This window comes from Nomascus leucogenys, chromosome 13, assembly GCF_006542625.1.
Source record: "Nomascus leucogenys isolate Asia chromosome 13, Asia_NLE_v1, whole genome shotgun sequence".
Taxonomy (NCBI): Eukaryota; Metazoa; Chordata; class Mammalia; order Primates; family Hylobatidae; genus Nomascus; species Nomascus leucogenys.
The window spans coordinates 40,450,848-40,739,205 of NC_044393.1; the positions used below are offsets into that span (position 1 = coordinate 40,450,848).

Consider the following 288,358-nt stretch of genomic DNA (forward strand, 5'->3'; position numbering starts at 1 on the left):
TGAAGGGAGCTGGCCGAGCGGGAAGAGACAGGAATGTCAGCAGGGTTTCAAGGTTGGATCTTACCAAGCCCCAGGGGCAAGAGTGTGAACAAAGATGGCCTAGGGCGCATTCAGAGAGGCCTCCTAGTGGAGAGTAGGGGGAGGGAGGGGCCTGCGCTGCCCACCTGGCAGGCCCCAGGCAGGGACGCACATGCCAGGGATTTATTTGGGAGGTGATCCCAGGAAGCACTGGTAGCAGAAGGGGAAGATGCAAGCAGAGGCTGCATGAAAGAGCCAGTGACAGACGTGGACAGCCGAGGCTCTATCCCATTAGGAAGCTGGTGACTACCCACGACTCCCAGCACCACTGGCTGAGGCTACTACTGGTGGCAACTCCCTGGTCCTGTGCCTGCCCTGAGCCCTGCAGAGGTGAAGGGGAGCCCCTGGGGCATAGCCAAGGGCAGGACTCCTCATCCCCCCAGGAAACAGGAGACTGAGGATCATGGGCTGGGCATTGATGGCCGCTACCATTGGTGCCAATACTGGCCATTTGCACTTGGAGAAATCTTGTTATCAGGAAATGGAAATTGTTGAATGTATTCTTTGGTTTTCTGGTTTTATCTCACTAACATCCACGTGAAAGAGGAGTGCAAGTTGCCATTTTGTGTCTCCACCATCATCTTCATGACCACAATTGCTCTTGAGGTCAAGCCGTGTCAGATAGAGTGGTCCGGCCTCCTAAGGAAGCCACACGTGGCATGAATGCCAAGGAGGAGCCAGGCCCCCGCCAGTCCCGCTGACTCTCTTCCCATTTCTTCGTGGCACAATCGAATCAAACATGATGCTTCCCTCTGGGGACGGACATTGCTGAGAAGTGTGCTGGCTTCTGCTGCAGCTGTGATGAGCACACTTTTTTCTTTCTCAAAGATTAAAGGAAGAAGTTTGTTACAGCAATGTCACAAAGAAAAGTTCTTCCAAGGAGGCTTTTCTTTCCAGTTAAAAAACCCTGTTTTCTGTTTTCTAAGGGAAGCTGGTGTTTCCAGTTCCCCTTTCTGGAGACTCTGAGATCCACATGTTGCTGACAGGCCAGCGTTCAAGGCCAATGGATGCAATGGCTGGGTTTCCTTCGCTGAACCTTTGAACCTGCTTCTTTTTAACCTTGCAGTTAAATTGTCAGATGCAGACAGCAGCCTCTTGTCTCTGCATTGTGCCTTTGTAAAAAGAGGAACACCCTGTCTGCTGAGAGGCACCTCCATTTAGTCTCCCCGCACCTCAGTTTCCCTGCTTGTAAGTGTAAAAAATGGTGCCTCACCTGCCTGCTTCACAGAGTCATTTTTTTGAGAGGATCAGATTTAATCATATTTAAATATACATGTATAACACTTATTCTGTTTCCCGAATAGCTAATGCTGAGCGAAATAATGCATAAATACGAGGTTTGTTCTCAAAAAAAAAAAAAAATCCTAAAATACAGAAGATGCTGCAGTTAAGTCCAGGACCATGATGCAGGACTGAATTAGAAATCCTAAGGACACCCACGGCGACTGCAGCCTTCCTGGAGAGCCCTGTGCTAAGCCGGAACCTGCATCCCCTCAGTTACTCCTCAGAGCAGCTCTGTGCCTGGAGACTTGAAAGATGAGGGAAGCCAGGCCCGGAGATGCTAGTGAGTGGGGTGGCAGGGATCCCAGCCCATGCCCTCTAACCCTGGAGCCTGTGATTGGAGCAACGGCACAACACAGATGAAAGGACGTGGGCGTACGAGTTCTTGGGCACAGGGCTACGCCTTCTTAATATTTTTAATCCTCAAGCCCAGCAGAGTGCCTGGCACACACTAAATCTTTGGCTTGACTTTTTAAAAGCATGAGCCACATCCTACATAGAAGCAATGTGTATAAGGAGTACACACTTTAAGAAAAATAGGAGGTACCTATGCCCTCCTGGCCTCAGAAAGAGAGCCTTGCTAGCACCCCGGATCCCTCTGCTGACTGCCACCCTGTCCCCTCCCTCCCTGTGGAAGAACCACTATCTTTGGTTTTAATTTTAATTTGTATAAGTTTAAGGGATACAAATGCAATTTTGTTACATGCATATGTTGTGTACTGGTGAAGTCTTGGCTTTTAGCGTATCTGTCACCTGAATAGTGTACATCGTACCGGTTAAGTAATTTCTCATCACTCTTCCCCATCTGCCCCCACCGTTTTGAGTCTCCAGTGTCTATCACTGCACACTCTTTGTCCATGTGTACACACTATTTAGCCCCCACTTATAAGTGAGAATATGTGGTATTTGACTTTCTGTCTGAACTATTTCACTTAAGATAATGGCCACCACTTCCATCCATGTTGCTACAAAAGACATGACTTCATCCTTTTTTATGGCTGAGTAGTATTCCATTGTGTATACACACCACATTTTCTTTATCTATTTATCCATCCATGGGCACTCAGGTTGACTCCATGTCTTTGCTATTGTCAACAGCGCAAGAGCAGGTGTCCTTTTGATACAATCATTTCTCTTGCTTCGGGTAGTTGCCCAGTTGTGGGATTGTTTTAGCTCTTTGGGAAATCTCTGTACTGCCTTCTGCAGAGAGAAACCTTGCCTTGAATTGCATATTACACTCTCCAGCGCTGCGTCAGCTCTTGTTACCTGCTTATGCTTCATTACAGTCTAGCTTTTCTTCCTTTGAACCAGATCTACATGGGTCACAACACACATCTTCTGCACCATCTGTATTGGTGTTTTTTGCTCACATTGTGTTTTCAAGCTTCATGCCCTGGGCTCACTGGTATTCAGCACCCAGATTCTTCTGGGCCGGACGATGACAGAGGGTTTGCCATCTGCACTATTGATGAAATGAATGGATGAAGACCAGCGCGGGCCTCGGCACAGAGGAAGGAGGGGAGTTCTGAGTTTGGAGGCAGGTTCGTGAGGGGTCTGCATTTACCTGGGCCTTTGGGGACACACCTGACTCTGATACACCTGTGAGGGTAGCTGGGAAATAGGGCAGAACAGTGTGTGCCACACTGGAGAATCTGTAAGACCCAGGGTGGGAGGGAAGACGTGCGGCCAGAGGGGCTTCCTGGGGAGCCTAAATTAGGATTTCAGTTCCATGTGCGGACACTGCCCCTGACCGATGCCCTGAGGGAACAAGTTCAGGCCTTGAGCACCCCTTGAAGCCACACGTCTTCTCCTCGGAGCAAGAGGCTGAGGGCATGGCCGTGGCTTCTCCTGGGGCCTTTCTGCTTCACTCTGAGGTGCACACTGCTAAAACCTGTGGATGAGCTGAGTCTCTGAGTGACCAGTACTCCTGCGTAGACCCCTAACTGTGGTAATTCAGAAAGGCCAGAGAGATACTTCACAGTTTCCTGGGTAAACCCCTAACTGTGGTAATTCACAGAGGCCAGAGAGGTACTTCACAGTTTTCTGGGTGGACCCCTAACTGTGGTAATTCACAGAGGCTGGAGAGGTACTTCACAGTTTCCTGGGTAGACCCCACACTGTGGTAATTCACAAAGGCCAGAGAGGTACTTCACAGTTTGCCTCCTGCTGCATGCTGACCTCCTTAGCCTTGTGCCTGTCCATGCCAGAACACAGGTCCACAGACACAGACTGGCAAGATCAGGACTGTGTCAGTTGAGCCAGGACATTGAGTACACCCCAGCAGCAGAGTCTCGAGGATGCAGGCCCCTGAGTCCTGTGTTTCCACCTCTGGGGTCTCTAATTATCCTGTGGGATGGCTACTGCTTGAGGGCCCTGCGAGCATCTGACAGCACAGGAGCCAGCGTGCTGTTTCTGAAGTTAGGATGCCTCTGAGAGAGGGCTGGCCCTGAGGCTGGCCTGGGTCAGTGCGATAGGCTTGTCCACAGGCTGAGGCAGGGCTCTATTCTGCAGGACCTGTGGAAGCTTTGCATGCATAATTTTGATAGCCATATGTGTAATTTTGTTATCGTGTGCATATGATCATGTGTGTGTGTCTGTGCCTGTATAAGAGAGGGACAGAGGCAGAGAGAGAGAGATTGAGAGAGAGACAGGCACACACAGAGACAGAGAGAAAAAATATGCCAGTGGGAAACATTCACTTCTGAGTCATTTATTGAAAAAAAAGGGTGAAAACCCCAAACCAGAGTAAAGTCAGGGAAAAAATATCTGCTGTGCCAGCTGGGTGCAGGGATAGATCCACTGAAGAGCAGGAGAGGAGGTCAGAGCCACCTTCCTCATCACCCGGTTCGAGCAGAATAGACGAGTGGAGAGAGCCATGCAAAATCAGCCTCTAGAGAACACGAGTGGCACCCGGGAAGATGCCTGCTGTACAGTGAGGAGGACGTTTGGGTGTTGAGCATCCCCATGAGTCCAGTTTTCACAGGTAGGGGTACGGGGGTGTACCTCAGAGGTCACGGCAGCCTCCACATAGGGTAGCAGGCCACTGACCTCATTGCCATGGTCACCTCGTCTCCATCCTCCTCCGTCATTGCATGTAGTATTCTCCTCTAGTGTGTGCACATCACAAGAAGTGGGAGGCACTCACCTTCAAGATGTCCTTTGTTCTCTGAGTGTCTCAGCTTGGCAGGATCACTTTCACCCTGGGCCAGCTTTTGTCTGTGAGCCACAGAGATAGCTGAAGGAGCCGCCTGTGGAGCTCAAAATGGAAATCCGTTCCCTGCAGTCTTGGAACAAGCTCACTTCCTTTTGTAATCAGGGGGCTTGGAGGGTCCAAGTCCAATCTCTGAGAAATCTGGGCTGGAGGCAGGACCCTAGGCTGACCGTTACTGAACACAGCTTGGGTCCACCAGTGCAGCAGAGCAAAGCCAAGGCTGACCTCGGGGCTGCAGCGAGAGAAAGTGAGGCATCGATTGCAGGGCAGCTCATGCTTTAGACCTGGCCTCAATGGCTTACAGGTAGGAGTTTTTAAAAAGAGGGAGGCAGAGGTCACAGGCAAAGTCATAAATCCATAGGTGGAGGCTGTACATTGGCTTGACCTAAAAACGTGGAACATCTCCAAGTGGGGGCCCACAGGTCATAGATGGCTGGATTCAAAGATTTTTAAACTTGCAATTGTTTATGGAGGCAAAGCCTTGTCTAAAAATTTTGTAGCCAGCAGAAAAGAATACTAGGTTTAGCTGGTGGACGTGACCTCCTCTTGGCCCTCAGGAAGAAATTTAGAACCAAGAATGGTGGTCAGAGTCCAGTCTTCAGCTCCCCCTTGTCTGAAGTCCGTGTGCCAGTGAACCCATTAGATGGGGTTCCACATTGCTGAAAAACAACCCAAGGACATATGCTAAGATGTTATCTTTAGTTTCTGTAGGAAACCAAATATTCTCGTGACTCTAACTTCCGTGGCCACTGTTTTAAGCCACTATAACCTTCTGGCTTCTCAAGTTGCTCTTTTACTTCTCAGGGCTAGCTGAGTGCCTGGAATGTCCCTCGAAGGAACTCAGGATTTTCCTTTATTTCTATGCTTTGGGGAAGGGGTAACTGGCAAGCCCGGCAGGCCCCAAGAGGGGTCCCTGCTCCATCTCAACCCCAGAACACGGGTGATCTCAAGCTATCCCAACATCCTGGATGCTGGCCCAGGCAGCCACTGTCATCATAAGATGACGGAAAGGGTCACTGAGACAGCAGTCCCCATGATTGATAATCCAAGGACATCTCACTCAATTCTTCATTACCAAGGCCCTGACCTTCATTCCCAGCTCCCAGCTCTTACTCACTCTGAGATAGGCCACTTATTTTGGTTTGGACAAGCTTAGCACATCATTCACCTGGAGAAGACGGGCTATGCATAAAATCACAAATTCAATTTAATTAAATTCAACAAACATTTAATGAAGGCCTTTCCTCCACTTCATTCTAGACATCACAACAGAGTTCCATCATAAAGATATCTAACTGACCTGCACTCCCCGAATGCAAAGAGACAGGTCTGGAGGCAGGGCTAGAAGTAGGGTGCGATTTAAACAGGTGCTTCAATCAATGAGCATTTATCCAGAGGTAACAAATGCAATCATGCCTGAAAGAAATCAATGCATTTTAAGCAAACCCCTGGAAAGAATGCATGAATGATTTTAATGTTTTCCTGCCAATGACTTGGGAGTAAAGGGTTGCTGATGGGGATGGGCTGCCCCTGCCTGGTGATGATTTCTTCAATATTCTAGAAGGAAGAATCAGAGAAGGAACTGGCGGCCCTACACAAAGACTGACTGAAGGACAATTGGAAAACTTGATGCACTGGTCTCCAGAAGATGAAAATAATAATAACCGATAGAAAAGCCAGCAAACTGGAACCCTCGTGAACAGGTTGCAGTGTTGCCTGCTGTGAAGCACTCTGAGAACCTCCTTGTGGAATAGGGTCCCTTGGTGCACTGAGAGAGACTGTGCTATTGTTGTACAGATGACACTAGGTGTATCATGTGCAGGGTCGTAAACCCAACATAGTTCTTGATATCAATTAAAAGAATGTAATTCTTCTATATTACATTGTTATAGCATTTTTACATTCCACATTACAAAATTACAAAGTGAATATTGACCCTATGCCGTTTTCACTTTGTGATCTCTGGAAACTACTTCCTGGCTGAGAGGCATCTCCAGAGTGTGACCTGAGACCTTGTGACACCGAGATACGATCTTCTTCCTCACCTGCATCGTCAATTATTGCTATCAGCTCTGGCATCTGTCATTGTGCTGGTGTTGCGACCTGAACTCATGGTCAGCCATCAGCCCAGCCATCCTAAATTCCACCTCTCATCTCCACAAGCACCACGCAGCCTCTGCTGGCAGGCTCCAAAAGAGGGATGTGGGCAGTGGGTTCTGGCCATGACTTTGCCAGGCACCTGGGAGGGGTGCCAGCCAGGACATGAGTGTCCTGAGCAGCAACCCTGGGCTGGCTTCAGGCACATCTGGGTGATAGACCAGGGCCTAAGCCTCTCATCTTTCCAGGACTTTTGTGTCAACAGCAACTGAGTTGGCTTGGGGACATCTAAAGTTACCCCCTGACCATCTCCAGTGGCACCCCCAAGCCCGGTAGCACCCATTCCGTTGCTGCCCATCTCTTCGAGTCCTTCCACTCTCTGTGGCTGCTGGCCCATCTGTTGGTTTGCCTGGTTGTTGTCTGCCCCCATGGAAGGAGCCTTTCCCTTACTGACCACCATTACCTCTGAGCTCAGAGCAGCTGGATCACTGGGCAGGTCTGCAACAACAATGCATGTGGTAAGTGGTTAGGAGTCAGCCCTGCATGGCCCTCTGCTGGGAGTGAGTGGCCAGTGGGGCCTGATGTTAGAGGCTCTGGAATTTGGATTGGTCCCGCTTCCTGCAGGCTGGGGAAGTGTCAAAGAAGGCTTTCTGGAGCAGGTATCAGCTGGCCTTGAAAGATAGGCAGGGTGTGGTCATGGGCCGTGTATGGGCTGACAAGGGGCTCCCACTGCATCAGAGGCCAAGGTGCTTTGTCTGCCAGAGGCCTATCTCCTGGCAGGATGTTGTTGGGAGGATGCAGAGTTGACCTTTGGCATTCCAGGGCAGCGGTACCCAGGGCACTCCTCGGGGGTCGAAAACCTTAGTCTTATCAGATATGAGCCGGAAGAATGTGAGCTCTCTACTGGAAGGTTGAGTCTGGAAGGCCCTGAATGAATGCTAGAAAAGCCTCGGCTTGTGGGGGTGGGTGGGCAGAGACTATGGGAGCTGCATGGCTGTGGCCGTTCTCTGTACCTGGGATTTCCGGAGGAGGGCACCAAAAACACCCCTGGGCTATGGAGAGGGCAGAAGCTGACCCCCGGGGCAGTGCAATTGCTCGAGACTTCTTGGTCATTTCACATTCTCCAGGGCCATTCTTCAGGAGCTGTGGCTTCAGTGTGAGTGGGAGATCTGGCCTGGTTCATCTTCCAAGAAGTTAAATTTGTTTCTCTAATGTTCAAGCTAAGACATACTTATTTTTCTCTTTGGTGCATAACTTAGAAGCAGCAAGTAGTTTCTAGCTGCACCATCACAGTTAAGTTCTGCTCCTAGAACAACTGAGCTGAGTCTTAGTCCAGAGGAGATCTATTTCACAGGTGAGAGGCAAGTGAAGATTGAGAGACTTCAATTGCACATGAAATCACAGAATGAAAAACAGTATCCCCTGCCTTGGCACTGTTCAAATCACAGTTCTGCAAACATTTACCCCAAACATCACTACGACCTTCCTTGTAGGCTCTGCTAACAGAGACCTTCTACAGACAAACACAGGCCTCCTCTCTTTCCCAGAGGAGACAAAAGTTTGCACTGTGCTGAGGATTCCGAGTAAATTTTCTAAGCCTGTCAGACTTGTCTCCATCAAAATGAGTCTGTGTGGGCTAAAAACAGAGCTGCAGCTGCCACATAGCAAAGCGTGCTTCTTTCCTTGCAACCCTCTGTGGATTCCCGTGAGCACAGGGGCCTCTATGTCGGGAGGGATGAAGAGGATAGATGGATGTTGTGGAAGAATATTGTGGGTCCAGCAGGCAGGAGCCTAAGGGAACGCAAGGGCTCCGAGCCGTGGAGCCAGTCACTGAAAGAGGCTGAGTCCCTCATCTGTGAGAAGGGCTCAAAGTGAGCCGTGGCAAGGTGCTTCTCAAATTGGAAGATGGATTGTTGGTTTCAATGGTGCGGGAGTCACATGGGTTAGGCTATAGCCACTCATGGTTATCTTTTCACCTCTTTGGGCTTCACATTCCTAACACCTGAGTCCTAATCTCCCCGGACCTCACCAGGGGAGGCTGGTGCACGCAGGCTCTCCAGGGAGCAGCACCAAGGTGTGCAGCGGGGAGGCTTGTAGGGGGAGTAACGCCTGTGAACCAGACATGAAGACTGTGGGCTTGGGCAGAAGGAGCCTTCAGGACATTGGGCAACCTCTGGACACCTCTAAGCCCAAGGTGCTGGTGGGAATAGCTGGTCTGGGTGGGAAGGGCCAGGTCTATGCCTCCGCCTGGCCTGGTCACTGGCTAGGGCCGCCCCAGGGAGAGCGGGCTGTGCCTCTAGCACTGAAGGCTGTCAGCGGCCATACTCCTCACAGCAGGGCAGCCAGGCTAAGTGGGCTGCTTGTGGGACACAGGGCTGTGGTAGCAGAAGCTGCACACACTTGGTTGATTCTTACCCTCAGGTAGGTTCAGGCAGGACTTCATCAGTCTGAAAATCTGCCTGTCAAGTATCCCTGGCAATTCCCTAGGGGCAGCCCCCAGTGCGTGTGAGCACATTCACCAATGCCATCCTTTCCAATGCTCCCCTCTGTTCCCGCCTGGGGGTCCCCCGTGTCCAGCCAGGCATCTTCACTGGTCTAAGGTCCTTGTCCTGGCGGCCCCACTGACTCCCACTTGACCGGGGCATGCCAGTTCCCAAGGAGCTCCTCCACACAGGGGAAGAGCCCCGGGGCTGAGTGGCGAAGCCTCTCTGGGTCTCTCTCACAACTCAGGCATGGCAGGGCTGCAGGCAGGCAGGGTGGGGAGCGCACAGCCCCCAGCCAGGCAGCTCCTCATCGTAGAGGTCCTCTAGCCCTCTGCCTGCAGGATCCTGGGGGGCAGCATCCCCAGCTCAGTCAACACAGCCAAGTCTGAATCCTGTGCAGATGCCAGCTGGGCTCTCTGCAGCCTTGGGAAGAAGGGGTTCATATACTGAACACCCATTGCCCATGTGTGTGCAGCTTGAACCCTTCATGGATCAAACACAGCACTGATGTGGGGCCCACAGATGCGGGTGGACAGACAGACAGACAGACAGATGTGGGTGTGGCTGAGGGCAGCTCTGCTGGGTGGTGGTAGGGGGCTTGGCAGTGTATCTGGACAGGGAAGGGAGATGCACGAGCTTGGGTGGTGACTTGGGCTCTGTTGTGTCCCCTCAAAACTCGTATGGTGGAGTTCTAATCCCCAGGCTTCAGAATGTGACTATTTGGAGATAGAATCCTTAAAGAGGTGGTTAAGTTAAAATGAGGTCACTAGGGGTGGGCCTGATCCTAGATGGCTGTGTGCTTATCAGAAGATTGGGACACGTATGCGGGAGACTCAGGAAGAGGGCAGCTGCCCACAAGCCAAGGAGAGACCTGGGAAGAACCAGTCCTGCTGACAGCTGAGCTGGGACTTCCAGGCTCCAGAACATGGGAAGCACATTTCTGTTGTCTAAGCCGCCCAGTCTGTGATGTTTGTTACGGCAGCCCTGGCAAAGCCACACAGGTGACTCCTCAAGAGGCCGCTCTCCAGACAGGTGTGTTTTGGGTGTTTGGCCTCCTGGGGAGCCACTCGGACCTGAACTCTGACTCTGGCCTGTTGTGGACCAGCTCTGCCATCAGGCAAAGTACTGGTTCTCTGAGCCTCTGTTTCTCCATCTGTAGAGTGGGAAGGTTAAAACCCATAACCCCCCTGAGGGCTGTGGTGGGGCTTCAGAGGGAGGGCTTGTGACAGTGTCTGCTACACACTGGCAGTGCAGGGGCCCTCCGGGCTTTCTAGGACCAATCACCTTCCCCTCCAGAGAGAAGACCTGAGTTTCATCTTCCCAAGCTCAAAATACAATCTGATTGATTCTACCCAGGTGAGTGGTGGGGACCAGGAATCCCAATCAAGGGCAGTGGAGAGGGCGGGCAAGGCCTTCTCAGTCCCAGAACCTCACACCTGGAAAACTGGAAAGGCCACACCTCCATTTCCTTTGCAAACTAGCTGCCAGCAAAGCTAATTATGCCAGAAGGTGCATGTTGAGAGTGGAGTGTATAGCAGTTGAGACCACCAACCTGGGATTCGGGCGGAGCTGGAGCAAAGCCGAGATTTGTACCAGCTGTGTGACCTGGGACAATTTATTTCCTAACCTCTTTGAGCCTTGGCCTTCCCTCTGGGACATGGGGATCATGAGGATACAGACCCCTGAGACCATGGTACAGATGAAGATGACATCATAGAATGCTCCATGATTGGCAGAACCCTCCCTCTGCGCCACGCCCCTCTATCAGTGCCCCTCATCCTCAATGTGAGAATGGGCATGACTGGGGTCTGAAAAGGGAGAATCCCAGGCTGATTCTTCCGCTGCCAGCGCCCTACCGTCAAGATGACCTTCTTGGCCCATTAGAAACAAGGCCCTGCCTTATGTACCCTGCCACAGGCAATGCTCAGCAGTGGCCATCTGAGTGACTGAAGGAGAGCGTTGTGGCCACTCACTGATCCCCTTTAGGAAGGGAGACCATCGCCCAGGTGTGGGGGTCCTGGGGAGCACCTCCATCTCTCCCAAAGCTGACAGAGCTGTGCAGACAGGAACCCGCCCCCCACACAAGCACCACGGATATGTGCACATGGGGCCAGATGCAGCATTTGGGAAGGGTTGATGGAAGCCTGAGAACTGGAAGAGTGTCCCAAGAAGCTGGAAGAATGAATGAGTCTCTCTCAAGGTTGCTACTCTGGCCTGAGCAGCACCTCCCACCACAAACACATGCTCTTGGACTTGGGTGGTCTACGGCCTTGACCCCTTCCCTAGGCCCCTGGCCCTGCTCTGAGGGCATGGTGCCCATGGCCTTTGTTCTGCCCCTGCACTGTCTCCAGTGAGGTTGTGCACTTCTCCAGCTCTGCCCCCTTCCTCGTCTTTGTTTCCCAAGGGCCCACTGCAGCCCTTGTACACAGTAGGTGCTCAGCAATGCTTGTCAAACTGCATTCACAAGGGGGCATGGAATTCACGAGGGGGCATGGAATGCCTGCCCCGTGCATTGCACCTCTGGCTTTATTCCACAGTGATGCTGAGTGACTCAGAATGAATAAACCTGCAGATAACTAAATGAAAGCCCAAACCTCCCCTGCAGCCTCTGATAGGCCTTGTCCAACCTCTTTTCAAATGCAGTCCTCTCCTAATTCATGTGGAAGGAGCGGAAGGAACCATACTTTTTCTGTCAGCAGCCGTGCCCTGTGGGTCTGATTTCTTGCCCACAGCTTGCACGATGGAGAGCACATGGTTCCCAGCCTCATCTAGACCACCATCCCGGAAAGGATGGCAAGGCTGCTGGTGATGCCTGTGCCCTACCAGGTTAGACTCTGGTCCTCGCCCGCAGTGGAGTAGCTGGGGAAGGAGGCTCACCCACCACCCAGGACACTTGAGTCCCCACCTACCATGACCTGGCTGACCTGGGCTCATGCCTTTCCTGTGGGGCCTGTCTCTGTCCTCTGTGGATGAGACCCACAGCCCTTTCTGGATCAGAGGATTTCTGGGACTCAGTGATTGAGTGGCCCTGAAAGCTTTCTCTACAAAGCCCCAGGCCTCCAGTGGGAGGCTGTGGCTATTTCACTGCTCCGGTTTGATGGGAATCGGCACACTGCTGGTGAAGGCAGGTGGAGGTGTGCACCAGGCAGCTGAAGCAATGTTCGACTCCACAGGCTTCTTGCAGGGCTCAGAGGAGGGGGTGGTTCCCTTGTTCCCTCTCTCTGCTTTCCCTTCCTCTCTTCAGCTAAGCTATGATGGGGGTGTTCAGGGAAGCCCTTTCATAGGTTGGTGAGTGGATTCCAAGCTTACTTGGCAGGTTCCATCTGGGTGGTGCCTAATTCAGAGCCACTTCTCAAAATGTGAATGTTTGTGTTGTGATAACCAACCCGGGTGGAATAATGCAGGATTTCTCAGCATTGCTGAGGTTTGGGGTCAGCTAGCTGTCTTTGTGGGGGTTGTCCTGGGCATTGTAGGATGTTGAGCAGCATCCCTGACTCTATCCATAAGAGAGGTGGTTGTGATATCTCCCCAAACATTCACAAGTATCCCCGGGAGTGGGTACAAAGCTGACACCGGTTGCTGATTCTATTTGCTGTCAGACCTCGGTTATCCCTGAGCACGGGTGGCTCACCCAGGCCCCTGGCTTCGTATTCTCCTGGCCTGTGCCTTCCACATCAACCACTGCAGTCATCACTTTCTTGTGAACTGGACTCAGATGAAGCCTTGGGGTGGGGGTCGTGGGGAGGTCCCTTTCATGCCTGAAAGGCTGCACCTGCTCCGGGGGAAGCCACACATCAGGGCAGGGCATTTGGAAGAAGCCTGACATCCCCAGCTTCTCTCCTGGTGCAAATCATCCTGGTGCCACATGACATCCCAAAGGGGATGCTCAGTGCAGGGGTGAACACGGCCAGGCACCCTCTTCACTGGGGTCTCAGCGGGACGAGACTCAGGGAGTGCTGTGGCCATCTTGCAACCGTGATTGTGGAGCACTGGCCTCACTGCTCCTTGGCTGAGCCCAAGGTCGGGTTTGTCACCCAGGGGTGTTGAGGAAAACAGCCTTTTGAGTTCCATTTCAGATGTGGCACAGGACTGCTGAGAATATGAAACAGACCAGTTTGCAATGCACTCTTCAAATTTAAGGTATGTATTATTTTTAAAGCACCTATTGTTTGAGAATCCACAAACGCCGGATGGAGAGTTGGTTTAGAACACCTGAACAGCTGGATTCTTCTCTGGGAGTAATAACAAAGCTTTACATTTAATTCCTTCCCGTTATTCCATTATGGACTAAAAGGAAGGGCAAGTGAGCCTCATCTCTTTTCTATGTTAAAGACTGTGGCTGGACAGTGACCATCCCTCGTCGCTGATGACAGGAGGACGTCTTGAGAGAATAATGGAAGACTCGCTCTCTGTGCTAAGCAGGAGAGGTCTCCCAGCTCCTCAGCAGCCCTTCTGCCAATTCAGCCCTCAGCAAGTCGGAGCCCACCTTAGCAGATTCTTCCTACTTAGCAGGAACACTTCATCAGCCAATTCAGTGGAAAAATAGATGCTGCTTAAAATATGCCAACTCTATCCAGGGAATGAAGACATTAGCTCAGGTGACTTAGGGGAACTGGGACCATCTTGTTCTACCTGCAAATCTTGAATGGTTTAATAAGATAGTTGGAACCCAAATATGGATGCTTTGGCATATATAGACAACAGATCCAAATCATTGTCCATTTTTTGGCTGAGTCATGAGTTGGACTCTGGTGCCCTGAGGTGTCATAAGCAAAGGCCAATGAGAATGGAAAGCGCTGGCTTAGAGCTGGAGGAAGTGGTGCAGATACCGTGATTTTGTGTCACCTCTCTCCTTCTTAAATATCTTATTGCTATCTCTATGTATATTCAAATTTACCCCCAGTGACCTGGTTTCAGTAAAAAGCAAAGTGCAATCCCCTAGATGCAGTAGGAGGTGCAGGGGATACGCCGTCCAGGACCTATCTGGCGCCTCCCAGAGCACCTCATTTTCACTCAGCCTTTACTGACTGAGTGTAGGCCCGGTTGTTGAATTCTCTCTGTCGTGGGCAAGCGCAGCCCTGGGTTCATTCTGTGCTAGAGCAAAGGGCATGTGGGTGATGGAGGAGACTGACGACCTACTCAGCTAAGGGGACACTTGTCTCGCAGTCTGGAGCCCAGATCCACCATGTTTGCCCCTGCATTGCTGGGGCGGGTGCAGTGGCACTGAGAAGCCAGGCCTGATGCCAGGGCAGCCACAGCACTTGTCCTGGATTGGAGCAGAGGCAGAAATCTCAAGAATAGGTCAAGGCAACTATTCAGATCTAATCTGGGAACTGCGGGCCTGTGGTTCCTTGTTGTGATATTTGGACACAACATGGTGACTGTAGACACACATTAAGCAATTGAATTGCCTGCAATGAAAGTCAGAGAGGGCCTTGGTCAGAATCAGGACAAAGACATTGTCCCTGTTGCTCCTGACTAATGGCTTTAGGGCCGTGATGGGAAGGCCTGGCAGTGGATGGTCCAGCTGTGCTGGAGTGTGTGAGAGAGCACGCGAGCCTGCCCTGAGAGCCCTGGGAAAGAGCCTGCCTTGGGAGCCCTGCACACCAGCCCACCCTGGGACCCTACCCTGGGAGCTCTTTGCACTAGCCCACCCTGGGAGCCCTGCACAGGAGCCTACCCTGGGATCCCACCCTGGGAGCCCTGGGCATGAGCCCACCCTTGGAGCCCGGGGTACGAGCCTGCTCTGGGAGCCGAGCACAAGTCTCGTGGATTCAGCTCTTGGCATTCCTCATTCTCTCCTGTGGAGCCTCCAGCATGTGCAGCCATAGGCACTGTGGTGGGTCGTGGCCTCTGCTGGACAGAAGCAACCAGAGGCAGCTGTCAACAGTGGCTAGAGGCCCTTCAGGCCACCCTCGGACCAGCGTGAGAGGCTCACAGTGGGCATCCTGGAGCGGGTGTGGGTCAGTGTCCCCAGTATGAAGGCCAGGACTCAACCATGCCTGCACGCTGCTGTCCTTGGGCCTTGAAAGGTTTCCTGAAGAAAGCCGTCCTACCCCATGGGCCTTCAAAACCAAATCAAACCAAACCAAAATGAAACAAAACAAACAAAACACACCAAACAGCATCAGCAGGAGCAGCAACAAAACCCAAAGGATTGAGCCCTTGGCCTTTCTCCTGGAGTAGAGGCTGGTTTCCCAGTTTTTGGCTCAAGCAAATACAGGTTTCCCCGCAGCATGAATCGCCCCTCTCCTGTTGTTTGGGTTTGGAAAGCCAAGCCCGGCCCCACCCACTGGGAATGTCTCTAGTCTGGTGCTTCTGTGTGGAGTCACCCACATTCACACCCATCTGCTTCTTTTCCACCTGGTAGATTTGGGCAAATCCTTAGAGCCCTCAGGGTCTTCCCCTGCCCAGGGGGGTCATCCCATTATGCATACCTGCCTGGAGCTCCATCCCAGCCATCCCCCTCCCCTTGTGCATGGGGCAGCTATATTCAACCTTCTCATTTCCCAGGACCCTGTTCTGATGCCCCAGGCCATGCCTGTCCCTCACTTCTGTGGGAAAGAGAAGCCACCCCTGTGGTCCTGAGTCCTGCTGCACCTTAAATGCAGGGTCAGCAGCTCCTGCCCCTTCTTCCCTCTCCCCACAGGGAGCTTTGACTCTTTCCTGTGAGGCTCAGGCAGTTGACAAATTCATTACTCAATGGACATGCTTGTTTGGCAGGGAGCCCGCAGTCTGAAGACCTCCTTTGTCTTGGTCTAGCATCCACCATTACCTTCAAAGATGAGCAGAATATTCAGACAAGAGCCTCAGGGGAGTAAAGCCCCCACCCCTTGGACAGCCAAGCTCACTCTGAAGAGCAGGGAGGAACTTCCAGGAGGTCATGGGGGTGGGGACAGCACAGCCACCGCCTGATGCAATTAATCCCAGTGTTATCAGCACAAAGCAGTGCATGGAGGCATCCCTAGGTAGGAGATGGGACGGCCGTGATTTCCAAGGGTTGGGCCTCAGCTCAGGCTGTGAAGGGACAGTTAATGGCTTAGTGGCAAATTGGATCAACAGATGTCAGCACCGATGGCAACTAATGCAGGTGGACTTTGAGGGAAAGAGGGAAGCACAAAAATGTCCTCATAAGGACAGGCATTTCAGCCCAGCCACTAGGAGCCTCTAAGGGATGCTATGAAACCTCAGGGGTCAGATCCTGAACTTAGGCCACGACTCTGGAGGGTGGCTTTGGCCATGGCCTCAGTGCAGGCTCCACTTGACATTGGTATCCAGGGCGTGGGAGCGGCGATTGGCAAGTGGGAAGATTTCTCCACTGGTCATTTTAAATGCAGAGGCTGCTACAGAGGGCAGGGCCACCAGCAGAGCTGGCTGAGTTTGAGGGAAGCCCTGTCCCAGCTCTGGAGGGGCTGGTCCTGGTGTCAGGGGGCCTGGTTCCTGGTTAGCTGTGTGGCCTGTCTGTGGCAGCTGCAGATGGCATGGTGACCAACGATGGGTCCTCCCCCATCATGTTCTCCTCGGAACCCACTGTAGTTCCCTGGGAATAGCTGGGGTATGACACCTGGTCAAGTCAGTTGGGACACTTGCTGAAGTTGGGGAAGCCTGGGGAGGTGGGGGTAGCTGGGGAGGTGGGGACGCCTGGTGGGGGTACCTGGGGAGGTGGGGATGCCTGGGGAGGTGGGGGTAGCTGGGGAGGTGGGGTAGCTGGGGAGGTGGGGGTACCTGGGGAGGTGGGGATGCCTGGGGAGGTGGGGATTCCTGGGGAGGTAGGGGTACCTGGAGAGGTGGGGATGCCTGGGGAGGTGGGGGTACCTGGGGAGGTGGGGATGCCTGGGGAGGTGGGGGTACCTGGGATATGAGGATGGCTGGGGAGGTGGGGTAATGCCTCAGAAGGCAGGGACACCTCCCTCCTGGCACTATTGGGAGGATGAGGCGAGGTCATGTGTGCCTGGCATAGCTGTGCTTAGTGGATGCCACGTGGGCCTAACAGCAATGATGCAGGTTTAGGGAGGTGCAGGTCGCTCCGACACACTCGGAAGATGGATCAGCTGACAGCAGTCACCAACACAACCACCAAAGATGACCTTCAGTCACTTTCCCTGCTGCCAAGACCAAGCCAGTCGCAGGGCTGTCACACACTGTGCCTAGCTGCCAGGTGAGCTGCTGGGCCCCATGGCTGCCTTCAGCTGGCCCTATCCCTTGTGCCCACCTAAGACCATTTACACCCATAGGTAAAGCCTTTGAGAAAGACTTGGCAGAGCTTGACAACTTAGGGCCAAGCCCCTGGGAACTGAGGCTTTTCCATCTGGAAATACAGAGGCTGGAATAAGATGGGCAGTTGATCTAGCAGAGGTAAAGTACCTGGCACTGAGGGCCTGGCTTAGGGTGACTGTGACAGTATAGACAGAAATGATGGGTGTGGATTTACAGACAGGTTCTACTTTACCACATCCAAAGGTATGCACCTTTGGGAGCCTTTGAACTTAAAATGGATCATTTCAGGACAAGTACAAAGAAGCCCATTTGACACAATGACTTGTGATAAGTGAACCCCGAGAGATGGAGGGACACGGACCAGCCATGGGACAGCCAGCCAAGGACACGATGACATGATAGTAACCACGATCACCTGCTCCTGCCAGGCGCGATGGTCTGTGCCTTGTGCCTTCCCCAGCAACCCCACAAAATGGGCCTTATTGATTATCCTCTCCTAGAGACGAAACTCAGAGAGGTGTAGACTTTTTTTTTTTTTTTTTGATGGAGTCTTGCTCTGTCTGGTCCAGGCTGGAGTGCAGTGCCACAATCTCGGCTCACTATAACCTCCACCTCCCGGGTTCAAGTGATTCTCCTGCCTCAGCCTCCCGAGTAGCTGGGATTACAGGCATGCACCACCAGGCCTGGCTAATTTTTTGTATATTTAGTAGAGACAGGGGTTTCACCATGCTGGTCAGGCTGGTTTCAAACTCCTGACCTCGTGATCCACCCTCCTCGGCCTCCCAAAGTGCTGGGATGACAGGCGTGAGCGACTGTGCCTGACCGAGGTGTAAACCTTTACCCAAGATCACACAGCTAGAAAGTAGCACGCCTGGATTCAAATCCAGGTTGGTTTGAACCTAAACCTATGCCCTCCATGGCCGGTGACTCTAACTCCTACAGGGGTATTGGCTGGCTTCCCTATCTACTTCTTAGGGCTAACATCCTACAGTGCTTGTGAACCACCCAGTAGAGACAAATGCTAGATGGATCTCAAATTTGACCCGAGAAGACAGTGCTAATAATTTTCAGAATATTAAATGTTCAAGGTCAAGGGGGAGAGTGTCAGGCAGAAGGATCAAACCCAGAGTCCTTAGTCCAGGGCAGTGGTTCTCAACCTTGGCTTCACGTTGCAGTTACTAGGCCACATCCTGACCCATCAAGTCAGCCTGGGGCTGACCCAGGCCTCAGGAATTTGCTAAGTGCTGCCGGTGGAGCCACTGTCCTGGAGAGGGGGGTCTCTGTGTCCACTGAGGGGATTAGGATGATCATATTTACTGGTGGAAATTGAAGCCGCAGGGACTTCGGTTCTCCTTGAGACCCCCTCTACTATTTCAGCAGTGGAGGCCTGGGTGGCTTTGCAGTTCCTTAAACCACAAGGGGAAAGTATAAATGAAACCCAGCAACAGCTATTCATCAGAAAGAAAAGTCTTAAGCAAAAAAGCTAAAAGATAATTTTTTGTTAAGTAATGAACACTCGTAAAACAGCAACGAAATGGTATTAAAATGTCTGTGATTACTTATTTCTCAGCATTCATCTGGTAACTTAAGCAGCATGAAGCAAGAGTTGCACTTTAAAAAATGACAAGAAAATAGCTATTCATTTAGTCGACAGAGTAAGGCCCATCTCGTTTCCAGGATCACTAGTTTCTGCTTATGACGGGGTGAGCATCCGCCAGCGCGGTGATTGGGAGGCGCCCCTGTGTCTTTAGGCTGAGGCAGTGCCCATAGCTGCAGTGCCTCGAGTTTCTGGAGCAACTGCGGGGCTCTTTCTTGAGGAATCTTGGGAGGGGCCGTGGCCTGCCTCCCCATCCTAGATCAGCGAGGTCCCAAGAGTGCGTATTGCTGCGGGGTAGCTGTGGAGTGTACACATGTTCCGGAGGTGCCTCGACATCCTGAGGCTGGGGTGGTGTGAAGGGAAAGGAAGAGGGGCAGGTCCCGGGCTCTGCTGGCTCTGCTTTTCAGGGTCAGGCCAGTGGGTCTGCAGAGCAGTGCAGCAGGGCTCCTGCCAGCCGTGGTGTCGCCTCTTTCTTCCCAGCCCCATTCTCGTCTTGCAGGGAAGGCATGTGGACTTGGGGGGGCACAAAGGACTCCAGCAGGGCCACAGACAGAAGAGTGACGTGTCCCTTGTCCTCTGCCTATTGCACCGTATTCCATAAAAAATAAACACTTTTTTTGGACTGTTTGTATATTGCTAATGCGGTGGCACTCTGGGCACTGGCAGGCTGCAGAGAGCCGCGTTGCCATTCATCCACCAGAATCCATCCAGAGACAGCCTTGTGGGCTGGGATCTTTGGAGCTTTCCTTTGGAAGGATTAGCAGTGCCCGTCTGTCTGGTGCTCTACACAGTGCTGTGAACTTGCAATTAAAGGATAAAAACAAAAGAAATCCATGGGTAGGAAATCCCAGGGCTTCATGGCATCATTTGGCTATCATTTGCACTGTACAGCATCATGCGGTATGTCTGCTTTCTCCATGTCCACACAGACCTGGCCCCGGGCGCTCCCCCTTCGTTCGCAGGAAGCTCACAGGTGGTTGTTCTTGGAGAGGTAGGCGATGAGGGCCACGGCCACGCCCACATAGACGCCAGTCCCAATGGTGATGGACAGCACTGCCAGGAACAGGGCCCGCCGGGAGCTGGTGCTGGCCTGGTGCAAGTCCCCCTTGGCCACGGCTTTGTTGGTCTGCAGAGTTGGAGAAGAAAAAGGAAGTCATTGTAAGCAAGTTGGAACAAGCAGTGAGTGGAGGGCTCATCTACGGCTCCTGATTCAGAAAAAGGCATTGTTGATGCAGAGAAGGCTGAGGGGGAAACTGTGCTCACTCCTGCTATGACCATGGCAGTTCTTTAACTGCAAGAAACAAATGTTGGGCTGGGGCCTGCTACTGCTCCCCCACACCGCAGGGAAGACAGACTTCTTTTCTACTTGGCCCCAAGGGAATACGAGAAGGCTGGGAGTAGCCCAACTGAGTTCCACCAGTGTGGGGTCTGGGATCTCCAGCACCAGTATTGAGGGATGGGCTAGATACTACTCCTCCAGTGCTGCTCTTTCTACCCAAGAACGGTGTGCTTGTTTATTTGAATAACTCGTATTTTTCTAAAGCATATTTCTACCTATCTTATTGAATCTCTGCTACCCACTGGAGGTATGCGGAAGGCAATGACAGTTCTCATTTCCCCGAGAGAAACTCTGGCATAAGATCATGAAAACCACCGGAGGACGCCTGAAACCTTCCTCCTCAGCTGCCTCACCTGCTGTGGCCATGAGTCATTCACTTCCTGACCGTCCCTACCCTGGACATGGTTGGCGTTAATAAAATTCATCCATCAATAAAATCATTTGATATAAAACTAACACCTATATTCCTGAGTGCTCATTGACATAACCAGGTGTTGGTGTAATCAAATCATGATTCTTGGGGTCACGAGGAGATGGAAACATGGAGGTTTTGGAGGCCACCATGGAGGGACCCCCAGAGTAAAATGACTCATTTGGCAGATGGGGTGGGATGCTACCAAAGCACTGAGCCATGGGAGCCCACGTGATGCTGAGGAGGGTTGACCCCCAAGCCACCCGTGGGCCCCCTGTGGTCAGGACGACCCTGGCAGAATGTCCTAGCTCATTCTCTTTCTGGCCATCTCCAGAAAGTCAGATTTCTATCGGGTCCACCTGAGGTCAGTGACATTACTAGGTTTTATAGGTGAGTATGGGAGTCAGCATGTCGTTCACTCAAACACACCAGCTAAAACACACCAACGCCTCTGCAGTGGACCAGAAAGGCTCACACTCAGAGATGACTCATGACGTGAACCTGCATCTTCCACGGCCTCTGAGTTCTGGAAGTCTGTGTCGTGTGGGGAAGGGATGCCTGCCGCTGCTTGGCTTCCTTCTCGCTCCCCTAACTTTCGGATCTTAAAAGCTAGTTTTTATTTTTTTCCTCCCCAACTTTTTGTCTTGGAACTGAGCTTGAGAGCTCACTGTGGACAATTCTGGAGGGAGCAGAGATAAAGGGATGCAAAATGGGAAGCCTCCTAGGACAATGAATGAATAAATGAATGAATGAATGATCTGTTTCATGCAGCAGCGCTCCCACACACGCCCACATCTTAGAACACAATTTCCTGTAATTGCCTTTCCTTAGCGCTAACTGAAAGAGCCATCGCTCATTAGGGTCATGGCTTTGTGTCCCCGCCACGATCACCAGCCTTAGTGCCATCCCCATGGCTACGCAAAGGGGTGCGGAGAGGAAGGTGGAGCCGCTACAGCTGCCTGGGCACCTGCCAGCAGCATTCCCTGACGCCGGCGGGAACACCCATGCTGGGCCTCCCAAGCTCATGAGGGCTCACACATCTGAGTACCCACTTGTGGAATAGCTGCCTTCCTGCTCACTTGTAAGCTCCCCAAGGCAGAGCCCATATCTCTCTTGTGTGTTGTGGTCTCCCTGGGGCCTGGGCTGGGCTCTGGCGGGACAGGAGGACTGTGATGCTTCTCTAACTGGGGCACGGTTCCAGTCTCTCTGGTGGTGTTGAGGGGAAAGGCAGTGGCACGGGGCTGCCTCTTGACCTTAGTTCTGGCCCAACTCTGCAGGTTCTGCACATACACGCACCAGAGCTCTCATGCTCAAGCTGGTGTGTCTGCTTGAGAACCACATTTGCTCTTTATTCTCATTCTCCATGCTGGGGGAACTCTATCTGCCGGTTTATATGTTTGGCTCTAACAAAAAACCTAGAGAATGTGGTGTGTTAGGGGCCTGATCGTGGGAGATATGTCAGAAACAGCAAACAGATGCAGCCTTAGCAAGCAGGCTGCCTTCAGCAATGTCACTCGGCATCTGCGTGTCATAGAAGCCAGAGTTTCTGGGGTGCCCACTCCCACAAGGCAGAGACGTCATTTACATACACAAAACACACAACGTGGTCTAACAAAGGTGATTTACCTGACGTGAACCTTTTGTTTCAGAAAATGGATAACTGTGGCTGTGAAACAGCTTGCTCATTCCTTTGACAGGGTGCAAATGGGAAGACATGTTTCCATCCTGACAGCTGTTGGATGAAAGCTCCCGGCTCTTTGACAAGCTTACTTGCTGTGCATGAGGGCAGGGCAACTTGACCTGAGTCCAAGAGCCTCTGAGCTGAAGGCAAGGCTTTGTGTGTAGGTGCCAAAAAGTTTCTCAAGATTGTTATTTCTTGTTGCTGGGCTTTTCCTTCCCTGCCCTTTTGCCAACAGGTTGCAAGTGAAGTTTGTGACTTTCTTTATTGGCCTTTCGTTGGAAAATAAGTGCAGGTGGTTAGAAAGTGCAGGTGGTTGGGGAAGCCCCAAGCAGCGCCCAGTGCCTGCACCTTGTGCTAGCGGTGGGCTGGGGGTAGGGGCTCAGCAGGACCCAGAGACACTATTTCTGCACTGTGAGGGCTCTTCAGAGAAAGCGTTTCAGCTCACAGCAGAGGCTGAGCCTTAACAGCCCAGGGCACAAGGACTCATCATTGAGAACACAGGACGCAGCTGGGCTCCATCGGCAGGGCTGGCTGCAGGGCATCAGACATAGCCCCCAAGGGCGATGTCCTGCAATCTGAAACCCACCAGGCACTGAGCGCCTGCACAGCCCATATTGGAGCATGATGTGTGCACTGTGGTTCTGGAATTAAAAGACCTGCTTTCTCTTCCCTAGTTGCAAAGATACATAGAAGACCCGGTTTTTAAATTGAAGAGCAAAAGTAAACGTGCGCCATGGCAATGACAGTTTTGGAAGCACCCCTTTCCCGCCCCTCAAGTGCAGCGCTGTTCACACTGAGGAAATAAAAGTTACACAAGCAGAGGATGGTCAGCCAGAACAAACGTGCTTTGGCTGAAGTTGTCACCATTAGAACTGAGGTCCAGCCACCTCGTACCACTGCTGGGTCACACTTCCTTAGGTTGAATGGTCACTACCAAGTGGCCAAGTCAAAGGAACTGGCTGTCAAAGGACCGAGAGCTGTTGATCCACATGTAAAGGTCATGTCGCTCATGGCTTCGTGATGAGAAATGACCAATTTGTGGAGGGACAAAGTCAATTTGCATTCCATGGGTGGTAGTGTTTAACGCTGAAACCCACCAGCAATTCTCTCTGGTGGAACCTCCGTCCTGCCCATTGGTCACATTTTGGGGAATTGTTCTATCTGAAGGGAGTGGCTTCTTGTGAAGGTGGCAGAAAGGTCTGGGAGTGGGGTCTAAGCCCTGCTTCCTTCTGATGCTCCTGGTGGATCCAGGTCTTGCTCTAGTTGGGGGAGTGGCCAGGCTGCCCTTGCCCAGTCCCCTCGTGTCACTCCTTCTCATGCTCACCTGAGGTCCCTGGCTTATCCAAGAATGTATCTTGGCATATGCTGGCATGCTGAAGGCCTGTCCCTCCCTCCCACCTCCCTCCCTCCTCCCTTCCTTTCTTTTTCCTCCCTTCTCCCTCCTCCCTCCTTCATCTCTCCCTCCTTCCTCCCTTTTTTCTCCCTCCCTCCTTCCTTTTTTTCCTCCCTCCGTCCTTCCTCCCTCTTCCCTCCCTCCTCCCTCCCTCCTTCCTCTTCCTTCCCTCCTTTCTACCTCCTCCCTCTTTCCTCCCTCCTTCCTCCCTCTTCCCTCCCTCCTTCCTCCCTCTTCCCTCCCTCTTTCCTAATCCTCATTCTTTCTTCCCTCTCCCTCCCTCCTCCGTCCCTCTTCTCTCCCTCTTACCTCCCTCCTTCCTACCTCCTCCATCCTCATTCCTCCCTATTCCCTCCGTCCTTCCCCCCTCTTCCCTCTCTCCTTCCTACCTCCTCCTTCTTTCCTCCCTTCTTCCTCCCTCTTCCCTCCCTCGTTCCTACTTCCTCTTTCCTCCTTCCTTCCTCCCTGTTCCCTCCCTCCTTCCTAACTCCTCCTTCTTTCCTCCCTCCTCCCTCCCTCCTTCCTATCTCTTCCTTCCCTCCTTCCTACCTTCTCCCTCTTCCCTCCCTCCTCCCTCCCTCTTTCCTCCATCTTCCCTCCCTCCTTCCTCCCTCCTCCCTCTTTCCTCCCTCCCTCCTCCATCGCTTTTCCCTCCTTCCTCTCTCCCTCCTTCCTCTCCCTTTCTTCCCTCCCTCCCTCCCCCTTCCTCCCTCCCTCCTTCTTTCTTCTGCTCACTTGCTCTGTAACAGAAGGTCCAGCTGGAAGTTCCATCCCAGGCTCCACATCACAAGAGACACACCCTAGGATGGTGACAGGGACCTCCTCGCCCCCACCCCCAGCAGCCTTTGCCTATTTTCTAAACAAGAGAGCAGAATCAATTTAGATGCCTCAAGGCCTGTGCCTCCACAAAGGGTTTGGAGGCTGAGAAGCATTTTGAAGGACTGACAGTGTGCTGAGCCTGGGTCCTGTCCACAGAAGGCAGGCATTTGCTTTTCACTCAGGCTGCGGGGGTGCAGCTGCCATGGGACACTGTGGGCTCCATGCATGTCTGGCACTGTGGGCGGGTGGCCAGCCGATTCCTGCTTGGAGACTCTGCAAGGTGAGCGGCTGACCGGCAGCCTCAGGGGTGGGGCCAGGAGGGTGCTGCATTGTGGAGACGACCAGCCCCTGGCTGGGCAGGGAACAAAGGCCTAGGTGGTCCCCAGGGACCAGACAGGGTCTTGGGTCCTATCCAGTAGAGCCCAGCTGAGGGGCAAGTGGATGGACACACAGGGCTTGTGCCAACAGGCTGAAGCTGGGTGAGCTGCGAAGGTGAGTGTGGGCCTGAGAAGAACCTGCCAAGTGCCCAGATGAGAAAGCAAGCCGTGTATGAGAGCACGAGCCTCCTGTGACAATGCGAGTTGGGGGCGGCTGTGACATCTCTGTCCCCTATCTGTTCCTGCCAACCACACCTTGTCCACAGGGGCAGACACTGTGGCTGACGAATGGGGAGGACGAGGGGAAGAGAGGACGCCTTTCCTCCTGAGGCCAGGACTGCTGTGTGTGCAGCTGTGCCCAATCCAGGATGCTTAGAACATACTGTACATGGACCCTCCAGCAAGGCCAAGAGGCAACAGGAAGTGTCACAGACAATGTGGAAAAACCAAAATTCCCCTGCACTCCTGGTGGGATATAAATTCGTACCACCACTTGGGGAAATGGTCAGCATTTCTTACAGCTGAACATACAGATACATCACACAACAACAATTCCACTCCCGTAAGTGAGTGGACATTTATTTGTGTAAATATCCAATAAGAATTATTCATGTGTTCACAAAACACATCTGTAGGAATGTTCAAAGGAATCTGACTCATGGTTGCCCTGCCCTGGAAGCCTGCTGAGTGCCAGCAATAGAAGGGCAAGCTGTCATGGTACCCAGATGGACATGGAATAAAACTCAGAGACACAGTGATGAACAAAAGAAGCCGGACTTGGCATCCTATTATCTACAGCACAAAACAGGCCCAAGTTGCCTCTGCTGTCGGCGTGGAAACAGGTTCATGGATACTTCTGGGAAGGAACGGTAACGGAAGAAAGCATAGTTGAAAAAAAACTACCTTACTTTAGAAATGAATTCTATCAATAATTAAATGAACAGATAAGAACCATCTACAGAGAATAGAGAAATTCATTTTATAAGACTTGTAAAATCTTGATGCCAAGACCAGAGAGGAAAAGTCAGAGAAAGGGAACTGAGAGGCTGACTTCATCTCTGAACACAGATGCAAACGTAATTGTCAAGGGCAGGTGTTGCCCAGCTCCTTCTCCAGGCCTGTCTGCACCTCTACCTGAATTTGCCTTCGCTCTGGTTGTATTTGCAGTGGCCGTTTCATCACCCGTCGCTGTTTTAACACTATTCATCTTCCGGGCCACAGCTTCTCCATGTTACCTTCCCAGCGGCCTTGCCAGACAGCTGCTGAGGGAAAGGCTCCTGTCTGGGCCCTCGTGTCTCCACCCAGCACTCAGGACACTGCAGCATTGATGCTAGCCTCTTTGCTGAATGCAGGACACATCACCCACACCTGGCAGTGCCCAGACAGGGCCCAGGGAGTGTCATTCATGATCACACAATGATGAGGATGGCAGACTTTCCCCTACCGTGTTCCCAAGGGTAACTCATGCTCTCCAGAAACATTTCCATGATGGGCAGAACCCCACGCAGGCAGTCCCCAAATCATGGCTGGTAGTCACTGGCATTATGCAATCCACAAGCTACTAAGGAAGATAGAAATCAGGCGAATCCAGAAAGGAATGAGTTATGTCCAATGCTTCTTTCTGTGGCCGGTGACACCTATTAAAGGGAAACCCTGTGGGCTCAGCAGGGCAAGGGGAGGACTTGGCTCCAGTTCCGGCAGTGTGCCATGCTCAGCAGGACAGAGCGGGAGGGATTGGCAGCTCCTTGGGTAACCCAGGAAAGGAGGGGGTGAGAGGAGCTGGAGACCGGGCAGCAGCTGGGGAGGGAAGGTCCACATCATAGCCGTGCAGAGGCTCCTGGGGGAGGAAGATGCTGTTCCACTGTGCTACCTGCAGTGTCTACGGGGAACTTGGGGCGTGGCTCATGTGACTGCAGAACTGAATTTTAATATTATTTAATTTTAACTAATTTAAAAGTAAAGAGCCGCCTGTGGCTGGGGGTCCCACACTGGACAGCATGGATCTGGGAGAAAACAAGGCAGACAACCCTGCTGGGAGAAGAGCCTGTGGTGGATGCCTGAAATGAAGCTCCGGGAGTTGCCAGGATGTGTTCTTTGCGGGCTGTCCCAGGCCCCTGGGAAACAGGCTCTACACCCACATGCCTTGTGGGAATCTATTTCACATTCAGTGAATCGCCAGGGGGTGGGGGGTGGGGGGTCATACTCCACACAGTTCGATGTCAGGGTGGAGATAATGAAACAGCTGCAAGATGAAGGACACAGGGGTGACCGTGGGAGGGAGAAGCCCCTCGAAATCTGCAGGTCACCGGGGGAGGGCTTTCGCCCCCCAGGGCACGGCCAGAGCGCCTGTCCACTTCAGGGGTCCACGGCCTGCAGCTCCTGTGTGGAATCTGTCACGGGGAGGGGCACTGGCCATCAGGGACCCAGTTCTCAGTGACCCCGTGGCAGAGTCCACTCCACTGAGTGCCAGTCCCCTGCTGCGTCACTACCTGCCTTTCCCCGAGACAGCCTGGAGATGTCTGAAGTGCTGGACTCTGGGCTCTCTCGGACAGGCCAGAACCCAGAGGCTGCCATTTTTCTTTGCTCTTCATGGAGCTTCCGATGAGCTTTTGCTTGTCCTTTGGCTGGAAAATACCCACTGTTGTTTGAGGTTTTGGAAAAATCATGATGTTTTCTGAGGTCTACCCCGGCTGCGTTGTTTCTCCTGCAGTCAGTTTTTAGGGGCAAGGTCGATGTTTCCACAGTCCCCGTCATCCATGGACGGGGGCCAGCACAGCTAGGGGTCCTCAGCAGTTATGCCCACACCAGACACCTGCCTCCCGAGATCTGGGACAGGCTTCTGCAAGACACTGGCTGCCTCCCGAACTGTTTCTCTGGAAATGTATAGCACCACGGGTGTTTTATGGTTCATTTTCTTTCCAGTACCGATACCTGTCTGGCTGGACTACATTTCTTTGCATTATTGTAAAGGTTATTTCCATTATTTATCATCATCTAATGTTCGCCGTGCACTGACAAGGTACTGAGAGCTGTACTCGACAAAATGGCACGCTCAATATTCTTAATGATAGTAAGAGAAGCTGAACAGCAACTATATAGGAACGGGAGGCTTCTCACGCAAAGGGGCTCACACACAGACCCCCCAACACACGTTTGTTTCCTGGATGTATTTAGGCCAGGTCTATTTTTATGACCTCTCATCCCTGCCTTTTTAACAACCCATATATTTTAAGCCATAAAAAAAATAAATCTTCTGATATTAGTTATGTCTAAATGGCAGGGAGGAGATGGACTGTGAAACCAAATGTACAGACCGTGTTGGTTACAACCCAACTCAAACACCAGAGGACGGCTGGGTCACCACCTGGGTGCTGGCGCCGATCCCCTCCGCCTCCTGCTGGTCTGAATCACTACATCCAAGGGAGGGGACTTCCTCCCAGGGAGGCGTCTTGAGTGTCCTTGTCCTCAAGGCCAGCCCCTTCTGTGGATCTCAATTTACAGACATCACCGTATAACAACATCATAAACATACACGGGAACTGCGGCTGCTGCGCCAGGCTGCTGCTGGACGGGGGAGCTGCTATCATTTACCCCATTTGCTGGCTGTGTTCCGCCCGCCTTGCAGTGCTATAAAGGAATACCTGAGGCTGAGTAACTTACAAAGAAAAGAGGTTTAAGTAGCTCATCCTTCTGGAGGCTGTACAGGAAGCATGGTGCCAGCATCTACTCAGCTTCCGGGGAGGCCTCAGGGACTTTCCACTCATGGAGGAAGGAAAAACAGGAGCAAGCCTGTGACAGGGCCAGGGCAGGGGCGTGAGAGCAAGGGATAGGAGGCGCCACACACTTACTTAACCAGATCTCAGAGCACTCAGTCTCTCGAGGACAGCATCAAACCATGAGGGATCCGTCCCCAGGACCCAAACACCTCCGACTGGGCCCCACCTCCAACACTGGGGGTTACATCGCAATATGAGATTCAGAAGGGATAAACATCCAAACTGTGTCACTGGCCTCTGGCCCTGGCCAGGGAGAAGCCGGCCTTGGTTTCTCAGATTCAGGCTTAGCCTGAGAGGGAGGGGCTGCGGGGCTGGCACTGCTCAAGTGGGAGCACGCAGAGCTCAGAAGGAAGCGAAGCAGAGATGGGAGTCCCTGAGGAGGGCGAGGGGCACTTGTGATCTGGTCCAAGAAGTGGATTTCCGTGTCTGGGTGGCTTCAGCTCAGTCCTGCATCCTGGTGCCCTCTGAATGCTAACGGGGCTGCCCACGGTGCTCTACCTTCCTCCAGGTGAGTAGCTGGGTCCACCCCAGCAGCCCACCCTCTGCAGACGCCTCCCAGCCCTCCTCACCAGTGCCCCTCAGCATGCCTGCTTTCCTCAGGGCATCAAGGGGTCCAGCATGCAGGCCGTTTAGGAACAGGAAGGATCCTAAAATCACGAGATATTCTATTATCAAATCGGAATTACGGCTAGAATTGGTGGGACTGACAACTGTCACTCTCCTTGTTCGTCAGATCCAAATAGCAGTAAATGGTCACACACTTCATATTGGCTTTTCCTGTGCCCTTCATTCTTCTTTAAAATGTGATATATATCTCCCATATGACTGTATACCAAATGCAACACTCATAGAGAAGTGCTCTGTGCATCAGTCACAGCACATATGTGGTGGTGAAGCCCCACCACATATGTAACCAACGTTGGCACTAAGAATAGCACCGTATAACCCCCAAGGCCTTCCTGTGCCCCCTCACTGTCCCTCATCCTCAGCAGTGACCACTCTGCTGAATTACAACAGCCCAGATTCTGTTTGCCTGCTTTGGAACGCCCTATAGGTCCCATAGTACACGCACGATGGTGTCTGACTCCTCTGCTCTGGGTGTGAGACTCACCCCTGTGTGTGCAGTGATGGACCATCCGTTCACTAGGCTCTTGTTGCAGGAATGCACTGCAGTCTATTCGTCCATTCCCCTGTGGAAAAGCATCTGAATAGTTTCTAGTTTTGGGCTATTATGGATAGCTCTGCTATGAACATTCTGGTCTTTTTTTTTTTTTGATGAGTATATAGATATATTTCTGCTGGCCATATAGCTAGGAGTAGAATTGCTGATAAGTGTATGCACATATTTAGTTTCTAAAATAGTTTTTATCATCAAAGGAATATGTTCACAGTGTTTGGTAAAATACATGACACCCAAAGGTGTATAAAATAAAACAGCAGCAGCAAAGTCTTTGGATACTTCTCTACCTCTGAGGCTCTTTCTCAAAGACACATTTTGAACTTTGTTAGTGGATCCATCTGGTATTTACTTCTTTCTTAAGGAGTTAAACATATTGAATTTCTTGATTTATCAATTTGTCAGCTACCTGTCACTGACCGACTATTGTGGTGGATGAAGAGTTCGCTTTCTTGGAAACCTCTGTCCCCATCCCCTTTGTCACCTCTCCGTTCCTTCATCCCCTAATATGGTCATTATTTTGACTACATACATTGTGTTCACTGCTAAGCCAAGTGCACTGGTTTATGCCTCTTTTCTTCTGGCTTCAGTTGCTATAGTTTTTAACACATCCATTAATACCCTCTCAATACATTTTTTCAGGCTATAATCAAACATATCAGATAATCTATTAATTCCTTCTTATTTCCTCCTGGCATTCACATTCCTGGTGTTCTGCTCCAATTGAAGCTGATTGCTTTTTGATGCCTCACCTTGGAAATTTGTTTTGCTTCCCTTCGACATTACAGATTTTGTTTCCTAGACCCCAGGGCTTGTCTCAGGAAAACTTGTCCCTGCAACACACACTGCGGAAGGCTTCGGAACATCATGCATGGGTGGCAGACTCTGCGTGCCTGCGAATGGCCATATTCTACTGCCACGTTTGACTGACGGTTTGGAAAAAGTATAGAATTCTACTTTGGAAATGATTTTTCCTTGGACTTCTAAAAACCCTGCCCCATACTCTTCTCACTTCCATTTCTGTCAACAGGTCTAACATCATCTTTATATCCCTTCACTTCAACAGATCTAGCATCATCTTTATATCCTTTCACTTCAACAGATCTAGCATCATCTTTATACCCCTTCACTTCAACAGATCTAGCATCATCTTTATACCCCATTCACTTCAACAGATCTAGCATCATCTTTACACTCCTTCACTTCAACAGATCTAGCATCATCTTTATACCCCATTCACTTCAACAGATCTAGCATCATCTTTAGATCCCTTCACTGCTGCAGCTGCTCCTTCTCTCTAGAAGCTCTGATGGAGTCCCCTGCCACCTAGGTGTTCTAAAATGTTGATTTGAAGGGCTTTGATGTTAAATGAATTCTCTAACCCTTCCTTCCTTCCTTCCTTCCTTCCTTCCTTCCTTCCTTCCTTCCTTCCTCCTCCCTCCCTCCCTCCTTCCCTCCCTCCTTTCTTTCTCTCTGTCTTCCTTTCTCTCGCTTGCTTTTGTCATTGTCCACCTCTCTCCTTTTGTTGTACTTTATGGGACATTTCCTCAATTGTTCTCCAAGCCTTCTGTGGGATAGTATTTGGGTATCACATTCCTTAATTTCCTTTTGTTTACTCTTTTTGTTCTCTCACTTTCACTTTTACACAACTTTCCTTTTTGGTTTCAGGAAGTTGATTTCATTCCTTATCTCTCTGAAAATATTAACTTTATAGATTTTTTGAAAGACACTTTCTACTTCCTGTATTGTCTCTCTATCAATCAGAATCCTTCCCTTGACCCTCGCCCATTTGTTCAGGTCTCATTTTTGTTTTCATGGTAGAGGTGTTCTCAAGTGTCAGGAAATCACTGGCTGTTAATTTAACATTAAAGATCACAAACAGGCCAATCAGATGCTCTGCATACGCAGCGCTGATTAACTGGTGAGATTTTCCATAGTATTGATTAGGCTGCAAACTGTCTTTTGGATTTCTTTAGCTTCTGTACAACAGCATACATTGTACATTGGTCTTTCCTCTGGGGACTATTATAGGCTGAATTTTGTTCCCCCAAAATTATATGGTGAAATCCTGGCCCCCAGTACCTCAGAATGTGACTGTATTTGGAGACAGGGCCTTTAAAGAGGTGATTAAGTTTAAATGGCATTGTTAGGATGGGCCCTAATCTGACATGAGTGGTGTCCTTACAGGAAGAGATGACGGGGACACAGACCACACCAAGGGATGATCCTGTGAAGTCACAGCAAGAAGGCGGCCACGTGAAGGAGAGTGGCTTCAGGAGAATCCAGCCCTGCCAACCTCAGGCTTCCGGCCTCCAGAGCTGACAGGTTAAATTTCCATTGTTTAGTCTCTCAGCCTGGCATTTGTTATGGCAGCCCTAGAAGACTAACATAGAGACATTCAGTTTCTCCAGGGACAAATCCCCCAACCTCCTGCCTTGGGGTAAGAGCCAGGGGGTCTAAGGAGCACTGGGGCCTGGGCATTGGAGGGGCCGGGCCCCGCTACTCACTATGCTGTGGACTTTGGTCTGCCCTCACCCCCTGCTGTGCCCTGAGTCACCAAGGCTGGAGGAATTCTGACTGAACTTCTTTGGAGCACACACCTGGTCTCCTGCTGGGATGAAGAAACATCTGCCACTAAGCCCTGAAGTTGGGAGACAGGTCTGGGTGCTTTACCGATTACAACTTAGAAACGCACTGCTTTCAGGTGGGTGTCTTCGCCATGTCTTGCCTCACACCTGGAGCTCCCAGCCCTGCCTCCTCACGGTGGTGGTGGAGTGGACTGGCTGATTCCTGCGGCCGTTGTCACGGGAGCTTGCAGACTCCGCCACACTGCACGATCACCACTCTCCGTGTGCTTTCGTCTTCCAAAACGTGCTGACATCTTTGTTTCCTGTTGCTCCACGTCTATTCTCTTTTCCTTCAGGGTTTCACACCTTATTCTTTTACCATATCTTAAATAAAGATTTTATGAAGGAGCTGACATAACACACATGTTCAAGTGCCACTAGAAACTGATCCCTTTGTTCTTAATGTCCTTCCAGCTTAGGCGGGGTCCAGAGGTGACTTTGAGACAAGGGTAGGGGGGCAAGCAGCTTCCTTGGAGGTGATTCCAGGAAGTGCCATTAAGAAGGTAGAGAGGTGAGATAGGGAGGCAGAGGAGCCGGTGCAGGGCGGGTTAATGAGCAGGGGGTAGCTGTGTCAGCCCCACTGCAGACATCTGGAAGAGTATTCCCAGGGGCTCCCCTCCAGGAGCAAGGAGTCTGGAGTATGTAGCCTCAGTCTCCTCCACCATTGCTTGAAGGCTGCTCCCATGTGTTCACCTCCCCACATTTCTGGCCCTTCCCTGCACATGGCCGGGCACCCTGCTGTGAGTGGAGAAAGCCCCCAACAGAGTCACGGCGGGTATTTGCAGTTAGAGCCGTGAGTGCCAAGGGAATACGGGTGCATTGCTGGCATCATCTGCTGTGTCTCAACCAATTGCTTTGTCATGTTTCCATTTCTCCCATATCACAACTGGCTGAATGAAGAATCACATTTGGTCACTTGGAAACTGCTAAACTTACTGGAGTCACAGCCAACCACGAGCAGGCCGAGGGCTGGACCAGAGCCCAGCGTAGGACAGGCAGAAGCCTCTTCTGATGGCCCTTCTGACTTGTAGGTTATGGTGGAGGAGCTCATATAAGTTTTGTGAACGTTCCTCAGTAAGGCAGCCTGGGATAAGGGGTGAATCCTGGTAGCTGAAAACAAAATTAGGAGGTTCCAGGAGGAAGAGAATTATGAGCAGAGACTAGGGACGGGTGTGTCTTTGGCCTCACCTCCCATCTCACTTGCGGGGAGGAGCCTCAGCTTGTTAATGCTTCCCTTTCAACACCTCTGCCTGGCTTTCCCGTCAATCCCATTTCCTGGATGCAACCTGAGGGCTCATGCATCATTCTGCAAAGATGACCCCTCTCTGGGAAGCAGTGACTCTTCTAATTATCTACTGCTGGTAACAAATGGTTCCAAAGCCTGGTGGCTTGAACAACAACCATTTTATTCTGTCTCATAATTTGTGGTTCAGGAATTCGGATCAAACCAGCTGGGTGACAAATGGTTCCAAAGCCTGGTGGCTTGAACAACAACCATTTTATTCTGTCTCATAATTTGTGGGTCAGGAATTCGGATCAGACCAGCTGGGTGACTCTTCTAGTCCATATGGCATTAACTGGGTCACCTCATGTGGGGTCACTGGTGTCTGGACTGCCCTGGGGTGCCTGAGATGGCTCCACTCACACCTGGTGCCTTGGCCTCTCCAGCACGGTGGTCACCGCTAGCTGAACTTCGTGTGTGGCAGCTCAGGGCTCTGGGTGAGTGTTGCAGGGGGAAGCTGCAAGTTTCTCCTGGTTATCAGCCACAGGAGACTCAGAACATCACTTCTGTTGTGTCCTACTGGTTACAAGTGACTCAGTGGGGCCAGCCCAGATTCAAGGGGAAAGGATGCAGGAAGCAGGTCAAGAAACGTGTGGTCACCTTTAGTGTACTGCAGTGACAGCCACTCTCCTCCAGTGACTCCCCTTTCACCTGGTGGCCCGGGAGGGGAGGCTTTGCCTATGAAGAAGCGTCCTTAGCTCATTATGTATTAGACTTCTAATCTGCACAGCTGAGTAAATTTCCTTTGTTTTAAATATACGTCAAAACAACTCCAATGTGTGCTTTCCTGATTCAATCACAAAGTTGGCTCATGTGTGGTCGTTTCTCTGCTTTTGCCACTCCTTCTGTAGCAGGACTGACTGCAACTTTAGGAAATTTGGATAGGCTCTTGGTGGGGAAGTTTATAGTGATTAACCCACAATCTCTTGCCTCATCCCCTTTATGACCAAGAGATATATTTGTGACATTCTTGTGGCCTTTATCGGCACTGAATGCAGTCTGTGGCTATGGTTCTAAGACGATATTTGGGGAATGGCCCTGGTAAGGATCTATGCTTACAGTCAGCCTCTTTGCAGGGATGCAAAACAGATAAATTCAAGGGTTTTGGCCTTAAGAGTAAACACATGTGAGCAAACACGAACAAGCTCAAGTGATAAGGAAACATGATAAAAACAAATACACATATGAATATAAGGAGGCCAAGGCAGATGGATTGCCTGAGCTCAGGAGTTTGAGACTACCCAGGGCAACATGGTGAAACCCCATGTCTACTGAAAATACAAAAAAACTAGCCAGACATGGTGGCACGCACCTGTAATCCCAGCTACTTGGGAAGCTGACTCAGGAGAATTGCTTGAGCCCTGGAGGCGGGGGTTGCAGTGAGCCGAGATCGCACCACTGCACTCCAGCCTGGGCTACAGAGTGAGGCTCCATCTCAAAAAAAAGAAAAAGAAAAGAAAAGAAAGAAACAAGAAATAGGAGTCATTGTGTGGTCCTTGGGAGCCCTTGGGAGCCAGAAGTGAGCTGTAAGAAGTATAAGACACATTGCATTTTCAAGAAACACACATTTGTTTTCACACAATGAAACAGTCCATTTCTACGCATACTGCAGAACCATTACAGCTGGCAAGAGCACACTGGAAATGCCATCCCAGCTGGGAGGCTGGGCTGGTGCTCTGAATTCTGAGACCCAGTGCTTACGGTAAAAAGAGGGACGTTTTTCTCACATGGAGAATTTGTACAACATACAAGGTCGAATCTTCTTTAATTCAAGTGACAAAAAAAAAGAGAATGGAAATGTTTCTGCAAACCATTTGTCTCATTTGGCTCCATGGTGCTCACTACGTACGTGATGACCGCGTGGGAGCACACAGGCAGATACACGCCATGTGGACTGAGGATGGACAGCTCACTATGGTTGGAGGGCTCAGCGCAAACGGGATGGGCCATTTATTTCTAGTGCAGCTGGCAAACTTGTAGATTTGTGTTTATAAACGTGGTGCCTCCTGGAAGGCAGACACAGCATTCTACAAACGCTGCTTTCTAGCTGGTTCACTCTTTATGAGTTTGCTTTCACAACAGCCTTGGGGACTGGTCAGGATGACATGTTATAGATGAGACAATGAAGACTGAGAAAGTGTAAGCAACAGACGCACGCTCACAGAGTGGAACTTGCTTTCTGAACCACATCCAGTGCCCTGCTGCCTGCATGCTACCCCTATTTTGGGTTAGTGGGTAACTGTGACCCAGGGCCTGGCTGACACAGGGGAACTGTGTTTGCTGGCCCTCCCATGCCCATGCGATCCATCTGTTTGTTGCACAAAATGTATTTGTGTTGCACAAAATGTATGCCACAGGGAGCAATGGCTTCCTGCATTTGAATTCGTTTTATTTGCATTTTCTATTTTAATATTTTCCTGTTTTAAATAAAGTCTTTTACATTTGGTACTGTCACTGGTGTTTATCTGTGAAGTGTAATAGGTCTTGCATTCCAGCAAGATGGCCAACTGGGATGACATAGGTGACCCCTTTCACTGAGAAGGCACAGAGACCATGTAGCCTATGGGTAATTCACTTTCAGGAAACAGGACTGGGGGTGTGTGGCTGAGTCTCTAATGCTTTGAGGGGAGACAGGACGTGGTGTTTGGTCAGGGGAGAACTCATGCATAAATCCCATGGCCTCAAAGAGTTCTTTCCACGAGAGAGGACTCGAAATTCCCCAGTCTCCACCCCATGTTAATAAACCAGCGAGTAAGCTTTGTGTCTGTCCTGGACTGTAAGTGAGCAATCCAGACCTCAAGTCAGGCTAACTACAGGCGTGGGCCCTGAGTTTATAGATACACTTGTGTGAGAGCCCCGCTGAGAAGTTAAACTATAAATGGATCCAGCACTCAAGCCCAATAAAACACAAAGATGGTCACTAAGGATGATGACAGTTTCATAAACCAGAGCTCATAGATTTCCAGGGGAAAAAAAATCCTAGATCTCAATGGAACCACCAAAGAAAATTATAAACTGAATGAGGGGCGTAAACATAAAAATGATGGTCAGCTGAGCGTCCACCCAAAGCAGAACTATTACTTCCAGGTGGCTCACCTTCAGCTGTAGGGCCCCCTGCCCACCTCCTCAACAGGATGTCTCCTGATCTCACACAAGCATCCAGTCCCTGGGGGGGATTCCTTGGCCCCTGGTTCAGGTCATGCTTCCCTGCACCATGCTTTCACACAACTTTGCATTCATGACACTTACTAAGTGAATGTTCATTTCCCCACTGGACCATAAGCCCCAAGGGAGCATAGGTCACCTTTTTGCTCACCTTTTTTCAACATTTAACATAGCACCTTGCCCCTGGATGACATGAATGAAGGATATATCCAAGATATAACTGAATAGTAAGAATCAGTACCTTTTCCAACAGAAATTCAAGCAGCATGCTGGTAACATGAATATAGCACTAGTGTCCTCTGCAGACGCCGGCCTCCACCAGCTGTTAGCATCCCAACACTGACTGCTGAGATGGAATCTGGCTGCTGTGGCTTGGCCTCTGTGTTGCTGCACTTGGCTTGGGCACTTGTTTCTAACACTCAGCTCTTTCTAAGAAGATGGGTTGCTTAGCAGCTTCCGAAAACTGTTTGCCTCTGCAGCAGGGAGGCAGCCCTTGTCAGGCTGGTGCTGGGCTCCCTGCTGGCCCTTCTGGCCTCTCCCTGGGGAGCCTCCTTGCTTTCAGACCGGACGCTGGCAACCAGGGGTGTGCACCTCCTAGTTCCAGTCCTTCGGGTTTTTATTTGCCTGCTGCAAGAATTCCTGACCTGAACTAACCTGAAATGTGTGATGATATAGTGAGACAAAGGAAGTCAGGCCTCAGAATTTATTCTATAGTCAAGTGAAATGAAGATTCAGTAGTTAGAGTGGACACACTGGGAAGGTGCCACATGCTCTGTATGTCCTCAGATCCTTGGTGACACCAGGACACATCCTGCGGGGCAATGGCAGCAGATCATAAACCTCCACAAACCTCCTGTCTTAAAAGGAAAAGTGCCCACTTCAAGACAGGGGCTTCAGTGAAGCTGAGATTGCTTCTTCATTGCCTAGAGGCATGTCTGGGAGCCAAACTGCTATGGACTGCATGTATGTGTACCACTCCACCCCCCAACTTCATATATTGAAGCCCTACTTCCAATGAGATGGTATTAGAAGGTGGAGCCATTGGGAGGCGACTGGGTTTGGATGAGGTCATGAGGCTGAAACCCTCAGGATGGGATGGGTACCCTTCTAAGAACAGAAGACACAAGAGTTCTCTCTCTGCAAACTAGTGAGGACACAGGGAGAAGGTGGCCATCTACAGCCTGGAAGAGAGCCCTCCCCAGAAACTGAGCATGCTAGTACCCCGATCTCAGATGTCCAGCCTCTAGAATTGTGAGAAACAGATGGCCGCAGTTTAAACCACCTAGTCCACAGTAACTTGTGACAGCAGCCCAGTCTGACTGATGTGCTGCTCAGTCTGTCCCCAACTTTTCACAATACTCCCTTGCATGTATCTAATTGCTGGAAAAAAAATCCACCCATTTCCTGAGCTTTTTATCTCAAATAAAAAAGGGCACTTTCTTTTGGAAAACAGGTTCTAGCTTGCTGGGCCTTCTTAACTGGGATTATTCTCTGAAATGTGTCATGGTGTCACCTGCTCCATCTGGCTTCTTGAAAGCTGCCGTTTCAGGGCTATCCTGATATTCCCATACGAAATTGACAAGTGCCTCTCCTTTTCCACGGATGCCTGTGAGCCCACATCCCCTGTGCTGCACTTTGGGATATCCATCATTCCCCTTCCCAAAGAAAGTGTTTGGCTCAAAGAGGATGTTCGTATGATACCGCGTTTCCTTTCCCTATTGAGAAGAAACTTGCCTCTGAAGCGTGACTTGATGGCATATGTACCCAAAACAGATTCCCCAGATTCTGCCGCGTGCACTGCCTTGTGTCAGCTCTGGGAAACAGGTTTCAAGCCACTGAGAAAGTGCTGCCGTGTACCCTGCCCTGCCTGTGTGTTCATATGGTTCTCCACTGTTTAGTTCCCTCGGTTCCCTGATTGGGAGCAAGATGCAAAATTAAAAGTATATCTACATCGACTTCTTTACTTAGACCTTCTAATGAAGTGCCGACTGTCAGGTGCAAGCTAATAAGAATCTGCTTGTTTGGAATGAATTTCAAAGGAAAGACAGGAAATTCTCTTGTATTGAACTCTAGAGAAAAAGATTCAAAAGACTACATGAGGGTCTCTGTCTTAGCCCATTTTGTGTTGCTATCACAGAATACCTGAGGCTGAATAGTTTATCAAGAAAAAAGGTTTATTTGGCTCATAACTATGTAGGCTGGAAAATTCAAGACTGAGCATCAGCCAGGTGTGGTGGCTCATGCCTGTAATCTCAGCACTCTGGGAGGCTGAGGTGGGTAGATCACCTGAGGTCAGAAGTTCGAGACCAGCCTGGCCAACATGGTGAAACTCCATCCTATAAAAATACAAAAATTAGCCAGGAGTGTTGGTGCACATCTGTAGTTCCAGCTACTCAGGAGGCTGAGGCAGGAGAATCACTTGAACTCAGGAGGTGGACATTGTAGAGAGCCGAGATCACGCCACTGTACTCCAGCCTCAGCGACAGAGTGAGAGTGCATCTCAAAAAAAAAAAGACTGAGCATCTGCATATGGTGAGGACCTCGGGCTTCTTCAACTCACAGCAAAAAGTGGAAGGAGAGCCTTGAAAGCGGTATGCATGCACAGAGATCATGTGGTGAGAGAGGAAGTGGGGTGTGCCAGGCTCTTTCTAACAGGCAGCTATCGAAGGAGCTAATAGAGACAGAGCTCCCTCACACCCAAGGGAGGGAATTCATCTACTCATGAGAGATCTGCCCCCTTGACCCAAACACTTTCCACCAGGCCCCATCTCCCAATATTGCCACACTGGAGATCAAATTTTAACATGAGGTTTGGAGGTGACAAACACCTAAGACATAGCAGTCTCCTAGCCCCCTGGAGCAGTCACTGGGGAATCACTGATGTGTATAGGCAGTGTTGCTTATTGTAATGTGTGCACATTCCCTGGTCTGTCCACAGTCCTCTAGGCATTGGAGGAACATGCATGGCTTCCTCAGAGCTGCATGTGGGGCTTCAAAATGAGATGCTGGACTTGAAAGGGCAGGTCTCCACCCTGACATCAAGTCTGACTGAAGAGGGGCTCAGATGTGAACCGAGGGCTTCCTGGGGAAGTGCATGCTCCAGCTCTCCTCTCTCCAGGTGGATGGAGGCGGCTCTGTCTGGGACAAGGTTACATGATCACATTCCCATGGGAAGCACAAGCTTGGCTTCTATCCAGGTGAGGAGGGTGCCTTGACTCCTGCAAGCCATTGTTGTAGCTGGCCAGCACCAGGTGTTCTCTCTAGAGCCCACTGTGTTAGGGAGGAGAGAACCAAGATTTGAATATTTTGTTGCTAGGACTGTTGAGATGATATCAAATGAAGATTTGCTGAGCATTTTCAGCCTGTGAATACAAGATTAATCAGACAGTAGCCACATATACTGGTGGTATGAGGCTCCCCCTAGCCCAGCCTCCGCCTCTCTCAGCCCAGGTGTAGCCTGGGTGCAGACCTGCAGCTGGTGAGGTGAGGGGACAGCAGGATCATCAGCTGGTCCGGACAGTGGATTCGCCCAGAGGGCTCATGGCTGAGAGCTCACTGCACACACTGAGGCAGGCTTCCCCCTCACTTTCCTCTTTCTTTCTCCATTGCCCTCTCTCCCTCTTTTCTCTGGAGCCCTGTGCCGGTTTCCCTTGCTGAGCTGTGGCACCAACGCAGCCATCAGCATCCCATCCGGCAGCGTGGGCTCTCATCTAAAGGGTGGAAAACCAGCTATTTGGTCTGCTCATCTCGAGTTGTGGGTAAACGAGCTGTGTTCCTACTCAGATTATCTAGGTCCTACTGGGTACAGATGCTTCCCACTGAAATAATTATGAAAAAAGTAATTAAGATGTGTGTTTTGCCTGGAATGTGGCAAGATCCTTAAAGACCGTTTGGCTTCCTCATTCTAACAGGAGGCTCACTTCACCACCAGGAGAGAGCAGCGCACCACCACGTCATTCATCTGGCTGCAGATGGATCCCAGGAGGCACACTTGGTAACTTTAATTTTTCTAACAGTTCCTTCCCAAACTGCTTCTCAAGCATTTTTGCTCACATAAGAGCATTTTTTCCAGGGTCAGACTGACCGGTTTCAAACCCATTGCTTCACTGTAGTGTGACTTTCTACAAGTTTCTTTCCTTCTCTGTGCTTCAATTTCCTCATCTGTAAGCTGAAGATAATGAGTTACTGTGTCATGGGGTCTTTGAAAGTACTAGGGTGTTAATATACACCAGTCTTTAGAACAGTACCTAGGACACAGTAGTGAGTGTTCTGGTGATCTATTGCTCTGTGGCTAAGTACCCCAGTGGCTTAAGACAACCACCACTGGGTGCTTATGAATTCTGGGGTCAAGAATTCAGGCAGCACTCAGCTGGAGAATGGGCTGTTTGGAGGTCCAATGTAACTTCTCTCAGATATCTGGTTCCTGGGCTGAGATAACTCAGAGACTAAGCCTGTTGACCAGAACACCTACAAGTGGCCTTTCCATGTGACTTGGGCTTCCCCACAGCATGGAGGTCTCAGGGAGGAAGACTTCTTACACTGCAGCTCAGGACTCCACGAGCAAGTGTCCCAGTGAGTGAGGCAGAAGCAGCAAGGCCTCGATGATTCTTGGCTTCTGAGGTCACACAGAGCCCTCCTCCTGCACTCCACTGAGACAAGGCACTAAGTGCATCCCAGTGCTATGCAAAGCAGTAAGTCAAGAGGTGAATGAAATTCTGTGCCTTAATGGAGCAGTGGCAAGGCCACATTGCAGAAGAGCATGTGTGCTAGGAAATGCTGTGGCCATCTTTGGGAGGTAAAATTTGCCACAGTGAACAAAATGTTTTAACTGTCATTTTAATTAACCTCTGCCTCATTATCTACGTGAGCAATAGAGGGCTGAAGATTCAGAGGGCCTTGCTTCATGGATGAGCACGTGGAGATTCAGTAGAGCAGACCAATTTGCTCATAATCATGCACCTAAATCAAGGTGTGTTTGGAAGCTGTCATATCCTGGAATCCATTGATTTTTCTCCCAAGTTCCCTGGGAATAAAGTGTGGGTGTTTGCGTGTAGCTAGTCTAGATGATTCTCTTTTTCTTCTTTGGCATAGAAAGTCTACTTCTTGCATTTCAAAATATATGAAGCTGCAAGCTAATTATTGCTAAGGCTCAGTTTTCTCTTTTTGATGATGTGTCTGTTTTTCTATTGAGAAATCTGGGGCCGAGTCGTGGGGCAAGAGGGAGAAGTCAGCATCACATAAGTGGTTGGAAATCACATATTTAAAGGCTCTTTCCACAAAGCTGTATTTTTTCTTGGAGCATCTCTGAAACTACTCTGTATGACACTGTCATGGTAAATACATGGCACTGCGCATTTGTCAAAACACACAGAACTTTACAACACAAAGACAAAACCATAATTATTGTATTCAAATTAAAAAAACTGATTAGGAAGCCAGGGGATGCCAGGAGGGAATGCAGATTATGATGGATTAATCTAACTGTATTACAAATTTATGAAACAACCTCACTGAAGGGGGTGAGGAGGGTGTTGACCAAAGTAACTCTGGAAACGAATGGAGACTGTAGGACTAAAGGCAGAAAGAACTGCACATAAGCACGGCACTCTAGCTGATAAAGTTACTTCTCATGAAGATACAGGTTGACAATTCTGACACTATACACTTATACTGGAAATGAACAATTAAGGAAGTGGATAGTGGATGGTTGGAGCCAGGTTTCTCACTGTTGGAGTAGGAGGGTACAGAGAAGTAAGGGAAGAAGGCTGCAGTGATGTGTGACGATGAGTTAGAGTTGGAGGCATCAGTATGAACTCACATTTAGCTTAATACAGATACAGATGGATACATATATATGTACATAAATAATTATACATATAGAACTATTTCTACATATTTAAACAAGTAGAAATACTCTATATATAGAACTAATTAGGTTGGTGCAAAAGTAATTGCAGTTTTTGCCATTAAAATGCAACTAACCTAACAGTAATGGCATGAGGATACACACATTTATTTCCTAGCTTTGTCACTGAGAGAGCCTAGAATCAATGACACCCCAGAAGCCACAAGCATGCCCAGTGCCCGGATCTCGGTTTCGAACCTTATTCTCTAATGAAGGAACCAGGGCTCCATAGGAAAATAGCTGATTCTAGGACGTGGACAGGAAACATACAAGATGAACCTGAAGCAGCATCTTGCAGTGCAAAAATGTAAGAAAGTGCTTCAAAAAACAAAAGGATGTCAAGTGGTCACAGAAACCAATCTGAAAGCGCTCCCAAGGGTCAAAGCAGCAAATAAATTATGTAGTTTTGGATTAGAAACCAAAGTATAACATAAATATCCAAGGGTCCATACTGACATAAATAAATGGATGAATCAATTAATGGAGGAGAATAGACAAATCTCCCACACAGACAAATTCCGAAACAGTTATCTAAGTGCTCTGCCCTTAAGGTGATAAAGTATTTTCCACCCTACCCTTCAAGTGTGGGCTGTGCAGTGACTTCCTATGACAGAGGACAGCATGGGAAGGGGGAAAGAGTGACTCTGCAGTGGAGGCCCTGGCAATCCCTCTCTCACCAGGTGTAGGCTTGACATCAACAGCAACAAGTCACACCGATAGCAGGTGCCCCTGATGTGACCCCAAGTCTATAACCTCAGTCTAATCATGGTAAAGACATCAGACCAATCTCAACAGTGGGGCCTCCCACAATCTATCTGACCAGTGCTCTGCAAAATTGTCAAGGCCATCAAAAACAAGGAAACTTATTTAAGAAACTGTTACAGCCAAGAGGAACTTAAGGAGACACAACTACTAAATGCCATATGGTTTCTCGGATGGGACCTTGGAACAGAAAAAGGACATTAGGTAAATCTTGAAGGACTCTATTATGGACTATGGTTCTTTTTGTTTTTTGTTTAATCATAGAGCCTAGATAGTCCATGGAGTGTAGTTTTTGATAATATGTTAGTAGTGGCTCATTAATTGTGACAAATGTGTCACACCGTAAGATGTTAAGGAAAGGAGAAACCAGGTAAGGGATACCTGGGAACTCTGTATACTGTCTTAGTAAATTTTTTGTCAACCTAAAATTTTTTGTCAACCTAAAACTATTCTAAAATAAAAAGTTGACTTTAAAAACGCCAGGGCGTGGCATGGGACAAGGTGAGAGACCAGGAGCTGTGAGTCTGCAGACCCTGCTGCATACTCCGTGCTCCATCCTTGGCTGCCTGGTGGTGAGGTGGGCAGGGCACAGCTTTGGGATAAGCCGGCCCGGCTCAAGTCTAGCACATATGTTAACTAGTTTACGCCCTGTTACTATTTTATCTGGGTACCTGATTTTTCTCCCTAAAATAGAGTTATAATACCTATTTTGCTGGTTGTGACAAATGTTAACAACAGTAACACACTGACTTACAGCTTTATGTCAAACACCATACGGACAACACTATACTTGTCTCATCTCGTTTCTTCCATTGCACAATACCATGTAGTAGTTCATTATCAACACCGTTTTCCTCAGCAGTGTTTTATGTTAACATACTGAAAAGTTAAAAGAAACTACAGTCAACACTCATATACTCACCACTTTGGTGTACCATTACTATTTGGCTATATTTATGTATCTACCCAACTCTCCATCCGTCCATCCATCTATCCATCCATCCATTCATCAATCCATCCATCCATCATCATCTTTTTCAAAAATGTATTTCAATATAAGTTCTCTTAAACATGTCTGCATGTGAAACCATTAATGCTACTTTAAAAATGAGGAATTGAGGTTCAGGAAGGTGAACTTTATCCAAGATCACATAGCTAGTGAGTAACAGCTTCTAACTCTTGGATTGTAGTAAGTGCTCATGAATAGAAACTACTGTCGTCAATATTCTCTAAGCAAAAGTTCCTGGGAACAAATGAGGTTTAAGATTTTAAGAGCTAGGAGAGGAAGGGCAGGTCTTTCTTTTTAAACACCCAATGGGGACGAAGAGCAATTCTTAGCAACCGAAATGAATAGACATTGTGGAATGACCAGCTGTGTGCAATGCAGGCTGGCAGGCACCTGCCCATGCACCCTCCGTGTGTGCCCTCTCCCTGACATGTGGGTGGTGGCTGTTTTGTGCCTGTGAAATGCTATCGGGTTGCTAGTTTGGTGCCTCTGGAGGATGTGTGGATCCATCCCATGCTACCTGCAGAAGCACCCCTAGGACTCCTGTGTTTTTGTGTCCAGTGAGCTTCCACAAGTTTTGCTGTATTATGGGTGACATATTAGTCCTATTGTTCTCATATGAAATCTCCTCCTTCCAGTCAATTTCATAGAAAAGCAATTACATAGTAAAACAAAACACATTTGTTTACAAGGTCTTCCCACACTGGGGCCACTATATAACCATGAAATCTAACGCTTTAATTATTTGAAGAAAAGCTCCTTCCCTCCTTCCTTCCTTCCTTCCTTCCTTCCTTCCTTCCTTCCTTCCTTCCTTCCTTCCCTCCCTCCTTCCTTCCTTCATTCCTTCCTTCATTTCCTTCCTTCCTTCTTCCTTTTTTCTCCCTCTCTCCCTTTCTTTTCTTTCTCTCTCTTTCTTTTCTTTCTTTTCTTTTCTCCCCTTCCTTCCTTCCTTTCTTCTTTCCTTCCTTCTTCTCTCACTCTTTCTTTCTTCCTTTCTTTCTTCTTTCTTTTTTCTTTCTTTCTTTCTTTCTCTTCCTTCCTTCCCTCCCTCCCTCCCCCGCTTTCCTTCTTTTCTTTCTTTCTTTCTTTCTTTCTTTCTTTCTTTCTTTCTTTCTTTCTTTCTTTCTTCTTTTTCTCTTTTCTTTTTCTTTTCTTTTTCCTTTCTTTCTCTTTTCTCACTCTGTCACCCAGGCTGCAGTGCATGATCTCGGCTCTCTGCAAACTCTGACTGCCAGATTCTCTGCCTCAGCCTCCTGAGTACCTGGGATTACAGGCACTCCCCACCACACCCAGCTAATTTTTATATTTTCAGTAGAGACGGGGTTTCACCATGTTCACCAGGCTACTCTCGAACTCCTGACCTCAAGTCATCTGCCTACCTTGGCCTTCCAAAGTGTTGGAATTACAGGCATGAGCCATTGCACCTGGCCAGAAAAACTTATTTCTTAAGAAACAAGAATAAAGATTTAAGCACAAAACTGAAAAAATATGTAGTGTTATTTACTAGAATGAAAATTTGGGGGGCAATCTAAATGCCTTAAAATTTATTTGTGAATAAATAATCATGTTGTGTCCATATGGTGAGATATCTGGTAATCACAGAGAATTATGCTTATAAGGCAGTGCTAATTACATGGAAAATACTTATGGTATTGATTACAAAAAGGCAGACTTTAAAATTAATCTTACCTATATAGAGAATAATGTTTAGAAAACAGGACCGGAAAGAAACAGGCTAAACTCTCCAGTGTAATTGCTTCTGATATTTTCACCCTGTTTTTTCATAGTTTATCACAATGTCCAAAATTTCAATTGTGTTAACGTTAACAGCAACAACAACAACAACAACGAGCAAACCACGTTGATACCGCAGGATGCCATTCTGTCCTGGTCAGCATCACACCGACAACTCAATTTATTTCTCCAAGTGTGAGCAGCTAGGGTGGTGGCAGTGTCCCCATCACTCAGACTAGGGAGCTGAAAGGGCAGGGACAGCAGGCTGTCTCGCAGCCCCGGAGATGCTGAGATGCCTTTTAGAATTCTGGCTTGCTGCTGTGAAAGCCTTCATATGTGGGGAACATGCCTTGACCCTACTGTCCTCACTGGGCCCTGATATGCAGCGGCAGAGACTGCTGTCTCTGCAGGCTGATAAACCTTCATCATCACTGTCACATACGAAGCCCCCAGTAGCACTGGAGCCAGTGGGCACGTGCATCTGGTTCATGCCCTGTTGAGATGTGCTTCCCTTGTTGGCCATCTGACAACCCTCCCCTGAGCCTGTCACATTCTCCCTGCCTGCGTCTTACCTCAGCCTGGGAGCATTTCATGCTCTCTGTGTGCACCCCTCCCGTCTCCACATTTTAGGCTGCACACAGTGCTTTGTATTATAATAATGTGCACAGCCTCTTTGGGTCTTGCCATAGGGACAGCACCTCCTCAGCTCTGTTTCCTGGTCCCCCATGTCAGACACCTGCTGCTGATGTCAGCTGCACCCACCACGCTGGCAGGGAGGCCCAGCAGGCTGCCTTCCAGTCCAGGTTGCCATCTCAGCACAAATCCTGCATGCCTGGCCTATGACCTTTGGCACCCCTGGGCTGCCCCTGTGTTTATTTCTTAAACAGTGCAGCGTGCTCACTTTCTGAGCCTGGAATCAGAAGCCATCACACGCCCAAGCTGAGTCATGCACAGACTTTCAAATCAGAGCCCAAGCCTGTGCTTCCACATTTAATATGCCATTTATCTTGACAATGGCCATTCCCTTTTTTGTTTGTTTTCAGTAGCAATCACATTCACAGATATTCATCCAGTGACATTTAAAAACATACAAATTCTAGGCTGAGTGTGGTGGTTCATGTAATCCCAGCCCTTTGGGAGGTCAAAGTGGGGGTATTGCTTGAGTCCAGGAGTTTGAGACCAGCCTAGGCAACGTTGTGAAACCCTGTCTCTATTTAAAAAAATATAAAAAATTCACTGGGTGGAGTGAGTCCTGCACTCCAGCCTGGGTGACAGAGTGAGACCCTCTGGAGACAGTCTCCAAATAAATAATAAATAAAACAATTTCTATTTTTACCTTCCACCATATTGCTGTTCTTAATATATATGCAAACTTGTCAGTTATAGTCCCTTCTTTCAAAAATTTTGCACCTGCAGCATCCATCTTGGTTTTTCTGTCCTTCTCAGCCCTGCACTGTCACTGGGGTGCCCAGCTTTGGTATGAGTTGACAGTGCAGTTTTGTGCTGGCTGCTTTTCCTCTGTGAGTGAGAGGTGAGCCGTGCCTGCTTTGCTTGGGCAACTCATTCGCCTCCACTTTTTAGGACTGCGTGAGGCTAAGTGATGCAATGTTTGGAAGAAACACTCTCTCGGACACTGGATGACTGGATGTTAGTCCCAGCTTGGCCATTAACTAGCTGTGGCCTCGGTCAAGGCATTTAACCCCTCCAGGTCACAGCAGTTTCTAAGATGCTTCTAGGATAGCCCTGGATTTCTGCCAAGAAGTCTCGACTACACAGAGGAGTCTACAGGTAGTTGAGGGGTGTTCTGGGGCTGGGGAGCCTCAAAGGGAGCCAGGGTGGTCTACACCAGCCAACTAGGTGGGTGCAGCCCACTGCCTCTGCCCTGCTGTGGTGAGTGAGGCTCTTGGTGACACCTCTACACCTTTTACTGCTGGACCTTTGACCGGTGCCTGCTGGCAGAGCACCTGCTCTGCTCTTTGCCTGTTCTGTTTCTGGCATCACCTGCCCCCTTCTTTCCTTGATTTGAAATTTAGGACTTCAGTGACCTGATCTGTATCACATCTAGGAATATCAGCATTTTAGAAGGGTTTTCTCTGTGGCAGAAGTCTGGAGAGCCCACATTTTGCTGGAGTTTTCTAGGTGAGCAAGAGGCTTCATGAAGAAGATCCGACGGCCAGGTGGGACCTCTGAGGGCTGATGTCTCTGAATGAGAGGGTTGTCTTTATGGGGCTATTCTTTCTGTCTCTCCAATGCCACTGCTTTTCACAGGGAAGAGGCTGTTAGAGTGGAGGGAGGGGACGCTGAAGAGAATTGAGGAAAATGTAACTCTGAAGGGAAGGAATCGTAAATTACCATGTGACTTGTAATTACCATATGAGACACACCACAGAGTGTTGGGTTTCTTGCTCGCCGTTCACTCCTCTGTTCACTACGTACTTGGCATCTATGCTGCATGTAGCTCCATGTGGGATTCTGTAGGAGCTGTACCAAGACCCCTCTTCCCAGCCAATGTCACCTCCTCAGCTGCCGGGAGGGCGGGCTGCTGAGGCTGCAGCAGCCCCCACTCCCCGGGCCCTGCCCGTGGCTGCAGGGAACTGCCTTGCAGGATCCCCCACAGGGAAAGGGTCAAGCAATGACTTCCCATGTGCAGGGGAAAATTCTCAGGAGCCTCTTGGATGGTATGCAAGGCCTCAGTTGCAACTTGTGATTTCCGACTGTGCCCCAGGCAGAACCTAGGTCTGTTGACATGATCAATATAGATTTTATCTTATAATAATGATATAGCAATTAAAAAGAAATTATTTAGGCAGATAGTGAGGGTAAGAGAGTCCTTGGTAAGGTTTTCCTTTTAATGAAAAGCAGCCCCCAAATCACTTCTTTTCTAATAAAGAGCAGCCTGTAAAATTGAGCTGCAGACATAGATAAGCTGGAAGCTTGCACGGGTGAATGCCAGCAGCTGTGCCAATAGGAAAAGGCTACCTGGTGGCCAGGCAGGTTCAACATGGCACTCCATCATCTCCTTTCCTTGTCAAGCACGTGCACAGTAAGGAGCAGACAACACGGCACTGGCCAGGTCGATACCCCATCTGCATAGTAAAACATTAGGGAGAGGCGGCCAGCTTCTTTGCGTGCTATGTAAATGGCACACCTGGTCCAACCAATCTTTGGGCCCTATGTAAATCAGACACTGCCTCCTCAAGCCAGTCAATAAAACCCCATGTACTCTGCCACGGACCAGAAGACCCACTCAGGTGCCCCTCTCTCTGCAGGAGAGAGAGCCATTCACTTTTCTCTTTCTTTTGCCTATTAAACCTCCACTCTTAAACACACTTCTTGTGTGTCCATTTCCTTGATTCCCTTGGCACGAAACAATGAACCTTGGGTATTTACCCTAAACAACGACGCAGCTTCAATATTAGAAGAAAATCACTTCCAACTTATGTATGATGAAAAGAAGTTAAGCTTTCTCATGAAAATTGAAGTATCCTATTTGCAGCCCAGTCTTCTATACTGGCAAATATGGATATAAACTTTCACCAAAAACTACATTTGATTGGAACATTGTTCATAGAGTCCCCCAAAGCCCAGACAACAGTGAGCAAGCAGTGTTGGAAGGACATCTGGGTCAACGACAGTCATTGCTATGCAGGTATTTCATGAATGCTAAAGACAATAACTACAAAATTTCCAGAATATTGTAAAGTATCATCAGTGAAAACATTGAGATACAGAAAGTGTGTTTACTCTCATGTGAATAAACCGGTGAGAGGGTCCCCACAGTGGTAGATGGCATGGTGACCTGGTGCTAGATGTGTGTGCATATGCAAATGGCTGAGTGTGGAGGAAACTGGAAGGGCGGTGGAGGTGGTTAACATAGGTTACCTGTGTGGCCATGAGATCCACCCTCAACACAGAGGGGGAGAAAAGGGTGCTCTGAAAAACAAGAGGCATGTGTGAATAACTGCACTGTTACAAAACTACGTGTTTTGTGATGTGAATGTAATAAAAAAAAGCTTATAAAAAGGTACTCCTTTAGTCAGCCTCCTCATCAAGAAGAGTCTCTAGTTTAGAAACTTCAGTATTTAATAAGAAAGATGAGAACTGGGGGCAAGACCCAACCAGCACAGAGACCCTTGGTGTCCGCTGGGATAAGGCGCAATGTCCCTGAATCTGCAGTGAGCTTTTATCATAGCGATAGCTTCTCTTCTTTAGAATCACGGGCAGGAAATTATGCAAGATGACCAGGAACGAAGAGCCCGTTTGGAAAAGCAGAAAGTTATAAAATCTGCGAATGGTAAGAGGAAGCTGCCTTGGTCAGAGGCTCTGTGAAACATGAGGAGATAGGTGTAGAAATAAAATGTGAGCAGTGGATTTTGTGACAGGACGATGGGGTTCTTCACTGCACAGTTTCTCCTCCTCTGCATGCCCAATTCTTCGTGTGTTCATGAGTCACCGCCGTGAAGCCAGCACCCGGGCCCACGGCCCAGCAGGAGAGAAGTGAGGTCTTCACTGCCTTTCCTTCCCAAGTCTTGGAGGCTTCCCGCTGGCAGGGTGAGGAGTGGGCAGAAGCCCGTGCTGTCCCCAGCTGCGCCCCCTCAGAACAGGGGAGGAAAGCTGCTGAGTCACACTGCCAGGCTGCTCCTGGGGCTGCTGCGTGGGAGCTGCAGGATTCGATGATGCCTGGGAGACACCAGCACAGGCTCCGTCTTCTGCTGAGTCACCATGAGATGCCACACAACCAATGCTCAGCAACTGTAAAGAACTGGACTGTAGTGCCCTGGAAGCTTCCCCCAGCAACCACTGAAGGTACTCCAGGACTCCTTTCTACAGCAAAAGGCACCACTGACAGCCAAGTCTGGCAGGAGGACATTTTGCAGTAAAGCTCACGAACAGCAGACTAAAAACTGTCAGAAAAATAAGGTCTACAAATTAATAAAATGTGAAAGCCCAATACAAAATGGTAAATGTAGAACTAGAAATTTATACAGGAAATAATAAAAACAGGAAAAAAAACACACATAAAGATGTTCGGCATTATCGTAACCAATGAAACACAAACTGAAACTGACAATATCTTTTATTTTATCTATCACATTGTTGAAAATGGAACACTGAGCCCAGGTGGGAAAGACAGGCATTCACATTTTGTTAATAGGAATGAAAACTGGTGCAGACTTCTGGAAGAGAAGTTACAGTATATAGCTAAATTTACATGTGAATAACCTTTGATTTGGTGGAATTTCACTTGTGGATATCCTATATTTGCAAAAGGAGAAGTTGAAAAACAATTGATATGTCCATTTTTAGGGAAAACATTACTGTAATGAAATTATTGCAATTCATACATCAAAATGCTACAAAGTCATTAAAAATGTCAATGCTGGTGTTTATATGCAGATATCAGAAGTATTTACATTATGTGAAAAAGCAAGCTGCAATGCACTTTGATGTTCTATGTGTAAATCAAAACTGCCCACACACACATTGATAAAGGCACAGAAAGATGGGGTCCCCCTGGAGGGGTGGCTTTGAGAAAGGGGCATGGAGGAGAGGTTCAGTTTTCATGCTTTCTTTCTCCATTCTCTTCCTCCTCCTTCTGTTTTCCATGTTGAGTACACTATATTTGAAAAGACAATGAATAAACAAATCCAGACGTGTGTCTATGTGCTCCGCTGATAACGAAGGGAACCTCAGGCGGAGTTTGGCGGATGCAGGTGACCTGGGAGGGCGGGAGTTGAAAGGTGAGAGTGGCTGGTGAGGGTGTCATGTGCTGTGTCCACACCCCAACAACCCTGAACCATGGCCTCCCCTAGGTGCTGGGGTTACTAACCAAGAACCTGGTCCATCAGGACAGGCTGACTTCAGCATGTGCTAGCTCAGGAGTCTCTACAGCAACCTCAGAGGGCATTCACACCCAGACCGCCAGCCCCGTACCCAGAGCTTCTGAGTCAGTAGGTCTGGGGAGCTGACGAGAGTTCACGATCCTAAAACGTTCCCAGATGACCCTGATGCTGCTGGTCCAGGGAACCAGCCCTTGAGAACTGGAAAAAAGGATGGAGGAATTGAATGCTGCCATTCCTTCCAGGGTGATCAACTAGAATCAAAAGGGGGCCAACTTAGAGGGGTTCAATAAGGTTCTTTGGAACACTCCCTCCCCGTGAACGTTAACAGTAAATATTGATCCGTGTTTATTTCTGAGCCTCCCCTACACCCGCTCCCATGCTGGGTGCTGGGACTCTGCCAGGCACGGACCAGGGGCATCACACACTCCACTGTGGGCCTTCGGGCTGGGTGGTGTCAGGGAGGATGGCACATGCCAGAGAGATGGGCAGTGGTGGCTCTGCAGCCAGCGAGGGCTCAGATCCTACGTCTGTACTCAGGACAGTAACATGTGCCTGAATGATTGGGGCCAGGACATTCTGGGTCTGGAGGCGCTGTGACCAGTGGGACAGTTTCCAGGCATGCTTCCTCACTAAGTGTTTAGCACGGCAGTAAGCTTGCTGCAGCAAGCCACATCATGTTCAGATTCGACACGGTCTGCCCATCGCCTCTGATTTTCCTCAGGGGAGGAGGTCCAGAACAGAGCACAAAGAACCACTAGAAACTACAGGAAAGGTTATTCTGTGATATGAAAGCCTGTGGTAACTTTATTGACCAAAACGAAAAAAAAACTTCACATAATCTATGGCAGTACCCTCCAGGGCCTTCATAAAATAAGTTCATTTCAAGTTCTGTTTCAGCTTCTTGCGAATTTATTCCAGAAGGGAGGAAAACAGCTTGTCATCCCTGTGTCTGGAAGCCCCGATGGCTTTCCTTTGTTTCCTCATAAAGCCACAATTGTTTACAGTTCTCTTTGTCCCTCCAGCTGGCACTAAATACCTGAAGGGAAGCAAGGCTTCCTGCTGTTTCCCCGCTCAGGGCAGCAGGGCCATGTTATCATCTTGTTACCCGGACTCTTGACAAATAACAAGAAAAGGGATCCCTATGGTCCTGGGACCAGGGGTCTTGAAAACTCTCATTTTCACTGGTGTTATTGTGCTTGCTTTTTTCACTGGTGTTATTATTAAATTAGGTGTGAAATCTGGCCAGGTGTGGTGGCTCATGCCTGTAATCCCAGCACTTTGGGAGGCCGAGGCGGGCTGATCACCTAAGGTCAGGAGTTTGAGATCAGCCTGGCCAACATGGTGAAACCCTGTCTCTACTAAAAATACAAAATTCAGCCAGGCATGGTGTCGTGTGCCTGTAATCCCAGCTACTCAGGAGGCTGAGGCACAAGAATCACTTGAACCCTAGGGGCAGAGTTTGCAGTGAGCCGTGATCACACCACTGCACTCCAGCCTGGAGCGAGACTGTTTCAAATAAAATAATAAAATAAAATAAAATAAAATAAAATAAAATAAAATAAAATAAAATTAAATTAAAAAAAGTAAATTACGTGTGAAATCTAAGCAGCAGGGAATTCACAGAACTGGAAAGATAGGCTGACTTCCAAACCCCGCCCCGCCCTCCCCTGCCACCGCCATTGGCCCACAGCCCCCACTTCCACAGAAAGACATCAGGAAGATGAATGAGTCTAGTTCTGATCTGGTCTGTGCCACCCTGTGATGATAGGAGCAGAGGATGGAGCAGAGGATGAGGCTACAGGGACATGCCTACCTGGACAGCAGTGATGCTTTGCTCACATTTTTGAGCCTTGGTTGATGTAACTATAAGCAATCTAAGCTCTTATCAAAATGTTGGGTCCTTGGTTTCAGGTCACCAACACTGCATATCTACTATTTAAAACAAAGCCAGGTGATAGTAGAGTATAGAACTAGCCACAGAAGCTTATTATATTACAGCTCTTTGAAAATAAAGCTAGCTTCACAGGATATGGTTCTGCATGTAAGTGTATATACTTATTATATACACATATATGTGTGTGTATATATATATATATATATAAATCAAGAAAGGTGCTCTCAGCAGGAGGAATTTTTGAAATTTTTCCGATGTGTTTGTTTCCAGGAGAGATTCCTCAATGCTCAGATGCCTCAGCAGATTTTAAGCTATCAAGCTCTGCTCTGGAAGTCCTTCCCAGTGTACCCCAATAAACTAAAAAGGTCCTCCTGATCCCAAATATAAAAATCTCACCTTTTTAGGAAGATAAAAGTTTTGGTAAATTGGTTCAAGAATGAGGAATGCTGAATTTGAGGCTGACAGTTCCTGATGTGTGGCTGACAGTGTTGCTTTCTGGAGGAGATGATGAGGCCGTCGCGCCCACAGGTGGGGATGTGGTGGCTGATGAGGCCCTTCTGCGGTCCTCAGAGGCCTTTGCTGCCTCCACCTGCCCCGGAGCTCACCCTCAGGCACGGCGATGCCCGCCACAGGAACCACCACTTCATCTTCCACTTCTACAGCAGGGAGGATGCCAGGCCACGGTTTCCAACCTTGTCTGGGCCCACAGTTCCCAGGACTTTCTGAGCCTGTTCTCTAATCTCCCCAGTCTTCAATTTGAAGCCTTCTAGGCCACAGCCTCTTCCTTGATTTCCATGGTTTCCCTTGTGTGTCACAAAGTAGAGGCTCCCCAGCTGGGACTTTTGGGACAGTGTTGATTTCCTGTCATTGCCCTGCATAACAACACGCCTTGTGGGCAATCCAAGGGCGTCTATAACCGCCTCAGTTAAACATCTTCTCCCTCATTTCCATCAGCAGCCAAGCCAGCTCATCTTTCAGACCCAAATCATCACGTGATCCTGCTGTCTTCCTTTCTTTAGAGAGTGTTCTTTATTGCTCCTAAGGCATTTGCCTTCATTTCTCTTTGTTCGGTATTAATCTCACCACCAACTGCCTCAGAGTCACCTTCCCTCTAGACGGGACATTCTATAACTCAGGGTTCTTGTAGAGGGGCAATGGCAGAGAGGCAGGGTTCCCAGCAGGGGTGGCCCAAGGGCAGCCAGGCGACAGTGGACGAAGGTCCGACAAGTTCTAAGGATGCAGCATGAGGGCTCCCAGGACCCAGGACCCAGGACCTCAGGAGTGTGGACGTTGCTGCAGCCACGTACGGGATTCTGCTGCCTTTGAAACAGAGGGGCTCAGGCCCACCCCACCACGTGGACCTGCCTGGTGAACCATTCTGGATTCAAAAGACCCTGGAGATAGACTCTCTGGCTGTTTCTCTGCTCTCCTGGGTTGTTTCCAGTTTGGGGCCCTGATGAATAAGGTACCATGAACAATCCTGTGTATCTTTTTTTGTGGACATTTCTGAGTTCATTTCTCTTGGGAAAATATCTAGGTGGGGAGGAGGGAAATACATGTTTATGTTTCTAAGGAAACTTCAGATCATTTCCACAGTGTTTGGAGCATTTCACCCTCACACCAGCAGTGGGTGAGTGTCCCAGTCCTCTAGGTCCCGGCAAATCCCCAGGGGTCTCAGCATGTTTAATACGGACCAGTCCTGTGGGTGTGTGCAGAGGCAGCTCATGAGGTTTTCATTTGCACTCCCCTGATGATACACAATCACAGGCACCAACTCTGTGCTTCTTGGTTTTTGCATATCTGCCTTTGTGAATTAACTATTCAGGTCTTTGTCTTTTTATTATCGAGTTCTGGCATTCTTCACCACCACCAGCAGAATCTCTCACTTTATAGATGATGCATCTCCCGTGCAGTCACGCAGGTGGTCCATGCAGGGCTGGGCTTGGACTCGGCTCCTGACTCCAGGCACTTGTGTATGAGCTCAAAGTATAGAATATCCTGAGTGGCAGCAGAAAGGCTACTTGGCAGCAGGAGGCAGAGACACATGACCACTTGCCTGTCTCCAAGCAGTTATCTCGGCAGCTGATAATATCTCAGTTCCGGAAGCTGCCTGGGCTCCTCACTCTGGTCTACCCTCCTTGGCAATGGTGCTGTAAAATGATTTCACAAAACCTGCATTACATTTACTTCTCCTTGCTGGCAGTAAGCCATGGCTAGCTTTGTAAATCACTTTCAGCTTTGAAGCTTCAGTGGTGTATAAACATGTGGAAGGGCCCCAATTCTCCGTGTTCCTACAGCACAGCGTGGCACAGGCAGTGGTAGGCTTCCTTTCCTTGGCTTATTTGTATGGCCTTGACACAACAGAGCTGCTGACTGCTGTGTGGGCCTAGGTGGCTGTGAGTGCCTTTCTCTGTGGTCCTCATTTGGCTTCCTGTCAGTTTCCTTCCTCCTCCTCTGCCTCCCTCCTTTCCTCTTCTTCCTGTCTCGATTTCTCTTTGGCATATTGCTTATTAAATTGCCATGACTCTTTGAAAGTCCCTGAAGTCAAAGCAGTCAGTTTCGATTCTCTTGCCCAAGAATTTCCACCTAGGACTTTCCTCCATCCTAAGACACCCGAGGAAGTCTCCCCAAGGGCAGCAGCAAGACCCATCTGAGAACCCCAGAGGCACACTCGCCTCACTGTTGGGAGGCCACTTCAGCATAAGTGGGGAGCCAACATGTCCACGTCTGTCACAGAGGAGTGTGTGGGCTCCTGGGCCTGCCCTTGGTGTGGCTTGTGTGTAGAAGGCCAGAGCCGGCCTTTCTGGCTCACATGTTCTATCTGTAGCCTCTCAGCTGAGCATCCACCTCCACTGTCCAAGCTCTGCGTTCATTCTGCCTGAAACAAAGCCATTTGCATGGGGCTAATGTGGACAGATACAGAGTACAGAGTAGCTGTGGCTGCCTTTCTCATGAGGACCACTATGCCCTCAAAATCATCATCTTCCTGCCTTTCAGGGTCTAGATCTTAGAATCCATATGGGGGCTTTGGAAAGCCTACAAACCTGCTTGCCTTCCCTCCTACCCAATCTGCAAAGCGTGGAGACTGGAAAGCAAGGCTGACCTTCACTTCCTGTTCTGGGATGATCAAGGGCAGGTGGAGGATGCAGCTCCGGATAATGGTGACAGAGCCCTAGAGCCATGCGTTTGGCAGAAGGGAAACGGTGGAGCAGGGGTGTGTGCTTCCTGGGGACCGCCAGCTTGGCTGCAGCCAGACTCCCCTCCCCAAGGGTCCTGCTGGCCCCACTGCCACTCACGATGTGTTTCGATTGGGTGGGGAGCAGAAAATACAAAAGAAATTTCAAGATCCATCACTTAGAGGACAAATGTATATCATTATGCATTGATATTGCCTTTCTTGAAGTGGAAATTCTGCTCAGGGTCCATGCCACGCCTTCCTCCAGTCAGTAATAGTGGCCTTCTTCACTTGGAAATCTTTTCATTTTTCTCTGCTATAAAGCCCTTAGTGAGGCCACCTCAATTGATGGTCCACACACCAATAAATACATCAGAGGATGAATAAGCAGAGTGGCTGGCAGGATGGGGAGCACAGAGCTGCATAATGGAAGGTGTCAGGGCTGCTGACTGCAGAGGAGTACTTTGCTGCAGACGTCCAAGTTCGCAGGGCTCCCCTGGTACTCGCTTCAGAAGAGTGTCGACTTAACAGCACGTGGGCTCTGGCAGTGCCAGAAAGCTTTCGACCTGCTTCCTGGCAGCGGTTGCCAATTCTTTTCTTTTCTTCCCAGAGAATTTTTACAAAAGGAAGTAGGGGGCTGAGCATGCTGGGGATGACCTGGAGAGTGAGCCGTGCCCACGGCTCACCAGCTTCCGCCTTCCTCTGTCCTAGAGGGGGACTATCCTGCTCTCCTTTAAGTGCCAGAAGTACAAACGATCAAAAATGATTTAACGTCCGCGCTGCACACCAATGACATGAATAAAAGATTTAAAGATACTGCTACAGCTCAGAGAGCTTCCTCTTCAAGTTTTCATCACTACGCTGCTCTCCAGCCCGAGGATCTCCGCCAAGTGACTGAGCACTTGATTCTCCAACCTCCAGAAGCGGCCCTGCTCCGGGGCAACGTTAAGTGCTGAAGAGGGGGCTTGTTCTTAGGGTTCCCCCAGCCGTGTTCTCCACTTGACAGTGGGACCCTATAGTCAAACAAGCTCAGAAAAGCATTCCCTTTTAGTTTGGTAGCAAAGCATTTTGTTGTTGCTAAGAATTGATTGATGGACATTTCTGAGACTGGGAATCAAACCAGTGTCAGTTCCAGTCCTGGGAACCGGCGAAGGCTTCCAGTCTTTTAGCCTTTGAAAGATGCACTATGGAGAATGTTTTTGGAAGTGTAGGAAAAATCTTCTTTTGTTCAACGGACATCGGAATGCGGAGACTGCAGCATGATCCCTTTGGTAGGTCATCAGAATCAGGGGAGGAGTTCTCAAAACCCGAGCACCCAGGCCTCACTCCAGGCCAATCACACAAAATTCACCAGCAGAAGGGCCCAGGCATCAATGGTCCTTCAAGTTTTCCAGATTCCATAGGTAGACATAAGACTGAGAACCATTGTTTTCACTGAGGTAGAGCAATCGGGTTATCCCTTGCTCCTCGCGTGAGCTTTGTCATTTGTATTTTCAAGGGACTGGTCAATTTCATCTAAGTTACTGGATTTACAGGTACAGAGTTGTTCACAGCATTCTCTTATTCTCCTTTCAATGTCCCAGGCGTCAGGAGTGATGGCCCCTCTTTCATTCCTGATATTGATAATTTGTGCTGTCTTTATCTCCTGGTTAGCCTGGCTAGAGGTTTATTAATTGTGTTGATCTCTTCAATTTTTATGTTTTCTTTTCAAAGAACTGACATTTGGTTTTGTTGTTTTTCTCTCTGTTTTTCCCGTTTATAATGTTGTTCATTTCTTCTCTAATTGTAGTTATTTCCTTCCTTTTGTTTAATTTGTTATTTCTCTAGTGCCCTAAGGTAGTTTAGATTATACATATTAAATCTTTCGTTTTTTCTAAGATATGCATTTAATGCTATAAATTTCCCTTCAAACATTGCTTTAACTACATCTCCCAAATTTTAAATTATATTTTCATGTACACTAAGTTGAAATATTCTTAAGTTTTCCTTGAGATTTATTCTTTGACCATGGGTTATTCAGAAGGGTTTTTTTCTAAGTTCCAAATATTTGAGAAATAACCTGTATCTTTCTGTTATTTAGTTCTATCTTAATTATTTTGTTGTCTGCCTCACATACTTTTTATTTTCTCTACTGTTTTTAATCTTTTGAGGATTGTTTTGTGACCCAGAATATGGCCTATATTGTGACTGCTTCATGGTGTCCCTGAGAAGAATGTATATTACGCTGTTGTTGAATGAAATGTTCTTTTAATGTTAATAAGGTCAAGTTGATTGATAGTGCTATTCAGGTCATTTTTTATGATTTATATCTTCACTACTTTTCTCTCTGCTTGATCTATCAATTACTGACAAATGGGCATGAAAATCTCTAAGTACCATTTTATCTTCTTTCATTTCTATCAGTTTTTGCCTCATGTTTTGACTCTTTGTGGTTAGGAGCACACATGTTTAGGATTGTTGTATCTTCTTGGATAATTGAACCCTTCGTCATATCCAATGTGCCTCCTTATCTATGATGATCTTTGTTGTTCTGAAGTCAGCTTTGTCTCAAATTAATATAGCCACTTCAGCTTTATTTTGATTAGTGTTAGCATAGTACATCTTTTCTCATTCCTTAATTTTAATACAGCTGTATCTTTATATTTGAAGTAGGTTTCTTATAAACAGCATTCAGTTGGGTCTCTTTTTTTTTTTTTTTTTTTTTTTTTTTGAGATGGAGTCTTGCTCTGTCACCCAGGCTGGAGTGCAGTGGCAGGATCTCGGCTCATTGAAAGCTCCACCTCCCGGGTTCACGCCATTCTTCTGCCTCCCAAGTAGCTGGGACTACAGGGGCCCACCACCACACTCAGCTATTTTTTTGCATTTTTAGTAGAGATGGGGTTTCACCGTGTTAGCTAGGATGGTCTCAATCTCCTGAATTCGTGATCCATCTGCCTTGGCCTCCCAAAGTGCTGGGATTACAGGTGTGAGCCACCGCACCTGGCCAGTTGGGTCTCATTTTTAAAACTCCAGTTTGACAGTCTGTCTTTTAACTGCCATATATAACTGATAATTAATACAGTCAGATTAATGGTTGCCATCTTTGTATGGTTGTTGCATTTGTTCTGTTTTTTTTCCCCTCTTTTTCAGAATCTTCTAGCTTCAACTGAACATTTTACATGATTCCATTTAATCTCCTCTACTGACTTATTATTTATACTTCTTTTTTAATGTACAGTTTAGTGCCCAGGTTTCATAGTATGCATCTTAAATAATCTGAATTTACCCTCGAATAATACCATACTGCTCCATGGGTCGTGCGGGTACCTCACAACAGAGTATTTGCAGATGCCCTTCTCATTTCTTGGGACGCTGTTTTCATTTTTCTTTTTTTTTTTTGTAGATGTAAGTTTTTTTTTTTTTTTTAGTTTTTTTTTTTATTATACTTTAGGTTTTAGGGTACATGTGCACAATGTGCAGGTTTGTTACATATGTATCCATGTGCCATGTTGATTTCCTGCACCCATTAACTCGTCATTTAGCATTAGGTATATCTCCTAATGCTGTCCCTCCCCCCTCCCCCAACCCCACAACAGTCCCCAGAGTGTGATGTTCCCCTTCCTGTGTCCATGAGTTCTCATTGTTCAATTCCCACCTATGAGTGAGAACATGCAGTGTTTGGTTTTTTGTCCTTGCAATAGTTTACTGAGAATGATGTTTTCCAGTTTCATCCATGTCCCTACAAAGGCCATGAACTCATCATTTTTTATGGCTGCATAGTATTCCATGGTGTATATGTGCCACATTTTCTTAATCCAGTCTATCATTGTTGGACATTTGGGTTGGTTCCAACTCTTTGCTATTGTGAATAGTGCCGCAATAAACATACGTGTGCATGTGTCTTTATAGCAGCATGATTTATAGTCCTTTGGGTATATACCCAGTAATGGGATGGCTGGGTCAAATGGTATTTCTAGTTCTAGATCCCTGAGGAATCGCCACACTGACTTCCACAATGGTTGAACTAGTTTACAGTCCCACCAACAGTGTAAAAGTGTTCCTATTTCTCCACATCCTCTCCAGCACCTGTTGGAAAAAACTACTTTAAAGTTCATATGGTACCAAAAAAGAGCCTGCATCGCCAAGTCAATCCTAAGCCAAAAGAACAAAGCTGGAGGCATCATGCTACCTGACTTCAAACTATACTACAAGGCTACAGTAACCAAAACAGCATGGTACTGGTACCACAACAGAGACATAGATCAATGGAACAGAACAGAGCCCTCAGAAATGATGCCACATATCTACAACTATCTGATCTTTGACAAACCTGACAAAAACAAGAAATGGGGAAAGGATTCCCTATTTAATAAATGGTGCTGGGAAAACTGGCTAGCCCTATGTAGAAAGCTGAAACTGGATCCTTTCCTTACACCTTATACAAAAATTAATTCAAGATGGATTAAAGACTTAAATGTTAGACGTAAAACCATTAAAATCCTACAAGAAAACCTAGGCAATACCATTCAGGACATAGGCGTGGGCAAGGACTTCATGTCTAAAACACCAAAACCAATGGCAACAAAAGCCAAAATTGACAAATGGGATCTAATTAAACTAAAGAGCTTCTGCACAGCAAAAGAAACTACCATCAGAGTGAACAGGCAACCTACAGAATGAGAGAAAATTTTTGCAACCTACTCATCTGACAAAGGGCTAATATCCAGAATCTACAATGAACTCAAACAAATTTACAAGAAAAAAACAAACAACCCCATCAAAAAGTGGGCAAAGGACATGAACAGACACTTCTCAAAAGAAGACATTTATGCAGCCAAAAAACACATGAAGAAATGCTCATCATCACTGGCCATCAGAGAAATGCAAATCAAAACCACAGTGAGATACCATCTCACACCAGTTAGAATGGCCATCATTAAAAAATCAGGAAACAACAGGTGCTGTTTTCATTTTTCACTTGAACACATGCTCTGATCACCAAAGGCAGTGTCACTATTTTTGCTTTAAATGGATAGTTATCTTTTATATAAATTATGAGTAAGAAAAACAAAATATTTTATTCCACTTCTAGTTATTCCTTTTTTGCTGTACTTTTTTTCTTTATGTAGATCTAAATTTCTGACCTGTAACATTTTCCTTCTGTTTGAAGAATTTCCTTGCTATTTCTCATAGACTTCAGCTCTGCTGGCAATGAATTCCATCAGCTGTTTATCTGAGATAGTTTCTATTTTATCCTTTACTTCTGAGGGATATTCTTACTGGATATGCAATTCTAACTTGCCAGTATTTTTTCTTTATTTGTTTCTTCAAATCTTTAAAGATTACAGTCAACTGCATTCTTAGTTGCACGGTCTCTTTTTCTTTTCTTTTCTTTTCTGTTTTTTTTTTTTTTTTTTGACGGAGTCTTGCTCTGTCACTGAAGCTGGAGTGCAGAGGCATGATTTCAGCTCACTGCAACCTCCACCTCCTGTGTTCAAGTGATTCTCCTGCCTAAGCCTCCTGAATAGCTTGGATTACAGAGTTGCACAGTTTCTGATGAGAAGTCTGCTGTAGTTAACCTTGTTTCTCTATTCTTTTCAGATGTATTCAAGATTTTCTCTTTGGTTTCAATTTTCTATGGTTTAAACAGGATACATCTCAGTTACTTTTGGTTGTTGTTGGTTTGTTTTTGTTTTTTGTTCTAATTCTGCTTGATGTTTTCTAAGCTTCTTAGGACAGTGGCTTGGTGTTTATGACTAATATTGGAATATTCTTGACCATGATTTTTAAAAATATTTCTTGTTTCTTCTTCTGGTATTCCAGTTTTCATATGTTACACTGGTGGTTGCCAACCTTTTTGGCACCAGGGACCAATTTCGTGGAAAACAGTTTTTCCAAGGATCAGTGTGGAGGGGATGGTTTAGGGATGAAACTGTTCCATCTCAGGTCATCAGGCATTAGATTCTCATAAGGAGGGTGCAACCCAGATCTGCACATGTGCAGTTCATAATACGGTTTGTACTCCTATGAGAATCTAATGCCACCAGTGATCTGACAGGAGGCAGAGCTCAGGTGGTAATGCTCGCTCACCAGCCACTCACCTCCTGCTCTGCGGCCCAGTTTCTAACAGGCCATGGACCAGTACTGGTCTGCGGCCTGGGGGTTGGAGACCCCTGTGTTACACTATTTCATATTGTTCCACATTCCTGGACTTTCTGTCCTGCTCTGTTTTATTTTCCATTCTTTTTTCTCTTTATGTTTCAGTTTGGGTCATCTCCTTTCACCTATCCTCAAGGTCACTGATTCTTTCTTCAGCCATGTCAAATCTATGTATGAGCCCAGTAAAAAATTATTCATTTCTCTGTTTTGTGTTACTGGCATTTCTTTTCATATTTCTGCTGACATCCATTTTCTTATGTGTTGTCTACCTCTTCCATCAAAGTCTTTCACATATTGATCATAATCATTTTAAATTACATGTCTGATAATTCCAACATCTGAGTCATATTTGAGTTTGGTTCTGATGATTATTTTGTCTCATCAGTGTTTTTCTTGACTTTTGGCCTGCCTTGTAATATTATGTTGAAATATAGACATATGGTATAGAGCAGAAGATACTGAGTTAAATAAGACTTTCAAGTGAGAATTGATGTTAATTTGGCCAGGAGTTGAAGTGTATTCAATGTTTGGTGTAGATTTAGGTGTCAGAAACTTCTAATGTCCTTATTTTTGCCTCTTCTCTTGGCATTTGGGCTTTCCTATATATGGCACCTAAGTCAGAGTATACGTCTTGTGGGTTTTCAAGCTCAACTCATGGTTATTATACTGGAACTCATTCACATGGTAGTAGTTTGTTCTCTGATGTGATCAAGTATCATTCTTCGGAGTGCACAGTTGGCCTGGGGTGCACCCCAGAAAAAGGTATGACTTTAAAATCTTTCTGTCCCTTCCCAGGGTAGAGTTTTCCCCAAAACAAAAGGATGCCACTGCTTCAGATACTAATACAGGGGAATAAATGAGACCCAGCAGACACATTAGCACATGGGTTTGGGACCAAATGGCAAAAGAGTTATTTAAAAATATGAATAAGCAGAGTGTAAACTTAGAAATGCAGTATTTCAGCAAATCTGAAATAATACATTTTGCAAATGGCCACTTAACAAGAGAGAATGCCAAATTGGTGTTTACCATGTGCTAAGCCAACCAACTGAAACCTTCAAAGTGCAATGAACTTATGAGGTGATAAATTATTTACTTAAGTAGCAAAAGTAAATAGATAAGCTTTCCCAACACTTTGTTTTTAGAATAACGAGTGAGATGCATGTGGACAATTGCAAATGCTTTAAGGTTGCTCCCTTTTGTTGAGACAGTTTCTATTCCTTTCTTGTACACATACAAAACATCGGGCTGCAGATATTTGATGGAATATGCTAACTTAGCTTCTTTTTTAACACTCTTAAAATATTTAATGCTATCATTTAGCGTTATCAACATAATGCTGTTTACTTTGCCCACTGAAGATTCACAAGATTCTTAGCCCTTTTATCTCCATCAGGTAATGTGTTTATCATCATTGCTATGTATGTCAATGGGCACCTGAGAGGTATAACAGCAACTCAGTCAAATTGCCTTTTACCTTTTACTGAAATAATGCCATGAACTTATAAGAACTGACAGAAGACATTTTTAGGTCAAAGAGATTTTTTTAATTTGATATATTGTTTTTGAATAAAGTATTTAGGAAAACAATTGTTCTGTCATTATTCATTTTCCTACGAACCTATTAATACAAATACGTTATGTGTATAGTTTTCTTTCATCCTTGGAAATACAGCTGTGGCAGACTATATAGTCCCAAAATAGCAGCTGCAATTTTTCCCATCCCTTATAATCTTCCAGAGCCTTGACATCAATGTCTCCTCCCATGAATGCCTTGACCAGTAGAGTGCAGTAGAAGTGATGCTGCCTGGCTTTGAAGGTTGGATCAGAACCAGATCTTGTGCTCCACCTTGATGTAGGACGTTTGCTTGAGGAACCCAGCTGCTGTGTTGTGAGGAAGCTCAAATTAGTCTATGTGCAGAAACCACATGGAAAGGCAATGAGATGGGCCTCCTATGGATAGCTTGTTTAAAGTCTCTGCTAACAGCCAGCACTGATGACCAAATGTGGGAGTAAAGACACCTCCAGGTGTTTCCTCCTAGCTGTCAGGTCACCCCCAGCCTTGGGTCTTCCTAGCTGAGGTCCCAGACATCATGGTGTGGAGACAAACCATCCTCATGGTGCTTCTTGAACTCCCAACCACAGAAATCATGAGCATAATGAAAAAGTTGTTTATGCCACCATGTATGGGTAGCAGCAATAAATAGATCAGTGTCATAAATACAATTTTGAGGTTTATCAGAAAACGGGGAGCTGGAGTTGTGTATAAAATACTTTCCTTTAAAACTGATAAGAATCCCATAGATTGTGGCTTGAAGGTTGCAGGAACTGATACAAGGTTATCCTGAAGAAGAATTTACCTTCTCCTGTAGGGTCTTAGGGAAGCTCTCCAGGGCGGCCAGGATTTTGAACCTCTTTGGTTGAGTCCATATTTAAACTCCCAGAGCCTCAGTTTCCTCATGTGCAAAACTCCACAACATGCCTTGCCTCGTGCAGGGTCTGAACTTGGAAGCCTCTGCATCACCCTTTCTCTTCCTCAGTGCCACTCAAATGGAAGATACAGAACCCTGATTTTGCACATGAAAGTTAGGCTGGGTCATGTCACATGGGGTATGGGATACAGTATGTTCTGGTCACTAAAAGATGACTCTCCTTTAATGGCTGGAGCTTTGTTGTCTAATAACATCATGAAGATAATGTAGTCAGTCTGGGCTGTGCTATTATATAGTGGCAATACTACATTTATCTTAATTATAAACATTAAAAATAAATACAATGTATAAGCAAGGTTCTTGAATTATGTGTGTGTGTGCACTTGCAAATGCATGCTCTTGTTTATGTCACATAAATACCAGCTCCCCTGAGAATCATCTATGCACAGGAACACGAGGATGGCAGACTTGTCTCTCTTATCACTTTGCAAATATTGAGAAGTGAAACAAGACTGAAGTAGTGTTGTACAAGTGATTGGCTACCCTCCAGCTCCTTTCATAACAGCAACATTTAAAGAGAACAGACTTGATGATGACAATGACCAGTGGCCTCAGGAGGAATGGCCCTGGGTCCCCACTCTTCAGAGAAGCTGCAGTGAAGGCCTTAGGAGCTTATGTGGACACACTGTGCAGCCAATCCAGATCCTTGTTACGCACCTGATTAAAGGATCCTTGAGGTGTAACACTAGTCAAGTTTGGCTGAGGGCTGAGGGTTCCACTAAGTCAGACTCACAGGCTTAACATAGGCATTTTCATTTTTCCAGCATTTAAAACAATGAGATAGACTCAAGACCACAGCTTCTCTTTAACTCTTTTGGCAGTTTTAAATTCCAGGAGGTTTCAACACTCCTGCACTGCCAAAGAGACTGTAAACCTCAGTCTTCTCATCTAAGAGCAGGAGGTTCTGCAGAGGCCATATCTGGAAGAAAACAGGTGCATTTTGTCTCCCTCTATATTATTTGATGATATTTTTTGTTGTTGCAATTAAGGAGATACAAGCCCTAATGCCCTGGTCTCTTGACTACAGTAGTTACATATCTGAAACAACCACCACAAAATAAATAAAATAAAAAACAAAGAAAGGAAAAAGGAGAAAGCGTCACATGGAGGGGAAGAGGTAAGAGAGAAAAAAATAAGAGACTCATCCAAAACAAGAAAAGCTCACAGCGGCTCTTCTCAGTGTGTAAAATATTCCATTAGCTTTAATATTGGAGGACATTAGCATTATGCACAGCGCGAAGGAACATTTTTAACACAGGCCCTCTTCTTCCAGCTTCAAAAGATGAGAGGAAAATATAAAGCTAATGAAGCTGCTGTTGGGATGATGCCTTTTTCCTCGGAGTATACAGGAGAATACTCCTTCGGGTTGGCAGAATAGCAGGCTAGTCGGGACATAATTTGTCTGGTCAGAAATGACCCCGGCAAGAGGAGAGGCTGAGCCTCGTGGTGCCCAGGAGCCCTGGTGCTCTGCCTCCCAGAGATAGTAGAGAACGCCCCTGCCCGGGCCCTCCCCAGGGACCCCCTTCCCCAGGCTCTCCCCCCGCCCCCCCGGGCTCTCCCCCTTCCCCAGGCTCTCCCCCTTCCTGGAGCTCTCCCCTCTCCCGGGCATCTCCCTCCTCCCTGGGGTCTCCCTCAGGACCCCGCTCCCTGGGCTCCCCTCCTCCCCGGGATCTCTTTGCTCCTTGGGCTCTCTGCCCTCACTGGGCTCTCTGCCCTCACTGGGCTCTCCCCTCTCCCCTCTCCCCGGGCTCTCCCCCTTCCCCGGGCTCTTACCCCTCCCCCAGGCTCTCCCCCTTCCCCAGGGTCTCCCCCCTCCCCAGGCTTTCCCCATTCCCCGGGTTCTCCCCCTACCCGGGCTCTCCCTCTTCCCCCGGCTCTTCCTGCTTCCCGGGCTCTCCCCAGTCCCCGGGCTCTCTCAGCATCTCCCATCCCCAGGCTCTCCCCGCTCCCCAGACTTCCCCCCACCCCGCCCCGGCCCCGGGGTCTCCCCACTCCCCAGGCTCTCACCCCTCCCCAGCCTCTCCCCTCTCCCATACCCTCCCCTAGGACCCCCCTTCCAGGGCACTCCCCTCTCCCAGACCCTCCCCACTGGACCCCCTTCCCGAGCTCTCCCTCAGCCTCCCCTGGGCTCTCCTTGGCCAGGAGCCCAGCTGAGAAGGTCCTGGGTTCGCCTGCCCTTTTTGGGGGCTTCCTTGTGGTAAATCTCAGAGGGCAAAATGCACCCCCGGGCTTTGCCGGGTCGGCGGGGAGTCTGAGGGTGAAGTGGGTTGCCTATGTCTGGGGCCCCTTCGCAGAAGGAGGCTGCTCTGACAAAGTCAAGTTCTCAGGAGCACCGGGCTGGGCAGTGTCTAGAAGCTCATTAAAGGTCTCTCACAGGCATTGCTGCTGCACCTCCAAAGGATGCAGCTGTGACTGTGAGGAAGGCATGCAAGTCCATTCCCAGCTTTCCTGGGTTCAGAGCAGTGCCGTGTCCCCTTTTGTCCCCCAGTCAACCGGGTCCAGTGGTGACAGGGCAGCAGAGACGAGGGTGTCCTGATGGGGCAGAGTCGGTGACTGAGTTTAGGAGGTGAGGGAGAGGAAGGATGCGGGCCAGGAGCACCGAGCTTCGGTAGGTGGGGATGGCTGGAGGGTGAGCAGCCCCTTGCAGAGTCATGTGATGGGGTGCAGGCCCCGTGCTGCAGGAGAACCCTGGGGACAGCATCCAGGCGGCCACCTCTTCTTGGCCCACCTATCACACCAGGTAAATTTTCTGTGTCTGTTATGTAAACCTCCTGAGTGACCTAAGCAGCTACAGGAGGAGGGGGAGGCTGAGAGTGCAGGGATGCTGCAGAGGGCTGTGGAAGGGGGCAGAAATACCTCCAGAAGCCGCCAAAGCCACCTCCTTGGCCCACACTCTGAAGGTCAGCAGCCGCCAGGGCTCTGCTACATGGCCTGGTATTTCAAACCCTACAAGGACGGCGCCTTGGTCCTGCTCTGTGCAGTGTCCCCAGTGCCGGCACCCTGCGTGGCGACAGTAGCTCAGTGAAGGGTTGGGAAGCGCACACCCTATGAGGAGCAGCCGGGCATCACAGCAGCAGCAAACAGCGAAGCTAGCAGGTGATTTTCTCTCCTCCAGGCTCAGCCAGTTGCTGTCCAGGTGTGAAGGCTGAAGCCTCATCCAGCTGCCTCAACCCCTGCACCTGCTCCTTTCTGCTCCGCCTTGCAGGGGCCTCCTTGCGCCTTCTCCTGGGAGCTGCTGCTGCTCCCCGCAAATCAGCTCCTGCGCTTTCTCCTGCCGAACCCAGAAACCTGGGCCCTGAGGTGGCTGACAGAGCAGAGGGCAGGCCTTTCACTGCCAGAGGGAAGGCAGGTTGGCCCAGCCAACCTCGGCCCCATCTGGAATGGGAGCTTCAGTTTCCTTCAAATTAAAATCCCCAAAGGCAGAGCTGGGGGGATGCAGGTGGAGGAGGGGCACGAGCCCCTGGAAAGGCCTTGGTGAAAGGCCTTGAGCTGGGTGGGAAGGAGGTGCCAGACAGATGGACAACATGTCACAATGCCAGGTGGGGAACCTCACCTTCTTAGAGCCACAGCCCCTGTCTCGGAATAGTGTTCTTAAATGTATACAATAAAATACAGAGGCTTAAAAGAGGAACCAAATATATTGAAATAGAGCTTTGGAAATATTAAAAATCATAATCAATATAGAAATATATGGGCTACTTTAAGACACTAAATAATAACTAACATTTGGGTTTGCATTTTTAAAGTAGTGATGAGCATAAACAATATTTTAAGATACCATCAACAGCTGTTATGTGATGTGAAGACATCTGTGGTTTCTCCTGGTGCAAAGTCACAACAAACTCTGCTGTGTGTTGCTTACACTCCTAATTGGAGGAAGTGCTAAATTTCAGCTAGAGGTTGATAAAAATAATGATGTAACTAATTTTCCACCCAGGCTCGTGGATGTGCTAAATGATTTCCCTGGACCTCTTAGGGGTCCTTCCTCCAGAGGGGGGAGGGCGGGTGGAGAGGTGGGGCGGGGAGGGGAGAGGGGAAGAATCCCACATTCTCTGAGCTGCAGGAGGACATTAAGAACTTTGGGCAGCAGCATGCTGAGAGGAGGAGGTGGAAGATGAAAGCCTGTGCAGACCTTCCATTGGGCGCCTGTTTCGGGACAGCAGTGTGGGGATAAACTGAGGACCTGTGTCCCCTCTGAAAATTTGCCTGTGAGGAGAGGCCACCTGGGGAGGAACCCAGGTGAGTTCTGGACCCCAAAAAAGCCTGCCTGGCCCCGGGGCCATGGGGAAGGTGAAGTGGGTTCAGCATGGGTTCCTTGTGCTCCCAGGCTCCCACAAAGCCCTACAGTCTTCACAGAGGGAACTGGCAGTTAGAGAGGGGTGGCCTCTCTTGCTGGGTCAGGAGCTTGGTTCTGGAAGGGTGCTAGAGTAGCTGTAAGAGAGCAGAACCTGGGGTCGGAAGATCCAGGCTGAACCCAGGTCTCGCCCATCACCCCCTTAGGGATTTCAGGTGGGTGGTGGGGTTCTCTGAATCTCAGAGTCCCTCTTTCCTGCAACACTGGAGTAACACCCCTCCCTGGGCCCATTTCATTTCACATGGGCGCTGGAATGTGAGGATCGTTAGAAGACTGGCACACAGGAGAGGCAGGCTATTAGGGTGGACAAAACGCTGTGTGGACCAATTACATGGATGTTCAAATATTAGCAAGGAAGCTGCCTAACCTACTTAAGATACTAATATCCTTAAGAATTTCAACAAACATGTACAAATTGGCTGTTAATTTCAAATGTTAGCTTTCACTTATTAAAGTAGGCCACTGAAAGAACTCCTTTGAAACATAAACTCGTTAATTGCAAGGTAACAGAAGTGCTTGAAAGCAATAATGCTGCTTTAAAATATTTGACAAGTCAGACGTTTGAGAACGTTTCCCTGCACCTGGTCCAAACTATAAGGTATTGTTAAGTTCTGTTCATTTCATACTCCACTCACCAATTACATTAATTTATGCACATAAACATTTTAAGTATAGCCTAGGCATTTAAATAGGCGAAGCAGGACTTCTGCTTGACAACAATTTGTCAATAATTAGCACTTTAATAGTATTTGTATTTTATTTATACCCTGACAACTTCCAAAAAGGATCTGTGTGGAGGGTTAGCTCATTCCTCCCGTGTGACTCCCTCCCTCCTTTCCCCTCCCCTCCCCTCCCCTCCCCTCCCCTCCCCTTCCCTCCCTCCCTTCCTTCCTTCTTTTGGTTTTCCTAGTCTCAGTTTCTAAGATCTAATTTAATATATTGCTGTGATCACTCCAGAGTCTTAAATTAGCAACTTTAGGTTAGTTCCCCTCAGATTCTGTTTTCACTGGAGAGCGGGAGGTTTGGGGAAAGTGCTCTGATGAGCCAGTTTCCTTTATTCTTGGTTGTTGCCTCCCTACTTCACTCTTTACAACAACCAGTCAAACAAACAAACAAAAGCGTATATTTATTATATTCCCTTACCAAGCCACAAATTACATGAATACTAAAAAGTCTAATCATGCACATTAGTATCTCAGAGTGAGGCTGGGTGCAGTGGCTCATGCCTGTAATCCCAGCACTTTGGGAGGCTGAGGTGGGAGGATCATTTCAGCCCAAGAGTTCAAGACCAGCCTGAGCAACATAGTGAGATCCCATCTCTACAAAAAATTTAAAAATTAGCCAGGTGTGGTGGGCATGGTAGTGTGTGCCCATAGTCCCAGCTACTTGGGAGGCTGAGGCAGGAGGATCAATTGAGCCCGGGAGGTCAAGGCTATGAGCTGTGATAGTGCCACTGCACTCCAACCTGGGCAACAGAGAGAGATACTGTCAAAAAGAAGAAAAGATCTGAGAGTGATGCCCAACCCGCTGGCGATCAGGGTGCTCTCCATGGTCTGCCTCACCCAGCACTGGTAACAGCCTCTCTCCCCTACCTGGGAGGCAGCATGGCCTCTCCATTCACGCTTCCCCCCAAGATTACCATCCTCTTCTGTCTCTAGACACTAAGAAAATTCAGGCTCCAAATCCCATTTATGCCATTTATGCCCTTGTCCTTTGGGTGTCATGATTTAAGCTGGCAATGTTCCCTGAAGTCCCCCCACTGTAGCTGGAGAAGAGCTGCAGGGGCATGGCCGTCAGTCTAGAAGAGCTCTGGGAGACGCTGCAGGAGCTGGCTCTGTGTGGGCTGAGCAGGGGTTCCCGGCACAGGGTCAGGAGGGCAAGCATGAAGGGAGAGCCTCTGTGTGGAGGTGCCGAGGCAGGGGGTGCGGGTGGCTTTGGGACCCGCAATGGGGGACACAGAAGCCTCGGGGTCTGGCTAGGCACAAGGGGTGGGCTGAGGGCAAGTCCTCGCCCAGTCCTGGTTCCATGCTGGGATCCACGGGCAGGTCTGTGTCATGGAAAGCTGATTGTGAGGCCAGCAAGGAGACTGCACCAAGTCTGGGCATGCAGCTCTGTTCAGGGAGATGGCAGGACAGAGAGCGGCGGTCCAGGTGCGGATGGTGCTGTCTCTCTGATTTGCAGAGTAGGCTCGCTTGCTCCCATACAGCACATACAGCAGCTGTCAGCCTCACTACATCTTGTCTTATCTCAGAGGCCCTGGGACAGGGAGTAACTTGGCCAGGGTCACACAGCTGGGAATGGCTGTCACCAGGATGCTTTCCAAACTTTCAACCCCAAGCACTCAGACCCTTTATCTGAGTAACAAGGAGGTCTGGTATCTTCTAAGTCGCCTTGGAGATGGGCAGTTTAGCCAAGCATTGGGAGGATCTGCTCTGACACCCTGCCTTCACCTCATCTCATGGTGCCATCTCCCAGAGACGCAGCCTCCTCATCCATAAAGCATTCCTTCCCATCTCATCACTGTTGTGGAGGCACACGTGTGACGGAGCTCATGAAGCACTCAGCATGGTGCCTGGCACATGGAAGAGCTCAGGATGTGATGGCCTGTGGTTGAGATGGGCACGCAGGATGTGTCCTGTTGCTGGGGTGGACCCCCTCTGGGGTTTGTCCCTGCCCCTGAGTGGCTGGTAGTGATGTGTCTAGATCCAGGAGCCTTCCAGATCCTGAGTTCTTGACTCCTGCAACCATTTGTTTATGGACCACCAAGAGCTGGAACCCTTGATGCACTTTTTGAAGACGGAGAGCTATTATAATTCTATGCTGGGACTGAGGGGGAATATTTCTGAGTTAAGATATATTTAGAAACATATCTAAGGTTGACTTTCCTTTAAGCTTTTTGTCCTAGCTTTTGAATTCTGTTAAGTTACTGGGAAATAAAATTAATCTTTTGCAGGTTAATGAAAGGTTGTGCCAAGATCAGTTTTAAGTCCTGCTGCCAAAGCTATTCTTTAGTCTTATGGCTTGGGATGCCACACGTCATGAATAATAACTGCAGGCTGCTTTCTTCTCTTGCTTTAAGACAAAGGCACAAGGATGTTTATGTCAACAGGGACCATCACAATATTCCCAAGTAGACTCAGGACTTGGGGGCACCTGATGTCTGTCCTGGTACCAAAGGGTTACGCCTTGTCCAAAAATTAAAGACATCTTCCCAGCCCCTTCAGCTAGGGTCAGACTGTTCCTATCTAAATAAAAAAGAGGAATTATTTGGAGAAAAGAAAAGTCTTGGGTGGCCTCCGTGCTCCTAAGTGGTGACGAGGATTAATGAAGAATTTGTAGAAAGAATCAGCCTTTCTCATGAAAGGCACACAATGGTGGCAGGTTGAATTGTTTGCGTCTAACCACGCAGAACCTTAGAGAACTTGATACATAAACTATGTGATATTCCCTGGGACAATATTTTTTTTGCTCTTGCCATTAAGTGGCTGTGTCCCTGTCAGCACAGCTATGCAATGGAACTGGATATGTCAGGAACACTCTCATTAAGACATGCAATTACAGGAAGCAGTGCAGGGTTTGGTGTTCCCTGTATTTTATTTTAGAACACCTGAATTACAGGATTATCCCGTTCTCGGGGATCACATCTGACAGTAACAACAAGAGGCCTCTGGGGCTCTGGCCAGATTCCCTATGATTCTTGAGCTTAGAATGCTCAAGGGAGATCAGCACCATGGGCTAAAACCGAACAGCAGAGCCACGCTGCATGAGGAGGGGCCCGGGAGAGGCACCTGCCCATTTCCTGTGGAAGAAGTGGAAGCTTGTGGGTAGAAGGCCTCCAGGCAGAGGCTGAGGAGGGGCTCCTGGAGGGGTGGCATGGGAGGAGAGGCCATGAAAGGTGGGGGTGGCAAGGGCATACCAGGCTACAGAAGGCAGGAGAGAGTGGGAGGGGGAGGGTGTGGCCCTCCCGAGACCCCTTGGGCAGGATGGTCCAGCTATGGGTGGGAGGGGGTGCTGGAAGTAGAGCCCTAAGCTGAGTTGCGAGGGCCACCAGCCTCCAGCAAAGGTGCTCTGAGTGAGCTCTGCAGAGCATCGGGAACCGCTGAAGTCTGAGCTGGGGACAAGCACCAGCTTACCTGCCTTAGGAGCATTAACTTGGGGACTTTGGCTGACACAAGAGAAAAGGGAGGTATGAAAACAAGGTCGTGAGCTGGAAGAACAGTCTAACGGTTCCAAAAAGAGGCAGGTCATGAGAACCAGAGTAGAGCAAAGGGACAGCAGAGAGGAACGGAAAGGCCAGGAGCCTTCGTAGAGACAGAATGTTTGGGATTCACAACTTGGAGAATGTGGTGGAGCTAAGGGAGGGAGCCGTGGGCCGCGGTTTGGAGCCCTGGATGTGGGCAAACAGTAGTTCCAGCAGCAGAAATAAGGCGAACACTCAGAGGCAATATCCTGAGCATCGCGTGGTTCAGCTAGGGGAGCAGATTTGAGAGAATCTGCCAGGAATTGTGCCTGGGAGCTGGCCGAAGACAGAAGATGCCCCTCTGACTAAGGAAATAAGATGCCAGTTCAACTCATTTCCTATCATTGCAGCAGGGCAAAGCCCTCAAAGAAGACCCAGCCCTTCTTGACAAGGCAAAGGTGCCGAGAGTGGCCTGGCTTCCTCCTGTGGATCCATCTCCCTCTCCCTGGGCAGCATCAAGCACAGCACTGGGCAAAGAACACTTACATGCACCTGGGCAAATACACAGTGCCTGGTCCAGGCAGGGAGAAGGTCAGATGGCTTCGTGAAAGGCTCTGCCTCCCTCCAGACTCAGCAGCTCATCAGCCAATTTGGGGCAACTCCCTTTCTCATGATTCAACTTTCATGCATAATAAATTGTGCCCTGCTGAGAGTGTTACTTGCAAGATATCTTTCCAATTACCTAAAACTCAGCTTAAGGACCAGAACAATCAAGCAATGCATAAATCTGAGCTTCTTTTGTGTGTGGTGTGCGTGACTCAAGAACCCTGCTGTGGAATCAGAGATGGGGATAGTACATTCATTCTGGCTGATTAGCACTCAGCCCCCTGTGTGCAGAGCTACATGCATAAACATGCTTCCGAGTGCCCACGGCAGGTGATCCGGAATTGTTGCGTGGACACAGGTGGCTCTGGAATGAAGAATCACCACTTACAATATCCCTTTTGGTTTTCACACTCAGTATGACATTCCCAAAGGAATGCAAAGCATTTTATACACCTATAAAGACCAGGCCAAAATTATTCAAAATTATCACAGGAATGCAGATAATCATTTTAAAACTGAGCTTGGAGAGCCTCAAGGTACCCCGTCTCTCCACCCACCAGTGTCAGTCTAAAATTAGCTGGGTGACAATTGCAACTTCCATGTTTTCACCTGTATTTAGGATTCCTGGCAGCACCACAAAGTATTGCCCACCTGCTCTTCGTGTTTTCTGTGCCTGAAAACCTTTCTAGGATGGCCTGGAAGCTCCTGTGCTTTTCCTTTTGACCAAAAAGGGATGACCAGAGGCCCCATGTGGTGGTGGTGGGCAGTGTTGCATGTGGGATGGGCCTGGGAACATAGGGAAGTGGCAAGGAGGATAATGGCAGAAGGGGGGTAATGGGGAAGCCTTGGGGTGCAGGCATGTCTGGAAAACACAAGCTCAGGTTGGGTGGAGTGGGCTCTTGAGGGGTGATACTGTCCAGATGGAGGTTGGGCCTTGCACGGTGAGCTGTGATATGAATGTTCAGGTGGCCCCAAACCATGGAGCTTCTGGAGAATCACAGTTGTGCTGGTGACTTTGGTTATAAACTCATCCTTCCAATTTCCTATACTCTAGTGCAGGGCCAGCTCTCAAAGGCACCTCTCTCTGCTCGTCTGTTTTGCTATTTCCAAATCCCCTGAGCAATTTGCAGTCCTGTTGCATCATCATTTATTTCTGAATTCACTGAGGCGTCCATCCCTTCCAGCTCCCAGCTGAGTCTAGGGACCCATCATCCTCTGCTCCTGTGTGTGCTTGAGTGCTGCCACAATGCAAAGCTTCCAGGGACATACATATGGACTGATACAAGTGAATGCTGCAACTGTGCTTCAGAGACCCTTTACTACTTTATACACAATCTAGGCAGGTTAAAAATAAAGAGTGCCCCGTCTAAAAGGAAGGACAGGAAAAGAAAAGCAAAGGGCATCCCACATCCGCCTTCCACGTCAAAGCACAAGCTCAAGGTAATTTTTTCAGCTCTAAATTGGGCATTTGCTATGCTCTCTGTCTGGGATTCTTATAACTCCCTAAGCACCAGAAAATGCTAAGCTAAGCAAAGAGGCAAGAAAAGGGGGACATTGCCGAGAACTGCCACCTCCAGAGTCGTGAAGCATCGGTCCTGTCCTCTTGCTATGCCATTTTGCTACAACAGAAGTGCAGATGGTAATATGATGAGCACCTTTAAAACACCCATGACACTGAGATGTACCTAAAATAGCCCTGGATTCCCATAAGAATCTATAATGTGCTGATCAACCCATGACTCATTTGTCACCCCTCATTTAAATCTGTAGGTTTGGCTTGCACCAACATACATGTGACTCCAGACACACAAAATTACTGTCCTCCACACAAAGCAGTACTGTATGCTGTTTTTCTGAACATCATCTAATCTTAGCTTTAATTCTAGAATGCAAGGTTTGGTCAAGAGAACTGAGCTTATATTCTCAATATCATTCACATGATTCTCTCCACCTACACTACTTCTCAGCCCCATCCTTACTGATGGCCATCGGGCGGTCTGAGAGGTACTTATTACCTTATTTGTGGCCGAAAGCTTTCGCTTACCAACAGGAAAGGTAGTTTCAATCACCTTTTAATTATTGTCTCATCCATGAGATCAGCGTACATAATATCCTATGTATTCCTCCCAAACATCTTGTTACGTACACACGTTTCATGTTCCTGTGTACAGAGGTCTGGACGCAGGGGCCCTACGGTGCTGTCACTTGAAGCGGGTCAGTTGGTGGGTGATGGATTGTCACCGTTAAGATTTTATTGGCAGGGCACGGTGACTCACGCCTGTAATCCCAGCACTTTGGGAGGCCGAGGTGGGCAGATCACCTGAGGTCGGAAGTTTGAGAACAGCCTGGCCAACATGGTGAAACCCCGTCTCCACTAAAAGTACTAAAATTAGCTGGGCACGATGGCAGGTGCCTGTAGTCCCAGCTACTCGGGAGGCTGAGGCAGGAGAATCGCTAGAACCTGGGAGGCAGAGTGAGCTGAGATTGCGCTACTGTTCTCCAGCCTGGGTGACAGAGCGAGACTGTCTCAAAAAAAAAAAATTATAAGATAATACTGCCAAAATTTAAAATAATTTCTGTATTATTTGTCATGGATTTATACTCTAGAAAGCCTTGATAGATCATATCTTTATAATTAAAATATCTTTTATTAGGTATACAACTGGAAGGAAACACTAAAATTCAGCATTGGAGACTACAGCGTTTAGCTGCCAAAGATGTTTTGAATGTGCTCAGACATCTTGTTTCATAAGAGGATCTCATCTTTGAAAAGTGTCTAAAGTACATTTCTGTATAAACCTGTATTTTAAATATACTTGAAGTAAATTGCAGGACATTATGTTAATGCATTAACTTTACCTTCGGGTATCTGAGATGCACATAACTGCCCTTGACTTACCCATTGTAAATACTGGGAGTTTTAAAAGATCATTAGGTTTTCGTCAAATGGAGTACACCTAAAAAGTCTACAAAAACGGAAGAAAGTAATTAATAGAAGGTTCTCCAACTGTGGCCAGCTCAAGTCCCAGTGTGCCAGTGAGAGAGCAGTTGGGCTTCCCTGTCCCCACAGCTGCCTGTGAATTTCGGCCCTTGAAGCAGGGAGAGGTGGAGCCCGAGGCCATCTCCACTGTGAATGTGGCCCATGGTGACTGTCTCGCTCTTGAGGAGAAAAAGTCACAGCCAGGCAGCAGGAGGGGTGAACATTCGTCATGGGCCAAGGCTCTTCCTAGCCCCACTCTCCACCCTAGCAGCCCGGGTGAATCAGGCGTTGAGGATGGCCCTTTGGCCAGAACCATGGTGCCCCAACTGGGACTCTCATCAGCCCGAACGAGGTGGAGTTTTCTTTCTTTTCTTTATTCTTTTTTTTTTTTTTTTTGAGACGGAGTCTCGCTCTGTTGCTCAAGCTGCAGTGCAGTGGTGTGATCTTGGCTTATTGCAATGTCCGCCTCCTAGGTTCAAGCAGTGCTCCTGCTTCAGTCCCTACTAGTAGCTGGGATTACAGATGCACACTACCATGCCCAGCTAATTTTTATATTTTTCATAGAGATGGAGTTTTGCCATGTTGGCCAGGCTAGTCTTGAACTCATGACCTCAGGTGATCCAACTGCCTCAGCCTCCCAAAGTGCTGGGATTGCAGGCATAAGCCATGGTGCCCGGCTAAGGTGGAGTTTTCAAAAAGAACTTTCACCAGGTCATCAATGGCAAACAAAGCCCAAATGGGTGGAAAGAAAGAGGTCCGTTCATATAACACATGATTCTTGCAAACTCCTTATTTCAAACTCCCTATTGACAGTACTGCCTCAACTGCCCAGGGCAGCTTCAAAATGAAGATCCCAGAATCGTCCTCCAAACACTGCTTCTTCTCCTGCTCGTCAGTGTCCACTTTCCAAGTCAGCATCCAGGGGTAATCATTCTGACGAATACAGGAGCACACGGCATTCTGCTGACTCCAATCCTCTTGCTTGGCAGCCCCTGGCCCCCACTGATCCTGTATGCTCCCCTACATAACCCCAGGGATGGGCACGTGTGCTGTGCTCTGCCCACCTGCAGCACAGAGTCTAACTCCGGATCTCTACGTCCAGAAAACCCTTACAGTAAGGATTAACTGGGCTACAGTATGTTCCTAAATCTATTCGAGGTAGCATCCAGATGGCCATTTCTAATTCAGATTTGTTCTCTTTTTATAATAACTTCTTCAATAATATAATATTCAATTCTATAATAACCTAAGGTTTTACCTTAAAGTGCAATTTGTGCTTTTGATTTAGCATGAGGTCAACAGAACCTAAGATTTGGGGACAAAGTGAAATCTGGGGTAATTATCTGCTAGGTATCTATTAGAATTCAGTGAAATAGTTTCCCAGAGAAAACTGTTCATGAGTTGTCGCTCATGGCAAGAGGGGTCAGTCCCCTGACCATGGGCAGGGACATCCCACTAACCACAGCCTCATAGCCACATCCTCATAGCCACAGCCTCATAGCCACATCCCCTGACAGGTGGAGCTTTGAGACTTGGCTTGAGGCCATCTGAGGCCAGCACTGGCTGCCCACATGGCTATGCTGGAGACACTTGCAGTGATGCTCCAGTGCCTCTGTGATCAACCAGCACATTGTTGGATCGTCCCAGCCTCTGGCCAGGCTGGCCTGGCAGTCACAGAAATGGCCACAGATAGTGACCAGAAGCCGAGGGACACCACATAAAACCATAGTGCTGTAGGACTTGCACAGAAGGCCTCAATCTTAAAACAGATGCAAAAGAAACATGTGAACAGCTTTGCTGTTGGAGGCATGCCACATTCTAAAAGCTTCAGGTACATCATTTAAAGAAAAATGATCACATGTGGGAAATGTAATTGGAGGTGAGCCCTAAGTCCAAAGGGAAGAGTGCATAGCTTACAATGTAATGCATTGCTATGTCAACTCTGGGTCCCACACGTCACAGGCTTTGCAGACTCTGCCCTTGGATAATCAACATGCATGTTTTCTCTGCTACAGACAAATAATCATAAAATCAAGAGGCTAATTACCAAGACAATGCATCACCTATCAGTGGAAAAAAAAATCTATCCAATCCACTGCAAGGAGCAAAGCAGACATGATGTATTTGTTCATTTATACACTAGAACAAGTTAAAATCAGTAACTAACTGCAGCATGAATTCCATAGGAAAAAAATACATAAGAAACCCGATTTGTCTTGGCTGTGCCAGATCATTAATATTTATATGGAATTGTTAAATCCAGAAGTTGCAAAACAGCTCTCAGAAGCTACAATCAGCATATTAAATATGCATATTGAGACAGAGATACAGACTGGGGGAGGGAGAGAGAGAGAGGAGAGATACCATTTGACTATTTAACTGCCCTCACACATTTCCCTGATACAAGTTAAAATAAACCCATGTAGTAATATTGGAGCCGTTCCTCTAGCAGTGTTTTTCAATGCATTTGTATGCAAAGTCAATGTTATGCTTGTATCTGGCTGGGCTCTTGTAGCCCTCATTGCAACCTTCATTTACACGTCACTCACCCAGGGAGGCAGACGTGGCCCACTGCAAACCCTTCCCACCCATCTGTCCCTGGGTAGCATTTTCTTTCTGCGTGGCTCCATCACTCCTGCTTGGTTGGGATGCCCTTTGCCAGGACTTTCTCCTGGACCCCAGCACAGGTTTCATGTCTTTACCCAGATGTCCCCCAACTACCTGCCCATGACCTTGGATGCCCTGTGACTCTCAAAGGAAAACTTGGGTTTTGTGCTGATTCTGAATCTACCAGAGCCTAACAGATGCATTCATTAGATGGGATTCAATTTACTATAAATCTGGGGACGTTAAAAAATAATGAACTTAAGGATAAAAGTGGGATCTGGTGGGGTGCACGGAACATTATCCCAGTGTTACCGGAAAGGAGTCCCAATCCAGACCTCAAGAGAGGGTTCTTGGACCTCATGCCAGAAAGAATTCAAGGTGGGTCCATAGAGTAAAGTGAAAGCAAGTTTATTAAAAAAGTAAAGGGATAAAAGAATGGCTACTCCACAGGCAGAGCAGCCCCAAGGGAGGGCTGCTGGTTGGCTCTTTTTATGCTTATTTCTTGATTATATGCTAAACAAAGGGTGGATTTTTCATGATTTTTCTGGGAAAAGAGTGAGCAATTCCCAGAACTGAGGGTCCCTCCCCTTTTTGGACCATATAGGGTAACCTCCTGACGTTGCCATGGTATTGTAAACCATCATGGCGCTGGTGGGAGTGTCTTTTAGCATGGCAGTGCATTGTAGTTAGCATATAATGAGCAGTGAGGAAGACCAGAGGTCATTTTTGTCTCTGTCTTGGTTTTGGTGGGTTTTGGCCGGCTTCTTCACTGCATCCATTTATCAGCAAGGTCTTTATGACCTGTATCTTGTGCCTTCCTCCTGTCTCATCCTGTGACTTAGAATGCCTAACCTGGGAATGCAGCCCAGCAGGTCTCAGCGTTACCTTAACCAGTCCCTGTTCAAGATGGAGTCACTCTGGTTCAGATGCCTCTGACACCCACACTTACGGATGATTATGAACAACACCATCGAGTGTGTGGAATCCGTGGAGCTGGAGCTCCACACAATGCACAAGTTCTAAGCACACAACTTTGAAAAAAAAAAAGAATAATACAAATTTCAAAAGAAGTCTGCCTTTGTGACAAGGTTTAGAGAGAACATGAAAATGTTGTTTGTTTTGGTAAGATAAATGATTAGAAAGATGAACAGGTGACAGCTTTGGAGAAACCCAGGGCATTTTGTTTCAGATGTTTGGGAAAGTCCCAGTTCAATTATTGTGTCAGGCAAAGGTTGACTGTGACTGTGCTCCTGGTTTGGGGGCAATTGAGGGGAGGAGAAAGAACTCTCCTGGCCTTCCTTCAGATATTCTTCTCCCCATTTGTCTGCAGGAGCAGGTATCCACTGTGACCCCACAGTGCCTGCCGAATGTCTCTGCTCATTTCCTTGTGAAGAAAATTCTTCTGGGCTAAGGATGAGTTGTTTTCAGAACACACCGTTTCTATATGCTGCTTTCTGACAACTCCTCTTGATGGTCTACTCCACTCTCAATGCAATGCTCCCTCGCTGAGAATGCCCTGTCAGCGGACAGACCCTGCTTTGCACTCAGGGCTTCTGGCCCTCCGCTGCCATCCCAGGCCTGTGTCCATGTCTCCCTTCTGCTGCATACAGCTGAAGTCCTGCGATTTATTTCCTCCCTGAGGCAGTGTCCCACTCAGGGCACGTCTGTCATTATTGTTTCCACTTACCATGCAGGAACAAGCCAGAAAGACCAGGGAATTAACACCTCTTGTGAACAGCTCTCACCTATGGGCACCTCCAGCCCTCACCTCCCTGCTCAATGGCAGAGCTTGGAGCACGAGCAATGAAGCTCTCCCCAGAAGTCCCCATGAGTTGGGAACACTTATCTACAGCCCTGCCAAAGGCATGTGCTCAGAGGATTTGGCAGCATGGTTTGATCTTAGCCATGGACAAACTCTCCCAACTCTGGACACTTTTTGGTAATGCTGCATTTATAAACCACATGGTTCATCTTTATGAAATGACCAAGCAGAACAAGGGTGTGCACATCTTTGCATCAGACACAAACACAACCAGCATTTAAATAAGGACCTACAATGTGGCAGATTCTATGCCCAGTGGCTCTTTGTAGCATTTAAATAAAGATTGTTTCTTTATTTGCATTGAAGTGAGCTGTATGGCCTTCGTCCCATGTCCTTACACTCCTCATTAGCCTTGATACTTGATAGCATTGTGTTGGTTACTCATGCAGTGCAAAGAGCCAGTTAGAATTTCAGTTAGCACCAGAAGAAATGAGATTTCAAGTGACAGATAATCTAGGTCCTTCAACCAAGCTTCCAATTTTGTAGTTAAAAATATTTCTGTTATAAAAATAATATATTCTCTGTATAAACAATTAAGGAAACAGAAATATAGATTTCTGCTTCTAATAAAGCCAGACTGGTAACCCTTCTACAGAAGACAGCTAAAAATCTTTAAAGAAACATTAAAGAAAATATTTTATAAAGCACTAAAGACATAAGAAGATGAAGGATTATCAGGCCAAGGCCAGGGAGAGGACAATAATTCAGAAGGGTGGACCAGGCATATGGGGACACATATGCCCTAGGGATGTTTGCTGACCATAAGAGGTGTCTGAGAGGGTGAGTTTTGGGTTACTTTGTGAGATGGTAGGAATCCAAGTTGGATTTCAGAGCTCAGCAAAGAGGGAGATCCAGTAAACCAGCCATAGGATGGAGCACCAAAGAGCTAAGCCATGAGAGAAAAGGTGACATGAAAGTACACCAGCCCCTCATGACCTACAGCCCAGTTCTGCTTCACGTTGGAGCTTGAGTGTGGACTAAGATGGTCTTGAATTTTTTGTGCCGTATGTGCTGGAAAAACAGCAAAGAAATAACCTATCTGAAGAAAGGTGGCATCATCCTAATCTTCAAAATATTACTATGAATACTTTGTCAAAAACAACGACCAGCATAAAATCAGTAACATCTGAGAAAATATGCCATGAGTGAGAACAAGGAAAAACAACAAACACCCAGACTCACAGGGATCCCAGGTATCATAATGATCAGGCATAGACTATAAAATACCTCTGCTTACTATGTTCCAGGAAATAAAACAAAGCTTGGAAGTGTTGGCAGGTGATTGAAACATACAAGAAGGGTTGTAGGTGATCTGAAAAAGAAGACACATGGGAATTCTAGAACTGGAAAATAAAAAAAAAATATTATAATGGGTTTGGCAGAATTTGAGACACAACTACACAGGAAACTGTGGACCAGAATTCTATACCTAATGAACATAGCAAGAATAAATGTGATAAAAAGACATTTCCAATAACATAAAAGAGAGAGTGTTTACCACAAGAAAAGCCACTCTAAGGGAAATTCTAAAGGATGTTCTTTAGGCAGAAGGGTATCATTCAAGCTGGAAGATAAAAAATTTAGGAAGAAATGAGGAGCAAAGTAGTGGAATCTAGGGATTTCCACAGTTAAATATCAACAATGTGAAACAATAACATTGTCATTTTGAAGTATTTCTTTCTGTCTGTCTATCCATCCATCCCCAGAAAAGATGATCTTCTCTTTAGTTCTTAAAGGCCCAAATTCATATTTTGAATGTTATTAAAATTGATTATTTTGATGAAACTGACAAAATCCTAGAAAAATATAACTTGCCATAACTGATACGAGAAACAACAGAAAGCCTAATCAGAGATATCTGTATTAAAGAAAGGAAATCACTAATTTAAAATCTTCCTATGATGAGAAGTCCAGGCTCAAAGAGCTCCACCAGTGACTGCTATCAAAGATTTGAAAAATAGATCAGTTTTAAATAAATGTTCAGAGAACAGAAAAAGGGAACTCTTCACAACCAGAGTAACACTGATATCAAAACTTAATGAAGAAATTACCACAAAGGATAATATATATCAATCTCTCTCGTGAACAGAAACACAAAAATGTTAAGCAAAACAGCACACAAATTCAGCAACATACACAAATTATGATCAATTAGGGTTTATTCTAGGAATGCAAGGTTGGTTTAACATTTCAAATCAGTCAATGTAATTTATACTAGTAGATTAAAGGAAAATATTCATATAATTGTTTTTCATTTGCACAAAAAGCTTTTGGTAAATCCAACACCCATTAAAGAATTAAAAATGAGTTATCTAAAGTTCCTACTTAATAGTGAAATGTTGGAAATTTTTCTGTTGAGACAAGATAAGAGTGCCATTCAGATGCAATGTGGCTTTTGCAAGTGCAGTAAGGAAAAATGAAGACATAGGCTGGGTGTGGTGGCTCATACCTGTAATCCCAGCACTTTGGGAGGCTGAGGCAGGTGGATAGCCTGAGGTCAGGAGTTCAAGACCAGCCTGGCCAACATGGTGAAACTCCGTCTTTACTAAGAATATAAAAATTAGCCAGGCATGGTGGCGGGCACCTGTAATCCCAGCTACTCAGGAGGCTGAGACAGGAGAATTGCTTGAACCTGGGAGGTGGAGGTTGCAGTGAGCTGAGATCATGCCATTGCACCATTGCACTCTGGTCTAGGCAACAAGAGCAAAACTCCATCTCAAAAAAAAAAAAAAAAGAAAGAAAGAAAGATGAAGACATTAAGGTTGAGGAACTCAAACTTAGGTGGTAAAATAATAAAAATGTGCAAGAAAAGTGTGTCCTGTGGAGGTCATTCCAGTGGTCACTGTGTGGGGAGGAAGGACAGTGATAAGGAGGAAGGATGGCTGGAAGGTGCTAGTCCTTCTACCCTGGGGGTCCCAGGGACATTCCTGACCTGGGTGATGGTGACTTGGCCACTTGCTTTAAAATAATTTGTTAAGCTATACATTTATGTTTCCATTCTGACTGTTATTTTCAAACTAGGAAAGGTTTGACAATCCCCTTCACATTAATAGTGCTAAAACAAACAAATAAATAAACACAAAGACACATTCAGGAAGGAAGAGAAAAACCACCCATTGCCTACAGATGGAGTGATTTTCTTCCAGTGTCTTTTCCTTTTTTCTAACTTTCAAAAATGTATAATAATATATCACATATGTGGAAAGCTCGATATTTTTTTGTGAAGACATATGAAAGAAATTACTTGATTCTTCCAACAAATGACTGTATACTGTAGCATAACTTTTTAAAAATTTGTACAAATTTATGAGATACCTCTGAAATTGTGTTAGATGTATATAATGTGTAGTGATCAAGTCAAGGTATTTAAGGTGTCCATCTTCTGAATATAATAGAGTTTTGTTTAACTATAGTCACCCTACACTGTTATCAACCATTGAATGTATTCCCTCTACCTAACTGTACATTTGTACCCTGTAACCCACTTCTCTTCATCCTCCCCCAGCTACTCACTCTTCCCAGTCTCTGTTATCTATCTTTCCACTCTCTACCTCCATGTGATCAGACTTTTTAGCTCTCATGTGTATAAGTGAGAGCACGTAGTATTTGCCTTTTTTGTACCTGGCTTATTTCACTTAATAATCTCCAGTTCCATCCATAATGCTGAAAATGGCATTATTCCATTCTTTGTTATGGCCAAATGGTATTCCATTGTGTAACTATACCACATTTTCTTTATCCATTTGTCCACTGATTGGCACTTAGGTTGATTCTATATTTTTGCCATTGTGAACAATGCTTCAGTAACTATGAGGGTAAAGGTATTTATTTGATATAATTATCCCTCTTTCTTTGGGTAGATACCCAGTAGTGGGATTGCTGGGTCAAAGGTATTCTATTTTTACTTTTTTGAGAAATCTCCATACTGCTTTCTATAATGGTTGTACTAGTTTGCATTCTCACCAACAGTATAAAAGAGTTGCCATTTCTCTGCATACTTAGCAACATCTGTTATTTTGTCTTTTTAATAATAGCCATTCTGACTGGGGTAAGATGATGATATCTCATTGTGATTTTGATTTGCATTTTTCTGATGATTAGTGGTGTTCAGCATTTTTTCATACATCTGTTAGCAGCTGTCTTATTTTGAGGAATCTATACAAATCCTTTGCCCACTTTTTAATGGGATTATTTGTAGGTTTTTTTCCTGTTGTTTGAATTTCCTGTATATTCTGGATATTAATCCCTTGTGAGATGTATAGTTTGCAAATATTTTCTTCCTTTCTGCAAAAGGTTGTCTCTTTACTCTGTTGATTATTTCTTTTGCTGTGCAGAAGCTTTTTTGTTTAATTAAGTCCTGCTTATCTATTTTTGTTTTGATTGCCTGTGCTTTTGAGGTCCTAGCCATTAATTTTTCTCCTAGACTAATATCTAGGAGAGATTTCCCTAGGTTTTCTTTAGTAGTTTTATAGTTTTTGGTCTTATGTTTAAGTCTTAAACTCATTGTGAGTTGCTTTTTGCGTATGATGAAAGATAAAGGTCTACATAGTGTAAATTTTAAAATCACAAAACTGACCCTTTGTTGGAGGGATAAATGGAGAATAACTGATAAGACATAATTAAAAAATGTTTCCATGGGAAAAATAGTAAACCAAAACCAAGCAGTGTTAAACTGAAAAGCAAATGAGGTCATGAATGAGATTGGACTAGAATCTGTAGGAGCCGATCCTGAGCACCTAGAGGTGTTTGTGGATTTCCTCACAGTTTCACCCACTGTGGGCCCCACCCAGTCCTGGCGTGTAGCCAACCTGCTGTGTGATCCTGAATACCTTAAACAGCCTTGCTAGGCGCTGACTTCCTCACTTGCTGGGTACAATAGAATTTGCCTATTTCAGGATTCTCTTGAAGATAAAATAAAACTCACTGTAAACTTGCTGTGAAACAGTGGCTCTGGGGATATCTGAAGGATTTTAAAACAGCACAGACCCTGATTTGTACAGACCTGGATTCCAATTTGTAAAATTTGTCATCTGTAAAATGGTGATAATACTAGTACTAATTTCATGGAGCTGCTGTGGGAATTAGGTGCAATTGTGCATCTAAAGCACTTTGCCCTTGCTGCCATTCTTGTTTCGTGAGTGCATGGTGGCAAGCCCTCCGCTCCATACCCTGCACAGTGCCTGTCTGCAGCAGTGCATTTCTTGGCTCAACAGAGAACTGGAGCTGTGGCCAGGGGAGGCTTGCTGCTGACACCCAAACAGGCCTCTGCTGCACTCAAAACAGGGGTGTCCTGGTGAGAATGTTATTACCCTCTTTAACATGGGTTCCAATTTGGCTAACACAGGTTGCACTCTGAAAAAGGATTGATGTCAACTTATTATATAACCCAAATTGTCATTTGATGTGAGGTGGTGTGGACCAGAATTCACCTCTATGCTGCAGTTTTGACCTCCTTGAGTCCTAGGAGGAAAGGCAGTCTTCTATGCTTTCTGACGAGGGCACCAAAGCTATGGAGGGGCTAAGGTGCTGCTCTGATTCTTGCATGCTGAGGTGAGTCTCGGTGCTTTTGCTTCCAGGGAGAGAAATATCAGACTCACCTCCTGTGTCTCAGTGTCCCTCAACCTTGCTGTCTTTCAAGCTCACCAACTGCTTGCTCTGGCCTGGCCTTTCCAATGGGCAACTTTATGCAGGCCACATCAGTCCACTGCCTGGGGCTCTGGCTCTTCCCACCACCACCAGCTTGACAAACTCCAGCCCAGGCTCCCAGATTCTGGCCTCCACAGCAGCTCTGGAGGAAGCAGGGTCTGGAACTTGTTAGTGTAGGGAAGTTAATTCCCTGTGGGGCAGACTTTAACACTGGGAGCTACACTGCCACTTCCCTCTCCATTTGCCCTCTGCTGTCTCAGTAAAGCCTACCCAGAGACCTGCTAGGAAGTGGAGGCCAGAGAGGAAGGCACTACACTATGTTGCCCTGCCTCCTTCCACACCTCCTTTCCATTTCCCTTGTGTTCACTGGCCTGGAATCACACTTCTAAATAAGGCCTCGGAACTCCAACCTTGCTGCAAGTTCTGTGTTCTAGGGAGCCCAGTTGAGTTGATGGACTCAGATATTTCTGTCCAAGGCTCATCACACTGAGTGCATCACACAGCTTTCATGTTAGGGATCTCAGAGCCTCCAGGAAACACAGTGGCCAGAATTCCAGCCCTGATCCACCACAGACTCACCCAGTGAGTCTGTGTAAATGCAGCCCCCTCCCAGCCTTAGCATCCTTCCAGAACAAGGAAAAAAGTGGAAGAAATGCTGTACTCTTTAATATCTTGAGCTCTTTGGAAAAAAGACACAAGACGGGATAAGGCAGCCATGGGGGAAACAAACTGTGTCCTGAAATAGTATAGCAGGAAAAAGGGAAAGTACATTCAGCCATTTCCATAACACAAAGCCAGAATCTTTTCTGCACTCTCTATTTCTTCCCTCCCAAACTGCACTTTTATGTGCAGACAAATGTACAATGGACATCCATTATCTGTCTCGTGGGGAGAGCTGCTGGGACAGTTCTTCCAAATAATTCTAGAAGAGGACCATGGAAGAGGACACGAGGTGAAGGAAGGAGGAGGGAATTCAGAGAGAAATCTGTTCGTGGACTCCCAGTGGAGGACAGGGTCAGATGGCCTTCAGCACACCCAGCGTACTGCATTCCCCCCTCCTCAGCACTCAGAGGCTCTTTGTGTCCAACCAGCAAGGGGTGTGCCCCCCTTTACTATCTACACAGGCTGCAAATGCCTGAGCAAGGAGGATGCTTTGTGACCAGTGATATCCGTTGAATCCAATGAGACTAAACATGTGAACGTGGCAGGTGTCCAGTCGACGGCCAATGAATTGATCTGAAAGGGACTGGGGGAGATTGAGGATGCAGAGCTTATATGTCCCGGCACTGACTGCTGAAGAATTCTGAATGCAGGGGAAGGGCTCCAAGTGGGGTGAGGATGAGAAACAACTTGTAGGTAAAACACCACGAGTCAGGAGTGTAAGTAAAGGTTTGGAGGCCAGGCCCAGTGGCTCATTCTTGTAATTCCAGCAGTTTGGGAGGCCAAGGCGGTCAGCTCACTTGAGGTCAGGAATTCGAGGCTAGCCTAGCCAACATGGCGAAACTCTATCTCTACTAAAAATACAAACATCAGCAAGGCATGGTGGCGGGAGCCTGTAGTCCCAGCTACTTAGGAGGCTCAGGCAGTAGAATTGCTTGAACCTGGGAGATGGAGGTTGCAGTGAGCCGAGATCATGCCACTGCACTACAGCCTGGGTGACAGAGTGAGACTCCATCTCAAAAGAAAAAAAAAAAAAGGTTTAGAGACTTCACATTTAATTATCTCTTAAATGAGTAATTGGCAAAATAAACACATAAATACACATTAAAAATGAGTTGTTTTTAAAAAATCAATACAAAGAAAATCACCTAAAACCATACACTTATATGGAAATTAACCTGCTCCTGAATGACTTTTGGGTAAACAATAAAATTAGGGCAGAAATCAAGGAATTCTTTGAAACTAATGAGAACAAAGATACAACATATCAGAGTCTCTGGGACACAGCTAAAACAGTGCAAAGAGGGAAGCTTATGGTGCTAAATGCTCACATCAAAAAGTTAGAAAGATCTCAAGTTAACAACTTAACATTACACCTAGAAGAACTAGAGAAACAAGCAAACCAACCCCAAAGCTAGCAACCAGAATCAGAGGTGAACTGAAGAAAACTGAGGAGTGAAAAACCATACAAGAGATAAACAAATCCAGAAGTTTGTTCTTTGAAAGAATAAATAAGCTTGATAGACAACTAGCAAGACTAATGAAGAAGAAAAGAGAGAAGGTCCAAATAAACACAATCATAAATTAAAGAAAACTCTCAGAGACTACCATGAACCCTTCTATGCACACCATCTATAACACCTAGAAGAAATGGATACATTGCTGGAAACACAAAATCTCCCAAGATTGAACCAGGAAGAAATTGAACCCCTGAAAAGGCCAATAATGAGTTCCAAACTGAATCAGAAATAGAAAGCTTAGCAACCAGAAAGGACTATATGGCTTCACAGCCGAATTCCACCAGATGTATAAAGAAGAGCTGGTACCATTCCTACTGAAACTATTACAAAAATGCTGAGGAGGAGGGACTCCTCCTTAACACATCCTATGAGGTCAGTATCATCCTGATACCAAAACCTGGCAAAGACTTAACAGAAAAAGAAAACTTCAGGCCAATATACTTAATAAACATAGATGTAAAAATTCTCAGCAAAAACCAGAAGCACATCAAAAAGCTAATCCACCACGATCAAGAAGGTTTTATCCCTGGGATGCAAGGTTGGTTCAACATATGCAAACCAATAAATGTAATTCATTACATAAACAGAAATAAAAACAAAAACCATACGATCATCTCAATAGATGCAGAAAAGGCTTTTGATAAAATTTAGCATCCTTTCATATTAAAAACCATTAATAAACTAGGCATTGAAGGAGCACACTCAAAGTAATAAGAGCCATTTATCACAAACCCAAAGCCAGTATCATACTCGATGGCAAAAGTTGGAAGCATTCCCCTTGAGAAATGGAACCAGACAAGGATATCCACTCTCACCACTCCTGTTCAACAAAGTACTGGAAGTCCTAGCCAGAACAATCAATCAAGAGAAAGAAATAAAAGGCATCCAAATAGAAAGAGAAGTTAAACTATCTCTGTTGGCAGATAATATGATTCTATACCTAGAAAAACCCAGTGTCTACCCGAAAGTTCCTAGATCTGATAAATAACTTCAGTAAAGTTTTAACATACAAAATCAATGTGCAAAAATCAGTAGCATTCCTATACACCAACAACACCCAAGATTCAAGAAAGCAATTCCATTCACAATAGCCACAGATGGAATAAAATATTTAGGAATACAGCTAACAGGGAGGTGAAAGATCTCTACAATGAGAATTATAAAATGCTGCTCGAAGAAATCAGAGATGACACAATAAACTGAAAAAATATTTCCTGCTCATGGATAGGAAGAATCAATATTGTTAAAACGGCCATACTGCCTAAAGCACTTACAGATCTAGTGCTATTCCTATCAAATTACCAATGACATTTTTCACAGAATCGGAAAAAAAATTATTTTATAACACACATGGAACCACAAAAGAGCTCAAATAGCCAAGGCAATCCTAAGTGGAAGGAATAAAGCTGGAGGCATCATGTTACCTGACTTCAAACCATATTAGAAGGCAACAATAACCAAAACAGCATGGTACTAGTATAAAAACAGACACACAGACCAATGAAACAGAATAGATAACCCAGAAATAAAGCCATACAACTGATCTTCAACAAAGTCGACAAAACAAGCAATGGAGGAAGAACTCTCTATTCAATAAATGGTGATAGGATAACTGGCTGGCTAGCCATATGCAGAAAGTTGAAGCTGTATCCCTTCCTTACACCGCATACACAAATGAATTCAAGATGGATTAAAGACTTAAATGTGAAACCTACAATTTTAAAAACCCTGGAAGATAACCTAGGAAATACCATCCTGGACATAAGCCTTGGCAAAGATTTCACAGTGAAGACATCAAAAGCAATAGAAACAAAACCAAAAATTGATAAACCATACCAATTAAACTAAAGAGCTTCTGCACAGCAAAAGAAATGTTCAACAGAATAAACAACCAACCTACAGAGTGGGAGAAAATATTTGCAAACTATTCATCCAACAAAGGTCTAATATCCAGAATCTATAAAGAACTTAAACAAATTAACAAGCAAGAAACACCCGCATTAAAAAGTAGGCAAAGGACACGAAGGATTTTTTTCAAAAGAAGACATACATGCGGCCAGCAACCATATGAAAAAATGCTCAACATCACTAATCATTAGAGAAATGCAAATCAAAACCACAATGAGAAACTCTCACACAGTCAAAATGGCTATTATTAAAATGTCAAAAAATAACAGATGCTAGCAAGGTTGTGGAGAAAAGGGAATGTTTTTACACTGCTGGTGGAAGTGTAAATTAGTTCAGTCATTTTGGAAAGCAGTGTGGCAATTTCTCAAATAACTTAAAAGAGAATTACCATTTGACTCAGCAATCCCATCACTGGGTATATACCCAAAGGAATATAAATCATTCTACTATAAAGACATATGCATGCATATGTTCATCACAACACTATTCCCAATAGCAAAGACATGGAACCAACTAAATGCCTATCAATGGTAGACTGGATAAAGAAAATATGGTACATGTACACCATGGAATACTACATAGCTACAAACAAAAGGAGATCGTGTCCTTTGCAGCAACATGGATGGAGCTGAAAGCCATAATCCTAAATGAACTGACATAGGAACAGAAAACCAAATACTGTGTGTTCTGACTTACAAGTGGAACCTAAACATTGAGAACACATGAACACAAAGAAAAGGAATAACAGACAATGGAGCTGACTTGAGGAAGGAGGGTAGGAGGAGGGGAGGATCCAAAAATTACCTATCAGGTACTATGCTTACTACCTGGGTGAGGAAATAATCTGTACATCAAACTCCCATGACATGCAATTGACCTATATAACAAACCTGCACATGTACCCTTTAACTTTAAAGAAAGACAAACTGAGTTTTTCCAGCAGCAGTGGGCCAGAGTGTGGACATTGAGCTGCAGTCCTCAGGATTTCCTGATTTCTCCCTACTTTCAGATGATCTTACTGACCTCAACTTTTTCCATGGGAAAATCAACTTGTTCTTTCCATATTAAAAAACTGGGGGCCATACAGGGGTGGCTCACACCTGTAATCCCAACACTTTGGAAGGCTGAGGCAGGAGAATCATTTGAGCCCAGGAGTTTCAGACCAGCCTGGAAAACAAAGAGAGATCCCCATCTCTGCAAAATATTGAAATTAGCTGGGTGTGGTGGCAGGACCTGTATTCCCAGCTACTTGGGAGGCTGAGGTGTGAGGATAGCTTGAGTTTAGGAGGCTGAGGATGCAGTGAGCCATGATCGTGCCGCTGCACTCCAGCCTGGGCAATGGAGTGATACCCTGTTTCAAAAATTAAATAATTAATTTTAAAAACCTGCAAAGTGGGGGCAAATCATCCAAGTCTGATGATGATGGCCCTGTTGATTAGTTCATCAACAGCCTGGCAGCTCAAGAACACAACTAAGAAAGCAAATTGCAACTGCTGGCATTGCTGGCATTGTTTGGCTCTCTGGCAGGCATCCATGTCCCCACACTCTCTGCGCAATGTCTTGACGGTGGTTACAGGAGGGTTTAGGCTCTTTCTGGGAAATGGACAGAAAACATTGCATCCCACACACCAGCCGTAAAGAATTAGAATTAATATCCAGAGTAAGACTGAGAAGGGAAGCACTTAATTCCTGTTGGAACAATGATGGTGTCGTGTCCCTTAATGTCCTACAAGGCTTACTTGAGTGACAAGTTTTCACACCCAAATCCCATAATTGTTCCCTCCACCTTTGCAGAATTTGCAGAGCATCTTATTCAGCGGAGAAAGAACAGCTTGTATTTGACTTATACTTCTACTCTGCTACAGAGCATCACATTCAGGAGAAATAATAAATACCTTTAGTACATGTCATTACCCAAGATTGCTTGGTTCTCTCCCATAATTTAGTATGATCCAGTTTTAATGGAGTCAGAGGGATAAGGACAGACTTATCCCTGGGAGCTACAAGCAGGGCTGCTATTTAGCTGAAAACAAGAGGCAAGGATATCAGACTTCTATAGTTCTTCCCTATGTGGGTATTTGTAATGTCAAAAGCAAGACTATGATTTCCTCTAACACTTTGGCAATATTTGGTGGAATCTGTCACTAAGTGCAATAATCACTGACCACTGACCCAGAAGTGGGCAATGATGGTGGGGGCACCGAATCCTGGCTCTACCCTTGGAAGCAGGACCTGGGAACAGCTACATGACTCTTGCAGCCTAAAACCTCATCTGCATCTGCCCCAAGAAGTGTGTGATGTCACCTATGTGCAAGGTGCTTGGTGCACAGCGGGGCTTTTTATTGCTCCCCTAACTGTCCCCCCAGTCTCCTTCCCACTGTATTTCACAACATCTATTTTTCCCTCTTTTGGGTCATTTTCATTATGAACAAGTATGCTATCATTTCTCCCACTTAAAAGCAAAAACAAAAAGCAAAAGAACACTCTTCACAGGACCTCATTAAATAGCACCCCATTTCTCACTCTCCATTTACAGCAAAACTCTTCAAAAAAAAAGATAACTAGATGTACTAGGTCCAACTACTCTCTTTGCACATCCATATGTATATTTACAGACAAGGTCCCATTCTGTCACTGAGGCTTGGGTGCAGTGGTGGGATCATAGATCACAGCGGCCTTGAACTCCTGGGCTCAAGTGATCTTCCCGCCTCAGCCTCATGAATAGCTGTGACCACAGGCACGAGCCACCACGCTCAGATAATTTTTAAATTTTTGTATACATGGGGTCTGTTGCACAGGCTGGCTTCAAGCAGTTCTTCTCCCTAGGCCTCCCAAATACGTGCATTTTCTAAATGTTTTAATTGAAGTATAGTATTCTTACAGAAAAGTGTACACACACAAAAAAAGGTGTAAAGAAAGCTCAATGAGTTTCCACAAGCATACAGCCAGTACCCAGGTCAGGAAAGAGAATGTCCCCAGCACCCACAAGTCCCTCCGCGCCCCTCTGCTGTGCCTGCTGATCCAAGTCCCAGCAGTGCAGCTCTGCGTCGCTGGATGGTTCCCTTCCTCTCGCTCTGGAGTCCGCTCCTCGGTGCTGTCACTCCCTGCATCCCTGAAGCTGCTCATCTGTGGTCAATGCTCCCACGGGCCCCTCATCACCGCGCCGGTGCTTGATCCCCAGCTCAGGCCTTACACTCCTACCCTCGGCCCAGACGTCTCCCTGGAGCCCCCATGGTTCGGTGCCTCTACGCAGAGGCCCACAGCTCCGGGACTTGAGAGGCCCCGCTGCAGGTGCTGCCTACCCGGCTGCAGGAAACCCCTGGTCCAGGGCATCCTTCCCTTCCCTCTTCCTTTCACACTGCAACCTAAGCCCAGGGGTCATTCATCCAGAAGATACCCCGCAGCTCCCCATTGCTTATGAAATTCCCAGCCACTCCTGCAGCGCAGGTCTCCACGGTTCTCCGGGTGACCGCTGCCGCCGCCCTGCGCCTCCCCCTCCGCCCTGTACTCTGAAGGCTCCGGGAGCATGTGGCCATAGGGGCTTCTCCTCCACTCAAGCCCCGGAGGCTTCTTACCCCAAAGTGGAAGCCCCGCTCGGTCACGGCCTAAAGAGTCTCGGGGTCTGCCCCTGTTGGCCCCGCCTTGTTAGTTACTCCCTACCCCCATTCCCCACTCCACACCCTGGGCCCCCAGCCCCACCGCGCTGGCCCCACCTGCCCCACGTGCTCCCCGCAGGGCCTCGGCACTGCGGCCTCTCTGTCTGGAAGCTCCTCCCGAAGGCGTCCCCCTGGCTTAGCCCGCGGCTTCATCAGAAGACACCATCCTCTCCGCGACTCCCGCCACGGCCACCCTGTTTAAAATGTTTCTCCCAGCTCCATGCTCCCCATGTCCATCTGCGGTTAATAGCCAGTGAGTAAAACGGAGAAAAGTAAAGCTGACGTTGCAAGGAAGAGAGGCAGGCGACGAGCACGTTAGCTCTGAGAAGCGAGATTTGGTTTGCTCTGTTCACTGCTGTATGCCCGGCACTTACTGAACACGTGGGAGGTGTTCACTAATCAGTGGGTAAATGAATGGATTCCAAGGGGCTTTGCTATTAGCTAGGTTGCACTGTTGTTCTAGATTTTCAGTACCATAAAAAGATTCTCCTTTTTCCCCTAGTTTGCCCAATTCCCTTTGCTGGTACTATTCATAAAATTCATAATCTGCTTCCTAATACCCTTTTCTCATTTAATTATTGTTATAATGTTGCAGTTAGTAAAGGAAAGAAACATTTTATGAAATGAAATTAGATCAAGACATAATAAATGCTTGGATGCAAAGACATCTGCCAGCAAAGTCAACACAGGAACCCTCGGGCCTGCCCTGGCACAGGTCCAGGCCAAGTGCCCCCCTTGGGGCAGGGCTCTGGCTTTGGTCCCCGGCTGCCCCCGTCACATGGGATGGAGTGAAGTGCCATGAGGACCAATGCCACACCATGCTCAGACAGGCTTTCCTCTCCTGCCAGCCTTTCCAAGCAGGATGGGGGGATGGTGAATTTATAAGCAAGGACTGTGGTTCTATTTTCGTTTGCAAACAGATAAAAGTCAAAGCTACATTGCAGAAAATATGGCTTTACGGGTTAAAAATATTAATATTTCCTTCATGTGCCCATACTTGCTACCTCTGTGATTTCTGTTACTTATTAAATCCCTTGAAACTTCAGTTTTGTTAATCTGTAAAATGGAGATAATAATCTTCCAACTTCTGGACTCACTGCAAAGATTAAATAAGATAAAGTGTGTGCATTAACTAGCTGACAGCAGCCACTCAGCCAATTATGGGATTCATGTCTATCCTCAGTATCATTCACAAATGTCAGTTCCTAGATGAAGCCACACCACCATAATCGCACACACCCACACCCTCCTCTGTATGAACTGGCTTACAAAGCGTGCTTGCAACGGGGGCTGGATGGAACATTGTTGGGCAAAATGAAGTTGTAGACAACATGCTGCCCTCATCTGCCCACCCACCTCCACCCCACAGCTCAGGGACAAGCCAGATGCCTCCCCAAGAGAAGGCAGGTGCCTCCAAGCCTGCACATCCTGCTAGCTCCGGCCTGCTGCTCACCAATGTCGGCTTTAGGCACATCTCTCAACCTCACTGAACCCTGATTTCAGCACTCAGGTCATGGAGTTCCTATGAGATAGTGCATGTAAGACAGTAATATTCACAGCCGAACAACATCAGAACCCAGGGCATCCCTCCCTTCCCTCTTCCTTTCACACCACAACCAAAGCCAGGGATCATCTCTTCCGAAAGACATCCCGCAGCTTCCCACTTCTTATTAGATTCCCAGCCATGACTGCAGCACAGGTCACCACGGCCCCTCCCGGGTGATGGCAGCAGCATCCATGAGGAGCTGGAGGCCTCCTCAAAATGCAGATTCCTGGGCTTTGCCCCAGAGACTCTGACTGAGCAGGTGTGTGGTGGACAAGACAGTGTGCATTTCCAACAAGTGCCTAGGGGGCCCAGGACCACATCCTGGAAGCAAGGGTACATGGCTCCAACGCTGAACCTGGCGCACAGTAGGTGGTCAGCCAATGCTACCCACCTCACTAACACCTTGATTACAACGGTTATGCTACTTCATGAACATAGTTTTAGAATTAGCAAAATCTGCTGGGAAAGGTGTGTCTGTGTCTTTCCAGGTGTCCCTTGGCCTCTGGACCCCCAGCACCTGAAGAACTCAGGTTTCCAGCAGGGCACGACCAGCAGCAGCTGCTCTGCAGGTGCTTCCTGGGGACTTTCACTGGCCTTACATCTCTAACCCTCAGCTAACCGCACACCCTGGAAATCATTTTAACATCCTTGTATGGGTCAGTAAACAGAGGCATGGGAGAGCTGCCTGCTAAATGGGACCAGGCTACAACAGGACAGAACAACATACTGGATGTGCAAAATTCTAGAGATGGCATCCCTCATTTTCTCCACTGCCCAATTTAATCAGACCACCATAAGACGTTGTTTTGTTTTTCTGTAATGGCCTGGCATGTTCCTTTGACTTCACTGAACAGTTATTTTGACAATGAGCAGACACAGCCTGACTGTCAGTGAGTACACTGTGATATGATCTGAGATAAAAGGGAAAAAAAACCCAAAGTCACACTTAGATGTCAAAGATTTCCTTGTGAACAGCACTGAGAGGGCCTGGAGAGCCTCAGCTCCACCAACATGCTCTTCACCCAGGTGCATTATCCCCTTGACCCAACAAGGCGGCAGGAGGTGCTGGCCACTGTGGCAGAGAGGGCTCCGGGCTTCCCCCTCTCCAGTCCTGGGCTTCGCACTCCCAGCTGGCCTCGCTTAGGAAAGCACTGATTTAATTTAGCGCAAGGATTCTCAGATTGCATCTGTTCTATTCTGTGCCACACTCTCTCCTTGGCAGCTGCCGGCTTCCCCACGATGGCCTGCTGGAGACCACGCGTCTGCAGTGTGGGCTGTAAACGGAATGCTCAGCAGCCTGGTAGCCGGCTGAGACGTCCTGTGCAGGGCTGCTTGTTTCCAGGATCTGCAGCAGCTCCCGGAACCACCACTGCAGACTGAGGGGAGCTGCCTGGGATGGGAGTTCTGATTGGAGATGGATGCGGACACAGGCCCTGCAAAGGGGACCCACCTCCACAGGTATCTTTAGAAAAGTGTCAGCACCTCTTCTCTGTTGTGGTTCTACCACAAGGAAATCCATTCTCAAAGCACACTGAAAAGGGAGGCTGCAGCCAGTGGCCCTGAGAGCTCCTCTCTACTATGCCCATAGTGAAGGCAACACCTACACCCACCCCCAAAAATGTTTCCACTTCACCTCCAAAAGATGTGATCAGAAGTCTCTGTAGAAACTGCATTTCCCATTTGCAGCTAAACAAGTAATAGAAATCCTCTTCACTGTTTAATGTATCAAACACCATGAGTCCTCAGACCCAAGCCTGAGAGGCTCTTACTGTGTTCAGAATACAATTACTTTCTGAGAAAGACTCTAGACACAGTCTCTGCAGTTGTAGCCTTGCTCTTTATCATAATGGGGATCTTTTGGATAGAGACGTTGTCCATACCTTGCCCTGCACCAGAGACTGGGACTTCAGTCCGAACACGTGGAGCAGCAGAGACCACAGACACTACAAAGGACTGGTCTCTCCTTTGGCCATGTAGGCAGCCTCTCCCTGGGGCCCCTTGCCATCTATCCAGGGCTTCCATCCACCCAGCACTCTGTGGCACTGTTACATGGATGCCTCAGCGGCTGGGCCCCGTGAAGGTGGGTGTGTCCCTATCCTTCCCTACATGGAGATGATGCAGAGCAGGGGGGGAAAAGGAGGCTTCGAGGGTGCGTTTGATGTCACCTGTCCAGCTCCTGGGCCCAATCTCTTCTTCCCTTGCAAGACTGCTCTTGTCTATTGGCAGCATCAGGGTGCAGTTTATGTGGCACAGCAGGCTCTGCCCACCATGGGCCTGTGCCCACACCCATTTCTCCAGCTCCTGTGTGTCCCAGTCTGGGACCTCATCTGGAGCAGGGTTCACTCATGCCTGTCTCCACTCCACAGCCACCAGGCCCTGCCTCCACTCCACAGCCACCAGGCCCTGCCTCCACTGCACAGCCACCAGGCCCTGCCTCCACACCATAGCCACCAGGCCCTGCCAGACCCAGGAGTCAGGCTTCCCACCCCATGCTTGTGCCGATGGAGAAGGGGTTCTGCGGCATTTGTGGGACGAAGTCACAAGAGAAGCTCCCACAGACCCTCAAGATCAAAGCTGGGTCTGGAACAACTGCTCAGCCCAGCCCCGGCAGATCAAGATTTCCCCACTGTGCCCCTCCGGCTACACCCCTGCCTGCAAAGGCTTCCCAACTTCTTGTGCCCTGTCAGGAAGCACTTGCCCTCAGGAGGACCACAGGCCACCCACCACTCTCCCCTGCTTCTCCTTGGATGTCAGACAGAGGAGCCAGTCACCACTCAAGATGTGCAGGGGAAAACAGAAATCCCATAAAGGCAGGGCGGATTCTCCTCTCACTCGTCCAACAAACCCAACCAATACAGGAGCCATCAAGAAGCAACTGCTGGGCTCAGCCAGGGAATCTGTTTCAGATGAAGGACCTGCCAGGCTCAGTTGTGTGCAGGCCTGGTCCTGAGCCCTAGAAGCTGGAGAGGGACCCTCTGTACCTTTCAGGCATCTTCAGCCCTCCCTGAGAACACCCCATGGGTGCCCGGCACCAACCCCACCCCGGGCCAGCAGAGGAGTGCCCTTTCTCCCTGTTTTGGTTGGGCAGATAGCAGTGGGCCATGGTAATGCCGTCAGCTCACTCTGTAATTGGCAAGTAGAAATGTCTTTCTCTGATTAATAAAAATGTGAATATAGCTGATTTCTGAATGAGTACTCTGCACTTGCTAGAGAAAAATCTTTCCAAATATTTCAAAATGTAGGTTGCATAAGGGGCAACAAACAGGATGCTCTGTAGTGCAAAAGGCTGGGAATCGAAACCTTTAGAAGCCTTATGCTGGGGAGGAACGGCAGATGTCAAGCTGAGATGTGCGATTTCCACAAGCAGGGCGTTCACCTGGGGCAGGTACGTGGGGGCTGCTGTGGAACTGGAATCTATTTTACAGGAATGAGCCTTTAGCAAGGAAATCAGAACCCTACTTTTCTCCTCTCTCATTAAGTTCAACGTAGCCCACCTGGGCATGGTGTTTCCCGGCACTGGGGTCACCCCCCACACACAACCCCAGCACCTAAACGAAAGACAGCCTCCCACAGGCCATGTGCCTTCCACCCAGCAGACACCCGCTTCGGTTACGAAGCCTCTTTGGAATACAGTCCCACCTCTGCGAGGACACAGCTGCGTCCGGGATGAGGCAGCCGGAATGCCTCCTCCCGGCCCCAGGGTGCCTGACTTCTCCCAGCCTATCCTCCAACTGGGCAAGTGCTGACCCAGCTGTAGCAGCAGCTGTCTGGGCTTCCTCGCTTCTCCTCCCCCTCGGCTGGGATTGCCGCCCCCACCCCCACCCTGTCAACACCTGCACACCACGTGCGACAGACCAAGGAGGCCTTACCTCATGGGACAAGTAGAAGGCTGCGATGCCCAGAGGCCAGAAGCAGCAGAGCATGGAGAACACGCTGAGGCCCAGGTGGTCCCGCGGGGGCATCACGAGGAAATTGTCCTCACTCTCCGTGTCGCTCGAGTAGTCGCTCTGCAAGAGAGAACCAGCGGGACAGGACAGGAGAGAAGATTAATAAAGGAGTCATCCTGGGGTGTCCAGGGATGCGGGATGACCCCTGGCTGGCGCAGGCCCTCCCCGGGAGGCAGCTGCAGTTGCTGATGTTGTTCGAGCCATCGTTACTGCTGCAAGTACACAGCCTCCCAGGAAGGGCGGCCGGGCCGAGGAAATGCTTGCCAAGAGCAGGAAGATAATAATGCCAAGTACGGGGCTCTTGGTTCGGTTGCAGAGGAAATCCTACAGAAAGCAGTATTTCTAAGATCGCTGGGATGTGAGTGCCTGGATGGTGGGGACAAAGGATGGGACTGGAGACTTCGCGGGGACTGCCCGTAGGGACTGCCTGCCCGGAAGCCACCTGCAGAACTGGCCCCGTCCCCACCATGCACTGTCGGTGTGTTCTGAGGATGGACTGGAGACTCTCAGAAGGCATAGCCCGGGCGCGTTTTTCTTTGTATTATGAGACTTCTCAGTGGCGGACAAGGACAAGGCAAGGCTGATGTGGATCGATGGAGGACATTGTCCCCTGAATCTCTCTTTTAAGTTTCCCTTGACTCTGAACTGAGTCAAGATACAGGTGGGGCCTGATTTCCACCTGGAGCATGAGGGCGGCTTCCTGAGGAGCAGAGGATGGCCCTGTGAACCTCAGCGGTGCCCTTCTGCTCTGTGGCCTGATGGCAGGGGCTGAGTGAGACTCTCCTGGGGGTTCTGATGGAGAAGGTGTGTGCTGGGAGCAGGGAATCAGGGTGAAGCTGGGCACAGGAATTTACTTTTTAATTTTATATTTAAAAAAGTTTTTTTAGGTTCAGGGGTACATGTGCAGGTTTGTTTTATAGGTAAACTCATGTCATGGGGGTTTGGTGCATAGATTATTTCACCACCCAGTTATAAGCCTAGTGTGCAGCAGTTATTCTTTCTGCTCCTTTCCCTTCTTCCACCCTCCAACCTCTGGTAGGCGCCAGTGTCTGTTCTTCTCTTTGCATCCATGGGTCCTCATCATTTGGCTCCACTTACAAGTGAGAACATGGGGTATGTGGTTTGCGATTCCACAGTAATTTTTAAAAAGCAGCTCAGATGATTCCAATGCTGACCTAGCAAAGAGAACCACTGCCCCACCCTCCCCACAAAGGGCACGTGGCTCCTCCAGGAGGCTGAATGGCTGGGCCCTGCCTGGGTGTTTGTGCAGAGGGTCCCTCCTGGCTGTCATTCCACTGGCTGGGCTCTTTCCTCATCATACGGAGCACTCGCACCAACTCTTCCAAACGCCAGGGCCACCCTGCCTAGGCATTTGTCCTATACAAAGGTGGAGCTCATCTTATTCCAGATATTGTTTCCTAGAAGGGCAGTGGCTCGCTTCCCCTTGGAGGAGGCCCTGGCTTCCTAGCTGTCTGCCAGCTGCCCAAGGTTATTAAGCTGAGGCCTCCTGCCGCAAGCTGGAGCACTTCGAGAAGGACTGGCAGTGCACGGTGGTGACAGGGCCATTTCTTCAGGGGGCTCCCGGACAGACCCCGTGAAGCCAGACAAAAGTGCAGATGGGCCCACTCCGTGAGTGCAACACTTGCGTGGATGCGAGCCCACTGCTCACCACTGATGCCTGAGCGCCCCCAGACATTCCTCCTTACTAGTAGAAGCTGGGAAGGCCCACAAGTGACCACGGCCCCCTTTCCCATTTTTGTTAATTAAACAAAGGTAAAACTGCCAATCAGAGCCTCTAATCACTGTGCAGCCAGCCGCGGTGCTGCAGTGAGACCTGAGGCTCCCTAGTACGGCATATTTTCATGGGATCAGTCCAACAATAAGGATTTTCCAGGTGGCCTCTCATGGAGCTTGGGCTCACTGTTTACTCGCCCCCCAACAAGCCTGCAGGGCAGGGATCTGAAGTGCCACTCCACCAACAGGGCAAGCAACTTGCTCAGGCTACAGTGCCAGCTCCTGGCCTCGCCCCTCCTGCCGGGCACAGGTTGAGGAGTCGCTGCCTCTGCTGTGGTGGCTGCTTCATGTGTCTGGGGCTGCGAAGCCTCTGTCCACGGAGCCAGGCTTGTGAGATTTCTCTTCTCTTTATTCTGCACATTGGCCCCCACATGGTCTCCGAACAGTAAGGAGATATGAAAATTACCATCATTATGGCTAAGGGGGAAAAAAAGTGGAACAGCCCACAGGGATGCATAATTCGTGGGGGAGTTGTGAGGCCCCAGCCTGTCCAGGTGGAGATGCTCACTTCCCAGCCTCAGGTGCTGGAGTCTGTCATCTGCAAAAAGGACGTGCGGTGGGAAGGACAAGCAGTGGGGAGGGTGTGCCACGTGGAGGATGTGCAGGGGGGAGGATGTGCAGGGTTGAGGACACGCAGGGGGAAGGAGGTGCAGGGGGAAGGATGTGAAGGGGTGAGGACGTGCAGGGTAAAGGATGTGCAGCGGGGAGACATGCAGAAGGGAGGACATATGGGGGGAGGCCATGCAAGGGGAAGGCTATGCAGCGGGGAGGCCGTGCCGTGGGGACAGCATGAGAGGGGAAGGCATGCAATGGGGAGGACGTGAAGGGGGGAGACCGTGCAGTGGGAAGTATGTGAAGGGAGGGAGGATGTGCAATGGGGAGGATACAAGTGGGGAGGACGTGCAGGGGGGAGGATGTGCAGTGGGGAGGACTTGCAGAGGGGAGGGAGTGAAGTGGGGAGGGAGTGCAGCAGGGAGGACGTGAAGGGGGAGGATGTGCATGGGGGAGGACAGCTGTGGGGAGGCCAAGCAAGGGGGAGGATGTGAAGGAGGGAGGCCATGCAGCAGAGAGGATGTGCAGGGGGGAGGACATGCAGGGGATGGGACATGCAATATGGAGACTGTGCAGAGGGGAGGATGTGCAGTGGGGAGGATGTGCAGCAGGGAGGACGTGCAGGTGGGAGGACGTGCAGTGCAGAGGACGTGAAGGGAGGAGGCTGTGCAGTTGGAAGGACTTGCAGGGGTGAGAACCTGCAGTAGGGAGGATGTGCAGGGGTGAGGACGTGCAGTGGGGAGGAAGTCCAGTTGGGAGGACATGCAGCGGGGAGGATGTGCAACGTGGAGCACGTGCAACATGGAGGAAATGCAGTGGGGAGGATGTGCAGGGGGGAGGACATGCAGCTTGGAGGCTGTGCAGTGGAGATGACGTGCAGTATGAATGGCATGTAGCATGGAGGCTGTGCAGTGTGGAAGGCTTGCCCCATGGAATCTGGGTATCTGCCCAGCTGCACCTCATCACACACAGCCCTGTCGACTCCACTCTCCATTCCTCACTGAAAACATGTGGCTTTGGGGGTGTCAGAGAGCTGGTTTTGGAACTGCTGAGTTTCAGAAGGGGCTGTCCCTGCAGGAGATGCTCGGGAGGTCCAACCTGTGACAAACCAACCCATGTCCAAGACCCCTGAAAGCGGCAGAGCCAGGCTGGGGAATGGCCATTTCTCCAGTGCCCAGCTCAGCCCTTGACCTCAGGGAGTATGGCAGCCATGGGTCCCAACGTATCCTTGCAAAAAAACAAAAAATCTGCCTGTCTGTTTATTTATTTTTTAGTTTCCTTATTTTTAGTTTACAAATGGTGTTATTACTGTCTCTATTGTCATTATCTTTTCTGTTTTACAAAGGACAAAGCTGAGGCTCCAAGAGGTTAAAACACGTCCACTCACAAACCATCCCGTGAGTGGTTGCTGGAGTCTGGAATCCCTGATGCCAACTGCGCACCCAGGGCTCTGAGCTGCGTGCTGGGTTTGTACATGGCTGCTTTGGCTGCACACAAACCCCACTTTGCCACCATTGCTTCTCGTGAGATGAGGCGTCTTCCTCCCCTCTCCCTGCCAGGACTCTGATGACTCTGCTTCTTGCTAAGTCTGTCTCATGGTGGTGACGGAGAGGCCCATGGCAACAGTGAGGTTTTCCTGATCTTAGTCAATGCTTGGGGAACCGTTACCCCAGACCACATAGGCACTTGGAAGCATTGCCTTCCATCTTTAGAAATTGCTTTAGCATTACACAGTCCCCAAGAAGCAAAGATTTAGCTTTCAGGGCACTCTCCCAATCTTCACAGATTTCAATTTAGAAGCATAAAGGAATCACACTCTGTAAATTACCAAGCTGAGGCTAGATGACATCAAAATAATTTGTCAACTTTGATTGAAATAGATTTTAAAAACTGAGGGGTGGGAATGATTGTTCACACCTGTTATCTCAGCACTTTGGGAGGCTGAGGTGGAAGGATCACTTGAGGTCAGGAGTTTGAGACCCGCCTGGGCAACATGGTGAAACCCCGTCTCTACTAAAAAGATATAAATAGCCGAGCTTCGTGGTGCATGCCTGTCGTCTCAGCTACTTGAGAGGCTGAGGCAGAAGATTACTTGAACCCAGGGAGTGGAGGTTGCAGTGAGCCAAGATCGCATCATTGCACTCCAGCCGGGGCAACAGAGTGAGGCTCCGTCTCAAAAAACAAACAAACAAACAAACAAAGCTCAGACAAATTACAGGGCAGACAAAAACACCCCAGCTCTTTTCTTTGTTCCTCTTCTGCCAGGAATGTTCTGGAGTATAAATGGTTGTGGGCATCATGCCACTCGAGAGGAAGGGGAGGAGACAAGGCTGGCCTAGGAGAGGCCACATGGATACCAACAAGCCAAGCAGAGAAATACACACAATCCCCAACACCAAGAGAGACTCATCACGCACTGCAGCTGTCTTAAAGAATCCTCTTCATGAGTCATTTAATTGGTACATCTGCGGACTGCAAACATCGGGAAGCAGTCTGCAATTCATGCAGAGGTCCCACATTTTTGAGCTAAAGCCAAGGCAGAGAAAGGCAGGTGCCCTCCAGGGCCGCCCATTCTACCGCGTTGCCTGCCTGTTCTAGCCGTTTTCCTTACCTCCACAGAGAGAGAGGGCTCTCAGTTCCCTCGGGGTTTTCTTCCTGGGGATATTTTAACAAAATAATCATAGTGCAGGGCATGACACCAAATGTTTGCACATCACAATGTTCAGCATTCGTGGCAGCTTTGTAAGCAAGAGTGTGAGGCACCTGTTTCAGGAGTGGGAAGCCGAACCCCGCCCATGGCTCACTTCTCTGTGCTCACCGACTCTGGTGAGCATCTCACGCACCATCCAAGGGTGGCGGTCCCAATGGCCACATCTGCACTGAGGAGCCTGGCAGCCACTGGCCATGTGGAGCTGTGTCTGCTTAAAGTGCTCACAAGTACACACAACCAACACTGGTCCCTCGGTGACACCACACGCTCAGGAGCCACACGTGTCCCATGCTGTCACATGGGACAGCACAGATGCAGAACGTTTCCACCACCTCAGAAGGTCCTATTGGACTGTGCTGTTCGTTGTATAGAGCACCTTTGACATAAGTGACTCCATCTTAGAAAAAGACTCCATCTTATATTTCACAGGGCAACAGAGTTTTTTTTTCTTTTTATATATGCTTTTATTTTTCCGTGATTACAAACACAACTGAATATCAAATGCACAAAGTAAGAATTATATGGGGAAAAAATCAGATACATTCATACATATATCACCTTTTCAAGGCTATTTCCATCCAGAATAACCTTGGTTTGCCAAGGCCAATAGAAAGAAGTCGCAAAATCACCTTTGGTCAAATTTGTGTGTTTGCTTTCTTCTATAATTCCAATACCTCCACCATCAACGACTTGAGATAGCTGCCAAGGTGTTATATAATCAGTGCCAGTGTCTTCATTCATTCTACAACGAAGGCTGTTACTTCACACAGAGTTTTTCAACAGAGACCAGAGTTTTTTTTGCCTGATCAATAATGGCTGCATCCAACCAGACAAGGATTTAACCAAGCACACTCTGCCACTATTAGTCCTCACCAGAGGACTCTGTAGCCATAAAAAGAGCAAGACTTCAGCAGCTCGAAAACAGTCATTTTAACAGACAACATTTCGCCATCACTTGTGATAAGGGTCCAGCATCTGCCTTTGAAGGCTCCGCCCATAGCAAAGACTCTTCCTTGCAAGACAACGACCACTGATGGAGCACCTGGTCCAGGCCAGTGTATTCTTTTCATTCTCGCCACTCTCCCTGGACTGGAACATGAATCCCTTTTCCTATCCCTTTTCTCTTGATGTTAAATGTTACTTAGTTTGCTGTGGAATGTTTAATCTATAACATTTATATGTTGATTAAATATACTGTGATGTATGGTTTGCAATACTGACTGACAGGTGGCTCGGCTCAAGCCTGCGTGCCCGCCGCTCTCACTCTCGAGGCAAGGGGAAGCAATAAGGAGAATACCTCCAGGGAACTCCAGGGAGCTCGTGGCCTTTATAATGGAGAATGCAGCATCAATAAAAAGCCTGACATTGTGGAAAGGCACAAAAGTGAGGATCTGGTGATCTCTGACCTTGCGCTCACAGCTGTCTCGTGGGATCTGACCCTCTTTACTCTGAGCTTGGCGTCTTCCACCTGCAAGGAGCTCCCTGCTGCTCCTCCCACTTGCATGTGTGCCCTGCCTGCATCAGAGCCTGTGCACTTGCTGCCCCCTAAGCCAGGATGCACATGTGCTTAGCTTGCCCACTTCATTTGGGGTTTTTGCTCAAATGCCACTTCTCATCAGAGCCTCCCCTACATAGCTGCAAAGCTGCCATCACCTTTCCAGCCCTTCTATCCCCAGCCTGCTAGGGGCTTCTCTGCACTCACGTGATACTGATTTGTCTACTTTCTGACTCCCTTCCTTTTTCTCTTTTCATTTTTTTTGAGACAGAGTCTCGCACTGTCTCCCAGCTGGAGTGCAGTGGCGCGATTGGGGCTCACTGCAACCTCCGCCTCCCGGGTTCAAGTGATTCTCCTGCCTCAGCCTCTGGAGTAGCTGGGATTACAGGTGCGAGCCATCATGCCTGGCTAATTTTTGTATTTTTAGTAGAGATGGGGTTTCACCATGTTAGCCAGGCTGGTTTCGAACTCCTGACCCCAAGAGATCCACCCGCCTTGGCCTCCCAAAGTGCTGGCATTACAGGTGGGAGCCATCACGCCCGCCCCTGACTCCCTTCCTCTAAGCACCAGGAGGGCAGAAATCTGCACATTTTATCCAAAGCTGTATCCTAAGTGCCCAGAACAGTGCTTGGCACATAGTACGACTCATGCACATTTGCTGAATGAATGAGGGATTCGCCTGTGGCCTGAGCCAACATGAACAACACTAACTAAAGTGGTGAAGCCCCTACAATTTCACAGAGGACAGTGGAGTAACCAGCAGCTCCACCTTCCTTTGACCCTATCATTGCCCGTGAATACTCTGCATTCAGCCCTGCTGCCTGACCTCTGATCTTCTCTTCACCCTCTGAAATGCCTTCCTATGCTCTCCAGGGCGTATATCTTCACCATCATTTACATGTGCCCACCGAGAAGGGTTTCAAGGTTGGGTGAGAATGATGACTTGGCCACGCTCCAGGCTGTCTTATTTATGGTGGCTCCAGGGCAACTGAGGACAGAACCAGTCCCCAAGACGGCACCTGGGAAAGCTGTAGGCGGAGGACACAGCTCAAGCCCCCTGCATCTACGGGAGGTGCACTCATGTTCTCTGGTCTTGGTAGACAGCCTGGAGCGAGACACCCTCTGTCCACATCACAGGTGTGTGGAAGTGGAACCGGCTGCCTTTGAGGACTCCAGGCAAGAGCTTACACTCTCACAGAAGGGAATGAGTCTTCATGAGCCACATGGGTGAGGCCTGTGTATGAGATGTGAGCCATGGAGACCTTGCAGGGCCAGTGCTGAGGCCATCCTCCTGCACCTGCACCAATGGGGCAAGCCCCAGGGGTCCACTTAGGTCCCTCAGGGGTGTTCCGTGGGCTGCCTGGCTGTAGAAGACCCGAACCCTTCTGCCCACGTCAAACCATCCTCTCTGCACCAGCCTTCTTCAACATCTAGAGGCCCCTTTTTCTCTTCTTTACTCAAAGTCAGGTCACGTAAAAACCACAGACATTTCCTGAGGACCCCCAATGTGCGATGCACACAGGGCTCACAAGTACACAGCTGTATGGAGATCTGGGATTTCCAGAGTGCAGAGTCCTAGGAAGCCATGTTTTCATATCTGAACACACATTGCCCTAAATTACTGACCGATCATCTTGGGTATATGCTGTCATACTTTTAGTTTTTCCTCCTAGGTAGTAGTTTTTTTGTAGAAAGAGGATATTTCACATACTGGTGTGAAACAAGCAAAAGCAAACTGACAAAACCCCTCCACTTTAAAACTGCCTTTTAAAAAGCTTGTCTGCTGAGCAGGTTGTTACATTTGGATGGGTCAGGTGGAGCATTGGGGAAGGGGCTAGGAAGAGATCCATGGTTTTCTCAACAGAAGCGAGGGTTTAGGAATCCTTAGGGACGTCTGTGTTGGATTGCTGAAAGGGAGATGGGATGGGGAAGAGGAGAGAGGGTCCACTGAGGTGTCAGGGCCCGAGGCACTGCTGAGGATGGGGAGCCAGTGCCTAGCCTGGGGGCAGGGCTGGGGAGTCCAGGGACTGCGGTGGTCATTACTCTTCAGCACATGGGTAGGGTCCATGTCTGTGACTCCCTTCCCATCTGCGCCCAGTGCTTAGATGCGATCTGTGAGTTCACAGCTCAGGAGTCAACCATGAAAGGGGCAAAGCAGATCTCAGAGCCCTGCCTTGACCCAGCCCCTTCCAGGTATGTGATGCCAGGGGCACGTGCCCCCGATCAGCTGTCTTCCATCACACATCGCAATAGCCCAAAACAGGTACAGCAGAAATGCTCAACAATCATCAGCCCCAAACTAGAGCTCGGAACCATCATAAGAAAATGAAATAATGGGCAATGTCGTTAAAATGTCAACTGTATTTCACACTTTATTCTAATTCTTAAAATCTGAGAATTCAGTTATTCTTTGTTAATCAGCTCTCCATTAACCAGATAATTCAACCAACAAAAACACGAGATTTTCTAGTAAATATGTATTTCTAATTGCAACATATTTGATTTTGCTGTAGTTACAAGGATATATGTACCTTTGTGCCCCTGAAAATGGGGAAAACATGCCCTCTGCCATCAGGGGTGGGCCTGGTCTAACCATTTGGTCTCCATTTGGTTTTTGAGGGACGTCACAGAGCACAAGATAATGTGGGTGGTGATGCCATGTGTCACTGAAGGAGAGGGACTTTCATGCTGTCGCCGATGCAGTGGTTTCTCACTGTGCTCTTTAGGGCCTGGGGCCTCCATGAAGGGACAAGTGGTGGTGGGCGGAGGGGGTGCTGGATGCCTCAGAGTCCCTGAACCTGCCCAGGCCCAAACAGCTCAGACTTTTCCTGTTTTGCATGTTGGCTTCCCAGGCAATCTTTTCTAAAACAAATGGATCTCAGCTAAAATTAATAAATTAATGTGTAATGTTCAAAAATGAGCAAGTCAATGCCTCATTCAGAAGTAAACAGATTTTTCCTCCTAGTAGTATCTAGTCCAATATTCCTAAATCATTTTATATTCTTTGAGGAGGGAGGTCTTTTTAGAAGAAAATAATCCAGTTAGGTGCATAAAATATGAAACTTTTCTGTACAGAAAAATATATTAACCTCACAAGAGAAATCAAATAAAACACAAGTGCCTTGCATGTCCTAGAACAAATGAGATGAAGTTCCCATTGTGCGCGTCTGGGGCTTGTCTGTTGTAAATGAGGTGCACATCGCGCTGCAGCCCTTGGAGGTCAGGACTGACCTTTTCTCTTTTGGAGGCTCCCAATTTGATTCTGGGGCCAGAGTAGATGCTTGCAAATATCCGAAGGAGATTATTTGCAAACAGACTCTCTGGGAATAAATGAACATTCAGTGTGTACGGGCAGAATGGTTGAAGCTGACCAGACCTGACTTAATGGATCACCTCCATCCTATTTCTTTAAATTTTGTTTTCTTCCTTTGGGATGGGTGCTTTAGGTCTTAGCTCCTAGCATATCCCCACGAAGACTCAATTCCCATGATCAATAGACATGATTAGTGGGAGACCTGAACTTCCTTTCAGAAACGTTCAGCCCTTTGAGGCAGGGATGGGGTCCTGGAAGGCAAACTTTGGGAAGAAAGCCCTTGTAAAGCTGCATTCTGCATTCACTTGTGTCACACAAAAACCTCACCAGAAGTAATGGGATGAGGCTGGGGAGGCACCTCCAGGGTTTCCCTGGCAATATCTACCGTGCTCCAGGGAGACAAGCTTTCATTCACAAAGGGAAGTTGTCAAAAGAGAACTGTCTCTGTTAATGGCTATTTGTCCTGGGTAAAGCGCAAATGTATTTCTCCTCTGAGAAGTTTCTGATTAGCACCTAATGATGGCCCTAGGGATCTGTAATGTTCTGGAAGCAGGAGCTGAATGAAATGAAATTCATTAAGATTCACCTCTGTGTGTAGCTCCTGGTTTGTCTTTGTGAAGGTAATGGTGTTGTACACTGGACTTCAGGTTTTATGATGTGATAAGACATGTCATTATATTAAAGGACTGGTTTTCCATATTCCTGCATTAATTGAAATACTTGTCTTTTAACTAGCTATAGGCATTTAATCCAATGGTTAGAGTAGGATAAGAAGTTCCTTCACTGAGTTCACCCATCAGGCTACGTTCTTCCTGTGGCCTGGAAGTGCTCAGTGGCCTGGGAGGGCAGCTTTAGCAAATGCATTGTATTTATTTATTTATTTATTTATTTATTTATATTTTTAGAGACAGCGTCTAGCTCTGTTGCTCATGCTGGAATGCAGTGGTGGGATCTCGGCTCACTGTAACCTCCACTTCCCGGGTTGAAGCAATTCTCCTGCTTCAGCCTCCTGAGTAGCTGAGACTACAGGTGCATGCCACCATGCCTGGCTAATTTATTTATTTATTTATTAATAGAGACGGGGTTTCACTGTGTTGCCCAGGCTGGTCTCAAACCCCTCAGCTCAGGCAATCTGCCTGCCTCAGCCTCCCAAGGTGCTAGGATTACAGGTGTGAGCCACCGTGCCCGGCCTAACAAATGCATTCTTGGGGCCTGTCTTAGTTTAGGTACTCCTATAAGCAGAACTTGAGTAAAGGATTCAGGTGCAATTGCTTTCTTGGGAGGTGATCTCAGCGAAGATGATGGGGAAGAGGAGAAATGGGAGCCTGGAGGCTGCTCCTGCTGGGACCTCGAGGACATCAGTGTAAGATGCATTCTGAGTTATCCCTCTGGAATAAACTGACCTTGGTCTCCTGGGGGTAGAGATTCTCCCATCCTTTGCGGGGCAGACTTCTGGTCTTCAGAGAAAGTTCAGGCCCAGGGGTGTCTCAGGCAAGGGTCATACCTGAGAAGGTATGGGGGTAAGAGGAGCTGAGAGCACCTGCTGCAGAGCCTGTGGAGGAACTGGGGGTTGCTGGCTGTCCCCAATACTGCCCTGGGGCAGCACTACGTGGAACACGACTATGAGACTCTGGGATACTTGAGAGGGGGTGAGAAGACAGACACATGACGAATACATCATGCAGGATGAGAATCCTCATCACCACTGCCAAACAGATGGGTGCAATGAACAGATGCATACCTTGGCCTTCAATGACAGGATGGGCCAAAGCTTTCCAAGACTTGGTGTGAAAGATCACTATGTGATTCAGGTCAGAGTGACCAGGGCGCAGCAGGCCATCAGTGTAAGCTGGTGAGGATACTGTTTTTTCCTTCTCATCTGTTTTTATTTTCACAATGTGGATATAATTTGTGTTGTACACTGGACTTCAGGTTTTGTGAAGAAGGGTCTGGCAGCCCCTGACTCATTAAAGGACTTGGGTGCAGGGAAAGCAGCACAGGCAAAGCTGGGGGTGGGGAGTGAGCATCACACACACAGGACTGTGGAGAGCCAGAGAGCATGGCTTGAGTGCGACGGAGAGGTGCCCGCAGCCAGACCACTTCTCCCTGCTTGAACAAAACTGAGCTCATCCCACATCAACCTATGTAACTGGGAAATAAATAGGGATGCAGCCTCCTATGACCCATCCAGAAGGGCTGGTTTCACAGCTGAATGTCAAGTTATCATTGCCTCTTGATCCAGTTATTAAAAGAGTACCTCTGCTTACAATGTATGTTGAATTCTCTGCCCAGAAGAGCTACATAGAGTATGTTATTGGCTAAGGCAATGGTTATCCTTTTAGATCTTCTTATCTCCACTTTGTTTTTCTGGAGAACTCAGCACATAACCCACTATGGCTTTTACTGTTTTCAGATGCACACTCCAAGCTAGTTTTTAGCATCGTGGATTTGGGCTGGCTTAAAGGTAAAAATGGGAACTAAGACACCTACTCTCATCCAGGCCTCTTCATTATCACCTGTCTCACTCCCAGTGCCATGCAGAGACAGAGCCAGTGCCAGAGCCTGGGCACTCCCTTACATTTCACGTCCCATGTGCTCTGCTTGTCTCTCCTGTGTCCAGGTGGAAACACTGCCTGATCTCACTTATCCTTAGAGCGAGGAAAATGAAAACTACACTAAGTCACCATTTCTCACCTATCAAGTCAAAAATTAATGATACTATTAAGTGAGACTTCAAGGAAACAAGCTGATGGGAATGCAAATTGGTGCAGTCTCTAGGGAAAAAAATTGTCAATATATAACAAAATTACTGACATGTGTTTTGGTTTAGCTATCCTAGTTCTAGTAATTTATCCTGAAGATTCACATCCAAAAAATATAAAAATACATATGCACAAGGTTACTCACTGCAGCATTATAGGTAACTGGGAAATATTGGAAACAATCTAAATGTTCATTCAAAGGAGAGTGGTTAAATAAACTGATACATCCATACTATGGAATGCAATGCAACTTTAACAAGAATGAGAGATACCAATATTAACTGACTGGATTGGAAGTGAATATGGATAGATATCATTTCTATAGACAGAAAAATACAAATGTGTTGTTATATATATATGGATATTTATACATACCTTTCCCCTTACAGTCTGCTGAGAAGGCCTAGAAACAGTGAATCCCAAGTAGCAATGAGCACACCTAGCACCCAGTTTGTGTTTTCTAAATACCATTGTCCAATGAAGGTATCCCAACAGGGATCCTTAGAGAAATAGCTGATTTCAAGGCTGGGGCTGGCAATGAACAAGATGCACCTGGAACAGCTGTTCCAGGAAATAATAATAAAAGGCAACTGAAGAATGATGTGCCACGTCCAAAAGGCACAGAAGCCAACTTGAAGGGACTTTTGCGGTCAAATCTGGAACTGAGTGAGCATCATAAACACTCAATATATACTGTCAGTTACTCACTGAATAAATAAAAATCAAAGGTCTAACCTGAAATAAAGTAATACATGATAAAAAAATAAATACAGGAGAAGGAAAAACTCTTCCTCATAGTGGAATGTCAACTAATAAACATAGAGGGAACTATGGGTTAGACAATTGTCAAAGAATGCTAAAACAAGTTGGTGAATGACTAATGAAAAGCAAGATTTTCACATGGTCTCACTGTACTTCCCTACAAGATACTCATTAATTACAAAGCAACATTGTCACTTGGGCAGTGAGAAACTTGCCAGACACCAAATCAAATGATCAAAGCTACCATCACTAGTAATGGATACCATGGGCCCCCTGACCCAATGTACTAAAAGGGCACAGAGTCACTTCTGGGTGTTTCTGGCAAAAATGCATAACTTGAATCCAATCATAAAGAATCATCCAACAAATTCAAATTGACAGACCGCCCTGTACTCTGCAAAGACACCAAAGTCATGAAAAACAAGGAGAGACAGAGAGATTGTTCCAGATTAAAGAAGACTAAAGAGGCATGACAAGAAAATGCAATGTGGAATCTCAAACCAAATCCTGGATTTGAATGTCTTTTTCTTTGGGTTTAAAGGACAACATTGAAAGAACAGGGAGGCCAGGCACAGTGGCTCACGCCTATAATCTCCACACTTTGGGAGGCTGAGGCAGGTGGATTATCTGAGGTCAGGAGTTCGAGACCAGCCTGGCCAACAAGGTGAAACCCCGTCTCTACTAAAAATACAAAAATTTGCCAGGCGTGGTGGCACAAGCCTGTAATCCCAGCTTCTCGGGAGGCTGAGGCAGGAAAATTGCTTGAGCCTGGGAGGCGGAGGTTGCAGTGAGCCGAGATTGCAACACTGCACTCTAGCCTGGCCAACAGAGTGAGACTCTGTCTCAAAAAAAAAAAAAGGAAAAAAAAGAAAGAACAGGGGAAATTTGAGTAAGGTTTATAGAAGATAGTATTGCAACAATGACCATGTTAATTTCTTGACTTTCATAACTGAATTTGTTTTTAGAAAATACATGTAGTTCATTTAGGCATAAAATAACATTATGCCTGTAACATACTTGCAAATTTCTCAGAAAAAAAAATACGCATATCGAGAGAGATGTGTAAAGCAAGTATTGTAAACTCTTAAGATTGAGGGGAGCTGGAGACAACTATACAGGAATTCTCTGCACTATCCTGCAACTTTTGTGTAAGTCTGAAATTATTTCAAAAGTAAAAACTCTCATTTGGCAAAATATTCAATATTGGTAAGCTGGGCAAAGGGTACCTGGGAGTTCTTAGGACAACTTTTGCAACTTTTCTGTAAGTATGAAATTATTTCAGAAAAAATAAAAGATACTAATGTCCATTTATACATTTAAAACTCTTCACTATAAACATTTGCTAAAGTCATGGCTATATCCTAATATGAAAGAAAAAATTGCCATCTGTCTAGAATAAATTACTTGTGTTAAGCAGACAACAAAAATAAATAAACAAAAAGTCGAGAAACCCCTCACAAAGTGTGGCATTTTAGTGAAAAAATTATACTTTAAATTGAATATTTTTCCTTTGGGGATTAAGTGTTGCATACATTTTTTTTTCCTTTTTTTGATTGCGCTTTAATGGAAATACCATGGGCATTACTGGGAAAAGCAAAAAAAATATTGAATTCACTTTCTTGTGACACATGAATAATTCACTTAACACTGCAATTTGGTGTCTCATCATGTTTGCCCTTTTCATATTCTCACAGAGAAGCTACTTAGTGGTGTCTGGTATCACACACCTGCCCCAGAAACACAGCACGTCAAACACTTCAAACAGATGCGCTGGAGCCCAGCACACTGAAGACAGCTTCCAGCCTCCTCTCTCAGAATGGGGACCCTGTATAGTCAGAGGCCACTTCTTAGAGGACGAGGCAGCCCAGTGTCCACTGCCAGGCACCCTCAGAGCAACCGGCTCCTGGGCAGATCTGGCAGAGGAGGGCGGCTCACTGGCGCCACAGGAATGCTCTTCACAGGATGCCCACTCTCAAAAGCAGAACAGACCCACTGCCAGGAGCGGGAAGGAACTTACAGCAGAGCAGTGGGTAAAACTTCAGACTAATGAGGGTCAGGACAGGGGCTGGGAGGTGGAGGAGGCTGGTAGAGTGCCAATCCTCCCTGGAACAGACTGCAAGCTTGGAGGCACCTGACATCCATCCATCCACACCACCCATCTGAATCTTCTCTGAGCTTCTTATGAGCGCCAAGAATGATTGTCCCATTTTTCCTCTGTATATCTCACCCTTCCTCCATCCTTAACCCCTGGCAACCGCTGCACTATCAGTTGTTACAGTTTCATCTTTTCAAAAATGGCAAGGGAATGGAAAGATACAGTATACAACCTTTTGAGTCTGGCCTTTTCCACTCTTGAGATCCATCCAGCTTGCTCTGGGAGGGGTGCAGATGAACACAGCTGTATCTTTTCCTTTAAGAGGCCAGGGGCCATCTCTACTCCCCATATCCTGCCCAACCCTGTCCTCCATCCAAGGGCACCAGAAGCTTCTTTGGCTTGAATGAGAACCACCTTACTCCAGAGTGGGAAGAATGTGGGTCTCCCACCTGACCAGTCGCTCCACGCTCTCAAGAGTTCCAGGCAGTGGCCAAAGTCACCAGCCCTCTGCAGTTTGAGAGCCTTAAATCTGCATCTCCCATCTCTGCAACAAGAAGAGCCAGGTGCTGAAGGTGTGGGACACGAGAGCCCTGAGTTCAGGTGATTCTGGGAGCCTCCCGCCCAGTCTCTCTCAGCTCTCCTGGCTGGCCCCCTGGCCACATCCCCTAATGCCGGAATGCAACTGTGGTTCAGCTGGGCTGTCTAGGTTGCAAAGATTTGAGTATTTTCCAAACTAAAGTCTTACTGAAACACCAGGGGTTAGGTCTAGGTCCTGCTGCTTGCCACACAGAAAGCCAATGACTGACACAAGGAGTATTGCCAAGGAAGAAGCCTTTAATTCAGTGCTACAGCTGAGGAGATGGGAGCTCAGTCTCAAATCCATCTCCCTGACCCACTAAAATTAGGGGTTTATATAGCAGAGAAGAAATGTAACAGTGTGTAAGAAAATAGGAACCGGGGAGGCCTAAGGAAGCACTCAAGTGATGAATGAGGGGTCTGGCATCTCCTTCTCTGGATACAGTGATCTGGTAAGTTTCAGTTCTTTGATAATTTTTTTTGGGTTGAAAGGCCTGAAGGTCCTTTCTTGAAGAAGGAACTCAGATAAAACAAATGTAAGTTTCAAGCTTTAAGATCAGAAGGGTCAATGTCTGTTTCTTCAAAAAAACTGTCTATGGGTCAATTTCAAAAGGTTGCCTCTGTGTAAAACCGAGTTATAGTAAACCTCTGGTTATTTATCAAGGGATGGGCTGGGGTGTTCTAGGTAACTGAATATTAGCTATTTTTAATAATCACTAATTTCCTTTTTTTCTTCAGTGTTCTAAAATGTTCTGCTTTGTTGAAAGAAAAGCATGTATTTAAGTGATATTTTTAGTTACAGTTTGAAGACTACAGAAAGAATATTCAAATTCATTAAACACGACTTCATACAATATAAATGTATATCTATGTGTATATATGTATAAGTTATATATATACACTTTGAAATATTTTGTGTGTGTGTATATATACATGCACTTTGAAATAATTTTGGACTTACATAAAATTTTCAAAAATAGAACAGAGTTCCTGTAGGAACTGCAAAGATAGAACAGAGAGTTCCCATATACCCTTGCTTGCCTCTTACATAACCATAATGCAATGATCAAAACCCAGAAAATGACATTGGTATAACACTCCTGACTAAACCACAGACCTTAATCGGATTTCACCAGTGTATCTGTGCCTCACTCTTGTGTGTGTGTGTGTGTGTGTGTGTGTTTGCAGTGTATAGTTCTATGGATTTTGTTGCATGTATAGATTTATGCAACCACTCCAACAGCCAAGATACAGAAAGGCTTCATCACCTCCAAAGAATTCCCTCATTTTTCCTTTTCATATCTCACCTTTCCCCATCCTTAACCCCTTGCAATCACTGCACTGCTGTTGGTTGTTACAGTTTCGTCTTTTCGAGCAGGCACAGGAATGGAAACATACAGTATATCAACCTTTGAGGCTGACCATTTCCACTGGCACAATACCCTCGAGATCTAGGTTGCTGGGTGTATCCATAGTTCATTCATTTTTTTTCCTGAGCAATATTCCATAATAAATAACACAATGTGTTTAATCCATTCATCCAAAAATGAAGAACATTTGCTTTTCCAATTGTGAGTTATTAGAAGTACATGTTATAGATATATATGTATAGGTTTTTGTGTGAATGTAAGGTTTTATTTCCTTAGCACAAATACCTTGGAGTAGGATTGCTGGGTCATATGGTGTTTGAAACCGACAGTGTTTTCCAGAGTTGCTGTTCCAGTTTGCATTCCCACTGGCAATGTATGAGAGTTCCAGTTACTTTGCATCCCTGCCAGTACCTAGCATTTTCAATATTTTAGATTTCAGCTATTCTGAGGTGTGCAGTGGTATATAATCATGGTTTTAGTCTGCATTTCCCTGATGGCTAATGATGTCAAATGTCTTTCTTGTGTGCTTATTTGCCATTTATATATTCCCTTTCATGAAGTGTCTGTTCAAATATTTTGCTTATTTTTAAATTAGATGGTTGTGATTTCTTACATTTAAATTTAGAGATATTTTTTCCGTATTCTGGATACAAACTGTCAGATATGCAATTTACAAATATTTTTGTTCCAGTGTGTAGCTTTTCATTTGACAGTGTTTTTTGCAGAGCAAAAGTTTTTAATTTTGATTAAGTAAAATTTGTCTATTCTTTCTTTTATAGATTGTTTTCCTGATGTCGTAGCTAAGAACTCTTCACCTTACCCTGGGTTACAGAGATTTTCTGTTTTCTTCTAAAAGCTTTATAGCTAAGCACTTTACATTTAAATGTGATGGCCCATATATTTTCAGAGAAGTGTTGCTACACATTTTTTCAGTAAATTAACTCTGCCAGAAGAAGATTTTGCCTGTCCATATAAACTCTATAATATTATAAAATATAATACTGAAATTGGTATATGACCATTTTTAAACAGCAGATTAAAAGTGGATAAGTCAACAAATGGTGCAGAGAAGACATCTTTTTTACTCCTGGCATCAACCTGCACTTCAAATAGACACGACAGGCAGAACACTGAAAAGAATTATATAGTGAATGTTCACGTATTCATCACTTAGGTTCTACAACTAGCATCTTTACCGCACCAACTTTATCATTATTCGTGCATCTGTTCATCCTCCTATTCACCCATCGCTTCATCTTATCTTTTTTGATCCATGTCAGAGTGAGTTGCACACAGCAGGACACTCGCCCTAAACACTTCAGCATCACACCATTAACTGGGGTTCGGTATTTGTTTGCACTTTTTTTCTGGGGTAAACTTTACAAAGGTTGATTTTTTAATAGAAAGCTGGGGTTTTTGGTTTTGATTTAGATAATTTGGATCCACTTGACCTTAAGATACAGGTTAGTCAGTATAATAGAATAGAAAAAGCATGAGATTTAGAGTTAAATTTTGACCTACCCCTTCCTAGCTGAAACCCTTGGGCAAGTCACCAATGTCCTTGGGGTAGGCTGCCCCGGGGCTCACTCAGGGGCTTCAACACTCCTGACGCCCAGGTCCCTGATGCTCTCTCTGGGCATGTGGAACTTTATAAGTGAATTAATCATATGTGATTCTAACATAAGACTAGATGGAAAACCAGCAGCTGGAACCTCAGATTCATCACTTGTAAAACAGGGATGCCACCCCTTTGAGTGAGGAAAAGCACTAGACATGGACACACGAGTCACTCTCCTGTCACACACTGCCTAGATTTGAATATTTTCTTCTTGCCTTTTTGGTCACATATAGAAATTCTCCTCCTGTGGTCAAATCACAGTAAAGGCTAAGGAGGGGGAATAGTTTTCAGTTTGCAGAAATTCCAGCAGTCCCTGACTGGTTTATTGAGTTCATATTTCCGACACCAAAAGGTGTCATGCCACCTGCAATGGGTGGGCTCTCGAGGGACACGTGCACTTTCTGTCTCCTCACATAGGGTGGGACAATTTCCCCAGGTTGGTGTGATGAGCTAGCAGATGTGAATTCCACCATGCTCCCGGAGTCCCTCAGGCCTTCAGAACTGGTTATGGACGTGCACCATCTATGAGAAGCCCAGCTGATGAGCGGAGGTGGTGACATGTATGAACAGGGGGCACAGGACCACCTTCGGTTCAGGTGAACACATCTATGCAGAAGTGAATCTTCCAAAAGAGGACTGCAAGAAAATGTTGCCTCCTGCCTTTCTTCGGCCCTAATTGTTACATCAAATGCTGTGACTACCTCTTGCCTTGACCTCAGATAGCACATTTTGAGTGCTTACGTGAATACATAAAGTCCTCATTCCTCACGTTTTGGGAATCCTGTCTGCTGCTTACAGATCCACGGAGGTGATCAGGACGATGTGCGCCATGCCTCTCACTGGTTCGGCCGCTGGCTTTTCAAAACGCTCCTCAAGGTTAGTATCTTTTTTATCTCAGTTTCTGATCCCCCAGACATTGAAGTCCTGTGTGGTCAGACTTGACTCCAGGTGTTATGAGAAGAGAATAAAAATGAGAGGATGACAGACGCCTCCCGAGGTCACCAGCCCTAGGAGTCTGGTATTCTCACACCTCTCCACAGCCCACGCTCACGACAGACAGACGGGGCTGCTACCAGGGGACAACTCCAGCTGAAACAAAATGGTCCATTCTGCTAACCAGGGAAAGGAAAGGGAAAGGGAAAGGAATAGTCCCTTTCATGAGCACGTTTATTTCTTTCAGGTCATTACCTGAAACAAAAAGAAAGCACATGCCTCCAGCAGCTGCAGTGCAACAATGTCCCCTACTTCTCCCACAAAACTGGACCAGCTGCTGCATTTCTCTTTCTTTCTTTTCTTTCTTTCCTTTCTTTCCTTCCCTTCCTTCCCTTCCTTCCCTTTCTTCCCTTTCTTTCTTTCTTTCTTTTTTTTTTTTTTTTTTTTTTTTTTTTTTTTTTTTTTTTTTTTCTTTCTTCCTTCCTTCCTTCCTTTCTCTCTTTCTTTTTTTTTTTTTTTTTTTCTTTCTTTTTTTTTTTTTTTTTTTTTTTCTTTTCTTTCTTCTTTCTTTCTTTCTTTCTTTCTTTTCATTTTTTTGAGACAGACTCTTCTTCTGTCGCTCAGGCTGGAGTGCAAAGGCACGATCTTGACTCACTGCAACCTCCACCTCCGAGATTCAAGGGATTCTCCTGCCTCAGCCTCCCAAGTAGCTGGGATTACAGGCACCTGCCATCACCCATCATGCCTGGCTAATTTTTATATTTTTAGTAGAGACAGGGTTTCACCATGTTGGCCAGGATGGTCTCAAACCCCTGACCTCAGGTGATCCTCCTGCCTCGGCCTCCCAAAGTGCTGTGATTACAGGCGTGAGCCACCACGCCTGGCCCAGCTGCAGCATTTCTAGCAGCTGCAGACACAGTGGAGAGGATGGTGCCCCCATCATAAGCACATCACATGGGCCGAGTGGGAAGCCCAGTGTGGCTCTCTGTCCCTCCCTCCCATCTTGGAAGGAGCCTCCTGAGTTTTCAGGGAGGCAGTAGGCAGATGCCACCAGGTGGGCACAGGCCCTGCTGGACTCCTTATGGGGCAGGAGTTAGAGGGGCGGTGCTTGGAAGCTGAGACTTGCAGGGAAGTCTCCAGAAAGGAGGAGGCTGGAGGCTCTGCTCCACACCACACAGGTCAGAGCGCCTCTGGGCTCTCCTTTTCTAGGCTCTTTCCAAGAGGGCCCCGGAGTGACGGGGGACCCAGGAGAGTGGCTTACCATCCTGGGGAGAGTGGAGATGCTGGGGGTGTCCTTGAGAGAGGGCTCCCTTGGGCAGGAAGTGCAGGTGTGAGAGTTGTCTTCACTGGACGGGCCATCCTTAAAATGAGACAGCCAGGTGGGAGGGGGCCCTGGAAAAACTCCAACCAGCCTGCACACTGGAAAGAGTGTGCACCGACGTGAAGCCACAGACGTTTGTGCTGTTTACTCTGCCTGTGTGGAACCTGGGATTCGAACTGCCAGGCGGGAAGCACTCTAGCAGGGACTCTGGGCTTCTGGAGAGTCCCTGTTTCCTCCTTTTCTTCCTTTTTACTCAATAAAACCCTGCTGTACTCACCCTTCAAACCATCTGCAAGCCTGAATTTTCATGGCTGTGAGACAGACAAGGACCCTGTCTTTAGCTGAACTACGGAAAACTCCAGCAACAAGACGAGGGCAGGTGTGATCTTGGGGCTTCCACAAGGAGCTACAAGGGGTCAGGCCACGTGGCTAGAGAAGGGTTATGCTCCCAGGAAAGGTCAGTCTCATGCCTCCTCTGTCCCTGAAGTGGTTAGAGAATATGCATTTGGACCTTCCTCTGGGAAAGTCCATGCCCTTCCCACTCAGGGTGGGGCCCCCAGCAGCCGTAGGAATGCAGATTCTCAGTCCGGCCCTGACCTGCCCTGGGAGCTGCACTTTAACCAGACCCAGGTAATTCACACACAGGCTGAAGCCTGACAGACTTGGGAGAGGGCTTTGGACGGGGCGTCACTCAGGGTGGCTCCTTCACTCTGAGTTTTCAGATGGGGACGGGTACTCAGTGCTCCCAAACCATTTTTCTTTCCATGAGATGAGTGTTCCATGGAGTACACTTTAAGGGATGTGTGCAGTGATTAGTGCAGCCAAATGTGTTCAGAACAGGCCCGGCCCTTCATACAACAAGCTGACTGCTTCAGTGATTAAGACCACGGTGTACACCAGTGCCTTAGACCCACGCTTCTGAAATCAGGATACCCGCAGGGCTTTACGAAAAATACTGACCCCAGAGGTTTTGATATGATTGGTTTTAGGTGTGACCTCTGCAGCAATGTGTTTAAAAACACCAGGCTGAAGATGCGGGCTCCGGCTGTGGGCAGGGCCCAGGGGAGCAGTGTGGACCCGGTTTCTTGCTGCCTTTCAGCTGCCCCTGCTTGTCTTCTGCTCTATTGCTTCAGGGCTCACAGAGTAAGCCCTCTCTGGCTAGAATGACTGGTTTTTTTTTTTTTTTTTTCAATAAGATACCAATGGCAGGTCATTCATAATACTCATGTCATGCTTTTATTCCTTATTTAAAATGTGTCTTCGTTTTGTGGTTTGTGGAAAACATATTCTCCTGTTGTGTCTCAACATAATGCTGGCTGTTGCTTGGGAACAACATTAGATGTGTTAACCATGTCATCCCGGAGACAGAAGATCGACGCCTGCCACTGCGCAGGCCTAAGAAGCCAACTACGTACCAGGAGGCCTGAGTTCCATTCCTGCTTCTTGCATTTGACATAAGGGGACTTTTTAAAGGATTCAGCAAATTCAAGGTCATCTAAGATTTGCACTCAGAAGACTATCAAGGGCTTGGGCGCTCACACACAGTTTGGCTTCATTTGTATCTTTAACACATACGAAGTTTACCTTGGAGTTCTCTGATAGTTTCACTTATTTCTTAGAAGAATCAGCCAAATATTAATTATAAGTATGTGCCTACTGTGTGCGAGCTCTGGGCTAAGATCTGGAGACCTGTCTAGGAGTTGACTTCTCTGCTCCTCAGGGTGCCTGTGGCTGCTCCCTGCACAGCTCCCTGGTGGTGGCAGCCAGCAGGCCTTCGACCATCACAGCCATCACCTGCATGGCAGAGTACCCTGCACGTCAGGCTGAGATTCCCTCTGTGGGACTCTGGCTGAGACGGCTCCCCTGCATGAATTCCCCACTCGCTCGCTGCTCCTCCCTGGGAGGAAGCTCTTAGCAAGTCACTTGCTCATGGCTCCCACATCAGTGTCTGCTTCTGGGAAATGTGACCTAAGACAACTGTGTCCGGCAAGACAGAAAATAAACAAGTACACACAACACACACACACACACACACACACACACACACACACACAAATAATGGCATTTAAATGGAAATCAGGAGGGTGATAAGAAGCCAGCCAAGTGAAGGGCAAGAGAGAAAGAACATTCCAGGCAGAAGGAAGGGCTGCAAGGACCCCCAAGACAGGAAAGCCCATGGAGTGGTTGAGAGGTTGAAAGAGGGGCTGAAACTCAGGGCTGTGAAGCAGGGGAAGGAGAAGGTGGGAGTTGGGGCTGCTGGGAGATCCCCTGCAGGGAGTCTGGGTTTACCGAGCTGTTGGGTGATCTGCTGCCCAGGGGCATTTTTAAACAGCTAAAGCAAAGCATTAGAGGAAGAGACGCAACAATGGACTAATCTGTCCCAGTGGCTTGCTTTTCCCTCTATTTTCTAGAAGAAACAAATTCCATAGCATCTACCACATTGAGAAACACCCAAACATCACCCAGCCTGGGCCAGAAGAACACTACATGCTTTGCTGGGAGAATAGCTGTCTGCTGGGACCTCAAGTTACAGATGCCCTGTCCCCCATCCTGTCCCAGCACCCTCCACCACCAGGCCTCCTTGAAGCACCACCGTTATCTCGGTTGAATGATTCTTGAAGCTGTATTTTACAGTCTCGGCCTCTGTGTGCCATGTCTTATGTAAGGTTATGGGATTCTGAGCTATACATTCCGTTTCTAAAGATACTTCTTGTATTGTAACTGAGTAATGTTCCTTCCTTCACATATTCTTGTTTCAGGGTGGCACAGACTTCCGCCATATTCCCGGTGGTTCTCACCTTTCCAAAAATGGGATTTCTAATTACTTGTCCCCTAACATATGGCATCACTGAAGCTGGCTTACTTTTTGCCTACACGTGAATTTGAGGTCCAATGAAAACTTACCGAAGATCCAGATGAACCTTATCAAGGGGGTGTTTTTTTAATGAACACCAGTGAACAACAGCAGGTACCTCTTTTTCTGAAGATTTATTCTTTAAGCTGGACAGAGGCTGTTTTCATTAACACAGTCTCGTGTTCTTCTGGGGTCTGGTACATGGGGCACCATGCAGGCTTCATTATCCAGGAGGAAAACATCTTTTCTTCTGGGATCTTCAGCCAGCTGCAAGTTCCAGGACAGCACAGTAGCAGCTTTTCCTCTTTCCTCAACTTGTGAATGAGAACACATTCTTCACTACAGATGAGCCCAGGCAAGAATCATTCGGCACGCTTTGCACAGTGGGGGCCTCCTTCTCACCTCCTTCTGCTGCTGCTTCCTCCAGATGAATCAGAGTGCTAGCCACGTGTACCATTTGTACCAAGTCCATTAAAGATCGATGTGTTTGTTCTTCATCTGTAAGGACAGACTATCCTCACCCTTCTAATGGTTTTAACAGCCACAACATCTCCAACAAATAATATGCCTCTTTTTATTATTTTGGAGATCTACCTTTTAAAAGCACAGCATGCTGAGAATAACTACAGCCGCATGGTCTGTAACCTATTACAGTTTCTTTCTACGTATGAGAGCTTGTGGTGCACCCCAAACTACCAGTGTTTCAGATGTGGGTTCTTCTGTTTTTAGGAAATACTGTGCAATCGTTTGCTAGAGAAAAAGGAAGAAAGATATTGGTTGAAATAAAAGCTGGGCTCATCTTTGGATTTTAATGATGCACTCTGCCCCTGTTGTGTAGCATGATTAATACATATCTGAACTGTATTGTAATACAAAGACTGTTTCTCTTTACCCTTTTAAATCAACACACTGTCATCACCAATACTTGAATTCAAATAATGTGTTTCTTCTATTTAATTTTAATGTTTATCATCACTTTTTTCCTTATAATATTATGATATGATAAGTAGGAGATGCTGTTTTTATCTACATTGGTCAGGCTGCAAGGAATTCTCAAGGCCTTGTTACTGAAATGCTAGGGGTTTGGCCACAGTCCTGCTGCTCGCTGAACAGAAAGTCCATCACTGAGACAATGAGGACTGCCAGGGAGAAGGCTTTAATTCGGTGTTGCAGCCACAGAGATGGGAGATCAGCCTCAAATCTGTCCCCCCAACCAACTAAAATTAGGGATTTCACCAGGTGCAGTAGCTCATGCCTGTAATCCCAGCACTTGGGGGAGGCCAAGACAGAAAGATCACTTGAGTCCAAAAATGTGAGATCAGCCTGGGTAACACAGACCCTGTCTGTACAAAAAAACAAATACAAAAATTAGCTGGGCATGGTGGTGAGCACCTGTAGTCTGAGCTACTCAGGAGTCTGTGGTGGGAAGATTGCTTGAGCCTGGGAGGTCAAGGCTTAACTGAGCAAAGATTGTGCCACTGCACTCCAGCCTGGGTGACAGAGCAAGACCCTATCTCTAAATAAATAAATTTAATTAGGAGTTTATATAACAGGAAATAAATTTAACCTTGTGTGGGAAAACAGGAAATAGGGAGTGATAAGGACAAGGAGATGGTCAACAGGCAGCATGTGGTCATTTAGACAATTGTGATGGGTGAGGGGTCCAGTGTCTCATCCTCCAGATCTGGTGATCTGGTGAGTTTCAGTTCCTGGTGCTCTCTGGGAGGCCTGATGGTTGGTTTCCTGAGAAAGGAACTCAGATAAGACAAATGTAACTTTTTCAAGTTTTAAGATTGGGAGGATCAATTTCTGTTTATTCAAAGAAATCATAAATATCAGTTCTATGGGACAATTGGGCCAGTTTCAGCCTCTAGGCTAATCACTGCAGAAATATACTTTAGACACATATTAGAGAGTTACCAAAGTGCTAAAGACAGAGGCAGGCCCATAAAGAGAGATGTTTTAATAAGCCATTGAGCACATCTACATTACAGGGCATTCTGAAGGATCCTTTTTATTGGTACTGGATTTTGTTTCAGTGAGTACTACTTGAGACAAGAGGGCCTTCGGCCAAGTTTGGGACAACTTATTAAACTATAATTTCATTTAGAATCAACATTTTACTACTATTTGTTCAAAACTGAGTGTGGAAGAGGTTCATGAATTCTGGGCCTCTTAACTACTCCTCAAACCACATTTGTCACAATTACTTATGTCAGAAGGTATTTCATTCATAGCTCCATGTAAATACAGAAAAGTTGGATTTCATTATAATAGTTATATAGCCTTACAGTAACAAAAGATCACAATTCTTTGACCATTGTTCCCTTTATTAAGGCAGCCACAGATGGAACAGGTCTCTAGTCACCCACAATTTTACACAGTGGCACGGAAGCCACATCAAGAGATCTGATCAGCACAAGTCTGAAAAATTAAAAAGATTTTCTTTTCTCAGCACACATATTTGGATAGATGCCAGCACCCCTTTTCTTATCACGTTGTTTCAGAGGAAAATGAAGAATGATCCCCTCGTATTATTATCTGGGAGATTCTTTCCCTTTCACCAAATGGCAATATTTCACACCCCAATGCCTTTTATTGATGCACATAAGATGAGAATGTCTAAGATAATAGTGTAAAGATATTAATTTTTATTTTTTGAGAAACATGCCTTGAGTGACACATTTAGATGAGTTATTAATATTTTTGATATAGAAAATTAAAACATTAGATGCCATACTACTATTCCAATCATGTTCATATTTCACAAAATATTTTTGATTTTATTTTTGAAAATTGTAAGTATTTGGCCTGCCCTCAATGGTGGCACATATTTGCTTCATGAAGGAAATTCAGTTTCTAGGATGAGCCAGTTATTCATGCTGGTGGCTCTTCACAGAATAAGGTGGTTGCTGCAATTTGGGCAGCACAAAATGAGATGCAACTATAAGGAGGTGAAACTGATTCCTTTGTGTGAGTGATCCACACACAGATCTGGAAGAATCCGGAATAAATGAGACGCAACTATAAGGAGGTAAAACTGGTTCATTTGTGTGAGTGATCCACACACAGATCTGGAAGAATTTGGAATAAATGAGATGCAACTATAAGGAGGTGAAACTGGTTCCTTTGTGTGAGTGACCCACACAAAGATCTGGAAGAATCTGGAGTATCTAAATGCGTTTCTCTATTTAGGGACTGCTCCAAGGGAGGGAAATGAGTAATTTAATTTTCTAATGCCATAAGCAAATAGATATCATGTTATTGAGTGATAATTAATTTGATTAAAATTCTCAGCCTAACCACAAGCCATGTGTGGGCATCAACACATTCCTTGTCCATATTTACTGCATGATGGGAAATGCACGTCCAACGCTTAGATAGTATACTGGCACAGCTTCTGCTAGGGCAGTCAGGAGGCAGGCCGATCTCGTGCCCAGGAAATAATTGGACAAAACTGACAAACACAGCCACAGCCAGGCTCTCAAACTGACCAGCAGCCAGCAATATATCAAAATGTGTTATTTATGAAAAACTGCTAAATTTTGAGTAGTAACAGTGGGAGTCTGTGGTGTTCTTTCCCTGGGCTGCTCCAAGCCATCCACCAGCTTGGTCCATGAAGTACTTCTACTAGAAAGGGGTTAGCCATGGAAACCAGGAACTTCACTGCTGGAAGGGGCTGAATTGCTTGAGAGCAGAGGTTGGAAAACCATGCCCAGCTACCGGTGGAGGTGCTTCCAGCTCTTCTAGTCTTAAGGCTATAACTCTGGTTGGGTCAAATGGCAAATTGGAAGACAACCAGGAATTTAAAGGGGAGCTCCTGGAAATGAGGGAAGCATAGCGGGGCTTGGTGAGCTCTTCTCACATCCCGAGTGGACCTGGTGGCAATGTGAACGCACAGAGGAGGCAGAAGAAAGCCAGACAGGCAGCAGGGGCTGGAGCACACTTGAAAACTGCCTGAACCTTGAATGCATTGCCCAAACCACATATGGAGCTATTGGCAGACGGAGAAACCTTATCTGCTTGAGGTATTTGAGCCCAACCTCTACCCAATAATTAACTGACTGACCTCTAAGCTATGCAGACCCAGGAGTGAATCCCAGGAGGTCAGGCTTAGCAATAAAAAAAGAGTTAAAAAAAAAAAAAAGACAAAGCTGAGGAGACATCAGTGGCTGAATACAACAGAGGAGAAAGATTCTGCATATTTAGTCCTGATAAGTCAATAAAGAAACTAAAACAAGACACCCAAAACAACACTTTTTTTTTTTTTTTTTTAGAAACACCAAGTAACAATCATAACCTTAGGGGTAAAAATCAGAATCCTGTGTTGCTATGCTATATCATTCAAGTTGTTTAGTTTAGTTTTCAATCACAACAAAAAATACTAGCCAGGTATAGAAACAGGAAAGCATGACCCATACCTAGTTTAAAAAAAAAAAAAAAAAAGCAGTCAACAGAAACTGTCCTGGGGGTGGGGCGGGGCGGGGGCACAGTTGTTGGATTTAGTAAAAAAAAGACTTCAATGCAACGGTGACAAATATATTCCCAGACTAAAGAAAACCGTATTTAATAATAAAAGGAAAACATGATGACAATGACTCAATGTAAGGAAAGGCATAGAACCCATAAGAAGTAACTGGATGGAAACGAACATAAAATATGAAATGAAAACTCACAAGAGGGGCTCAACAGCAGATTTGTTATGACAGAGGGAACTACACATTTGAAAGATCAATTATCCAAGCTGAAGAACAGAAATCAAAATGTTAAAGGAAAAGGAACAGAACCTCAAATATCTGTGGAGAAATATCGAGCACAACAATGTATTTGCAACGGGATTTTGAAAAGGAGAGGAGAGTCCAGCCTGGCCAACATAGTGAAATCCTGTCTCTACTAAAAAAATTCAAAAATTAGCCGTGCATAGTGGCGTGTGCCTGTAAACCCAGCTACTCAGGAGGCTGAGGCAGGAGAATTACTTGAACCCGGGAGGCCGAGGTTGCAGTGAGCTGAGATTGCACCACTGCACTCCAGCCTGGGCGACAGAGTGAGACTCCGTCTCAAAAAAAAAAAAAAAAAGAAAAAAAGAAAGAACAGCCAAAAGCTTCCCAAATATGAAGAAAAAAGTTATAGATTCAAGCTTAGTGAACCTCAAATAGGAAAAGACCAACACCAAGACATGGCAATTACATTATTGAAAAACAGAGAAAATCTTGAAAGCAAGAGAAAAAAACCACAGAAGACTTGTCCCGAACAGGAAATATCATGACAACTGATGTCTTATTTATATGAAACAATGGAGGCTGGAAGGCAACAGAGTGACATGTTACGAGTGAAAAAAACTTCCAAACAAGAATTCGATATCCAACAAAACGACCTCTCCAAAAATGAGAGCAAAAGAACGACATTCCCAGGTAAATAAAGGCTGAATGAATTTGTTCCTAGCAGACCTGTCTTACAAGAAACAGTGAAAGAAGCCTTCAGGCTGGAAGTAGATGACACAGATGGCAATTTGAATTCACAGGAAGAGACGGAGAGCCCTGGGAACAGTAAATATGAGTGAGGGTAACTATATAATACTGTATAAATAAATTTTTATTCTCCTGTGATCCTGTGTGGTTTATTGTTTGTTTAAGGCTTATAGATCTTTTTTCCTTTTTATCTGTACACATTTATGGAATACATGTGCAATTTTATGACATGCATAAATTGCATAGTGGTCAGGTCATGGCTTTTTAGAATATCCATCACCCAAATTACATACCTTGTACCCCATTAACCAATTTATCATCATCCTCCCTGCTCCCACTCTCTCACCCTTCTGAGTTTCCTTATCTATCATATCATTCTTTACATCCATGTGAACACATTTTTTAGCACCCACTTAGGAGGTGAACATGTGATGTTTGTCTTCCTGTGCCTGGCTTGTTTCATTCAAGGTAACGGCCTCAAGTTCCATCCATGTTGCTGCAACTGACATAATTTAATTCTTTTTTAGGGATGAAGAGTATTCCATTGTGTGTGTATATATATATATACACCACATTTTAAAAAAATCCAATTATCCATTAATAGACACTTAGGTTGATTCCCTATCTTTGCTATTGTGAATAGTGCTGCAATAAACATGGGAGCAGGTATCTTTGATATATTGATTTCCGATATTGCTCGATCAAATGGTAGTTCTATTTTTAGTTCTTTGAGAAACCTCCAAACTGTTTTTCCCTGTTATAATTTTTAAAAGACATAATTGTATAAATCAACTGTTGTAACACTACTGTTGGATTATAACATGCCTAAGAAATACATACATGACAGTATGAGCAAAAAATGGGGACAATCAGGCTGTACTGGAGTGCGGTTTCTATATTTTACTGGAATGAAGTTAGCACTAACTTGAAGTAACTTGGATAAATTAAGATGCTTATTGTAATTTGCAGAGACAATACTAAGAAAATAACAATACAATTAAAATACCAACAGAGAAACTAAAATGGTACTCTAAACATATTTACTTAACATACAAAAACAGAAGAAGAAATAGAGAAACAATAATAACTACTAAACCAGGATACATGCAGAAAACAAAAATCAAAATGGCAGACATTATTCCAATCATCAAAATTATGGTTAATGCCAATGGACTAAATATTCCAATCAAAAGACAGAGATTGTAAGGCTTAACTTCAAAAACGGGATTCAGGTATGTCCCTTCTATTTACAAAAATCAATTGTAAGCAAAAGGATAGGAAAAGATACATCACACAAACAATAATAATTAAGATAGAGTGGCTATGTTAATATCAGACAAGACAGACTTTAAGACAAAAAATATTATTAGACACAAAGAGGGACATGAAACTGCCCCCATAGTCCAGTAGACAATTTTTTTTGGATAAATAGAGAAACTGACACTTCTGGTCTTAAAGATTGAAACTTAAAATTGTTTTACCTGAGTTCCTTCCTCAGAAAAGTACCCCCAGGCCTTTCAAAATGTATCAAAGAACTGAAACTCACCAAATCACTGCATCCAGACTATGAGACAGCAAGCCCCTCATTCATCACGATTGTTTCCTTGTCCCTCCAGAGTTCCTGTTTTCCTATACATTGTTACGCTTCTTCCCTGCTATATAAACCCCTAACTTTAGTCGCAGGAAGATGGATTTGAGACTGAGCTCCCATCTCCTTGGTGCAGCACCTGATTAAAGCCCTCTTCCTTGGCAATAATCGTCTCAGTGATTGGCTTTCTGTGTGTGGAGCAGCAGGTTCTAGATGGAACCCCTGGTGTTTCAGTGACAGAAGCTTTATAATAAAATGGCCAACAGTTCAGCAAGATACAACAATTATAAATGTATACACACTTAACAACGGAGCCCCAAAACACATGAAGTAAACACTGACAAAATAAAAGAAATAGACACTTGGCTGAAAGTAAATATTTCTGATACTCCACTCCTAATTGTGACAACTAGGCAGACAAACAGAAAGAGCAGGAGACACGGACAGCATAATTAACCCACCTGACCTTGCGAATCTGTATAAAACACTTTGCAGGACAGAACACTCATTCTTTCCTTGTTCACATGGCATATTCCCCAGAACACATCAGACACTAAGCCATATATCAAGTCTCAATCAATTTAAAAGAAATTATACGAACTATGTCCTTCAACCTTAATGAGATTTAATTAAGAATAAATAATAGGAAACAACAAAATCCCTGAATATTTGGAAATTAAACAACACATTAATAAATAACTCAGTAGAAAAATAAAAAATTACAATGGCTACAGAAGTATTTTCAACTAAATAAAAATTAAAACACAACAAATCAAAATTTATAGGACATAGTTAAAACAGTGTTTGAAAGAAAGTTATAGCCTTCAACACATACATTATAAGACGAAACAAATGTCAAATAAGTAATCCCAGCTTACGCCTAAAAAAAAAAATAGGTAAAAAAGAGCAAATTTAAGCCAAAGGAAACAGAGCGCAGGATGTCATAAATATCTGAGTAAAAATTAATAAAATGGAAGACTAAATAACGAGAGAAAAATCAATGGAACCAGAAGTCAGCTATTTGAAAAGATCCAAAAAATGACCAATTTCTATCTAGACTGACCAAGAAAGAAATAGAGAAACTTAGATTACTAAAATGAGTCATGAAAAAGTAAATATTACCAACCATACAGAAAGTAAAAGGATTTAAATGGAATATGATGAACAACTTCATGCCAACAAATTAGATGTCACAATACTAAAACTGAGATAAGAATAAAGGACAATCTTCAGATTTTCTTTAAAACAAGAGACTTAAACCAGTAAGGTAATATAATCAGTTCAGTAATTGAAAATCTTCCCACAAAGAAAAGGCCAGGCCCAAATGCCTTCACTGGTGACTTCTAACAAACACTTAAAAAGAAATCATACCAATACTAAACAGTCTTTCAGAAAATAAAGAGAAAAATAATTCTAAACTTATTCTATGCAGCCAATATAACCTTCATACCAGCGCCCGGAAAAGATGGCACAAGAAGAGAAAACTGCAGATCAACATCCCTCATGAATATAGGCACAGAAATCCTTATCCAAGGATTAGAAAAATAAGATCCAGTGACACTTAAAGAGGATTATAAACCATGACAAAGTGGGATTTACCCCCAAATGCAAGGATGGTCTGTTATCCGCAAAGCAGTTAATGTAGGCTGGGTGCAGTGGCTCACACCTGTAATCCCAGCACTTTGGGAGGCTGAGGCGGGTGGATCACGAGGTCAGGAGTTCCAGACCATTCTGGCTAACATGGCGAAACCCCGTCTCTACTAAAAATACAAAAAAAATTAGCTGGGCGTGGTGGCGGGAGCCTGTAGTCCCAGCTACTCGGGAGGCTGAGGCAGGAGAATGGCGTGAACCCAGGAGGCAGAGCTTGCAGTGAGCCGAGATCACGCCACTGCACTCCAGCCTGGGGGAAAGAGCAAGACTCACTCTCAAAAAAAAAAAAAAAAATAAAAAAAAAAGCAGTTAATGTAATATACCACATGATTAAAGGATGAAAAAATAAAGGACAATAAAGAAACACCACTCACGATTACCTAAGTAGTACCTGACGAATTGAACACCCATATGCAGCTCCCTAAAAAAACTACAAACAGAACTGCCATACGATCCAGCAACCCCACTACTTGCCATTTATCCAAAGGAAACAAAATCAGTATATTAGACAGATATCTATACCACGTGTTTGTTGCAGTGCTATTCACAGTATCCAAGATATGGAATTAACCTAGGTCTCCAACAACAAACAGATAAATGGATAAACAAAATGGGGTAGTTGTACACTGATAGGACAGGAAACAGGGAAATACTGGGTAGAAGAGGGCAGTTTCCTGGCAAAGCCCCACCCTCAAGCCTGGATATCTGTGGCCCTAAGTGAGAAAAGGCATTCCTGTTTTTGTACACAAAAAGTTGTCTTTTGGCCCGCATGCCTACACCCATATAAACCCTGAAACCCAGGACCCAGAAGCAGACTAGCAAGCCAGAAGACCAGCAAATAGACGGATGGCAGAATAACATGGCAGAGAAAGGGAGAAGAGGAGGAACATCTGAACGCCAAGAGGAGTTTGGTTGGGGGTGGTCAGAGAGGAGTCCAGCCGCTGGGTGGCCCACTCCAGTCTCCTTCCCGGCTCCACATCCATCCCACTGAAAACTACCTCTACCACTCAATAAAACTTTGCATTCATCCTTCAAGCCCGTGTGTGACCTGATTTTTCCAGGATTCTGGGCAACAGCTCTGGATCCAGCCCTCTGTCCTTGCGAAAAGGGAGAGGGCCCACTGAGCCTGTTAGTATTCAAGCCATCTGCGGACAGCAAAGCTGAAAGAGCTTTGTAACACTGGGGTTGCAGGCACCCACCCCTAGACACTACTGCAAGGCCAGAGCACAAAGCACTCCCCGCAGCCTCTGCACCTGCCCTTCTGCATGCTCCAGTCCCACAAGGGGTTTGAGCAGCAACAGAACAGGTGAGCCACACCCATCGCACGTCCTGCAAGGGGAATCAGGGAACTCTCCCATTTCAACACCACAGGATACCATTCAGCCATAAAAAATAATGAAATTATGTCATTTGCAGCAAACATGGATGAAACTGGAGGACATTATGTTAAATGAAATAAGTCAGAAGGGAAAGTTAAGCATTGCATGTTCCACTCGTGGAAGCTAAAAGGAGTTAATTTTATAGAAGTAAAAGTAGAAGGAAGAATAGTAGAGAGTGGGCAGAGTAGGAGGAAGGGAGAGACGGGAAGAGATGTATTAAAACATACAAAATTACAGCCAGATATGAATAAGTTCCAGTGTTCTACAGCACTGTAGCATGAAAACAGTTGAAAAATAATATATTATGCAGTTTCAAATAGCTAAGAGGAGGTTATTGAATGCTCCCAACACAAAGCAATGATCAATGTTTGAGATAATGAATATGCTAATTACCCTGATCTGATCACCATGTTATATGTATCAAAACATCACTATATACCCCATGAATATGAATATCTCATTTATTGTCAATTAAAAAATAAAATTAAATAAAAAACCTCTTCAACAAAGTAGTGGCAAAGGGAACTTCCTATACCTGATTAAGAGTGTCTACAAAGAACTACAAAAGCATCACCTTTCATCATGAAAGCTAAAAGCTCCCCCTAAGATGAGGAGCAAGGCAAGGATGTTCGTTCACTCACACTCAACAACGTATTTGAGGTTCTGGCCAGTGCTATGAAGTAAACAAACAAATGAGCAAAACAAAACCCCCAAATTTCCCTCCACCCAAATCAGCAGCACCTCAAATCTCTGTGGAGATACTAAAAATAATTTTCAAAATGCTGTTTATTATTTTCTGAACTCTTTCTCTTTCCTCTGGGTCAACTGTTCTATTTGTTGTTGTTCTGTCTCATTCATGCTTTTGGGTTTTCTTCAGATGCGTGTTGAGTCCTCGCCCCTCTTTCCATACGTATGAATGAGGTATATGTAAAGTGCTCTATTGCAGTTATAGAATTCTGTGTCCTCCAGCAGCTTTCAAGTTTTTACATGGGAAGACAGACTGGAAGGCCTTGGAAAGCTTGGCAGAGAGTTCACAGAAGTGAGATCCTGGTGCTGTCTCTTCCTGCTTTGTCCTTGGACTCTGGCATAATGCTGAAACAGAAGTTTACTGGAACACATTTTTCCCCCAACGTAGAAAGAACAGCGTCGTCATGAGGAGACAGATTCTAAAGTCAGGAGATCTGTCTGAGATCCAAGGGCTGACAGCAGAGCCACGTGTGTCATCTTGGAAACACCCCAAGTTTCTGTCTCCACACGTGTAGGACGAGGACAGCACCATGACCCATCCCCAAGTGCTTCGAGGATTCGACGGCCCAGTGCACTCAGAGGCCCTGGCAGAAAAGGTGCTCCACCGATGAACGTTCCCTTCCTCCTTCTTCCTTCAGTGAAGAAAAGGCTCAGCCCCTGTGGGCACTGCTTCTAGGGGGTGACCGTGACGTACTTCGGGTCTGAGAGGTTTTGCATTGCCACAGGTAAGTGCCATTCAACATCTGGTCACCATCTCTAAGGGCAGGAGGGCGGTCAGGCCTCTGCACCTGGACTCCATCCACTTCATTTCATGGCTGTAAACTCAAATTGTATATTTCGTAGACCTGCTTCATTACTTGTCCCTGAAATCTCTCTGAGTTTATCTGTGTGAAAGGAGAAGTGGTTTCCCACTGCTGGTATTCCCAGAGGCAGCAGTTTTTAGCTACTGGCTGGGAAGTAGATGAAGCAGTGTTCACGTACCTGGGAAGAGGCCTGGGCTGTGGGACATCAGGCCCAATTATCACTACCCAGGATGCCCTGAGGGCACCCCCACAGGATGCCTGTCTTGTCACCCTGAGCGCAGTGGCACTAGATAATGAGCGGCACGGCACCTCTGCACTCCTGCAAAGCCCCAGAGGACCCCTACATCTCCCTGTCTAATGTCAAGCCATGCTCTACTTGGCGACTTAAGGTGGAGCAGGACAGATCATAAACACTTGCTGAATAGTTGGAGAACCTCCCATAAATATTCTCAAAGTTAACCATAGAACCTGTTCCTATTACTACCACAACCTCGAAGGCAAACTGAATGTTCCACATGCCCTTGCAAACATGTGCCAGACAGGCCAACCTCTTCGGACCTGGAGAGGCTCCTTCATAAATGCCAGGGATGCACCTGTCTTGGGAAAGTGCCAGCCACCCAGTGCCTAGGAGCTCCAGCAAGGGAGCCCCACTCAGAACCAGGGCAACAAGGGGCCCCTGCTATGAACCGGGGCAACGAGGGGGCCCTGCTCTGACCCAGGACAATGAGAAGGCCTCACTCTGAACCAGGGCAATGGGAGGGGCCCTGAACCAGGGCAATGAGGTGGTCCCCTCTGAACAAGGGCAATGAGGGGGCCCCCCTCTTAACCAGGGCAATGGCTTTTTGAAAACAGCACTATTTGGGAAACAGTATCTATTTGCTATAAACCAAGTGAAGCTATACAATACTCAAAGAAGTTAAAAATCACATTTTTTTTTCTTTTTTTTCTGAGTAGAACTGCCTTCTGGAAAGAGCTCAGATCAATATTCACTGTTCTTTTGTTTCAGTAGTTGTCATTCTGTTCAATTAGATGATCTGAATAGAAAATGATGCCAAAAGTCTATGGTTTTTGGCTCTGTGGTTGCAGTACTGGCACCCAATTTGTTATCACTTCCCTATATTGTGACCCTAAGCAGTCCCTCCCACACTGACTGAGCTTGGCTGTGGGACCTGCTCTGGTCAATGAGATAGTAACACACAGGACACAGGCAAAGATTTGACAAGCCCTCACAAAGTAGGCCCCACCTCTCTGGCTGCCACACAATGAAGCCTGGGACAGGATGGGTGACAGCTGGGTGATGTAGTCACCTCTGTCACTGCAGCCAACAGCCAGCCAGAGGCTGGCTGCCCAGCCCATCACAGCTAGCTATGGACAAGTGAGTGAGCCCAGGTGAGACCAGCAGAACAATCACCCAGCTGAGCCCAGCTCAATTGTCGACCCTCAGAAATCATAAGCTGAAGAAAGAGTTGTTAAGGCACTGTGTTTTGAGGGTGATTTGTTATCCAGCAAATGCTAACCAATACGTGATCCTTTATTATTTAATGGAATGGAGAAAAGAGTAAACCAAAGAACAGCTGCTGCATGTTCAATGACACTTCTAACCAGTCATTAGTATTTTGTTAATTACTGAAGAATGGAATGAAAATCACCATAGCTATACTGTAAGAATGTTTCTGAGAAAATCTTTGTTTTCAGAGAAAAAGGACCAAGTTAACTGCTGTGGTGAGGCTCTGAAATCCTCCTCGGCATCCTGAGCCACATGTAGAAGCAACAGCAGTCATAATGTGTCTCCATTCCTTCTGCTCAGAGCCTGTGGAAGGGGCCATTTCTTGGTCCAGGTGAGCTCCCTGGATGCCGACCAGAAAGTCTCACTAAAGTGCCTAAGAAGCAGCTCGATTTGTAAACAACTTGCTGTTTCATTGATGTTACTTTAGTATAAATGCCAACATGCTCCATCTTACGTTATATCAAAAGTCACCAGAAATATTAACAAAGAGTAGGCACCGTTTTTATGACTAAAGATTCTTATTGCTGTATTATTAAAAGAATTGTTTCTGGTGGGCTTCCACTTCTGCTGCTAGATCAGAGGAGCAGGACTGGGTGGGAAAGGTTACCTCCCCAGAAGTCTATACTACTTGTCAGAGCCTTGGACCTACTAAGACAGACAAGTCTGTGTCTGCCCCCACCCATTCCTAGCTTTTATTTAAGCTCCCCTCAAGCCGCCTCTTACTCATCCTCAAGACGCAGCCAGGGGAGGGCTCCTGCCTGTGTGATGACTTCTGAACCCCGCATTGAGCTCAGGGCCCCAGCCCCACTTCAGAGCTGACGGGGTATTCCATTCCCATAACTCCTGGGGCTGCATTTTCATGCATCAGCTTCTCTAATTCCACTCCATGTAAGTCGGGCATGAGAGACTCCATGCGAATCTCTGAGTAGATTTCAGACCCTTGTAGGGTTCCAAAACCACATCTATTAACTGCTGAGGCCACTGCATGAAAAATCGTTGCAATAAAATGGATTCAGTAATTGATTAACAAAAATGTGGATTCAGACATACCATAAATTTAAAAAAATTGCATTAAAATATTGGTTGTGTTTATGTGCAAGCTCCATCAGAAGCCCACATGAGTCTTCAAGAAGGATAAACAATTCTTTTGAATGTAGTCCATTGTGAAGCACCAGGAGGGAGGTTAACTGAGAACTAAGATTTGCTGCTCACCTGCTCCTCTCCCACCTGCTCCCCTCCCACCTGCTCCCCTCCCACCTGCTCACCTCCCACCTGCTCCCCTCCCACCTGCTCCCCTCCCACCTGCTCCCCTCCACCTGCTCCCCTCCCACCTGCTCCCCTCCCACCTGCTCCCCTCCCACCTGCTCTCCTCCCACCTGCTCCCCTCCACCTGCTCTCCTCCCTCCCACCTGCTCTCCTCCCACCTGCTCACCTCCCACCTGCTCCCCTCCCACCTGCTCTCCTCCCACCTGCTCTCCTCCCATTGACCTTAGCAGAGCGTAGTTATTCAAGAGAAGTGCATGGATGCAATGAGAGGGAGGGGAGAAAACCCACAGGGGTGAGAAAGAACGGATGGAGACATTCAAATGTCCTTTTCAATCTAGTTACCATCCCAAGCCTTCTATCGCTGGGGCATACTGTGTCCTGGAGGGATTTTCCAAAAACTCCTAAGAAAGCTGAAAATCCTCTGCTGGCCAGTTTGGCCGGGGGCTTGGGAGCATCTCTGATCCCTTCCTTTCTACCCTCTCATCTCCATTAATGACAAATTTCACCTTTTAGATATTTCTTCACCACTTCTAATGCTGTCCTTATGCTCTGTCACCTTCCCTTATCATGAGCCCCCAAAAGAGGCAGGGGGCACATCTGGTTTGGTCCTAGCCCCAGGCTGCCTCCCCTCTCGCCTCCATCTCCCCTACATCCTTGTCCCACTCTTGGCCAGAGCAGCTCCTGAAAACACAGATCAAGATCTAACCATAGCCCTTCTGCCTGAAACCCTTCCATGGACCTGCATGGTTAAGCGCAGGCACCAAGGCCTCCTCGTGTGATTCCCAGGTCCTCCACGTGACATCCTGCTCACTTTGTGTTGTCTTGTGGATTAAATGTTGGCGCGTTCTGGCTCTCGGTTACTCTAACAAATCTATTCAGGCTCCCCAGCAACATGGCCTGTGTGGTGGGCCACAGCAGTGACCCTGAAGCAGAGGGGACAGATGCTCTGGGCGGGGCCTGGCTCTCTGGGCTCCAGGCCCACCTCTCCCAGGGCTCCTTCTTGACTCTTTGGTGGGTCCCTTCTGTCTCACACGTATCTGAGTTTGTGACTCTGCATAAATCCAGTCTCCCTTAGGTGGCTGATCAGGTCCTTACTGATGGGACCTGCTTCTTCTCCAGCCTGTCTCCCACCCCCATCCTCCCTGTAGGCCTCTGCATTTCTGACCAGTTCCTCTTCCCTGCAGATCTCCAGAGCTGCTGCCTCTGTGCTCCCCAGGTCCTCTTGGACTGGAATTTCTCTGCCAGCTCCCCTCAAGCCTCTTCTTACTCATCCTCAAGACGCAGCCGTGGAAGGGCTCCTGCCTGTGTGATGACTTCTGAACCCCACATTGAGCTCAGGGCCCCAGCCCCTCTTCAGAGCTGATGGGGTATTCCATTCCCATAACTCCTAGGGCTGCATTTTCGTGCATCCACTTCTCTAATTCCACTCTATGCGAGTCGGGCAGCATTTATACTTTGCTGTCAGCAAAGCCCTCAGATCTTGGAAAACTTAGTAGACAGGGGCAGAGGCTTCTGAACAGAAGCCAAGCATGCTCCCAACTTTCCACAGCTGCAGCGTGGGCGCCCTCCCTCCCTTCACAGGTGTCACCAGAGGGCACTGGGGCCTGCGCAGATGCCCAGGCATCACGTCTTGGTCCTCTTCCATGCCACGACTCTCCGCTCCCTGCCAGTGGGCTTCCCAGGCTCCACTGGCTGGAGTTGCACCAAAGTTTCCCTCTCCATTTCTGATCCTCCCTCCTGACTAAAGCTGGATCTCTCAGCTCCTGGTTCTCAATGGGGTCTCCAATCCTGATCTTCTGGTCTCCTTGGCCTGTCATTCCCTTGCAGTTTCTCCGGCCTTTCTATCAAGTGTGGGGTCCCATGGTTGTGGGTCTGATTCTGCTCCAAACTTCCTCCCTATTGCTTTCTCCTGCCACCTCCACCGTCCAGGCAGAGTACACCTTGCCAAGGGAGCCTCACCTGCTAAAGATGGTCCCACATGGCTGGAGAAAGTCACGGAGCCCTGGGTCTGACCAGATCTTCACACGAACTCATACTGCAGCTGGGCAGTTTCTCCAGGAGTCTTTTCTAGAACGGGCACTTCCCCCAGTTCATTGCTCTAGACTGCCTGCAATCTCCTCACACCCCAGGAGCCTCTCTGGCTGTGCTGATGCTCAGCCAACACGAACCCCTCCTTTCCTTCCTCCAACCCAGAGCCCTTCAAAGTTTCCCTTACCCCACCCTTCTCTTCTCTCCCAGGCCAGCACGAGGACTTCTTCTGAGAGGCCAGCTCTCACACATACATGCCTGGAGTTCAGCTCCTGCCTCCCCAAGACCACTCCCCAGCCACTGGCCACGGTCCTGATTTTTCCATTCTGAACATTTCCTCCCCACCTACAAAAATATTCTCGCCTACCTCAGTGAAAAACAGACATCCCTTCCCCTTTTGGCCACACACTGCCTCTGAAGGTCGGATCTGCTTGGCGGTTTCCTTCCCCACCAAACTGACGGAAAGCCTGGCGCGTGTTTCTCTGACATCGCGTCCTGGGAAAACACCCCTGGCCTCAATGCAGTGGAATGACTTGGGGGGCATGGGCAGCAAAGCGCTAGTCCATGGCCTGCAGCAGCTGCTCTCACCCTCTCACCGGTGCTGCCCTGGGGGGACAATGTACCACACACCCAGCAACCACTGTGCCTACCACACTGAATCCAACGTGCAGTGTGTACATCTCTGTGCATGTAATTCAAATGCTGTCACCTGCCCTCCAGTCCACTAAAGAAGTGAGTCATCTAAGAAGTCAACTTATCTTCCCTTCAGGCTATCAGTACTTACACTTTCTTCCAGCACGGTTCAGCTCTATCAACAATCTCTCAGTAGTAACTGTGGAATGCAAAGTCAAGGAACCACAGGTGACAGTAGAAACACCTCCCAAAGTGTCCCCCGTCAAGTGTATTTCCAGCCTCATGTGGCTCTAGGATCAGGCGTCCCTCTCTCATCTTGTCAATGACCTCTCTGTCTCATGGGATGCGGGAGAGCAGGGAAAACTGATGAACCCACCGGCACTGCCATCTGCAGCCCCATCCGACAGCCATTACCTGGGGTCATCTCATACCAGAATCACTGCTGAAGCGCCCCTGGCTTTCTGTTAATCTAAGTCTTTCCTCTCCTTCTATCTTCCACAAGCATTCAAGAGTGAAGGACACCAAGACTGCCTTTGGTTTCTGCATTTTTGTACACTAGTTTCATTCCCTAACTTTTGCCAGGCATTCGTGGCTCCTGCCCTCCCTAGAATCCCCATCATGCATTCCTAGAGGGCCTCTGACAAACACATCCTCTGACCTCCAGCTCCTGGAACTCCTCCTCTTCCTCCACATCGTAGGACAGAGTGTGGATTTTTATGTCATCAGCTGAGAGGTCGATGAACTTCCCATCGGGGTACTCGAGGCTGTCTTTGGTGGGTGACCGGTCCTCGATGAAGGTGGTCTCGCAGCAGTCGGCAGCCACACCATCCCCCCAGGAGCGCAGCATGCCCTCTGAATAGAGGATGATGTTGGGCCTGTAGCGGGACTCCACCGACTGCTGCAGGGTGTTGGGGTCCAGCAGCTGCTGCACTGGCTCACTCCTGCTGCTGTCCAGGCTGGCCGGCACTGTGCTGGCCCCCACCCGGTGGCTCTGGTACTGGGGCGCTGGGTAAACAGACACCAGACCATCTCTGCTCTCGGCCATCAAGTTTCTGGTGTTAATTAAACCATTCCTCTTGCCAGCATCACTGATTTTACTGTGCACCAGCATGCTCTTCTGTTCAATGATGCCATCCATGGTCCTCTCTCCCCAACTGGGCGTCAGGCTGGCGGGCTGGGCATGTAGTTTACACTTGTCTCAGGGAACCCATTTCTCCTGGAGGAGGAGAAAACAGAGATGAGACAAGAGAATCACACTTGAAAACAAGCTAATCACCCAGACCCACACTGTTTCAGACTGTACCAGCCAGCTGATAAACGCAAAGTAACTGTGAGAGTTAGACAAAATGCAGTCCTACCTATTTGATGAATGTTAAAAAGGATCTGTTGGGGCGGCTAGCTAGAGTTAGCAGAAATTGATTACCTGAATCTCTATAAAGTCTCTGCTTCCAAATGAAGGAGACTGCAGGAATTGGCTCCCTTGCAGCCTAGAGGAACCTTTGATTGCTAGCAGACATCCTGAAACCCACGGGTAAACCCAATCACATTAGCATCCGACAAGTCCATAGGAAAACAGAACTGTAAATCTGTAATGGGGATTAGCTCTTCCCAGGTACATGGCTGTTCATTCAAGCAGGAAATTATGTGACTGCAATAATCTCTACTTAGTGATGATCTTGAGGTGTCAAGTCCCAAACACGAATCTGCTACTGAGACATCTTGAGAGAGGCACAGCTGGGTCTCCTAGGGTGCTCTCTATAGTTGGCCACTCAGAATTTGCTGAGAACCAGCAGCATCAGCATCAGCTGGGAGCTTGCTGGAAATGCAGAATCTTGAGTAGCACCTGCACCTACTAAACCAGAATCTGCATTTTAACACGATCCCAGCTGATGAGTCTGCACATTAAAGCTGAGGAGTGCTGGGCTACAGTGTACAGTGCACGTTTTGGCCTGCTGAACAAGTTGATTTTACAACTGATTATTTACTAAATTTTAAAATGTACTCAAATTATATCAAACAATTTATTTTTTTAAAAGAACAACTTTTTTCTTATTGAAGTGAATTTTTTCAACTTTGAGTATCATAAATTATGACTAAGTATGAATGAAAGGGATCAAAATTAGCGGAATTTTATTTTGTCATTTCTGCATCCTTCAATATCTCTTTCAGCACAGACTGGTTTGTCATATATATTGCCTTTGCTTCATAATTCCCATTAGCTCATTTCCTTCCATGTTTGCTGGTACCCACTCCTACCTGCTCAGAGCCTTTCCCTGGGCCTGGGTTCATCCGCTCAGAGATGAAACTGGGTTGATGGGAGGAGAGAGAATGCCTCTAATGAGGCTGCCATCTAGGGTTGTCCACATTGCTCTGTAGCAATGCACTCTGGAGTCTTGCCCCAGGACAGTGCTACTGTTCTTCCAATTCCCTTTATAACTGTTGTGGGATTTTTTATTTATTTTTTTCTCAGTCGATGATACTCAGAACCAGTAGCTACAGAGATGAAAGCCTCCTACCTGACTCTTTATTTCTGCATAAGCAGTCTCTGCTACGTCAAGGATGCTCCCTTCTCTTGACCAAACACTTTCTGGGCTGCATCAACCACTGAGTTCCCCGTGTCGTCATCTTATAAGACTTGGAGTCTGATTTTGAGTTTGGCAGAGGAAGCCACCTTAAATGCATCACTGGCCAACCATGGTCCACCTGCTTCTTTATAGAGGAAGGCAGCTGGAGGAGGAGATGGGATGAAGAGGGGCCTCTGTGGCCTTGCATTTGAGTCCCTAGTTCTTAGTCTCTTGCTGTATCACTATTGTAAGAACTCTCCTGAGTAGTTACTAACATGCACAGCTTACCATGAGTTGGGGTGAATATCAGGTGAGTGGGAAAATTGAGGGGTTGTGAAAGAAAAATGTAAGTCAGAAAGTAGGTATACAACATATTCTATACAAATTTTATATTCTACATAAACACACATATATTTTTTCACTTGGAGACTGTCACGGTATAAAGAACACTTTACTAAGAGTCAGGAGGCCAGGGATTCAGCCCTAGTTTTGCTACTAAATATCTGACTGTGGGCAAGTGGCTTATGAAAGTGGAATTATTAATGGGGTGATTGAGCAAGGAAAGCTTTCAGGTCCCTTTCAGCTCTGATTTTTTATGTCTTAGTCAAAGAGTTTTGGGGTTTTATGGCAATTTTTCCACAAAATGGCTTTGGTGGTGAATTGTAGCAAACATTTAAAGAACTAATACCAGTCCTTCTCAAACTTTTCCAAAAAAACTGAAGAGAAGTGAGCACTTACTAAGTCATTCCATGAGGTCAGCATTACCCTGACACCAAAGCCACATAAGACACCATAGAAACATTACAAACTCATATCCCTTATGAACACTAATGTAAAACTCCCAACAAAATACTACTAAACTGAATTAAGTAGCATATTAAAGGAATCATATACCATGATCAAGTGAGATTTGTTTCTGGAGCACAAGGTGGGTTAAAATCATGAAAATCAATCATTGTAGTATACCACATTAACAGAATGAAAGACAAAAAATACATGATTATCTCTATTGACACAGAAAAAGAATTTAATGCTTTTCTACTAAGTGTTTCTGGAAAAGCTTTTCCCTTTCATGATAAAAACATGAAACGAACTAGGAATAGAAATAAATTACCTCAATAAAATAAAAGCTATATTGAAAAATCCACAGTGAACATCATATTCAATGGTGAAAGCACCTGTAACATCAAGAACAAGGCAAAGATGCCCATTTTTCCCACTTTTATTGAACACTGTACTAAAAGTTGTAGCCAGAGAAATTAGGCAAGAAAAAGAAATAAAAGGCACTTAATTGGAAAGGAAGAAGTATGATCTCATATATAGAAAACCCTAAAGATTCCACAAAAAAAATCTGTTAGAACTAATAAATGAAGTTAGCAAAGTAGCAGGATACAAAGTTAATACACAAATCTCAGCTGCATTTCTATATACTAACAATGAAGAATCTGAAAAGAAATTTTTTAAAATTCATTTACAATAGCATCAAAAAGGACACAATACTTCAGAATTAATTGAACCAACGAGGTGAAGGACTTGTACAATGGAGTCATCAAAACATTGCTGAGGCGGGGCGTGGTGGGTCATGTCTGTAATCTCAGTACTTTGGGAGGCTGAAGTGGGTGGATCACTTGAGGTCAGGAGTTCGAAATCAGCCTGGCCAACAACATGGTGAAACCCTATCTCTACCAAAAATACAAAAATTAGCTGGGCGTGGTGGCGGGTGCCTGTAATCCCAGCTACTCATGAGGCTGAGGCAGAAGAATTTCTTGAAAACAGGAGACAGAGGTTGCAGTGAGCTGAGATTGTGCCACTGGACTCCAGCCTGGGTGACAGAGCAAGACTCCATCTCAAAAAAAAAAAAAAAAAAAACTGCTGAAAAAAATTAAAGAAGACATGAATAAATGGGAAGACATTCCATATTCATGCATTGGGAACCTTAATATTGCTAGGATGTCAATACTATCCAAAGTTATCTATAGATTCAGTGTGATTGGTAGCAAAATCCCAATGATGTTGTCTGCAGAAACAGAAAAACCCATTCTAACATTCATATGGAATCTCAAAGAGCTCAGGCTGGACTTAGAACAAAGTAGGAGTACTCACACCTCCTGATTTTAAGACTTACTACAATGGCACTAGAATCAAAACAGTGTGATATGGCATAAATACACATATATAGACCAAGTGAATAAAATAGCCCAGAAATAAACCCTTGCTTATACAATCAAATGATTTTTGACAAGGGTGCCAACACCATTCAATAGGGAAAGGACTTTTTTTTTTTCAACAAATGGTGCTAAAAAATGGGACATCCGCATGCAAAAGAATGAAGTTGAACCCTTACCTAACATCATATTCAAAAACCAATCCCAAAGAAATCAATCACCTAAATGCAAAATCTAAAACCATAAAACTCTTAGAAGAAAACAGGGCAAAAGCTTCATGACATTGGACTTGTCAATGATTTCTTGGATGTGACACCAAAGGCAGAGGCAACAAAAGAAAAACCAACTTGGACTTCATAACAATTTAGAAATTTTTGTGCATCAATAGATAATATCAACAGAGTAAGAAAGTAAGCCACAGAATGGGAGAAAACATTTGCAAATCATATATCTAATAAGGAATTAATACCCAGGATATATAGAGAATGGCTAAAACTCAACAACAAAAAATAATCTGATTCAAAAACTGGCAAAGGACTTGAATAGACATTTCTCCAAAGAAGATATACAGATGGCCAATAAGCCCATGAAAAGATGCTCAACATCACTCATAACGGGAAATGAAAATCAAAACTACATATGAGATATGACCTCATACTCACTGGGATGGCTACTGTTAAAAAAAAAACAATAACGGAAAATAACAGTGTTGATGAGGATGTGAAAAAAATTGGAATCCTTGTGCACTGCTGGTGGGAATGAAAAACGGTGCAGTCGCTTTGGAAAACACTATGGCAGTTCCTCAAATAATTAAAAACAGAATTACCTTATGGTCCAGAAATTCCACTTCTGGATATATACCAAAAGGAGTTGAAAACAGGGTCTCGAGGAGATACTTGCATGCCATGTTCATAGCAGCATTATTCGTAACAGTTGAAATGTGAAAGCATCTCAAGTGTCTGTGGATGAATGGATAAGCAAAACGTGCTATCTACATTTAATGGAGTATTGCTCAGCTTTAAAAAAGGAAGGGAGTTCTCACATAGGCCACAGCATAGATGGACCTTGAGGACATTACTCTAAGTGAAATAAGCTAGTCACATAAAGACATACGATGTATGATTCCATCAATATGAGGTACTTAGAGTCATCAAAAGTGTGGTTTCCAGGGGATGGGAGTGGTGTGAGGAGTTATTATTTAATAGGCATGGAATGAAAAGGGATCTAGAGATAGATGGTGGATAGATGGTGGTGATGGTTACACACTATAAATGTACTTAATACCACTGAACTGTACACTTGAAAATTGTTAAGATGGTAAATTTTATGCGAACATTAAAAAAATTAGAAAAACTCAAACTGAACTAAAATAAAACATAAAAAGAAGAGCTATCTATGTGGAGATTCATGCTAAAGTATTTACAGATGAAATAAAAGATACACTGTCTGGGACTTGTTTAAAATCATCTGGATAGGAAGGAGAAGTGCACACCAAACTGAGAAAACAAGACTGTGGGCTGACCACTGATCATCTCAATTGGAATTCTCATCTGGAATTCCTCCTCCTCCTTCACATCCTAGGATGTCAAGGAACCACAGGTGACGGCAGAAACACCTCCCAAAGTGTGCCCCCTCAAGTACATTTCCAGCCTCATGAGGCTCTAGCATCAGGCATCCCTCTTTCATCTTGCCAGTGACCTCTCTGTCTCAGGGGAGGCAGGACAGCAGGGATTCCCGATGAACCCACCAGCACTGCCATCTGGAGCCCCATCTGACAGCCATTACCTGGGGTCATCTCTGACCATCTCTGATCACTGAAGGAGGAGTGTATACCATACCGAGAAAACAAGACTGGCAGCAGGAGTGATGAATGAAGGTCTGCTGTATACCTTACAGGGAAAACAAGACTGGCTGTGGACTGATCACTGAAGTAGAAGTGTATCCCATACTGAGAAAACAAGACTGGCTGTGGGCTGATCACTGAAGTAGAAGTGTATCCCATACTGAGAAAACAAGACTGGCTGTGGGCTGACCACCAAAGTTGGTTGATGGGTGCACATGATTCATTATAGAATCCTCTCTCCTTTCATGTGTGTTTGAAATTTTCTGTAATAGAGAGGTTTGAAGAAATCAACAGGTTAAGCTGTGCAGGGGAGATGTTCCAGGCAGAGGGAACAGCACAGGTAGTGTTTGGGAAGCAGAGGAGGAGGCCAGGGAGATAAAGTTAGGAGGGGCGGGTCTCATGTAGGGGCTCATAGGAAGCAATCGGCATGTGGAAGAAAGGCTTCAGTGGGATGTGATCATCATAGAGGCAGTTCAGGCAGATGGATGTGTGAACAGCATGAGGAATGGGTACAAGGAGAAGCACAATAAGCCCCGGTGGTGTGGACAACTGACAGACGTGGTGGTCCTCTACTGCTCAAAGGGCTTTCGGGCAGTAAAAAGGGTGTGATGCCCTCCAGGAAACTTTGGGGTCCATGACCCAAGACAGCCCCAGTGATGGTTCCCTGCTTTGTGTATTTTATGTGAAAAATGGGTCATGAAGAGGCAAAATGTGTAGCCTCATCCCACAGCTGGAGGACTCCACATTCAGCAGCTCAGACCACAGGGTCCGCCCTGGGTGACATGGGGGGCCTGAGACCGTGCTGGCAGTAGGAGTGATGAATGAAAGTGCGCTGGGGCTCTCACTTGTCCCTCTCAGGTACAGCCACTCCTCCAGGCTGTGTGTGGAAGGCTGTTCCGCTTGGCTCACCTGAGTAAGCAGGCATAGCCCGGAGGATATTTAGGAAGGGCACACTCAGTTTCTAACACAGAGGTGGCTGTGGGGCCTGAGGCTATCTCCAATATGCCCAGGGAGAGCTCCCAGCCAGACAGACGTGCTTCTTAGTGCCTTGAAGGAGTTGATCCAGGGAGCCAGGTCTCCTGAGTAGGGTGGCACTGATGCATTCAGCGGGGCCTTTCTTGCTTGGAGAGTGTTTGAGGAACACAGCAAGACTCAGGATGCCCAACTTCTCCCTGCCTCTGGAGACAAAGGTCCATTCTGAATTGGCCTTTGAGTGCGCTGACACCCACAGGGATGTGGGTCCCCAGGAATTTCACCCGTGGCCACACTCAGACATCACCTGTTTTTGGAGCAGAGTTGGTCATCCGGGCTCCCACGCTGCCCAGCTCAGGCCTGGATGACAGCATGGCCACGCCCCTCTGGTTCTGCTGGGGACAAGGCATCGCAGCTGCACTGCAGGCTCTCCCATCACAGCCATGATCTCAATCATCCTTGCAGTTCTGATGATGCTTCCTGTACCATTCATCTGTTCCACTAGCACTTGATGAATAACTAAGTGATGTTTTGCCAATACCAGTCACAAATGAATCCTAAAACATGTGTGTCAAGAACTTCACTGATGAAAACAGAACAGGACTCTCCATCAATGAGGAAAAATTACTTGTTTAAGTCAGTACCCCAGTGAAAGTTGTCAGAATCAAAATGGAGTCAGTAACGTTAAGAAAGCCCTGACAAATAGAGCCAGGGGAGACCATGAAGAGAGGGTTCTCATGCTTGTATGCTTAATAACAAAACAAAACTACAAAACCCACAGCATTTTAAACAAAAAACACTTCTGCGAGGACATCTGCCCAGCAACTGCCCACCCAGCCTCAGAGTGGTGCCACCCTTGTTATTAATCTTTATAGCCAAGGATAATTATTTCAAAACAATTGTGCAATCTTCACCTTTTTTTTTCATGAAAAACCTTTGTCTTCTTTTACCTCCCTGAATGTGCACACAGTTTACTATGGCATGTGTGTTCCCATTGCAAAACTTTATGCCCAGATAAACATCTTTTCTTTTAGAGAGCTTCTCTCTGTTTATGATTAAGGTTGACACCTAGAGAGATGTGTAATTTAAAAGCCCGTCTATCTTGGACTAAGTTATTGAATGCTAGTAGCTTTTCTTGATTTATAAATAAATCTTCCATTTAGGAAGGAACTATTCTAGCCAGAAATTCAGTAGTACTTAGGAGGAAAGCACACTGCTGTACGTTTAGTGATGAGGTTTGGATTTTCATCAAGCAATTTCCCACAACTTCCCTTTGACATGAAGAGCTACTCCTATGCTCTCACCAGGAGGTGTCTGCACACAAGCCAGCAGATTACATCAGCAAATGACTACAGTCCTGCTTCAGAACTGGCAACGGTTCCCATCTCATCCCTGTCTTAACTCAAGGTAATGGCCTACTGAAACCAAGATCATAACATGTAAAGAGTTACTGTTTTCTTATGGCTCTGCGTGTTGGAAGCTTCCTAAACCTAAACCAGCAAACACCACCCCCCAAACCAAGTGACAATCATCCCTCAATGCAAGTGAAAAACATCCAGGGGTTGGTGACAAAATACTCCACCTGGACAAAAGCCAGCTCTTCAGAGCAGAGGTGGCCTCAAGTCCTAATGCAATGTCACCAATAAAAGTTTCAAAACAGAACTCCCTCCCTCAAACCCAGGGAAGAAAGGAAGCCACTCTGTGTCCAGCCCCTACCACGCCACGAGCATGTGGCAGGTACTTCCATGCATCCACCTGACAGGCACTTAGTGAGTACCTACCTTGTGCAGGCAGTGTGTAGTGTGTTGAGTGCACGGGTGTAGCTGGGGACCTAGGTGACCACCAGCAGGGACCCTGCACGCAGCACAGGAGAAAGACAATTTTTTGAATGAGCACCGACGTGTGACCAGTGAGAGAGACAAAGCTGCCTTGAGGGAACAAACACAGGGCACAATCTCCTGTGAAGACCCGCTGACGGCAAGCCCTGAACGGGGTGAGGAGTTAGCCAGGGCCAGACTGAGGGGCAGTGTTTCGGCTGGGGGAAATCCCTGCCCAGCGCACTGGGCCCTGAGGCAAAGGCCAGCAGAGGGACCTGTGCAGAGGCTCAGAAAAGAAGAGAGGGAGGGCACAGGCCTGGCCAGGCAGGAGCCCTGGAGCTTGTGCTGACAACCTCAGGAGTCCAGGTGGGATCTACAGGCTCCTGGGGCTTCCCTGAGTGCCTGACGAGGGAGGGGAGGGGTGGAGGCTGTGAGGAGGGGGCCCCCTGCTTCTAGCTTAGGCCCTAGGATTAGGGAAAGGCATGATGACAAAGTCACATCAATCAGGAACTGATACAGTTTGGATGTTTGTGGGTTCCAAATCTTAGGTTGAAATGTGATCCCTAGTGTTGGAGGTGGGGCCGGGAACGAGGTGCCCTCCCTAGGGTAAGAAGCTCTCGTAAGAGCTGGTTTCTGAAAAGAGACTGGGACCCCCTCCTCTTTCTCTTGCTCCCCCTTTGCCTTGTGATGTGCCTGCTTCCCTTCATCTTCTGCCATGAAAAAAAACCTCCTGAGGCCTCACCAGAAGCTGAGCAGATGCCAGTGCCGTGCCTGTACAGCCTGCAGAACCATGAGCCCAAACAAACTTCCTTTAAAAATAAATCATCCAGGCTTAGGTATTCCTTTATAGCCATGCAAAATGGACTAACATAGGGGCTGAATCCGTGGGTGCCCCACTCCGTGCCCTGGCTCCCATCATCCCAGGGACTGATGGTGCCATCACGGCTCACATACAGGTCAGGCCAGGCCAAAGGGGCTATGGTGCCTGGTGCAGCCTCAGCCAGCAACAGTGAGAAGCTGATGGATCAGCACCCAGCACCTTTGTCCTGGGGTGGGACAGCTCAGAAGCTGGTGTTTCACACTTCCCTAGCGCCCCCCAGAGATCAACTTGCTGTATAACACAGCATTTGTCTATGGCCTTCCCTCCCTGGTCCTCGACTGGTGTTTCCTGGGATCCCCTCCTCTCCCAAATTCTCATCCCCAGGCTTGTTTCTCGGGGACAAACCCAAGGCATCAGACTATTGTCAACAAGCCTGCGAGGTGTTATCACAACTTCTGTATGGACAAGAAAACTAAGCAGGTCAACTTGTATGTCTGTAAACCCACAGCTCCGTAATATTACTAGATGATTGCAGTTTGTTTCTGTGGTCAGAGCTGGAGAAGGGGGTAAATATCTGCCTGCACAGATCCAAGCAGAAACCACCAGAAAGAGCTGGAAGGCCTCCCAGCCTGCAAGGAGGAAGGTAATGTGCCTATGTGGACAACACGTCTTACAACAAAAATTAGAAACAGGCCAGGACAGTTAATTCTGCAAGCGTAAAAGCTGCCTGATTGCAGGAAAAGCATGTCTCGGTGTCCCTCAGTTCCCCGGAGAATAACTCCTCAGGGCTCACTGCCATTCTGGTCCTCCAGAGCAGTCTCAGAAGGTGGAGTAATCTAAGCCTGCCCCTAAAAGACGGATTCTCTCCCATGTGCTGGGGAACAGTTAGCTTTCCTGGCTTCTGAGGCCCAGGAGAAGGAAGACTCAGACCCCCAACCCTTTCCCAAGAAAGTGACTGCTCCAGCAACCTCCAGGATGTGCCCTGGTCGTGTCTTTTGGATTCCACAAGGTCCTAAACCCTAACAGTGGTTGATCTAAATGCAGATAGAAAAGATACGAAGAGAAATAGGTGGAGATAGAGCCCAGGCGTTTCTAAGCCTTACAGTCCTCATGGAGCAGAAGACCCCAGGTCTCTGTTGGAAAGCTGCGGAAACAGCTCAGGCTGTGGGGCCGCACATGGATGCTCCCCGCTGAAAGGCTGGGGGTGCAGGAAAATCCCAACTCTGTTGCTTTCTTTAACTTTAATTAGTATTTTCATTCATTTTTTAAAATAATTGTTTTACTGAAATATCATTTGCATGCCATGAAATTCATCCAAATTTAAAGATGTATAATTGAGTGAGATTTAGTATATTCACAAAGTTGTGCAGTGCAACCCTCATCACTATCTGATTCCAGAACATTCCTGTCACCCCATGCCCATGATGCAGTTCCTTTCCCCAGCCCCTGGCAAACACTGATCTACTTTCTGTCTCTATGAATTTGCCTATTCTGGACATTTCATGTAACTGGAATCATACACTAGGTGGCCTCTCATGACTGCCTTCTTTCACCTGGCATGATGTGTTTGAGGTCATTTCTTTTCATGGTGGGCTCATATTCCACGGTACGGAAGCACTGCATTGTGTTTACCTTCACTGCGCTTTCAGTTTGGGGGGAAATGGTTGCTATCCTTTAGCTCTTGTATAATACGGGGCTAATTATGATTACAGCTCTTTGGCTGAATGGTTGATAAGACAGTGTGTTCTTTTTCTGGCAGGTATATAGTGAGAATAAAACTACCTTAAAAACAAAGCCCTCAGTGGTACAGTACCTCCGGGGTGAGGGAATGGCATTTTGTGTATGGCCTGGAATGCAAAGTGACAACATAGTAGATGTTCAGGAAGCACAGACAGGGTCTCAGAAACATTAGATGGACCAGACAAATCCCACTGGAGGCAGCCTCTGTTAGCCACCGATGGAAGAAAATGCTGCAGGCTGGGCCTGCTTACTCACTGTGAGATAGAAAAACTCAGTCCCCAGCAGATGCTTTTGCATGCCAAGTGTCCCAGCAGAATAAACCAGCACACGCAGAAGCCACCTTCCCCACCAGAAATGGGATCTGAGCAATTTCATGCTCAACCTGCGTGTAGCACGCACAATACACACCTTCTGTGAAGAAGGCCAGCCTGCTCCAGGGGGAATTATGCATTGTAAAAGTGACAGAGTTATACATGGACCTATCCATGAAGAAATTAGGATTACTCATTACAGGTAGCATTTTTTTTTCAAACTTGTCTCTAATGTTTAATAGATGGTTTTGCTCTGAGGAACTGGCTAGAAAAAAATCCAGTGAATGTTTTGGGAACAAGTATTGCAAGTGCAATTATTTTCAAACAAATGCATGAATAAAGAAATACAGAAAAACTGGAGTATCAGAACTTTCTCTTATTAGTTTTCCTTTTTTTTCTGAACCTGTGAATAAGTCTAGATTTCTTTCAAAAGTCTATGTCTCACCCACCCTACCACCCACCCATCTCCCTTTCTTAAACATACCTACTCCTTTCACAGAATGACTTAAAGATCTGCACTGTTGGTTTATGATTTGTTACTGTACAGAGTGGAAGGAACTTCACAACATAGTATTCCATGTCCATCCCTGTGTTGCTAATTAGAAACCTCAAATGCCGATTATATTGTGCAGTATCAGTCATATTTAACATATAAGACCATCTGTGTAGCAGCCTCTCCAAGTAGTAACAGAATGAAGTCAGCTACCTATGCAACTGAAGGAGAAAATAAAACTAATTGCAGGCCAGGCACGGTGGCTCACACCTGTAATCCTAGCACTTTGGGAGGCTGAGACAGGGGGACTGCCTGAGCTCAGAAGTTCAAGACCAGCCTGGTCAACACGATGAAACCCCGTCTCTACTCAAATACAAAAAAAATAGCTGGGCATGGTGGCATGTGCCTGTAGTCCCAGCTACTCAGGAGCCTGAGGCAGGAGAATCGCTTGAACTCAGGAGGCAGAAGTTGCAGTGAGTAGAGATTGCACCACTGCTCTGCAGCCTGGGCGACAGACAAGACTCCGTGTCCAAAAAAATAAAAATAAAATAAAATAAAACCCCCAAAACAAACAAACAAAACTGCCCACAAAACTAATTGCAGTTTCATTTAGCCAGAGTGTTTGGCATGTTTGACAGGTATGGCTGCTCCTGACCCTTCTTACACAGCTCAATTTGGCAAGGCATTAGGAGGACACCAGGTGCTGGGTCTTTCCCAAACCCTAACACTCTTAGAAGCCTTTTGTGTAAATAGTAAAACTTCCCTACTGCTAGGCGAATGATATGTGTAATTCACCAAGGCCCAAGTGTAGAGAGAAAAGAGCTGCTTGCAAACCCTCATTAAAACAATTAAAATTTGCCTTCAGCACAAACACAAAGAAAAGCCTGTTATTTGGCAGTGGAGAGAGTTAATGAAACATTTGAGACCAGATCAGTTATTACTATTTAGCATTTAAATGGCAAATTACAATTGCAAAATGCCACATCATCCTATGTATCGTTTTTGGTGGCCTGGGACTTCCTGTACACAAAGCCAACCCAAACTTCTGCTGGTGAGTGATACTTTGTCATAGCACAGCACCACTGGGTCCAGTCCACAGGAACTCCAAATCTGATTTATAAGCAGTCAGACACATATAGCAGATATGATGTGATTTTGGAAACAAGAAAACCTGCAGATTCAGACCATTGCTGCTTTTAAAAGTTGTGCCAACTCCCTTTAGCTTTGTAAGTCTCCGCTTCATTTTTAAGGATAATGTGGAGGGAGGAAGCTTCTTCCCCTGTGACACTGCCATGTCCACCATTACCAACTCCACCACCCTCACCATGACCACCATCTCCATTATCTCCACCATCACCACCATAACCATCACTACCTTCACTACGCCAACACCTCAAGAACTTCAATCACCATCACAATCAGCATCACTGACATAGCCATTGCAATAATCACCACCACCAGGGGTACTACCATCATCACCACCACTCTCCCCACCACTGACACCATCACCAGGAGTACTACCATCACCACCACCATCACCATCCCCACCACTGACGCCATCACCGGGAGTACTACCATCACAACCACCATCACCATCCCCACCACTGACGCCATCACCGGGAGTACTACCATCACAACCACCATCACCATCCCCACCACTGACGCCATCACGGGAGTACTACCATCACCACCACCATCACCATCCCCACCACTGACCCATCACCGGGAATACCACCATCACCACCACATCACCATCCCCACCACTGACACCATCACCAGGAGTACCACCATCACCACCACCATCACCATCCCCACCACTGACACCATCACCGGGAGTACCACCATCACCACCACCATCACCATCCCCACCACTGACACCATCACCGGGAGTACTACCATCACAACCACCATCAATGTCATCATCTCCACCACTGAAACCATCACCAGGGGTATTACCACCATCACCACGACCATCACCATCATTATCCCCACCATTGACACCATCACCACTGCCATCACCATCATTATTCCCAACACTGACACCATCACTATCATTATCCCCACCATTGATACCATCACCAGGAGTACTACCATCATCTTCACCACCATCACCACCATCATCCCCACCACTGACACCATCAGCAGGAGTACCACTGTCACCATCCCCACCACTGACACTGTCAATAGGAGTACCATCACCATTACCACCATCATCCCCACTGCTGACACTACTGCCAGGATTTGAAAAACCAAGGCCACAGGACAAATACATCTAACACCTGCGTTTGTACAGCCCACAAGCTAAGAATGGTTTTCACATTTTTAAGTGGTTGAAGAAAATAGGAATATTCCATGACACACAAAAATTATGTGAAATTCAAATGTCAGTGTCCATAAATAAAGTTTTATTGGACTACACCCACAACCATTCATGCACATATGTCTATGGCTTCTTCTTCCCAACAAGGGAAGAGTTGAGCAGTTGTGACAGAGACCATATTGTCCATGAAGCCTAAAATATTATCTGACTCTTTACAGAAAAACTTTACTGATTCCTAGCCATCATCCCTTCCATACCACCACCACCGCCACCACCATCACTACCAGAAATCAGACCCACAACCACCATTATATCACCACCACTACTACTACTAACAATAACATCACTGTTGGTACAAGTAATGTCACCAGTACCATTGTCATCATTACCATCAGCACCACTGATGCCCTCCCACACACACAGTCCATGGTTTAGAGATGCAGAGGCTCCCATGTGACCAAAGATTTAAGTGATAAGATTGTGAATGTGGACACAGACTCAGCCAAGACGTCTTCCTCCCCACCCACTGAAGGAGAGAAAGAGAAAGCCTTGAAAGCATTCTCATCTCTAAAATTATTTTGGGTAAAACTGCTTTTTTTTCTTTGGAGGAGGGCCAGAGGGGCTTCTTCTCTGAGAATTTCTAACCACAAGCCTGCACTCACACTCTCTCTGAGATTTCACACTCTTAATGTGTCTTGAAAAACACAGTTGAACACTTAGTTTGTAGTGTTTGGGGCTGGGAATCCACCACTGTGATTCTTGGCAGAAGCAAATGCAAATGTCCTCTAGGATAATGTATGTTAAAAACAGGCCTAGAAAATGCCCATGGATAGTCTCAGAAAGCAACCTGAGTTTGGGATTCAAGGGAGGGAAATGAGCACTGCTAATGGTTTGGATGCATGTGTCCCTTTGCAATTAATATGTGGGAACTAAATTTCAGATGTGATGGCATTAAGAGGTGGAGCCCTTGGAGGTGATTAAGTCCTCACCCATAGGATTATTAGTGCCTGTATAAAAGGGCTTGAGGGGGAGAGTTAGCCATAGAACAATTGTTCGTGAAATACTTACATAAATAAAACACAAGAAGGAGCAAGTGACAAGTGACTACCAGAATAAATAGAAAAATGAAACGCGTGAATTTCAAAAAGCAAAAAATATTTTTGTTGACGTAAAAAACACAACAGAAGATTTGGAATCTAAACAGCAGAATAGACACAGCTAAGAAAAAAAAAATGTAATCCAGAAGACAGATCTGAGAAAATTACCCCAAATGCCTCACGAACAGAAAAAAAGATAAGAAACTGCAATGGGCAGCAAAGAGCCTGGCAGGTAGAATGAGAAAGATCAGTCTCTTCTAATGGGAGTCTGGGAAATGGAGAAAGAACGCCTGGGAGAGAAGCCGCACCTCAAAGGACACTACCTATGAAATGTTCAGCACTGATGGGAAACACAAATTCACTGATCCAGGAAATACCACATTGACACATTATATGAAACTGCTGAAGATTAAGTGGAAAGGTCTTAAAAGCAGTCAAAGGAAAATAGTGGACAATCTACATAGCAACAAAAAATAGAATGGCAAGACACATATCAAGCAATAATGGAAGCAAACAGACGGAGGACTAATATCTTCAATATACTGAGAGATATTAACTCTCAACCTTGAACTGGACATAATGAAATTATCTTTCAAGAGCCAAGTGAAAAATCCATTTGCAAATAAATAAAAAATCTACTTGGAGACTTAAACTAAAAGGAATTCTAAAGGATGCACTTTAGGAAGAAGAAAAATAATGCTGGGTGATGACCTGAAATGCAAGGACTTATGAGCACACAAACTCACGACATACTTATAAATCCAAACAAACACTGATTATATATCTATATATATCTATATATCTATATCTACATATCTATATATATAAATGTAAATCATTAGATTCTTTTTTTTTTTCACCTATCTGACTTATTTGCCTATGTACTCTTTCTTGCTTTAATCAAATTCAATCATTATCCATTGACACTTCCCTCTTATATGTGATATTTTGGCCCTCCTACATAAATCCCACTTGTCCATTTCTATTCTTTCTATACAATAATATTAGTATTTTAATTTTTCATTAAATATAGAATTCTTATTTTTATAATTAAGCAAATGTTAGTTACAGAGTCAAGATAAGCACTCTATATTTTATTCTTATTCATTATTATTATTATTTCTTTCTCTTTTCACTTGCAGAACTTTCAACTTTTTAATAAGAATTTTTGTTTTATTCAAAATATGCATAAAATCAAATATTTTGTGAATCCTTAGTTGTGTGTGTGTGTGTTTGCAGGCATGTGTATGGGAGATTTGTTTATTTATTGTATTTTATTGTATATATCTATCACAAGCTTTATTATCCAGTATGGGCTATTCTTTAAACATATTCCACATCATTTTCTGGGTTTCCCTTAAATTATATACTTGATGAGCCAATTTGTTGAGTTCATTTTATTTTCTTTTTACTTTCAACTTTTTAGTTTTATTAGAGAATGGTATCCAATAACTTATTTTTTTTTTGTTTTCATTCACATATTCTTTTTATCCTTTTTTGAAAAGAAGATTAAAATCCCTTATATATTTTTTTTTCTTTATTATACTTTAGGTTTTAGGGTACATGTGCACAATGCGCAGGTTTGTTACATATGTATCCATGTGCCATGTTGATTTCCTGCACCCATTAACTCGTCATTTAGCATTAGGTATATCTCCTAATGCTGTCCCTCCCCCCTCCCCCCACCCCACAACAGTCCCCAGACTGTGATGTTCCCCTTCCTGTGTCCATGAGTTCTCATTGTTCAATTCCCACCTACGAGTGAGAACATGTGGTGTTTGGTTTTTTGTCCTTGCGATAGTTTACTGAGAATGATGTTTTCCAGTTTCATCCATGTCCCTACAAAGGACACGAACTCATCATTTTTTATGGCTGCATAGTATTCCATGGTGTATATGTGCCACATTTTCTTAATCCAGTCTATCGTTGTTGGACATTTGGGTTGGTTCCAACTCTTTGCTATTGTGGATAGTGCCGCAATAAACATACGTGTGCATGTGTCTTTATAGCAGCATGATTTATAGTCCTTTGGGTATATACCCAGTAATGGGATGGCTGGGTCAAATGGTATTTCTAGTTCTAGATCCCTGAGGAATCGCCACACTGACTTCCACAATGGTTGAACTAGTTTACAGTCCCACCAACAGTGTAAAAGTGTTCCTATTTCTCCACACCCTCTCCAGCACCTGTTGTTTCCTGCTTTTTTAATGATGGCCATTCTAACTGGTGTGAGATGGTATCTCACTGTGGTTTTGATTTGCATTTCTCTGATGGCCAGTGATGATGAGCATTTCTTCATGTGCTTTTTGGCTGCATAAATGTCTTCTTTTGAGAAGTGTCTGTTCATGTCCTTTGCCCACTTTTTGATGGGGTTGTTTGTTTTTTTCTTGTAAATTTGTTTGAGTTCATTGTAGATTCTGGATATTAGCCCTTTGTCAGATGAGTAGGTTGCAAAAATTTTCTCCCATTCTGTAGGTTGCCTGTTCACTCTGATGGTAGTTTCTTTTGCTGTGCAGAAGCTCTTTAGTTTAATTAGATCCCATTTGTCAATTTTGGCTTTTGTTGCCATTGCTTTTGGTGTTTTAGACATGAAGTCCTTGCCCATGCCTATGTCCTGAATGGTATTGCCTAGGTTTTCTTGTAGGAATTTTTTTTTTTTTGAGACGGAGTCTCGCTCTGTCACCCAGGCTGGAGTGCAGTGGCGCAATCTCGGCTCACTGCAAGCTCCTCCTCCCGGGTTCACGCCATTCTCCTGCCTCAGCCTCTCCGAGTAGCTGGGACTACAGGTGCCCGCCACCACGCCCGGCTAATTTTTTTTTTTGTATTTTTAGTAGAGACGGGGTTTCACCATGGTCTCGATCTCCTGACCTTGTGATCCGCCCGCCTCGGCCTCCCAAAGTGCTGGGATTACAAGCGTGAGCCACCGCGCCCGGCCTTTCTTGTAGGATTTTAATGGTTTTAGGTCTAACATTTAAGTCTTTAATCCATCTTGAATTAATTTTTGTATAAGGTGTAAGGAAGGGATCCAGTTTCAGCTTTCTGCATATGGCTAGCCAGTTTTCCCAGCACCATTTATTAAATAGGGAATCCTTTCCCCATTTCTTGTTTTTGTCAGGTTTGTCAAAGATCAGATAGTTGTAGATATGTGGCATCATTTCTGAGGGCTCTGTTCTGTTCCATTGATCTATATCTCTGTTTTGGTACCAGTACCATGCTGTTTTGGTTACTGTAGCCTTGTAGTATAGTTTGAAGTCAGGTAGCATGATGCCTCCAGCTTTGTTCTTTTGGCTTAGGATTGACTTGGCGATGCGGGCTCTTTTTTGGTTCCATATGAACTTTAAAGTAGTTTTTTCCAATTCTGTGAAGAAAGTCATTGGTAGCTTGATGGGGATGGCATTGAATCTATAAATTACTTTGGGCAGTATGGCCATTTTCATGATATTGATTCTTCCAACCCATGAGCATGGAATGTTCTTCCATTTGTTTGTATCCTTTTTTATTTCATTGAGCAGTGGTTTGTAGTTCTCCTTGAAGAGATCCTTCACATCCCTTGTAAGTTGGATTCCTAGGTATTTTATTCTCTTTGAAGCAATTGTGAATGGGAGTTCACTCATGATTTGGCTCTCTGTTTGTCTGTGATTGGTGTACAAGAATGCTTGTGATTTTTGTACATTGATTTTGTATCCTGAGACTTTGCTGAAGTTGCTAATCAGCTTAAGGAGATTTTGGCAAACCCACAGCCAATATCATACTGAATGGGCAAAAACTGGAAGCATTCCCTCGGAAAACTGGCACAAGACATGGATGCCCTCTCTCACCGCTCCTATTCAACATAGTGCTGGAAGTTCTGGCCAGGGCAATCAGGCAGGAGAAGGAAATAAAGGGTATTCAATTAGGAAAAGAGGAAGTCAAGCTGTCCCTGTTTGCAGATGACATGATTGTATATCTAGAAAATCCTATTGTCTCAGCCCAAAATCTCCTTAAGCTGATTAGATTTGTTCTTAAAACTCTAAACACAGGAAAACAATAGCATGTAAATCAGGAGGTGAGTGATTCTAAGATTCTTTCAATGTTCCAGAAGTATGTTAACATGTTCAGTTTTATACTTAAATATACATAGGCAAATGTCAAGGATAACTACCAAATGAATGGAAACATTTCTAATCATTCTAAACCAGGAGAGAGAAGTACATGAGTAAGACTGAAAATAGTAGTAAAACCTCAATCAAATAAAAAGAGGTAAGAAAAAAATGAAACATAAAAAAAAGTCGGCCAAATTCTAAATAGAAAACTAGGATAATAGCAGATCCAAACATATCAGTATTCACAATAGGTACAAATTAATTTAAATTGTCAATTAAAATAAATTGTTAGTTTGGATTTAAAATAATATCCAGACATATGTTATTTATAAGAGATAGACCTAAAGCATACGGACATGGAAGCGCTAAAAGTAAAAGGATGGAAAACAACATATATACAAGGAAAATCCTAGGCAACAAATAAGAAATCTGGCACGGTGTAATGAATACAAAACAGACATTAAGGAGTAGAAAGTATTATTATATAGTAACACAGTTACATAGAGAGAGGTCCAATTAACCATATACAACAATTCTCAAATTATATGTACATAATCCATTTATACCACATTACATAAAGCAAAATTTATAGAATTATGGGGATAAAGTAATATCTTCACCATCACAACAGGAGACTGCAAAGTATGCTCTCAATTATGCTGAGAAATAAACAGGCCAAAATTAAGAAAAACTGGAATATTTGAATAATAATTTTGATCAAAAATGCATGTATAAAACTTGGCATCCAACAGAGAATACAAATTCTTCTAGGCATACAACACGTGTTCTCTTTCTCTCTCATTCTCTGTCTCTCTCGCTGTCTCTCCATTCTTCTCTCTCTTTCTTTCCTTCAAAAATTGATCAAGTATTAGGCCATGAAGTATGCTAGGCATGGTGGCTCACGCCTGTAATCCCAGCACTTTGGGAGGCCAAGGCGGATGGATCATCTGAGGTCAGGAGTTCCAGACCAGCCTGGCCCACATCGTGAAACCCCCTCTCTACTAAAAATAAAAAATCAGCCAGGCATGGTGGCGCGTGCCTGTAATTCCAGCTACTCGGGAGGTGGAGAATTGCTTGAACCCAGGAGGTGGAGGTTGCAGTGAACTAAGATCGTGCCACTGCACTCCAGTTTGGGCGACAGAGTAAGACTCTGTCTCAAAAAAAAAAAAAAAAAAAAGAAGATGACGATGAAGAAGAAGTATGTATAAAAAATTAGTATCTTACAGATCACTTTCTTTAGCCACAATGCAATTCATATAAAAGTTGATACAATTAATAAAAACCACGTTCATTTAGAAATGAAGGAAAAGAAATGCTTTCTTAATAACCATTTGATCAAAAAGGAATCATAACAAAATATAAAAATACTTAGGACAGAATCTTTGAGAGACTATTGAAACCTAGAGATGCAGGAGAAGAGGGAAGTATGTAGCCTTAAATGCATATATTATTTTTAAAAGGTTAAAAATTAATGAGCCCCCATCTAAATTAATAAATTCACCAAAATAATAATAATAAAGACAAAGAATACATGACAGGTGTTAATAAGGTAAGAGCAGAAGCTAGTGAAACAGAAAGCAAAGATACCACACAGAGGGTCCACAAGGCCAAGTCTCTTCCCTGCAAAGACAACTCTCTGTCATGAGGCTATGTAAAGAGAGAGCCAGGGAGCCAGCTTCTGGGCTAGATGAAGAAGTGGACACACATCACTCTTCCCCTCTCTCCAAGACCCCGCTAAAATGTTAGTGAAAGAGCAAAAAGAATCTTAATGGAAGAGAAAATGGAAAAAATCATACTTAACAAGATAATTTTTTTTCTTTTTTGAGACAGAGTCTCGCTCTGTCGCCCAGGCTGGAGTGCAGTGATGCGATCTCAGCTCACTGTAAGCTCCGCTTCCCGGGTTCACACCATTCTCCTGCCTCAGCCTCCCGAGTAGCTGGGACTACAGGCGCCCGCCACCACGCCCGGCTAATGTTTTGTATTTTTAGTAGAGACAGGGTTTCACCGTGTTAGCCAGGATGGTCTCAATCTCCTGACCTCGTGATCTATCTGCCTCGGCCTCCCAAAGTGCTGGGATTACTGGCGTGAGCCACCCTGCCCGGCCAACAAAATAAATAATTTTAAAGCGTGGTAGATGAGGAATCTAACCAAAGGCGAGAAGAAGGAGTGTGGGCAGAAGCTGCGGCCAGGAATTCATGTTTGGAGCCCGCAGGTGGCCAACAGGACACAGGAACATGGGCTGGCAGAGGACCTTTCATCAAAACCATGCACATGGACAGGCAACGGGACAGCGCCATCGAAGTTGAGAGAAAAACCTTTTAAGTATGTACTCTACCAAGCACTCCTCCAAGGATGAGTAAAAACAAAAAAGGAAACAAAACAAGGATGACAATAAATATTTTCAAGAGTCAGAAGATGTATCTCACAGCAGCCTGTCTGAATAAGTAACTTAGAGATTTACTCCAGAAACAAATGGCAGTGAAAACCATGGACGTGGATAATAGAGGATAAGGGGAAAGCAGTGAATAGCTTAAATGAATAAAAAGCAATCTCTGCATGGCAGCTGGCCAGCAGCAATCTGTCCCATTTATAACAAACACCCGTGGGCTTCACAAAGACCATCTTTGTGCGCAAGAACGGCAGCGCGCATGCACAGCTGGAAGTTAAGATGGATGCCGTGAGGAAGGCGCAGGTTTCTTTCCTCAATGTGAAAAGAATGTCATTTAGAAACTCCAAAAAAACACACACAGCCAGAATAGGTGTATAGGAACTCCATCGGTCCCAATATGAAGCAAAACAAAATTTCCCGTCATTTTACACAGCTGTGGAATTTAAAAAGACAGAATCCATTTGACCTGGACACTATTATTTTCCTTTATCTGGCACAGGGGTTATGATTCAGGAGCTGAATACAGAGGGAATATTAACTTATTACCAAAACTTGGGTTTATAGCTATAACATTTACAGAACCATGACAATAAATGTTTAGTAATTTAACATTTAGAATCTACATATAAACCCAACGTAACTGAAAACCAGAATTTAAAGGTGCCTCACCCTGACCAAGTTGTCATCATTGCTGTTGAGGTCATCATCATCAGTTTGATGAAGAGTTCAGCTTCTCTTAAATCTCAAGCATCGTGCTAAACTTTTAATAAGGACTATCCTGTTTAATTTTTATAACAACCCCACTACGTAGGTATAGTTATTATCCTTCCTTTTGCAGATGTGGAAACTGAGGCATCAAAAAACTGAAGCTACCTGCTTAAGGTCTTTCACCTATAAGCTGCAGAGCTGGATTTCACAGCCAGGAAGCCTGACTTTAGGGTCTGACTCACAGCCAGTAAGCTAGACTCACTCATTCTCATGTACAATTGAAGACACAGCCAACCTCAATAGGAAAGTGATACAGTTTGGATGTGTGTCCCCTCCAAATCTTGTATTGAAATGTGATCACCAGTGTTGAAGGCAGGCCTAACAGGAGGTGTGTGGGTCATGGGGGTGAATTCCTCATGAAGGGCTTGGTGCCATCCTTGTGGCAAGGTGTGAGTTCTTGCTCTGTTAGTTTACATGCGAGCTGCTTGTTTAAAACACCCTGACTTCTCTCTCTTGCTCCCTCTCACCAGGTGACATGTTGGCTGCCACTTCCCCTTCTGCCATGATTAAAAGCTTCCTGAAGCTTCCCCAGAAGCCAAGCAGATGCTGGCACCATGCTCGTACAGCCTACAGAACCACGAGCCAAATAAGCCTCTTTTCTTTACAAATGCCCCAGCCTCTGGTATTCCCTTACAGCAACACAAAATGGACTAACACAGAAGGCCAATGGGGAAGAGAGAAGCAGTGTGGGTAAGCATGCGAACCACAGCCTCATACCACAGAGTGAGGAGATGAATACAACAGTAACCAAGGGAAGGACTCAAAATAATACATCACTAAGAAGTTGGGAGAAGTGGGGAGGAGATGGGCAGTAGTGTAAGTGAACTAAATTCTAACCTTAAGTGAACTAATCTCCATCCTTTCAAAGCAGGGAGTCCACTGGTAGAATTTAAAGCTAACGGATCAAGAAATAACTTGATGCGGCCAGGTACATGGGCTCATGCCTGTAATCCCAGCACACTGGGAGGCAGAGGTGGGAGGATCGCTTGGAGCTAGGAGTTGGAGACCAGCTTGGGCAACATAATGAGACCCCATCTCTACAAAAAATTTTTAAAGCTGGCCAGGCATATGCACCTATAGTCCTAGCTACAAGTGGGAGACTAAGGCGGGAAGCTGAGGCTGATGCCGGAGGATCACTTGAGCCCAGGGGTTTGAGGCTGCAGTGAGCTATGATCATGCCACTGCACTCTAACCTTGACAACAGAGCAAGACTCCATCTCCAAAAAGAAAAAAAGATAGAACAGGATGAACACAGCTGTCAGGGTACGGTAATAACAGTCAAAAGAGGAAGGTGGGCAGGAGCTGCCTTTGAGGAGTGTCTGGGCAAATGATGTGATATGTTAGGGGCCAAGGGGAAAGGTTTGTAACTTTCATTACTATTTTGGGGTATTACTTAATTTTTTTTTTTTTTTTTTTTTTTTTTTTTTTTTTTTTTTTTGAGAGGGAGTCTTGCTTTTTCACCCATGCTGGAGTGCACTGGTACGATCTTGGCTCACTACAACCTCTGCCTCCTGGGTTCAAGTGATTCTCCTGCGTCAGCCTCCTGAGTAGCTGGGATTACAGCCATGCGCCACCACACCCAGCTAATTTTTTTGTATTTTTAGTAGAGACAGAGTTTTGCCCTGTTGGCCAGGCTGGTCTCGAACTCCTGACCTCAGGGGATCTGCCCTCCTCGGTCTCCCAAAGTGCTAGCATTACACGCGTGAGCCACTGTGCCTGGCAAGGTGCTACTTAATTTTTAAATATACCTTTATTATCCTAGCCAGAATAACCGTATGAAAATAGCCTTTAAAATTCATATTATTGTGGAGAAACTGGAACCCTGTGCGTTGCCAGTGGAAATGTCAAATGGAGCGGCCACTGTGGAAGACAAGACGGTGAGTCCTCAAAGATTCAACACTGAGTTACCATACAGCAGCCATTCCACTGCTGAGTATACACTCCCCAAAATGGAAAGCAGGTGTGATTGTGTCACTGTACTCCAGCCTGGACAGCAGAGTAAGGCCCTGTCTCTTAAAAAAAAGTTGAAAGCAGTGACTCCAACACAGATTTGGGGACACTGAAGTGCATAGCATCATGATGCAGAAGTAGTCAGAAGGTGGAAACAATGAAAACGCCCATTGACAGAGGAATGAATATGCAAAATATGGCATATGCTACCCTGGATTATTAGTCAGCCTTCAAAATAAAGCAAATTTTCCTCAGTGTTACAGCATGGATGACCCTTGAAGACAATATGCTAAGTGAAATATGCCAGTCACAAAAGGTCAAATACTGTATGATTCCACTTATATGAGGTACCTAGAGTAGTCACACTCACAGACAGAACACAGCTGCAGGGGCTGCAGAAGAGAGGGAACGGACAGTTACTGCTTAATGGGGACAAGGTCTCGGTTTAGGATGATGGTAAGTTCTGCAGATGGACGGTGGTGATGGCTGCACAGCAACGTGCATGGATTTAGTGCCACTGAATTGTACATTTAAAAAGGAATAAAATGGTATATTTTATGTTATATGTATTTACTACAATAAAAAAGGACTTTTCTCAAAAAAATAAGAAGTAACAATGTTGGTGTACAAGCCAACATCATTAGGTACAAGTATACAAAGGCACAAGTATAGTACCTTGAACTTACTGGAATTTTTTTTTTTTTTTTTGAGACAGAGTTTCTCTCTTGTTACACAGGCTGGAGTGCACTGGCGTGATCTCAGCTCACTGCAACCTGTGGCTCCCTGGTTCAAGTGATTCTCCTGCCTCAGCCTCCTGAGCAGCTGGGATTACAGGCTCATACCACAACGCCCAGCTAATTTTTGTATTTTTAGTAGAAATAGGGTTTCGCCATGTTTCCCAGGCTGACCAAACTCTTGAGGTTAAGTGATCCGCCTGCTTCAGCCTCCCAAAGTGCTGGGATTATAGGCGTGAGCCACCGCACCCGGCCTGAACTTACTGGAATTTGATGTAAGTTAGTTCTTCACTTTCTGGAAAATATAAGAACCTCAAACATATTAATTCTGATTACAATCTACCAATTTAGTACTGTAGTACTATTGTTGGCTTTATTTTAAATTATATATAGTATACATATACTATTATGTAAGATATAAAAACATATAAAATTATATATTAAACATATATAAGCACTACCATATTTTGTTAGTGTTTTTTCTTTATTCAGTCAGTATTCATTTAGATTTACCTATATACATAAAAGCATGCTCAGGGAAAAGCCTCGTTGGACTCCATCAAGGGTCAGAAGCCCCTGACTGTGAGGCGCATCACTCTTTCAGAATTTCAGAAACAGGAACAAGTGAAAAGAAAGAATTGTGCATCCTAGAATTGGAGAAATGCACTATTAAATAGAAAATAAACTAAGAGAGAAAGAACCACAGACTGCAACACTACTCAGAACATTCCTTAGCATAGGTTAGTTACTAAATGAGTTTAATCTACAGTGATAACATTCTGTGTTTTTTTTGTGATGGCGGCAGTGGTGGGGTGTGTGTGTGTGTGCGCGCGTGCATGTGTCTGTCAAAGGCAGAGAGAGAGAGAGGGAGAAGGAGAAGGAGGGAGAAAGAGAAAGAGAAAGAGAAAAATCCACTATGCACTGAGGGTTGCATGAGTAATACAAATTTACCAAAAGATCAAAGGGGCCACATGGCTGCCTTTCTCTGTAGCAATAATAAAGGCACGTGATGGAGAACTGGGATGTGGATTGGCTGTTGCCAGGATCCATTTTGTGGAAGAGGGTAAAAAAGAAACTTGAAGAATACTATGCTTCTAACCTTCCCAAGTTCACAGAAGTGAACCCAGAAGTGACAACATGGGCAGCTCATCATTCACATCATAAATGATCTATTTAAAAATCCTTAGGGTGCAACATGAGATCTTAAGTACCCACAGAAACAAAATGGTGGCGTGACTTGCTTTTTCCTGTGCCATTGGTTTTTACTAAACCTCAGATTTGCTGAAATAAACCAAATGCATAAAAACAAAAAGTGACTATTTCTCACATTTTCCCTATAACTAACTGCTTCTTCAATATGGAAGCACAGTTTCTTTATTACAAAAGGTTCAGAAATGACTACACAATCTCACGGACAATATCGTGGTCCATCTTCTAATTAATTAACATCATAAGCTCTCACACTGCCTCCTGGACCTGTGCATGAGAAACAGAGCAACAGCTCAGTCTGGGAAACGTAAAAAATATCAGTAGCTGAAATTAGTTCATCAGCGTGCTGACTGATGAGAAAATGAGTCATATTTCAATCCAGCATTTCCATGCTAATATCTCAAGTTTATTCCTGGGGCCATTTGCTCTTGAGTTATTCTCTGCCAGCTAGTAATGGGCTGTGCGGCCCTAGCAAGGTCAAGAAACCCAAATTGGAAGAGGGTACTCACTCCAGAGACCCTGCTGGAGCACCCTGCTTCCTCGGGGTGTGTCTGTGGTTGCCAGAAGACAGGTGGTGATGGTCCTCGTTGTTGTCACCAGGATGCCAACAGACAGAAACTGGTTTCTCCTGGTAAATTCTTTTATGTTCTGAAGACCATGCTTTCACCAGTGAAATATGGAGCTGGGAGGTATGCTCAAGCGGTGAATATGGAGGTAAGTCCTCTGTGATAGCCTTAGGGCCCTTGTGAATCAATACTAGCAGGAAGCCAGAGGCTGGGACACAAGCAGGGCCACCCAGGAAGCTGCTCCCGGTGCCTTCTGCCCAGATCGTCACAAGAAGTGAGCTTTGTTTTGGAACAAGGAATTTCTCTTGTACAAAAATACTTTTCTGAAAGATTAGCTGAACCCCCAGACAAAAAGTGCAATTTAGTCCTGCTGGTGACAGTGTTGCCAACAGGACAAGGATAATGCCCATAAACCATGTTTCCACAGCAGAACCCTCCTGCAGCTGCAAAGCTGCCCTCGATCCCTGCTTCTGAGCCGTGCCCTTTCTCACAGTGGCAGTCCCAGGCCTGACAGCTCCTCCACTGCCTGCACAGAGACTGCAAAGAATCCCCATTGCTAGATGTCGATGTTTCTCCCTAGTACCAGTCTAGCACCGGCCACTCCCCTGCTTGCTCCCGAGAATATTATTTAGCACAGGCCCCCATCCTTGAAGAACCTTCTCCTCCTACTGAAGATGCTCCCAAGATTCCATGTAGTCCATTTTCTTGCTGCAGCAGCTAAATTCAACCAATTTCATTTGACTATAAAGTGTGCTTCTATTGGTCTTTGGCTAGTGGGCGTCAATGAAAGTGAGCCTCAAAGTCCTAAAAAACAGCACTTTGTGAGGCCGAGGCGGGTGGATCACGAGGTCAAGAGATCGAGACCCATACTGGCTAACACGGAGAAGCCCCATCTCTACTAAAAATACAAAAAATTAGCCGGGTGTGTTGGTGGGCGCCTGTAGTCCCAGCTACTCGGGAGACTGAGGCAGGAGAATGGTGTGAACCTAGGAGGCGGAGCTTGCAGTGAACCGAGATTGTGCCGCTGCACTCCAGCCTGGGTGACAGAGCAAGACTCCCTCTCAAAAAATGTATATATATAAAATATTTTTTCCAAAAAATATGTGTATATATATATATACACACATATTTTTTTTTTCTTTTTTTGACACAGGGTCTCACTCTGTCACCCAGGCTGGAGTGCAGTGGCGGGATCTCGGCTCACTGCAAGCTCTGCCTCCTGGGTTCATGCCATTCTCCTGCCTCAGCCTCCCAAGTAGCTGGGACTACAGGCGCCTGCCAACACGCCTGGCTAATTTTTTTGTGGTATTTTTAGTAGAGACGGGGTTTCACCATGTTAGCCAGGATGGTCTCGATCACCTGACCTTGTGATCTGCCCGCCTCGGCCTCCCAAAGTGCTGGGATTATAGGTGTGAGCCACCGCACCTGGCCTATATATATTTTATTTATTTATTTATTTATTAATTATACTTTAAGTTCTAGGGTATATGTGCACAACATGCAGGTTTGTTACATATGTATACATGTGCCATGTTGGTGTGCTGCACCCATTAACTCGTCATTTACATTAGGTGTATCTCCTAATGCTATCCCTCCCCACTCCCCCCACCCCACAACAGGCCCCAGTGTGTGATGTTCCCCTTCCTGTGTCCAAGTGTTCTCATTGTTCAATTCCCACCTATGATTAAGAACATGCGGTGTTTGGTTTTTTGTCCTTGCAATAGTTTGCTGAGAATGATGGTTTCCAGCTTCATCCATGTCTCTACAAAGGACATGAACTCATCCTTTTTTATGGCTGCATAGTAGTCCCTAGTGTTTATGGGCCACATTTTCTTAATCCAGTCTATCATTGGTGGACATTTGGGTTGGTTCCAAGTCTTTGCTATTGTGAATAGTGCTGCAATAAACATACATGTGCATGTGCCTTTATAGCTGCATGATTTATAATCCTTTGGGTGTATACCCAGTAATGGGATGGCTGGGTCAAATGGTATTTCTAGTTCTAGATCCTTGAGGAATCGCCACACTGTCTTCCACAATGGTTGAACTAGTTTACAGTCCTATCAATAGTGTAAAAGTGTTCCTATTTCTCCACATCCTCTCCAGCACCTATTGTTTCCTGACTTTTTAATGATCACCATTCTAACTAGTGTGAGATGGTATCTCATTGTGGTTTTGATTTGCATTTCTCTGATGGCCAGTGATGATGAGCAGTTTTTCATGTGTCTGTTGGCTGCATAAATGTCTTCTTTTGAGAAGTGTCTGTTCATATCCTTCGCCCACTTGTTGATAGGGTTGTTTTTTTCTTGTAAATTTGTTTGAGTTCTGGATATTAGCCCTTTGTCAGATGAGTAGATTGTAAAAATTTTCTCCCATTCTCTGGGTTGCCTGTTCACTCTGATGGTAGTTTCTTTTGCTGTGCAGAAGCACTTTAATTTAATTAGATTCCATTTGTCAATTTTGGCTTTTGTTGCCATTGCTTTTGGTGTTTTAGACATGAAGTCCTTGCCCATGCCTATGTCCTGAATGGTATTACCTAGGATTTCTTCTAGGCTTTTTATGGTTTTCGGTCTAGCATTTTAATCCATCTGGAATTAATTTTTGTATAAGGTGTAAGGAAGGGATCCAGTTTCAGCTTTCTACATATGGCTAGCCAGTTTTCCCAGCACCATTTATTAAATAGGGAATCCTTTCCCCATTTCTTCTTTTTGTCAGGTTTGTCAAAGATCAGATGGTTGTAGATGTGTGGTATTATTTCTGAGGGCTCTGTTCTGTTCCATTGGTCTATATCTCTGTTTTGGTACCAGTACCATGCTGTTTTGGTTACTGTAGCCTTGTAGTATAGTTTGAAGTCAGGTAGCATGATGCCTCCAGCTTTGTTCTTTTGGCTTAGGATTGTCTTGGCAATGCAGGCCCTTTTTTGGTTCCATATGAACTTTAAAGTAGTTTTTTCTAATTCTGTGAAGAAAGTCATTGGTAGCTTGATGGGGATGGCACTGAATCTATAAATTACCTTGGGCAGTATGGCCATTTTCACAATATTGATTCTTCCTATCCATGAGCATGGAACGTTCTTCCATTTGTTTGTATCCTCTTTTATTTCATTGAGCAGTGGTTTGTAGTTCTCCTCGCAGAGGTCCTTCACATCCCTTGTAAGTTGGATTCCTAGGTATTTTATTCTCTTTGAAGCAATTGTGAATGGGAGTTCACTTATGATTTGTCTGTCTGTTTGTCTGTGATTGGTGTACAAGAATGCTTGTGATTTTTGCACATTGATTTTGTATCCTGAGAATTTGCTGAGGTTGCTTATCAGCTTAAGGAGATTTTGGGCTGAGATGATGGGGTTTTCTAAATATACCATCATATCATCTGCAAACAGGGACAATTGACTTCCTCTTTTCCTAATTGAATACGCTTTATTTTGATCTTTTCAAAAAACCAGCTCCTGGATTCATTGATTTTTTGAAGGGTTTTTGGTGTCTCTATCTTCTTCAGTTCTTCTCTGATCTTAGTTATTTCTTGCCTTCTGCTTTTGAATGTGTTTGCTTTTGCTTCTCTAGTTCTTTTAATTGTGATGTTAGGGTGTCAATTTTAGATCTTTCCTGCTTTCTCTTGTGGACATTTAGTGCTATAAATTTCCCTCTACACACTGCTTTAAATGTGTCCCAGAGATTCTGGTATGTTGTCTTTGTTCTCATTGGCTTCAAAGAACATCTTTATTTCTGCCTTCATTTCGTTATGTACCCAGTAGTCATTCAGGAGCAGGTTGTTCAGTTTCCATGTAGTTGAGCGGTTTTGAGTGAGTTTCTTAATCCTGAGTTCTAGTTTGATTGCACCATTGTCTGAGAGACAGTTTGTTATAATTTCTGTTCTTTTACATTTGCTGAGGAGTGTTTTACTTCCAACTATGTGGTCAATTTTGGAATAAGTGTGGTGTGGTATTGAGAAGAATGTGTATTCTGTTTATTTGGGGTGGAGAGTTCTGTAAATATCTATTAGGTCCACTTGGTGCAGAGCTGCATTCAATTCCTGGATATCCTTCTTAACTTTCTGTCTCACTGATCTGTCTAATGTTGACAGTGGGGTGTTAAAGTCTCCCATTATTATTGTGTGGGAGTCTAAGTCTCTTTGTAGATCTCTAAGGACTTGCTTTATGAATCTGGCTGCTCCTGTATTAGGTGCATATATATTTAAGATAGTTAGCTCTTCTTCTTGAATTGATCCCTTCACCATTATGTAATGGCCTTCTTTGTCTCTTTTGATCTTTGTTGGTGTAAAGGCTGTTTTATCAGAGACTAGGATTGCAACCCCTGCTTTTTTTTGTTTTCCATTTGCTTGGCAGATCTTCCTCCATCCCTTTATTTTGAGCCTATGTATGTCTTTACACATGAGACGGGTCTCCTGAATATAGCACACTGATGAAGCTTGACCCTTTATCCAATTTGCCAGTCTGTGTCTTTTAATTGGAACACTTAGCCCATTTACGTTTAAGGTTAATATTGTTATGTGTGAATTTGATCTTGTCATTATGATGTTAGCTGGTTATTCTGCTCGTTAGTTGATGCAGTTTCTTCCTAGCCTCGATGGTCTTTACAATTTGGTATCATTTTGCAGTGGCTAGTACCGGGTGTTCCTTTCCATATTTAGTGCTTCCTTCAGGAACTCTTGTAGGGCAGGCCTGGTGGTGACAAAATCTCTCAGCATTTGCTTGTCTGTAAAGGATTTTATTTCTCCTTCACTTATGAAGCTTAGTTTAGCTGGATATGCAATTCTGGGTTGAAAATTCTTTTCTTTATGAATGTTGAATATTGGCCCCCACTGTCTTCTGGCTTGTAGAGTTTCTGCCGAGAGATCTGCTGTTAGTCTGATGGGTTTCCCTTTGTGGGTAACCTGACCTTTCTCTCTGGCTGCCCTTAACATTTTTTCCTTCATTTCAACTTTGGTGAATCTGACAATTACGTGTCTTGGAGTTGCTCTTCTTGAGGAGTATCTTTGTGGCGTTCTCTGTATTTCCTGAATTTCAGTGTTGGCCTGCCTTGCTAGGTTGGGGAAGTTCTCCTGGATAATATCCTGCAGAGTGTTTTCCAACTTGGTTCCATTCTCCGCATCACTTTCAGGTACACCAATAAGACGTAGATGTGGTGTTTTCACATAGTCCCATATTTCTTGGAGGCTTTGTTCATTTCTTTTTACTCTTTTTACTCTAAGCTTCTCTTCTCGCTTCATTTCATTCATTTGATCTTCAATCACTGATACCCTTTCATCCAGTTGATCGAATCGGCTACTGAAGCTTGTGCATTTGTCACGTAGTTCTCATGCCATGGTTTTCAGCTCCATCAGGTCATTTAAGGACTTCTCTACACTGGTTATTCTAGTTAGCCATTCATGTAATCTTTTTTCAAGGTTTTTAGCTTCTTTGCGTTGGGTTCGACCTTCCTCCTTTAGCTCGGAGAAGTTTGATCATCTGAAGCCTTCTTCTCTCAACTTGTCAACGTCATTCTCCGTCCAGCTTTTTTCCATTGCTGGTGAGGAGCTGTGTTCCTTTGGAGGGGGAGAGGTGCTCTGATTTTTAGAATTTTCAGTTTTTCTGCTCTGTTTTTTCCCCATCTTTGTGGTTTTATCTACCTTTGGTCTTTGATGATGGTGATATACAGAAGGGGTTTTTGTGTTGAAGTCCTTTCTGTTTGTTAGTTTTCCTTCTAACAGTCAGGACCCTCAGCTGCAAGTCTGTTGGCGTTTGCTGGAGGTCCACTCCAGACGCTGTTTGCCTGGTTATCACCAGCGGAGGCTGCAGAACAGCAAATATTGCAGAACAGAAAATGTTGCTGCCTGATTGTTCCTCTGGAAGCTTCATCTCAGAGGGGTACCTGGCCATGTGAGTTGTCAGTCTGCCCCTACTAGAGGTTGCCTCCCAATTAGGCTACTCAGGGTCAGGGGTCCACTTGAGGAGGCAGTCTGTGCATTCTCAGATCTCAAACTCCATGCTGGGAGAACCACTACTCTCTTCAAAGCTGTCAGACAGACACATTTAAGTCTGCAGAGATTTCTGCTGCCTTTTGTTTGACTATGCCCTGCCCACAGAGGTGGAGTCTACAGAGGCAGGTAGGCCTCTTTGAGCTGCAGTGGGCTCCATCCAGTTCGAGCTTCCCAGCTTTGTTTACCTACTCAAGCCTCAGCAATGGCAGACGCCCCTCCCCCAGCCTTGCTGCTGCCTTGCAGTTTGATCTCAGACTACTGTGCTAGCAATGAGCGAGGCTCCGTGGGCATGGGACCCTCGGAGCCAGGTGCGGGATATAATCTCCTGGTGTGCCATTTGCTAAGACCCTTGGAAAAGTGCAGTATTAGGGTGGGAGGGACCCGATTTTCCAGGTGCCATCTATCACCTCTTCCCTTGGCTAGGAAAGGGAATTCCCTGACCCCTTGCACTTCCCTGGGTGAGGCAATGCCTCGCCCTGCTTTGGCTCACACTCAGTGGGCTGCACCCACTGTCCTGCCCCCACTGTCCGATGAGCCCCAGTGAGATGAACCTGGTACCTCAGTTGGAAATGCAGAAATCACCTGTCTTCTTCATCACTCATGCTGGGAGCTGTAGACTGGAGCTGTTCCTATTCAGCCATCTTGGAACCACCCCCCACCCCACATATATATATATATATATATATATATATTTTTTTTTTTTTTTTTAAGACCAATGGCACCACATGGCTGCCGTTCTCCTATATCAATAGTAAAAGCTTGTGGTACAGAATTGGGATATGAACTGGATGCTGTTAGGATCCATTTCATGGAAAAGGGTAAAAGGTGGAATATATTATGCTGAATCATAAATGCCTACACAGGAGTCAAAATAATATTACAGGTGATAAGTTAGAGACTGAACAGCAAGTACATGTCCCCTGCCACTAGCCAATTTTAGTCCTGCTGAAAGACAGATGTCATATTGCCAGATCTTCAAATTTCTCAGCAGAAACTGGTTTTAAACATGGTGCCAGACTCACTTCAAACACTTCATGCAATAAAGCATGTAAGTATGCTGCATAACATAGCAATTTTTTTTAAGCCACAGCTAAGGTCATAGGAAAGCAAGGGAAATCTTCAGGGGCTGGAATTAAGGAGGAAAGTTGGATATGAAGCCTTAAGCCCAAGCTGATACTGCCGCATCCTGGGGAGAGAAGCCAGTCCTGGCAACAGGGCACGTGTTTAGTGGCAGGGACAGAGGAGACAGGGCCTGGGTCACCTCAAGAAGGGAGTGGAAACCAGATCCCCAAACAAAGATGGGAAGCTCACAGAATAATGTATCCAGTGAAAACTCTGAATCCAGAATCACTCTGCCCATCAGTTCAGTGAGGAAAAACATGGGGTGGTCCCATTGGCCTGGTGCTGGGAAAGTTCTATGCTGCAAACACAGCACCATGTGGATCCGGGGTTTGGGATTTTAGTATTTGTGCAGCTAGGAAACCCCTACACTGAGGAACTAACATACAAAGTGGTGACATGTCAGTGATTCTGAGGGGTACCTGGTACCGCATCCTCACTTCAGGAAATGCATAATGACAGTTTTCAGTTAAAGTGCCATGGAGAAAGGTCGACACTCAAAATTTTAAAATTTACCAAGAATTGGTCTGCCCTGAGCCTCAGTCAGCAGAGAGAGCATCCTTCCAAGAATTTCAAGTGATAGATAAAGTAAGTCTCCTTTAAGATATTCTAGCACACAAGGAGAAACCAAATCCACACAGGGAAAAATACGTTATCAAAAGAGACAAGGCAAATTGGAATTTCCTGAAATAAAAATAAATACTGAATTTAAGATATAATGGATGAATTAATAAGCAAACTTGAAATATCTGATGAGGGAGTTGAACTGGAATATGGAACTTATGATACTACCTAGAATTCAGCATAATATGGAAACTACGAAAGACATATTAAAAGGTAGGAAGATAAAAATGAGGAGGTCTCCCAATCTACTAATAGAAATTCCAGATAAATAGATTGGGAATTCCAGACTGAGAGAACACTGAGAATGGGGAAGAGGCAATATCTGAAGATATTTGAGAATTTCTCAGAACTACTAAAAGATGTGAATTTGCAGATTCAGACATACATAATACAAGGTAAATTAAAGCTATCCCACACTAAATATAGTAACTATACAGTACAAAAGACAAAAATATGACCTCAACCAGAGAAAAATATTTCTTTTTTTTTTTTTTTTGAGATCAAGTTTCACTCTTGTCACCCAGACTGGAGTGCAATGGCGCAATCTCAGCTCACTGCAACCTCTGCCTCCCAGGTTCAAGAGATTCTCCTGCCTCAGCCTCCCTAGTAGCTGGGATTACAAGCGCCTGCCACCATGCCTAACTATTTTTTTTTTTAAGTACAGATGGGGTTTCACCATATTGGCCAGGCTGATCTTGAACTCCTGACCTCAGGTGATCTGCCCGCCTTGGCCTCCCAAAGTGCTGGGATTACAGGCGTGAGTCACTGCGCTCAGCCCAGAGAAAATAATTTCAAATTCCTATAGGAAAAAAAGCAAACCAAGAGTAGGTTTCTCAACAACAGCAACAGAAAGTGCATTAGGCTGTTCTAGCATTGCTATAAAGAAATACTAGGTAATTTATAAAGAAATGAGGTGTATTTGGCTCATGGATTTGCAGCCTGTACAGGAAGCATGGTGCTGGCATCTGCTCAGCTTCTGGGAAGGCCTCAGGAAGCTTCCAATCATGGTGGAAGGAAAAGAGGAGCAGGCAGGTCACCTGGCCAAAGCAGGAACAAGAGTGAGTGGGGAGGTGGCACACACCTTTAAACCACCAGATCTCACGAGAACTCACTCATTATGGTGAGAGCAGCACTAAGGGGCCAGTGCTAAACCGTTCATGAAGAAACCATCCCCATGATCCAATCACCTCCCACAAGGCCCTACCTCCAACATTGGGGATTACATTTCAGCATGAGATTTGGACTGGGGACATACATCCAACCTATGTTAGAAACCATAAGGAAATCAAAAATAATTTCAGCATTTGTGAGAGAGAACATTTTATCCTAGAATTCTATACCTATTTAAACTGTCATTCACAAATGAGGACATAAGGCCTTTGTACAAAAACTGAATGAACCACTAACAGCCCTTCATTAAGGCTACTAAAGCATATTCTCCAGAAAAAAGAAAACTGATCAGACAAAGTAAAAATGAGATGCAAGGAGGAAAGTAAGTAAACAACACGAGTGATATTTAACGAGCATTGACTATAGAAAACAACAGCAAAACTAACCACACTCACGATGGTTAATTCTGCTGGAACAAAAGTTAGAAGGAACTGAGATACAGAACAATAGCGTAAGAAAGCAAGGGGATTCTAAACTCCTTGTATTGTTAGGAAGAAGGATGGACAGTATTAACTCTAGAATTTGCACATTAAGAAATGCATATTAAAAATTTTAGGGTAACATCTAATGATAGAAATAAAATATAAGCCAGTAGACAGAGAAAAGATAAATAGTTCAGAGAAAGTGGAGCTCCAGAATTATTTTATAATCACAAATAACTGAAATACACACGCACATACATACACACGTGTGTGTACACTAAATCCCTCAAGGGGCTAAATAAAACATGCCCATAACCCATCAGGTTGTAAACTCACACTAAGGTGTCTGCATCAGGGCTTTCTGCTAAAATTACAGGGACCAAGGGACATCAAACAGTAAACCAATGCTCATTGCAGGGAGGTTTATGTTTAAGGCCTGTGGGATTCCTCACATTTTTTACTGATGGTCTTTTGACTCCATGTTACTTTCTTAAATCACCATGAATGTGTTGGGTTGTGGGACCTGGCATCTGGGCAATTGGGTTTTTATTTCTTGTCGACCTGGTAGTAACACCCTCGATTTCATCTTCAGCCTCCCGCTTCCACCTCTGTTTATTCCCCTTTTCTTCAGTTCTCATGTGACTCCAGCCTGTGCCTGCAGGGGAGTGGAGTGGGAGCTGGCGCATGCTCATGGTTTTTATCAGTCTGAAGAACTGTATTCATTGCTCTTCCAGCTCCTAGCTTTGTTTTAACTTTTGCCTGCTCATTTGGTTTTTATTTTTACTTTAAAATTTGATCTTCAACTTCTAGGCTTTCCTCTGAATTTTGTTGGCTCTAGTTTTTTTGTTTGTTCATTTAAACATTTGTTTTAAAATCTCTTTTATTTCACCTATCTTTTTCTTCACTGGGGCTTTGAAATTATCTGACATTTAAATATTATCCTCCTGGGCAGGGCATGGTGGCTCATGCCTGTAATCCCAGCACTTTGGGAGGCTGAGGTGGGCAGACCACTTGAGGTCAGGAGTTTGAGACCAACCTGGCCAACATGGTGAAACTCTGTCTCTGCTAAAAATACAAAAATTAGCTGGGCGTAGTGGTGCATGCCTGTAATCTCAGCTACTCGGGAGGCTGAGGCAGGACAATTGCTTGAACCGGGAGGTGGAGGTTGCAGTGAGCCGAGATTGTGCCACTGCACTCCAGCCTGGGCTACAGAGTGAGACTCTGTCTCAAAAAAAAAAAAAAAAATTATCCTCCTTAATTTTAATTTTCCACTTACCCCATGGTTAATGTTTTTGTGTTACTCTCTTAACCTTCTCACCTTTCTTATCTGTTTTATCTTCTCTTTTCCTCAGGCATTTTCTTTTCATTTCTTTTTTTATTGGTTTATGCTTTTAAGACCACATTAGGTACCTGGGGAGATCCAGAACACTTCCTGGTAGTTTGGCCTGCAGTGGTCCTCTTGGGCCCCAGGCTCTTCTGAGAGGTCACTGTTGTACCCACTGAGGGTACTTCCCTGCAGGAAGGCAGCTTCCCTGCGCAGGTCCCTGGGTTGTGGAATAGCGCACCTCCTGGCCGTCCCACCAGCCCTTCTCAGAGATGAGCTCCTTGAGTGGGACCATGGATTCTGGGAAAATGGTGCCCTGGACAGGAGGAAACAGATGGCCGCAGGAGAGGCCCCTGCTGCCTGCTTCTCTTCTGGTCAAATGGAGGAGGAGCCTCGGCCTAGCTCAGATGCCTTGCTCACACCTGCTACTGCTCAGTTTCTTATCTCTAGCAGGGAAGGCTCCCCCACACCCACAGACCTTCAGCAGCCAAAGGAGGAAGCTGCCGCCTTCCTACTAAGCAGGTGCAGGCAAGGGGCCTCTTCTGTGGGCCACATTCATGGCTCCAGGCGCGCGGCAGAGTGTGGCAAGGGCTGGGTTCCTGGAGCTGGAGAGGGATGGGCTAGGAACAGGGCTTCCAACAAAGGAGGGGTCTTGTGCTGAGCTCATCACAGCTCCTTCCAGAAAAGCCCTGGTTCTCACCAGCCAGGGATAAATTGGTACTGAGTCTTATTTGTTCCTCCTTCAGGAACCACGTGGGAATATAGATGATAAATCAGAAAGGTTCAGGCATTCCTGGTGCCCGGCTGTGTGTCTCAGCTGTCATCCCTGGGCAAGCCCTGGCAGCATCCTCTGCCCAGCAGGTAGCATGCTCCTGTGGGCCACAGGCTTGGCAGGCTGTGGGGGGAGGTCAGTGCCCAGGAGCAGTCGCAGCCTTGATGGACAGAGGTGGAGGATAGACCACCAGTAACTCAAAGGAGGTCCTATTCCACCTGCCATGGTCACCAGCAGGACTGGGGCCCATTGCCCAGCTGGGAACAGCTGATGACGAAGTGTGTGTTGGCCAGCCTCCCTAAACGCTCACTTCCCACCCCACTTCCAGTGCTTTCTGGCATCACTTCCCATGCAAGCTACATGCACCCAAATCACCCAAGTCCTTATCTCAGAGGGCTTTTGGGGAGCCCATCTAAGATACCTGGGCCCTCTTGCCAAATCCTTCCTTTATTGTAGAATCCCCTCATGACTAAATGAGCTCCTGGGCTTCCTTGCCGACTGCCCAGCTTCTCTGCCTGTGTGAGTGACTCAAACCTGCCCCTCACACGTGACTGGGGCCCACAGGGCTCAGGTATGCCTGGCTTTGGGAACCGATGTGGGACTGCCTGGGACCACACTAACATGGCTTGCTAGGTCCTGGAGGAGCCACTGCCCAGGTCACCACAGCATCAGCGGATTTGAAATAAACCAGAGGGAACCCACGGGAGCTTTTATTTTAGATGTGGCCCATTCCAGATTAGGCCCACAGGGCCACAGTTCCATCCCAGCAGCAGGGCCAGGCTGGGCTTCCAGAGAAGGACCTTTTCTGGTGGACTTTAACAGGACTTCAAGAGAAACTTCAGAGTCTGAGATCTTATTGCTTCAGTTTTCAAAGAAAAAAATAACCGTGCCAATACCCCAAAGCACTGGCCACCCTCAGCTGTGGTGGCACCGGGGGACTGTGGCCATGCTCTCCCTCTCTTTGGCGCTTGGGGGAATTTCTGTCTCCTAAACCTGGAGTGGTTTCCTGACAACTCAGACGTGGCATCACAGTCACGCTTTCCCTTTTTGGGTATGTGGGTGTGCTGCCGCCTGGCACGTGGCATAGTTAGATAGAGGTTTCACCTCATCTTATTCCACGTGCCCCTTGTCTTATAACTTGCTAAGGATATGGATGCCTGGACAGACAGATGCTTACCTGGGCAATGGGTATGTTCCTAGCTGCAGCTGCATTCACCTTCGTGGAAATTCCTCCTGGAGGTTATTTATGAACCAGACCTGGCGGTGCCAAATTAAGGCACTTAGGATAAACTGGGGCCACCGCTTGAGAGTTGGTGGGAGCTAAGTCGTACTCTTGGGGTCGGCACTGGAGGTTCAGCATTTGCTATGACTCCTCTCTGATTCCTGCCATCCTGGCACCTATGTTCTGGACCAGTTACAAAGAAACCATTTCCCCTTAGCAGTGCTGTTTTCATGACTGCATCTAGCTACTACCAAACTACAGGATTCGGCAGAATAGGGAGAATGAGACAACTGAAAATGCTTCAACTCTTTCAATGGCATGTCTCTACTGTCAGGATTTTTTGCAACTTTCCTTCAAGTGCTGCAAGGGGAAAGTCTAGCATCCCACTTTCTATATTTGGATTTCTGATCTTCTAAAATAAGTCCCAGCCCCACTGTGCCCTGATGTCCAGGACTTGGTCCCCTAAGGAGAACACTGAGAGGCATGCAGACAGCACCAACAGCTGACCCGGGCGAGTGGAGTAAACATGGAAACAGCAAATATGGGCGGAAGCCACCTAAGATTGCCTAAGAATGAGGACCCAGTCTGCTCTGCAATTTAAATTTTATTAAAAACGTTGCAGTGCTATTTACAAAAACCCCAGAAGGGAACAATCCATGTGGATTCCTAAAATCCACCCCAATTTAGCTGCTGGGTTGAGTAAGGGGGGCAGATCTGGGGTTTGGATATGCAGGAGCCACTCTGAGCCCCCCTCTTCCCCGCTGAGAGGGTCTAAACGCCAGTGAGTCCAGAGGATGACCGCCTCTCCCCACCAGGCCCGACCTCGGACAAATAGGATGCCCTGGGAATCTTCCTTCTCCTTGAGAGAATTTCCCCAGGGCTCCCCTGGCTGCATGCCCTCAGCTGGTTTTCCTGCTCACCCACCAGGTCTTCCCAGTGGCTCTTTGCCAGGTCCTCTGTTCAGCCTTTTCCAGCTCATCTTCCTGTAGCCGGCGGTGCCACCTACCTGCCCTGTGCCGATGACCACTCAGCTGGCAAGCTTGGACACGCACAGACCCTCTGCTGGCTCCTCACCCACCACGTCTGTGAACAGCCCTGCCGCTGCTCACCTGGCCTTGCCCCACACCTGGGATCTGTTCACCACCTCCTCCATGAAAACCAAAGCATCAACAAGTCCTACTGATTCTTCTCCCTCGTCACTCCGGACACCAAGCTACCATCCTCTCACCCAGGCCACTTTAACGATTTCCTAGTTGCTTCCCCACATCCTTGCTGGGCTAGTGCAGCAGTCATGGGGTCTTTCAGAAGGGGAATTGGTTCTGTGACGGCTCTGCAGGAATTCTTCAGTGACACAGCTCCCAGGACACAGACCAAAGGCTTTCACATAGCTCATGAGAGCCAGCCTATGCCAACCCCCGTTTAGTCTCTGTCTCAACTCTGACATCCCCCAACTCTCTGTTCCCGTGTGACTGGCCTTCTTTGAAGTAGAAGCTGTTCTTCATGAGCTACAGATTTTAAAGTTTGGATCCAGATTGATTCTGAAGAAAACTGAAAACTAAGAACATCCATGCTCCACCACAGGGACAATACAGCCCCAGGTCCCAGCCCTCAGGTAGCCTCCGAGCCACAGATGGAGACCTAGAGCCAGGATGAGGGTGGCATCCAGAGAGGGCCGAGGGAGCTCGGTGGGGCTTGCTTGGGCTTGGGTTTCCCTCACTGCGTCTCTGTCCTGTCTTTCCCTGTTTTCTTTCCAGGGGTTCCTTTAAGCCTTTTTGCTATGCATAGGGTCTCTTTATTATGTGCGACTTCATTGCTCCCTGGGCTACCTATGCCACAATCTACACTGCAGTGAAGCAAGCCATCAGAGAGCCACACCAATGAACGTCCGTAAGGATAAAACTGCTCTCCTGGCTGGGCGCGGTGGCTCATGCCTGTAATCCCAGCACTTTGGGGGGCTGAGGTGGGTGGATCATGAGGTCAGGAGATCAAGACCATCCTAGCTAACACGGTGAAACCGCGTCTCTACTAAAAATACAAAAATTAGCCGGCATGGTGGCGGGTGCCTGTAGTCCCAGCTACTCAGGAGGCTGAGGTAGGAGAATGGCCTGAGTCCGGGAGGTGGAGCTTGCAGTGAGCCGAGATCATGCCACTGCACTACAGCCTGGGTGAAAGTGTAAGACTCCGTCTCAAAAAAAAAAAAACCTGCTCTCCCTGGGTCCCACAGATCTGCTTTGTAAACAGCGATTCTCATTAAATGTCTTCAATCCAGTCATTCAACAAGTCATGCCCGAGTACGCACCCTGCAGCAGGCGCTGCTCTCAGTGCTGGGGGTGGCAGGGAAGCAGTCAGAAGAAGCCTGTGTTCTTGTGAAGCTCACACTTGACCTAAAGATGAGAGGCAGATCATGAGCTCAATGAGTGAGTTCTGCAGATAAGAGATGTAGAAAAGTTAGCACAGGGTCAGGAGGATTGGAGCGCCAGGGGGGCTGAGATCATGAGCTCAATAAATGAGTTCTGCAGATAAGAGTGGTGGAAAGCTAGCAAAGGGTCAGGGGGACTGGAGCTCTGGGGGGCTGGGAAGGCATTCCCAGTGGGGGCTTTTGGGGGATGACGCTCATTGCTTCTATGAGAACTCTGCATCCCATATCAGAGCAAAAGTAGACGAGCTTCTCCTGAGCCCCTGGTCTATTTTTACTGCGTGGACACTGTGAGTCATGCTGCTGATTGTGTCTCCTTCTCAGCACTGCTGCTGAGCACACAGCCAGCTCTAGACACCAAAATACATTTGGGGTACTCACCTCCCTCTTGGTGTGATCTCATTTTTCCTAATCTTTTTCCTCCACCTTGTTAGGATCACCTGTGCATTTAGTTAGCTGGTTAGCTAATCTTGTTATATTGCCACCTGCCCACCCTGCCTTGCGTGATAAGTACAGTGCAGAAGCAATGAATCCCCAGCTATATTTCCAGGCATCACAAGCTGCCTTCTGGCAGGGGACGCCTGCCTTCCCCCACAGTCCTCAGGAAGGAGCAACGGAGAAGAAAGAATGATGGCACAGTCTGCTTCCCAAGCTCAGCTGAAGACCACTAAGCTTCTGAGACCCGGACTATGAATCTGTCCATTCATGCATCGCAGATAAAGGGCCCTTGAAACTTGGAAGTGTGATGGGCTTCATGCTATGACATCTTGAATGATCACTGAACATAATTGTGCCGAAGTTCATATCAACTTAATTTACCAGCGTTTAAAGCAGAATTAACATAATGCAAAGACAAAACTCCCCTGTCAGAGCTCTGCTTTCCAGACAGGTCAGCAGGCACTGTATCAATCAGTACTGCCACTCTTCTCTTCTTCAGTGACCTTTGTATTTTATTTCCTTTAACAGAGAAGACAGCCCCAAGGCCTTCACACCATCTTAACCAGAAGCCAAATGGCAATGCACTTGGAGGATGTGCATTTGATCCTGAAAAGCAAATTAGCATGTTCTTAACAAAGGTTTGAATGGGACATCCATGGAATGACGCTAACTCTTAAAAGTCACTAAAATAGCTTGCTTAAAAGTCACTGAAATAGCTGCCAGGGTCAAATAAATGACTGTTTCAAAGTCATTCTTTCCCAGCACTCTGCAGGGAAGATTCACTGGTGAGGATTCTGAGAGATTCTGTCTCCCTGACATTCATTCCTGCCTGTGCCCGGGGTATGATTCATCCTGGAGAGGCCAGGATGATGCTCTGTGAATCAGAGCAGCAGCGATGCACAGGCAGAGATGCTTCCCAAGAGACACTGCCTCCCACGTGACACACCAAGCTCTGCTCACCACTTGTCCTGGACAGGATTCACTTAGCGATGGGGAGAAAGCAGATGACGCAGAACAGGCCTGCTGCTTCCACAGGGCTATGACTCCTGCATCCAGGATGATGCCCAAGACCTCCCGGAAGCTGGCCCTGCAGCGAGGATCTGCGTGCACACGGTTCATCTGGGAGGTGGCTCCAGAAAGCACTGGGTAGGGGCAAGAAAGGTAGGGAACGGAAAGAAGGTGAGGGATATGTGCGGTTAAGCCAGTTGCTGCTGCCAGTGGCTGGGGCTCAGCCCTGTGGGAACGTCTTAGGGATTGTGTAAGACATTTACTCACAGCTATCAGGACAGGGGCATCTGCCCAGCAACGTCCTGCCCGCCACTGGCCAAGGGCTGCTCGTGGGCCATTCGCTCTCGGCCCTTAGCTTGCCCTGGCATGGGCAGAGCAGTCTCCCCTTGCTGGAAAAGAATCCCCAGGAAGAAGCCCACAGGTATCAACCAGAAGCAGCTTGGGGCCTGCAGAGGTGACTGCCCAGTGCGTACACCTGGGGCATCGGCCTTACTTGCTCTGATGCATAAAACTCTCCTGGATGAGACACCACAAGTGGGCGCTTCTTTAACTCTGTAAGACAGAGGCTAGTGCATGACAGGTAAATAATATCGGAAGCACAGAGACCAAGCACCTCACCATGAAATATGTCACAACCCCCTGTGACAACGACATTCTATTACTACCCCCATTTCCAGAAGAGGGAACAGAGGTACAGAGAGGCAAAGTATGTCAATCTGAACCCAGCCGGTGTGGCCTTGGGGCCTCTGTCACCAGTCCCTACTCTATACAGCTTCCCATCAGAAATGCAGCCACATAAACGGCTGGGCACAGCACAGCTCAGGGCCTGAAATAAGCTTGAAGGGACGATATCCGTGAACTGGATTCACAGATTTGATCCATGGAATCCACTCCTGCTGCTCAGAGCACCTCACATGTGCTATCTTCGCTGTCATCTGGGGCTAATGCCCTGTGCATGCTGCAGAGGATATGGAAGCTACAGGTACGACATTTAGGTCCCAGCGGAATCACCATCTTCAAGAGTTTTAGTAGATTATAAGTAGAAGTACAATGTGCAGAGCAAAGCACACCCTACATATGTAAAGTACAAAATAACCTTTGCAATATACAAAAATAGATGGAATATGTAAATATGCTGTCTACATAGGTAGATAGATGATATCTACATAGGTAGATAAGTAGATAGATATAGATTTCTTTTCCTAAAAGCTTCAAATTATTTTAGTATGCTTGCCAGTTTGAGGAAATATCTTTTTTTCAAGTTGCATTTCTTGTGTTTTTTAGTGTTTACATGGTAGAGTTGGTCAGCTACCCCACTTCTGTTTTCAGTATTTCTTCACTAGTTAGAAAACTTTCCCTCAGGGCTCCCCCAGAGTTGTGCACACACCTTGTCAGCCTAAGATTATAAATGCAATTTATTTTGCTTTATGAGGAATGAATCTTCCACAGTACATGCTTCCAAATATAAATCCCACACTCTGTAGTGTCCTCCTTGGTCAAGCAGGTCGCTGATGTTCCAATGGACATGGCTGACAGGACCATCATTTTAAAAGCTCAGCTTTAACTAAGCACGTTGTGGAGCCAGAGATGAGGTCAAGTCTAAAGAAGGATGCTGCGGTGTTTGCACACAGCAGTGCGCCTGGGTTTTATGATCTGTGACAAGCATGGCGCACATCACTTGAATTAAGACAGAGGCAAAAAAAGAAAGAAGAAAGAAAGAGAGAGAGAAAGAAAGAAGGAAGGAAGGAAAGAAGGAAGGAAGGAGGAAGGAAAGAAAGAAAGAAAGAAAGAAAGAAAGAAGAAAGAAAGAAAGAAAGAAAGAAAGAAAGAAAGAAAGAAAGAAAGAAAGAAGAATCTGCTTTTGTTTTCCAACTAGAAACAGCCAACTCTCTAAGTTGATACTGAAATGCCTGAACAGCCCAATGTTTTGTGGAAACTCATGGAAAAAGGATGAAAACAGCACTCGATAGAAAAGGACTCCATCCTTTCTTTGGCAGCATAGAAGGTATTTCTATTTTTTCTGCCATTTTCTATCAACGACTTCTGTGAATTACATTTATTCACTTTTAAAGAAACATAGGAGTCACATTTGGCATCATTTAGAATGCCATTTGAGAGATATACATGCATAAATCAAATATCACCATCACCGAGAGGACAAGGGATGCTAGCAAGTTCTGGTGCTTTTGTCGACACAGATGCACAGATACTGAGTCTGGAGTCTTTGGCAGCAAACCCACAGTCCGGACGCGGCTGGCTGGCTGGCTGTGGCCTTTTTTGGGTTCCCTTTCCTGATGCCCACCTTTGGGCCATTTCACTTCTCACTAAATGAGGGGAGATGAGTGGGTACGGAGTGAGCGGTGATGGCATGTCTCAGTGCAGCTATTTGCATTAGAATCGTGAAAATTACTGGCATGATTTATAAGGCATCTATTACCCCACTCCCTTGGCTGATAATCAGGAATCAGCCTTACATATATTGATATGAACTATGTATAAAGATTTTCATTGTGTTGTATAGAATTTTTACATGATGGGAGAGTGCTCACTCCTGGCCTTATCAAGAACGCTTTTGCTTTCTTGCTTTCTCTCCCACCAGTGAGCAGCCTCTACCCGGGCAGGGCATGGAGAATGGCTGTTTGGACAGTTAGGTTCTTGGCAAAGCCGGTGAACCTGGACACGTACTGACTCAGTCCGTACATGTCACTTCTAGACCACATTAGTTGCCGTAAGTGTTTATGCCATCATAGGTTGGCACATGTTGGTAGTTCTCTCGTGTTCACAGGTAAACGCCCTAATTGTCATTTATGGATGCATGCGGTGCAGCCTCGCCTGGGTAGCAGAGAAGGGTGGTGGTGAATATGAGTTAATTATCCTTTGACACTGCCAGAAATAACTGTGCCACTGGGCCTGAGAATGAGAACATAAAACCTCATGTCTGTTCCTCTTCTGACCACTCGTGGCTGAACTGGATCAGGAAAGACTCCCATCTTTCACTAGGCTGAAGCTCCCACCACTTTGGGGGGCTGAGGCGGTTGGATCACTTGATGTTAGGAGTTCGAGACCAGCCTTGGCCAACACGGTGAAACCCCGTGTCTACTAAAAATACAAAAATTAGCTGGGCGTGATGCTGTACACCTGTAATCCTAGCTACTCGGGAGGCTGAGGCAGGAGAATCACTTGAACCTGGGAGGCAGAGTTTGCAGTGAGCCGAGATCGCGCCACTGCACTCCAGCCTGCACTCGTGACAGCGAGACTCTGTCTCAAAACAAAAAAACAAACAAACAAAACAGGAGGCACTAGTGCCTACTGAGAGTCTACTGACTGGTGCAGCCACTGGGGAAAACAATTCCTCAAAAAATGGAAACTCAAACTACCCTATGACCTGACAATCCTGCTTCTGGTTGTACTTCTGGATGCCACACACTGTGTTCCCTGCAGCATTCTTCATAACAGCCAAGGCATGGAAGCAGCCTAAGGGCCCAATGATAGATAAATGAAGGAAAAAAAGGTGGTGTACACACCACGGAACAGTGGTCAACCTTACCAAAGAGGGAAATCCTGATATCTGTGACATGGACAAGCCTGAAGGACATTATGCTAAGTGGAACACGGCCGACACACAAGGACACATCTATGTATATGATATGAGGAATCTAACATAGTTAAACTCACAGCAGCAGAGTGGAATGGTGGCTGCCAGGGGCAGGGAATGGGATATGGGAACAGGGAGGAGTTGGTCAAGAGGCACAAAATTTTGGTTATACAAAATGACAAAGTCCTAGCAAGCTACTATGCAGCTCAGCGCCTATAGCTAACGTAGAAATTTAAAGGACAAAATTTTAAGCACTATATAATACATACTTACAATTTTGCTAAGAGGGTAGACCTTATGTTAAGTGTTATCACAAATACTACTACTAATAATAATAAATAAACAGGGTGGGAGGAAGCTTTTGGAAGTGATGAATAGTGATGAAGTGATGGCATAGAGTATGTTGATGACTTCAGGGGTGTACACTGAGGTCCAAACTCCTCAAATTGCATACATTAAACATGCACAGCTTGTTGTCTGTCAATCAAACTTCAGTAAAGTCAGCTGATTTGTTTTTGTTTAAAGAGTCTGCTGCTCACCTCTTCACGGCCTGGGCTGTGAGATCAGCATGTTGGAAACCACCCTGGAATGAGGGCTGTGAGATTCTGGTGTTTAAATAACCTGCCAGTACCTTTGGCTGATGGTCAAGTCTGCTCTATATGATAGCCTGTGTTGAGATTCCAGTGTTAAGATCATGGGTCTGGACAATCCAGGTTGAAACAGCTGTTTACTGTCAGCACTTAGCCATTGTTTTCCATTCGTTCAGGCAGAAGTGGATCCACAGATCACACATAAAATCAGAATAGTGCATGATCTTCAAATACACTCTGGGGCCATGAGCTAAACTCTGCTCTTCAGCCCCTGTAGCTGACATTTTTCACCAGCTCCTGGTTTTTCTTTTTAACAGCAACGGGCCCCAGGGTTGCCTAGAAGCCCTTGTATCCATTTAACTTTGGGCAGAGACCCCAGGTTCCTGAAGAAATGCTGCTTTTCCATCTGTTCTTACCTCCCCTCTGTATGGCATGGGCAGTGCAGTGCACATAGAAGACTAGTCCAATCCCTTCCAAGACCCCAACTGTCCTGAAATCTAAGAAGCCCATTTGTGATTTAAAAGAAAACAAATACTAAATGAAGAGAAACTGAGGCCGGGCACAGTGGCTCACACCGGTAATCCCAGGCCTTTGGGAGGCCAAGGTGGGCAGATCAGTTGAGGCCAGGAGTTCAAGACCAGCCTGACCAACATGGTGAAACCCCATCTCTACTAAAAACACAAAAATTAGCCGGGCTTGGTGGCACACACCTGTCGTTCCAGCTACTCGGGTGGCTGAGGCACGAGAATTGCTTGAACTGGGAGGTGAAGGTTGCAGTGAGCCGAGGTCGCATCGCTGCACTCAGCCTGGGCAACACAGAGAGACCTTGTCTCAAAAAAAAACAAAAACAAACAAACAAAAAAAAAAAAAAAAAAAAGAAAGAAAAGAAAAGAAAAAGAGAGAAGCAGAAAAAACTTACTTGATTCACAGGGCCTGGACATCAATCATCTCATTTCAAATATGTAAGAACAGAAGAAGAAAATTCTGATAACATTCTATCTCCTAAGAAAATATGAGCTAGCAATGAAATACTAAATTAAGCAAATGGTGTTAGTGGTACTGTGAAAATATAAAACTCTAATAAGCCTACTAAGGCTGGATCTAGAAACTCAAAGGTACCAGGAGGATTTTAGGGGGGAAGGGGTAGAAATTGAGAATTAGAAATAGATAAAAATTACATCACTAAAGAAAAAATAAGGGTAAGAAAAATCTTAAATATTTAAAGTACAAAGGTGAAAGCAAACAGATCTTTTTTTCTCCCCCAACTCTGGGAATATTGTGTCAGGGGATATTGTGCTTTGGTGTCGGGATAAGCTTTACTGTGGATCTGGGAAAGGAAACTAGTATTTACCACACTGTGCTGTGTTTTTTCACATACGTTATCCCAAGTGATCATCTCACTAAGCCAAGTAGAAATGAATTATGATGCCCATTTTATAGATGAGAAAACAGATGTTTAGAAAAAAACAAAACAAAACAGTATCTTGTCCTGCGTTACAAACCTGGTCAGTAAGAGTTACACCCAGGTGTGCCCAATGCCAAAACCCACATTTATTCCACTATATAAACCCATGCTTTTAGAATCAAAAAGGATAAAATCTTAAGGAATTAAATTTAACAAAAGAAATGAAACATTTGTATGCTGAGAGCTACAAGACATCTCATTGGAATAAATCACAGAAGACCTAAATATATGGAGAGATATCCATGTTCATGAACTGGAAAACTGAGTATCATTAGAAGGCAACACTTCTCAAACTCAGCCATAGATTCAGTGCGGTCCCAACAGCGCCACAGCTGGCGGAACGGACAAGTGTATCCTCACGTTAACATTCACAGGGAAAAGCGAAGGATGGGTTCCCTCTCTTGCTGCTCCTGAAACACGCAGTCAACCCCAATTTTTAAAAACAGAAATATGGCAGGGCTTGGTGGCTCACGCCTGTAATCCCAGCACTTTGGGAGGCCGAGGCGGGCTGATCATGATGTCAGGAGATCGAGACCATCCTGGCTAACACAGTGAAACCCTGTCTCTACTAAAAATAACAAAAACTTAGCCGGGCATGGTGGTGGGCACCTGTAGTCCCAGCTACTCGGGAGGCTGAGGCAGGAGAATGGTGTGAACCCGGGAGGCAGAGCTTGCAGTGAGCCAAGATTGTGCCACTGCACTCCAGCCTGGGCGACAGAGTGAGACTCCATGTCAAAAATAAATAAATAAAATAAAAATAAAAACAGAAATAATAACTACCTCCATTTTCCAGGCAGCTCTCTTTGCCCAACATTTGGCCAGGGGGTTGGCCCACCTCACCAATGTGATCGCATGTGAGTCCTGTCAACTTTAGAACTCAATTACTCTCGTTTTGTGCATGAAGAAAGTGAAGTCCTAGTCCTAGGACTTGATTCTTCTTCTGTCCAAATAAATCCCCAAGGCACTTTTTTAAGGGGATGTTCTCTGGCGTGTTTGTTCCAGCTATGCACATTGCTGTTGGGAGGCTGGGTTGCGAGTCAGCATCTCAGGGAAAGGTGGATCTTCACAGCCGCCCTCCTGGTCCCAGACCACAGGCCACATTCCCAGCCTCGCTGCCATTGCATGATAGAGAATCCATCAGCTAGGGGAACTGGATGAAGCGGGCTGGGACTATAACTGGGGTGATGCCTGAGGGATAAACTGGGGTGGGGGTGGCCTTGGATAAGTGTCATGTGCAGCGAATGGGGAGGTGACCCTCTAAAAGTGGCCAAGTGGCTGGCCTCCAGCAAGCCAGGGGCAGACCAGAGGGCAGGTCAGAAGTGAGCTGAGGGCCTGGAGGGTAGTCCCGTCTTCTGAAACAGCTGACAAGAAATCCACCCTCCCTTCTGATGTCCCTGAGAATGTCATAAAAGTAGGTCACGAAGTTTAAGTGGCAAATCCCACCCTAGTAGAGGAACATGGCCATTGTACTGCATCGTATCCTTGTCTTAGTTTAAATTTACAGCGTTAAGCGTAATAAATACAGCTGTCAATGACCATGACTACCGCAGATGCATTAGTGACTGCTCTTGTAACTGAGTTCTACCTTTTTGACTGACCAGGGCACGGTTATAGAATGAATGAGAACCCAGGACCTGGACAGAGGCAGCAGGAGTCATTCCTGACAGAGGGTCCTACATTAATGCAAAAACTCAGAGGGCTGAGGAGGCCCTGCACGCTGCCAGGGCACCAAGGGCATTTCTGGGCCTCCCTCAGAGGGGAAGAAGGCCACCAGGTCCTCTCTCAGGACGTGGGGAAGGCTGGAGGTGCCTGTCACGTCTGAGGTCCCCGAAGCCAGCACAGCAGGGGTTCCTCTGGGCAGTCAGGCCAGCCTTCTGCAGGGCAAAGGGACAGGGTGAGTAGGGTGGCTCCTCAGGGCCCCAGTCCCTGCTGCCACCAGTCCTGCCCACCCTCCTGGCCACGTGCACCTCTCCCGGGGGGCGGGGGGCCTGTTCCCTGCATCCTGTTCCTCCTCATCCCTTGGGGCTCAATTTCACAGATGTTTGGTGGCACCAGTCCCCCAGGAATGAGTGATGTCAGCACCAGGCACCCTGTCCGCTCACCCACCACTGCCTACGCCACTCTCTGTGACTTCAATGCCCACCCAACATGCTAGCTTCTATGATCTCTCCTGCTGCTCCTCCTGAACCGTCCACTCCCACAGTCATCCTTGGACCCGCCAGCTCCTCTAGCTGTGTGGTTCTAAGGCCACTCTTCTCAGTATTCCTCCCTGCGCATGCCCCCAGCAGCTTCCCTGACACTGTGCGCTCAATCCTCCATCCTTCACTATCTTCCCTTACACCACGAGTCCCACACATGCTGCCCTGCTGTGCTGCCCAATCTGCACTCAGTGATCCAGTCCTCGGCCCTGCGCGCCGCCCTGCCCCCGGCCCTCTTCCCTGCCCTTGTACTTTGCTGGTGAAGCCTCTGCTGTGTTCAAATCCAGTTCTCTCCCAGATCCTCCCTCTCCATACCCAGCGAGCAGGGGTGTAGCTGGGATGCAACCAGCCGAGCTGCCAGAGCCAGGGATCTCAAAAGGCCAGTGTCGGCGACTCTGTCCCCAGCTTCCAGGACTGGGTCTTCTCCTCTGGGCCTCCACACGTTGGGATGACTCCAAGACCCTTCCTTTATCTTTTCTTCCTTCTCTCACTACCTACTGAGCTCGGCCAGCCCGGGGGCTCAGTGCTCTTCCAATGCTGGTGGTGCCTCCAGCACCCAGCCACGCCTCCCCTCTGAGCTTGCGGCTGCCCAATGGTTCCCTGAGGGTGGGGGTAAAGCTCCTCACACTACAGTGTCAAGACAGAGCTCTGCTCCTCCTCCACCACCCTCCACTGCTCACCAACTCCACTGAGCATTCGAGCACCTTCTAGGTGCTAGATTTCAGGCCCAGTCGACACAGCAGTGACAAAACCAGACAAAAACCCTCTCATGGAGCCTGCAACTCAAAACCCTCAAGGATATTTAATATCGGGGAAGATGTAGTTAAAACAAATCTACTTAAACCAGGAAGCAAACTTCACCACAGTGTGTGTACCTGCATGTGCGCATGTGTCCATGTGTGCATGTGGATGTGTGTGCCCGTGTGTGTACCTGTGTGTGCCCATGCATGTGTGTGTCCGTGCATGTCTGTGTGTGCCCACGTGTGTGCATGCATGTGTTTCCATGCCTGTGCGTGGATGTGTGTGCATGTGCATGTGTGTGTGTCCATGCATGTGGATGTGTGCACACGAGGGCCAGTTCAGCTTCATGCCAATAAAGGAAAGCCACAACTAGGAAAGTGAGTTCATTTAGCTTTTAACATTATTTGGATTATAATTATAAGTATGTGCTAACTGGAGTGAAAAATGATCAAGTGTCATTTAGGTTTGCTTGTGTAATTTTTCCAATGAAATTGACTTTGACAGAAACAGGAAAGAGAATGACTTATGCAGAAATATTCAAAGGTTTCCCTAAATTTTCTGAGGGCATCTCAGTATTTTGATGGCTTTGAATTTCAATATCCCTTACCTGCCTGAAGCCTTGTAGATTTTCTCTTCTCCAGTCATTAGTGAAATTAGCACAACAAGATCATCCCCACCAATGCTTCCATCTCACACAAAGCCATGCCCAGCATCGTGTGCATCAGCACCTTGAATTCCTGCCACTTTGCAAAATGTGTCAGTTCTTTTGCTTAGAGGATTTGGCTTTCAGGTTGAAGGGCAGAGTGGGACTTTGGCTGGATGCAGGGAGAGGCAAGGCAAAGGGGAAGGAAGATGGAGAAAGTGGGATGGGTGTGCAGGTGGTAAGCTGGGTGCTGGGCCCCTCCCCCGGGCAGCCCTTTGGCCTTGGAGGCCTCTCACATTCCAGCAATGTAGTGGGGGAAGGAGGGGTGCAGGGGGTGGTTGTGGGGACTGCATTAAGGATCTAAGGACCCGACCTGAAGCTGCTCTTACACTGTCTCCCCAGCTCAGGGCTAGGCGGGGATTATGCAAACCTGGCTCAAGCCAGGCTCTGAAGAAAACAGAAGGCAGTGCTGTCCTTTATCCTGCAGGGGAGCCACTGTGAGGTTTTGTTTTTCCTTTGAAACTTGGAGGTTTACCAAAGTCTTTCCCAAGATGGATGATAATGCACATGTCCCCTGTGGTGGCCAGCAGCTGATCTCGAACCAGACAGCAGAGGCGGCGGGGCCGAGCCTACCCTCCTCATCTCCTAGCCACCCCTTAGCAACTCTCGCTGAAGGCCAGGCTTAAGGGCTGCTTTCTGTGTTTACTGTGGCTACTTGGCAGAGCCCCAACCCTGACAAGAAACCAAAAGCCCACCAGAACAGTGAAAAGGGGTGGGCACATTCCAAGGGGCTGTGGATGGAGAAGGCTCTCCCCAGCGTCCCTGAGGTGCCTGGAGTTTCACTGTGGACACGGACGCGACAGGATGGGAGGATCTGTTCACATGGAGCCAGCCGGGGACCTCTTGGCTGGGTCACCTGTTAGTGGGGTCCTCTCAGCAGGCGTGTGCCTGGCTCTGCTTAGGGCACATGCCTGCTTCAGTCCTATTTTCATTCCTTCCACCTGTCTTCAGCACTTCTTGTTCTTGTATTTTTATGGTTTTTGTTTTGTTTTGCTTTTGTTTCCAGAGAGTACTTGCATTGAAGGAAAGGATCAGCTTCCTGATGGAAGGTCCTCATTTTCCATTTTGTTTTCTTCCCAGAAAGTGCATGACACAAATCTTGATGTGCCCAGGAGCCCAGAGACTTGTGACTTAGTGAAATGTCTTCAAGCATAACCATAACTTTGATTTCCTCCAGATACTCCAAAGTGCTGTCAAGATAGTGTCCTTTGCTGGTGTTACGGTTGGATTTTCTACTTTGCCATTTGACTGTAAGGTCAGTGTCAGTGTTGGGTCTGCACCTGGAAGCCACTGAGGGATGTACATGTCACATACCATCAGGAACGTGACGGACCTTGTCCTGGGTCTGCTATGGGGATGGTGACAAGGCAAATCCCTCCTGCAGCAGGGCATGCTGCTAACCCTGTGCGCAGCTGTGCCCTGGGCCGGGCCCTGCACTGTCAGAATCAGGAGCTAATAACACCAAGGCAATAGCATTTAAGGCTTGCCACTCTTTCATCTGCTGCACCTGTCAACCTACGGCAAGTGAACTGGCGTTGTTCGGACATGACTGGCCCTGCAAAAAGACTCGAGCATCCTGTCCTCTCCTGGCTGCTCTCCCAGCCTGTACAGACCTCTGTTCTCCAGGGGCAACCCTCACTTTGCTTTATTAAGTATTCCACGAGTCACCACTTGTGCCTTCAAAGAATTCCCAAAATGGATTGCGGGTGACCTCACACTCACTGGAGCCAACCGGTTAGCATCTTAAGGACCGAGACAGCGGTGCTTGCTATTGAAACATACTTTCTGTATGTTTTACTATCAATCCCATAAGGGTTATTGCACGCCATGGCGCCTGTCCTTCAGTGGCCAACCCTTACCTGCCACGGCAACCAGATGTATGAGGAGCTCCAGGGGCCATGACTCCATGGCACCTCCCTACGTGGGCTCAGTACTGCCGCTGGGCTCTAAAATGTTGGCCCAGGTCTTCTCCTCTGGGATTTACTTCCTCCCTGGCTCCACCTTCACTCACAATGGTGCACATTTCCAGACTGTGGGACTTGGCTTGCTGATTGGCATCTGCCTGCCCTCCTCTGTGCTGCCCGGGAGCCTGGTGCTTCCAGGTTCCTAGCAGAGCTTCACCTGCCATATGAAGGGCTCCGATCAGCCCATTCCCTGGTGCTAGCCTTGGCTAAGGCGCTGAGGCCCCACATAAGGAGTCCTAGCCACAGCTGTCATGCCGGCAAAGCTTCGTGACAATCCTGCTCGGCACTGCACATCTCTCATCCAGGTAATTGCCCTGACGACACCATGGAGGGGTAACTGGTGTGCTCGCTTCATTCATAAGGAAACTGAGGCACAGAGAAGTTGAACGATCTCCCAAGGGCTGGGGCGAGCCAGCGTCCAAGCCCGGGCACATTGGCAGCAGAGCCTCAGACACAGCCTTCTTTATGCCCAGCCCCTTCCACTGCCCACTCCAGCCCCAAACCACCTTTCCCATGAGGACTGTGACTTGGTTTCCCCTCCTCTGGGCCTCTCTTCATTTCCAAACTGCCATGAGCAAATCCCATCCTCGTGGGCTCATAGGCAAGGCATCACTGCTATTTTAGGTGAAATAGCTCTCTATAAATAAAAATCAAGAAGCCGCAAAGACGAGCTTTACATAAAGTACTCTGGGAACTGTCATCTGCGTGTTCCTCATTCAGGCCTGGAAACACACTGATCCCTCCATGACAAACCAGACCCCGCAGAGGCACTCCCCTGGGCCTTCTGCCCTGCCCCTGTCACTGCCCAGAGTGTGCAGATGGAACAGGAAAGGGTGCAGGGCCCCAAAGGTATCCTGGAGGGCGCCTCTCTGGCCCCTGTCCCTGGCTGCACACTCCCCTGCCTCTCTCTTCTGTTATTTGTGGGAGCAGATGTGGTGGATTCAGCTCGGGGGCCACACACAGATGGCATGCCTCACCCTCACCAGATGAATCTGGGGCTCCGATGCACTGCAGCACCGGTGGCCAGGCCTGCTTGGTGACGACACAAAACAGCCCACAGGGCTTCTTAACGCACTCCAGTGGCTGTGGTCAGAACTTCTCGTTCTTGACTTGGTGCTCGAGTCTGTCCCTGAACCACACACTGTCCTTTGGCTTGAGGCCCCTGGCTCCCCAGTGGCAACTCCCTCCTCCCTCCATGCCGCAGTGACATTCACAGAGGTGGGAGGTTACTGTTCAGGGGATAAGTGTGTCTGTGTGTGCATTTCTGTGTCCATGTAAGTGTGTGTGGTGAATGTATGTCTGTTTAAGCATGTGTGTGTGCATTCATGTATGTGTCTCTGTGTGGTCATATGACTGTGGTGTGTGCCTGTATGTGTCTGTGCCTGTCCCTGTGAGCATGCGTGTACATGCATGTGTGTGTGCATGTATCTGTGTCTATGTGTCCATGTGTCTGTGTGTCCATGCATGTATGTGTCTGTGTGCATGTGTCTCTGTGTGTGCATGTATCTATGTGTCTGTGTGTCCATGTGTCTGTGTGCACATGTATCTGTATCTATGACCATGTATCTGTGTGTGCATGCATGCATCTTGTGTGTGTGTGCATGCATCTATATCTGTGTGTCCATGTGTCTGTGTGTGCCTGCATGTGACTGTGCCTGTCCCTGTGAGCACGTGTGCATGCATGTGTGTCTGTGTGTGTGCAGGTATCTATGTGTTGGTGTGCATGCATGTGTCTGTGTCCATGTGAGTGTACGTGTGCATGTATGTGTCTGTGTGCCCCCATGAGTGTGTGTGTGTGCATGCATACAGATGGGAAGGTGGCCTCCACATTTCTAGAACAGTGCCTTCTAAAAGAAGCTGGATGTTCAGTTCTGGGTCAGGACACCTGCAGGAATCTCAGCCTCCACATGAGCTTAGACTTGTCAAGACCAAGGGACAGGGCTCAGCCACAGTGGGGAAATGATGACTAACAGGGGAAGAGGCTTTTCACATAGAACAGGAGGAAAATCTTGACCCCAGGACCAATGCCCCATTCCAGAGCTGTGGAGCGAGGCATGTCCCTTTCCTCCGAGCACCCGGGCATGCTCTGGCACCAAGCCTGGCATTAAAGACATCAGCAGATACTGGAGAGGTGTTTCAGCTGAGAGTCCAGGCAGGAAGTGTATTCCATATTTAACTTCTGTCCTGTGAAACACTCACACCTTGGTCCCACTTAGCTCATCGATGAGACACCGTGGGCCTGCCTGGGGTATAGAGTTCTTGGCAAAGGCTGAACAAACGAGGACTCACCTTTCTTGGGCAAGAGCTAATGTGATGCCCGGGGACGGCTCCTCTGGTGTCCACACCCTCTGGCTCCGGCAGGACAAAAGAATTCTGTCCTTCATCAGTTTGTGCCTGGAGCCTGTGGAAGGGCTCGAAGCAGATGAACTGTTCCCTCTGCTCGCCACTCTGGGGCTTGTCCAGCTGGTCTACCATTGTTGTCGGCACACCACCAGGTAGTGAGAGCTACAGTGAGTTACAAACAGACGTGGAGCACTGAAGAGACGCGGGGACACCCCACAAGGCACTGTGCGAAGCACTTTGTATGTGTGCACAAATGGGAAATGTCTGTTTGGCTCTCATGTCTGGTTCATTGTGAATGCAGTGCCTCGCATGGTGCCCTGCCTTTTACCAGGGCCAGGATCCCAGCTGAATTATTTCCCACATTTCCTCTCTGCAGGAGCAATAAATGACCAGCTGAATTCCCTTCCAACATTTACTCAAGGGCTATACTGTTGAGTGTAAATATAGAGTATTATGCAGAGATATTTCTCGTCCATTTTTTTCTAGCCATGTTATTACTTGCTGTGTAACCAACCACCCTAAGACTTGGTGGGTTAAAATGGAGTCATCTCATTTTCTGGGTTGGCAGGTGAAGCTGCACTGGGATGCTTGATTCTTGGCTGGTCTCTCGTGGGGTCACTGATGAAGCCGCAGTCAGCTGGAGTAGATCGGCACACTACAGCCTCACTGACGTGTCTGGACAGCTGCTGGCTGCACCACCTCAGAATGGGTCCATCGCCACTTTCGCTTCCTTTTAGTACTCCAAGCCAGTTATGGGGTCAGTCCAGATCCAGATCCCAGGACCTCCTCTTCTTGACGGGAGCTGTGGCAATATCACAGTGCCAAGGGCTGGGCTGTGTGTAGCAGGATGAGAGGAAGTGTTGCAGCCCCTGTTACAAACACATCACATGGGGCCAAATATTCCAGAAGGAAGGAAAATTAGCATGCATAGATGCATACTTATACACACACATATACATGTACACATACACACCTGTGTGCACGGGGGGGGCATTTCCATGTGGACATGGATTCATTTATTTAGTCCCACTGCATGAAAAAAGTGCGCTGGACCCTTTGCAAGGCATTACCTCACATTCTTGAGATAATACAACTCATCTCTCACTTAGAGATGGAGGAACCAGAGGAGATAACTCAGCATGGCCACAGGGCTGTAAGGGACAGAGCTGGCATCTGGACTATCATCCCTTGTGAGCCTGGGCTCTTGCAACACTCACCTCAGTAAACCCAGAAGCACAGCAGTTGCCAACTACAGCACTCATTTTCTACCTCCAAATGTTTAAATAAAAGGATGGTAAAAATTTGTTTTTTATTATATTGTTACATAAGACAAATTTTAAGCATATTATATTTCTTGACCCAAAATCCAGGTTATATAAGTTTACTTAAGGCAAATTAAACCATAAGTGAAAGTCTGCAAGCTCTGTGTTGCTAGCCTCTCCAGCTGAAGCCATTTCTTCCCTCCCGTGGCCCAGCCAGGGACAACTACTCCCAAATACCCCCCACCCCACATCCACCGACCCTCTCCCCCAACCTTGGCCCGTGATTCCCTGGCTGCTGAAAGCGTGTCCTGCGGGCTAGTAGCACTGTCATCACTGGCACTTGTTAGAAATGCAGACTCTCGGCTGGGCACGGCGGCTCATATCTGTAATCCCAGAACTTTGGGAGGCCGAGGCAGGTGGATCACGAGGTCAGGAGATCGAGACCATCCTGGCTAACATGGTGAAACCCGGTCTCTACCAAAAATACAAAAATGAGCTGGGTGTGTTGGCGCACACCTGTAGTCCCAGATACTCAGGAGGGTGAGGCAGGAGAATCGCTTGAACCCGGGAGGTGGAGGTTTCTGGGAACGGAGATAGCGCCACGGCACTCCAGCCTGGTGACAGAGCGAGACTCCATCACAAAAAAACAAAAACAAACAAACAAAAATTAAATAAATAAATAAATAAATAAATGAAAGAAAGAAAAAAAGAAATGAAGACTCTCGGGTTCCAGCGACCCACTGGATCAGAGCTCGCATGCCTGCAAATCCCCAGGTGTTGCATGCGTGCATTAGAGTTTGAGGAATGGTGCTTGAACAGATATTTCAGTAAGCAAAACTGATTCAGCTGTGCTTTAATATTATAGACTAAACTCAATTTTTGGTCTTTACATTATTTGTGTATTAACCAATTGTTAAATATCCCCAGGTGAATCTAACATGCAGCAAAACTTGAGAACCACTCTGGACCTGTGCTACTCGAAGTCTACGGATCAGCAGCAATGGCATCAGCCCAGGGCCTCCACCTGGCTCCCCAGCCCAGGCATGGGGGTTGCCGCCTCTCCAGCACCCACCCTGCCCTCTCTTGTGCCGTCCTGCCCACACGTCACACCCAACTTCACACCCACCAGCAAACCACTGACTGTTCTTTTGATTTCATAAATACACCCAGTCTTCCCTTCCCACACCTACCCTGTGATGTGGCCTTGGCACACCTGTCAATGAGAGCTGGGGTGACCCTCCCTGGCTGAGTGGGGGACCCACTGCTGGATGTCAGTGCTTCACCCTGCCCGCCTTCACCTGGAAGCTGGAAGAGTTAAGTTCTCATTAAATCCTCACTCGTACCCCATACTTTCTTATTACCAAGGGTGGCCACGAGACACAGCTTGGGCCAAAGACGTCTCCTGGGGGGGTCTCTGTCCACCTTTCTCACTTCCTGCCTTGACCTCAGATGTGATGTCGGGGGCAGCAGCAGCCATCTGGGAGCCAGGAGGGAAAGGCCACAAGGACTACAGACATCCAGCTGCAACCGCACTGAGCTGATGAGTCAGTAGCTCCTGCTTCTAGACTCCTCCAGGTATGGAAACTCCATTGTTTAGCTCCTGAATAACACTCATCCATGTTTGGTCTTCTGTCATTTGTTGCGGTGCCATTTCTATGTTGTATACACACACTTGCTAAAAGGGCTCTTTCTTTAAAGGAGATATTACTGTACAAAATAAAGAAAAAAAGAAGTAAGGCAATAAAAAGCTGTTTCCAAATTCTATCGAAATTAGCTTTGCCACTGATTTCTGCATAAGTCTGGAGAAGTCACTAGATCTACAAGGACCTGAAACTTTCAAATTTTTCCCACTTTTCCTTTCTATCTTTTCAGTGAAAACATGGGAGAGAGATGGAATTGAAGAAAATTCCAAAGACCTATAATTTCCTTATGTAATGACAAATGCATCCATCTAATGGACAAAATTGGTGCTATCAATCTATGTCCCAGATTCTGCATTATGGACACAAGTATAGCACCACATTCTAGAAGATACTTTTAAAGAACAATTTGACACACGAAGAATATATACAGACATTGGAAAATAATTAAGACTATGTGTCTTAGTCTGTTTTGTGTTGCTATAACAGAATACCTGAGACTGGGTAATTTATAAAGGAAAGAGGTTTATTTAGCTCAGTTCTGTAGCTGGGAAGTTCAAGGCCGTGGCCCTGGATTCTGGTAAGGGCTTTTGTGCTGCATCATAACAGGGAGGAGATGGTCAAAAGGGAAGTGTAAACACAGGGAAAGAGACCAAACAGAAGGAGGAACCCTGCTTTATGACAACCTGCTCTGCCTGGAGCACTAATCCAGTCTCAAGGAAGAAAGAACTCACTACTTCAAGAATAGCACCAAGCCATTCATGCGGATCTGCCCCCGTGACCCAAACGCCTCCCACTAGGCCCCACCTCCAAACATTGCCATATTGGGGATCAAATTTCAACATGAGTTTTGGTGGGAACAAATAATTCATACTCAAACCATAGCACTCTAGAAAATCCATATATTAAACAAATAGATCTAGATAAATTTCTGGTAAGAAAAGGCTCTACTTTTCATTATTTTGTGATCTAAAGACCTATTGTGTATAGAGCAAGTAATTGGAGTATTTTGTTTTTTAGTATCTGTGTCAGATCATCGTTTCTAAAGGTGGACACAACACTACTTCCCATTCCACATCTATTCCTGGATATGGCCCTGATACTCCTCTCAGTGAAACGTGAGGTCTCTGCTCCCTCCCCTTGAACCCAGGTGGGCTTGGGACTCACCCTGAACAGAAGGTGTGTGGCCGCAGTGACGTGACCTGACCTCTGAGGCTAGGTCAGAAAAGTTCACGCAACCTTTTACTAGAAAACTCAAACTGGAGCCTTGACCTTCCTTTTAAGAAATTTAATACCTCAAGGCTGCCATGCTGTGAGAAAGGCCAATATCGTTCATGTGGGGAGACCACGTGCAGCACCCCTGAGGTTACAGTTACCCGGCTGATACCCAGTAGCCCCAGGCCCCCACTCTTCTGGCTCCAGATACACTCTGACAGCGCCTGCCTGAGAGAATGGGGCTGGACGTGCCCGGCCGACCCCTCCAAAATTCCCAACCCTCAGCAGTTTTCATGCTATACATTTTGGGGCAATCTGGGCAGCAGTAGGTAGCCAGGACTGCACTTGAATTCATCTGACCTCATCTGTTGTTTCTCGTGTGGGTGCCTGGATCTCAGTAAACACCACTGATGCAGACTGAATTCTGAAGCCACATCCAACTTCCACCTCCTAGGTGCGCGGAGGCCTCTGTGACCTCTGCCCTATCCTGCACCCTCTGCTGAGAAGACCCCTTCTTTCTACTCCTCCAGGCTAGTCACTCTTTTGCATTCTGAGTCTTGGCTATATCTGGCCGCAGCATCCCAGCTGGCCTGCCTGCATCACCACTTGCACCGTGTCAAGCAAAGTGAGGCCTCGCACACTAGGCAGGGCCTCTGAACGCCCTTCTTCCATGAGGGACCAAAGCCTTTCATCTCTGTCTCTGGGTTCTGCCAAAAGGTCAAGCAAATGGCAAGTACTCAATATGTGGTGAATGAACTACTCTTGAAAACGTATCCACTGTTGTGGGGCTTAGAGCCAAGACTGTCAGCCGCAGGCAGGAGCATGCACACGCATGCTCAGAGGAGATGGGCTTCCTCAGGCTGGGAGTCCTGAGTGGGAATGCGGAGCACGCTCTTTCAAGAGGCAGGGAGGTGCCAAGGGGAAGTACAGGAAGAGCAAACACTGGCTGAGCACATAATGTGTGCTAGGCTCTGGGCATAGGACGTGGGAACATAAAATATGATTAAGAAACAGATTTTCAGTCAAATGAGAGAGAGAACAAAATAATTTCTAAACTTTTGCGTTCTTTTTTTTTCCTAATCAAAACAGTAATCAAGGATCAACTTGAAAATCAGAAAAGTACGTAACATGGGAAATGAAATCCACATGTAACCCCATGCCTGGAGCTACTCATGGTGGTACTGGCATCTCCTGCAGTCCCTTCCACACATGCACACCTTTCCTGCATGCGTGTGAGTGCCCACGGCTTGGACTCCTGCTGCATCACACTGCAACCCCAACGTGCATTGCATGCTTGACAAAGACACCATTCACTCAACTTCTAGGAGGCTCCAAGCTTTCTCCACTTCCCCCAAATCAGGTATGAATGTGAACGTGTAGCCAAAACACTACATCCAGAGCTCTGATTACTTCCGAAGGATAGATATGTGTTTAAATAGGTTTTCTAAATTGCAAAAACAACATGTTTATGTTTATGAACTCAAATCATACCAATGCATAGAAAATTAAAACCATGGAAGTTCCTATTTCCACTCTACTCTTCATGGCTACATACCATTAACAACGTGGAGAACAGCTTTCAAGAATTATCTGAATAAATATTTAAACTTCACTCCCAGAGAATAACATATTCACACACACGTTCAACATATTTTCCTCTAGCTTTCTATCCTTAGTAGTTTACCATGGACATTGATCCATGTAAATATACACCCAGCACAGCCCTGGCCAATGGGCAAGGGATGTAAAATAATTTAATCATTATTTTAAGAACATCATAATAGTTGCATCATATTTAACCATCCCCTTTTGATAGGCATTTAGTTTTTTTCTGACAGTTCATTACTTGAAGTCAAGATGCACATACTCTGCATGTATCTTAGAAATGTTTTAGTGGTTCTGTTATGGGGCCACAGATATAGGGGAAGGACCTCAGTGAACACTTCAGTGAAACTTTCAAGACAAGAGATTCAACCTCCCCAGTGATCCCAAAGGCTGCCTCAGGTGCCTTTACTGAGCAACTGGAATCTCTGAAGCTGGGCAATCATTTTGGAAAGATGTGTCTTCCCTAACTTTCATGTGCATTTTCATCATTACAAGTAAAGATGCATGGCCGGGCATGGTGACTCACACCTATAATCCCAGCGCTTTGGGAGGCTGAGGCAGGTGCATCACAAGGTCAGGGGAGACACAGGTTGCAGTGAGCAGAGATCTCACCACTGCACTCCAGCCTGGGTGACAGAGTGAGACTCCATCTCAGAAACAACAACAACAACAAAAACCAAAAAAAAAAAAAACAAGTAAAAATGCACAAATGTTTTTCCATGTATTTATTTCTTAGTCATTTCCACTTCTTCTCACCTTTTTCTCCATGGCATGAGCTCAGTTTTTAATTAGGTTGTTTGTGTTTTCTTATTTGCTCTGTGAGGATTATTAAGCATTTGTTAATTTGTTGCAAATGTTTGTTTCCAGATAATTATATGCTTTCCAATTTTGTTTACAGCGCCTGTTGCATAGAATGTGTACATATATTTAATCTTTATCAATTTTTTTTCACTTGGGATTACTGGTAAGATGTTCAGGCTGAATTTATTCATGCTTCTAAAATATTTATTTATCAATGCTTTTTATATACATTCAGAACTTTTTATGAAATGGGGAGATATAAATTGACTTTATAGTCCAACAACCTACTTCCAAAGTGCTCCACGTTGACTAATTCAGCCCTCCCTGCCAGCTCCCACACATTCATTAGGCTCTTGGGGCTGGCATCCGTTTCAGAGCTCTCTGTCTGACCTACCTGTCTGCATGGCAGATTGAATATATGGTTCATAAATTCTTTCACACACCTCCCTTCAAAAGTGGGGTCTAATTTGCCTCCTTGATTCTGGGCTGGCTTAGAAACTTGCCTATAATCAACAGAATCCTGTGGCGCTAACCCAGAGTGGCTGTGGAGATGGGTCAGGAGGGCATGCAGTCTTGACTGTGTTCACACTCACTTTTGGAGCAGAAGCCTCAGCATATGAAGTCTGGCTACCCTGACACCATGCTGGGAGGAAACCCAGGGAGAGGTCAGGTGTAGGTGCTCCTGGTCCAGGCTTCGAGTGAGCCAGCCTGGGCAAGGACTCCAGCCCCAGCCATGTGTGTCTTCCCAGCTGAGGCCCTAGGAGCCATAGAGCAGAGATAAGCCGTCCCCACTGTGCCCTTTCAAATTCCTGACCCACAGATCCATGAACACTGAGTTTTGGGGGCATCTGTTATGCAACAGTAGAAAATCAGAATTAGCCTGTTAACTACATGCCAGTAACTAGAATCTTACATTTCCAATTAACGTAGTTTTTTTTTTATTATTGTGGAAAAAAGAAAAACTCACACACAACATAAAATTTACATAATCATAACCATTTCTTAGTGTATAGTTCAGCAGTGCTAAATATATTGACATTGCTGTGCAAGGGTTCTCCAGAACTTTTTCATCTTGCACGTATGCAACTCTATACCCTTTAAACAATAACTCCCATCTCCCCTTCCCCAGACCCTCATAACCGCCATTGTACTTTCTGCCTCTGAGTTTGAGAACTCTCAGTATGTCAGATAAGTGAAATCAAATCATATGTGCCTTTTTGTCTCTGGCTTATTTCACTAAGCACAGTGTCCTCAGGGTTCATCATGTTGTAGCCTATGACAGAATTTCTTTTCTTTTTAAGGCTGAACAATATTTCACTGTATGTGTTTAGCACATTTTGCTTATCCACTCATCTGCTCATAGACACTTAGCTTGCTTCCACGTTTTAGCTATTGTGAATAATGTTACTATCAAAATGGGCATGTGCGTCGCTCTTCAAGACTCTGCTTTCAATTATTTTGGATATATACCCAGAAGTGGGACTGCTGGATCATATGGCAAATCTATGTTTAGTGTTTCTGAGGAACCTCCACATTATTTTCCATAGCAACTACATCCTCTCACAGTTCCCCAAGTAGTGCACATGGGTTCCAATTTCCAAACATCCTTACCAACACTTGTTATTTTCTGTGATTTTTTTGACAGTAGCCATCCTAACGTAATTTGAACACTTCGTTTTATTATCTGTTAGGACATTTCTTCACTGAAAAAAATTTAGTACTGTAGCCTGATTATTCTTTCATGAACCATTCAACGATTCTGTCAAGCTCAAAAGGCAAAATAATATTGGCATTCTGATTGAAATAGCATTATATAGGTCTTACACATTTCTTGACAGTTATTTGTAGATATTTCATCTTTGGTTGTTCTGCTAATGCCACACCAGTGCTGGGTGGGCCCAGGTGCCAAGGACACCTAGAAGCGGGGATGCCGAACTAGGAGGAAGGATGCTGGGAAGAGGTGATGATCAAGCTAAGCCGCTGAACCTCAAAGGAGATTAGCAAGAGGCGAGAGGTAGCCAACTACAGGTGGGGTAATGTGTGCGTGTGTGCGCGTGCACGTGTGGGACCATGGAGTGTGTGTGTGCAGGCATCTGTGTGTGCACATGTACTTGTGCACGGCAGGGCAGGAGTAACTCAGTGTTCTGGGCACCTAGAGAAATGGGGATGAGGCTGGAGGGTGAACAGGGACTGACAGGACAGCCTTGCCTTGTATCTTTCCCCCAGCAGCCTGTCATGTGCCAGTAGGGGGCTTCGAGAGGAGGGCCCCAGAGGCAGATCTGCACTTGAGACAGCTCACTCTCCTGGCAGTCCTGGAGGCAAGAGGCACAATGCAGCAGGCAGGGAGAGCTAGCAGGAAGCTACTGAGATGATCTGGCAAGAGATGAGTGTGCATACGGGGCCAATGGTGGAAAAGATGCAAGAGAGAGGCAGGAAATACTTAGATCTAGTGATGAGGAAGAGGAAGAAGCGCAGGGGCTAGGGAGTTTCTGGTGTGGATTCCTGGGTTACTGAATATCATTATCAGAGGAAGGGGCATGGGAAGGGAAGCCTGAGGGGCTGGAGGGAGCAGATAGAGAATGGATTCACTGAGGCTGCTGCCCCAGAGAACGTCCCAGAGATGGCCTTGGGTAAGGGGTAAGGACAGGAAAATATCTAGGGCAGCCAGTTGTGCACATAGGAAAGCTCAGTTGGTAGAGGTGAGTCCTGCCCCTGGGGCCACTCCATTCTGACAGAGAAGGCCTGGTGGGCGGAATCCAAGGAGGCTGAGGGCTCGGGGAGAAGGTCTCAGAGGAGAGGGAAGAACCCATCAGGACGGGGCTCCCAAGTCACTCTCCAGGGCTGGGCCAGGCTCTGGTGGAGACAGAGACCCTCTGATTTGGGTCCCCAAGAAGCAATTTGCATCCTTGTTTTTACTCTAATTAGGCACCAACTCAGTCTTAAGGAGAGACTGAAACAGTTGGCAGAGCCCAACTCACCAAATATATATTTCTGTAATATTTAAAGCTCTGAATAGAAATTCCAGGAAGATCAGCATTTCTGGGCAGTGTCTAAGGAGAAAGAACATTTCCATCTTCCGGGAAAAGCCTTATGCTGAGAGCGAGACGAGGAGACAGTGCCCACGAGGTCTGACAGTCGATCTGCTGTCCTGGGAGTTCAATCTGATGTTCTCTCTCAATGTCTTGGCCTCTGGCATTACAGGAATGCAGCTTCCCCTCTGCCTGCCTGCAAGTTCTGTGGGAGGCTTCTGTTCTCCTAGACTTTTCTAGGTGCATGACTCCTGGCCTGGCCTAGGACATGGGCCTCCCCTTGCCCATGGTGCCCCTGACTGGCTGTGGCGCTCTCCTCCCAGAAAACCCACTGAAAAGCACAGATGGAGAAATGTCCTCATCACGTTGTGTCCTACTTGGGGCTTGCTGGAAGGTGGAGCTGTCTGCATCTGTTTGTCCACCGTGCATGGGGTCTGTCATTGTCCCAAACAGTATTCTAGGTTCCAGCAATGCCAAGAAAATGAAGCACAGTCGGTGGGAAAAAATGCACTTTAGACACAAACACAAAAGCAAACAAGCCCTAAAAACTTGGGTCCCTGTGCCCTGGCTCTGCCTCTGGCAGATGGTGAGGCTGGACGGCACGTTGGGGAAGCCCTCTGGGTCTCTTCATTCCACCAAGTGTCAAACAGGCATCTGGGGAGCTCGCCAAGGGAGTCACACAGAATAACAGACAAAGCTCAATCTCCATCCCTCCCTCCTAGGGCTCCTCCCTTGTCCTGTCTGGCCCTGCCACTCTGGTCCCTGAGAGAGACACCGAAGCAATAAGGCACCAATAGTTGAAGCTGGCGGTCTTCCTGAATCACCTTCATGATTCACAACATCCAAACAGGCCCTGCCAGCTTTAATCTGACCCTTCGGGTTCGAGCTCCTTTTATTTCCCCACAATTGTTTAGCTCACCTCTATTTCATCCAGACCTGCAGAGCAGGGCCACTCTTTTAGGGCAGCCAGGCGGCTCTGTGGTGAGGCACCAGGTTACCTGGTTCTACCAAAAGAGGATGCTCGGCTACTGGCAGGGTGGAGTTCTTGTCCAGCCCAGAGCCAAATCCTGAGGTCGGTAACGCTGGAAGCCCATGTCTATGTCTTAGGTCCAGACAGGTCAGAAACACCTGGAGTTTGGAATATCTATAACCGTGTAGAAGTGCTAGTGACTGAGGTCCATCCTTTGGCCAATGCTGGGCTCTCCATCAGCCCCTCCATCGCACCCCAGCCTCAGTCTCCCCTGAAGGGCAAATGTCTCCCAGAGCCATGGCTCTCTCTACCCCACTTCCATGCACTGGCCTGGCCTTCTGCATAATGTCCAGGACACACTGGAGCCAGGGGCAGTGGGGTGCTGTGTACCCCATCCCCTCAGTAACCTCTGCAGGTGTCCAGGGCATTGCAATCACTGGAGGACAAGATGATGGGGAGGCAGGGCAATCACAGATGGGTTACAGCTTGGCCCTCTGATCCAGAGACCGTCAGGAAGCCCTTTGCTCCCACTGTCTATGAGTCTGGGTGCTACAGTCCCAGGTGCACCTGGGGCAAGGCTGAAGTAGCAGAACAGACTAGCTGGTGACTGCAGTGCCAGACTCTGGGTGGGACAGATAGGTGACTGCAGACAATCAATGGGATGCAGGAGAGCTCAGGGAGGAGGGAGGTGTCCATGTGGCCCTGCTCTAGTTAAAAAAAAAAAAAAAAAAAAAAAGAGTGTGTTTGATGACAGGCTATGGCCCAACACCAATGGTGAGATGGTAGGGCCACCTGTTCACCCCAGCACTCACTGAGCAGCCCTGTGCCACTTTGCCCTGTAGGCATGTGAAGAGCAACAGACAGAACCGTTGCTGAGATTAGGGATGCAAACTCATTTTTGTGTCCCAAGAGTGTGACGCATGTTTTTCCTGGAAAGGTATGTGACAAATCAGAAACTCGAGGTCTAGCAATAGGCAAGGAAGGAAGCTACAGAATTCTGCACATATTGAGTCAACAGATACATTTCATCTCTATGGTTCTAAAATAGACTGTGATGTCCTCAGATATATCCAGGGCTCCGATTCACAGCTAATACACCTACACCCAGAACATTCACATTAGCAAGTGTACCAATGAATGTTACACAAGAGGACCCACACGAGCAGGGCCACAGTGGATGGCAGAAGGACAGAGATGCAGCTGGACAAATGACCCTCCTTGCTCCAGGCCACTTGAGTGGGACGGCCGTGCTGCAGGCTGCAGGGTGCTTACCAAGTCCAGAGCAGTTAGGAGAGGCTTCCAGCAGAGCCTTGATGATCCCATTGTGAACAAAGTGAAAACAATGGACTGTGTGAAGGTGTGATACTTAATATCCACAGCTTTTTTTTTTTTTTTTTTAGACGGAGTCTTGCTCTGTCACCCAGGCTGGAGTGCAGTGGTGGGATCCCGGCTCACTGCAAGCTCCGCTTCCTGAGTTCACGTCATTCTCCTGCCTCAGCCTCCCGAGTAGCTGGGACTACAGGTGCCCACCACCACGCCCGGCTAAATTTTTGTTATTTTTAGTAGAGATGGGATTTCACCGTGTTAGCCAAGGTGGTCCTGAACTCCTGACCTCAAGTGATCTGCCCGCCTTAGCCTCCCAAAGTGCTGGGATTACAGGCGTGTGCCACGCCCGGCGTATATCCACAGCTTTTAAAGGTCAGGATAAGAATGAAGGGCAGAGAATAAACTTAGAAATAACAAAACAGATTATTTCCCTTGACTCAAAGTTAGCTTTCAACAAAAACCTGTCTTTGTGAGGAAATTTAGAGTATTAAACTATTATTAGAGTACTGAAATGAATGAGCTGTATTTCTGGGTTAGTATATAAGAAAAAAAACTGTTAAGATACTATGCACATTAGGTCGGGCACAGTGGCTCAGGCCTGTAATTCCAGCTCTTTGGGAGGCTAAGACGGGCAGATTACTTAAGGTCAGGAGTTCAAGACCAGCCTGGCCAACATGGTGAAACCCCGTCTCTACTAAAAATAGCAAAATTAGCCAGGCATGGTGGAGTGCACCTGCAGTCCCAGCTACTTGGGAGGTTGAGGCGGAATAATCGCTTGAACACAGGAGGTGGAGGTTGCAGTAAGCTGAGATTGTGCCATTGCACTCCAGCCTGGGTGATAGAGTGAGACGCCATTTCAAAAAAAAAAAAAAGATACTATGCACATTAATCAGCTCATAGTTCTTTGTTGTGGAGCCACCTGTCACAAAGGCACTATGGAAACGGTGAGGAATTGGGAGAGAAAAGTAAAGCCAGAATCGTACACAGGCAAGAGATGTCTGAAAGCATTCCAAGACTGGGTTAGGATTGGTGGGACTGCTCTGTGCAGGGTCCTCTCCAAGGTCCTCACAAATACAGGGCTTCCATGGGAGATCTGAGGCAGATGAGTGCCTCTTACAGTCAATCTATGACAGTCAATCATCTATGACTACCAGCCCAGGCCAGCCCCTGTGCTTAGACAGCAACTCAGAAACCACGGACACTACCTATCATATCTCAACTCTTTCGACTGCCCTACTGGTGCTGTTCCATTATCCCATGGGGCACTCAACCCATAAGGACAAGGTTTCTTATAAAGGAGACATATGGGTGATGGGCTGAGGCTGAGATGTCAGACATGAAGGTTGGTTACAGAAACACATAGGCTTTATTAAATGCACTTTTAGAAACTGCAAATAATTAACAGTGGAATTGGTACCAATCTTTTGTAGGATGAGTTGGGCTTCCCCGGGGCCTACCCTAAAGCTAATGCCTCAGGCCACCCCCCAGCATGGCTACTGGGTTTCCACTGGGAAACTGTCCCAGGACTTAATCCCACTAGGATCTTCAGCAATAAACTCCTGCATCTCAGACCCATGCCGGCTGAGGGTCTGCACCACCAACATGTGAGGACCAAGATCATAGGAGGAAGTTAAAAACTGCCTATTGTACGCATGACAGAAGAGTGAGTTTCTATAACATTTCATTTATTTGCTTTTCTAAGCGGGGGCATGGGGGGTGGTTCCAAATGTATTTGAGGTAAGATTACTGTATCTCCCTTTCAGAAAGTTCTGTAGTTTAAAGTTGAGGGAACGGAATAAAACTTTTGTGGTCCTAATTATTTGAAATGTGTTTGCTTTTTGATTTTGTTTGGGGCACTGAAGTTTTCTAAAAGAGAGGAAAGGTGAGGAAGAAGCAGATGGAGGTAACATCTGAAAGCAGGCGCCTGCCCAGTGAGGCCAAGTGACAGATTACAACTGAACTTGTTGGAGACCTAAGAATTGTTCTAAATAGAAATTTAACCTAAGTGAGCCCTTTTTGAAAGACCCAGTTTAAAATCCACACAAGTACTCTCTCCTTCAGACTCATTCTCTAAATGCCACCCCAGTATTGAAAAATGAATTTTATCGACAAAAATTCAGTTAACAACTAAAACCCAAGCAAAAAGTGTTTTCACACTGAACACGGATTGCAAGGCCCATCTCTCTGAAATAATGCTAACTGAACTCCTAAATTCTTTTTATGCAACTAAACAGGCAAAGTTATCCCCTGGGTTGTGCCTTTGGAAGCAGCTTTTATTTTTATTATTTTCTACCTGTGTATAATGTTCCTGGTTCTGTTACTTTTGGTTCTAACAGTTATTTTTGATACTGAAGCCTATCCGTTGTTGTTCTTTAGAGTTTCTATTTTCCTTTGTTTTTGGTAGTTTAACAGGTCATTTATCAAACAATCGTTTAAGATGATTTACAGTTTGTTATCCAACCATGCTTGCATCTTGAATCATCACATATTATAAATGGAGGGTGGTGGTTTGTTGGTCATCTGTTTTAAAAATGTTTCCATCTTAGAGAATGCATCATGTAAGTTTTATAACATAATATGAATCAAAATTTTAGTTATGTTAAGGATAAATTTCATAAGCTATTGCTCACATGCCTTTCCTTTCCATTCCTGTAAATCTTTAGCCCACATGGCTATGTACGCACCCTGGGTACATTCCTGTGCATGTGTCCGTCCACCTCAAGTAAGTGCAAACACACTGTCCCAATCCTCACTCTTGCCGACGGCAGGTTGTAGGCTCCACACTCTGGGTTCGGCTGCTTGCTAGTTGAATGATCTTAGACAAACCACATCACTTTTCTGAAGCCATTTCTTTTCAACCATATTCTTTCCAGGATTTTGAAAACCAAGCGTTAATGCTGTCACAGTTTGTTAAATGAAAAAGACACTGGATTGAGGACACTTCATTGTCTCAATGTTTCTCTGAGTAAATTTGTATTCACATGGCATTCTGAGAAAACAAATGGGACCTTCCAGATTCTAGAGCCTACATCTGCTCATGGCACTTGGGAAAGGCCCAAGGGGAAAGAGGGAATAGCCTGCGGACAGGAGACACTCTGCATGCCTGTCTCCCCAATGCATCCCTCCCCCACTCCCCGCACAATCCAATATGCTGCCTGGAGGTAAGCAAAGCAACCACGAGGGCACTGAATCACAGCTGGTGCCCGGGTCACTTCAGCTGCTCTTTGAACACAAGTTTAGGGTCTCTCAGGAATCATTCAAAATGGGCATCTTGCACACAGAATGCTGAGAAAGCACATTTGTTCAAACTTCCCACTGACAACTTCATTATTCTAATTCTGGTGACGTGGTTAGAGACCTGGTCAGCCTATCTCTATTGTTTTGAATATTGCTTTGTAGAGATTTTGACACCACGCCCCAGTGTAGTGATGCTGGGTCAAGAGCTACAGCTCCAAAAACTTCTATCAACGCACTGCCCCAAAATGACCTTATGCAACTTTCCACTGATACAACAGGCTGTTTTGCTAGTCATTTACCCCTAGTGTTTTGCTGGTGTTGTCAAATTAACACCCCATACTTCAGTCCTTGCCACCTTTACCCACTCATTCAAAGAATTTTGCTGATAATGTGACATATGTTCAAGCTATGGGCCACAGCAGTACATTCACTCTGAGATGGAACCTGCATTTTCCAATGTGCATGAGGGTCTGAAAGGCCAATGTGAGGGGCACAGGGTCAAGCAGGCATCATGAAAAGACAAGGTTTTATTTGGGGGTGGGGTGACAGGACATAAAACTGCTCACCTACAAGATGGTTATTCATCTTACAAAAGGTTAACTAAGGATGCCTTTAAATAGTGCACTTTATAAAGGTATTCAAAAGTCTGACTGACTCCTCTAAGAACGTCATTGACAATTTTTAGGAACTGCTTTTATATACAGGAAAGCACAGAGGTGTGCAGGATGGGAGGGGGCTGGTGGAGGGAGGGCCTCCCCTCCCACTGCCTCCAGCGCCTCCCTGCGTGCCATGCCTCTCCAGCCAGTAGAAGTCACACTGCACATCACATCTCAGCAAGCACAGAGCCTCTTCAGAGGGCAGAGCAGGTGTGACCTGGAGGATGACCAAACATTTTCTAATTAAACAATAAAATGTTCAGTTCTCTCCATGAACCTCAGAATAGCACCGACTAGTGCCTCAGATAGAAATCCTACATAAGAAAACAACTTTCTATTCTCTGATAATAGTAATAACTCCCTAGAAAATACGATTTAAAATTAATGAGAAAAATAACTCAAGTCTGATAGAGCACTTTTAGTTTATCTCAATGCTAAATGTGGAATAAATTAATTGCTTATCATTTTTGAACTGAGTTTTAAAGTTTTTATCAAAAAAAATTCTCTTGCCTATCATGGCTCAACCGGAATTGTGTTCACGCCCTGCATGAATTAGGGTGAGTCTGGTCCTATTGCTAACATGTCTGTCTTCTCAGGATCCGGACTTGTCTTTCCTTCTTCAATATCTTGCCCCTGTACACCTTAAGGAAAGTTGGCAGGTTTTCCTTTTCTACCCTAAAGTGGGAATGGAGGGGGCCTTCATTTTTATTTTAATATCACCTATACTCTAATGGGGTTATTAAAAACTTAAATTTCTGATAGTTAGGTGAACATAAAATGAAATGTCGTCAACTGGAGATACAGAGGGATGTGTTTAGAGGTGAAGTGAGTTTGGAATGGCTTTTTTTTGAAGTTTATATCAACGTAATTTTGTATTTTTAATGAATTGGTTTATTTTATCAGATATTAACAAACTATAATTGTATATGTTTATGGGGTACAGAGTGATGCTGTGATATGCGTATACAATGTGTCATGACTGAATGGAGCTAAATAACCTACTATCCAATACTCAGGATTTTGGAATGAGTTTTGAAATACTTCATCAAACAAGGCTTCCAAAACTCTGAGGCCTCCAAAACTCCACCAAAGGTAACTGCAGGTGGTGACTGGGTGAGGGGTACACAGAGCTTCAGTGCACTATTCTCTGTCTGCCACTGTGTACCACTGAAATTTTCCATAATAAAAAAGTTTAAAAATAGGTTTCTCCATCTTTTCTTTCTTTTTTTTTTTTTTTTTAACAAGGCCCTCTTGATTATGAGGATTCCGTTTTCATGCAGGAAATGGGGACAGGGTGAGAGAGGGCGCCGATCAGCTACTGTCAGGCTTGCTCCTTGCAGAGAGGCGGTAGGTGGAGGGAGAGGGGAGGGAGGAAATAAGGGGAGGGCGCTTCCTCAGGGCCCACAGGCCTCACACCTGTGGTGTGGACCTCCAGAAGAACGGGCCACACCACCGCCAAACACAGAGCACGCAATTCAACTAAACATTCGACTTCAGTTTCTTCCTGTCCGCGCCAGAACGGACATCAGACTGCCCACCGCCCGCCTCCTGGCAGCTCCTTTTCACTTCAGCTGCTGCCAGGACTTGGCGACCTACACCCCTCTTCGAAGACCACTTCCGATCCCCGACGCGGCGGCCCCTGAGGTCGCAGCCTAGCACGGAGAAGTTGGCCGGCTCTGGGGGCTGTTAATGAGGCTGCTCACCCCACAGGCGCAGGTCTACGCAGCACACACACCACCTCCTTCTTTGGACTCAGACCAAACACGCTGGGCTGTAGGAGGGAGACGGACAGATACACAGACTCGCGCGCGCACGCCCTACCAACTGATTCCAACCAGAAAACGGAGCCACTGTGTAACGCCCAGCCCCCCTCCCCCACGACACCCCCAATCAGCCAAGCCTTCGGCCGGTGTCTGCTGCACTGAACACCAGGACGTGGCGAGGGAAGGCGCAGGCATCGGTCGGAGCCAGGAGCGCCGCGGCGCCAGCGCATCTGACGTCGCAGGAGGACTGTGCGCACCTGAAGTCTGGGTGCCAAGCGCCCAAGCCTCTGCGTGCAAGGAAACCCCCAAAGGAAAACAGGACTACCAGAAGACCCCTTCCTCTCGTCTTTCAGAAATGCCAAGCGGCCCCTCTGGCCGCCTCCTCAAAGCTCGGCTGCCAGAGCCACTCTACTAGGGTCTTGCAAAAAGCGCATAGGGACAAAGCCTCTTCCCTAAGAAAAGTGCCCAACTCATCCAGTGAGCCATTCCTTCCTCCTCACTGCCCAGAGAGCGCACACGAAGAGGCAGAAATCACGACCAGGAAAAAGCGAGATTCAAATTGGAACCAAAAAAGCCTATGTGCTCGCTCCCATCTCGGCGCCCGGGCTGTGGCTCCCAGGGCTGCAGGCTGTCGCGGCTGCCAGGGGCCAGACAGCTTTTGAAGGCAGGTCTTGTCCGGGCTAGAGGAAAGGGGCTCCAGGAGTCCCTGCTTCCGCCCCGGTCGCCCGTCGGGATTCCCCATCCCAAGCGCGCTTGCACCTTGCCTGCCGCTCCGCTCGGAGGATTAGTCTGTTTCCCTTCCTACTCCCAAACAGACCTAGGTCCCCAGCTCAGCGGCCGCCCGGCTCACCAGCCCTGGCTGGTCTCCTTCGGGTCACTCCGAGGGGCAGCCTGAACCCGCAGAGCCTTGGCCCGCCGCGCGCCCCCATGGCCCTGCTGGGCAGCCTGGCTCCGCTACGCTCCCAGTTCTCGGTCTCACCAGCTCCCATCGAATTCGCACAGCAGCCCCTTCGCGTCTCCCGGGGTGGCAAGGCACCAACGTGCAGCCAGGGCCAGCACCGACCCTTTCCTGGGCATCTTCTCCGCCGGCTCAGCTCCCCCTCCCGCCCGGCGACCCCGTGTCTCCCAAGTCTCGTCGCGGCGACCACCCGGACTTACCGCGGGCGCCACGCCGCCGCCGGGTCTGCGCGCTCCGAGGCGGAGCCAGGACTAGGACACCCGCCCGTGCCGGGCAGCCTCCGGCTCCCGCCGCCAGCTCGCGGCCCCCGCCGCGACCCCGCCCACTGCGGGCCCCTCCGCCCCCCACGGCCAGGAGGTCTGGACTTACCTCCCCGACAAGGTGACCCGGCAAGTGCGCCCAAGCGGCCGCCCGCGAGTCGAGCGAGCGAGCCAGCGTGCGGGGCGGTGCGGCGCCCGCCTCTGCTCGTCCGCTCCCAGGCTCTCTCCTCCTCTGCCCTCCCCTCTGCGCCGCTCTGCTCCCCACGCCGCTCCCCGCCCTGCGCTCGCCGCCAGCGCCCCCGGCTGCCCCGAGCGCCGGGCGCGGGGCAGCGGCGGCAGCCCGAGCGGCGGGGAGTCGGGAGCTGCGGCGCCGGGGCTGAGCCCAGCCCTCTCGGCCCCCGGGAGAGGAAGGAGTGCGGGGAGACTCTCGTCGCGCGCGCCTGGCCGGCAGGCTGTGCGAGGGGCGCCCTGGGGCGAGCTGCTCCGCTTTGCTTGCCGAGCCTGGCGACGCGCGTGCTGGAGGCGGCGGGCGCGGGCCCCGGGGGAGGAGGGCAGCGAAGAGGAGGAGGGCGCAGCCCGCGCGAAGGTGGCCATCAACTTTGCCCCAGACCAGGGAGGCCCTAGCGGGGGGTCGCGTCCAGAGGGTGGCCCGGGGCCAGTGTCTGACAATGTGAGGGCCACAGAGGCTGGCGGCGGGGGGATAACTGCGGGGGACTAGGAGGACAGGAATTTGCTGCCCGACTGGAGGAAGGGATGGCTCTCCTCGGTCCTAAAGGCCTCCCCAGGCTCCGGTTCGGTTTTGAGGTTCAAAATGACCAAATTTATGGGTCAGGCGAATGTTCAAGTCCTGACCAGCTAAGCCCTGGAGGAGCAAGCGGGCGCGGAGTTCAGACTCCAGAGACCCCCTCAGCCCTGAGCCAGCCTGTTGTTGGCCCATGGTGGGCCCGCCCCAGTTGGAATTGGAACGACTAGGGCAGTGGTAAGACAGTCTGCGTTCTAGGAGCAGAGGAGGTGGTGTTTGCAGTCTAGATTTCATAGAGAATCAACTATGAAAAAAAGATTTACCAGAAAGGGGGTCAAAAGTTATTTAGAAAAGCATCTGTGCGCCCCCGTTTCAACACTAGGCAGAGGCCCCAGTCCTGCCATCGCAGGCTGGTACCCTGGTGGTCAGAGAAAGTTAAGCTTCAGGGTTCCATGGCTCCCAACCTTCCTAGAGCCCTCCCTCCTGCCTGGTAACCCACCATTGCGCCGAGTCTTGCCCAGGTGTCCTGGTGGGCAGGGGCAGGAGTTAAAGGTGGTGCCAGGAACAAGAGGTCCTTCCTGTGTTCCTTTCAGGGGACGTGGCTTCTGGGGAGCCTCCGCAGCCCAAAGAGAATGCTGAAATGCAGAGTGCCAGAAGGAGGCATTTGAAGGAGGAGCGGGTGAGTGGAACCACCTGAATTCCATCCCGGTCTTCATGTCTGCAGCTCCGCGAGACACACCTGATGTTTCTTCCTTTAGGTCCCCAGAGCTGCAAGGCTGTGGTCTGAAACACTCAGAAACGGGCACTGTTCATTTCTCCTATCTAGCAGAACTTCTCAACTTGGAAGAACATGCCACCACACCTTACTAAAGCAGCTTACAGTTCTGGAGTCCTTTCCTGAATAAAGCAGTTTCCCATCTAAGCCATTAGGTTGAGCAGATAGTGTTAGACCCATTTGAGGTGGAGAGTCATTGATCCCATTTATCAAATGAAGAAATTGAAGTTTAAAAAGGGTAATTGAGATTCCGTAACCACCCAACATGCAGGAGTAGCCTGAAGCTCGGGTTCCCTGCCTCTAAGTCACTGCTCTTTCGCTTGCCCAGCCTCTGCATTGACTTTTGAGGCAGGTTTTGTTTTGACAGGAGAACACCTGCTTGGGCTGCAGCCAGGACTCGCCTTTGTCTCCTGGGTGCTGTTTGAATTTAATAGCACCACTGCACTCCAGCCTGGGCAACAGAGTGAGACTCCGTCTCAAAAAAAAAAAAAAAAAAAAAAAAAAAAAAGAAGAAGAAAAGGTGGACTCTTCCTAATATCCTAATACAGCAAGCAGGCACCTTCTTGAGTGCAGCCTAACCCATGGCCCCAGGTCACCGCTGGCAGTGTTCCCTCCAAAAGTGAGAGTTGCAGAAATTAAAGGAAGAAAATACCTTTGCAGTTGTGCCCTGTATTGAGTTCTTCTGGACCCTTTCTATGCCCTCGATTCTTTGAAAGTTTTCAGGCTTCAGAGCTTTACACCCAGGCTCTCCCAGCTGATGTGTTGAGCATGAAGACTTTTTTTTTTTTTTTTTTCTGTTTTTACATTGTTTCTCTGTTTTGGAATGAACGTGTAATTCCTCTTTCCCAGTTGCAGGGCAGGCTCCCTTATTTTATACTTGCACAGCTCTTGGCCTGGGTACATCCCAAGTGCTGAACAAATACCTAGTAGCTGATAGTTACTGAAAACAAACCACATCGGATTGTGGTGTCAAAAAATAGATGTCTATTGAAGAAAGAGTGTAGTTTGAGAGAAAAAGGAAGAAAATTCATGAAATCAATGTAGTGGATTTAAAAATATATTATTATTTTTATTTGTCCCATGCTGCTCACTTAGCTGCAAGATCCCCAGTTGTCTGTTGTCTTTTCTTGACACCCCCCCAAGACATGCCACACACACACACACACACACACACACACACACACACACACACACATATCTTTCTGCAATTCAAATGGGCCTTACACTTCATTGCAAAAGAAACTCACAGGGCCAGGACATGTATGTAAAGAGACGGACGTCACCGACTCCTGGCAGATGCAACAGCTCAGAAAGGGCACCTGGTGGGAACCTCAGTTGCCCAGCACGTGATGGGCAGTTTATCTTACCTGTGATTCCCTTATTGTGGCTTGAAATGTTATCTAGTATGCTGTAATATAGCATTGAAATAAAGACTTTCAAGAAAGTCAGTGAGGAGCTGTCACATATTAGGCAATGGGACACAGTAGAAATTGACAAGTCTCTTGGAAAATGGGTGGTAACCTTCTCAACAATGTTTATCGCTCAGAGGAGGTTACAGAACTTTCACAGCTAAGAGAGGTCTGTGGGCCACCTCCTGTGCTGGGAAGAGCTGTCACTCAGGCACCGAGCAAGCTGCCACACCTTCCAGCCAACATTTTTTTTTTTTTTTTAACTTTCAACTTGTTATTTTAAGTTCAGGGGTACACGTGCAGGATGTGCAGTTTTGTTACATAGGTAAATGTGTTTTTTGAGGCAGAGTGTTGTCCTGTGGCCCAGGCTGCAGTGCACTGGCACAATCATGGCTCACTGCAGCCTCAACTTCCTGGACTCAAGTGATCCTTTCACCTCAGCCTCTTGAGTAGTTGGGACTACAGACACACGATCAAGCCCGGCAAATTTGTGTATTTTTTCTTTTTTGTGTGTGGAGACATGGATTTTGCCATGTTACCCAGGCTGGTTTCAAACTGGCCAAGTGATCCTCTTGCCTCAGCCTCCCAAAGTGCTGGGATTACAGATGTGAGCTACCAAGCCTGGCTCCAGCCAACTTTACATGCCTAGAGGTAGGTGATTTGATGAGGGGAAACACAGATTCAGTAGTTTTTCAAATGGGAAATATTCTTCATTACGTCTTGAAATCAAAAGCTTTTGACTGTGGGGTTATAGACAGCCCTGCTATGCACTGTGTCTGGGGGTCAACAGTGGCCTTCTGGAAAGCATCTCCAGGTTACCCATGTAAAATGCTCGGTCTCAAACATTGCTTGCAATACCAAAGGTAACAAATCACATACGCAATTTTACAGCTATGCTGTTAACTTTTCTTCCCCCCCCAAAATCTGTTATTAAAGGGACTTAAGTGGATGACATACAAGAACTGAAAAGCGGCAGTGTCTTGCTAAAGTTGAATCTTGTTGACTTAGAAGTGTAGAAAGACGCCCATTCAGATGCTCAATCTAGACATGATAGGAGGGGCCGGAAAGAAAGCGTGAATTTCTATCAAAAGTGAATGGAAAGTGATACAAAACCTAGAAAAATGTCTGAGACAATGTTGACATGAAAGTTTAAACAAGAGAAAAGATACAAGAGTAGGTCAGAAGGCTAGAGTCGATTGGGACCTTGGCAGTCATCTAGTCCAGCCCTCTGATTCCACAGGTGAGGAAATAGTTCCAGAGAGGCTGAGTAGAAGGTCAAGGGCATGTCCGGGTCTGCTCAGTTCCAACATCAGCAGTCTTGACCATGTATTCATTACAGCTCTTTGGAAAGAAATAAGGAAGAGAGAAAGATAATATGTTTTAAGCAACTTCTATAGTGCTGGTGTATCAGTTATCCATTGCTGCTGAACAAACTACTCCGAAACTCAGTGGCTTAAAATAATAATCATTGATTTGCTCACAATGCTGTGGGTTGATGATTTGGGCTGAGCCATCGGCGATGGATTGCCTCTGCCTCACACAATGCTGTCTGGGCTCACTCAGGCATCTGCGGTCAGCTGGCAGCCAAAGACCTTACATTTCTGGGAGTAGTCTGGCTGTGGGCCATGTCTCTCCTTTTCCTGTAGGCTGGCTCAGAGTTCTTCACCCAGTGGTGGCTTCGGTGTGCCTGACAGCAATAAGGGAAGGCAAGCCTCAATGTGCATGGCTCTTCAGGGTGACGTCACATTGTCTCATTGACCAAAGCAGGTCAAGTGGCCCAGGCAAGATTCAGGAGTTGGGGAGATATCCTGTACTCTTTAACTATAAAGTCACATTGGAAATGGGCTTGCAGTGAGTGACAGGAGGAATAAAGTCACATTGGAAATGGGCTTGCAGTGAGTGACAGGAGGAATCTGTGGCCTTTTTTTTCAATTGACCATGTCTAGAAATGAGATAAGTTCTTTATAAATATAACCTCATTGAATCTTGAGGTCTGTGGGGCCAGCCGGAATGATCGCAGGAAGATGAAGAAGCTGAATTTTGAGAACTGAGTGGCTCTCCTGTCTTCACATTGCTTGTGAGAAGTGGGGTGAGATCCCAAGTAGCCAACATTAATAGGGGGTGTCTGTCAGGCATCAGCTGAATGCTTCCCTGCAAGGGTAGAATCTCACACATCAGAGCCAGCCAAGCCTGGGTTGGAGGCAAGTGTCTGCCGCTATCTCTCACACTCTATCCTGATTAACCGAGCCTGGATTTCCTCACCTCTGAAATGAGCTTATTCTATGTGCTGCCTGGCATTGTAGGAGGCAAGGGAGGGCTCAGAGTGCTGGCAGTGCCTTCCTGAGTGGAGCTGGCTGGTCACTGTTCTTAAAGATGGTTGGCAAGACAAGAGCGGCTGGTGCCTTTTCTGAGACGTTGAGAGAAATGGCAAAGTCTAGATCCTTGGCACAGAGCCGATGCTGGTGTGAAGACCCTCAGAACCTAAGAGCATGACTATGTCTCTCCCTCAGCTGGGGACCTTCTTGTTTCAAGGGGGCAGAGGCTGAGTGCAGCAGACACTGTTGTGTCTGGATCAGATGCCCCAGATCTCAGTGGCTGATTCCATTTGGCTGCCCCTAGCTCCTGTGGACTTTGCTGTTCAATGGCTCACACCAAAAATGTATTGAGTATTATGCTCAGTCCTTGGACAGCTTTAGTTTCTCTTCTGAGAGTATGAAAATGTGGGCTCCTGAAGAGCCACCCAGGCCTATCTAGGCGGGTGGGCAATGCAGCATGGTATGGTGGAGAGGATGCCAGCTTCAGAGGCAGGCCGGGTGAGTTTGACTCCCTCACATCCGACCTTTACCTGCTTACATTCAACAAGCTTCTCATCTTCTTGAAATGTCAGTTTCTCCATCTAGAAAGTGGGCATACTGGCATTGAGCATGGAAGGCAAGTCCGGGGCGCTGACAACCATGAGCATGCAGGAGAGGAGCTGTGGTCACCGTGGGCACGGTGCACCCCTGTGCTTGTCAGCAGACCCTTCTAAGACCCGTCTTTGCTCAATACCCCGTGGAAGCCAAAATAGCAGCTTTTACTACCTATCATCTGGTGTTCTTATGCCCATCCTTTGCTGGAATAGTTTCCCTCAGCCAAGTTCACAATTTCACAAACCTTAATTGGATAAATTGGATAAGATTTGTCACGCTTCAGTAAACCAGAGGTGCTAAAATACCCAGAAAGAATGTGACATTTGGCCTGTGTCTCCCTTCCCAAAATCAGGGCTGGAGAACTCAGTCAGGACGTTTATTTGGAAAATAATCCCAGGAAAAAGGGGCGAGGGGCCAGTGGGTGGCCTGCAGGGCGGGAGGGGAGCCAGATAGCAGAAGAATCTCTGAGTTGGTCACCACTGCAGGCAGCAGCCACTCTCCAACCCTTTGGAAGGAAGAGAGTGTTTCTCAGAATCACCCAGACAGGGGATGAAGAGGAGATGCACCTCCATCAGCCTCTGTCTTCCAGGGGCGGAGGAGCCATCACCCGCATTGCTGAGTTGTACCTGAGTGTGTGAGGCGGGTTCCCTCTAGCACGAGAGAGATGTCAAAATAGGATCCTGGGAAATCTTGCTGTGTCATTTAAAATGTGGAATTCCTGCATTGCCCAAGCCTACATTAGAGATCTAGATTTCAATTCAAGACTTTAGGTGTCCAGTTGATCTTTTTTCTAAATATGAGCCTGTGTTGAGCATGGGCCATAAGGCTGCTTATAGCAGATAGTCGCACAGGTAGGTTTTGTTTATGCTGTCCAGTTGGGAGAGATCCTAAACCATCACCAGCGAGCAGCCCATTCACACACCGGACAGCCAGAATCAGGTAAGACAGAACACTAGGTTCAAGCCCCCTGCGTGCCCATAAGGACATGGCGGCTCTTTCTTTTGTTGTCCTGTATGGCTGGCCCTGCAGTTGTTCTGCTCTCTCCTGAGCTCAGTCTTCCACTTCTTGTTCTTAGATTGTCACTTGACCTGAACACAGACTTGGCCTTACATTCTCCTGGGCATTTCTGGCTACCATGGGTAATGACCCAGCCTGTCCACACCAGAGCCTGCATCCTCCTTGTGTCAACAAAGTGGCTGTCCTCATGTCCCCCAGAAACCTGCCTCACCCCTGTCCTGCCTGAGCAGATGGCTTCTCTTTGAATTTTATCTAGTTAATAATTTCTATGATTCAGTTAATTATCCTATAATACATACCTATTATTATGACTAAATGTGGTGTCATAATCTTCAGTATCTTTAAGAAAATTGTAGTTCAGCTGAAAGCTGGAAAACATGATTGTTCTCAGGACCATTAGAGATTAGGGGAAAAAAAGAAAAGAAAAAGAAAAATCTTAGCTTTACAAAACTTTGCTACAGGATGACCTGTGAGGCCGGAATTTGTAGCATGTGCTGAAAAACTTGAGCTTCCAAAAATGGATACAGACATCGACTTCAATCCAGGCGCCAAGTGAACAGTGCAGTGCACCTCTTTACTAAGATAAAGGAAGACTGTATTTTTTTGCTGCACAAGTGTAGCTCTAACATCAAGAAAAACTAAGAGGTTGGGATTCTTGAAAACTGCTGGTGCAGAACTAAGCATTTAAACGTCATTAATTATTAGCATGGTTGCTGGCACTTTCTAAAAGGCCTAAGAACCCATTTTTTGGCTCAAGAAGACATATTTCTTGCTGCATTTACTTTTTCTTCTGTGAGTGAAAAAAGTTCTTTTGCAAAAATAACCACTTGTGTAATTCTGCAGCATGTGGAACTGGAGGAAGGAAACACAAAGGTAAGCAATCTCATTTTTGTGATTCTCGGTTTATCATTCATATTTTAAGAAAAGAATGCTTTTAAACAAAGGAACTTACTCAGGCAAGTGCCTGAACCAAAGGCAGCTCTCTATAGCACCCTGGCTTGTGTTCCCTGGGCAGTTGTCATGCAGATCAGCACCGGCCCACAAAGAACCCTTACTTTGCTTCTGCACAGCTGGCGTGGCAGCTGGTCCTTAGGGGCATTCCTTTAATGCAGTTTGCTTGCTATCAGGCACCCAGGTCCCACAAGGGTCTCCTCCCATAGCATGTATTAAGCATGACCTCACAGAATCTATCCAATTTGGGGGTACAGGACACATTTGCCCTGGCCAGCAGCAGAAAGAAGAGTTCCTTCTGTTCAAGAGCCACCTGAAAATACAGAATTGATCGAAAGAGGACCCACCAGCTAAGATAGACCTTGTCAAATGTACATAAAGCTTTTCTAACCCTCAGCCATGGTGAAAAAAATGGCAAAACAAAGTGATTTAACCGAGAACGAAGAAGCTATTGTATCCATAGTGGTAGAGTCACACTGCTTTGGGAGGCCCAGCCCCCAGACGTATTCTTTCCTTGCCTGTGTGTTTGTCAGTTGGCTTGGCGAGTGTTTGTTGGTGTCTGCTACTGGACAGGTACAGAGCAGCTGTTGGGGGCACAGGAGCAGGTGAGCCTGGCAGGTATGGCCCTGCCCCAAAGGACAGTAAACGGCAATGATTATGCAGAGTGATGACTGCTCCAAAGGGGAGAGGAAGGGGTCCTGGGGGAGCAGAGAGGGAAGGGACCCCATGAAGACAGGGAGTAATCAAGAGAGCTGAGACCTGGATGAGGAGCAGGGCAGCCTGTGTGTGGGTGCTTGTGACCCTGGGGGTGGGGGAAGGCAGTGCTCCTAGGGGCAGTGTTGCTCTTTCTGATTTTTGAGTTTGAAGACGCATGGAGCACCAGAATGTAGGATGCGTAAGGTGAGGCAGAAAGATGCGTAGTAGTCTCATCACTAAAGTCCTCATACCAGATTTTGGGAGATTGGGCTTCATCCTGGGCTGCAAGCAACCTGTGAATAGAGTGATAGAATCGGATTGGTATAGGTAAGCTGTGAGTGATCTTCCCCAGACTGCAGAGAATGGTGATGAGCCTTGATGATTCTTCACTTCGCTTTGAAATAGTCACACTGATGTTTCTCACACTCTTTGCAATGCAAACACCTGAAGGCATGTGCCATGACGCTCTGTTATGGTGGCCCCTTGAATTCCCATTTCCTATCCCCCTCTCCTGGCTGAACAGCCAGCCCACCCTGGAAGGAAGTTCCATTGACTACATCCCACTTCCTGGGAACATGACAGTGGGCCTGCCCCACTCTCTGTGGGCCGCACCCTCTCCTGTGTGGAGCTTTGTTATTTATTCACCTTTTGCGCTTCACTTACTTGACTGGAAGCTGTTCCAGCGTCAGGACTACATGTGTTGTGCACAAGTGTGTGTCCCAGTGTGCAGGTGCATGTGCAAGTATGAAGGCGGGTGTGGGGGGAGTGTCTTCATCTATCTCCAGACTCCCAGCAGCATCACCCTGAGCATAACCTGTTCCGTGTTTGAGCTGAAGAGCTTCGGAGAGCTGCACATGGCACCACATGAATGTTTCGGGATATTTGCACTGCAACAGTGCTTGTTTCTTACAATTCATAGATATTTTGTGGCTTTTTTCTTTCTATAAAAATATATTTGGTAATTAATAACTTGCATTATCTCTAATAATAATGTACTTTGTCCTGTCAAGAAACCCTGTTTAGGCTCCCCAAAAGCAAACGAGTAGAAAAACACATTCTTAAAAAACAGTACACATTTATTGCTCATAATTCTAGAGGCTGGGAAGTCCATGCTCAGCATGCTGACAGGCGAGGACCCTCCTCCTGGCAGAGGGTGGCTGCCGTATCACTGCATCCTCACTCGGAGCAAGAAGAGGTCAGCATCTTCCTCATCTTACAAGCACACTAATCTCATCATGGGCGCCCGTTCTTGTGACCTCCTCCAGCCCTAAGGACCTCCTGCAGGCCCCAACTCCGAATACCATCACATTGGGGTTTAGGGCTGCAGTGTATAAATTTTGGGGGGAGACACAGACATTCTGTTCATAACATAGTGTAAACAAATAACAACTGCTAGCCATGTGCCATGGCACACACCTGTAGTCCCGGCTACTCAGGAAGCTGAAGCAGGAGAATCGCTTGAGCGCAAGAGTTCAAGGCCAGCCTGGACAACATAGCAAGATCCCATCTCAAAAAAAAAAAAACCAATTGCTGCACTGAACATTTTGTTTCTTTGTTATTTTTTGTAGAGAAGTCTTGCTATGTTGCCCAGGCTGGTTTCAAAATCCTAGCCTCAAGCAATCTTCTTACCTCAGCCTCTCAAAATGCTGGAATTACAGTTGTGAGCCACCATGCCCAGCCTGAAAACAGCATTTTCAACAGCAACATGGCTTTTTCCTGCAAACCACCTAACTGTCCCCTAGTTATCAAGGCAAAGGCAGAGCCCAGAGAAGTAAGCAGGGTTCCCCCAACTTCCTGGGGGTGGCACCTTGAGGCCTACCTCTGCCTTACCTGCCCCTTAGGAGGCACCTTGGTGGAGAGGGTTGCAGGGGCAGGGCTTTGAGCCTGCACCTGCGGCAGTCTCACAGCACAGAATGCGCAACCCACCAGGGTGGGTGCAGAGTTCAGGGCCTCATCCTGCAGGGACAAAGCTGCAGAGCCACTCTGCAGGTGGGCAGGCTCCCTGGCTCACTGACCTCCCCACCTTAGCCTCACTTTACTAAGCCAGCAGCCCTTTGTGCTTAGACAGTGGGTTCTGACCTGTCTCCCTCTGGAATTTCCACTGATTACTTCTGCCTCAGTTCTCTCTCCTTTCAGCCTCTCCAGATCAACTGGACCCGCTTCCCTCCTGCAGAGTCAAAGGGAACATGAAAAGGGAAAAGTCAGGACATGCCCAGCAGCCTGAGCACTCCAAGGTGACAGGGCAGGCTGAACCTCCCAGATGAGTGGGCTAGAAGTTTAAAGGAGCAATACCAGCAATCCTTTTTTGCTGAAGAAGAAAGGATATCACATCTTCCCTTTATTCTAGCCCATTGGGGACTTGACATCCATGGGCAGTTACTGCCACATAAATAGCCTGTTAACAAAACCAGAGTAGTGAAATAAGAAGGATCCAATTTCTACTATAATTGTAAAAGAAGGCTCTGCTGGAGATCCCTTGGCAGCCTTCACTTTCCTCCTAGATCAGGACAGGACCGGGATGGTGGAAAGGTGGCAGCGTGGTGGCCAGGAGTGAGGGTATGGCCAGGCTGCAGCTCCCTTTGGCTGCACCATCTACGGTGGAGCAACCCTGGGTGGGTCCCTTCCCTCTCAGGCCCCAGGTGTGGCACCATTGCACAGAGTAAAAGAATCAACATAGGTAAGAAATGTGGCACAGCCAAGGTTTTCAGTGTTTGCCCATTTGCTGTTGATGGTGAAGAAGAGGCCTTCGGCTGACTGTGGAATGGGTAGGGGCATGTCTGACATTTGGGACCCACCTGAGTTCATCACAGAGCCACCCGTGATCTGGGCTTAGCACTGATCAGAGGCTCCTTCACATAAATTCTCTTCTACTCCTAAGGAGATGCCTCCTCCACAGGTACGATGACCCCTTTTGCAGATGAGGCCAGAAGGCTCCTGGGGTGGTGCTGGTGTTCCAGAGAGGCACTAGCTCACGCTCACAGATGGGGGCTCACTCTGAACCACAGTCTGAAACCTGATGTTGCCCCTAATTCCTTTGGCATTGACTTCCCCAGCTGCTCTCTAGCTCCCTTCTTCGCCTTCCTTGGTCTTTGGACCATCATTCTTCGGTGTCAGACCTCAGCGTCTCCCAACAACAGTCTGGAGCATGAGCCTCACTGTCCTGCTTTGAACAGCCCCCTCAGTTGAGAATAGAACCCTGCTAAGTATAAGCAGGAGAAGGGGCAGCACTCAGGGCTCACCACAACCTTTGCAACCCAGAGCCAGGCACCCAGAGTCACATTTGGAAACTGGAAGAAATGCTCTCTGCATCCAGGACCCCTGACTCCCAGTTTTCCTCCTGTCCACAGCCTGTCCCTCATCCACTGACCTTGGAGGGCTCCATCTGTGGGCTGTGTGTAAGAGTGAACAGATGACAGTTCCCTGGCAGGCATCTCTGAGGCTTGGATCCGGTGAGCCGATCAGATGGATGGGGATGTGCACAGCCTGCTTTGCACTTTTCCTTCTCTGCTCCTGGGGCAGTGCCGTGGTTGTCTAAATCAGTGATCCAGTGTCAGATTCTGCAGGAAGGAACCCCATCCCTTCTGAAATTTCCATACCTCTCCTATATGCTCCTTTGTCACTCCTATCAAAGAAAGATTCATTCATTTTTTACCAAAAGGAAAGAAAGAAATATCAGAGCAGGGAGAAGGATAAAGCACCTTGACATCTAGGCTAGTGGAGCAGGAACTTGAGCTCGCAAGGAAGGAGACAGGAGATAGAACCTGCTTTTGCTCCAGATTCAGCGAGTCGCAGCTTGATCTGTTTCTCAGTTATTTTGTATTTGCAAAATGGGGATTCTAATTTCCAGATTTTACCTAACACAGAAAGGCAAGGGGAGAATGAATGAGCTTGTGTTTCTGCAGAGTACGTGTGTGCTAGAAGGTGCTGTGTCAATAATTGGAAGAAACAGAAATAATATGAGCTAGATATTTGGGACACATTGTGTGTCCCATGATGGTTCTGTGTTGACTCAAATTCTGCTTGAGCAGAGGAGTGTTTTGAATCCCTTGAAGCTGCAGCCAGTGCCACCTTTCCACCAGGCTTAGGCATATATTTCACATGTGGAGAGCCATTCTACTTGATACTTCATTATTTTGTTCCCAGCTCCGTAGCAAGAGCTCTGAGTGTGCCTGCACCCACTGATCACAGCTCAGTGAGGCAGGGACAGTATCATTGCCATTGTTCACATAAGGGATGGATTCTATAAGAGGTTACATACCGCCTATGAGTCAGTATGGAGCCTCTGGGCTGGAGAGAGCCCTCCCCGCAGCATTCTGATGCTAGGTTCAGGCTTCTAAGGGTTGACCTGCCTCAACTCCCCCAACATAGGGTCAAGGGTGGTGTTGAAGATCTTCTCATCCTGGTCTTCTCATCCTCCTTTTCATGTACTTTATGAACTTCTGCTTCCAAACCCTCCCACATAAGAGCCACTCGGGAAATGTTCCTGGCTGTCATGCTTTATCTGTTCAGAGCAAATTATTTCAGGAAGGACCCTGTGTAATCCTGCAAGACAGATGCCGGGCATGTGGACCATGTACCCTTCCTTACAGTCTTCTGGGGCTTCCCTTCCTTGTCAGGCTGGGGTTTCCTTCGTGCAGTAGGATCCCTTCTGTATGTGCAGTATGTCAATTATTCTACTTCTGCAGTCCTTGAATCAGCCATCATTTTTTGGTAAGAAGTCTTTATTTACTTGTGTAGTTACTGGCTGTTACTGGCTTACTATTTAGTCTTCTCTGGAGGTGAAATACTCTAATTTTGTCAACTTTCTTTCAAAACCTACTTTCTAATCCCCTTAATTAATTTCACCTCCCAGATCCCCAGACCTTCTGATGAGGTCATGGGGCTCTAGTCACAGAGACACAGCTCTGGCCCCGTCTGGGGCATTGTACTAGTGACTGGGGCCGAGTGTCCTGGATCCTGGTCGTCTCCACCTAGATGCCCTGCGATGCCCGCGTCTGATCTCTGTGCCCACTCTGCAGTTTCTGCATGCTTTTCTTCTAACTGCAGCCCATGCTCTTTCTTCAGGAGACTTGGGCCATGGGAGCTGCTTAGCCTTGCTGTTCAGAGAGCTGCAAGGGCCTGTGGGTGCATGTCCTTCCTAGTGGTCAGTAACTCACGACTGACAGGGAGGAGTGGGAAAGTCCAGCTTTCTTGCTTCAAGGCAAGACGAATTCAGAGGCCTTGCTTGCCCTCCAGAGGCCTTTTCAAGATCAGGCTGAAGATCCCCCTACAAGATTGTTCCTGAGATTGAGCCTGGCTTGACTTTCCCCCTCCCCACCCTCCTTTCCTGCTCCCTCCATGACCTCCCTTGGCACCTCTCCCGTCATCAGTCACTTGCCTGTGGATTCTCATCGGAAGTCTGATTCTGGGAGAACCTGCCTAAGACACTTGGATCTTGTGACTTGCTCAAGGTCTCAGAGGCTATCTGGATAATCTCCTCCCTGTGGCCTGAGCTTGTTGTTCACCCACCCCTGTGCTGGGGTTTCTCACTTGAGCTAGTGCCACTGCCAGTTCTAACTTCCTGAGACTACAGCTAAGACACATAAAGGGAAGATGCTCTAGGGAGACAGCAGGACATCCTGCTGAGGGGTCAGAGTGCTTGGGGCCAAAAGGCTGCTCTGACACTTACTAACAAGAGTGTGCATGGGTGTGACTGTGTGTGTGAGAGAGAGAGAGAGATGATCCCTGGGCAGGTCACTTAGTCTGAAACTGAAATGGAGTCATCAACAGCATCTCTTCATCATGGATCAGCTGGGGGGTTCCATGACATCATGCATAGAATGTCTTGGTATGGAGGCAACATTTGCATTCAATATACATTAACTGTCACGATGCATTAAACACTCTCTGCTGTCTACGCTTTTTCTGTGTACAATATAGCCCTAAAGGCAATTGGGAATGTTGTTAGGAGAGTTGTATCCCAATCAGGGATTTAAGAGGCCCTTCTCCTGTTGCCCAGGGGATGGGAACAGGCAGAGGGCCTCAAACAGTAGGAGATAGTGTCCTTGACGTTCTGAAAAGAGGACAGGGGAAGCTGGAAGACACACAGACTGCTTCTGAGGAGAAGGGAGGCAGGCACCCGAATTCACGGGCTGTGGGGTTCACAGAGCGGTGAGCACAAGAATCCGGCACCCGCCTCTGCAAAAGGTCAATGCGGATGGCTTTGGCTCCCCAGGGGACAAGAAGACATTCGTCTCTGGAGTCAATAGGAAAAACCAAAGTGGAATAATTTACTCTTCCCTTTGGCTCATGCAGCAAGTGATGCTTTATAATTAGAGGATTTTTCCAGGGAGGGAACGTCAGGAGTTGATGGCACCAGTGCCTGCTTATTGGATGCCCACACATCAGAGGAAAAAGGACAAAACACTTAGGGAAATAAGAAGCCATTTAGAAAATAAATCCCTGGGGAATCTTTTGAATTTCAACGGGCCGAGGACAACTGCTATTTTTCTACTATATTCTCCTTTCTTCGCCTGCAGGCAGAGCATACTTTTCCAGGGCTGGCTGAGCCTGGGTTGTTCATGAGCAGACACTCCTGAGCCGTCCTGGAAAAGGGAGATCTGAGTTTACGGGGAACAGCTCGCCCTCAGATAAGCAGGCGGTCAAGAGACACAGTTCACTCAGCAAACACTCAGTAACTTCAGGATGTTGTCTTAGATGCTAGAGTGGAAGATGATTCAAACACAGCTTCTGCCTGCAAGGGCTTGCGGTCTAGCGGTGGGGAAGAGATGAAGCCAAGACCATCCAAAGCAAAGGGAGAACTGCTGTGAATTAATGCAAAATGAGAGACTGGGGGTCAAAGAAAGGAAATTGTGTCTGAATCCCAGGGTCAGGACCAGGCAACAGCCCCCACCCCGTGGGGCGAGCCAGTGGCCTCCAGCCCAGCCTACTGGGGTGGGGTCCTGGGGTCATGCCGCTGGTCTCCCCACAAGAACCTTGTTATGAAGAATTTGGTCTAAAAAAAACGTTAAAATGGTACATACCTGCAGACATTGTGTTTTATTATATTTCACTTAGTTTTGTGATCAGTTTAAATATTTTCATGATTTAAAACATTTTCCCAGAAAGAAAATTCTATTTTATTACCCCCTGAATAGGGAAATTAAGGATCTAAATCAAGATGGCTTGCTTTGGCATCTAGATTCATTGAAGTGGTTAGTTAGTTGTCTTTGCGGCTTGGAGTGGAGAGAGCGTCTACCAAAAATTTTCTGATCAGCTCCTGAGCCATGCCGTCACTGCCAGATTGTTGTAGATGGAGCACAGGTGGCTGGTGATGATCCCTTCTCAAGTACACCTCTCTTTGTATCTTGGTGAAGCACTCATCTAAACGACTTGCTATGTGCTTTCCTAGCCAACCACCTTCTACATGTTTAACAAAATCAATATATTTTTTATGATTGTCTCTAATTAGATTCCTGATTTTAATTTCTAATTGGATGTAGCATCGTTCTGTTGCATTTTTAAGAATAAATCATTTGTTTCACTAATACATTCATATTCTTAATATGTTTCACTCCTTGCAAAAATATTAGGTTGATTTATTAAACTGTGCTTAATAGATTGGGTTATATTATTAGTCATGCAATAGTTTTATGTTAAAATAAAAATTAGTAGCTAATTCAGAGAAACCCGAAAACTTTCAGACTCTGCTTCCCCATTGACTGTGGAGGCAACCGTATAGTGCTTGATTTTTTTCTTTCCTCTTGACCATATGGATTTTCATTTACTCTTTCTGAATATACTTCTGTTTGCATGGATTCAAACTTGCTTCTAAGCTTTCCTTCTGATTAATACTGAGAGCAGAAACCAACAGGACTTCCTGTTCATGTGTTAAGCAGTACTGGGACCAAGCAGAAACAAACTTCCAAAGAAGCAAACACAGTAGGAAGTTGGGAGAGTGCTCCACAGAGTCCCTCTTCTCGGAACATAAGGCTCAACTCAAGAGTCTGCTCACCAACACCTCATTTAAGACCCTCCCTTTGCTGTGCCCTTTAATCCTAAACTATGTTGTCAGACTCTGCCAGTTCCAATCAATTCCTCACTTTTCAAGACTTGCCTTAACAATCACTGAGCTCAGGCCCTGAAGCCAATACATAGGGTCCCCTGACTTTGCCCTTCTGAGAACTACTAATACCATCAAGGTGGAGGTTTTTCTTTTTGCAGTAGGTCTTTTTCTGGGGTCCTTTCAAGGAGTGGAGTGGACAGTATCTGGACGACGACAACTTTTCTCCAGGCTGTAACCTACATTCCAGTTGATTCCCAGCCTTGGAAGCACATTTGATTCACATTAGTAGTTTTAACAAATCCTGATACCCAGGCTCTTCCCCAGAACAATTAAGTCAGAAATTCAAGGTTTTGTGTGTGTGTGGGTGGGGGGGGGGGGCGGTGCTTGGCATTTGTATTTGTAAAGCTCATTTGTGAATCTTATGTGCCTCCAAGATTGAGACAGATGGAGAAGGTGGACATTTGTCACTCAATTACGTAATCACTCACTTTTAACAAATGTTTTTTGACTGCCTTATCCATGGCAGGCACTTCTTGGCACTGGAAGTAAGATATGTACAAGACTGGCTTGGTCCCTGTACTCAAGGAACTTATGTTCCATTGGGGAAGAAAGAAAGGAATCCCAAGATGACGCCAAGTGTCGTGAGACAAAGTCAGGGCGATGTGCAGGTGCAGTTCCTGGGGGTGCTGGGGAGTGTCCCACTGCATGGGGGACCTGCCACCTGAGACCCCAGGATGGGAAGGAGTAGCTATGGGAGCGTCCAGGAGAGAACACACCAGGTAGAAGGAAGGGCAGGAGCTCAGACCCTAAATCCGAGTGGCCTGGGATTATTTGAAAAACAGAAAGCAGGCCAGTGCAGCCAGACTGCATTGGGACTAGAGGAGAGTGGCCTCAAACGCAGCTGGAGAGTGAGTGCTGGTGGCTGATGCTGAGCTTTGCAGGCCGTGGTCTGCATTTGGGTGCTCCTACGAGCACACAGGGAGCCTTGATTGGGGTGTGGGCTCAGGGAGGGCCCTCAACAGGGAGGGCAGGCTGATGTGACCTATCCAACAATACCACCCTGGGCTGGCTGCTGCTGAGAGAATGTCCCGCAGGGAGCAGGGCAGGACCCAGGAAAGCGGTCCAGAGAAGACTGCACAGTCCAAGAGTGAGGTGATAGTAACGGACTGAGGGCGGCGGGAACAGGCATATCTGGCACAGGTCTGAGGCATAGCCGAGAGAACTTTCTGATGGCTGAAGGAGGGCTGGAGGGAAAGGGGGCCACCAAGAGTGGCTCCTCGGTGTGTGGCAGAAGCTGCCCAGTGCCACCTGTGGCCGTGGCCATCAGCCCTGGGGCAGAGGGAAATGTGGCATGGTGGGCAGAGATCAATGGAGGTGGAGCAGGAGTTCCAGCGGCGCTGTTGCATGGCAGGAGAATGAGGCAGGAGTTGGAGCCAGAGATTGGGATCTGGGAGGTCTGGGAGTCTTTGGCATTTGGACCCACTGACAGATGTATAGCTTGATGACATTGCTTTGGTTAGGAGTAAAGAGAGAACAGAAGAGGGCCTTGCCAGGTGCTGGAACACAGCCACATGTCCTTTGGGAGACAGCGAAGTAGAGATCCGCAAAGGACATGGAAAGCCAGTGGCCATGGAGCAGGATATGGAGGGGGTGCCATCCTCACAACCAGGGTCATACATGTAGGACACCTGAACACCTTAAGGAGGAGAGGAGGCCCTGCACTACAGGGATGCAGCCAGCCCCGGCCTCGCCCAGTCCCTGGACTACAGGGTTACAGCCAGCCCCAGCCTTGCCCAGCCCCACCAGCTGCCATCACACCTCAAGGTCATATCTTCCTAGTGACAGAGCCACCCTGAGGGCTTCGAAGAAGTCACTGGGGGCCTGGACTACAGGGGGTTCTGAGCAGGGGTATGGCTGGAAGACAAGTGGAGTGAGTGAGCAGAGAACAGCCTCTCTCTGAAACGAAACGAGGGCATCTCCCGAGTGTAGCCAGAGCCATGCCCTATATAAAAGCAATGATTCCCACCTCGACTGCCCTTGGAAAGTGGGTTAGGCACTGGACTCTTTTCAAGATAAATTGGGAGTGAGGCTTGGCGGAGAGGATCTGGATCAGTGGATAAAGGGGAGGTAGCAGAGGAAGTTGGGAATGAGCACATGAGTGAGGGGCCCAAGGGAGTGCCTGCAGAGCAGTGCCTGGTGCCCGTCGGGAGGGGCAGAAGTGTGTGTGAGTGAGAGAGTGAGAGTGTATGTGTGAGTGTATGCATGTGAGTGCATGCAGGTATATGAGTGTGTGAGAGTGTATGTGTGAGTGCATGCAAGCATGTGTGTGTGCTAGTGTGTGTGTGTATGTGTAAGTGTATGCATGTAAGTGCATGCAAGCATGTGAGTACCTGTCAGCGCATGTGGGAGTGTGTGTGTGTGTATGTGTGTGTGATTGTTTGTGAGTGTGTGTGTCTGTGTGTGCAGGCAGCAGCAGTGGTGAATGGCTGAGCTGGCAGGAAGGCCCTCTTTGGCACCAGGCTGCAGGCTCTGCCATGGGTCTACCCAGGCCATCATTTTTACTGACATGAGTCAAGATTCTCATATTTAGGCACAAGCACAAATTCTGGGCATGGAGGAACCAGAATGCGTTGCTTATTTTTACTATAAACTTGCAAAAATAAAAATGCTCGAGAAGCCAGGAGTCAGCACCAAATTGAGAAGAAATTGACCAGGAGAAGCCTGGCTGCTCTTTTGAAAGGGACACGAAAAGGAGAGCCCCTGTGAAGAGGACAGCGGACACAGGAAGGATGTCTGGCTGTGCGCCGTGGGGGAGGGGAGCACGACCTGGAGATTCAGCCCCAAACGGCGGGGCAGTAAGGAAAGCAGGACTAGGCATTCACACATGCGAGTATTCAGGGTGCAGATAAGTCCCAGGAGCCTCTGGCGGAAACAGAACTGCTGGTGTCTGTGGGGAAGAGCCCAGAGCTCCCGGGGAAGCCCCGCCAGTACCCAGCAAGGCTGCAGGACCAGCCCTCAGCAGCCAGAGCAGTGGCCCTGGTGCTGAGCGGGTTACCATCTGCACTTGGGCCGTTTCCACTCAGAGACTGGGACCTGCCATGCGCTGCGTCCACCGTGCCCTTTTGTGTTGGACGTGCATGTCGTTGGCAGTGCTTAATGCATACAGAAAGCTCTCTACAGCATGTTCAAGCTCATTCTGCCAAGGACCTCGTTACTTTTGCTGCAGCAGAAGCTACATGGCCTTGGAACGCCATCAGGAGCTCAAGGGGGACATTTTTCAGCAGCTGACGAGCTGGACTGCCGCCCACCTTCCTCTGAGGAATATCAGCCTGTTAACAGTGTAACTGACATTTCTGTCTAGTTAATTCCCATTAAAAGCATCACAAACCACAATGAAAATAAATAAAAGGTCTGATTTGTCCAATTAAAAACATACTGAGATCTGGGGTATCTCCCAGGAAATGTCATAGAAAGAGGAAAGCTTACTACTTCCTCTCAGACACACCCCACTATTGGAAGGGCAAGTAAGATGGGTAATAAGAGGAATACCAGATGACTAAGAAACTCTAACATGTTCACTAAACAAGGTGATTACGGAATTCCAAAGGCCCAAGTGTGTGTGCTGCAGAAACAGCAAGTGGGCAGGGCTTTCTTAAGCCCGGTAGCAGGTATGGAAATGTACTAGGTTTCAAAGGTCTCAAAAGCACAGGAAATAGGACACCGAAAGTGCAGGTAACAAAAGAAAAACCAGGGAAATGAAGTCTCACCAGAATTAAATACTTCTGTGCATCAAAGGACACTATTGACAAAGTGACAAGGCAGCCAAGCCATGAAATGGGAGACAATATTTGCAAATTATGTATCTGACAAAGGGTTAATATTTATAATAGGCTGGGTGCGGTGGCTCATGCCTGTAATCCTAGCACTTTGGGAGGCCGAGGCAGGTGGATCACCTGAGATCAAGCACTTGAGACCAGCCTAGCCAACATGGTGAAACCCCATCTCTACTAAAAATACAAAAATTAGCCCAGCATGGTGGTGTGTGCCTGTAATCCCAGCTACTCAGGAGTAGCTGAGGCAGGAGAATTGCTTGAACCCTGGAGATGGAGGTTGCAGTGAGCTGAGATTGCGCCACTGCTCTCCAGCCTGGGCAACAGAGTGAGAGTGCAGCTGGGAGATGAACCAGTCCCCACCAGCTTTCCCGGGTGCTTGGGGTCCCACCTGCCAGTCCACACTGAATCATGATGGGCTTCATGTGCAGCCCTTACCCGGGGCGGTTATGTTTTAAATTAGCACAAAGAAAAGACAGAGTGAGACTCTGTATGTGTATATATATATATATATATTTATATATATATAAGTATATATATATTTAAAATATATAAAGGGCTCCTGTGACTCAACAACAAGACAACGAACAACCTGATTTAAAAATGGCAAATACAGACATTTCTTCCTCAATGATAACCAAATGGCCAATAAGCTTGTGTGCTCAACATCATAATAATCAGGAAAATGCACACCAAAACCACAATGAGATACCAATTCACAGTCACTAGGATGGCTATTACAAACAAAACAAAACAGAAAATCACACATGTGACTGAGGATGTGAAGTTGAAACTGGAACCCTTGTGCAGTGCTGGAGGGAATGTCAAACCGCTGTGGTAAACGGTATGGCCATCCCTCAAAAAATTAAAAATAGAATCACCATATGATCCAGCAATTCCACTCCTGGGTATCTACCCCAAATAACTGAAATCTGAGACTTTAACAGATATTTGCACACCCATAATCACAGCAGCATTATTCACAGTGGCAAAAGGTAGAAGCAAACCAACTGCCCATCAGCAGCTGAACAGATACGCAAAACGTGGTGAATACATCAAACAGAATATATTCCGCCTTACAAAGGAATAAAGTACTGACATGCTATGACACATGGTGAACCTGGAAGACATTATGCTAAGTGAAATAAGGGAGACAAAAAAGGTCAAATACTGTGTGGCTCCACTTACGTGAGGTCCCTGGAGTTTTCAAATTCATGGAGAGAGAAAGTAGAAGGGTGAGTGCAGGAGCTGGGGGGAGCATGGAGATAGGGAGTGACTGTTTAATGGGTATGAAGCTTCAGTTTGGGAAAATGAAAAGGTTCTTGAGATGGACATTGGTGATGGTTGAACAATAATGTGAATGTACTTAATGTCACTCAGCTGTGCACTTAAAAGTGACTAGAATGGTAAAGTTGGTTATGTGTATTTCATCACAATAAAAAATAGCATAGAAGTTGCAGAACTTCAAATGTGTGAAAAAATGTGATGTAGGTGAGGATTTTTTGCTTGTGAATGTGATGTGTTTTCCCTTTTGAAGTTGCATTTGCAGCTGGGAGATGAACCAGTCCCCACCAGCTTTCCCGGGTGCTCGGGGTCCCACCTGCCAGTCCACACTGAATCGTGATTGGCTTCATGTGCAGCCCTTACCCGGGGCAGTTATGTTTTAAATTAGCACAAAGAAAAATGAAAATGAATAAGCTGGGGGAAGACTCCCTTGCTGACTGTGAGTGGTCGCTGACAGGAACTGCCCCTCGGCCTCACAGGACTGTCAGAGGCCAGAGGCTGGAGGCATGTTCTGGGTGCCAGCTGGGAGCCTCTCGGCCCCAGGAGTGGCCTCTTGCTCTGGAGACATCTCTGGCTTTTACTTTTGTTTTATTACCCTCTGCGCACCCCCACACCTGCCCTATTAGCTGAGGTGCAGTCTCCAGCCCACTGCCTTATCTCTACCCCCATCTTGAGGCGGGGCAGTTCCAGCGGTCACCCTCTCTCCAGGCTTTGACTCTGCTCTGAGCCCACTGCTTCCATGTTTGCTAAAGCTTACGGCTCATTGGACCTGATGCCGCAGCCCAAGGCCCCAGATGGTAACTGAGTACCCCATTTTCCTAAAAGTCATCTTTACCTTTTCTGTTTTTCCCTGTGTGTTCACTTCTTACTTAGCTCCTTAGGAATGCACCTATAACCATTCCCTTCTTTCCACCAGGCACTCCCTGCACTGCAAGCTTATCTCAGTGTATGTTTGCTTGGAAATTCAGAGGACCAATTGTTGAACCAAACCAGGCACCCTCTGGGTTTCACCCCACCAGGAGATTGCCTCGAGACAATAGTCAACTTACAATTTAGCTCTGCCCACGACAGCACCAGCCAGACCACCCGATGGATAAAACACTGAAATAAGTCATGCAGACCCCGCATCTCCATCCCAGTCCCCTGCATGCCATTCATGCCAAGTTCCCCTTTAAAGCCCCTGCTTTCTGCTTGTACAGGTGAAGCTGTTCCTTTAAGGCAGAAGCCTGTATCCTCTTCCCCTTAGCCAAGCTCTGGAATGGTCACTTTCTCTCTATCTGACCTCGCTCTTGTTAACTGGACTCTATAAGCAGTGAGCAGCAGGCCCTGCCTTCAGTCCAAGCCCCTTGCAATCCACTGCTCCAGGTATGGTGACCCTAATGGGCTTCTGAAGCAGCATGAGTGACAGGAGAATTTAGAGACAAGGACAACTCCTTTCCTCCCTTCAGACCCACCCAGGTGGAAAACAACTCATTTTCCCCTTTGCAACAGTGATCGGCATTGGAGTGTGTGCCTGTGAAGGCAGGGGGCTCAGGGCAATCAGGCAGCCCCAGGGGCTCTGCTGCTGGGTGCAGGGTGCATGATGCCTTCCAGCCCCACCACAGAAGCCAGCCTGTAGTCTCCCACCTCATGGCAGGTGGAGGTGGCCCACTAGTTAGGGAGCAACTTCCAGCTCTGAAGTTCCTGTTGAGTTCACCTCGCAGGAAAGGAAGGAGCTCTGTGGGGAGGTCAGTGGTGTAACCTTTGCTGTGTCAGACACAGGTTGAGATCAGTGGCGAAGAAGTGTGTTCACACAGTCCAAGGTGGGTTGTCTCCTAAACTGTACCTTCCAGGCAAGAAGGAGCCAAGTTTCTGGAGAAGAGAGTGATGTTAATTAGATAGTATTTGACTTGAATGAGAAGAGTGGAGTTGAGAGGTTTGGGGTAAGAGATGAGAGGAGGGCTGAAGTCAAGGGCAGCAGCTTGGACGGAAAGACAGGAAGTGAATGTGAGGGCTGTTGGGACAAGGAGGGGAAGCAGCCCGCCTGAGTGGAGGACATCTGGCCCTGGGGGGTAATGGCAATTGAGACTCATCTCCCACAAAGCCGTTCCCTGACCTAGGAAGGGCTGGCCTCCTCAAAGTCATTCTTGCTACAGGGGCAAAGGGATTCGTGTGGGATTTAATGTCGTTCTTGTTAATCTTTCCAGATAGAGCAAAACCCAAAATAAAAAGACCATCAATACACGTGGCAGAAAATCCCCTCTTGGGAGTCACAGTGTATGGAAATCCACATGGAAAATGCATGGCCAAATAGCAGTTGTTGTCCCTAGGGTTTAGTCATTTATTTATTTATTTATTTATTTATTTTTATTTATTTTTTTTTTTGAGACGGAGTCTCGCTCTGTCGCCCAGGCTGGAGTGCAGTGGCGCAATCTTGGCTCACTGCAAGCTCCACCTCCCGGGTTCACGCCATTCTCCTGCCTCAGCCTCTCCGAGTAGCTGGGACTACAGGCGCCCGCCACCACGCCCGGCTAATTTTTTGTATTTTTAGTAGAGATGGGGTTTCACCGTGGTCTCGATCTCCTGACCTTGTGATCCGCCCGCCTCGGCCTCCCAAAGTGCTGGGATTACAAGCGTGAGCCACCGCGCCCGGCCTCCTAGGGTTTAGTCATTTAAAGACAATTTAGTTGAGTTCCCTGCAAGAAGTTCCTTCTTTTTCACTGCAGCTGAAAACATGAACTTGACAATGTGATGTGACGCCACGGGCAGCTCGCAGTTACTCTCAAGTGGTGCGCACTCCCTCCTCGTCATCGGAGCATGCTGCTGCATTGCTTTCCCGCTGTGCAGGCTAGAGAGGTCAGCACAGACAGCACCGATGGTGCAGGGCACAGCAGGGCTCTGGAAGCCCCACCTCTGCCTCAAGGGCCTGATGTGAGAGCCTAGTACAGAATGGGAGACCATCAGTTGTTGGGAAGTGGAGCCACTAGAGGCCAGGACTCTCAGTGGCTGAGGGCCTCTCTCTTCCTCTCATGCCACCCTAGGGCTGGTGGTCCAGGGCTCTTCCATCCTGGAGGCCATGAGAACTGTGAGGTCCACAGAGAGGCTGCTGTGGCCAAATGCATTATCATGCCAGGGAAAGGGCTGGATAAAGGGATCATTGAGAGCAGTGCCAGCCCAAGACCAAGGCTGGGGGAGTGGGTGTGTGCCGCCATTCAAGTCCCAGAAGACAACCTGTTCTTAGGGAAGCAAGAGTCTCAGTAGGGGTCTCTGACACCCACTGGGCCACCTTCTTGGCATCACTGTGTTTGGTATATTTCTCCAGACAAGCAGGTCAGCTCAGTGACAGGCACAGTGGGTAAGTGGGTATGGGGGCACAGAAGGCTGTGCCAGTGAGCATCCCACTCAGTTCAGGGAGGGCCTTGCCTGCTGCCTTGGCATTTGAGCAGCTCCATGTCCACCTTGCCACAGTTAGCCACAGAGTCTTCTGGAGGGCAGGGTTGTGTAGACTGTGGTCCCGAGCCTCTCCATGATGCCAACATTGCTAAAGGTGCTCGAGGGCAGGGGGGACAAGTGGCTCATGGTGCAGGAGGTGTTGCTGAGTCTGGGGGCAGCTCTGCTCTCATTCCTGACTCCCATGACAAACACAGACTTCACAGAAGTGGCAAACACACTGACCCTGCAGCTCCACCATCCAACGGAGCCCAGCTTCTCTAAGGCACTGACAGCTCTGGTGGTCTCCGCTGCGCATCACCATTGCATGCCACAGGCAGGGGAGGGGGAGTTGGGAGAAGGGCTGCTCACAGAGAATGGAGACAGGTCCTTGATCACAGGCTTCCTGCCCTCCGCTTGAAGGAGCTCTTGAACTTGCCTTGGGTAGGGCTGCACTAGAGCATGCAGACCATGTAGTTAAAGTCAATGCCGGAGTCCTTGACAGCCCTACTATCCACTTTGTCAGTGCTGGAGGCAGCCCTGGAGAGCAGGTGCCCAATCTGAGCCCCACACGCTACAGCCATCTTTCCAGTCTTGGGGAGCTCTAAACTTCCGTCCTGTCTGGTCTACACTGCAGTGGCCTTCTAGAAAACAAAAAGAAGGGGTGGTTGTCTTTTGGGTGCCTGGAAACTGCTGCTTCAGCTCAGGAGCAGAAATCCTCCCCCTTTCACACCCAGCCCAGATGAGGAACACCCAGTCTGGCTACCTTCTTGGGAGCGGGTAGGAACAGGGAAAGGGGCCACTAGCAATCAGAGTAAGATATGAGTTTGTGTCAGTAACATTTCGGCTCACTAGGTGTATATCAAGTCCTTTGAGTGGGCAGAATTATTAGTAATGATCTACCTAAAAGGACCTCAGCCCCAGGAAGCTCAGCCTCCAGTCCGATTAGGTAGCTGAGTATGGACCAGCCCCCCTGGGGGCGGGGGTCTCAGATGTGGGTGGTGATGTCCACCTTGGCTGTTGGAACGCTGGCCACCTAGTGAAGACGTGGCCAACCTGGCTAAAGAAAGGGAAAACCTTGGCTCAAATGTAACCTGGCCTTTATACTTTTCCAGGTTTCTTTTGGATGCAGCAGAACCACTTGTTGCTTTGAGGGCACACATTGCCCTCAGTGCCGAGACACAGCAGGGACCCCTCTTAGCGGGGGCCATCCCCCAGCTCCTAAGTGAGGAAATAAAGGAAAATCTTGAGTGCCTTCAAGGGAAATTCCAGACACCCAGCTAGCTCTGAGAAGTAAATGAGCAACTTGATAAGCAAGAAGGTAACAGTAACTTAAAACAATAGCCAAGGAAGTTAAAGTCACAGGGTGTTTGCTTCCATATAGAAACTAAAGATACCATGTTAACATATGACCCTAAGTTGTTTTTCAGAAAACCACACCCCCCAACAAATGGACCTGCTGGCACGTGGACCCCATATAAGGGGGACTCAGGAGTGAGCTCTGCCTGCCTTTCCTTGCTCTCAGTTTCTTCTTGAGGAACCTGGAGGTCATGCCCACAGGCCAGAGCTAACACTCTTTTCTGCTGACCCCCAGTCTAGACAAATGTTCCTTCCTTAACCTATTGCAAATCAGAAAATTTTTGACTCTACTTACGACCTGTGGACCCCCACTTGGAGATGTTTTGCCTTTTTTGGTCATTGATTGATGACTTCGCCTGTGACCTCTGCCTCCCTGCCTTTAAAAACCCTTACCTGCAAGGGCAGCTTTGGTCTCAAGCCTGAGCTGCCTGATTCTCCTTGTGTGGTGTTCTCCCATAAATGCCTAGCTTTCTGTTGCTGCAGTCCTGATGTCAGTGCTTGGTTTTGCTGCACAGGGCAGGAGGACCCGAGTTCGGTTTGGTGACAGTACGTATGGACTCTCAGCCTCTGTCATTTGTGTACCCGCCTGTCTCTGTGGGGAGTTGTGAGCTGTTGAGGGCAGGAGCATCTCTCCAAACCTGGCTCAGCAATGTTTGCTGACTGGCTAAATGCTGTGTCCACTGGTAACTCTAGGACCCCCTTCGGTTAACTCCCAATGCTATGATACAGGTGGAACATGCTGCCATTTCTCTCACGCTTATTAGCAAGGTGTTATGTAAGTATCAACTGTTGTTACTCCTCTTCTGGATGAGCACTAATTTCTGCATTTCTCTTCCTGGATCCTTTGTTTCCTTGGGCAGCATCCTTAATCTGTGGTAGCCCCAGGCCCAGGCTGCCTGCTGGGGGCTCAAGGATCCCTGCTGGGAACCTCCTTGCTAAGTACTGCCTTTCATTGCCCATCTAGCAAGGTCTCCAGGTGCAAAGGCTGCTTCCAGTCATTTCCAGATGAGATGTAGAGGGAAACACGCCCCCAAGGAGTAGCCTGCTAGAAGGCAGTTAGCCTGCTTGCCACTAGAATCCCCTGGGTCTAGGAATCTACATTTGAAAGGGGAACTGTGGTTTTAGTGGAGGCAGCCTTAGGCTGGGGTGCATTGGGAAATCCTGGGCTACTGCAAAGACATACCTTACAATCTAAGTTTCTCACAGGGAAAAATGTGACTTGATGCCTTTCCTTCACTTTACAAATACTTCTTGAAGTGACTTTGTGTGCTGTGGCTGATGGAATTCTAAGTTGGCACTAAGAGTCCTGCTCATCTTCCCTCAGTCACTCAATGAAACATGAATTGAGATTGGGCCATGAAGGAATTCCGCAGAAGTAATGAAGGTCTCAGGTGAGTTGGTTGTAAGATGGGGAGATCACGCAGCAGGCCTGACCCGGCCACAGGAGCCCTTTCAATCTGTCTGCAGGTCACAGCCAGGAAGGTCAGGTCGTAGCCTGAAGTGAATTCAGCAGGGGTGGGGTTCTCCACTGGAGATGGATGGGCCACATGGCAGGAAGCTGGGAGTGGCCTCTAGAAGCCAAGAGTGGTCACTGGAATCAGCTGGAAAACAGCTCAGTCCTGGAGCTGCAAGGCTGAATTCAGCCGAGAACGCAATGACCCTGGAGGCAGATTCCTCCCAGACAGGCCGGCTGACACATTGCTTTCAGCCTTGCAAGACCCCAAGCAGAAAATCCAGCCACCTGCCCAACCTCTGACCAACAGAAATGGGAACTATTAAATGCATGTTGTTTTGAGCTACTTGATTTGTGGTAGTTTGTTATGCAGCAAGGGTAAACGGTTGCAGTTGTCACTCACAGGGTTCTGACCCGCTGGCAATCAACAGCTCATTCTACCTGAAAGGCCTGGAAAGTCTAGGGGAAAAGAGAGATCAGCAAAAAACGATTTCAAGGTTTTGTGGAAATTGCTGTAACAGAGACAGAGCAATGGGCGTGAGGAGTGAATTAGGTGCTTAGAAAACGGAATCAAAAGGAAATAGCCAAGGCCACTGATGAACATTTTGGCAGCTTAATACAGCACTTAGCTGCCCAGTGTAGCACCCAGACTGCAGTGTGGAATTCAGGTTCCTGCACTTGCTCTTCTTACAAGCATAGACTTCAGTATGTGACAAAGGAAACAGATGGAACTTTCTAGGTAGTTCTATCACATCCAGACCTCATGCTCTAGAAAGACTGCTGTATGTTGAGCAAGTATAGCTTTGTTCCTCCAAGTAAAGAAGAAGTTCACCTGCCATACAGCAGTTAAAATGGCTCCCAAATGTACCTGTTTGGCAAACGGTAAGCCAGCCGTTATTGACATTATGTTTGCATCACACTTCCAATTACAACTGCTTTCCCAAACCATCCCACACACGTGTGATCCCTTTCATGTTTATAAATTCCTCGAAAGGGAGTGACTATTGAAAGCTGCATTTGTAGTTGTGGACTGGAGGATCAGCTCAATTCACTCACCCAAGATTGCACAGCTGCTCTGGTAGAGAAATGGGCTCAGGTGTAGGGACCCTGGCATCACCCCCTAATGCTGTCTTCTCTGGTCAGCCAGTACCTCCTGGATAGAATACATTCCCCAGCTTCCCTTGTGTTCCATGCCTCTTACCAGCCCCCATTAGTCCAGGCAAGACAGAAGATTCCTTCATTAACGTGCCATGAATACACAGCATATGGACACAGAGGCAGCTGAGGCTGTGTCAGTGCACACAGTCATTGCTTTAGCTCCTAGCAGATGGAAGAGGCCCCTGCCTTCCCACACAGAGCAAGAGCTGCCCACAGGCACCAGGCGCATTGATGCAGGGCCTGATTACGAGGGCGCCCTGCCACGTTCACTGCGATTGAGGCACTCAGCGTTAGTGTATGATTGGTTTTCATGAGGAACAATTGCCAGCTGGTCTCACAAAGTCAGCTCTGTGACTTGCTCAAGATTGGCATGAAAAAGAGAAAAGATGAGAAAGACACTGCTCTGATTCACGAAAGGGACTCTTTGACCTAAAATATGGGCGTGGGTGGAGGGGATAGGCAGCCAATGAGAGGGTGTTTGCAATGCTAGAGTGACAACAGGAAGAATAGACATTTAGAACTTAGTTATTTTCCATACCCTCTTCCTTCATGGATGGTAATGAGCTTCAGAATACTCGTGATTGGGTATCTTAAAAGCAGAGCTTTTGCTACCCAGATGGGAATTTTCAACTATTGAGTCCTTGCCTTCAAAATGAATGCTGTTTAGCATGTCTCTAAACTTTCATAGAAAACAGCTTTCAATGACCATATTACTAGCACCTGTGAATTTTCAGGGCAACACTTTGGTCCCAGTTTGGAAAAAGGTGGGTGGCATAGTGGGTCTTCTTTTAGATGAGGAGCCCTGAGTGTTTCCAGTGAGGGATACTATGCAGTCTGGGGAGAAGAATGCCAATAGCAGGTGCAATAGGAAGAGAGTGGTGAGACATCATCTAGGGTTCACAGTCAAATTCATCTCTGGGGACCCCACACAGCATAAGTGACATCAAAGACTTCACCGAGTCCCTCCCCAGTGAAGTGTGGAAACTTTGAGCGATTTAAACAATTCCTCAGTAGTGAGCACCACACCGGCCAGATGGTTCTCGCATTGGGGGCCTGGGAGGCTTTCCTGATGGGGAGAGACAATCATTTTCTTTTTTTGTAATGTTCTTTCTGTTGTCAGGTAGCTCATTGAACGGACCACAAGTTTAACACTTAACGGAAGTGAGGTTGAATCCTGGTGGTCTGTACATGACCCTGGACGATGGCTAATCTTTTCCTGTCTTTGTTTCTACATCCACAAAGCAGGGCACTAATTTAAAGGTTGTTATGAGAATAATCAGGGTGGCCACCAAGCCTGGAACCACACAATGCATGGTTTATTGATACTATGTTATAGTAGATGATGAAATAATAGTATCTCTGTTTTCAGACTTTATGGTCACACTACACTCTTTTTGGTTAAGTGAGTAGAGAAACAAAAATCACCATGAATCAGTTTTAATTATAAATGGCATTGGGTCCAAAGCATCAGTGAAGAGGCTCAGTCTCTGCAGATGTTTTTTGGGGCTAAGGTCAGGGACCCACACCCACTAACTAGCAAACGGCCTGGTCTTTCTCCAGAGTCTGAGGTCCTAGCCTCCCATCTGAGCTGTGTAAAGGCTTGAGAGAAAGGGATGTGAAACCTGCTGGTCCCCAACAGCCACACATACCCCAGGCACAAAGGACAAGCTGCCCTAACTGTTATGTGACACCAGCATTCCTTGTCTCCCCAGCTAAGTCCAGAACCACATGTCAGCTCTCCTCTTATTAAACCACTCTGACATCTTTCAACAGCACAGCTGAGGAGCAGCCAACTCTGTACCATGGGGCCTGCAGGAAAGCCTCTGAGCTGCTGTGGCAGATTGGATTCTCCTAAGCTGGCTGCACCAGCTTTTATCCTGCGCCCTGCTCTGTGCACAGCATGATGCTCACACTTCTCCCTTTGAATCTGGGTGGGACCACGACTACCAGGAAGTGAGGCTGTGGAACCTCCAAGGCAAAATCCTAAGAGGTGGTGCAGCATCTGCCTGGACACTTGCATACTCAATCATGGAGCAGCCACTGTGCAGTGAGGAGGCTGAGCAGCCACATGGAGAGGTCACGTGCAGGTGCTCCAGCCACAGCCTCAGCCAGTGTCCAGCTCGCTTCAACCACCAGACGGGTGAGGGGCCGGCCATCGGGTGAGGGGGCCGGCCTTCGGGTGAGGGGGCCAGCTGTCAGGTGATTTCATCTCCAGCCTTTGAGCTGTCCCAGCTGTTATGGTGTGGAAGCAAACAGACTTATCACACCCTGTGCAAATTGCATATTGGTGAGCAACATGAAAGTGTGAACCTCTGCTATGTTTTGAGGAGGGGTGTTCTTCAGCAACATGGCTGGGGCACCTGCCCTTGATAAGGTACTGCCAATTATGAACCACACAGGCATCAGCCTTCACTGATCTTCGGAGGACAGTGCCAGGTATGCAGAAGATGCCCACTTACTATTTGTTGAATGAATGAACAAATAAACTCATGCATGGCAGCTGCCCATCCTAGCCACATGCATGCACATACGTTTTACATCCCGTCTCCCAGACGTCCCCCATCTTGTAGCAATGGCTGTGGTTCAGAGAGGACAGGGAGTAGCTATTCCAAGTAAGTTGGCTTACAGAGCAAAGAATAATGATGGACTATCACCAAACACATTGTTATCTCACCAAAAAACTGTGACGCCTTAGAAGACATTACTGTGCTGCTTTTTAAAGACACACTTTGTAGGTTTGGAGAAAAAATGTGGGTTTTGGGAGTAACTAGAGAAGGCGTGAAATCAGAAGCTGGTATTCAGCTGCTTCACCTCTGTCCTTCTAGCCACCTTCTCTATAAAACACAGAGGGATGTGGGTGAAGGTTTGAACATAGCTCTGGCATGAGATAAATTCTCAGAAAATGGTAGAGACTATTTTTTGAAGTATAGGTGTTTTCAGTGAGAACTGACTGTAGCTCACATTCTTGATGATAATAAGGACAGATAGAGACAGCATTTTCGCCTCAACTGTTCTCTTGTGATACCGTTGCCCAAGGAGCACCAGAGGCTTTCTGCTGTCTGACAGAAGTTCTTTCTGTTGGATCATGGGGGTAAATCAGGGCTCTCTGTTCTTATGGTGATTTCATCCCAAATGTCTGTGGCTCAGAATCTTTCTGTCCACTAATTGGCTCCCAAACAGCATTTTCTTCCTGCATGTAGGCAATACTTATTTATAAGTTCTGTCCTGCTCACTCTTGTCTAACTTGGGGTTGGTAAAGAGTCTCTTGTTGATATATTCTGCTGGTATTGCTTTATCAAAATATCATTATTATGTATTCAAAGTAAAGAGTGGTTTTAAACATAAAAAACAAACAGGAAAAATGGCCAACTGAATAATCTGGGATGGTTGGTTTTCAAGGTGTGGTGATAGTGAGTACATCCTGTCTCAGAATGTTAAAAGCCTCAGTTGACGGACTAAGAGTTGTGCATTCATGGCAAGGACTGACTCTCCTCTGAGTCTATGCCAAATCAGTGGCCTCAATTCCAAATAGAGAAGAGATTTGGGAATTGGCACCTCACAATGTGCAACACCAAATGACCTCTGTAGCTATTTGAGTTAAAATTCCTCTTATATATGATGGAAAAATCCTTTGTTTCAAATGTTGAATGAAAAGGAGTACAAAAGACATATGCAATATAAATGCAAATGATGCCTGGGAAAAAAACAAATGGTTAGGAAACTAATGGGAAGATTGAAAGTGGATCAGCATGTAACTGGTTGTTTTGGATAGTGAGACACCGGGGGCTAAATCTATTTTCTTACTTTGTGTGTTGTCATTTTTGTTGTTGCTTTCCTTATCTGAGCAGAAGTAGATTTCTCTCATGTTACATCTGGCTGCTCACACTCTTAAACTTATACTGGGGACTGGCTACATCCCACATCGCCTGTGCTGGTTTTGCCTTGGCTCTTGATGTCTGGATATGTCACAGGCATTTCTTCATTGCTGGAAAACGTGTTACTCTGAGTCTAACAAGGACTACTTCAAATGGCAGGCCTGGAGGAGTGCGAGATGATTCTATGAGGCTTCCATGGCGAAGTGCTTGTCTTGTGACCTCATGGTCTCTTCTTATGAAATGAGCTCACCTCTGCAATAAGAGCAACTTCCAGGCTCTGAAATTCCCTCTAGCTCTAGAGATTATACATAACCTACATAATCAGCAGTTGCTTTATAAATCTTGCAGCAGGACTTTGGCCAAAAGCAATAAAAGTCTCACATAAAAAAGTAACCAACATTCAGAGGGAAGGGGATCCTTATTTTTACTATAATCATTAGAAGAAGTTGGATGAAAAGGATAAGTGAGGCTTGGGCGAGGATGGGACAGAGACCAATGCATCCATGCTGGGTGGGAGCCTCGGCTTGGGACCCATCATCTGGCAAGGAGCGCTGTCCTTTCAAGGGAATGGACAGAGATGACACAAAACACACTAAAGAGGCTGCCTGGGCTCCATGTGCAAGGATGTGATTGGCCATCTCCTATGATCACTGCATTTGTCCGCACCTCAGCAACTAGAAAACCACCTTGAAAACACTCTTTGAACAGAGTTTCCAGGTCAATGACACCACAGAGGCAGACATCAAAGACCTAACTTAGAAGGAGGATTCCCAGGTTCCTTATCAGGGACCCTGTTTCCACCTGGGTGGTGACGTCTAGACCCAGGTTGGTCAATCTGGTGGAGAGCACTGGTTGGCCTCCCAAACCCCGTCTCAACTTTCTTATCTGCCAAGAGACTGAAAACAAGCAAGCAAGCAAACAAACAACCTAGACTCATTTCTTAGCATCTATGGCAGCTCAGAGGTATCACCATGAGTCAGTTTGGGCCAACAAAGGGTAGTGTGAAAGTCAGCTATGGAATTTCTGGGGAAAAAATAATCCTCTCCAGTAAATGGAGAGAGGCCGGGATGAGGAGCATTTATTTTTCTTGCTGCCAGTCCCCTCCCAACACCTCCAATCCAAGTCCTGTCCCTGGATATGGCTGTCTGGAGCTGACCAGGAGACAAAAAGGTATTGGAATGACATCCTAGACTCGAGGATGGCTTAGCAGAAGGATGAAAAGAACTAGGATCATTGGTGACACCATATAACTTTCAGACAACTGAGCCGCCTGATGTCTTATGAAGTGAAGTTAATCATAAGGGTGCCGTGTGAACCACGTTTAGTTATGAATTCTATTCCTTGCAGCCAACAGATCCCATTTGATAGGATATGCCTTAACTAAAACTTCCCTTTTAAGACTATGTTAAAAGAATCTGGGTCTTTCTTCTAATAAAAGATGCATGAAATATAAAACATATGGAAATTCAGCTTATTATCACATATGGATAAGCTCTTAGGGAAAAAGATTTAAATGAAGTTAAAAGTATAATTAGTAACAGAAGTATAAAGAAGGCCCTTCTTCACAAATGAACATGTGTAATTAGTAGCAATATTCCTTCCTGATATGTCTAATCATTTTGCAACTCTCACAGGAGAGTAGGCAGTAGAGGTGGTAACCCACTACATAGTCCAGGAATTTTTTCCGTAAAGGACCAGAGAGAAAAGATTTCAGGCTTTTGTGGGCTGGACAGTCTTTGCCACAAATATTCAGCTCTGCCGCCATTGAGGAGAAAAACAGCCACAGACAATACCTAAACAAGTTAGTCTGGCTGCGTTCCAATGACATTTTATTTACAAAAAATTTAACCCTCAGGCTGTAGTTTGCTAATTCCACAGATAGATTCTAGGAAAGACAAGACAAGGGTTAGGCATCACTGAAAGTTTTACATATATTTCTCTTAGTCCTCCCAGCAACTCCATGAAATAGATAGCCAAGGTTCAAGGAGTTAAACAAATTGTCCAAGGCTACATGCTTAGCAAACTGCAGAGCTACAATTCAAACCCAAAGCTATACACACAGCACACTTTATGCTCATTTTGGAGAATCCATGCACTCCCTCCTCAACTCCAGAAGTGATAAAATACGACCAATAAAATATTTAGGGCAGAAACCTAAAAACTATCATGCTTCATAATTTATTTTAAGATGGACTTTGATGTTTTTCTTCCTCCCACATACCTGCTAAAACAGTTGCTTGGTTTGAGGAGTTCTTTTGTGCTACAAAGGAAGGAATACTTGTAAGTGGGTGTAGGGAACTACACACCTGGCATCTGCTATAAGGACCTGCAATTTTGCACCTGAGTGTGGTTCAAGGCACGGTGGAGGCAGTCTCCATCGGCCCCTGCATGGTGCCTAAAGAAAGCATGCACATGCACATGTACACACACACATACATGCCACAGTATCTAATGGGATGGGCTGGGTAATAATTCATGGTGCCCACAGGAAGCATGCACACACACACACACACACACCCATAGTATCTAATGGGATGGGCTGAAAGTAATGCATCATGCCCACAGGAAGTGTGCACACACACACATGCACACATACACACACCATAGTATCTAATGGGATAGGCTGAGTAATAATGCATGGTGCCCACAGGAAGCATGCACACCCACACACATGTATACACACACACTCCCCCCCGCCCACCACACACACACCATAGTATCTGATGGATGGCTGAGTATAATGCATGGCCACAGAAGCATCACACCCACACATAACACACACCCCCCCCCCCACACACACACCATAGTATCTGATGGGATGGGCTGAGTAATAATGCATGGTGCCCACAGGAAGCATGCACACACACACACACACACACACACACACACACACACCATAGTATCTAATGGATAGGCTGAGTAATAATGCATGGTGCCCACAGGAAGCATGCACACCCACACATGTATCACACACACCCCCCCCCCCCCCCCCCCCCCCCCCCCCCCCACCACCACCCCCCCCCCCCCCCCACCATAGTATCTGATGGATGGCTGAGTAATAAGCATGGTGCCACAGAAGCATGCACACACACACACACACACACCATAGTATCTAATGGATGGCTGAGTAATAATGCATAGTGCCCACAGGAAGCATGCACACCCACACACATGTATACACACACACACTCCCCCCCCCACACACACCATAGTATCTGATGGGATGGGCTGAGTAATAATGCATGGTGCCCACAGGAAGCATGCACACCCACACACATGTATACACACACACACTCCCCCCCACACACACACCATAGAGATAAAAAAAAAAAAAAAAAAAACACACACACACACACACACCATAGTATCTGATGGGATGGGCTGAGTAATAATGCATGGTGCCCACAGGAAGCATGCACCCCACACAGAACACACACACCCCCCCCCACACACACACCATAGTATCTGATGGGATGGGCTGAGTAATAATGCATGGTGCCCACAGGAAGCATGCACACCCACACACATGTATACACACACACACTCCCCCCCACACACACACCATAGTATCTGATGGATGGCTGAGTAATAATGCATGGTGCCCACAGGAAGCATGCACACCCACACACATGTATACACACACACTCCCCCCCCACACACACACCATAGTATCTGATGGGATGGGCTGAGTAATAATGCATGGTGCCCACAGGAAGCATGCACACACACACACACACACACCACCACACCCCATTCACATCTAATGAGATGGACTAAGAATGTATTCAGCCAGTACCGTGATCATTTAGTCATTTCCAATTTCTGAGTTTTTGTTATAAATCAAGTTGCAATAACATTCTTGTGCATATATCTTTCTTTCCTTGTGGAGTGTCTAGGGCCCAAGCACCCTTCAAAATGTCAGCCCCATTTATACTGCTTGAGAGAATGTTTCTCTTTATTGAGGGTGTAGATGGTAGAAGCCAGGCTCAGCTCCAATGTTTACCTGAGTACTTTTATAGAACTAAGACTGCACTCCCGGAAAAAGAATATCATAAGCGGCCGGGCGCGGTGGCTCACGCCTGTAATCCCAGCACTTTGGGAGGCCGAGACCGGCGGATCACGAGGTCAGGAGATTGAGACCATCCTGGTTAACATGATGAAACCAAGTCTCTAGTAAAAAAAAATACAAAAAATTAGCCAGGCGTGGTGGCAGGCGCCTGTGGTCCCAGCTACTCGGGAGGCTGAGTCAGGAGAATGGCGTGAACCCTGGAGGCGGAGCTTGCAGTGAGCCAAGATCCGGCCACTGCACTCCAGCCTGGGCGACAGAGCGAGACTCCGTCTCAAAAAAAAAAAAAAAAAAAAAAAAAGAATATCATAAGCAACGCCTGAAATTAATAAACTTTAGGCATTATTTTCTCCCACCCTTAAAGTCCCTTCAGATCTCCTCAAGGAAAGAAAAAGGACAAAAGCAGAGTGTTACACCAGCAGCAGGGAGGATTCACCAGTGAAGGAGGCCAAGGCAGGAAGGCTTTGGCGAGAACGCGAAGATCTCCCCTCTCAGATGGTCTTGAGTCTGTAAGGGTGGGCGGGTTGGCACTGCTTTCCAGAAATAGCAGAATGAGGCAAGGGACACCTGACTTCTTGTCTCTGGGGTTTTAGTTTCTCCAGCCCTCAGCTCGGTTATTCTGATACATACGTGTGTGTGTACGTGTTTATCTTGTGTAATAAAAGAAAAAGAAAAAAAAGTTAGGATTGAGACGACCGTGGTGTAAGTTACATACAAGAAGGTTTTGCTTTATTTGCTTTTCATAAATTTACACATCACGTATGAAAAAAGAAAAAGTCTGTATGTTATGTTCAGTCAATGAGTGTTGTCAATATTTGAAAGGTTTGCCTGTCTGATGAGAGAAGCCTCATATTAGCTTCACTGCCATTGCCCAGATTCTTTTTTTTTTCTACATGTTTCCCAGCCATTTGAATTGCTTATTCTGGAAATTTCCTGCCTTATGCTGTATAACTTTTTTCTCTCCAGTTATTGTTATTTTTCTTGCGTGTTTTAGTACCTGTTTTATATGGTAACAATAGTACCATTGTGTCAATTACATATGTTCAAAATATTCTTCCTCAGCCTGTTTTTGTTTAATTTTGTTTATGCTTTTATTGTCCTTCAGAAAATGTTAATATTTTGGAGGTCACATTTATCCATCTTTTTTTCATTGTTTCTGGGTTGTATGTGTTGCCTAGATGGCTTTCTGCACTTTAAATGTATATATCCATTCTACTCAAGCTTCTTCTGTCTCCCCTACACCTCTTACAAGTGGTGTGTGTGTATGTGTGTGTGTATGTGTGTGTGTGTTACTATCTAACCCAGTGTTTTGTTGTATTTGGCTGACTAATCTGAAATTTAAAAATATATAATACAAGTTAAAATCCTACTTTTTTTCTTCAGAGTTGTATCACTTTCCTATTGCTGCTGTCACCAATTACCAAAAACTTTGTAGCTTAAATCAATGCAAAGCTATTCTATCACAGTTCTGTGGATCACAAGTCCAACAAGGTCTCACCGGACTAAGCTCGAAGCATTGGAGGCTGCTAGGCAAGGGTCTGTTTTTTTGTGTTTCCTGATTTCTGGAGGCCTCCTGCGTTCCCTGTCTCGCTGTCCACCATCAATGCCAACAATACATCTTCCCCTGCCCTTCCTCAAAGTCCCTATCACTGACTATGGCCAGGAAAGCTTCTCTGCTTTTAAGGACTCCTGTGATTAGTTTGGGCCCACCTGATCTTCTGAAATAATCTCACTATCTGAAGGTCCATAACCTTAATCACACCTGCAAAGTACCTTTTGCCATTTAAAGGAATATATTATAGGGATTGAGTGTGCACATCTTTGGAGTCTACTAAGGTGCCTACCACAAAATGGAGTGGGATTTTCTGAATAAACATGTTGAATAATGCATCTTTCCCTCACTGTTTCCAAATATCACATGTCATTACATGTGAATCTGTTGCTGAACTGTCTGTTCTCTCCCAGGAGTCTGCTTCACTCTATATTGATACATACAGATTGAATTACTATATCTTCATAGTTTGCTTTCATATCTGGTAGAGAAAGTATCTCATTAGTATTACTATTTAAAAAAAAACCTCCCTGCTATTATTTTACATTTTATCTCCCATATTAACTTTATGGATACCTTGCTGAAGTTTATCACAAATTATCACAGGATTATGACACAGATTATTTACACGTATGAATTAATTCATGAGCATTTACATTTTTCTAGTAACAGGGCCTCCCTTTCGGGAACAAGACACATTCTGCATCTCTTCCTTTGTTCTAGGGCGTTCTGTAAAGGCGTTTGTGTAACAGCTCTGTGTGGGTATGGATGTCTAAACCTTCAGGCTGTGCGTTTCCTAATGTCTTTGTTCCTGGGTATTCATTTCATCGCATTGTTACTCTTTTGACTGAGATTTCCTTTTTCCTAATATTGCTGGTGAATAGAAGAACGATCAATTCTTACAGACTGAGTTGTTACCAAGTGCCCTGCTCCGTTCCCTTATTAGTTCTAGTACTTGGTTGGTTGATTCTACTGGAGTTTTTAAGTAGATAAATATTTGGCGTTAGAATTTCAGAAACACAAATTAAGGTTGTTAATCATTTCCTTTCCTTTAAACAGTTTTTTCCTAAGGCTCTTTCACAGTGAGTTGGAAAAGCAAAGTTAAAGCATTTTTTTGAAGGAATGTGTATTTACTCTGTTCCCAATTTATTAAAAAAATGAAACAAGAAAGGGTGCGGAGTTTGGCTGGCAGGCTGGGAAGGGGACTTTGGACTGGGAGGCTGTAGTTTGTCTGGAAGGCTGTGGGGGGAGTTTGGTCTGGAAGGTTGTAGGGGGAGTTTTGGCTGGAAGGCTGTTGGGGAGTTTTAGCTGGCAGGCTGGGAAGGGACTTTGGACTGGAAGGCTGTGGGGGAGTTTGGGCTAGAAGGCTGTGGGGGGATTCTGGCTGGAAGGCTGTGGGGGGAGTTTGCCTGGGAGCCTGTAGGGGGAGTTTGGTCTAGAAGGTTGTTGGGGCGAGTCTGGGAGGCTGTGGGGGGAGTTTGGTCTGGGAGGCTAAGGGGGCAGTTCTGTCTGGGAGGCTGTCAGGGGAGTTTGGGCTGGAAGGCTGTGGGGGAGTTTTGTCTGGGAGGCTGTGGGGGGAGTTTGGTCTGGAAAGTTATGGGGGAGTTTTGGCTGGAAGGCTGTGGGAGCAGTTATGTTTGGGAGGCTATTGGGGGGAGTTTGTCTGGAAGGCTGTCGGGGGAGTCTGTCTGGAAGTTTGTGAGGGAGTTTGTCTGGATGGCTGTTGGGGGAGTTCGGTCTGGAAGGTTGTGGGGGGAGTTCTGTCTGGGAGGCTGTGGGGGGAGTTTGGAAGGCTGTGGGGGAGTTTGTCTGCAAGGCTGTGGGGGAGTTTGTCTGGAAGGCTGTGGAGGGGGAGGCTGTGGGGTAGTTTGATCTGGGAGGCTGTAGGGGGAGTTCGTCTGGGAGGCTGTGGGTGGGGGAGGGGTTTGTCTGGAAGGCTGTGGGGGAAGTTTGTCTGGAAGGCTGTGGAGGGAATTTGTCTGGGACTCTGTGTGGGGAGTTTGTCTGGAAGGTTGCTGGGGAGTTTTGTTTGGAAGGCTGTGGAGGGAATTTGTCTGGGAGGCCGTGGGGGGAGTTTGGGAGGCTGTGGGGGGAGTTTGTCTGGAAGGCTGTGTGGGGGAGGGGTTTGGCTGGAAGGCTGTGGGGGAGTTTGGAAGGCTGTGGGGGGAGTTTGTCTGGCAGGCTATGGAGGGAATTTGTCTGGGAGGCTGTGGGGGGAGTTTAGGCTAGAAGGCTATAGAGGGAATTTGTCTGGAAGGCTGTGGGGGGAGTTTGGGAGGCCGTTGGGGGAGTTTGGGCTAGAAGGCTGTGGGGAGTGCTTGGGCTAGAAGGCTGTGGGGGTGTTTGGGCTGGAAGGCTGTGGGGGGAGTTTGTCTGGAAGGCTGTGGGGGGAATTTGGGCTGGAAGGCTGTGGGGGAGTTTGTCTGGAAGGCTGTGGAGGGAATTTGTCTGGGAGGCTGTGGGGGGAGTTTAGGCTAGAAGGCTATAGGGGGAATTTGTCTGGAAGGCTGTGGGGGAGTTTGGGAGGCTGTGGGGGAGTTTGGGCTAGAAGGCTGTGGGGAGTGTTTGGGCTAGAAGGCTGTGGGGGAATTTGGGCTGGAAGGCTGTGGGGGGAGTTTGTCTGGAAGGCTGTGGGGGGAATTTGGGCTGGAAGGCTGTTGGGGGAATTTGGGCTGGAAGGCTGTGGGGGGAGTTTGTCTGGAAGGCTGTGGGGGGAATTTGGGCTGGAAGGCTGTGGGGGGAATTTGGGCTGGAAGGCTGTGGGGGGAATTTGGGCTGGAAGGCTGTGGGAGAGTTTGTCTGGAAGGCTGTGGGGGGAGTTTGGGCTGGAAGGCTGTGGGGAGTTTATCTGGAAGGCTGTGGGGGGAGTTTGGGCTGGGAGGCTGTAGGGGGTGTTTGGGCTGGAAGGCTGTGGGGGGAATTTGGGCTGGAAGGCTGTGGGGGAGTTTATCTGGAAGGCTGTGGGGGAAGTTTGGGCTGGGAGGCTACAGGGGATGTTTGGGCTGGAAGGCTGTGGGGGAGTTTGTCTGGAAGGCTGTAGGGGAGTTTGTCTGGAAGGCTGTCTGGGAGTTTGTCTGGAAGGCTATCTGGGAGTTTGTCTGGAAGGCTGTAGGGGAGTTTGTCTGGAAGGCTGTCTGGGAGTTTGTCTGGAAGGCTGTCTGGGAGTTTGTCTGGGAGGCTGTTTGGGAGGCTGTGTGGGAGAGTTTGGGCTGGAAGCCCACAATGAACTTGAGCAGGTGCTGGTGCTTCTAGGCATTGGATGCTCCTGTTACTCAGGTACTCTGAAGGGGACATTCCAGGAAAGAGCCCTTCCGTGGGGCGATTTGTCCACAGTACTTGTCTCCCCAGGTGTCCTCATCCTCTTCTTAGGAGCCTGGAACATCCGTCACAGCTTGGGGGGCTTGGGGAATATACAACCTCACAGGGTGCGGTTCTCCTCTCATTGTCTTTCCACATCTTTGTACTCTCCTCCCTCTTCCCGGATAACTATGAAAAATATGGAGACCATTATTGTACTGTGTATTGTAATAGCATACCAAGAACCCATGTATTCCAAGTTCATCTGTAAGTCCCCATGTGGTGGCCTCCCTGTATCTCATCATGTAAACCACGGTGCTGTTACTTGTCTTAGGGTCAGGTGGTTCCCATTGTGATGTTTGCACTCAGCAAGCCTGTAGAGAAGAAAAGTCAGCCAAATGGTCTTGAGAGGAAGGAGTAAGACAGACTTTCTCAGGAGCTACCTGGATATACATACAGGGCAAGATCTGTGCCCTGAATCAGACACACTCATCTATTGACCATGGAAACACATCTCTCATTTCACCCTTCTTTCCAGAAGAGCTTCATGTTTGTGTCTGCATGGCTCAATATCTATCACTGTGCATTCTGCTCTTCCACACATGCATGTGCCCACACATCCATGTGTATAACCTGAGCAGTGATGTTTTAGGTTCTCCCATCCTCTTTCTTGTTCTCTGGATGCTTTTTTTTCCCTTATCAGCCTGTTCTTGTTTCATGAATGCAATGTCTTTATTATTCTCACTGCAGATTACCAGTGAGATGTGTTTTAACCTATTTATGCCTGGTGTTCCATTATTGGAACACTGTTTGTGGGAGTTATTTATATCCTACTGCTCAAGATCATCGCCAAGGTCTGATTTTTCCCAGAAAAAATTTGCAATCTCCAGAACAAATGGATTAAGCTGACCTGTTCCTACATTTAACATAATTTCAGCAGGCCTGTTTGCTTCAGGTTGATTCCTCTCTTTGAGAAACTAGGTCTTATGTTTTATATGTTCTATTATGTATAACACAGATTATAATTATATATAAGTATATATGCATATGTAACTATATGGTATGTGCTATTATGTTTATAGGAATTTATAACTTATATTTATAAATATAAATATGTAAGTATGTATGGCTTTAAATATATTACTATGTTATACTTATCTATCATAACCAATTACACTAATTGGTTCATTTTATTATTGGCTTCTGTATTTTTTCTCTTTCTGTTTTCCTAGTCAGCTTCTTTTGAGGCAATTAGTGTTGTCTACTATCATTTTATTTTTATGTGGTTGTTCTAGGAATTTCAATATGCGTTTTAATTTCCTATAGTTTATGTACAATGAACACTGTATCACTTCATATAAAATGTTCAAACGTTACAGAAGAATGTCTTTTATCTCACATTTCATACTTTTACCATATATATTCTTGTAAATCTGCTATAACTCCCAGCATCATGCTATTACATATTTTTTAAACATTAAGCTATCTTTTAAGGATGCTATAAGAAAAATAAATATAATCTTTTATCTTTACCCAGTTACTTGACATTTCCAGTGCTTCTTTTCCTTCCCATAGATTCATTTATCCATCTGGCTACCAGTTCCCTTCAGCCTGAAGGAATTCTTTTAGTATTTATTGTTGTGGAGGTCTGTGGGTGACAACTTTTCTCAGCTTTCATTGATCTGTAAAGGTTTTTATTTCATCCTTATATTATAAGGATATTTTTGCAATATATAGGCTATGGAGTAACACCTTTTTCCTTCTAGCACCTAAAAGCTGCCATCTGCCTGTCTTTTGATCCATTGTTTATGAGAAGTACACTATTATTTGTATGGTTGCTCCCCAGAGACAACGCATCTTTTTTCCTCTAGATACTTTCACAATGTGTCTGAGTCTGGTGATTTCATTGTGTTTATTCTGATTGAGATCTGCTAATATTCCTTTATCTGTAAGTTGATGTTTTTCTCCATTTATGAAAAAAAATTCAGCCATTATTTCTTCACATATTTTGCTACCCAATTCTCATTATCCTCACCTACTGAAATTCCAGTTACCCAAATGATATTATGCCATGGGTGATTTATGCTCTTTTCACATTTTCCAAACTGTTTTTCTCTCTAACCTTCAGGTTGCATAATTTCTATTGGTCTGTGATTGATTATGTGTTGTAATTTTCAGTTCTAGAATTCCCATTTGGTTCTTTTGTAATTTTCATTTTTTTTCTGCCAAGATTCTCCATCTGTTCATTCATTACATTCAACTTTTCCTTTAAGTCTTTGAACACAATTATAAGTGCTACATAAATACTAATTTCTATAGCTGAATCAGCTTTGGGTATGTTTCTACTGACTACTTAAGAAAACAGAAAAAGAAAACAAAAACAAAAAACCACTGTATTGTTTTAGGGCAGTTTTAGGTTCACAGCAAAATTGAGAGAAAGGTACAGGAATACCCATATAATTCATGACCCACACATGCCCAGCTTCCCCCATTGTTAATATCCCACACCAGAGTGGTGGATTTTTTACAATCAATGAGCCTACACTGACATGCCATTACCACCTAAAGTCCATAGTTTATATTAGGGTTCAGTCTTGATATTGTACATTCTGAGTTTGGACAAATGTATGTGGACATATATCTACCATTATAGTATCATGCATAGTATTTTTACTGCCCTAAAAATCCTTTGTGCTCTGCCTATTCATCCCTCCCTGACCCCTAGCCCATGGCACCTTCTTAACCCCTAGCCTTTTCCAGAATGTCATATATTTGGAATAAAAGCTACATACGGAATGTAGCCTTTTCAGATTGGCTCTTTCACTTAGTAATATGCACTTAAGTTTCCTTCATGTCTTTTAATGGCTAGGTAGCTTATTTATTTTTAGTGTTGAATAATATTGGCTGGAAGTATCACAGCTTATTTATCTGCCTATCTACTGAAGAACATCTTGATTGCTTCTGAGTTTTGGCAATTTTGAATAAAGCTGCTATAATGATCTGTGCAGACTTTCCATCTCTGTTTACATTTCTCTTCTGTCTCTTTTATCCATTAGAGCCCTTAGCATATTGATCATAGTTGTTTTAATTCCCTGTCTGATAATCTCAATATCTCTGCCAGGTCTGATTCTTGTTCTGTCACTTCAAACTGCATTTTTTTGCCTTTCAGTATGCCTTGTAAATTTTTTGTTGTTATTTTTAAAAGATAGATATGGTGTGCTGGGTAAAAGGAATTGCTGTACGTAGGCCTTTTGTACCATAGTGGCAGGGCATCTGGGAGGGAAAGTACTCTGTAGCCACATAATCAGGCATCATCCTTTCCGGGAGCCTGTGCCTCTGGACTGTGAACTTTATAGGTGTTTTTTAGTTTTTTCTTGCCTATGTTCTTTTCCCTAGATTATATGTAATAATTTTCTGGTTTTTTATATGTCTAGTAATTTTTAATCACATTCTAGATATTGTGAATCATATATCACAGGGAATCTGGATTATAGCTCTTACTTTGAAAGATGTTGGGCTTTGTTGTGACAAGCAGTTAAATTATTGACAGAGCCTATGGAATCTGTTGACCTTGGTTTTAGTGTTTTTCATCCTCTCTGTTCAGTATTTTTCTCAGACTTAGAGCATGAACCCTTATCTTGGGCATGGTTCTATTAATAAGGAATGTCTTTTCTAGATTTTGACCTAAATTAATTTTTACCAAAGGCAAACATTTGGACTGGCTCTGGGTGCTAGCTTGAGAGGTTATTTTAAATTTATTGCTTTTTTGGGTATGTTTTAACCATGCTAATATAATCTAAAAGCATGAAAATTGCATAGTTAATTCTATGCAATAATTACACTGTTTAATGTGTTATATTCTTTTACTAAGTATGCTACATGCAATATCATAAATTCCTGATGGCTTTCAAATGAAAATGGTTTTCTTTTAAATAACATAAAATATTTGGTTTTAGCTTAAAAAGTATCTGAAGGAACTCAATGCCAGACAATCAGTAGGAAATTAATTAATATTTTCAAATGAAAAGTCAATATACTTGCCTTAAAGTCTGCAGATGAAAGCAACAGAAATGCAGAAAATTGAACCTGCAAATGCTACCAATGTACTAGAAGGAGCAATATCCAAAAATCAAATTGAACATTCTCTTTCATGTTAAGGAGGAATCTTAATGGCTAGAAAGATCATGGACTGAAAAGGCATCACTTTACAAGAAGGAATCCCACAGAATATAATTATTCAATGGCATGGCATTTATTCCGTATATTAGAGTCACATCACAAATGAAGAAGTCAAATTAATACTCTCTGTCACCTGATTTCTAGAGAGGCCAACACCACATTTAGAAGTCCCTTTGCTGTCAACAGTAGTTGACATGAAAACAAAGGGAACTATTTATCATGAATACTTTTCTTCACAGGATTAAAAACTCTTTAATCAGAATAATTTTTAAGAAAATCTATTTACCTATGTCAAGATACCAAGTGAAACTCAAAGAGGATGGTTAATTGGAGAACAAAAAAAATTAATTTGAGATACAAATCTCCAATGTATTAATAGTGCAGCTGTGGAAAGTCATTTAACAATTTTGAGCCTCACTTTTCTAAATGTTTAAAAAGAACAAGAATAATACCCTTAAAACTCAGCATGTTGCCTGGAATATAGCAGGTGCTCAATAAAAGTTTGCTGAAGTAAATATTGACTAAGACATACTCAATGCTTGCCTTAGTCTATTTTAAAGAAATGTCTGAGGCTGGGTAATTCATAAAGAAAAGGGATTTTTCTGGCTTATGATTCTGATGTTTGGAAAAGTTCCCGATTTCCATCTGCATCTGCATTTGTTTAGGGATTCAGGCTACTTCCACTCATGGCAGAGAGTGAAGGAAAGTTAGTTTATAGAGACCACATGGCATGAGAGAGGAAAGAGAGAGGAAGCAAGACAGAGAGCCAGGCTCTGTCTAACAACCAGGTATTGAGGGAACTAATAGAGCGAGCACTCACTCACCCCAAAAGAGGGCATTCATCTATTCATGAGGGATCCACCAATGACCCAAACACCCTCACCAGGCCCCACCCCCACAACACTGACACATAGGGGATCCAATTTCAACATGACATTTGGAGGGACAAACAAACTATATACAAACGATAGCAATGCTATTTCACCTGCACACATTTTCTCTTTCTGGGCACAGAGGAAATCTTTGCCTTGCTGCCTTCTCTTGGTCAGAACTTGGTTTGTTAGTGTGCTACATTTTGGTTATTCATTATGTTGTGGTATCTCAGTTCTGTTTTACTTCACATTTCCCTGAAGACATATGATGTGGACCGTCTTTTCATATGCTTTGTGCCATCTGTATATCTTCTTTGGTGAGGTATATGCTAAGCTTTGGTGCCTTTTTATCATCAGGTTGTTTGGGTAGGGGGCATGTGACTGACTTCTGACCCAGAGGGTGTGGGCAACAGCAATGAAAACCTTCTAAAACTGGCCCCTAAAGCCATCTCCACTGTGTTCCTCCAGCTCCTCCCTTACTGTGCTGTCCTTGGGGTCACAGGCTCCAGATTGTGTAGCTACCAGATGGACATGACAACAAAGCCCACACCAGACTGTGACATGGCTAAACCATTGAAAGATTGGGGTTTACTGGTTCCCACAGTAAAGCCTATCCTACCCTGCCTTAATTAACGATCTTATAAGTTATTCTGAGAATTAAAAGGAACAATGCATTTGAAAGCCGTTTGGAAACTGTCCAGCACTGTTAAAAAATAAAGTGATAAATCAATATATTTATATTAATTTATAATCCCATGGAGGGCATTCCCTTTGATTTGGAAAATCCAAATTAACACAGCATAGGTAAAAGATGTCCCATGGGAACTTTTCATTGAAAACACAATTAGTTGTTGCTACCTAGATACTCAGTGTCATGAATACCTATAAATATTTCAAAGTGCAACGAAAACTTCATCATAGAGCATTGTGATTTTGGTTATAACTCTTTATAACTCCCTAGAGTAATGACAGTTTTCATAGGCTTTGCCTGACCTTGCCTGGAAAACACACTTGTTGTGGGGAAGGAGGGCATGTGCCATTTACCTATTAGCCTTCCTTCAGGAATCTTCCAACATTTCAGTTAAATAGAATAAGTTCAAGAGATCTATTGTACAGCACAATGACTATAGTTAATAGCAAGGTATTCGTGAAAATTGCTGCAGTAGATCTTAAGTGTTCTCACTACAAAACTTGCTAAGTATGTGAGGTAATATGTATGTTAATTAGCTCAATTTATCCAGTCCAAAATGTATATTAATAAGCTCTTCAAAACATCATGGGATACATGATAAATATATACAATTCTTATTTGTCAATTTAAAAATTCATAATAATAACAAAGACTCTTACAGAGGATGGTTCCATTCATTCACTAAGGTGAGTTTTTTTGTTTTTGTCTTTTTTTCTTTTTTGAGACAAGGTCTTGCTCTGTTGCCAATTGGAGGGCAGTGGCACAATCACAATTCACTACAGCCTTGACTTCCCTGGCTCAAACTATCCTCCCACCTCAGCACCTCAGCATCCTGAGTAGCTGGAACTACAGGCATGCACCACCACACCCAGTGAATTTGAGTTTGAATTTTAACTATGGGAGTAAGAGACTCAGTCAAGAGGACCTTTGCAACTCTGCCCACTTACCCTGAGATTCGAGTCAGACTGAAGGAGCATGTTGTATACAAATTCCATGCTAGGGCTGTCCTGTGAGGGGTCTTACAGCCTCTGCCCTCACCTGACCTAAGACCGTTCCTGACATGAACAGTAGGGCTTCGATTTAAAGCTAATGGGACTTTTTGGGGGATCCCCAATGAAAATGCAGCCTGCAATTGGGCAGCTTTGAAATCTGGTGATCCTGAATGAAATGTTAATTTCCGTCTTCTACATTCTTTTACATTTTGCACAAAAACATTAGTGATTTCCATATTATTTCAGGGTTGCATGATTTAAATTTGCATAGCACAAGTGCACTGTGCTGTAAGGATGTGAACATGGGGGAGTGGGAGAAAGCATTGCAAAGGAAAGCTAAGGAAAGTGTGGTCTGGTCCAAGGGCTTCATAAATGCACAGCTTTTCTTCCCTGCTGTCAAAGCCTAAATAATGAATGGTGTCTGCAGGGCCTCTGGGAGGGCCTCAGAGTAACAGCTTCCTTCTCTAGGAACATCAGGACGCATTTCCTCAAGAGCAGTCACAGCGCTCCTGAGGTGGAGGCATTGCAGGAGTATTTAAAATCCGAACATCAGAGGGAAATGCCCAGTGCCGAGCGCTCACTGGCACTCAAGCCTGTGGTTTCCCCTGTCCCTTCACCAACCTCTCAGCTCAGCCTCCAACTGCAGAATGACGTTGGTAAGGGGCTACTTTTGAGATTCTGCAGTCATCATGTATGTCTTTTTTCTTGCCCAGGCTGGAGTACAGAGGTGTGATCATAGCTCACTGCAGCCTCCAACTCTTGAGCTCAAGTGATTCTCCCACCTTAGCCTCCCAAGCAGCTGGCATTACAGGTGCATGCCACAATTCTCTAGGAAATTTTTTTAAAAATGGTTTGCAGGGACAGGGTCTTGCTATGTTGTCCAGGCTGGTCTGGGACTCCTAACCTCAAGCGATCCTCCCACCTTGGCCTCCCAAAGCCACTGTGCCCAGCCACCCATGCATGTCATATTGTGGAAAAGAATCTTTATCAATTAGATTGATTTGTTTTGATTCCTGACTGTTGTGCTTTTCCTTTGATTTGGTCTTGAGGTATCTTTCTGGAGAATGTCTATAAACTCTAACCCTGCCCTGATGGGAACCCAAGGGATGTGAGTGTGGACATTTGCAGCATTTGCCTTGCATGGAGTACTTGTTATCCTGGTGAACTGCCTAACGCCTAAGTGAAGGACCTGTCACCAAGTGTCCTTCTCACAAGGAAATGTGTTTAAACTGGCAGACACCCTTGTGGCTCTCCTCTGACCCGTGTCCAGTTTATTCCTACCCAGACAGCCACTCCCTAGGAGGGCCCAGACAGGAGGAGAGTTGGGTTGGGGTGTGGGTCAGGGGAGACGCAGGAGGCAGCATAAGAAGACACAGGAAGCAACAGAAGCACCCTGTCACTTACAGATCCCAGGAGAGGGCAGCGCGCCCCATGTGGCCAGCAGAAAGTGGGGAGCTGTCCGGGTCACGCACTCACCTGGAGCGGGGTGAAGGGAGAGAGAGGGACCTGAGGCCTAAGCCTTTATTGGGGTCCAGGGCATTTCCCAAGCAGGTTTCCCAAGGGGACTTCTCACTGGTGGGTTTAGAGCAACCAGACATAGGCTCCGTGGGGTCCCTGGGGCCGACAAGTGGGCATGGCGGCATGTCTGGGAAGTCCCTGTGGGGTGCAGAGTCAGTGCAGCCATCAAGTGGGCTCTGTGCAGCTGTCCCACAGGGAGGTGGTCACCAGGAGGCGGGTGTACAAGGCGGATATCTGGGTCGGCCACATTGAGGAACCAGAAGGGGGTGGAGCCCTGGACACCGTGTCAAGGGTGACTAAGCCCTGCTTCTGGTAGGAGAGGGTCCAAATTAGATTGAAAATGGATACTGAGGTGACGCACAACTGTAAGAATTCACTACACTGACTTTCTGTCAGAACTTTTGTTTCAAATCTGAGAGTGTATTTAAGACACACAGCAAATGCTAAGTATAGAAACATCCCTCCTCTCCATGTCTTCCTTCCTGTAGCATCTCCCCAGTCCCTCATCCACCACTTCAGCCTGTTAATAAATGTGATGTTTATGAAAAATAGCAATAAAAATTAATTCAAGCAAAAAAACTGAGGGGATCCCTGAAGAATCACCAATGACAATCCCATCTTGAGCCCCAATTTCTAATCCTGATTCCATTCTTCCCCCTGTGTCTGGGATTCCCTAAGCACAACAGAAGACGAACTTCTGAGTTTTGTTTTAATGCTGCATCTTCAGAGCCCAACACAATGAGAGCACACAGCAGGCACACTGAAGAAATGCTTTTGTTATCCTCTGCAGGTGGAGGCCAAAAATTCTTAATTGTTTATTTTGCAAAAGAAAAAAAATAAGAAAAAAGGGGGAAAATAAATGAGTAAGGAAAGACAAAATGGAGGAAAAAGGGATGAAAGAAAGGAAAAAAGGAAGGAAGAAAAGAAGAAAGGAAGGAAGAAAGGAAGGCAGGAAGGAAGCCAAAGTTCCCAAGGAGGAAAACATATTTTCAATGTATGTGATGCCTGCATTCCAACACTTTTACTCATACTTACAGCCCCATCTACTTTAAAACTTTATGCCAGAAATAGAATTTTTAACAATTTAATATCTATTTTGAGGCAGAAAAGTAAAGGTCCAGTAGGTTAGAAACCCCATCCTGCCTTGGGCAGCAGAGCCCAGCTCCTGCTCCGCCCACCGGTGCTGGGGGAGGCTCCCCACTTCACGGCCCAGGCTCCAGGCAGTGTCCTGTGATGAGGGAAAGTGCTCATTCCCAGCCAGCCTCACATGTGTCACAGCGACAAACAATGAAGAATCTGCCACTCTGTGGGGTCAGGTGCAATACTAGATGAGAACACAGCTTCCCTCCTAAGCAGGATCATTTACCAGCTTGACTGCCTCCTTGGTCTGGTCTCAGCAGAGACTGAGGTTGCCTGTTTATGAAGGATGCGCTGACTGTCCTCTGGTGATGGAGGCCAGGCAGAGCTGCTCGCCTGACATCGGTGATTCCAGTAAACACACGCAGAATCCCCAGAGAGGCTGTCATTACTAGGAAGCGAGATTCCCCCTTGTTTAAAAGCCATTTCCAGGAAAATCAGTGGAGACCCCGCATGCACAGCAGGGGTCTTAGACATGTCTCTAAACCTAGCCCCCCAGATCCGTCTCCTTTTGCTGAATGATGGCCTGACTTCCCCACAGCTCTTCCCTGCTCAGTTCTGTCCTAATTGAGTTGGAGAGCTGGGATGATTGGGCATGGAGCCAACATCCTGGCACAGGTCTGTTTGAATTTGTGGCCAGTCCTGGCCTGGGCCTGTGCTGCGTTTCTGCACTTAGCATCTCCATTATGGCCCAGGTGCATGGGCTGGGGCCTGCCTGGCAACGCTTCTGCTCTCTCAGAATAGTACCGATGCCGAGGGGGCCTTCCCTTCATGAAGTTTGTGAAGCCATTTTTAGCACCCTGCATGGTGTGATCGAATGCTGCTGGAAGCCAGGACTCTGGGTCTGGCTAGTTACTGGGAACCCACCTGAGAAGAGAAGTCAGAGTGTGAGACTCCAGGGCTCAGTGACTATGGAAGGGCAGGAGGGTTGCCTACAGGCGTGACCTCTTCTGCCAAAGCTTCCATCCACCACTGGGTGTGAGGGGAGGGAGTGCAGCCCTGTGATGCAGAAAGTGTCTTCCCCAAATTGCCCTTGGAGACATCCTGCTCCTAGCCCTACTGGGCCAATAACATACCTGAGATGCGGCCCAGACAACTGCCTGGCCCTCTCTGCCACTCCTGACCCCAAAGAATGCAGAGGATCCTGTCGCTGGCAGCACAGTCCAGCTGCTGTTGAACACAAATCCCGTCACAAGCTTCCCTGTCCCATCAGCCTTTGTCTGCTAGTCCCTGGAGCAGAGCCGGCAACGTCACAGGAGTCCTGGTTTATATGCAGGTCCTGCTACCTTTCCTTATCTGCAATCGGTCAGGGGCTCCCTGCAGTTGATCAGTGATGGGCCAAATGGCCAATTGGGCCTAGACCTGCTGTCATAGGACAGGCTTTTACCCACACTCTGGGTGGTCCCTCTCTCTGTCCTGCCTCAGGTCCTTTGCATGCATCATCGTCCTTGCACTCCGCCTCCCTCACCTCACTTGGAACCTTTTGCTCAGCTCCATGTCACAGATAGGACCCCACAGGAAGGTTCCCCTGTCTCTATCCCTGCCTCCTTCTACTAGGTCTGGCTGATATGTTCTACTCTTCACATGCATTTCTGCTCGGCAGTCATCGCAGAATTTCTCTGGCTTCTTGGTTAGTGTCTAGCTTCCCCATTGGATTATAAACTCCATGAGGCCAGGGTCGTATTTGTCTTCACCCTGCATCCCAGTACCTGGCAGAGTCACAACCCACTGAAGAGGCTTAATTAACCTGTAGCAAATGAAAGATCCACCCAGCTGTTGATTCTGAGGACTGAATGTAAACTGGGTACCCTAGTTCCCAGCTTTACTTCTTTTAGGGCAGAGTCGTCACCAGGGCACTGTGATGGTCACTTGCAGCCACGCTCCATGGCATTATGACAGGCACAGACCAACTTCAGAGCCAGGTTAGGCTCTGTGCCTGGAGGACAGCCTTAAACTCGCAAAAGAACCACTTGGATTGAGGCCCCAGCATTTGGGGCTCTGGTTTCTCCAGGTGGGAGGGAACAGGGGAGGTTGCTGGGGCCCTGGGGCTGTGGCCTTGAAGTCAGCCTGGCCCAGCTTCTGCTGCTGCCCTCCTGCTGACGAAGCACAGCTCCATCCAACCCCTGGAATCACTTTCGGAGTATCTGGGGACACTCTGATGAGTGAGGACAGGAAAATTGAGGGCAAAGCTTGATGCTCTGGCCCAGGAATTCAGGAAAAAAAGGAAGAAAACTGTTAACTGAATCCCAGATTGGGTCCTAGTTTAGGAATGCGAAGAAAAACAAATGGTGACTCCATAAAAAATTCACTTAAATGGAGATTACAGAATTCTAATTCCCTGACAGATAGAACAATATTTTTCACTCTTGCAAAGCCTAAAACAAAGGGTTTCAGAACTTTGAAAGAATGTGCTTTCAGATAGAACAATATTTTTCACTCTTGCAAAGCCTAAAACAAAGGGTTTCAGAACCTCGAAAGAATGTGCTTTATCTGATTTGATTCTCCCCCAGCCAGGCATTATGATATTCATGTGATTAACAGCCCAATGGAGGCTAAGAAGGTTAAGGAGTTTCCTAAAATAACACAGTCAAAGAGGAGGTCATGAAGGCTCAGGCCCCTGTCTCTGTGCACATTGTTTATGTCTGTTGGACAATTTTCCGGCAATACCTCATGTTGCACATGAAGGAGAGGAGATGGTATTTTTTAAGTCTAAATTTCAAGATTTTAATCTCTATAACATGCACCATTTCTATCATATTGTTAAAATTTATTTATTAATCAGAAAATATGCTTATTGTAAAATATTTGATAAATGTTGAAAAAATATAATGAAGAAAATAAAAATCACCTATAACCCCACTCATTATTCATATAATAGATAACCAGTATTCATAGTTTGGTTTAACTCCTCCTGGTAATTCTTGGTAGAGGGAAGTTAAATCTACACTTTGCCATTGTATTTATAATAAATTAAGGGTTTTCAGATAGAATTGAGTAGAGGTTGGCAAAATATGGCTTGTGGGGCAAATCCAGCCCGCATCCTGTGGGCCTGTATTGCCTGCAAGCTAAGAATTGTTTTAAATTTTTAAATGGTTGAAAAATCAAAACGATAACATTTCATGACATATGAAAATTACATAAGATTCAAATCACTGTTTGTAAATAAACTTTTATTGGAACACAGTCATGTGCATTCACTTACATGTTGTCTATGGCTTGTTTTGTGCCATAGTGGTAGAATTGAGTAGTTGTGGCAGAGACTGTAGCACTCTAAAGCCTAAAATATTTACTACTGGGCCCTTTAAATAAAATTTGTCAACATCTGGTTTAGAGCAAGCATTTTCCAATACCCTTAAATGCTTTTCAAAAATAGGCAGCAAAAATTATTCTTTATATAGTTTTGTAGAATGAATTCTACTCTTCTTCTCACTCATTCTCTTGCTCTTAAAATATTATTTTTTTTACAATGGTCTTAAAAAATTCAATCTTATTTTAGGTATCAGTGAACTCTCCTCTAGAAAATTGATGCTTTAATTTAGGATGGACAAGGGGCCCCAGAAGAGCTGGGTAGCAATGCAGCTTCCTAGGCCTCATCTCAGAAACAGGTTGGTGGTGGGCCTGCATGCAGATGAGATATTTATGACGAATGGAGTGAGTTTCCATTAGAAGCTGCTGGTGTGCTGCTCTTCTGCTGCCCGCACACATAAATCAGCATGGAGTACCACTCCAGAAACACTGGATGCTAATGTCCCTGGCTCTGGAGATAAATGTGCTTGGGCTCTGATGCCTGGGACAGACAATAAAGGATGGAAGGCCTCGGAGCTCAGTTCCTGATAATTCTCAGAGCATGCCACGTATCAGAGTTTCACACATAGAAAAGAACTCACGCCATGCACCTGTGTCTTCAGAGTCCACATTTGCAGTCTTGCTTGCTGAATGACCACCTTCTCTGTTCATCTGACCCCCAGGGTGTTATAGAAGGCTCAACGTTTCTCTATCTGCCCGTGGGACACCTGAATTATTTTAGAGCTTGTTGCTCTAATATTTAATATGCAGAAGTGTGATTTTTGTACTTCTGTTAATATAAAAAGGAGTTTTGAGCAACGAAGACTTTAAAACATGATCCACTCTGATGCATAACCAGCTTTCTTCCAAAGACCTAATAGTTCAAACTGGGAGACAAGGCATGGTGTGGTGAGCTGAATTCAAGTCCTAGCTGTAGGAATTTGGGCAAATTGCCTAATCTGTAATAATGATAATAATTAGCACCATATGTCTATGCATCCATCTCATTGCAATGATAAAATGAGGCATTACAGTGAAGTGTTTAAGAATCGTCCTAGGTCAGGTTCCCTGGAAGCAGAGCCTGCGTCATGATTTATGGAGGCAGAGCTCTCAGGAGAGAGCCACAGGATAGTGAGGGACACATGCCAGGGAAGGGGAGCAGCAGAGTGGAGACGTGGAATGACAGCTTCATCCCATGTCCATGGGTGCTCCAGACTGTGAATGATCCCACAGCAGTTGCCCATCCAGAAGCAAAGGGGCTGAGCTATCAACCCCTGTGTTGGTCAGTTGTTGGCTTCAGGCCCCTCCTGGGGAGGATAACTTTCCTGCATCTCTAGGAGAAGGGGTTCAGGTTAGGAAGGGCAACCCTGCAGGGAAGTTCGCCTACCCCGCAACAGCTGGGCAGGGGTGCATGAGCCCAGTAAAAGTTCCCCAACGACATCTGCTAAAACAGTCAGTGGTACAAAGGCAGGGTTTAATAACAATGAGATTAAAAATGGGAACAACAACAACAGGGAATGACTGACCCAGGAGGCTGAGATGATCACAGATCCTAAGTTAGGGATATTAGCAAGAATGATATTAGCAAATTTTTCCAAATGCATTTCAATTTGAGTGACCTGCTGATCAATACAAACAGCTTAAGTTACCTGCAGGTGAATAAAAATAGTCCTCTTGCATTTGTGTCATGATCCAAAGTTGATGAAGTACATTTAAAGCTCATTTATTAGGACAGCAAAGCATAGCACATCATACTTTTCTTTTCTTTTCTTTTCTTTTCTTTTCTTTTCTTTTCTTTTCTTTTCTTTTCTTTTCTTTTCTTTTCTTTTCTTTTCTTTTTGAGAAATGTGAACCTGAGGAAGGCTGAAGGGAAGGAACTCAAACTGGAAAGATGAATGGGTTATGATTCCCTGAGCCTCTTCCTGGCTCCTTGGCCAGATTCTCCCCATCCTCCAAGGCCTGACTTTTGTTGCCTCACTTATAAGGTCTTTCCAATGGCCCCAGCTGAGTTTAACCATCTTGCCTGAGTCTCCGTATTGGGGGAACCAGACCTCAATATTTCAATGGAGGTTCTTTTCTATTTTCTCTAAGTATTGGCCAGTCTGAGAAATAAAGGGAAAGAGTACAAAAGAGAGAAATTTTAAAGCTGGGTATCCAGGGGAGACATCACAAGTCGGCAGGTTCTGTGATGCCCCCCAAGCTGCAAAGCCAGCAAGTTTTTATTATGGATTTCAAAAGGGAGGGAGTGTACGAATAGGGTGTGGGTCACAGAGATCACATTCTTCACAATGCAATAAAATATCACAAGGCAAATTGGGGCAGAGTGAGATCACAGGACCAGGGCAAAATTAAAATTGCTAATGAAGTTTCATGTCCCACTGGGCATGCATTGTCATCGATAACTTCTTATCAGGAGACAGGGTTTGAGAGCAGACAACCGGTCTGACTAAAATTTACTAGGCAGGAATTTCCTCATCCTAATAGGCCTGGGGGTGCTACGGGAAACCGGGCCTTATTTCATCCCTTATCTACAACCATATAAGACAGACATTCCCAGAGTGGCCATTTTAGGGACCTCCCTCTAGGAATGCATTCTCTTTCTCAGGGCTGTTCCTTGCTGAGAAAAAGAATTCAGCAATATTTCTCCTAGTCGCTTTTGTAAGCAAAGGAATATGACTCTGTTCCACCTGACTCCCAGACAGTCAGACCTAATGGTTTTCTCCCTTGTTCCCTGAACATCGCTGTTATCCTGTTCTTTTTCAAGGTGCCCAGATTTCATATCATTCAAACACACATGCTATACAAACAATTTGTGCAGTTAACACAATCATCACAGGGTCCTGAGGTGACATACATCCTCAGTTTATGAAGATGACGGGATTAAGAGATTAAAGACAGGCATAGGAAATTACAAGAGTATTGATTGGAAAAGTGATAAATGTCCATGAAATCTTCACAGTTTATGTTCAGAGACTGTAGTAAAGACAGGCATAAGAAATTATAAAAGTATTAATTTGGGGAACTAATAAATGTCCAGGAAATCTTCACAATTTATGTTCTTCTGCCACAGCTTCAGCAGTTCCCTCCGTTCAGGGTCACTGACTTCCCGCAACATCTCCGTGCATAGCTGTAGCCTGGAATGGTCCACTCTATTTGGCCATGAACTCTCTGCCTTGCCTGGCTTTTTAAAATAAACTGTGGATGCAAGGTGACAGGTCTTTATTGGCCCTGCATCCTCAGCCAAGCAGACCAATGCCATCCAGAGATATGGTAGAGAAATCCAAGGAATGAAAGCTCCCCTCCCAAGCCTGGTCCTACAATCTTTGCCATGAGAGTCCCAGTGTCCAGGACCCTAACATCAGAGTTGGCAGAAGTGCAGTAAATCCTGAGGAATGCTGGTGTCAGGGCTGGATGCAGTTCCAACCAATCTTTTTTTGTTAGTCAATGCCCACATTCAGCTAAGATTTTCAAGATACCCATTTGTATGGTCATTTGAGGACCTTTCTTCCATAAAGCTCCCAATTAGGTCTGCATCCATGTTAAGGGCTCACCAGCGTTGGATTCTGGGGCCCCTGGATCCTCCCTGTTAAGCCTGGTAGCATCAGTAACATCGAGAAGCTCTCCAGGAAAACAGAATCTCAGCTTCACCCAGACCTGCATATCAACCTGCCCTTGAGCTGGATCCCCAGGAGAGTCACGTGCTCATCAACCTTTAGAAGCTCTGCCCTGTGTCAGAGGTTTTCCATTTTGTTTATTGATTAATATATTTGGCCACACAGCATTTTCTCCAGATAGAATCTCAAAGTGCAAGGTAAATACGTAGGGCAGATGAAAGTAGAGATGTCTTGTTAGAAGCGCATCCCCTCTTGTTTCACAGGGACATGGAGAGGCCCCTGCAGAATCTCAGTAGGACACTAAGTTCCAGTAGGACTTGGTTTTATTTCTCTAGAATTATCAGAGCACCCTACAGCTGCTATTCAATCCTCAGTGTTGATAGAAGTGCTAGCAGGCTGGACATAAAGCCAGACTTCATGGGGACCATCTTCTTCTGAATTGGTCGTTGGAGCTACCAAGAACACTGTTGAACTTGGCTTTGTCCTCCTGGGGTCAGCCTCACCTAGAATGGGGCTGGACTTCAGCTAAAAGACATAAGGAAGCAAGCCCAGCCCTTCCCCATTGGTTAGTTGGTGTGCAGTGTTCCAGCAGGGAGCTCCATGCTGTGGTGAAGATGAGAAGCTGATCCTGACTGTGGCAGGTGCTCCATGAATCACAGAATTACATTTCAGAGGTGACTGACACTCTGCCACAGGCATTACAGGATGCTTCTCATTTAATCCTCATAACCACTCCAGATAAATTCTGTCATCCTCTCCATTTACCAATGAAGACACTGCAGCTTGGGGAGGGTAGGTCACCTGCCCAGGGTTGTACAGCCCATGCAAGCCAGGGGCAAGTTCAAACTTAAGTCTGACTTCGGAGCCCAGGCTCAAAACCAGCTTCTGGATGATTTAGACCTAGACGCGTTCAAAGACCTAAATCTTATATTTTTAAATTAAAAAAGCTTTAAATCGTTATACTTTTTTAGACATGGAGTCTTGCTCTGTTGCCCAGATTGGAGTGCAGTGGAGTGATCAGAGCTAGCTGTAGCCTCCAACATCTGGGCTCAAGTGGTCCTCTTGCCTCAGCTTCCCAAGTAGCTGGGACTACTGATGCGAATCACCATGCTCAGCTTAAATACCTAGAATGTGAAATAGGCATTTATGGAGCAGGGGTGTTACAGGGGTACTCTGTTCCTGTGCTATGAATAGATTCTGAGTTGGAGAAATTCCAGAGTCTTGCATTGGCTTGAGACAGACGATGAAGGAACCTCAGAATCAAGCCCCATCACCATCTCCAGGAGGGAATTCAATAGTGAGAAGAGATGATGTCCTCTGGGCAGGGTGTTGGTGGACCTGGACCAGTAATGACCACAGGGCAGGCTTGGCAACCAGCCTGAGTCAGGCTGTGGAGAACCCTCCAAAACCCCCAAAGAACTTGTGATTAGGTAAAAGCCAGACTTTTGGGAACTGTTCACCACAAGAAGCAATGCTGGTGCAGAGCTCAGCCTGAGCTTTGGGATCCCTCAGGAGCCTTTGTTCCAGCTAGAGATAGGTTCATATGTCCCTACTCCCCAAGAGTCACAAGCAGCTCATCTTTGGGTGGGGGCCAGTGGCAGAGGCAGAGGCAGAAGGGGCTTGTGCTAATCCTTGCATTTTGGAGGTGAGTGGAGAGAGGGCACAGTGGTGAGAACACACCTAAGACCCAAGCTGTCCAGTGGCAGAGCTGGACTTGAACTCAGGTCTTCTGACTCCTAACTCCATGAGCCTCCCAGGGCATCAAGTAGTCCCTAAAAGATAACCCCATGGATTCAGCCCTAGGTCTGTGGTGCTATTGGTGTTAGTAAGAAGTACCCTACCCTTGGAAGCACATGAGGTCATTGCAGTGCATCCCAGAATGTGAACTTGATGTGCTTCAAATGAGAGGAGGAAAAAGAAGGAGATGTCCCCACATCTTGACTCTTATGTCTCCGTTGGACCATGATTCTCAACCTTGACACCACATTAAAATCAGACGGGGAGTTTTTAAACTCCCAAACCCAGACCACTCCCCAGGACCATAACATGAGGATCTCTGGCAGTGAGACCCAGGCATCGGGAGTTTTTAAAGCTCTCCAGGTGATTCCAATCGGCCACCAGGGCTGAAATCACCAGCCCTTGCAGGATTTGCCTTTCCATTCCATCTCGATGTGATGATGCCAGAGTGACAGGGGATGGATGCCCGATTTGGTGCTATCTGCAGACTCTGGGTGGCGTTTTTATCCTGTCTAGGCATTGGCAGGGCATGAGGCTGTCAGCCAAGCTAGACTGGCAGGTAGGGTTCAGGCAAAAAGACAAGAAGCATGGCAGGGTGACATTGTTGGCCAAAGTGAGACCGTTGTGTGAGAGGAACACACACAGGCCAATGTAGGTCAAAGTCAACGCATTCAGGGCAGGGCCCAGGGAACTCGTGCAGTGGTTTAGGGCCAGATCCTGAAGCCCAGATGTGTCAAGGGCAGTTCCTTGACATAAGCAAGAGAAACTGAGCTGCTTTGTTGGGTGTAGCTCCCATTGGTCCTGCCCGCCCCCCTTGAGACCTCTCATCTGATGGAGCCTCTAACCTTTCAGGGAGTCCTGGGGTTGAGCTCACACCCAGACCCGCCATGGTCTCCCTGCTCTGCTGACCCAAGACAAAACCTCCACAGGTATCCTGGTGGCTGGGAACCTGACCAGGGGTCTTGGAGTCCCCTAGTGCTGTTTATTCCTCCATTGCTGAATACAATTTTAGTTTTGCTTGTCACTTTTGACTTAAAGGTCACTTTTGGTCAGTCATGTCTGAAGAAGTAGATTTCAACAGAAAGAGCTTGAGTTCCTTGTACATGAGCCTATCCCCCAAAATAGATAGTTAACGTTTCAGTTTTAAAAATTAGAACAGCCAAGTAGAGCTGCCAAAAATAACGAATATTCTGGTTTGGAGACTAGCAGGAAAATCCCTTACTGCATACACAGCAGAGGGACTCAAATTAATTTCTTTGGCATAAAAATTATTTTTCAGCTTGCAGAGTACAGCTCAGGGCAGAACTCTTCTGTCACCTGTCACGTGTAAACGTGAGGAAGGCTCTCGCTTTCTGGCACGGAGTTGCAGGCTGGTATTTTTTCTGGTGTGATGTTTAATGTTGGTAACTAAAGTGAGGAGTAGACTTGGGTGCTGTCTGGGGCTACAGATGCTTTCTGATCAAATATATACACGCTGAGTAAAGGCTCAGGAAGCGCAGTGCCAGCTTGCTGTATTTGTTCCGGAGTAATTTGGTCCATGCGGTGGGACGCATGAGCGTGGGTGCATTTTCTTCACCATATGGCTTCAGCAGCATCAATGGGCGTTTCCACTCCAAGCTGTATGCAGGCTTTGGGTGGGAATGTGTGTGCCTGTTAGCACTGGTGGTATTCAGGTGAGAGGCTTGTGGTAGACGCAGCGAGCCCGTCCCACGTCCATTGGCTTATCTCTGAGTCTACCTGTAGCTGCAGGGACAGACAGCACCTCAGCTCTGCCTGCATCCCTGCCTGAGGAATTTCTTTTTCGCGGGGAGGCGGGGTATAATATATTTTGTAGAGATATATATATATATATATTTTTATTTATTAAAATTTATTAAAATGATATATCGTTTTAGCCTTTTTAAGGTGCACAATTCAGCGGCTTTAAGTACATTCACAATGCTTTGCAATCACCACCACCATCGAATTCTAGAACATTTTCATCATCCCCAAAGGAAACCCTGTACCTGCTAAGGAGTCACCCCCATTGCCCCTCCCCTCAGACCCAGAAAACCTCTCATCTATTTTCTGTCTCTATGGATTTGCCAGTACTGGATATTTCATATAAATAGGATTGTACTATATGTGACCTTCTCTGACTGGCTTTTTTCACTTGGAAGTATGTTTCCAAGTTTCATGAATATAATACCTTTCTGAGAAAACAAAATAAACCAAATTTAAACGGTCTGACGTACACAGGTATGGCTGAGTAGCTAACTTCATGTTCCATCTTCTGCACTCTCCGCCTGAGGGATTTCTGTAGCATGGTGGCAACTCCCTCAGCCACTTGTGGGACATCCTAGAAATGCCAAGGATTTAATAACCCAGGGGCCCTCCTAACTAATGAAGGACAGAGGCATTTCATAAATACCCCAGGTTCCCCTTCCTCCAGCTAAGGATTTTATCCAGGGCCCCTGGCAGGATGGAGCCTCAGTTGCCTGCACTGTAACTTGTATTAGCCCCCTTCATCTGCTTTCAAACCTTCTTTCTCCCTCACTTTGCCTCCCCCTTTGTCAGACTTCCTGGGATCCCTTCCCAGATAAACTACGCAGGGTCTGCTTTTGAAGGGAGCCTTAAACTAAGAACGAGCTTGACCTAGAACTGAGGAAAAGAATGAGAAAACTGGATAACCTGTCATGTGAGGGCCAACTGGAAACCTGGATATTTCAAGGCCACGCTCATAATGGAATTTATGATCCAACTGCCTTATTGTTGAAAGTGGAGAAAATTGATTAAATCCCCCTCATCTCTAGTAAAGAACCAACAGGGAAAAAATAAGAGCTGCTCTCTCCTTGTGGTTGATTAAAAGATGAATCAGGGATTCTCGGTTTTCATGAAAGACTCAATCGAGCTGGGCTGCACAGGCAAAAAGCAAGGCATGATGTGGTCTAGAAAGAGCTAGTGCAGCAAAGTCCTTCTCACGCACTACGTCTCTCACAGGCGGTGCTGGGGAGTGGGCTGCAGGACCCCCACTTGTTGGTAAAAAGAAAAGTTTTCAGGTTTAACATCAGTTCATGATTTAGTCCAAAACCTGCACATGTGTTCTAGAGGACTGGTTCCAAGGAATTGGATGTATTTCATGCCTGTAATTCTTCAGGAAGCTCCCACCGAGGAGTGTACCTGATCTTCTCCTGCAGTCACTGGGTATGGAACATTGATGCTGTCACATCTCAGACACTGCTAGGGGGTTCACCCTAATGTGGCCTTTTGGATGACTTTTCTCACATTATGAAATAGACCGAGGAAAGAGAGAGAGCTGCTCCTTAGATGCATTTATAAAGTACTTCCTGTATAAACTGCTGGCTGCAGGACTCCAGAATCATGTGACCATCATGGTGTTGTTAGGATCCTGTTTGTTATAGATCTTTGACAGCAATGCTAATATTATGAAATGGACCAAGGAAAGAAAGAGAGATGCCGCTCAGGAATGGTCAATGAAGTCCAGGCAAAGAGCAAGAGCTGGAATTTGGGAGCTTTTTTTTTTTTTTTTTTTTTGAGAACAGAGTCTCTCTTTGCTGCCTGGAGTGCAGTGGTGCCATCTTGGCTCACTGCAATCTCCACCTCCTGGGTTCAAGCGATTCTCCTGCCTCAGCCTCCTGAGTAGCTGGGACTACAGGCATGTGCTGCCATTCCTAGCTAATTTTTGTACTTTTAGTAGAGATGGAGTTTCATCATGTTGACCAGGATGGTCTTGTTCTCTTGACCTCATGATCCACCCACCTTGGCCTCCCAAAGTGCTGGGATTACAGGTGTGAACCACCGTGCCCGGCCTGGCCCTTCCTCTTTAGGTGGGCAGCATCAAGGGGGCTCCCTGTGAAGGTCTGGACTGCCTATTTCTATTGGCAGCAAAGGAGGGATGCCTGATGCAAGTTTTTGGGTTGCTTTGCAGACTCCATCTTTCTTGCTGGGATGTTAGGGCCAGCAGGTTCTCAGTGAGCATTTATCAAGCACTTCCTGGCTGCAGGACTCCAGAATCACGTGACCATCATGGTGCTGTTAGGAGCCTGTTCGTCATAAATCTTTAACAGCAATGCAAATACTAATAACAAGCAGAATGATAATAGTAATAAACAAATTACTAAAATGGCAATTGTGCATTGAGCACATGTGAGATACTGTGTTAAGAACTTTCCATACCTCGCCTTATCAATCCTCATAAGAGGTCCCTGAGCAGAATTCTTACCCGAATTTTATTAGCCATGACATGCAGACTGCTGTGACAGACAGCCCCACTTAGGGACATAGCTCGAGGGATGTTTGCTGCCACACAGGTCACATTGGAATGCAATGGCATTAGTAGGGAGGCTTGTGACACTGCTGTCTTGCAACACTGTCTCCCTCAATGCATGGTTCACAAAGTTGTGCTAGAATGCAAAAACAGACACAATTCTTTGCAACTTATTCCATTGGCAGATAGAAATGATTTCTCCACCTCTGGAATGTGGGCTGGGCTTGGGACTTGCTTTGGCCAGCACACAGTGTGGAAGGAATGTTGCTGGAATTCTGAGATGGAGCCTTAGGGGACCTTCCAAATTTCTGCTGTCACTCCGCAAGCCCTGTCACTGCTGTGTGAAAGCGCACAGGCTCATCGGCTGAATGGTCAGTGACATGTGGCCGATCACCTCTGTCACCTCAGCTGGCAGCAAGACAGCCACCAGTCATGAAAACGACACCATCCTAGACCAGCCAGCCCTTGGCTTGTCGCTAGCTGACTCCAGAAACTTGGCCCACATAAATAAAAATGCCAGTGGACCCATGGACACATAAGCAAACATGAATGTGTGCTGCTTTGTGGCATTGAGGTTAGGGGTGCTTTGTTATTCAGTAAAAGCTTACTGATACGGTTGTGGGTGGGAAAGAACAAGTGTAGATATCTTAAAGGAGAGGAGATGGCCAAGGCTGGAAGTATCCTATATCACCTCTCAGAAGTACCCTATGGCCAGGGCTGGAAGTATCCTATATCACCTCCCAGAAATACCCTATTGCCAAGGATGGAAGCACCCTATATCACCTCCCAGAAGTACCCTATGGCCAAGGCTGGAAGTATCCTATATCACTTCCTGTGGCTCCAACGTAACTGTGAGGAAGGGTAGGAAACGGAGCTTTATCACGAGCCTATGAAGAAGGTGGAACTGGGCTGTGAATTGTGGCACTACCACTGCCACATCTGTTTTATAGATGAATAAACTGAGGGTCAGATAAGTCAAATGATTTGTGCAAGGTCACACAAAGATAAGTGGCAGATTTAGGATATGAACCATGTTCTATATGACCCCAGCCCTGAGTGGTTACCATGACGCATTTACCTCCCATGCTCCCTCCTTTTCCCCTCCTCTCAGCTCTCCATTGCTGTGTGGAGAAAGACATAAATTCATCACTCAGCGAACCTGCTACAAATGAGATTAGGAGATGTTCTAAAGATGTTTTGTAAGGCCACCAGATTTGACCCTTTCTTTGCAATGTAATTAGAAGATTTCATGGCTACCATATTTACATTATACGTTGTAACTCATGAAGCTTACGGGCATTGCCTTCTTTGGTCTGTGAGGTTGTTGTGATTATTTTCTCATCAAACTGATGAGAAAACTGATGTTTAGAAAAGCCCTAGCTAGTAAGGGGTGGAAGAGGACTGGAACTCACGCTGTACAAGTAAAGATTCAAACCTCTTTCCATTAAAAACAAACAAAAAATCAGCTGTTGGACAGCTTGTTTTGTGTGCCCTCCGACATAAACATGCTGGATGGGGAAGCTGTCCAACACGTTTTGAGTAGAGGGCACACAATAGATTATTTACCTCTTTGCAATGATCTCTAGATAGAGATCTGTGAACAGAAAGGATATTGTTTACAGCCTGTAATACAAGTTCAGATAAGAGAAATGTCAGAGAAATAAGCTTCAGGGAAGAGTTCTTGACCAACAGGGCCCTGAGGTTTTTTAGAAGAGGAGTCAGATCCAGATGGGTAGAGAGACTGGGCTGGACAGGAATGGCAGGCAGATGCCCGAGGGAGATCATGTGTTCTGCAGACCGCAGGGCGGTGTCCGCTCGGGACGAGACCTGATCTGCCAAGTGGCAGGGATGTGGCTCCATCCAGGGATACAGTGTCCCCTGCTCTCACCCCATCACACATCCCCCTGACTCACCTCTGAGGAGTTCAAAGGTCTCAGCCTCTTGCTCTCTTTCTTCTCTCTGTCACTTCCTGTCTCTGTTTCTCTCTGTCTCTCTCTTTCCCCATTCAAGCTTCAGTCCTCAGCTGAGCTGTAGGGAGAAATGATGAGAGGGAAATGAAAACTCTCACTGTTATTACATTTTATTATCGCCGTGAAAACCAATGCAATAAAAAGCAACTCAGTTCAACTACTAGACAGAGATAATATGGAAAATAAGCAAATCAGGCTCATAACTGTGATGAATTAATAATTGATGTGCTTAATAAACTAAACCTGCAGCTGCCTCTTGTGTGAAACATCAAATGTCCCATAAAATGAATGAATGGTTTTTGCCACCAAAGCTTAGTTATTGAATTATATTCATAATATATTTCCACACATCAGTGGACATATCGTACAAAGGAAAAGAAAGCAAACTCACCACAAATAGAAAGAGGCCTATGAACTAAGAAAGAGGCACTAGTGTCAGACATTTGCAAGACTTGGGAGGCACCTCACACACACCCTGTTGCTGGCTCCTTGCACGGCAGCCCAGGGAGGCGTGGTGGGGTTGATAAAAATCAGGAAAAAAAAATCTCATATTTTTCATGTATGATTATTTATTAATTTCATGCTGTTCCTCAAGGTTTAATCATCTTCATGCCAATTTACAATGGAAAATGTAATTATCGTGTGACTTTCTTCTGTGAAAATTGAGTTGACTCCGACTGGATTGAATTGATGGAGATTTGGAGTCCTCTTGTACATTCTTGTGGCCGAGGGTTCTGGAAGGTTCTTCATGTTGTCACCATGCAGCCAATGAACATTAAATAATCACATAGGAGACCACAGGGAGAGGACAAAGGGAGAAGGGGGAAAGTTCAAAAAGTAAATACACACTTGCAGAGCTAAGCAAAGTATGACTCATTAGATCAGAAAGGCCCACTGACTGCTGTGGTGGGACATGAAATAAGATCCAGTGGAGGAGACTTTAGAAAACTAAGAAGAGAGTGACATCCTAAGAGCTTCAAGGTGGGCTGGTGGTAAGAAGGAGATGAATTAATAAGAATCCAGTTGAGAGCAGGATCCTTCTCATTGACAAGGAAACAATGGAAACATATATTCAAATGATGTCTGTAGTAGAAAAGAAGAGAAGACTGTTAACCTGAAATTCTATAGCCAGATAAAGCTTTTTTTTCTAATAGAGGTGTTAAATACATTTTTTTAAATAAAAAATTCAGAAAATTTACCGCCCCTTTGAAAGACTGCTCTAAAAGGCCTCTTTAAAAGAAAATTAAAAAAAAAATCACTAAAAGATCTCTAGAAAGAGAAAAATCAAACTCAATACTTAGAAAGGGACATAGGAACAAGAATAAACACATAGTCACAGACAAGAGCAGTGGCTCATGCCTGTAATCCCAGCACTTTGGGAGGCCGAGGCAGGCTGATAACTTGAGGCTAGGAGTTTGAGACCAGCCTGGCCAACATAGTGAAATGCCATCTCTACTAAAAATACGAAAATATTAACCAGGTGTGGTGGTGCACACCTGTATTCCCAGCTACTCAGACGGCTGAGACACGAGAATCACTTGAACCCAGGAGGTGGAGGTTTTAGTGAGCCACGATCGCCTGGGCAACAGAGCAAGACTCTGTCTCAAAAAAAGAAAAAGAAAAAAGAAAAACAAAACAAAAAAATTATAGACACTGCAATTTTTTGGTACACTTGATATAAATTTTGTTATAAAAAAGAGATAAAAAAGCAAACAATAATTTTGTGATTAAAATGAATAAGCAAAACACAGAAAGGAATTTTCTCAGTTGGATAGAGGACATCTATAAAAACCCTGCAACTAACATGATACTTAATCATGTTAACTTTCCTCTTATGATAGGGACAAGACAAAGATGTCCACTCTCCACTCTCAGCATGCTTTTCAGCATTATACAGGAGGTCCAAGACAGTGCCACCAGGGAAGAAAAATCATGAGAAATAAACAATAGAAAAAGAAACAAAGGGGATACAGAATGAAAAGAAGTAAAACTGTCTTTATTTGCAGTTAAGATCGTCACATGCATATAGAAAATTCTAAGGAATCCACACAGATTAAAAAACCCAGCTAGAACCAATAAGTGAGTTTAGCAAGTTTTTGGGATACAAAATAAATATACAAAATTCAATTGTGTTTCTGTATACTAGCCAAGAACAATCCAAAATGAAATTGTGTAAACAACTCTATTCACAATTGCAACAAAGTAATAAAATAGGTAGAAATATATTTAACAAAAAAGTACAGGATTTGTATAGGAAACTATAAAATATTATTAAGAAAAAATTAAAAAGCTCTAAGTAAATTGAGATACATTCCAAGTTTGTGCGTGGGATGACTCAATATTGTTAAGATGACAATTTTTATCTAATTGAGCTATAGATTCAATGCAATTACTTTAAAAATCCCAGCAGATTTTCACAGAAATTGACAAGATGATCCTAAAATGTATAAAGAAATGCAGAGGACCCAACATAGCCAAAACAATTTTTAAAAGATAAATAGGATTGACTTGGCGATGTGGGCTCTTTTTTGGTTCCATATGAACTCTAAAGTAGTTTTTTCTAATTCTGTGAAGAAAGTCATTGGTAGCTTGATGGGGATGGCATTGAATCTATAAATTACCTTGGGCAGTATGGCCATTTTCACAATATTGATTCTTCCAACCCATGAGCACGGAATGTTCTTCCATTTGTTTGTATCCTCTTTTATTTCATTGAGCAGTGGTTTGTAGTTCTCCTTGAAGAGGTCCTTCACATCCCTTGTAAGTTGGATTCCTAGGTATTTTATTCTCTTTGAAGCAATTGTGAATGGGAGTTCACTCATGATTTGGCTCTCTGTTTGCCTGTGATTGGTGTACAAGAATGCTTGTGATTTTTGTACATTGATTTTGTATCCTGAGACTTTGCTGAAGTTGCTTATCAGCTTAAGGAGATTTTGGGCTGAGACAATGGGGTTTTCTAGATATATAATCATGTCATCTGCAAGCAGGGACAATTTGACTTC

At 46.5% G+C, this 288,358-nt stretch overlaps 1 protein-coding gene and 1 long non-coding RNA gene across 6 annotated transcripts; one reads left to right on the forward strand and one right to left on the reverse strand.

The window, feature by feature from the left end:
• Positions 1-18,841: 18,841 nt before the first annotated feature.
• On the reverse strand, positions 18,842-219,933 carry SYNDIG1 (synapse differentiation inducing 1). 5 transcript variants are annotated; one of them, XM_003278499.3, is made up of 4 exons: positions 219,379-219,933; positions 143,276-143,833; positions 101,316-101,453; positions 18,842-20,090 (listed from the first exon to the last, which is right to left on the reverse strand). In XM_003278499.3, the coding sequence occupies exons 2-4, from the start codon at positions 143,753-143,755 to the stop codon at positions 19,932-19,934; spliced, it is 777 nt and encodes a 258-aa protein (XP_003278547.1). In that variant the 5' UTR covers positions 143,756-143,833; positions 219,379-219,933; the 3' UTR covers positions 18,842-19,931. The 5 variants fall into 5 exon arrangements, with proteins under 5 accessions (XP_003278547.1, XP_030681224.1, XP_030681227.1 ...); XM_030825364.1 differs by lacking the exon at positions 219,379-219,933 and adding an exon at positions 219,210-219,346; XM_030825367.1 differs by lacking the exon at positions 219,379-219,933 and adding an exon at positions 219,031-219,166.
• On the forward strand, positions 219,773-221,442 carry LOC115837922. The gene is made up of 2 exons (XR_004032931.1): positions 219,773-219,855; positions 220,605-221,442. It is a non-coding gene; the product is annotated as an uncharacterized LOC115837922 (long non-coding RNA).
• Positions 221,443-288,358: the final 66,916 nt, after the last annotated feature.

Coding starts and splice junctions, on each gene's coding strand:
- SYNDIG1 (XM_003278499.3), bottom strand. CDS start 143,755: ATGGATGGCATCATTGAACAGAAGAGCATGCTGGTGCACAGTAAAATC. Junction 101,454..143,275: donor AGGAGTTCCAGGAGCTGGAG/GTCAGAGGATGT, acceptor TCTCTCTTGCAG/AGCGACTACTCGAGCGACAC. Junction 20,091..101,315: donor CCTTCTACTTGTCCCATGAG/GTAAGGCCTCCT, acceptor CCAACTCTGCAG/ACCAACAAAGCCGTGGCCAA.